The 220,296-nt window shown below is 39.1% G+C and overlaps 20 protein-coding genes and 1 long non-coding RNA gene across 33 annotated transcripts; 11 read left to right on the top strand and 10 right to left on the bottom strand.

The window, feature by feature from the left end:
* Positions 1-2,109: 2,109 nt before the first annotated feature.
* LOC111593820 (homeotic protein distal-less) lies at positions 2,110-30,446 on the top strand. Of its 2 annotated transcripts, XM_023306852.2 has the most exons (7): positions 2,110-2,458; positions 5,382-5,557; positions 8,257-8,450; positions 29,140-29,281; positions 29,366-29,470; positions 29,829-30,042; positions 30,188-30,446. In XM_023306852.2, exons 1-7 carry the CDS (start codon positions 2,319-2,321, stop codon positions 30,204-30,206), a joined length of 990 nt encoding a protein of 329 aa, XP_023162620.1. In that variant the 5' UTR covers positions 2,110-2,318; the 3' UTR covers positions 30,207-30,446. The 2 variants fall into 2 exon arrangements, with proteins under 2 accessions (XP_023162620.1, XP_030080900.1); XM_030225040.1 differs by lacking the exon at positions 30,188-30,446 and having other exon boundaries at positions 29,140-29,470; positions 29,829-30,046.
* Positions 30,447-50,213: 19,767 nt separating this feature from the next.
* Positions 50,214-93,040, top strand: LOC111593910 (cyclic AMP-dependent transcription factor ATF-7). Of its 3 annotated transcripts, none has more exons than XM_023306982.2 (4): positions 50,214-50,396; positions 79,499-80,972; positions 81,043-81,136; positions 92,972-93,040. In XM_023306982.2, exons 2-4 carry the CDS (start codon positions 79,922-79,924, stop codon positions 93,036-93,038), a joined length of 1,212 nt encoding a protein of 403 aa, XP_023162750.1. In that variant the 5' UTR covers positions 50,214-50,396; positions 79,499-79,921; the 3' UTR covers positions 93,039-93,040. The 3 variants fall into 3 exon arrangements, with proteins under 3 accessions (XP_023162750.1, XP_023162751.2, XP_023162752.1); XM_023306983.2 differs by lacking the exon at positions 92,972-93,040 and adding an exon at positions 81,186-81,271; XM_023306984.2 differs by lacking the exon at positions 92,972-93,040 and adding an exon at positions 81,202-81,241.
* LOC111593909 lies at positions 81,060-91,437 on the top strand. Of its 2 annotated transcripts, none has more exons than XM_030225148.1 (3): positions 81,060-81,136; positions 88,593-89,493; positions 90,045-91,437. In XM_030225148.1, the coding sequence occupies exons 1-3, from the start codon at positions 81,094-81,096 to the stop codon at positions 90,592-90,594; spliced, it is 1,494 nt and encodes a 497-aa protein (XP_030081008.1). In that variant the 5' UTR covers positions 81,060-81,093; the 3' UTR covers positions 90,595-91,437. The 2 variants fall into 2 exon arrangements, with proteins under 2 accessions (XP_030081008.1, XP_023162749.1); XM_023306981.2 differs by lacking the exon at positions 81,060-81,136 and adding an exon at positions 87,096-87,721.
* LOC111593907 (TBC1 domain family member 31) lies at positions 81,749-85,036 on the bottom strand. The gene is made up of 4 exons (XM_023306978.2): positions 84,723-85,036; positions 84,552-84,665; positions 82,071-84,492; positions 81,749-82,011 (listed from the first exon to the last, which is right to left on the bottom strand). The coding sequence occupies exons 1-4, from the start codon at positions 84,983-84,985 to the stop codon at positions 81,877-81,879; spliced, it is 2,934 nt and encodes a 977-aa protein (XP_023162746.2). The 5' UTR covers positions 84,986-85,036; the 3' UTR covers positions 81,749-81,876.
* LOC111593912 (leptin receptor gene-related protein) lies at positions 85,328-86,219 on the bottom strand. Its single transcript, XM_023306985.2, has 3 exons — positions 86,105-86,219; positions 85,644-85,899; positions 85,328-85,585 (listed from the first exon to the last, which is right to left on the bottom strand). The coding sequence occupies exons 2-3, from the start codon at positions 85,878-85,880 to the stop codon at positions 85,469-85,471; spliced, it is 354 nt and encodes a 117-aa protein (XP_023162753.1). The 5' UTR covers positions 85,881-85,899; positions 86,105-86,219; the 3' UTR covers positions 85,328-85,468.
* Positions 93,041-93,137: 97 nt separating the features above from the next.
* Positions 93,138-102,214, top strand: LOC111593908 (ras-specific guanine nucleotide-releasing factor RalGPS1). Of its 2 annotated transcripts, XM_023306979.2 has the most exons (8): positions 93,138-93,175; positions 98,388-98,482; positions 98,548-98,876; positions 98,959-99,286; positions 99,351-99,802; positions 99,868-100,071; positions 100,445-100,555; positions 101,443-102,214. In XM_023306979.2, the coding sequence occupies exons 2-8, from the start codon at positions 98,423-98,425 to the stop codon at positions 102,053-102,055; spliced, it is 2,097 nt and encodes a 698-aa protein (XP_023162747.2). In that variant the 5' UTR covers positions 93,138-93,175; positions 98,388-98,422; the 3' UTR covers positions 102,056-102,214. The 2 variants fall into 2 exon arrangements, with proteins under 2 accessions (XP_023162747.2, XP_023162748.2); XM_023306980.2 differs by lacking the exon at positions 100,445-100,555.
* On the bottom strand, positions 93,182-94,285 carry LOC111593913. The gene is made up of 3 exons (XR_002751073.2): positions 93,831-94,285; positions 93,459-93,593; positions 93,182-93,384 (listed from the first exon to the last, which is right to left on the bottom strand). It is a non-coding gene; the product is annotated as an uncharacterized LOC111593913 (long non-coding RNA).
* A 1,248-nt stretch (positions 102,215-103,462) lies between the features above and the next one.
* LOC111593875 lies at positions 103,463-103,991 on the top strand. The gene is made up of 2 exons (XM_023306939.2): positions 103,463-103,656; positions 103,745-103,991. The coding sequence occupies exons 1-2, from the start codon at positions 103,475-103,477 to the stop codon at positions 103,974-103,976; spliced, it is 414 nt and encodes a 137-aa protein (XP_023162707.2). The 5' UTR covers positions 103,463-103,474; the 3' UTR covers positions 103,977-103,991.
* Positions 103,992-104,075: 84 nt separating this feature from the next.
* LOC111593874 lies at positions 104,076-107,428 on the bottom strand. The gene is made up of 5 exons (XM_023306938.2): positions 107,328-107,428; positions 105,135-105,446; positions 105,007-105,078; positions 104,859-104,948; positions 104,076-104,794 (listed from the first exon to the last, which is right to left on the bottom strand). Exons 1-5 carry the CDS (start codon positions 107,349-107,351, stop codon positions 104,207-104,209), a joined length of 1,086 nt encoding a protein of 361 aa, XP_023162706.2. The 5' UTR covers positions 107,352-107,428; the 3' UTR covers positions 104,076-104,206.
* A 10,146-nt stretch (positions 107,429-117,574) lies between these two features.
* Positions 117,575-119,484, bottom strand: LOC111593902 (golgin subfamily A member 6-like protein 2). The gene is made up of 4 exons (XM_023306973.2): positions 119,404-119,484; positions 118,990-119,169; positions 118,648-118,923; positions 117,575-118,589 (listed from the first exon to the last, which is right to left on the bottom strand). The coding sequence occupies exons 1-4, from the start codon at positions 119,422-119,424 to the stop codon at positions 118,071-118,073; spliced, it is 996 nt and encodes a 331-aa protein (XP_023162741.1). The 5' UTR covers positions 119,425-119,484; the 3' UTR covers positions 117,575-118,070.
* A 7,601-nt stretch (positions 119,485-127,085) lies between these two features.
* Positions 127,086-147,903, bottom strand: LOC111593860 (flocculation protein FLO11). Of its 7 annotated transcripts, XM_023306913.2 has the most exons (11): positions 147,374-147,694; positions 146,058-146,217; positions 143,433-143,855; positions 129,870-131,822; positions 129,369-129,803; positions 129,060-129,223; positions 128,874-128,996; positions 128,130-128,804; positions 127,916-128,070; positions 127,712-127,853; positions 127,086-127,648 (listed from the first exon to the last, which is right to left on the bottom strand). In XM_023306913.2, exons 3-11 carry the CDS (start codon positions 143,632-143,634, stop codon positions 127,448-127,450), a joined length of 4,050 nt encoding a protein of 1,349 aa, XP_023162681.2. In that variant the 5' UTR covers positions 143,635-143,855; positions 146,058-146,217; positions 147,374-147,694; the 3' UTR covers positions 127,086-127,447. The 7 variants fall into 7 exon arrangements, with proteins under 7 accessions (XP_023162681.2, XP_023162675.2, XP_023162678.2 ...); XM_023306907.2 differs by having other exon boundaries at positions 129,369-131,822; XM_023306910.2 differs by having other exon boundaries at positions 127,712-127,850; positions 129,369-131,822.
* Positions 147,904-149,401: 1,498 nt separating this feature from the next.
* Positions 149,402-152,515, bottom strand: LOC111593799 (inner centromere protein). 2 transcript variants are annotated; one of them, XM_023306822.2, is made up of 7 exons: positions 152,161-152,515; positions 151,913-152,096; positions 151,559-151,852; positions 150,778-151,504; positions 150,624-150,720; positions 149,866-150,559; positions 149,402-149,810 (listed from the first exon to the last, which is right to left on the bottom strand). In XM_023306822.2, exons 1-7 carry the CDS (start codon positions 152,227-152,229, stop codon positions 149,617-149,619), a joined length of 2,259 nt encoding a protein of 752 aa, XP_023162590.2. In that variant the 5' UTR covers positions 152,230-152,515; the 3' UTR covers positions 149,402-149,616. The 2 variants fall into 2 exon arrangements, with proteins under 2 accessions (XP_023162590.2, XP_023162588.2); XM_023306820.2 differs by having other exon boundaries at positions 149,403-149,810; positions 150,778-151,852.
* Positions 152,516-152,798: 283 nt separating this feature from the next.
* On the top strand, positions 152,799-158,400 carry LOC111593798 (peregrin). Its single transcript, XM_023306819.2, has 4 exons — positions 152,799-154,181; positions 154,248-155,506; positions 155,567-155,859; positions 156,452-158,400. The coding sequence occupies exons 1-4, from the start codon at positions 153,074-153,076 to the stop codon at positions 158,115-158,117; spliced, it is 4,326 nt and encodes a 1,441-aa protein (XP_023162587.2). The 5' UTR covers positions 152,799-153,073; the 3' UTR covers positions 158,118-158,400.
* Positions 158,401-164,337: 5,937 nt separating this feature from the next.
* On the top strand, positions 164,338-166,293 carry LOC111593956 (chromatin modification-related protein eaf-1). The gene is made up of 2 exons (XM_023307047.2): positions 164,338-166,063; positions 166,157-166,293. The coding sequence occupies exons 1-2, from the start codon at positions 164,338-164,340 to the stop codon at positions 166,291-166,293; spliced, it is 1,863 nt and encodes a 620-aa protein (XP_023162815.2).
* A 2,554-nt stretch (positions 166,294-168,847) lies between these two features.
* On the bottom strand, positions 168,848-169,268 carry LOC111593957. The gene is made up of 2 exons (XM_023307048.2): positions 169,065-169,268; positions 168,848-169,009 (listed from the first exon to the last, which is right to left on the bottom strand). Exons 1-2 carry the CDS (start codon positions 169,266-169,268, stop codon positions 168,848-168,850), a joined length of 366 nt encoding a protein of 121 aa, XP_023162816.2.
* A 3,294-nt stretch (positions 169,269-172,562) lies between these two features.
* LOC111593958 lies at positions 172,563-173,107 on the bottom strand. The gene is made up of 2 exons (XM_023307049.2): positions 172,790-173,107; positions 172,563-172,724 (listed from the first exon to the last, which is right to left on the bottom strand). Exons 1-2 carry the CDS (start codon positions 173,105-173,107, stop codon positions 172,563-172,565), a joined length of 480 nt encoding a protein of 159 aa, XP_023162817.2.
* A 9,917-nt stretch (positions 173,108-183,024) lies between these two features.
* On the bottom strand, positions 183,025-184,129 carry LOC111593870 (growth arrest and DNA damage-inducible protein GADD45 alpha). Its single transcript, XM_023306931.2, has one exon. It carries the CDS (start codon positions 183,812-183,814, stop codon positions 183,332-183,334), a length of 483 nt encoding a protein of 160 aa, XP_023162699.2. The 5' UTR covers positions 183,815-184,129; the 3' UTR covers positions 183,025-183,331.
* Positions 184,130-191,402: 7,273 nt separating this feature from the next.
* Positions 191,403-193,431, top strand: LOC111593866 (adenosine kinase). The gene is made up of 3 exons (XM_023306926.2): positions 191,403-192,014; positions 192,098-192,253; positions 192,330-193,431. The coding sequence occupies exons 1-3, from the start codon at positions 191,935-191,937 to the stop codon at positions 193,189-193,191; spliced, it is 1,098 nt and encodes a 365-aa protein (XP_023162694.2). The 5' UTR covers positions 191,403-191,934; the 3' UTR covers positions 193,192-193,431.
* A 3,832-nt stretch (positions 193,432-197,263) lies between these two features.
* On the top strand, positions 197,264-199,475 carry LOC111593858 (odorant receptor 43a). The gene is made up of 6 exons (XM_023306905.2): positions 197,264-197,705; positions 197,773-198,040; positions 198,858-198,957; positions 199,017-199,118; positions 199,174-199,281; positions 199,371-199,475. The coding sequence occupies exons 1-6, from the start codon at positions 197,264-197,266 to the stop codon at positions 199,473-199,475; spliced, it is 1,125 nt and encodes a 374-aa protein (XP_023162673.2).
* Positions 199,476-208,226: 8,751 nt separating this feature from the next.
* On the top strand, positions 208,227-208,996 carry LOC111593959 (the record flags this gene model as incomplete). The annotated part of the gene is made up of 3 exons (XM_023307050.2): positions 208,227-208,298; positions 208,374-208,694; positions 208,755-208,996. Coding segments are annotated over 3 exons (543 nt in total), but the record flags the coding sequence as incomplete, so codon positions are not given.
* A 3,953-nt stretch (positions 208,997-212,949) lies between these two features.
* LOC111593961 lies at positions 212,950-213,613 on the top strand. The gene is made up of 3 exons (XM_030225099.1): positions 212,950-213,009; positions 213,084-213,404; positions 213,461-213,613. Exons 1-3 carry the CDS (start codon positions 212,950-212,952, stop codon positions 213,611-213,613), a joined length of 534 nt encoding a protein of 177 aa, XP_030080959.1.
* Positions 213,614-220,296: the final 6,683 nt, after the last annotated feature.

Raw genomic sequence — 220,296 nt, 5'->3', positions numbered from 1 at the left:
GACCCGGCATCGGGCGCCGTCTTGTGAATGAAAACGGTTTTGCTTGTCGCGCGGAGTGCTGAGTGCGCTGCAAAGCGACAGCGACGTGTCGCCATTTTGAATTTGTTGCTCAGCAGTGGGCGGCGTCAGAGAGTGAGAGAGCGAGAGAGCGCAGGCGCTCTCTGCATACATCAAACCGTACATGTGTGTGTGCTGTGCTGTGTCGTGCTGGGGGCGTGCATAGTACTACACATGAGTATTGGTGAGCATGCATGTATACATGTATGCATGTGTATGTTTGTGTATTGTATTTTAGTACCTGTGCCGTTTGAGCGACATCAAGTTGTGGGCCAGTTTGACTGGTTTGTTGCCTTTTGTTGTTGCTGTCGCCTGTCAAGTTGCTCAGTTTGGGCAAGTAGATGGCGCTAGTTGTCTTCAAGTGGCTTTAATATTAAAGTAGAGCCCTAAGAACTTGAGTAATTCGAACTATTCTGCTGCTTCAACAGAGCCACAAAATAATATAAAAATTAAAACACATTTATTTATATTATTTTCCAACACTGAGAAAAAATAGTTTTTGTACATTTACCCCTTTTAATTATATAAACAAATGCTTTCTGATCATTTTATTCATCTAAATGCAACTGTTGATTGCGTGCCGCAGACACATAACGAAATAAAACCAAAATTACAGGTTTAACAATCAATTTAATAATTGAAACCTTTGCATTTAATCAACATTATTTAAAATGTCAAAATATTTGCACTTTCAATGGCAGCGAGCGTCACCGTCGCCGTCGCTGTCGTCGTCCAAAAACCGTAAAACCCAAAGAATGCCAGCTCGAAAAAAATACAAAATTTGCATACAAATATAAATGTTGATAATGTTGTAAATCCCCCAAAGAGGGCCGTTGCTGCTGCTGCTGCTGCTAGCCACGCCTCAAGTGGGTGGCTGGAAGGGGGCGCCATAAAACTAGACGACTGCCAACTACAAAGTTGATACAAAATAAAAAGAAAAAAAAAAGAAAAGAGAACACAGAAACACAACCGCACAATCCGCTGGGGGCGCCCCTCGTCTGCGCCGTCTCCATTGATAAAATTTATGGTATTGGTGCGGTTTCAACACCAACCGCTGCCGCGACAGCTCACACCGATGCACACACACACGCCGAGCGGCGACAGCGACGCGACGTCAAACCGGTTGTCTGCCCTGCCATTGGTGTGGTTAGCTAGCGCTGGCAAACAACCGTTGCCATCTTGCTCGCACTTATGGCATGCGCAGCCGTTGCGCTCGCACGCGACAGCGACAGCGCCGCAAAGCGACATCTGCCGGCTTAACGACAGCGCAGTCGGGCAGCGCGCAATCGCAGCGCTGAGCTCGTACCTAGTCGTATACGCACTTTGTTCGTGGTTGGTTCGTTGTTGCTGTCGCTCGTCGCAGCGCCGTTCGCCCGGTTCGTTTCGAGCTCTCGATTCACACGATTTTACGTTTTACGCTAGATTCCAAAACGCTGCAACGTTAGAGATTCTCTCTACTGGGATTCTTAATAATAAATATATATATATATATATTTACATACATATATATGCACATATATCGCGCTATCGTTCGCGTTGCCGTCGCGCAAATTGCCAATTGCAAATTGAAAAAATAAAAATTACATAGATTGTTGTTCAGTGTGTCGCTCTTTTGGCTTGGAGTGTGTGCATTTTATTCCTGAATGCCAATTAAATGCGCGCAGCAACAAAAAGCAAAAGAAAAGAAAAGATAAATAAATAAAATAAATAAAAGGCATTCAAATACAAATTGTTACAAGTGGTATCAACAACAACAGCAGCAGCAACAGCAGCAATAGCAACAGCAACATCATCAATAACAACAACAACTACATCATTATTATTAAAAGGGTGACCCAAATTTGCGAGTGCAACAATTCTTGAGTGCAAAAAATATATAAAATTAGAGAGGGCAAGAGAGAGATAAATACAAAGCTGATCGAAAAAGTGTTTACGCTACAAATGCTGTTAAGGATTTACGCGCTTAACTCAACTAACTAACTAACTAATATAAACTTGTTTAATGTGCAATTAAAACTAAAGTACACACACACACACACACTTCTCACATACACACCCACACGCATACGCTCTCCCACCCACACATAGAGACAGCTGCAATTTGTTGTCTTTAGCATTTTGGTTTTTTTTTGCGGGCGCGCGTGTCAGAAAGTAAAGCCGCCAAAATTCTTGATAAAGTGGCCTCAATAGGCGCCAACACGCTCAATTTTACGGACTTAGGGAGCCCCTACGAGGGGCCTCCCAGCACCCCACAATCGGGCATGGATGCACCAGATGCACCGCACACGCCCAAGTACATGGACGGCGGTAGCACAGCAGCCGTTAGCGCCAGCATCACACCTGGCGTTAATATACCTGGCAAATCAGCATTTGTGGAGCTGCAACAGCATGCCGCCGCCGGGTAAGTACAGCATGCCACAACATCCACCTGTCTAAGCAGCTTTTCATTGTTTTGCCTATCGAACGGCAGAAATGTCAAAAGTGCTTAGCTGAAGGACAAATGCAACTGACTGACTGATTAACTGACGGACAACTGACTGACTGATTGACTGACTGACAACTGTCTGCCCCTCCCCCTTTGCACTAAGTTCAGCTCTGCAGCTTTCTGATTTGCCTTTTCGTTATCAGCTCCACGTCATCAGCTCTTTATATAACACACCCAAAACACAGGGTCTAAGACATTAACTAGGGCGTTACCCCAGATCTTTATAAGACTTTAATTTGGTTCAATTGTATTGATTGCTGTGGTTAGCTCCAGTTTCTTTGATAATATGCTAAATAATAAAGCTCAGCTAGACATGATCGTAGATAAAGTTGCCAAAGCAACTGTACCTAAAATATGGAATAGAATTTTTTTAAAAAACTTAGAAACATATATATTTAGAGTAATCTAAAATGAATTTTACCAAAATTGATTTAAATACAATTTTTTGATTTTATTTTTTAATATAAAAAATCAAAACTGTTTGAAATTTATAATTTGATTTTAAATGCATTCAAATTTATAAATGTTTTTTTATTTTTATATTAACTAAATACTATTTTAAATAAAATTTTATACAATAAATAAAAAAATATAAAATAATATAATAGTTAAATAGCATAGAGCTATAAATTATTGAAACAAATTTTTTTGTGTATGATTTTTTCAATTCAGTTTCAATTATCCATGTATTTATAAAATATTTTATTTTAGCTAAAATTTCAAGTTATTAAAATTTAAAATTTATTTTTCAAATTATTTACTTATTATTTTATTGTAATCTTTATATAAGTCTTAGACAATTTCTTAAAGTTTTTGTTTATAGTTTATTGGAAATTCAAATTATTTCAAAGACTCTTCAAAACAGCCAAAGCAAATTTGAATCAAATCAAATTCTCATTAGATCAAGAATATATACAGCATTTAAATATATAAAATTAAATCTGAAAATAAAAATAATTTGCAATACTTTAGAAAATATTTGAATTGCTATAAGCCTGCACAAATAAATTGTATAAAATAAAAATTAGTCGAGGTCAAAGGAGAATTTACTTAGCTCTAGTTCCGACTAATCAAAAGCAAAAACAAGTTTCTTCATATAATTTTTATAAAATCTCTATGCAATGCCATTGAAATTGAGCTCATATAAATGAATTTTAAATATAATATGAAAATTTATCCCTTGTCAACTAATATCCAATCCAATATCCATAATTTATATGTTCGCAACGTTTTCCGACAGCTTCCAATCTGTAAACACCATTTGAATTATCATATTAAATACATATATATATATGTTTTAAATTTATGGATTCTACTTAAATAAGTTATCTATATTAATATATGCCTAATGATATGGGCAGATATCAAGTCAAACATGGACAGCTGTCACTGCATTTGCCTTTATCTGAATTCAAATCTTTTTTGTATACCTTTTTTTACCGCGGGCTACGAAGTACCAAAGTTGTAGCTCAATATCAGATTGCAGTAAAAACATATAGCTACGATATACTTAAGCATGTCACATGTATGCTTTTATCAGTTTATGAAAGCATTAGGGATATATAAATATATATATATATATATATATATATATATATATATATATATATATGAATATCTCTAGGCATATCGCCCCTGCAATCAATTGAAGTGTTCTCTCTTTTTTGTTTCTTGATTAAAGAAGTGACTTGTTGTAGCTATTATAAAAATGTATATATAGAATGTATACCCTTAGCTTTCTGTTGCATCGGTGCTATGTTTTCAGTTCTTTATGCTGGTGTTGCCCGTCCGGCATAGCTTTTTGGACTCCCTTTTACAAAAGCCCAGCGGCAATGAGCGGAAGCCAAAAATAAATTCAATTAAGTGCAGTTTAGCAAACGACGGACTTTAACTTGTATATAGACTGTACTATATATGGGTAAAAACTTTACCGAGGGTAAATATTATTTATGCCAGTTGCGAGGGCTTCTCGCTCTATGCATACTACGTGCTGTTCAAATTGTTTTTGCAACGCACGATTCGATTTTTCATTATACATATTTCATTGCATTTTTGCGGTTTTGCGTTTTGTGGTTTGTCATATATATTTTTTTTTTTTTGTTTTCCATTTCTTGTGGTGCGTGTGCAACTCCAAAGTGGTTCGTTGGCTGCCATATTGCCGGAGTTCGAGCTGCGGTTTCACTTTGTCCGTTGCCAGTTGCCAGTTGGCAGTTGTCAGTCAGTTGCATTTCGTGTTGTTGTTTCCGTTTCCGTGTTGCCTTTTGGCCCGCTTTGTATTGAATATTTCATGGCTTATTATTGGGCAATCGCTTAGAAATTGTGTCCCAGAAGAAGTTGAAAGCCAAACTCCCTGGGAAACTGTTCAACTGTTCGACAGGGAAACTTTAAGTCTATTCAAAAAGTGTTAACAAAATATTTACTACTACTATTGATTTTTCTCGCACTTTAACTGAATGAAGTCGGGGCAAAAGTATTCGACATTAAATCCAATTTTTGTGCTTTTTTTGGGTTTTTGTTGTCAGAAATAAAGTTTCGCTTTGACGCTTTGTGCATTAAACATGATAGTTTGGCCGTTGAGGTTTATATATTTGCGGGGCGCTGGAATTTAATCGTCGTTGTGCAGCACTGAAAAGTGTACACAAAACACGCAAACTATAGTTGTTGTTACTGTTGTTCTTTTTACATTCATTTGTTGTTCTTTGACCTGAACTGGCGTGCCAAAAGGCCAACAATGAATACGATATGAGGCAGAACTTTTAGCCTCTGCGCCGAATTGATTTCATTTGATATACATATATATATATTTACTATATTTATAATTTTGTCTCTGTATTTACAGTTACGGAGGCATACGCAGCACGTATCAGCATTTCGGTCCACAGGGCGGCCAGGATTCGGGCTTTCCGAGTCCACGCAGCGCTTTAGGCTATCCATTCCCGCCCATGCATCAGAATTCCTACTCTGGCTATCATTTAGGCAGCTATGCACCGCCCTGCGCCAGTCCTCCCAAGGATGGTAAGTACCACCACCAGCTCTCAACTAACATATATATCTCATTCAGTTCGTATATACAGCTGTTATTCGTAGCGCACATCACTTAAGTTTGCGTCTGCTATTGTTGTCTGAAGAGTTGTTCAGTTGGTCAGGCATTGCCTTTGGCCTCTGCTCAAGATCCAACTCAATTCAAGCTCTTTAAATTCGCACTTTTTCGCGACACTTGAACACGAGTGGACAACGCTCTTTCAAGCGTCATCTACACAGACTTGACTTTGACATTTCCACAGTGAATGAAAAAGATGAGCAAAACTTTTATTAAGATATAAGATTGTAGAAGCTAAACAAATGAATTTTTCAATACATCAACGTCTATTTAGAAATAAACATTCAAATTAACAATTCTTAAACATTTTCTTAGTTTTTTTCACACCATGCGCAAAGTCGTTTATTTTTTCGTTTTTTTTTTTAATTTCAAATTTCCATAACAAAAACTTTATTATGACAAAACTGGCGACACTTAATTTCATAGCCTATTAGCTTAAACTACTTTGAAAGTTCTCACTTGCATAGCTTTTTTATAGGGCCATAATATGGTTTTTATATAGATCATTAATTATTCAATGAACCGGTTCAAAGACGCAATTTCAATTTATGTTAGTTTGCTGCTGTCAAAACATAATTGAAATAATATTCACTTGGCTGAGAATGCAAACATTTTTGAGCAAAAACTTAGGCATGAGATATTTAAGAACTAACTAGAATTTGAGCTACCTGAGTAAAGGTTTTTGACGTCTTTGCATTGGAACCTGCAAGCAGCAGTCTCTTAATTTTGTGATACTCAAAGCCAAAGTTGAACTTAAGACCTAGTTAGGCTCCTATTTTTGCCAGCATGGAAATTAAAAGGACTTTAACTGTAATCGAAAGACTTTAACAGCTTAATTCATTTTCTTTAAAAGACTTTTTCAGTTTTTTCAAACATTTTTTTTTCACTCAGATATTGGATGTTGCCTAACCTTCAAGTTCAGAGTGTGTTTTGTATAGAAACATATATTTGGCAAGTAATATAGAAATATATAATAAATATGAAAATATCTAAAAAATATTTGAAAAAAATTTAAAAAATTTATAAAATCAAATAACTAAATTTTTATGAAAATATTTATATGTATATATATGTAAAAGAATCATGTATGAAGTACAGTTTGCTCACTCTAAAAATCCGTAAAGTTGAAGCCCAAATCGAAGCAATTTTTCGCAGTTGTTTTTTTTGTTTTAAAAATATTTTGACAGCACGAAAAATTTAAAAAAATGTATATATCAAACATAATAAATATAAAATTCTAGATATTTGCTTATTTTTAAACACAAACTTTAAAGTCCCTCACATGCTGCAGTCGACTACAACTATTTTTGGTTTTTTATTTCATATATAAATTTTAATTTCGATATTCATTGTGGCTGGCATAATTGCGCGCTTGACTGTGACATTTTGTTAACTATCGCATTTTGTTAAACAATTTTGTTGCTGTTGCTGTTATTTTTTTTTATTTTTGCTGGCTTTTTATGCGTTTTGGTTGAGCAGTTTTGTACGTAAGTGAAAAGCAATTCATTTTGCCAGCTATTGTTGCCGCTAACACAGAGCCAAAGCTATATAAGTGTAGTCATAAATGTGTGTGAGTGTGTATGTATAGATAGTTATATATGTTAAGTAACGCAGCTTGACATTTTGTCACACATTTATCACACATACGCCGCATTGGCTGGGACGGCTGAAACGGCTGGGCGTGGGCAGCTTTGCAATTAACCTTGACTCTTCCGTCTATAAAATTCGTTTATTGAGCTAACAAAAACAGCTGTTAGCCAAAAATTTTGCGCGCCAAAATGTCTTTAAATACAAATGCCTAAAATTAAATGGCCCACTGGCACACACACACGCACACACATACGTTTATATGTAATTATAATTGCGGTAATTACGCTTTCGTTTGGCGTAATTAATTACACCATTCTTTGGTGTAGCTGCCCAGGCCAGCGACATGTGCAGCAGCAGCAGCAGCAGCTCATACACACACGCACGCACACTCACACACACACTTGGGACCTGGTGTCAGTCTGACTAATGGCTTATGTGCTGGGTGGTCAAATATAAGTTAAGGCAATTGCCATCTCGCTCGCACGCAGCCATTTTGTCATTAAAGCGACAGCACGTGCTGCGGCGCCAATATTTTCGACACACACACACATACACACACACGTACACTCAGGTAAGGGTAACGGTTGCCATATATGGGCGCTTAATAATAGTTGGCTGGATTCGCACACACATACACACTCGCAATTAGCTACGTCATGAGCTGCAAGTTGAGTGCTTTGAACTTTTGCTTTTTGTTTATGCCGTAATTGTTAATTAAAGTTAATTGCAAAGCCGTTTACAAGTTACTTAGCGTTCGATTTGGCAGCCCAAATAGCGACGCGCTGCTCGCTTTTGCTCTTTCGCTCTATTTGGAGTTGCTCTGTCATGCATTCCGAAGCGCAGCTCATGAATATTTATTTAGCCTGAGTTATGTCCGCAGTTCACAATCGCAGTGCTTTGCCATAATTCTTATGGCTCATTATAAATTCATCATTGAGGCCCATTTATGTCTGCAGTTCCCTCTTTTTCTGGCGCTCTAAAATATATATACATATATATATATATATACACATTCTTTTTGCAGACTTTTCAATCTCAGACAAATGCGAGGACTCCGGCCTACGCGTCAATGGCAAGGGCAAGAAAATGCGCAAGCCACGCACCATTTACAGTTCACTGCAGCTCCAGCAACTGAATCGACGTTTCCAACGCACCCAATATCTGGCTCTGCCCGAACGTGCCGAGCTGGCCGCGAGTTTGGGCCTCACGCAAACGCAGGTGAGTTCCATAAATATATATATAAAATACTTTGTATAAATATAGATTTATTTGTGGTGCACATAAATAAAGAGAATTTGTCATTTGAGCTAAAAAGATAATGGAGTGAGAGATCGAAGAACATTTGATTGTCATTTATATTTGTAATATCTATAATATAGTCTGTATGGGTTTCACTGTATGCAGGTTGCTGCAGTCTATATACTCTCTATACGTTATTCATACTCTATACTGTTTATGCTCTCTACTCTTCATAATCCATATTCTCTATATACTCTATATACTCTGTATACTCTATATACTCTATATACTCTATATACTCTATATACTCTATATACTCTATATACTCTATATACTCTATATACTCTGTATACTCTATATACTCTATATACTCTATATACTCTATATACTCTATATACTCTATATACTCTATATACTCTATATACTCTATATACTCTATATACTCTATATACTCTATATACTCTATATACTCTATATACTCTATATACTCTATATACTCTATATACTCTATATACTCTATATACTCTATATACTCTATATACTCCATATACTCTATATACTCTATATACTCTATATACTCTATATACTCTATATACTCTATATACTCTATATACTCTATATACTCTATATACTCTATATACTCCATATACTCTATATACTCCATATACTCTATATACTCTATATACTCTATATACTCTATATACTCTATATACTCTATATACTCTATATACTCTATATACTCTATATACTCTATATACTCTATATACTCTATATACTCTATATACTCTATATACTCTATATACTCTATATACTCTATATACTCTATATACTCTATATACTCTATATACTCTATATACTCTATATACTCTATATACTCCATATACTCCATATACTCTATTTACTCTATATACTCTATATACTCTATATACTCTATATACACTATATACTCTATATACTCTATATACACTATATACTCTGTAGATAATCTATTCTCTCTATACTCTATATACTCTATCTACTCTCTACTCTATTTTCTCTTTACTCTCTTCTCTCTACTCCACCCTCTGTATTGTTACCTCCTCTTCTATACCCTACCTTCTATATCCTATACTTCCTCAAGCTTTCAGTTCTAATGCTAACTATTTAATAACTTAAAAGCTCTACGCTACACACTGCAAAAAAGCCAACTTTCATTCGATATGCAAGGGCATATAGGGCATATGCTTTACTCTTAGCACAGCAAGTCTATTCCCTAGGTATATAAAATTCTGCCCCTGGGCGAAAAAGCCAGAAAACAAAACTGCAGCAGCAGCAGCGGCAGCTAAATGCATTTCAAATTGAATTGTTGACATGCCGCTAATGTTGACTGACAAACGAGCCAAGCCAAGCAGCAACCAAGTTGCAAACAGCAACAACAACAACTAGCTAGACATATGCTAACGCCCACGCCTGTGACATATATATATATATATATATATATATAGTATAAAGGTATATAGCTAGAGAGATACATGTATACATAGCTACAAGCCGGCAGACAAGCTCTAACGACTGTGTTTAATATCATAATGTATGCGAGTTCCAGCTCTTGTTGCTGTTGCATTTTGCACGTGTGTCAATGTCAACTTTTGTATGACGACTCAGCTAAAAGCAACAACAATAACAACAACAACAACAACAACAACAATGAGTATCTTTCGAATGCACGCGCTGCTGCCCACGACAAAGAGAGAGAAAGACACAAACGTAAAAAAAAATAAAAAAATTATAATTGTTAGGGAAAAATATATATATATATAATAAAACGAGGCCTGCCTGCCATTGTGGCTGCTTTGGCGACACCCACCCAGTTTTTTCAGTTCAAGTTCCAGACTCGTAGTGCCCGAACGTCTCATTGTATTTTTTTTTTGCTTTCGCTACAATAGTTTTCCACATGGAGAGCAAAAGCAAATAAAATAGTTGCAAAAAAAAAGAAACAGTAAAGTAAAGTAAAGGAAAAACAAAAGTTGATGTGAATGAGTCTCGTTTTTGAGAAATTTATTGATAGTGGGCGTGGGCTTCCTAATTGAATTAGTGTGCCACAAAAGTTCACGCACACACAGAGACAAAGGGGCACAGTGCAAGGCAGCTCAAATGAAACTTGTAAAACAAGTTGAAGACCCTGCTCGGGCTGTGTGTGTTGCGTGGGTGTTGCTTGGCCGCAAGTTGTTTATCAAGATAGCTATTTGAATACACGGCTGCGTTGTGCTGCCATGCCACAGAAACAGACGCGGGCACAGCTCAGTCTCGGCGTCTCTTGCCTCTGAGGCGGGGCGTGCCACACGGCGGCTGTGTAATAAATTTGTGGCAGGCCAAAAGCCGTTTACTTAGTCACCCCATAAACGCTGATTTACAAGAGGGCAAAGCACCCAGCGCCACGCCAGCGTCATCGTCCTAGAGAACCAGGCTCCATAAAATGTGGCAGCAACAACAGCAACAGCAGCCCGAGCCAGCTGGCAGCTGTCAATCGATGTCCGCATTGTCAGCGCATGCAGTTTTCCACTCTTTTGCGCTAGCTAACTAAATAAACAGCCACGCCCACTGTACCACAGGCTGCACTGCCCACGGGCGACACAATCAATTTGCTTTATCTGCTCTGACCCTGCAATAAATACCAAAGGTAGGGTTAAGCACAAAATTTAATTTATGACTGCAGCGAAGGGTGTTTTTTTCTTGTTTTTGGCTAACTGTTTTTCTTCAGACTGCCAGTAGCTGCAGTCACTTCTGACCAGGTCCTGTCTGTCCATTCGGACTTTCGCTTTCGTGGCCCAGCGCGTGTTAATTAAAACCGCCCTCAAAGTTAACTTCGGCAGCCGCAACGGAAGTTTTTTATTGATTTGCTAGCTAACATCTACGGCTATATAGCTACAGCTATAGCTAAATTGTAAACGTTGTGGTTGTTGTTGTTGTTGTTGTTGTTGTTGGCCACGCCAATGTTTGAGCCGTGCAAACAAACCATTGTGCTTTGCCTTAAGATTTATGCGTTACACAAACAACAACTGCATTGGCCACTCGAGCGCCAGCGCCAGGGCCAGCCCCAACCCCAGCTCCAGCAAACGTGGCTTAATGGCCTTCAGCGGGCAGCGTCGGACAGCCTGGTAAAGCTAAAGCTTTAAGAGCTTTCCCAATTTTTAGCTAAGGTTAGGATACATTGGTCATGACTTGGGTAACGTTTATAGAGTAAGAAGTTGAAGTTCAGTCATAGCTAAATTGAAGCCACGTTTTTTTTTTGGCTAAGCTAACTATTAGAACTTGGCAACTAGTAGAGCTGTGCTAATGAAACTGGCTACAGCGATTACTTTAAGCTGCCTTTAAGACATATGTCGGAACAAGGCTGATTGTGCTAATATATCATATGCCTGCCATGGATATCCTAGGAAAAAATGGGATTTTTTTGCTGAGAAATCTATTTGACTAAACTAGTTATATGATCTGTGCTTTAGATATAGCTTTAGATAAAGTTAAGATATTTTTCATAAATTTAATATATATCATAGAAGATTTTGTTTAAGTTTTACTTAAGAAAAATTAAGATATTTAAGTCAAATTCAGCTAAATGTTCTTTGCCTAAGATCATTTTAGTTTCTTAGCTATATTATAGTATTATTAACAAGATATATTTATATATATATATATATATATATATTATATATATATGTACATATATAAATGCATTCAAGGTGCTCAACTAAGCTTTAGTATTAAGGCTTAAGCTATTGTGCTTTAGATCTGAATCTAGTATTTGATATATATATATATATATATATATATACATATAGCTTGCTCAGCTATACTAGAGTATTAAAACTTCATTCGTTTTCAATTGCTTATTTCCCTTGTTTTTTTTCTATCGTTTTTTGGGGCGTTTTATGCAACTTTGTTGTTGTTCTTAAAGTTTTGCATGTTGAATGCATTTTTGCATTTTACAAAATGCTGGCAGGCAATGCTGCTGCTGTTGTTGTTGTTATATTTTTGTAGCTGAGAGCTCTCGACTCACGGCTGACACTGACAGCTCGTCGCTGTCGCAGCCGTTGTCGTTGTTGTCCGGCCTCAATCTGGCGACACGTTCTAACACCTGCTAATGAAAAATGCAACAGCAATGGTCTATGGCTATATAGATATGGCTATAAAACTATCCGATAATATACTTTGCTCAAAACTGTGGCACATTTTGCTTGGCTATTTGTTTTTGCCGCGTTTGGTATTTTTTTATAGCCGCTGGTTTTTTATATATATAAAATTTTTAGTGCTGGCTGCAAAATATAATTATGGTAATTTCATTATTATTTTTTGCGTCTTCTGCTGCCGCTGCTGCTGCTGCTGCAGAGAGTATATGAAACGAGTTTCTACTGCTGGCCGTCAGCTGGCTGCCCCTCGACCTCCTCGACCTCCCTCTAGTTGAATCTCTCACTTAGCTTTAAGTACGCGCACTTGTAGTTTGATTTTGAAAGTGCATCCGGTGACTGTTTCGCCAGATCAATGTGTACTAAATATAGTTATAAATACTGCACACAAATATATGTATGTATGTCTCGCCGTCTGTCGCTTTCGCTTTGATTCAGTTTCAATTAGAGCTAAATGCTGGCTACTGTTTTCCTTCTTGTTGTTGTTTTATTTTTCGGCTTACACCGCCTGCCGCCTAATTGAATAATTACATAGAACGCAGGCAGCTGATCGCCAAAGCTTCAATATCAAAACACCAAAAAACTCCCAAAAACATAAAAAAAACGCACATAAAAACTCAAGCACCAAAAACTCAAACTCGAAGCTGACAGCGCGAGACAAACGCAAACACTCTAAAACAACACACACACATGTGCATACATATAAATATATTATATATGTGTATATATAATATAAATCAGAAAAAGCCGAAATTAAACAGCGCTGCTGTCCGTGCGAACCGCTCAACGAGCTGATCTGAAAAGCGAAAAGCGAACCTTTTAAACTGCGTGTTTATGAGCTCGTATCGGCACATTTTGATCTGGTTGCGGCTGTGTTCGCCCGCCTGCCACAAAAGGGCGCAACGGCTGAAACAGAATTGTAGGAGGCCACGCTCGAAAAATCTCGCAAAACAAAGGATTTTTGAGGATTTTGGCAGCAACATCAAGTTTCTGTTTAGCAGATGAACTGCCAAAACGGCGCTTGTAGAGCTCATCGACTCTCAAGACTCCACACAAAATGTTCGCACTGAACATATGGAGAATATTCTTAAGAAGAAGTATGCCATATACAGTTGGCTAGAATATGATATTAGTGATGTTTTATTTATTAAATAATCATTATTAAAATGAAGCTGTCTGGAAATATGTTCTCTATATGCATAGTTGGGGAACCAAGAAGTAACTATAATAATAATGAAAAATATAATGATGACAATGATAATGATAGTAAAAATGACAGTGATGATGATAATGGTAATAAAATGATGATAATAAAAAAGATAATGAACTTGATAATACAAAATAATCAGGATAATTATAATGATAATTATCAATGACATACTAATAATAATAATAATAATAATAATAATAATAATAATAAATATAATAACAATAACAATAATAATAATAATAATAATAATAATAATAATAATATTAATAATATTAATAATAATAATAATAATACTAATGAAAGTAAGACGATGATAATGAAGTTAATAATATAATAATGATACAAAGATAATAAAGATAATTAATAATCAAATAATATTAATAATAATAATAATGAATAATAGAATATTGTTAATGAAAATAATATTGATCATGCTAATGACAATGAAATAAAAATGTTAATAAGAGTATCAATAATAATAAGAGTATCAGTGATGATATTATTGCTAATGATAATAATAAAATGATATTTTAATGACATTAAAAATCGCATTAATTATGATTAAATGTATTATAATTGCAATTATAATTATAATCATACTAATTCTAATGCCGATAGCAATAATAAGCAATGAAGTGTGTAAACGCAAGTCAAGTCAAGCCACAGAGCAGCTCATTTACTCAATTCCATTATAATTTGTAGCTGAGAATTGACTAAGCATTCCGATAAATCCTAATTATATTAAAGACTTCGCTTAGAGTGCTTATATAATTCAATTGAATTTTATTGACCCGCTCGCAATGTCTTATCACTGTACTAACATTTTGCGCCTGGCTTCGCTAGCTGCTCTCGCCTGTCTGCAAAAATCAACAACGCCTGCTTTATGAGTATGTGTGTGCGCGTGTGTGTGTGCGTGCGTGAGTGTGTGTGTCTTGGCTGCTGCACGCAGACGCAGACGCATCGCCCACGGTGCACACCTTCGCAGCAGCCTTTGTTGAGGTTGTTGTTGCTGCTGCTGCCAGCGATAAGTCTGCTCCACCCCTAGCCCCAAAAGAGCGCTGAGCAAAGGTCATGGACTTCGCAGAAAAAAAAAAACAAAAACAAAAACAAATTTCAACGGAATTCCAAAGAAACTTTTATAAACAACTCAAAATACTTGCCAAAAAAATACATTAAATTATAAATTAATTTAAAGAGCTGAGCGCACAAAATACTTTTATTGTATTAGGCAAAAAAAAGCTTAAATAAAATTAAAAAAAAAAAAACTAGCACAACTTGATTTAAATAATACAAGTGTCGAGTTAGTATCAGCGGCTAACTTGGAGCGACAGCGAAAAAAAAAATGAAATAAAATGAAAATGAAAAACTGGCTGACCGCATTTAAATGCTCTGGCAACGAACGTGACGGCAATAGCAGTAGCAGCAGCAGCAGCAGCAGCAGCAGCAGCAGCAGACAATACAGCAACAACAATGACAACAACACATCGTATATCAGTGATTGCCTGATTTACGCGCGCAATGTCAATTAAATTATGGCACATAATACAATGTAACTCAGCAGCCACCACAACAACAACAACAACAACAACAACATGTCTTAATCACACGCACATTGCAATAACAACAACTCTGTGTTACCCACCAGCAACATTTGCTGATCGTCGTCGCCTCCCTATGTCGAAATTTTGCACCGTGCGCTCGCGTAACAGGAACTTTGAATTAAGTTTGATCAGCGCTTTGCTGTTGCTCTTGCTGTTGCTGTTACTGATGCTGGTACTAGTACCTAATACAACAGCCAGCAGCCAGCAGCGACAACAAATCAAGTTGCCATTAACAATGATGCATTGCCCGAACCCGAACCGTAGCTCCAGCTCCAGCTCATCGCATCGACGGGGTGTGGGCACTCAATTTCTCACTCTTCCGTCAGCCTCGATCGGCCTCTCAATCAGCAGCAGCAGCAGCAGCTCTCCCCACACACACACACACACACAGAGATCGAGTGACCGCATTTGCATTTGCGAGCGCATCTAATGCACAGCACAATGTATCTATAGCGCGTACAGATACAAATGTATCTTTGAAGAGCGTGCCTTTAATTTTATTATAGCCAAAGTTGTGTATTGTTTTTGTGCTTGTGCTTACGTGCTGTTTGCGCAATCTTGATTGTGGTTGACATAATTCGAAGCAATCAAAAGACAAACAACACAAAATCTGTGCCAATGGATTTTTGGCTTAGACTTTTTAAGGCGTAGTTCATGGAACTGATTCGCTGCGCCTAGATGCTTAAGCGGAAGCTCTTTGAACTAGTTCAGGTGGCATAACGAATTTTTCGATTAGCATTAAGACGCTTGTTGGTAGCTTAGCTAACAGAGCTAAATTTCAAAAAATTCACGTATCCATTCATTGCTAAGGTAGAATCTTTATAGATCTTCAAGCGATCTCAATAGCTATTTTTTTTTTGCAAGTTAAGTCCCGTTTTATGGTCTTCAACTTTGCTGTCGCTGACAATTTCAATTTGTCTCGCTTCAATATTTTCCTTTTACTTTTATTTTCTATTAAAAAACTCAACTCCTTTGCCAGCTATTTGCATGGTTGGCTTATAACAGGTTTATATATGCCATTAGTTCAACTTTTTTTCTTGCTGCTTCCTCTGCTGCTGCTGCTGCTGCTGCTGCTGCTTCCTCTTCTTCTTGTTTAGCTACTGCAACTCATCAGCTAGTTGCTATCGATATCAGCAGCTATCTATCTTAATAGCAATAGAAAGCATGTTGGGCTCCTTTTCCTCTAGCGATATTTACCTATATACCACATACTATATATATATATATATATATATATATATCTATATACATTTCTATGTACTTTTTTTGTTGTTGCTTATCTTGAAGTTTGTCTTTGAACATCCTGTCGCGGCGCACTCACTTCCTTTTGACAGCCCAAGAGATTTGACGCCGTTGCCGCTGAAAGCTTGTTTCCCATTTCATTCATAATATTTACAAAAAAAATATATGTTGGGCATTCGAAAAACTGGTCAGCGGCTCAGCAGCGTCAAATGCGGACAGCTGTGTTGCAGGAAATTACAAAATACAAGAAGAAGATAAAAAATATGTGAAATAACCAGGCGACAGTTAAGCGTTTAAGCCTGGCCTACAGCTACATCACAAGCCTAAGTGAGAGCATGCAAATAAATAACATTTTATGTTTATTGCGCATAACACAAATGCCAAAGAGCGAGACAGCAATCGATAGAGAGAGGCAGATAATGAGCTAGACGACAGCTCGTCTGGCTGGCCAAAAGTATTTTGCTGTGACTTGGCTTAAAGTATTGACAAATAAAACGTGGCTTGCCACATATGTTGACAACCACACACACACACACACACACCAGCTACAACGGCTTCAAGGATGCGTGCCCTTGTCTTTGTGTCTACGCCAGCCGCAGCAATGTTTGCAGCTCAAGATTTCAGTTACGCGATAATCACAATAATTATTATTTTATTATGAAAAAAAAAAGCGAAACAAAATTAAAATCAACTTTATGACGACGACGAGGCATTGACGGCACTCGTTCCAGGCACAAAAACCAACTTGGCAACACCCCGCCAAAAGTCGACTCTCGTTCAGTGTGGAGACTGGAGTCTGTGGCTGTAGCTGTGGCCGCAGCCACGTTCTGCTTATTTTATGATGTATTTTTAATCGATGCGTTGAGATTTGTGCGCTGTGGCCGCTGGCTGTGGGTGGGTGCACAGCTTGGGCCAGGGAGATGCGCAGAAAAGAGGAGCAGCGACAGCAGCTCAAGACGGCATGAGTCAGCGCGAGCTCATGTTATAATTGGCTCTCAAATTTGCGAATATGTTTTGTGAAATTTAGTTGGCAATACGAAGCCGCTCGACAACCCTTAGCTGACGGCGCTCCCCCCACTCGCTTATATGATATCCTTCTACGCCCAACTTCTTTTGTCTGTTTGGCCTTGTAAATGCGATGCCAATTAAACTGCTCAAATATCTGCTGCTGCTGCTGCTGCTGCTGCTGCTTCAAGCCTTTAGCTTGGCGGGGCCAGGCCATGTACTTTGACACTCCAATTAATGTTGTTTTATACTATTTTATATTTGGCATTCGATGCGAGCGGCAAATCTTTACGGGACAACAACAACGAATGACAACACCAACAACAACAATAGCAGACAACTTTTAACGCTTGGTTAATTTTGTACATTTTTCCACTCTTTTGTTTGTTTTCAGTTGAGTTTTTTTTAGGTTTTTTTTTTTTAGTTTTTCATGCTGTTTTTCCATTATCATGATCGCTGTTTTGTGATATCCGTTGGCGCTGTGTGTGAAAATGCATAGGAAAAAAGTGAGCCAACAACAACAGAACCTTAAATAAAACGACAAATAATAGTTAGCTGGCCATGATTTCATTTGGCTTGGTAAATGAAAAAAAAAACCTAAAAAAAAAACAAATAATATTTAAATTACGTCTAAACAAAACAAAATACAGCTAAACAAAAAAAAAAACAGAAAAAAGTGGATAAAAAGTTGGAAAAAACCCCAAAGAATGCGCTTATATAAATTGTGCAATTACCCGCCACACTTTTTTAGTATCTTTTTGTTTATTATTTATCTCTTAGTTGGAATCTCATAAAGTGAAATGAGATCGTCACCAGCGCATCATTATGAAGTACTGACCACAAATATGATTTGTATAGTACTATAGCATACCCATTGAATAATGAGTAAGGAAAATGGATAGGACAGAGACCATATATATATATATATATAGAGAGAGATAGAGAGACAGTAGGCTAGAGTAATGTAGAGAATATATAGAGCTTTGTATCTGAGGCAGGGTATTATCATATGGACATATACTATAAATGATAGCTGAACCTACAGAATATAAGACCTAATACTAGAAAGCGTTGTATATAAGAAATATGTGTAAACATGTTCAATTGCTAAGTCCGACTTACTAAAAAGGTGGCAAATTGGAGAAGAAGCATTCGTATTACAATGAACTCAGGTGTAAAAGATTTGTCTATTAAAAAGTCTTAAGGCAGAGTAGTGTGCACCCACGTGACTATATAAGACTTATATTTATCAATGATGTACATCATATATATTATAATATATGACAGATATTTATGTGTTATAATATATGATAGATTTAACTTTAAAAATATTATAATAAATATTTATTATTGATAAATATTTTTATTTAAATTTTCGAATAAAGAAAAGGCAATGCTTTTATAATAACATTTTATAAATATTAATTTTTAAATTTTAATATAAATATGAATTTTTTAATTTTAATATAAATATTAATTTTTTAGTTTTAATTAAATTAAAAAAAAATTTATGCAAATTCTGACAAAAATATGCAGTAAGCTTCAAGTCACATATTTAGTTGTTAACCAACTAGTAGCCCTTGGTCTTCGCAGTTTTACAGGGTAGTTACTAGTCAAGCACACTCTTTAGTTCAATGGCCGCTTTAGAAATAAATGTTTAGCCGCAACATTTTCTGCTTTTTGCCCTTTTTCACTTAATTTGTTTGCCTGTTTGACATAGTATGGACTGTTTCATATTTATTATATATATATATATATATAGCCACAAAGTCGCCTGAAACCCGTTCCAATTTGCTGGAGCCGTGTGCGACGGCCTGGAAAATGTTTCAAGTGCATTTTTATGAGCGCTCTTTAATTTTGTGTGTGGCTATGCAGTGCCGCAAAAGAATTTTGTGCGAGCGGAGCGCACAATTTAAATAGCGGTAATTAAAGTTGTGGTTAAATAATTGACTAACTGCAGAGCAGCAGCTATTTAATAAGGGGCAAGAAATATGAACGAAGAAGAAGAAGTTCTAAGTACTTAGTTTAAAATGGAGAAAAAATCCATTTGACTTGCTATAAGCAATGCAATGAGGGAGCTCAGCTTAGATATCTTATATATCTACGTGATTCTATTGTTATATATATAGCTGCACATTGAACTTTGATTACACAATCGATCAAAGCTCGGAATTGCCTTAAATTTTCCGTAGTTCTCAGCGATTTGCTGCTCTCTCGTTCTCACTCTTGTTGTTGGTCTGGGGATTCCCAGAAATAAATCCCACAATTTGCTTTTTGTTTCGCATATAAAATGTATAGATCGATAGATGTATCTATATGCAGACGTCAATATCGACACGTGATAAAGCATAGAGCTACATTTGTCGACTATAAACAAGTATTTCTTTCAACAGAATCGCATTAATATTAAATAGACAGGCTGGGGCTTTAAGTATTTCCCAAATAAGCAACAGCTGCGCAAGTAAGACTTGGCTTCCAAAAAAAAGAAACAACAAAAATGAAAATAATAATAATACTATATGTTAGCTTGTCAGCTAGCTGTGCCACGCCCCCCGCGCTGCCTTACTCTAAGGTTTGGACATGACATAAGCAGCACGTACTTTTAGCTAGTTCGACTGTCACCTGCTGCAGGCAAGCGAAGCCGCAACTAAATTAAATATGACTAATATTTTGCACTGACTGTAGCGCACACACGCACACACACACACACACACTAATAATAACAACAACGTTGACTAAGTAAAACTTAAATGCGCGTCGCGCTCTCGAGTTTTGTTCGACAAAAATTTTTTATTATTATTGTTGTTGTTGCTGTACTTGTTGTTGCTGTAGCTGCTGTTGCTGTTGTTGTTGTGCTCGTTCCGCCCCGTCACGCCCTCCTCACAAGCCAGCAGCGACATCAACTTGGAACTTGGAACTGCAGCAATTGTTGTTGCTGCTGCTGCTGCTGTTGCTGTTGTTGTTGTTATTGTTGTTGCTGCTGTATCTGCTTAGAATCTCACCTTGGCAATTGTTGATCAAATGCTGCCGCCGATTTATTGTTGAAAACATTTTTGCGTCAGCTGCTGCTGCTGCTGCGGCTGCTGCTGCTGCTGCTGTTTTTCATCATAATTTTTGAGCAGTTGTTGTTGCTGCTGCTGATGGATTACAAAAGCACAACTGCAACACTGACTCAGTTTTAGTTTAGCTGGCAACAAATTAGAATTACAAAATTTCAAGGCCTTGCAGGTGAATCAAAAGCGAATGAGAATTCGAATGAGAACTCACATTCGCATTCGCATTCGCATTCGCATTCGTTTACGTTCGCAATTCGCATCGCATGCCATTAGCTGGCTGGCAGCTGCCTCTGTTGCTGTTGTACAATTTTCAATAGTTCACAGCAACATGGGAACAGTTTCCGGATTTGACAAACATTGTTGCACAATACAACAACAACAAATAGCAAACAGGGCTTTAAGAATGGCAGAACGCGTTAAACGCCGGATGCGCATCATCCGTTGGGCTGTGAACAGTCACGAGATTTGTCGCAGCAACTGTTGCTGCTGCTGCTGCTGGTGCTGGTGCTTAATTGTTTCTGCGTATGCGTCCAGAAATGGCAAAAGGCGCATTTCTCTGCGCCTATAAAGCACTAATTGAGTTAGTAAAATGCTCGATTTGTCGCACGAACTACTCTTAACTTGGGCAATTGGCATGCAGCCAAGTTGTTGGCCCCTTTTTTTCGCGCGAAACACTGAGAACCCAAAAAGATGCTGCAGCAGTTCATGCATTGCTATATGGCTAACAACTTTATCAGCGCTTAAGCATAACAGCATATTAAGTTTGTATTTAATATAAATGAGCTGCAATTGGCGTTCAATCGAAACTTGTTGAAAGTATCTGAATGCGTGTATCTTTCTCCTGTCACATTTTATGGCTCGCTTCAAGTACGTGACTGAAAGCCAACGGCAGTGGCAGCGGCAGCGGCAGCTGGTGAAATGCTCATGCGTGGCAGCGATTAAGCAATCACCGTAGCAGCAACAGCAACAGCAACAGCAACAGCAACAACATGTGCCTATATAGAAATTAGATCAATATCTTTATTTATTTATAAATTGTTTTACGTGGCTGCCTCCAAGGAGCGCGCTCATTTCTCATTAAGCGCAACGCCAGCAACAACCAGCAGCAACATCAACTTGTTAATTGTTGTTGCTGCATTAGAGACGTTATATAAACTGACCAAAGCAACAGCAACAGCAACAGCAACAGTCTCCAGTCTCCGCTCTGCAGTCTCCAGTGCTCAGCTCTGGCCTTGCCTAATTGCATATTTATTGTTTATTAAGCAGCGTTTCCCGCGGGGCAAGCTCATAACTTGCCACTGGCTGCTGCTGCTGCTGCTGCTGCTGCTGCGTCTCATTCACTTTTACGCATTGCCTATATATGCATAAATTAATGAAGCGCGCGCCATTCATTGCGTTGCGTCTAGCTGCCCATTGATAAAGATCAATGGCATAGCCGAGACGAGACAAACAACAGCGCACAGCACACACAACACACAACACCCCTAGGGAGCAACGCCGTAGTTAGTTGCTGCTGTTGCTGTTGTCTCTAGTCTAGGCCAAAATGGTCAAACATGTCGCATACTTTGCATGGCTAGAGCGCAAGCTTCAATTGCAGCCACGTGCGTGCCCAGGCAGTGTTCGAGCTGCGTTTGAGGTCAAATGGCTGCAATCTGGCCAAGTTGCCCGCCAGCCACGTGTTTCAACTTTGAACGTGGCTGCTGCTGCTGCTGCTGCTGCTTATGAGGCACGCTCTCGCATCGATTTGCTTTCAATTTGTTTGGGCAGCGGCCAAGCGGTGTTAACTTGCGTTCATAAAGACAGAGATGCTGCCCAGGCGTTGCTGCTGCGCTGGCTGGCTGTTGCTGCTGCTGCTGCTGCTGTTGTTGCTGGCCTTGAAGCCTTTGAGCGCTTTTTGTTGAAACTGTTGCCGTTGCTTTCTACTTTAGTTTTTTGTTTTCAGCTTGTTTTTTTTCGGCGCTTTTGGCATGCACATGGGGTAGGCGTTGCCCAAAACAGCCCGCAACGATTTTATTTGGAAATCACTTTTGTTGCACCTACCCCAGACCAAAAAAAAAAAAAAAAGAAGAAAAAGTAAAATAAAATAAAGTTCCACTCGTCAGGGCCAGTTGGTTGGCCAGCGTGTTTTAGTATTAGTGTCGGCTTTGGGTTAACAAGCAACGCTGCCAGACGAAAGACTTAGGCAGCGAACTTGAAATGAAGAAAAAAATAAAAACTAAATACGAAACCTTTCGCCTTGACTCTAGAACGTTTGCATGTGGCTTTTAATGAGCTGTAGCTGATGCTGTAGCAAAGCTGAAAAAAAAACAGAGAACGGACTGTACAACATGTGCGTGACACTTGACTCTAGGGCATGGCAGCACAGCAAGTGAGAGAGGCAGAGGCAGAGCTGGTGAAAGAGTCGAGGTAGAGAGGGGCAGACGCGCTTTTCAAAAGAAAACTGTTTATTTTTTTCCTTTTTGTTTAGCTGCTGCCACGACATGGCATTGTGTTCATTATTATTTATATTATTTCTCTCAGTTTTACGTTTTCGTTTTTTGAAATTTTCGTAGTACGCTTTAAAGTCATTGCCTGCCCTGCAGCAACAGTTGCTGCTGCTGTTGGCTGCATTCAAAATTATAAACAAATTTTGCACGTAAAACAACAGCAGCAGCAACAGACAATTGCATGCAATGTACAAATTTTCCAACAATGAAAAGGCAGCAACAACAACAACAACAACAACAGCTAGCAATATAATAACAATAATAAAATGAAAATGCTACGGCCGGCAAGTTGCGTAATCCGTCAACCATGGCAGTCAAAAGAGCAACGCAGCAAGAAAAAACCTAAGGCAACAGCAACATCAACAGCAACAGCAACAATCTCAGCTCTGTCTTTGCAAGTGGGTGGGGCTGTGGTTTCTCTTGCTTAGCAGCAGCGCACGCAACAATTGTGTAGCTTAAGCAACAACAACAACTGACTGACTGACTGCATGCAAAGCGACAGCAGCTGACACAAGAGCAACATTAAATAGTTGCTGCTGGCAGCAATCGCGCATTTGCAATCTGTTTCTTAAAACATTAAATAATAATAAATGCTTTTTTTCGGCTTTTACTTTTATTTATTTATTTATTTTTCTCTTTGTTTTTGTTGTTGTGCGTTCAGATACAAATCTTTGCCGCATTTTATGAATGATCGCCAGCGAGTGGCCAAAAAGCACTTGTTGCGCCAGCAACAACTTGTTATTGTTGCTGCTGCTGTTGACGAACAACTTTAGCGACAAGATCATAAATCAAAATTTTATTTTGTTTCGCGCAGCATTCGCTCAGTCTCCAGCTCTCTCTCTCTCTCTCTCTATCTGTGTCTTTTATGGTTTTTTGCTTTTGCCTCTTTTGCGCATAAATTAAAAATTGCCGCTGCGCTGGCGATTGCAGCGCGATTAAAATAGATTGCCCGCTGCGGCCCGGCGACGGCCTGGCGAGGATGACGTCGCTGCCTAAACACGTCTCTCACAAATACCCCACTGACTAACTGTCTTAGTGACTACCTGACTACCCGTCTTGCCAGCTGGCGCGTGCTTATGGAAAGTTTATAGCTGTCATAAAAATATATAAAAGAAAAAACTATAAAAGCTGAGAAAGGCAGACAACAAAAGCCATGCAGATTCAAATTATAACAAAATGAAAGTGAACCACGTTGCGTATGCGCAATGTTCAGGCTAAATTAGCAAAAGGAAGAGCAATTGCCGCTGCTGCTGCCGCTGCTGCTGCTGCTGCTGTAGCAATTGCTGGCCACATATGAATGTGCCATTAATCAGGCTAAACAAAATGTTTACAAAATGTAACAGCAGGCGGGCAGCAGCTAATTCAAAGAGCCGACAACAGCAACAGCAGCAGCAGCAGCTACAGCAGCCGGCGAAAAATGGTTTTTAATGTTGGCCGCTTTTTGCAAATTCGCGCACCAAAAATGTGCTGCAAATATGTTAAAATCTTGTTGCATGGAATTTATGAATGAAAAGTCCGAGTCCAAAAGAGCCACAGAGCCAGCTTATTGTTGGCAACATAACAAGCAGCAAGCTGAGAACAATGCGGGGAAAACACTGCAGGCAGCCCCAGATTGTTGCCGTTGCTGCTAGCCATAAATTTGTGAACAGCAGCAACAACAGCCAAGTGCAACGCTCGAGCGTGAATTGGCAGACAACATTTGCAGCTTGGCCAAAATGGAAAATGCAACAGCTACAACAACAGCAATTGCTTTTGTTTTTTTTTTTGGGGGGCGTCGTTGTTGTCATTAACCGGGCGCAGCTTGGCTGTCTCGTCTATTTGCTTAGACGCGGCAGCCAACAGTTGTTGCTGTCGCAGCAGCTAATAAAGTGCTCACTTCCTTGAGCCAGCATTATTTATGGCCAGTGTCCACCGACGGGCGGGCCCTTAGCCTTAGCCACCCGCTGTGGGCGTGGCAATGCCATAATTTATCATAGCAAAAGGCAAAAGTTATGTGTTTTTTCCATCACTTTTTGATTTTTTTGCTTTCTGCAGAAACTGAAAACTATTTTCAGTTTTTTTTTTGTCGCTCCCACACAAATCAGGGGGAAATCAATGTTTTGGCCAGACGAATAGGTTCATTCTGGCAGACCCGTTTATCAAATGCGTTATCTTTTCCCACGTTTTAAATGCTCAACTGTCAAATGAATTAAATGAGCAGGCAGCCAGCCGCGCAATTTGAATTAAGATCAACAAAAACGCACTTTGGCAACGGCGCAAGAAACCAGTTTCAATTGCGCGCAACATACACAGGTGGACAAAGCAAAGGCAGTGATATGCAACAACAGCAACAGCAACAGCAACAGCAACAGTTACAGCTAAAGTTGTGCCTACAACAGCAACAGTTGCTGCTTGTGCGTATTAGAAAGCCTGAACATTTGGCCGCTGGGGCGCATCTGTTGACTGTCGACTGGCCATCAATTGTGGTTCTCTGTTTCTCTGCCACGCATAAATTATATGCCCAGGTGACATATTGCGGAAGTGATCAAGCAAGCAGCAGATGAAGCAGCATAAGCAGCACAAGTGTTGTGCCATCTGACTAGACGCTAGCTACAAAGTGGGTTAAAAGGATAATGCTTAAGACTAAGGCAGCGAGATGCTGCATAGACGAACTGCTATTGCTCTGGCAGGTGTCAGACAGATATATAGACTTGAATATAAATACTTATATAGATGCTAAGGTGATTATATATATGAATAGAACAGTGCTTCATACAAATCTATTCGCATTTTTCTTATAAAACTGATCTTGAATTGGAAACAAAAGAATCTCACACGCCAGAACTCTCAACTCTCTCATACATATGATAGCTATAAATCATATAAACTGCTGTTTATATTACCATTTTAATAAGTTAAACACATTGCTTGCTCAATTAATAATACCCTACGCTGGCTATAGGGTATATGTAATAAAAAGTTTGGCTAAGAAGACAGATCTCTCAGCAACGGCTGCTGCTGTGGCTCTGACTGTGGCTGCTGCTTCAAGTGACACAGTGACATGCTAATTTCTCGTTTTTTGCTGCTGCTGCTGCTGCTGCTGTTTGCCATATTTGTCCATATGAAAGTGGTACAAATTGATGCGAGAGCCACAGAAACCAAATGGAGCGACGAGGAGGAGCAGTAGGAGCAGAGCAGGCGATTGCGATTGCCATGACATAAGGCTGATTGACATTTGACAGACTGTCCAACAGTCCGTCTCTAGCTGTCTGTCCTGTCAGACAGTTGACTACACTTTTACTCTCGTGCGTGGCTTTTTTTCTGCCTCTTTTTGCTTTTGCATAAATATTTTTAAACATGCGAGTGGGGGGCGCTGAGCTCGTTTCTTGAGGTGTTCTCTTTAAACATATATATGTATAAATTTATATATATATATATATATATGTAGTTATATAGCAGTTGGTGTTAGTCTTCTAGACGCTTGCACTTTAGCTGATATTATATAATTTATAAAAAGCTGTCAAAACATATTTTAAATGCAAAGCTGACAATTGAGATGCGGCTGGCTAATAGATATTGGACAACTACATTTGAAAGCTGTTAAGTGTGTTTCTGTAAAAGAAACTAATTTTTATTATGAATTATATATTTTATAAATAAATATATATATATATATATATATATATATATATATATATATATATATATATATATATATTGTTATATAAACTGTAGCCAATTGGCAGCTTTAACTCTTTTAATATTTTATATTCCATCACTTTGCTGCATAGAGTTTTTTGTGTTGTGTTGTCCCGACAATATTTTATTATTGAGCGCATTTTTTGCGCTTGGTTTCTCTTGCGTAACAGCTGACAAATAGCAAGAGCATAAACACGAACTTCAAACTAAGCCAAAACTAAAAGACACATAAGCAACGAAATAATAGTAGTAAAAACTGTTTTATATGTTCGCTTCAGCATCTCAAGTCGAACTTGGATCAGGTCAAGAATTGGCTAAGCTATGCAAAAATCGCTGCTCGATTGAAGCGCTTTGCCCCTGTTCCCAATTTCAAATCGAACTGTGCCGCTCGATTGCGCATTCGATCGAAATTGAAAATGAAAATGAAAATCGAAATGAAAATCAAAATAACAAAAAGCAAACGGAGCTTTGCGTCAATGTCAATGATCTGTCAGAGCGCGGGGCAATCGGACAATCGAGCAATGCGACCATTCGGCAATCGCGGCCGGATCAGTGCGATTAGCGAACATGTCTGACTATAGTCAATACCGGTAGTTATCGCTTAATTGAATCAACTGCCGGCGGCACATGCACATAAAACAAATCCAAGCCCAGGCCCCAAAGTCAAGCGCCAAAAACTCTTTATGGGGCGACATTAAAAAAGCAGCAGCCAGTGAAATTTAGCTGGCAAAAAGCCACATAAAAAATGTGGGCAGCAAATAGTTGTTAACAAGTGTGAGCAAGGCGCCGGACTAGTAGTTACCCTGTAACTAGGTGAACAACTCAAAAGTTTTGATAGAAATTTGGTAGAATACTTGAAGGAGCTGCTACAGATTTTTCTGTTGGGCAAAGTTGATCAGAGATAAATATATATATTCTGTCTCTTAAGTATCTATATGAAATATATATAAATAAATATTTAAAAGTACAAGCAGACAGTACCACAACTTTATCTCTATCGACTGCTAAATCTTCATCTAAAATATCTATCTAAATAAGTAGCCAACTGCTGAAGGCTTCACAGTCTGGCCAGACAGCTCAGCAATATAAAGACTATTTTCAGCTGAGACACTCGTCTTCGAGCATACCCCATTTCTGGTTACAGGGTGCATAAAGAGTTTAAGCAAAAAAAAACAGAAAAAAGAAAAGAGCTTTTGGCTACGCTACACAAATTCAACCAACCGCGAAGAACGACCTTGAACAAGTCGGTTATAGATAGTTATATATGTATTGGAAAACCACTATATACATATCTATCTATGTATATATAACTATTTGTAAGATTGCAAATTGTAGATACAGTTAAAAGCGCGCATAAATAGCATTAGATACGCGCTGCTGTTGTATCTTTATATATTTATAAACACACTTGAGCCCGAGTCGAAGTCGAGAGATTGAGCAACGGGGTAGCTGCGGCTGCTGCGGCTGCTGCGGCTGCTGCGGCTGCGGTGGCTGATGCCGTTGGCTTTCAAAAGTGAAGTGCGCACAGCTCAGCGCACAATTAGTTCTACATAACAACAGCAACACGTCTCGACTCGCTGCGATTCAAAAAAATGAAAATTGAAAGTAACTGTGAGATACATTTTTGGCTCATTTGCTGTCGCTTCGCAGCTGATGATGACGAAATCGTTCAGCCGCAGAAATTATACTGCGCTTAATGCTCTGTAGGCAAATACACACTCGCACACACACACACTTCAGAGTTTTTTTTCGCAAGTGTCACACGCTGCCAAAATGTGTTTTGCTGTTTGCTATTCCTTTTTGGATGCCAAGCCAAGTGTTGAATTCATTTTAGCTGCCAGCTGCTTTTCACAAGCATTCACTTTTAATTTCATATGAAAAGTGGTTTGAGAAGCCGTTGTGCATATAGAAAGAAACAACAACAACAGCGAACACTAACTATAACTAACTTAGTCAATAGCTCAATCGATTCTCCCCGTTGAAAGATGCTGGGCTATTACTTAATTAAAGCCGGCTTTGCTCTTTATTTTATAGCCGCACAGACAATTTAATTTCTGTGTCCATTAATGCACAGCGAATAAAACTGAAACTCATGCTGAGTCGAAGGCTTAGATCTTGCGTCACACAAATACACACACACACACATATATATATATATATATATATATATATAGAGGTATATCAAAAACATTTACTGATTCATTATCCTTCACTCTTTTTGTTGCAGGTGAAAATCTGGTTCCAAAATCGTCGCTCGAAGTACAAAAAAATGATGAAGGCCGCTCAGGGTCCGGGCACCAACAGCGGCATGCCACTTGGCGGCGGTGGACCCAATCCTGGTCAGCATAGTCCTAATCAAATGCACAGCGGTAAGTGTTCGACTGTTCAAGTCGATCACATTTATATATCATCAACTAATACCCTCCATGTTTCTTTGCTCCTTTCACTTGCAGGCGGTAATAACGGCGGTGGCTCGAATAGCGGCTCACCCTCACATTATCTACCTCCCGGACATAGTCCAACGCCATCAAGTACGCCTGTGTCTGAGCTATCACCCGGTAAGTTTGCAAAAAAAAAAACAAATACTCAGATATAGATATATGACAAATATGAGAAGTTATAGAAAAAAGAAAATTTATGAAGAAATTCTCTCTGATCTTTGTAAAATTTAAAACATTTAAAGTTGCAGAAAAAATTAAGTTTTTCAATTAAAAAATCAGAGATTATAAATAGTTAATAAAATGAGTCAAAAAGCTAAAGTATTGCACAAGTTCTTTAGAGTTCAAGTAGTCCAAAGTTTTATGTTTTGATATCCCTCAAAGAAGTCAGCTCAAACTCCTTAAATTTATGAATCTCTTATCAAACTCTACTAACTCACGCTCACTTCTCTCTCTCTCTCTCTGCTCCCGCCCTTAGAATTCCCACCCACGGGTCTTAGTCCGCCAACGCAAGCGCCATGGGATCAGAAACCGCATTGGATCGATCATAAGCCACCGCCGCAAATGACGCCACAACCACCTCATCCAGCGGCGCCGCATCCGCAATCGCACCACCACAATCCGCCACCACAAATGGGCGGCTACGTACCCCAGTATTGGTATCAGCCCGAGACGAATCCCTCATTACTAACGTAAGTTGAAGAAAACAAAACAAAAAAAAGACCACAAATCCGAGCAAGCAAAAACATAACGAAAGCTTTCATAGCCAATAACTAACTCAACAACTGTTGTACGCTTCTTTTCTTTGCTTTCTTCCACTTTATTCAATCCGTGCAGCGTGTGGCCGGCGGTTTAACATCACCCAAATCAACTGCATCCGCCGACGCCTTCGGCTGCGTGGCCGCAGTCTACGCAAACGCAATGCTATGAGACGAGGCCCTGCGCCGAACTGAATCTCCATCACAATCATCATCATCATCAGCAACAGCTGCAACATCAGCATCATCATCATCTACATCATCATCAGCATCAACATCATCATGATGAGGTATTCGTGGGCGTTGGCGACGGCGTCGCAACGGTGCAGTGAGGTTGACCCCAAAAAATTATATATATATATATATATATGTATATGTATATATATATATATATAGATATATACAAATCTTAGCCAATAATTAAATATTGATTGAGCATATGAATTGATGATATATATATATATATATATATATATATATATATATATATATATATATATATATATATATATATATATATATATATATATATTTAAAAGAACATTGTAAAATATTAAATAATAGAAAGCAGCTACATTTTGTATATGTGAATGAGTCGTTTTACAGTTAGTCTAAATAAGAAATTAAAAAAAATCAAAACAAAATAAAAAATTATAAAAATAAAAAATAAAATACAATAAACAAAACACACAGACAGAAATTCCTCAATTTAATTTTATGCGTGTCCTTCATATTGTTTATATATATAAACATATATATTACTATATAATTTTCTCTCTTTGTAAACTATAGCAAATTGCATAAATTGTATATGAACAATAAAAAAACTAAATATGAAATCAGCTGTTGATCTTAAGCCTTTTTTTTAGAGCCAAGCAAAGGTCTAATTTGTTTTTGTTTCACACTTTTTTTGTATAGATAAAAGAAAAGAGCGACAAAACACAAAATGAAAACAAAAAAAGAATCAGTAAAAATCAGATCTCAACGGAACATTTTGCATATAATTTTTGATGATGTCTCAAATGCACTCGGAACAACAATAAAAATATTTAAAAAAAAAGAAAAATAAACAACAATTAATTTTTTCATGTTATGTGCAATATAATTAATAAATGAAAATAATAAAATTTACAAAAAACTGCTGACAAGTTCATTAAAAAAATTAAAATTAAATTCAATTGTGTAAAAAAGGCGTTTAATAAAAGTTTTTATTGTAAATTTGTGTAAAATACAAAAAAAATAATTTAAGCTAAACTAATTTTGAAAAGAACAAAAAATTGAAGAAAACAAAATAAAAATTTCATAAAAAAACACTGCATAAAATGTAAAGTAAATTTAATTAAAATTAAAGGCAAACAAACAATAATTTTAATGAAAAGTTATATATATGTATAAATATATACATTTATATATATCTATATATATGTATAATTGTAGTGCTTGCTGTAGCTGTAATTTGTAATTTAATTAATTAAGCGGTAATTAGTGCTTGTGGTTAACTGTAGTTTTATTTAAAGAAAAAAAGAAACAAGCAAATGCACAAAACAAAATATTAAAAAATAAATTTATTTCAATGAAATTGTATTTAGTTCTTTATGATTTCATTTGCATTGTAAACTATTAAATTAAAGTAAAAAAAAAAACATAAAATAAAGTAATATAAAAATAAAGTTAAATTAAAAGGCAGAAAATATAGAAATGTATATGAAAAGAAAACAAAATATATTATGTGCTAGCATTTAATTAAATAGTTTTAATCTAGAAAATGGCAACTACTTTCTAAATAAATCAAGACAACAACAACAGCAAACAGATATATATAGATATATATGTATGTCAGACAGAGAAACCAAGCGAAAACCCATTTAAGTTGTAGTATTTGTCGTAATTTTTAAAATCTAAACAAATCAAATCAAACGAAACAATAAAAAACACAAATCAAATGAACGAAAAATAAAAACAAAAATAATTATATATATATATACAGAAAAAAAACACACAAAAATTAAGTTCAATATTTTTGAATTACAGCCACTTTGCTGGGGTGTTCTTTTTTATATTTATCCAAGGATTGGCACGCGGCGCACATTAATGCATTTACATTAAATGATTTTACACTCGAAAAAAAGAAAGTTAAGTGGCAACCGAGTACGGCGTCGGAAGGAAGCATAAAATCTGTTCCATTAATCATAAAGAATGCAACAGGATATGCTTGAGGCTTACAGGCTTTTACAATCTGTACGCTGAATGGTTCCATTATGTGCTCAAAGTCGCAAATTGCACAGAGTAAGAGAGGCAGAGAGAGAGACAGGGGATGCTAGCGCAAAGAGATAACTGCAGAGACAGTGAAGCTGAAGAAGCTGACGCTTTAACAGCCTTCAAGTGGCTGCCAATTGAGGCCATTGCCTAGACAGATTCGCCATATTATACTAATTTAATTTAAAGTCGAACTCTTTATACCCTGTACGCATTGAAAATGTGCAAGGCCAACTACTCTGGGCTAAATTGATCAATTTCTTTGAAATCTATATGAAATTCAGTTATTTCAGCACAACTTGTACCTTTACAGGGGTAAGTTTATTAATTTTACTTATATTCTCTAGCAAAAATATTGACTTTATTACTCTTTGAATATATTTTTGCATTCTCTACAAAAGTGTTCTTCAAACAGCTGCCTGAAGTGGGCTTCAGGGTATTTCCTAGTCAGGCATTCCTTTTGGAACCATTTTTTACTTGCTTTTAATTAGGCTGGCTATAGAGCTGTCTGCCTTTTGCGCACACTCTAATGCACTTACAAATATAATTGAATTTTTTTAAAGCACACAAATGTATTTTTTGCTAATATAATTTTTTAAATTTTTATTTACATAATTGAAAATAAAAAAATATTTATTAAAGCTACAAAATAGATTAGGCAGGCTTTAATGCATGTATATATACTTATATACACATATCAGACATGAAGACCAAAACAAAATACGTCAATCAAGCAGCAAGAAGTTTTGAGTTTTGAGTCCTGCCACAAGCACTTCACACACAACACACGCACACACACACAGCTCACTCGAACTTGTCTCAAGAAAAGAAACTGCGAACAGAGGCCTCAACTGTCGCCTACTTGACTCTTGTTTTTTGCTCATTAAATCAACACCTTGTGACCATTGTGGCACCGAGTACAATGGGCATTGAGGCCTGTACAGATTTGTTTTGGTTTAAAGCAAAAGAATTTTGGTTGTCGCAGAGGGATTTTTGCATTTGAATGTTTTTGCGATTTCAATTTAAAATGAAAAAAAGAAAACGGAATGTCAAGGCATGCCACAAAAGGTGCGCAGCTCTCCCCCTTTCTCTCTCTGTTTAAGTGGCAAGTACTTGGCCTTTTGACTTCTTTTTTAATTAATGTCATTTCTCACTTTAGTTGTGCAGTTAGAGATACAGATACAAATGTATCTTGACTACGAACTGCAGTTGACTGCTCAAATTACTTGCTGTACTTAGCGTGTTTACATAAATTAGCTGCAGTTGCAGTTGCAGTTGCTGCTGCTGCTGCTGCTGCTGCAGTTGTTGCCACTGCATTTCGCAGGACGTCAGACAAAAGTTTGTGCTAAAGAATTTCCTCGTAAAAATGACGCATACCAAACTTAGACACAACGGGGACAACGCATCGTCGTCGCTGTCGCCTGACGACCGATCCGTTCCAAAACTCAACAAGGCTCTACTTGTTGTTGTTGTTGTTGTTGTTGTGGCCAGGCCCTGTACCAACCGGGCCCAATACCAAATTGGTATTGGTGTGTCGAGCAGGCGAAATACTCGTACAATAAATAACGCAGCAAAAGAAAGAAAAACTAAAATAAGAAACTACAAAAACAAAGAGAAACTAAAATTGGCTAAGAAACGAATGTTGAAATACTCTACTTTAATTAGCTTGACTAAATGGAAAATGAGTCTGAAATGTGTGGATTGAGTAAAATTATAAAATATATTTTTTATTATTTTTTTATATTTTTTTATTCAAACTTGCATCAGACAAAATATCAAAAATTGCTTCAAATACAATACTTTTAAAGCCAAAGCAGCTCTATAGATTAAAGTTTATAGGTCCTTTTACTACTTGGCTTTAACTAATCATATATATTAAATAAAAATTTTAGAAGACATATGAGAGAAAGATATCATAATTCAGTCTTACGCTGGCAATGCCAGAGGCTGAAGCTTGGCTTTATTTCTTTTAGGGCTTGAGAACTCTCTTTGAAAACACTTTCGATCTTAATGCCACCCTTTGAGCCGTCGCATATATCATATGAAAGTGCATATACCCTTTGGCTAGCGCACAAATGATTTAAAAATAAAAAACAAACAGCGCAAAGAGCGCTGCAGTTGAAGTTATTTGTGAAATTCATCCGTCAAAGTCGCTGCTGCAACCAACGGCCCTGGCTGCTCGTCCGCGCTGTCTATGCCGTCCGCTGTAGCCATTGGCTACTGTTCGCTGGCCAAGTCGGTCGTCGTCGTCTCAGACTTTGGGTCTTTGGCTTTGAGTTTTAGGTTTGGGGCTTGGCGTAAAACTTAAAAAGCGTTCCTTTCATGGCTTTGCCATTGTCTTTTGGCCGGCTACTGGTCATGCCGCGCTGTGTGCTATGTGGTAGCTGCCTCCTCCTGCTGCCCCATTCCACTTGCTCTGGCTCTGCCTGCCCCTCCCCCCTCTCCGCTGTGGCATTCCTGGGCACCGTTCGCTTGGAATGATGAACGATGTGTCGCTGATGACCTGATCAAAGTGGAGCATCTGCACGCATATCGATTGCACTCGGCTTGGGCAGCAAACGGACTAGGAGGCCAGTCGGAGGGCTGCTGGGGCGCTGCTGCATGTTTAAGGACATGACATTTTTTGTCGTACCGTTTGCTAAAATAACTTTGTTAAGATTTTTGCAAGTTTGCAACTCGCTTTGGGGGCAGACAAAACTCAGTCACAATTCGCTGCGAAAGGGACAAATTTGACATGGCAGGAGTAGCAGCAGCAGCAACAGTCGCAGCAGCAGCAGGATACAGAGTCAAAGCCTTTGTTTGCTGCATTTCAATGAGACGCGATAAATCTTCAACTTGCCACAGAGCAGCGCTTTGGGGGCAGCCACTGAAGCTGCCTCGAGACAGTCAGCCAGCTGAACAGCTAACAGACAACGACATTCGTTGCTCTTGTTGTTGTTATTGTTGTTCGTTTTTAGCCCGGTCAACGAGTCGCTGACCGATTTTATGACAAATGTATTTTATGAACTGTCAAAATAGGTGTTGAAAATGAATTAATTTGCTCTCGACTCGCTGGCTGACTGACTGCCTGACTGACTGACTGACTGTTTGTTTTTGGCGGCAACATCAGAGTCGCAAGCGTGACATTTGCAACGAATCGTGGCTCGAGGTTCGGGGTTCGGGGGTCGCTGCTTCAGCTGCGCCTGCGCCGAAATATGAAACCTGCCAATTACTGTGCGACTTCCTACGCAATCAGCTCGCTTGCATTTCACAAAGCACATACATACATCTACAGTCCGCACCCCATCTATGAAATCTGCTTAATTTAATCAACAGCAGCGCATTGGGTGGGCGTGGCAAGCACGTGACAAACGCCCGTTAGAACTAGTCCAGCAATGTAGCTGGCTGCGTGGCCGACAAAGTAATAGGAGTAAGAAGGTTATGCTAAGATATATATATATATATACATATTTCGAAATTAATAGGTAAGTCATGGAAGCATTAGGTGCATAAGGCACATGTGTGTCATTCAGCTGCCTTACTGCAAGGTGAGATAGATAAAGGTCAAAGAAATATGTAGGTTAGTTAGTTCTCTGAAATTGATTAAAGAATTGGCTTCGCTGAGGATGCAAAATTGTTGTAATATAATCAAATAGAATTCAATATATAAGTCAATAGAGCTGTAGATGATCTTATGCCACACGAGTTTAGTGCATTATTAAGAGATTATGCCACGAGCCCATTGATTGGGAATGGGAATTGCAGCAAATGAGGCGAGGCAGACGGCTGAGTTGATATAGTTATGTGTGTGTCTGTTGCTCTTCCAGTCAGTCTCAAGACTTGAAGCATTTAATGTATATCCCATAACTCAACCCAAAGTAAAATCTAAAAGCGCAGCTCAAGCAACATACGCTCATGTATGTGTTCATGTATATGTATTATATTAACATGCATGCATAGAAGAAGCGCTGAGAAGAAGCTGAGAGCAGGGTATCTGCTAGTCGTGCAAGCCCGACTAGAGCAGCCTAGTTTGTTTAGTTTACATTTCAATTACGTTCTATAGAGCTTTGCTATATTCGCCTTGATTAAAGCTAAGCTATTTCCATTTTATAGCGAAATTATTAAACAACCCACTCAGCAGCTTCTGATTTATTAAATACATGACATTTATTGCATAAACTTGCCAATAGTCGGGCAAAAACAAAACCTATTTCAATTGCATATATTTGAGCGACTTTGTTGAATGGCATAGGCAAGATCTATATGGAACGGATTGGCTAATGTTTTATTTATTGTTAACCAACACTGGCATTAGACATTTCGAGCAGCATATGATTATTGTAACGTTTTCATAAATACATAAATAAATTGTTAAGGAGTTCGCCGGGCTTGGGGGAGCCGGGACGCTGCCGCTTTCCCAGATGTTGGCGTGAAACGCGTTTTGTGTGAATGTGTGCCTCATGTTTAATGCGAAAGTTGTGACTCGAGCAAGGCAGCAGGAGACATCGCCTATATGCGACACCTAATGCAGGCTCGCCTGCTTCAGGTGCTGCTGCTGCTGCTTCTGCTTCTGCTTCTGCTTCTTCTGCGCGCTGTTGTTACTTATGCAATGCTCAAGTTGTTCACAACACACAGGCCAGCAGAAGACTCTGGGGACACTGTAGCATACGCAATAAACACATTAACGTGTTATTTAGTTGTCAACACGAACAGCCAGCCGAATGGTCGAGCCTTTGATATCAACCGGCAGCCGATCCCAAAGAGAGCGAGAGAGAGAGAGAGGGGGCAAGAGAGACCGATCGACCGATCCACATGCCTTCCCATAAATATATCTATATATCTGTGGGCACACAATATATATATGCTAAATGCTAAATTAACTAAATCTAAAGCAAAGAGCGCAAAGCTCGCTGCTGTGGTGTGGGTGCCTTAGACAAAGGCCACATCGCGGCGCGTCGCTTGACAGGCAAAACAATGCGATGCAGCACAATGCGAAGCGGTCAAGTGAAGCAAGTGAAGCCCGGTTCCCAGGCAAACGGAGATCAGAGAAAACAATAAAACAAGTAAAAAAACATGCTGCAGCTCACAATGTGACTGACTGTTTAATACTCGTTCACAGCTCAAATTAATCTTTGATCAAAGTACTTTGAGTCTTCTTGCAGCTCTTCTGCATAACTGCCTATATTGCTGTATAATGCCTAACAGTAACATATATACAACAAACACTACATGAACAAAGTCAACCAAGCTAATACACCCCTTTTCGGCTCTCGAGCGAGTGTTAAGCAGAACAAAAAATGCCGCATCATGCGCCCGAATGTTTTTGGTTTGTTGACTTGGATTGGATGGATGGATGAATGGATGCTTGGATAGATGCCAGTTTAAAACAGTGCCCGAGCACATTTGAGAGATATGTCATAAATTGATAGAGCCAAGTGCTACACCCGCAACACACGCACGCACACACACTGTTGGAAATTGTCGTCGCGACACAAAACTGATTTATGATTATTTCGCAGACAATTAAGACAAATAAACGCAACAACAAACAAGCCAAATTCAATTAAATCCATTAAAAACTAAGGCGCTGAACGAGTGCTCCCACAGCAACTGCTCAAAAGATGCGACAACTGTATCTGTGTGTGTGCCCCTTTATGCTGCTGTATCCCTAACTGTCTTTGTCTGTCTCTCGATTGAATTGCTGCAGCGACAACAACAAGAAAAGCAAACATTAATGACTTGACCTCTGGAGGTCAATTAAATTGACTCGATTTGCGGACGGCGCTGAAACAATTCGATTAGAGGGGCAACAACAACGACGACAACAACAACAATGACAGCAACAACAACAGCAAGCTGTCTTTATTCCCTGAAAGTGTTTGGGCTAATCAAGATGTGGCTCATGCAAACAAGTTGAACTTCAGGTCGCGCACAATGGTTTGACAAATCAGCGTACGAGCTAAGGGTGCAACACGGCCCATGCTCCACCAACCAATTCAGCTACTAACCAACCACTCAGCCAACCCACCCAGTCAGTCAGACAGACAGTAAGTCAATTATTAGAATGTTGCTTGGCCACTCGTCATGGAATGTTACTCAATTAGGGGCCTCAAATATACTCTACAAGGAAATGTGCATTAATCATATTTTTAGCCAGGGTCGATAAGCGCTCTGTTTATAACTGTCATCCACACGTAGAACGTAGCTATTTAGTAGGGTTATTATAAAAAATTACATTATCACAAAAAACTATATTGAGATTTATATATATTACATATAAATAATATCACTAAAGCTCCGCTTATTAAATAAGTTATTTTCTATGCGTTACAAATTGTAGGCCGAAATCATAATACTTTCTTCAAGAGTATGAAAATCTAAAAATAAAATGGAGCATTATAAGAGTTAAATTAGCAAAACAAAAAGAAATTGTATAAGAGTCATATAAGTAAATAATTAGATATGTGTATAAAAAGCAGGCTTACTTTTCTAAGAGCGACTTCCTTACCCTCTCACACTTTCTCTCTCATTCCTCTCTCCTTCTGTTTCGATATGTTTGTCGCCAATTTGCGCTTGGGTAAAAAGCATAGCAAAAATAATTTGCAGTAGAACGTTTTACTTTTCAAGCAAATCTTTAAACGCGATAAGCGACTTTAGAAAATAAATTTAAATTAATAATAATTTATTAAATTCAATTAATAAAAGCCACGTGTGTATGTGAAATGATAATATGTACCTGTTCTTTGTTTTTTTTTCCTGTGCCCTTAAATATATAATAAAGAATCAGTGAAGTGCGCATTGGCTATTTCTTGTTGCAGAGCTTTTACACTTAGCACAAATTAATTGAAGCGGCAGAGAGGGAAAGAGTCACATGAGCAAGAGAGAGCATAGAAGAGAATCGAACGTTGACATTAGAAATGTAAGCGTGCTTTTATACACATACATACACATAATTATTTACTTACTTATTATAATTGATTAAAGTAATTTGTGCAGGAAGTGAACTAGAATATTTCACATCAAATTTATCCTTTGACATTTTAAGCGGCCATTCTTTTGGTCGAACTGTTTGCGCTTTACCGCATTGCCTATCAATGACAATATCCGCAAAACCAATTTGATATCACAATCAACACAGACAAACACACTTACACAAATACCGCAAAAGTTTGTGTGCAAATGGTAATGAGACACACACACATACATATATGAAACTGCCTGTGAGTTAATATTAATGGCGGAACCGGATACAACGTTTGCCATGTTTGTGGCCAAAAACTTTATTGGCCAGAAAAAAAATGTAAAAATAAAACAGTTATCAAAGAAGCAGACACAAAGCATGCAGCTACGTGATATGATTAAAAATAACTAACAAAAAGGTGCGTACGTATATGTATATATATATATATGTATGTATGTATATAAATATTGATATGTTTTTATGTATGTTTATTCATCATAATCGCAGCTCTCCAGCTCACAATCAAAATTGAAGTGAACAGCGTGTGGCCTCCAGCTGTGCATTACACTAAATGCTCTGCGATAATACAAATGCATCACGTGGTGTGCATTTTGTGTGCCTGTGTGTGCGTGTAATGCATTTGGATTAGAATGCAGCAAGCCACGCCCACAGCACTATGTATCCTTGGCATTGTTCGAGCCATGTGCATTTATTTGCGGATTATCATTGTCGCACTTCTTTCTATTATGTTTTCCTTCTTTTTTTTTGTAAGTAGATCAATTTTCAATCAATACAGTTTCGATAGTGCAACAGGAAGGGGGCATGTGCAGAGGTTGTGAGACAGCGCAGCGGGCAGCCTGTTTTACAGGCGTGCAACAGCCTAATGCACTTCTCGGCTCCGATCAAGCTGCTGCCTCCCATGGCGCGATAGAGATAGGGACAGACAGATGGAGAGAGAGAGAGAGACAGTGAGATAGAGTCGAAGTAGCCAGCGTTGTTTACGCTCTAATTGCGGCCACATAGCTGGAACGGAGTACCTCAAGAAATCGATTAATGGAAAACCCACTGGGCGCTGCGTACCACTGCCTGCCCCTGCTAGATCCGGCTATGGCAGCCCCTGGCCCTGGCCTAACGACCAATTGATCTCTGATGATGTTGTCGTCTCTACTGCTGCTGCTGCTGATCCCATCTGTGCATTTTTGTTGAGATTTGTTGCTTTGAATACCCTGTTCGATGAATGAAAATTTTTGTGTTAAAGAAAGTCTTCCATTCACTGAATTACGTCAGCCAGCACAAGGTGCATTTGCAGCAACTGCAGTTGGATCTAGGTGCGGGCCGTATAGATAGATTTGTATGGTATTTAACTTAAAGTAATGTATATTCTGTGTCTGGTTATATATATATATACATACTCGATATTAGCCATGTGTGTTTCATAATATATTATTAGATATATTTTTATATATGTATATCCTTTGCAGATATAATTGTTCTGAAATGATCTAACGCTAATTAATTTTTATCGACTTTATTGTATAGCAAGATATGAAGATTCGCTTTATATATGAAGTTTGGCCTAACAACTTTTAATACCCTGCTTAAGCTCAACTGTTTTACATATATATTTATATAGTTATAATTCTCTCATTATATCAAATTATTGTTACAAGCAAAAGAAACAGAAAATCAAGTCTTCAACCAATGGCTATTTCCAATGCATACCAAAATGTACAGGGCATCAGCTAGTCAGGCAGCAGCAGCTGCCTAATGTACTCTTGTTTATTATTAACACAATCTATTGATGTTGATCGGTGACCGGTGCCGAGCAACCTGCTGCTCTGTGCCTCTCTGTGGCTCCGTTGATCGCATTTTGTAATTTAATGCTCGGCTTCTGGTTAATTGCCACTTTCATTGTTCAATGGACCCCGTTGCCCTATTCGTATATTCATTGATTCGTTTGCACTGATGATAGATACATTCACTGAGACTAAGACACGTCTACACTGTGTGCGATTTGTTGTGCTTTTGTTTTCGATTTGGTTTAGTTTTGATTAATTTCGGTTTGAACTTTGCCGTTGAATCAGCTTGTGGCCTTTAACTATTTTTCAATTCAGCAGCTTTAAGGCATCTCAATCAATTTGATACGCACATCTCACAATGACAACACTCACACACACAGATAGAGATTTGTTGAAATTCTCTTTCTCTCAAGTTTCTTCACGCCTTTAACTTGGCTGATTGAAACTTCAAATTGTTTTTGTCAATTGAAAACGGATTGAGATTTAGTGTTTCATAATAGCTTTATATTATAGTGCTTTATAACCAAACATTTGTGGAAATGACTAGAGTTTCTGCATATTAAATTTGTATCAAAGTTTTAATATCTTAAATATTTTGATTTGCCTGTGATTGGAATACAATTTCTTATTGCAATCAAATCGTATAAACTATAAGAAATTGTTTAGTGATTGGAAGGAATCAACTATAAATCTATATATATACAACTATATAAAACTATAAATCATAGTTAAGAATTGAACTTCGGCTTAGCTTGGTCTCCTTTGATCGATTAGCCTTAGTTAGTTAACTACTTCAATGAAGCATGGAGTAAAGCTATTAAATAGATCAAATAAATTTTTTTCAATTCTTTTCGTTATAGATTAGGATGATGGTTAAGCTTGAGCAAAATGTCAATAGATTATTATTTTTTTTTACTTGTGAAAGAATGGTCCAATATATCCAAGGTCTATTAGCTCAAACTAGCTAAATCAAGTTTTAAAATTGATATGAGAAGAGCTATTAATAAAAGCTGATGCAAGCTGCATTTACTGTGAAAAGTTAGAGAATTTATGTATATATTTCAAATGATATATAGCTATAGTATATGCTCACCATGATCTTCATTATGATTATGATTGATATTTGCATTATCAACAAACGAGTACATGAAAAGTATATCATAAGATGGTTATGCCTGTTACAGGGTGTAGCTAAAGGGGCAAGGTCTGCAGGCTACCCTTTGAGCAACTGCCACTCGAACGGACCCGTTGCCACGTTGCAACAAATGTGGCAACAAGGGGCAAGTTGCTGCTTACAGTTAGGCCAGTTGCAGTTGCTTTCATGCCATTGTTTAAAGCGCTTCCGGGGCCAGCTCATTCGGTGGCGGCTGCTGCTGCTGCTGCTGCGGCTGCAATTCAAATTGGATTGGATTCTTAAGACGTCAAGCAGCAGAAGGACAGGAATTGTGCACCACGGCGTAGGGCGGAACTTGCCACTCGCTCAGCAACGGGCTCGAATTTTTGAATGCCCCGCACACACACACACACACACACCTTTCGCACTGGCTCGCTACCAGCTCATTGTGTAATCCAAAACGCGCCGGAAATCAGGGCAACAAAAAAAATATAAAACGAAAAACGAAAAATAAAAAACAAACTGAAATAAAATAAAGAAGAAAGCAGCGTACAGCAAAATGTATTTGGTTAACGCCCATGCGAGCGCTCTCCAAAATACAATTGCATAAAAAATGCGACGACGACGACGCAACTGGCGAAATCTGTGATTCAGATACGTGTGCAGAAGGTGTAGCCACGCACAGACATACATATATATATAATATATATATATATACGTTATATATATAAATTGAATTTGAAATTCTAGACGTTTACCTTTGCAACCCCTGCGCCCAAAGACTTCCACTTGGCATTGTTCTCTGCTCTACAGCGCGCACATATACATGTATAGCTGTATGTCCATATATATATATATGTACATATATGTCAATTAGTTTCGAGCAGTCAATTACGCACTGCACAATTACAGTGTCCGAGTCAGAATATTAGCCGCAATAGATCAGTTAAGTTGTTTTCCACAATATCAACTTTTGACACCAGCTCATTGTATGCTCTTTGCCAGGCAGTTGTTGTTGCTAAGTAAGGTATATATGTCTATGCATATGCTTGCTCATTATATATATAAAATGAAGAGCTATATTCAAAGTTCCTGCTTTGCGCTTGAGCAGTAGACTAAGTCGTTCTGAAATGCTAAGCCAAAGTAAATCTGTTTCTCTATCTATAAATAAATGTATATAATAAAATTATAAATCTAAAACTGTGACAGATACAGCGTCTTTTGGACTTGACACGTCCACTAATTTGGGTAGATATATCTATATCATATATAGTATTTCCTAATTTGCCTCACCCCAAGTGGCAGTATTGAGAAAACACTATATAAATCGAGGCATTTGTTTCAAATTTCAGAAGTCTAGCTTCAATGGTCTAGCTTCAATAGATGAAAAGCATATAGATAAACAGGCAGACACCCTGCAGGACACAAAATAAATATACTGCAAGCTTAAAATTACCAAAATCTTAGCTTATTAATTTTCTTATTCACATCAATTCCATCTATAAATTCTAAAGCAAATTAATTAGAACTAACTAAAACTTGCGAGTGAAATAAAGCCGATTTATTTCACTCGCAAGTTTTTTCCAATATTAGCTTTCATTTTGCAAAACGAACTTGTTATTTTATTGCAGTGTGAAAACTCTTCGTTAGTGCATCTAAAGTTCGGTGTGTCAAGCGCAAATTACCTTTCATCCTGCCTTCTCATTTGTTCATTTTTTTTCGCACTGGCAAATTTCACTTTCAAGGTCACCAGACTAACTTTTTCTCCTGGTCTATAATCTTTTTTGATTGTTGTTATGTTTCTACTATATACATATACACATACACACACACATACAGCTGTGTACCTATGTGTGTGTCCCGTTCGCCCATTAAATTATCATGTTCGGCTGCTTCGGCCTTTCGACATTCATTTTGGGCCAATTTGCAATTATGTTGCGCTTGTGTCTGTAGTTGTTGTTGTTGCTGTAGTGTGTATATTATTATTATTATTATTATTATTATTACTTTCAACAGACACCACAAGAACAACAACAACAACAGCAGCAGCAACAATTTTATATATTATGTTGCCCGAAACAAAGTGATTGACTTCTGATTGACTTGCTGAAATGTGCGGAACAAGTTAAGCGAAGATCTTTGAGCACGAATCCTGTGAACGAGTCTTTCCTTTTGGTTGACCGCACTAAAGGTTTTTGCCTTATCAGTCAAGTTAGTAATTGTGCTGCAAAGGTTTTGAAACCTAATGAATGTATTTTATTTTAGCTAAAACCATTTTATTTTGTGACAGTTTGAAAGAGTTCTGAAATAGACTTATAAGGCTTTATTGCAATTGCAAAAGTGGCAGGTTAGGTTTGATTAAATTTGTGATATTAACATAAATATATAAAATATTTATGAATGTCAGAAACTGTATTCAAGTAATCGAAAGTAAATTAAAAAACCATGGGAAACCATTGCAATAGATATAAGATGTTGCATAAGGGTTCACAATAAAAGGAGTCAGCTCAATACAAGATATTGTAGCTCAAACATTTGCTGCTTCCAGTCGGTTCCCCAGGAGTCGTAGGATAGACAGAGCAGGACAACATAAAGATGGCCGTAGCTCAATTAGCTAAGTACAGCAAAAGCTGCTTTATCTCAAATAGATCTCAAATTGTCGCATAAAAAAACGTTAAAGATACTTTGACTTAATATAGATACATATATGTAGATATATATAGCTATATATCTTCCATGCGTCGCCACCCAAAATGAAACCTTTTGAAGGCATTGCAGACTCCGTTACGCATTTGTGCGCATATTAGCTTCGTTCGTCCTTTCAGCTAGAGCATTTGGACTTGGCTGTCAGCTGCGCAGGGTGTAGACACTTGCTGTTGGGCTGCCCCAAATTGAAATCAAGTCACGTATTTGATTAAACATGGCGACTGCCATGTTAGACGCTCCAAACTCCAGCTGCAAAGCTAACGAGACAAGAGTTGCAGTTGCTATCGTCGCTGCTCACCTTCACATCCGCCTCGGCTGCGACCATCAATGGCCTAATTGCACTTATTATTATATATATAGAGGTATATATATATAGCTATATAAATATATATATATAGAGTAGCATAGCTGGCTCGAGCGGCGGCCCGTTTAGAGAGCTAAGAAGTCATTATGAAATTTCTCATCACACTTTCAATGCGCGCAGTTGGCTTTTGTTGTTGTTGTTGTTGTTGTTAACATTTTCATTCACTTCATAAATCATTTGCGCGTTGCATGAAAATTGAATTTGAGAATTAATTGAAAATTTCATGGCAAATCGCATTTTGGAAAAGCTGCCAAAGAAACAACTATGAGAATTTGAGAGCTCGACTTGGACGCCATTTTTAATGATGCTCAAAGTAGCTATGTACATACATATACATCTATATGTGTACAGCTGCGTAGGCTTTTGCAGCATGACTATTTTGCATCTCACACACACACACACACACTCATACACACACCCGCTTGCATAGTTTGTATTACCGCAAAAACCAAAAAGACTTTTGCCAAGAATTTTTGCCTCACTGTCGAGTGCTTGTTGGCCAAGTTCCTTAGCTGCTTACAGTGAATGCTATTTTTTATACTTTTTTTGTGTTGTATTCGCCCCACTCTCAATGCTGCTGCTTCTTCTTCAGCTGCGACTCTTTGTGTTTTTTTGCCTCGTCGAGTAGTAGAAATAAGTTGTATGCGGTTTGGCCAGCTCTCGCTCCTCCGATGCGTTGTGCGCATTTTGGGCTTTTGGCTTGGGTGGTTCGCCTTTTGCTAGCACGCAAAACAACACCAACAACAGCTGCCACAAACCACCACAACAACAACAACGACGACGACGACGACAACGTCATGCCATATAAGCCACAAGCGTCGGCCATAATGCGTTGCAGTTGCTGCATATACCTGCCTCTATATATATATATATATGTATATATACATATATATGTATATATGTATGTGTATGTACATCTGTGTGTCTGGCTTTATGCACGCGTACCGCACGTACACGCAACATGTAACAGCAGCAACATGGCGTCGCCTATAGCAGAAACCCTACCTACCATAAGTACATGTGCAGCTGTATGGGTAAGTATAGGTGTAGCTATAAGTATACGGATATGAAGTACAGCAAAAAAAAGCAGCAAAAAAGAAGCAAGTAAGAGTGTAAGAGAGTAGCTTGCCTGACTAGTTAGATGACCTGTTAACAACAATAAATAGTTCTGAAATAAATAAAGATATATCTATTGAGTATCACATGTATGTACAGTGTGTAGGAGTAGAAGTTGCCTGACTGTCATAGTATATATAAATAACTATGGAGTATTGAAAAAATGCATAACCTTTAGTAGGTTATAAAACATAAGAAGATCGGCGAACACTATATCTCTATGTATAGTTTAAATTCATATATATTCCACTAGTATTTAATTTTGTTTATTAGATTCGATGTTCTACATTTAAGGCTGTCTCTCGCTCAAAGATTTTATGCTTCGCAAGCTTATATAAACTTCTAAGGCAAGCATATATCTGATAATTCCGATTGAATGCAGAATCATATATTACATATATTTATAACAGATAATTATAATTATTATGACACATACAACATGTATAACATATATAACATATATATAATATATAACATATACAACATATATAACATATACAACATATATAACATATATAACATATATAACAAACATAACATACATAACATATATAACATGTATAACATACATAATAATATATATCATATATAACATGCATGTCATATACAACATGTATGTTATATGACACATATGACTGATATAACATGTATAACATGTATAACATATATATAACATGCATAACATACATAACATATATAATATATAACATGCATGACATATATAACTTATATAAAATATATAGAGTATATAACATGCATAATATATGTAACATATATAACATACTTCTGTCCAACACACCTTTACCCATCCACCTGTTTACAGGGTATTAAAAGCGTGGAGAAGCTCAGCGCCTTCATTGGAATGCCGCTGTAAATTTGTATTTCTCCTCTGTTTCTTCTTCTTCTTCTTCGACTAGTACCACTACTACGACTACCTCTTCATTTTCAACATCTTCTCCTCCATTCGTACGCATTGCGGTTGAACGTTTTGTAAGCATTCGAAGTTGTATTATTTTTTTAAATGCCTCGCTGTTTGCATAGCTAATGCAAATGGCAGCTCTTCAAGAGTCAAGCGCAAATTGCGTATACGCAGCATAAGCCGAACTTAAGCAAATTATGCAGAACAATTGCTAATTGAACGTTTCATAGTTGATACTTAAGATTGAAGCTGCGCTTTAGCTAAACGTTCTACGGCAACTAGATGATCAACTATGATAATTGTTAGCTTTATAAACACTGTCAAGTCACAGATCTTGACACTCTAAAGGAGAGTATTACTTTCTTATTTGTCTATAACTGATCTAATCGTAATTGTTGGCCCTGTCAAGTTGCTGCTCTCGGGTGACAAACAAAAAACAAAACCAAAACCAAAATAAAAAACACCTCTCAGCAGCTTGATTGAAGTTTGCGATGTTGTTGCAGTGGAAAATGTGGCGTATTGATGGCGCCGAGCCACTCAGCTGGAATGTCATGTTAGATGGCAACAAACATGACGCTCCATGGCAAAAAGCTGACCAGCTAATTGCATATTTGCATAGCCAGCCGAGAGAGTCGCTTGAGAGTCGGGTGCGTTTGTAAGTAGAACACGATGCAACAAAAAAAAGCAACAAAAACTGACGACAACTGAGGTAAAACAACAAGAGCAAACAGCCAAGAAGCAGAAGCAGGCGATTGGGAATTTTCGGGGTGTGGCTGACATGGAGGCCATGTCGAATACGTCCGCCAAACCAATTTGCATGTGGCTGCAACAACAGCAACAGGAGCACAGGCTGCTGCAGCGAATGCAACAGCAATCACTGCAAATAGTAAAAGCAATCGCAATAGCAATACGAATCACATTGCATACAGCCATATATATATACCTATATATATATGTTTGCATATATACATATATATCCATCAATCCAGTCTTACGTACGACCATCTATCAATGTATCAAGCAAGGCATTCACCAATCCATTCATTTCCATAGAAATGTGCGAAGATTATATGTTTCGTCAAACGCGAAATTGCGCACGAATATGCCAAGCGACGAAAAGCCCCCACAACAAACACACAGCCACACACACTCACATACATGCAACACACTCCCCTGCTATTGGAGTTTACAATGTTTTTTTTTTTTGGTTTGGCACAGTTGAAGCGGTTTTGAGGCTGCATGCATACATCATTTACATACATATACACACACATTCGTACATATATATTTACATAGCATGTGCACTCACACATACACACACAACCTGGGCTCTACCTGACTGAGTGTCGTTTAGTTGTCGCTGCAGCCAACTAAAACGGGGCGTATGAGTATTTCGCTTACCTCTACACCCTTTCCTCTGTGCCTATGGAAAAAAAGGGTTCGCATCTGCAGGGCTGCCATTGGGCGTACTTTTTTCTACTAAGTCTTTTTTCACCTTCTTCTTCTACTTCTTCTTCATTGCTTTTGCACTTCGAAAGTCTCACACAGTCAGGTTGTGAAAGCTTCTGTGGATTTGCATTTCTTTTTCTTCTTTAGCATGTTCCTTTTTTTTTGTCATCTTCATCTTTAGCTTTGCTAAACAGTGGTTCAATCGATGAAAAACTCGTGCTTACAATATTTTTTAAATAAACTTATTGCAAGTAGATACTGTACTGAAACATGTAACGTAAAAAAGTATGCTTAATATTAAAATATTATTATTATTTTTATTAAAAGTAATATTTGACCTCTTAGTTTTTTATATATTTATTAACTATTATATATATTAATAATTGTTATTTGTTAGAGATATATTTATATATATTTACTCTTATACTATTCTATTGAACAATTAATAAATATGTTAGTGCAATTAATGCCGCAAATGAAATGAAAATTTTTAACAATAAAGCAACTCCTTCAACTAATTAATATCTGTGTGCCTAACCATAAATTACAACCACTTTGTTATGCTATCTATTTGTATATTTACATTCTTATATCATGACAGGCATCAATTGTGGACGTAGGACGAGCCACTTATTTAACTCTTTTAATATTTGATGACAATATTTTCTAATTGCAGACACTGTGCGAAATTCTCATATAACATTAGGTATGCCGTACTGTGTGTGTATGTTTGGGTGTGGGTGTGGGTATGTGTGTTTGTTTGCATGACCAAGTGGGACGTGCTGAAATGTACTTTGCATACCTGCAGAACGGTTCCGCTGTTCTCCCGCTCTACTTGAAAGTTCGGCCATTGTTGCAGAAAAAAAGTCTCAAACGATTACTTGCCCGCGAGTCCACCTACATATTCTCTCTTACTCACTCCCTTTCCTATCGTTGGCCATTCCATGGCATTGTACGCCGATTGTTCCTCATGTGGATGTTACGACCTTTCTCGTCACTTTGCTTTTCAATCGTTTTGTATACACTTTGCTAAGATCATCATAAAATTGAAAAGGTATTGCAAAATAACATAATAAAAGAATTTAATTCTATAAAATACATCTCTTATAAAGAATTGTGCTGACAGTATAAGAGAATTTTAAAACCAAACATGCTTTTGCTCCCGTTATCTATTGGAGCTGCAGGCTGCAGTAATAGCAGAGAGCAAAAGCGAGAGAGGCATTCGTCATAAGGCTTAAGATCCTGTTATCTCAGTACAGACATTAAAAAGGTATCTTTCCGAGATTAGTAAAGCTTTAAATCCAATGAGGCTTTCAGTTTGTGCGCGTTTGTCCCCCTGATCGTTTGTAATCTGTGTTTGCAACTGTATAAAATAGTTAAACAACAAAATTAAATTAAATTTATTGTGTTACATGCAATAAATAAATGTTGTGTGTGTTAGTAAATAGTCAATATCCATTATTTCAATTGTTTTTTACCTCAAATACATATATAAGAATCGTTAAATTGCACATCGCGTAATTGTTGTTGCAGAGCTTTTGCACTACACATACAAAGGGAGCGAGCAATACATTGCGCGAGAGAGCGAAAGAACAAGAGATGCATAAGGAACTACAGCTAGAGATGTAAGTGCTCATTTATAAATAGTTGTTATAAGTATACTCTAATAATCTTGTCACGAAATATTTAACGTATTTAGAGGGGATAATAAGATGAGCTAACTAAACAGCTGCTATATGTCGGCAAGGGCATTTAATCTGCGGCTTGCCGAATAAGTAACATCTATTTTTCTGTTGTTGTCATTCTCTGCGCTTCTCTTTTCTTCTATTTAATTTTTTTGTGAATTCACCTTCGCCACACTTGTGTTCTATTCTAGGGTAGCTTCTAGCTGTTGGGTATTAGTTGCGGGCTCAGTACTTCCTATTTTATTTTTATTTTTTTTTACAATAACAATTATTTCTTGACTGCACTTTAGCAGCAGTGGCAGCAGCAGCAGCAAATGCCAGGCTCGCTGGATGTTCATTATAAAATTCCTGCAGCAATTGCAACTGTGGTGTGGAAAATATATTCAATTCGAATATGCAAAATGGCTTAAAACGAATAACGAATAGAAAAATGTACTGGGCAATGGCAGTCGCCAGGCATTACGTGTCTGTCAGACATTTCCGCATGGCGCATGCAAAAAATCTATAAAATGTGAAACGCGCCCCAAAACTATTTTTATCAACTGTGCGAATACTTTTGTGTGCAAGTGTAAGCATATATAATATGATACATATACATATATACATTCAGTTTACTCTGCTTATATATCTATATACTCGCTGTATGACATACGCCATCACGAATGTGAGTATGAATACCGAAATATAAATAATATAAAAAGTTCTTATCTCGCACAAGCAGAAGGAGCACAAAATCAAGGCAGGCAGGAGGCTGAAGGGGGCGACTATTTGAGTGGGCACACAGTGGGGTATTTTGACTTCCTTTCAAATACTATACATTTTGAATAAATTTAAAATGCATTTATTGGTGTATCTATTAAGGGCAGAAAAAGAGAAAGAGTGTGAGAATAAGAGAGGGCTAAAGAGTGACAGAGAGCGAAAAATAGAGTGAGGAAACGAGAGAACGAGTGAGTTAGAGAAAATGGAAAGGGAGAGAGAGAAAGCGAGAAAGAGAGATAAAGAAAGGAAAGAAATATAGAGTGAGAAAAGCTTTATGAAGCTTTAAGAAGACTTTCTGCATAGGCATAGGTATATGTTTACAGGGTGTTGTTTGCACAGGGCGTTGACAGAAATACACTCTTCACTCTACGCTCTATGACTATGAATATGTGTAATTGGTACGCAGAAAATTTAAAAAAATATTCAGAAAATTAAGAAATATACGAATATCATAAAAAGGTTAAGAAGTTCACTTGTACAGGGTGTTTCATGCACACTTTTCTATTTATTATTTATCAAATTAAACAAATCTGAATTGTTCAATTTTTTAATTTTTTGCCACACCTTGCGCGTTTTTAGCCCCACTGTGCGTTGCGGAACAGTGCGGTGCGGGGCGTGTCACTAACCAAGCTGTCAGCGTTAGCGTCATGGCCGCCGTCATTCGCGACCACGTCCAATGCGCGCCGCGTTCTGATTCGTTTCGCTTTTTGCATGACTTAAGATCATAAAAAAATATGAATTCGTTTTTGTTTCTCTTTTTTTATTCCGCTGCTGCTTGAGTCTAAAGCAAAAGTGTAGCAACCAAGTTTTACCTTTTTTCTGTATTTTTTACCTTCGTTTTTGTTTTTTTTTTCTGTTTTTGCGGTCTGGTCATAATATTTAACATGCGGACTGGGCCGCTTTACATAACCTCGCCACAACCCCGCATAGCCACGTTCTTGTTGCTTTTGGGCTGCTTTTCATTAGCTTGCCTTGGGTTTTATTGCCTTTATATACATGCGCGCCATATTGGCCCGCAGCCTGGACACATCCACATCCACGTCCAAGTTGAAGTCCGTTTCTACATGGATATCCACCATCTTTTTCGCTGGTTCTTCGCTGCGCTTCATTTCGTTATTTTTGGGGGGGTCGCTGTTTGGCAGATTAATGGGCGCGATAAGGTCGCTCTCTCGACTGCCAGGCCGACTGGTAGGTGTAGCCCGGACCCCAAGTCCAGGCCAGACCCAGACGCTCCAACTTCAATATGGTAGCTTTTACGCTAACGATATTGAAAAGAAAAAACACATCATGCCAGGCACCAGTTGTTGTGGTTGTTGTTGTTTCTCCAGGAATGCTGCTCGGGTAAAAAGCCAAAGGGCGCAGCACCTCGCAATGCGGCTTTCTTATCTGCATCAGCAAATCTTCAACCAATCCCGCCCATTTCGCCATAGCTGCAGCACTATATGAATCAGAATATGAAAAGGTAAAAACAAAAAACGTAGCCAGGTACAAACTTAATTTGTTGTGCAGATTCCTATGGCTGACTCGAGATAAGCTTGAACTCTAACTCGGATAAAGGCATAACGAAATGCACTTTCTATATTTGAAGACAAAAATGGCAGAATTGAGTCGACTTTTATAAGAAATGTATTAATTCAACATTAATTATATGAATTTGTGAATTTTAGGTAACATAAACAAAATAATAAATATTAAAAATGAATATAAAATATAAAAAAATTAAATCAAATTTAATTTAAAATTCAATATAAATCAGAAAAGATATTGAACACAAAAATCTATTAATTTTCAGCGAGTTTATACTAAAGATAATTCTAAAGATAATGTATATTAAATAAGTAAGCTTTGTTAGTCAAAATTTTTTTAAATATATACAGGGGTGAAACAGAACTTCAAAAGTTTACAAGTCTTAGATAAAATAATGAAAAGGCAATTGTATTTTGCCTAAGTTATCTAAGTTTAAGACCAAGCATCTGTAACGATGTCAGTGGCATATATGAGATCTGCTCAAAAAATATGGAGTATTTTTCAAAAAAAAAAAATGTAATATTTTATGCATATCTGTTTTATCCCTTTCAAACTAATAATATATTATTATATTTTGAACTTGTGCCAAAATTGTTTCCAATTCTCCTTCGACGTCTCTTTAAGCGTAGTCCTGCCATGAACGTGATCACATTCGAAAGAAATTAGTTCATCAACATGAGTATAAACATATTGCCTCAGAAGAATCGAAAATGGAATATGCGTAACTCGAGGAAATCGAAAGTCGCTAAATCTCTTAAACTGACCTCGTATATTCCTGCTTTATTAGTTCAATCAAAAGCTGTCATTCACTATTGAAACGATTAGTCTAACTGATTTGTGCAGTTATTGTTTGCATTAGACAAGTGTCAGCTGAATCGGTATATAAATTAAGTGTAATTCCGATGCAAAAATGCATTTCATATTGATTGTGGCATTTGATTGCAGTTTGCGGTTCATCATCCGCTCGCCGGGTTATACGATCCGTTATGGATACCGCTGTATGAATTTCACTGAGGTCTAACGCTATGTAAATTAATTGCAATTGAACTTTAATGCGTTAATTAAAGCGCATTATAGAAATAATTAGAAAGAGGCTTGTGGGCTGGAGGAGGGGCTGCTGCGGACTGAGATCCGTTTGGAAAGCGGCAAAAAGCGATCATTGACCAACAATGAGCACGTGTTAATTGACATCTTAACTGCATTTAATTCAATGCAAATTGGCTGCAATCAACAGAGAAATGCGACGGGATATGCTAGCCAACAGCCAACCTTCTGTTGTCTGACCCGTGCCAAGTTGGTGGCCTTGCTTCCTTCCTGCCGCCAATCACTGGCCAATGATCACTCAACTGATCAGAACGGAGCACGACACAGGAACAGGGCCTAATCAATGCAAATCAAACTTGAAATTAGATGCAAAATTAAAACGATTGCGCGCGCGCGCCTTGTCGAGCCAACAAAGTCAACAAACGGAAGTCAGCACTCAACGCTGCCTTGGACCACGCCCATTTGGCTCCTTTTTATAGTGGACAATCGCTGATAGCTTCATTGGATAGTAGGCATATCCGGTTGTGCACATCAAAGGGCTTTCTTAGTATACAGCTAAGCAAGTATATATACCCTATATTTTGTGCTTTTGAAGGGTTGTACTGAATGCAGCTCTAAAATATAGTACATCATGCACTTTAGAGTTGATGCATGATGAGGTGGAGATACATTTAGAAGTTAAATGGGTGAACAGCTCAGCTTTAAAAGGGCGGCAAAATATTTCTAAGAATATTCAAAATTGTGTAAGAATATGGGTTAGACAGGCTATGGTTTTCTACTACATCAGAAAATATATAGGATATATTGTATATTGGAAGACTTATTATAAGCTTTGAAAGATATAAATATAAAAATATTCTTATTCATGCTAATAATTTCATTCTTCAAGCTTCGTACAGGATATTGTAGAGTCTTGCAGCACAAACTAGTTGCTTTGACTAAGTAATTAATATTTTAAGCACAACAGATGTTGTTTTTAATATCCGGGTGCCCACTCAATGTTGCCCAACCTGAGATGGGCAAACGTTAATTGCCTAAGCCCTAAGCCTGGCTAGAGTTGCTTCTGTCAGTTCCGTTGACAGCAACTAGAGCTAGGCATAGCATGAAATTTATAAGAATCATAAGTTTTTTATGTTCAGCTTTTAATCAAGCAAGATTCAACGAGCTCAAATTGAAATTTCCAGTTGACATATGAAAGATGAATCTATCATATATATTTAACAGATATTCCAGAAAATATGTATCAAATATGAATCAAGAGAAACGCCATCACAACAATAAAAAATTGTTTGCTATTAACAATAATTGCTAAATAAAATTAATAACAATCTGCTTATTCCCATTGATAACGAATTTTTGTGTTAAGAAATAATTTTGATTTGCATTCAGCGTGGCTTATTGATATTGAATATTCGAATGTGGCTATAAATATTGAGCACAAATTCACACATCAACATGCGCACGTTGTGAATGAAAATTGAGTGCTAATTGAGGTGTAAGGAAAACTTTGACCAATTACAAACACAAAAAAAATAGAAAAAAAACTTCTGCCATTGTTGTTGCTACTGTTGCTGCGGCCAACTGACAACAGCTGAAAACCAAATGAGTATTGGGAAAGAAAAAAAGCTACCTGCTACTGCTAATCAGGCAACAAAATTATTATTATTAAGCTACGTTTGTTGAGGCACGGCCAATTAGATTTGTTGGCCGAGAATACTTGGACCTGGCTAATACGCAACCAAATGCCAATTGAAATGCAATTAGTCAGCAGCATGAATAGCTTCACTGTCTCTCTCTCTCTCGCTCACTCTCTATCTCAGTGTGTGTGCCTTATTAGTTTATTACATCAACAACAAATCTTAACAAACGCTAATTAAGACACAACAAATAATCGAACGTGCTAACAACATACAACAGAGGCCAATATAATAAGCCATATTGTAATACAGCTGCCTACTGCGACTGCTGCTGTCGTTGGACTTGGCTGGGCGGGCCAATAAAGTTGTCGAGGGCAAAGGACAACACGTAAAACTCAACAGCTTTATGGTGCGACAACCACAAAACTAACATATATATACATATGTATATATATATATATACAGATATCTGTGTATATATTTATATGCAAATGTTGCGCTTCGCTGAAGACTTGGCCAGGCGCCTTTGGTGCTTTGGCTATTGGCTCCTGCCTGCTGTTGGCCATAGCGTGAGGCTTTGTGCCACCCACGGCCTGTGGTATTTGAATGACACGCCCAAATTGTACAAGTTGCATGGCTGCAAAGCAAACTGTTCAAATAAGTAGGTAAAACGCTGAGGGAAGGGGCCACATGGCGGTTGGAGGCTTGCCACGGCTAACCCTTGGAGGGAAAAAACCAACCACCGCGCAGACCACAAAACTCGCAGCCAACAGCCCGCAACCTGTAACAAAACAACAACAAAAAAAGTAAACACCGAGCGGCTGTGTGGGTGGTTGTGTACGTCTGTGTGTGGGTGGATGGTTGGCGTGAAAAACTGTAACCGCAATGTGGCTCAGCGGCAGCTCACAAATGGCAGCCAGGATACGGCAACGAAACAGGCGTCAGCTTATGTAGTCAGCCTTTGTATGTGTATGTGTGTGTTTGTGTGTGTGTGGGTGTCTATGCATAATACATAACGTGACAGCCACTATGAAAAGCAGCGCGTAATGAAAAGGACATTTTTATAACTCACCCACACACACACATACACCCTTACAGCTAGGGGCGTACATTGAATCTTTTGCTTTTCCTTTGGCCCAAACGGAAGTGAATGGAACATTATGTTGCTGTTGCCGCTGCTGCTTATTGTTGTTGCAATTGCTGTTGTTGTTGCTGGGCATCCGGACCGGTCGGGCAGCGCAAAGGCTCAATGTGAAGTGCCGGCTGGGCAATCTAATTGGATGGGTCGACTACATTCACGCACACACCCACACACTCACACCTACACAAGTTATCGTGTGTCTGTGCGTGTGCGTGTCCTGGCCATTATATACTTGTACGCATTAGAGCAACATAATGTCAACGTCATTGCAAAAGTTTTCAAGCCACAAGACAAGCTGAAAATAAATGTTCTCAAAGTCTGTGGCAAGTGTGTGCGTTGCGCTTTCCTTTCAATTGATATTCATTTCAATTCAATTGAATTGCATCAACCAAAAATAAAAGAAAATAACGCCCAAATGAATGCGTATGTGCAGCAGCAGCAGCAGCAGCAGCAGCCAGAGCTAAGGCGACAACAACGACAGCAACAACATTGTCATCATCAAAATCCCATTAGCAACGTATTCAAATGCGTTCGAGTGTTAAACAAGCCACATTCACTGCCCACACACACACACACATGCGCACACTCACATAGACACCAGCATACATGCAGTGAAGAGAATACAGTTTCAGTTGACGACATTACGCATCCGTTTGTGCACGCGAACAAACCTCCCACCAAGCCCAGCTCCAACCCCAACCCAAATGCCCACAATCCATATCAATTTGCCTGCTCTGTGCTGGACCAAGCCTTTAAAATGAATGCCAATGCTAGCCTACTTATAGACTAATTCGCAACCCTATACACCCTATATGCGCCCCAATCCCTTCGCAGCTCCGTTGCTCAATCAAATCATCCAGCTTCAGGCTTGGTCCCTGGATTTAGTTTTGTGCTCCACATTGAACACCATTTGTACGGCTCAAATTGACATTTTGTTGCTGTTGTTGTCCTTTTTGGTGAAATTAGTGCCAATGGTTGTTCGATCCTTTGATGCTTCACTGCATTTATGGCTGCCTCTATCCATTAGGCACACATGCAATAGGCTCTCTAATTTGCAAATGCCTTTGGCTTGCACATACATCTATGTATGTACCATATCGTATTAAAACCTATTTAATTTAAGATTTGTTGAAAGATGAGCTTATTGGGTAAGTGTATAAATAGGGCAGACCATTAATGCAGCCCGGATATGTCTGTTGACTCTTGAAAATCACATAGAAAGGCCTAGTTTTGTAAAACTGATTGAGAGCGACAGAATGTGGGTAAAAGAGAGGTAGAGATAATGTGAGAGAAAGAAAGAAAGACGAAGCTCGAGAGAGAGAGAGAGAGGATGTGAGCGAAAGAAAGACAAGATACAAAGAAGCATGAAAAAGAGAATGTGAGAAATAGAGAAATTGATAGAGAGAGAAAGAAAGAACAAGAGAGACAGAAAAATAGACAACGAAAAGAAAATCAGAAAGTGAATGAGAAAGCGAAAGACAGGGAGAGAAGGAAGTGAGGGGTAAATGAGAAAGTGAAAGGAAGAAGGGGAGACATAAAGATATAAAGACAAACTGAACGAGAAGACAGAGAAAATACAGACAAGATGAAAGAGAAATTTGAAGAAAAAGATGAGAGCTATGAAGAAATAGAAAGACTGGAAAAAATGAGAGGGAGATAGGGAGAGAGAAAGAATGAAATCAATTCAGAAATCAGATCGTTAATCTTATACGCACGCGGCACTTAAGTTCCTGAAAATCGCATAGAAGAGCGATGTGCTTTAAAATAGAAATTTGAAAAGCTTTCTGTGAAATCTATGGCAAAATAGGCTTAGAATTTTGAAAAGTCAAGTCAAAAAAAAAGCAGGCAAAATACATTGCTATGGCAAACAAAAAAAAACAAATTTATAATAATATACTATTATCAGCAATTGATATTTATTGTATAATTGTACATCAGAGTCCTGAACATCCCTCTAAGCACTTGAGGCTTTGAGCACTAACCAAATCGCTGTGCACAATATTTGGACAATGAGCGCAATCCCTGACTGCATTTGAATCAATGAATGAATGAAGCAAATAAATGACTTAACGATGCTGTTGATGCTGCTGCTGCTGCTGCTGTAACTGCTGGGGAGATGAGAGCCAACGATCCTGAAAGGCCTTTAAAGCGAATTAGCAGACCACACGCGCTGACTCCCGCCTCTCTACATCATGCCCTCCAGAGAGAGAGTCAAATCAGCGAGCATTTGATTGCGAACTAAGCGAGCAAAGCAGCGGGAGCATATGCTCGAGTCCTTGACAGTTGGCTATGCTAAGGAAAGAGATAGACTGACGTCTCTCCCTCTCTTGCTTTCGTTGGCTGGATGCTGGCCTGCCTGGTGGTGACTTTCCATATGCGTGCGATTTGGATTTGATTTGATTGCGGCGTCAACTTAATTAAGCGACCAACTAACAACAATGGGCAACAAATTGAAACAGCGCCGCGCGTACATTTGAACTTCAAGATGTTGTGTAGAATGGATAGGGGTCTAGAGGGGAGCGCATAGACGGGGAATGTTGTAATTTTTGCTGTCGCCAAAGTCATTGAAACGTATAATCTGCAGCACGTGCGAGACCGCGTCAAAGGCCAAAAACTTGGAACACAATTTTAAAGCAGAAATGCTGGAATAGCTAGACAGTCGAGAATATAGATGCATGTTATGTACAGTGAAAGCTGCCATGGGCGAACAGACAGCAAGGCTCATTAGTTGAGTTAGAACTGAAAAATGAAAAGATACAATAGATCATTTTTAGTTAACGGATATCTTATGAGAGTGCAATAGGTACAAATTGTAGCACTATAGTTCAAATGAGAGAAGTGTAAAGAGGCGCATTATTCTGTTGAGATGTAATATAAATGTACTACAAATAACAATGCAGATCAAACTAACGTTTATTTCTATAGAATACAGATGTGATATAGTTGAGTAACTTTATGAAGACGTGGCTTTTACTTATTAAACATAGTTTACTTTATTGAGAAAGTTTCATCTTGGAACTAGGAGTTATCAAGGTTGAGGTTGATAGTTGAGCATGTGCTCCTATGTCCAGGTTCCACTTTTTCCTGCGCCACATATTGCAATGTTTATTTTCTTATGGTAATTTAATTGACAGAAACTAATCTTTTATTAATGATTTCTTTAAGTTAGCTTTGTGTTTCAATTTGCATTTTGAGTTCATTGTCTGCTTAATTAATAGGCCAACCATTTGTCGTTTAATCAGTTATTAATGTGAAATTTGTTTTAAGCTCATAATTTAATTGTATGATCTAGATAACGCTTCATTGCACAATGCTAGTAAATAAGCTATATTCGTTTCATATTTTCATCAAATATTTCTGCAATATTTTACAAAAATTAATTTCCAAAATTCAGTATTATACGCGCTGAGCACATTTCAATTTGTGTTTTTTACTGTTGAGATATACCCAAAGCTAACACAAACTTATACCTCCCACATACACGCATTCCATTCCAGGTTTTTTTGAAAATATTAATTTGTATTTGTAGCAAAGTATTAAGCTTTAGAACAATTTCAGATATATTCGGATGTATTTTAAAAACAAAATACTTGATTTTACAATCCTCAAATGTAGCCGAAAAAGTATTTTTTGTAATCCTAACTTAGAATTAGGTTCTGCTTACAGCTAAGAAACCATTGAAAAAATTAATGAAATTAATTAAATTAAAGAACAAAAATGTTTCTGTATGTTTGGAATTTCTATAAATTGAAATGAAATACCTAACACCATTCGCTGTTATTAATAAGTTATGTTTTGAAATGACCAAATGGTCCAGCGAATGATGCTCTCTGTTAGCGCAGACTTCACTGTACATATATAGGTATATATAAATGTATATTCGATATATATATGTTTGACTGTTGGCGCGCGCAATTAGTTGGCGTTGGCGGCACAGGTTGCACAGCTCTGCCCACCTACCGGATGAGCACCGTGGGGCGGCGTGTAATTAGTGTCAGTTGCGAAGTCACATTTGGTTGCCACTGCTGCTGTTGCTGCTGCTGCTGTTACTATTGGGCAACGCCTACAAGATGGACGCTTTAGAGAGATGCCGAAAAAGGACTCGACACCCTGCTACCCTGCTCATTCATGCATCCCCTACGAGATAATTATAATAATTACCTGCGTGAGTGCAGGTTTCCATAGACCGACAAAAAACAGAGAGAGAAAAAAAACCAGAGACCCATTTCTATGTCATTGTCTGCTGCTCATCCCAGCCGCCGTCGCCGCTGTTGCCGTTGCCGTTGCCGCTGTCTGCGTGCACTTTGCGTTTCGCATCGCCAGACCTATAAAATGTGTGTGTGTGTGTTGTGGTGTGTGTGTGTAGGTGTGCGTGTATATAATTATCCGCCTTTAATAATATTCAAATAGCCTCTAAATATAGCCAAAACGGAACTCGGTCAGCGCCTAGACCCAGATGCAATTGTACGATAGGCATTCAACCGCACACACGCACGCAGAGGCACCACTGAACTGTTAGCCTGATATGTCTTATCACTGATGAACCCGAATTAGTTTAGCCTAAAGTAAATCGTTTGCAAAAAAAAAAACTACTTTTGACTGGCCACAAAAGGTTAATAAACCTCATGCCTGAAGCTTGTGACCCCAGGTGGAAGGCCGCCAGTTCGTCAGGCCAAATAGCTGACGGTTTCACTGTTTTGCCGGGGCCAGAACCGCTAACAAAGCGCACAGGCTGGCAACAACGAGAAATTCTTATCATACCGCGCGGTAAAGAAACGCCGGCAGCAGCAGCCGCAGCCGCCGCTGCGTTGCTGTCTTTTTAGCCTTTGATGTGTTGCCGCCAAAACAGAGAGCGAGCGAGCGAGTGAGGCAAGAGAGAGAGCCAGCGAGGCGAAGCGTAGATGTTGAGGATGTCAACGCAATACAACAGCAACAGCAGAAGCAGCAGCAGCAGCAGCAAGAGCAAGAGCAGCAGCAACTGTTGCTGCCCGAAATTATTTTATTTTATTTTATTTTTTTGTTGTTGTTGCAACTGAAAGTTTGCATTCCACTTGTTGTTAACAAAACGCCGAGAACGACCACAAAGGAAATTCTCACAATTCCCCGCAGCAACAGCAGCAGCAGAAGCGGCAGCAGCAACATTTGATTGGGATTTGAAGCTGCAGCTGACTCTGCTAGCTGACTGAGTGAATGACAATGACATGACTTGGCCAGGTCTCTGGCTTGGCTCTGACTGTGACTGTGACTGTGACTCTTTGCCTTGGCTTCATCTGCCGCTTTGAATGAATGCTGGCTAAATAGCTTTAGACAGGCGTGAGTACATGCGCAGCAACAGCAACATCAACAGCAGCAGCAGCAGCCGCAACTGAGCTGCAACAGGAATTGTGACACTGTCTGACGGTTTGTCATTGACTGCGACTGCATTGCCCAAAACCCAATTCGTGTGCGTGAGCCTCACACATACACACAGGGAGAGAGCCGTTGAGGCAGTTGTGGCAAGCTGCAAAATCTTTCCTTGGGGCATGTTTGCACGTTCCCAGTGCGCGGAAATGCAGGCGGCTCGCTGACTTTGTACTTGTCGCTAAAGCTTTGTTGCTGCTATTGCAGCATTTGAAAAATGTCACATAGTTCGGCAAAAGAACTGACTGACCGGCTGCAGTTGCCAACTGCAAACTGCAAACTGCAACGGCAGCAGCAGCAACTGCTGCAACTATTGCAACTGCTGCATCGCATGCCAGCGTCAATAATGACTTTGTTTTTGCCCGACTCAACTAAGTTCAAGTAACTTCTTAGCAGGGCGACGCGACTAACAAATTGTTAGCACGCCAAAAAATCATGGTTAAGTGCGGCAAGTGTTGGCCAAGTGCTGCAAGTGTTGCAAGTGGCTTGCCAGCTGGCAGTTCGGCTGTCTTGTCTGCTGGCCTCTCTTTGTCTTCACCCAATTAAATCGCATAATTAATTTATTAGCCGCTCGCAACAAGTCTGCAAAATAAAAGCAGTTCGCGATTGTCGCGCTTTTGTTCTCAAATTGCCAGTCAATTAAATAACGCCGATAATGCTTATTAAAAATGCAAAATAGTTTGGCTCGTTCGCATTTGTAAACAAATAGCAAAAAAAAGACGAAAGCAAAAGTGAAGCACAAAATGGCCGTTAAAAAAGTTTATATTTTTTATTTCTTATTTGTTTTGCAGCGTTTTGAACTGCTTTACACTGCTTGGCACTGCTTAACTGGCTGCTGTTTGTTCTGCTTGACAGGATATGCGGCAAGCAGTGCGTGGTATTGCTTAAAGGTGACCATATATTTGTTAGCAGCATCAACATTTGTAGTTTATAAATAAAGGATAAAATTATAAAAAATGTATAAATTTTAGAAAATATTAAAATATATAAATATAACTAAATATTTACATATTTAGCTATTCACAAGCGAAAATAAGTAATTTTACACCCATTTACTCGAAGCAAAACACACTTATAAATAAATATAAATGTATTATCTACCGAGAATTTAAGAGATACTTAGAGCAAAAGTGAGAGGAAGAGACAGAAATGATAATGCGAGAGGATTGAAGCTTTGTCTGTGATTCAGAGCGAGGGTAGATAAAGACAAATATACGATAAATGAAGTAATGTTCATAATAATAATAATCAAAGCTTGAAAGCTTACTACAGACAGTGCTGCATTATGCGTATTAAATTTAAGTTCTAGCTAAATTGTGCAGTAAGCTTGGCCATCATTTGGCTATGGGTAATCCAAACAGTCCTTATCTACATATAAATTTATGTTTAACCTTATAAAACTTAAATATATATATCATTCTCCAAGCGTTTTACAATTATTGTAATGATAAAAACCTTTTAAGTAAATGTGCCCATTATAAATATAGTAACAAAGCGTACGAGCACATAAATTTATATATAGTGACATAATCAATTATAAGTAAATTATTTCTACGTTAACTTCCAAGAATAAAACAAAGAAGTAGCTGGCTTTTTTCCAGGAATCGAGCAAGGTAGCTGACCAAATCAAAGGACAAATCGAACAGTATAACTAATGTTATGCTAATTATTGATAGACTCGCTGGACTTGACTATGCAAATTGCCATAATTGAAAGTCAATATTTGAGCAAAAATTTCGAATTATGAAAGCAGCTCTCGCAGTATCTGTGGGTAAGGCGGCACAGGAAACAAATAGTAGGCACAGTTGTTTGAATAATTCAATGTAAATTGAATTCAAATGCGAAAGGACCTCACGCATTTCAAAGAAATCGCTGTCAGTTACTGTTTCGACTCTCTGACTTATGTCGAAGCGAAGCTAAATAATTGACAAGGACACAAAAGTGTGCTGTTGTGGGCACATCCATGCGGCCATGTGTCCATATAATAATTGGTAGTCATTCGACTATGAAAATCGCGTATGGCGTATAGCATATGGCTTATGCATATGCAAGCGAGTCGAGGCCAATTTACTAAATCGCTGTCAGCGAAATTTGTTGACATTCTAATGAGTTGCAACCAAAAAAGAGTCAATAAGAGCTGAACAGATCCCTCAATGTGAAGACTTCTGTCTGTGACAGTTGTACCGCAATAATTGAAGCAATTTCATGGACTTGCGTATGCTTAATACATGAAACCATGAAATGATTGCAACGATTGAACGATACCACTGAAGATCACAGCCAGAAACCACAAGACCACTTTACTCTTAGGCCACGGCACAAATACAAATCGCATTGCCCACTTAAGTGTAATCAGCTCGCTCTCTCCCTGTCTCTCTCGCTCCGACTCTCTCTCTCTCTCTCCCTCTGTCTTTCTCTTGTTAAAGAATTTGTGGCACACTCCAAAAGCGCAACAATTGCAGCTCATTACGTTCGTCATCAGCATTATCATTATCATTGCATTTGGGCTCAGAACTGTTTTAAGCCATCATCAATTTTAGTTGGCAACACCCGCAAACGGTCAGTTTGTTTGGGCCATAGAAAATTACAGAAGAACAGCTCGAGAGGTGGAAGCGACACTTAAATTGGTTTTCACTTTCGTCTCAATTGGCAACAATTTATTTTTGTGCTTTTCTTCTCTGTTTTTTTTTTTTTGGCTCAACTTTTTTGTTGTGTGTGGGCTCGACTTTTGCTTTTGCTTTGGCCAGCAAGCGAGCAGTTGGTAATTTCCATAACAAATTGTTGCCTAATTGAGTCATTAGCCGGTGGTTAGCTTTTGCTACGCCTACAACAACAGAGCAACTGAGCAAGTGTTGCTCCCGTATGACATACACACACACACACATACAGACACACTCGCGCACACACACTAGCATAATGATCGTCAAGCAAATCAACACCTCATCCCATCATCCATTGATTTCTCACATCAATTTCTCACGCACTAAGTGAGCCACTTAGCGCACATCAAAAATCAATAATCGATTAAATAATTAGAAAATTGTGAAAATTACTGTAATTTTCGAAATCAATTCGTTGCATGCGTTGCTCTGGCTCTTGCTGTTGCTGTTGGTGTTGCTGTTGCCGTTGCGAATTCATCTGCCCATCAGTGTCAAAAAGATGGGCCATAGCCAGCAACCAGATCCGCCAGCTTCCAGCATAAATAATCACATTATAATCAAAAAAAATAATAATATTCCATGCCTGGACTATGTGTCTGGGCCTCTGCAGTAGATTCAATTTAAATGGAAAACACTTTCCGAAAAGTAACTCCAATTAATATTCGCAGCGTGCCGCGATCGCCTCAACTTGATAAACAGCGTCTCATATATTTTGTCATAAATTTCAAACGCGCTCGACAGCTGCTCTGCTCATCAATCAGCCCGTCAGCATCGTCGCGCAGCAACCAACATTGTATCCGAGAGCAGCCCAGCATCCAGCGATCGGCCCATCCCAGCCGAGTTTGAAGCGTGCGGACTTCGGCAAACACTCGATTAAAATCAACTTCAATTTGTAATAAATCAAAAGTCCTATCAAAATGCGCTCGTCGTATGGGCGGGCGGTAGGCAAAACCTAAAGCATCCGACTACAGCGCGATCCAATGAAGAAATTTGCAATCTTCCAGCTCAAGCAGGGCTCTCGCTGCCTAGTCCATGCTGCTGCCTAACTATATATACTTATGATATATGGTTATTGATTCGAGCGAATTGCGGTTCGACGGGTGTCTGAGACAGCGTAGTTTAGGGTCAACTGCAAGTACCCAACACCAGACAGCTCGTGGCCAGTGGCCAGAGTTGAGTTAACTGCAGTTCGAGACGATTTTCGCTTACATTTTCTTAATGTTTTTACCGAAGTCTTAACTAACTGTAGTTTCAAATACTTTAATTTTTAAAGCTTGAAACTAGTAAATACTTAAATTGATGTCACTTGATTTTGTTGAGCTGTCAAATGTTAACTAAACGAATTTATTAAATCTTTATTTAAACTCTAGAAATATTGTCATCAAAAAATTCAGAGATTAAGTTGAGAACAGGTGTGAACTAAGCTGATTTCATTGCGAATTTGTTGTGTATTTCAACGAAAATTTAACAACAAATTTAAAATCTATATTACTGCTATCCTCTTGTATTAATTTACCTAATTTCGATTGTGTGGCATATTGGAAAAAAACTAAATCTTTTAAGGCTAAAGCTCTATGGATTGTTACTGTAGACTCCCTCTTGAGATTTTTGGGACCATGAACGAGTTTTTTGCAGTCGATGGCGTCCGACTCTAAATATTATATACTCTACTCTCTAAATATTATATATTAACATTTCTTTAAAAGTACTTAAATATATGACAGTAATTTTAGTGTTTTTAGAGCAAATAACAAACTCAAATTTATGGGAAAAGCCCGACCTAAAAAACCCGACTTAAAGCAGGGAGTTTCTTGGAAACATTTACCGAAGTTCAAAACATTTTTGTTGAATTTTTGTTCTATTATATATATTATATATGAAATAGTATATTATGATGGGTTTTCAAATTACTTTCAAAATAGTTTTTAACTTATCTTCAAAAACAATTTAAACCTAAAATAATTCCATTTTTATAATGAATTTTCAACCTTGCTATGCCTTGAGATATATTATCAATAGGCAGTTCTATGAGATCATAGATCTATAACTTAAAGCTGCGTTGATTGAGCATAGGAGAAAAAACATGGCATACTCTAGTCTTTAGTTGCTTTGATGGATCTCTCGCCAGTGCTTGAGGGGCTTGACAGATAGCTAGAATTAACTGCAAAGCATAATACAGTGGAAAAACAAACGTGGCGTGATGTTTCAAGTCCATCAAACAGACACTCAATAAAAATGTCAGTAGTTGTTTTCCTATTGCATACATATATAAAAGATATATGTATATATATATATATAGATATATACTCGCATATAGCTATATTTTTCGCCTGAGTGTTGGCGTTGATTTGCCGATTGACTTGGGGTCGTGCTAGTTGTTGTTCCAGTTGTTTTTTTTTTTTGCATGACTCATGTAGCTGGGTCTGGCTTTAGCTTTGGCTTGTCGAGATGTCGTGAGTTATTTTACATTTGCCAAAGGTGCTCTGGGCCCCACATGCATGTGGCAAAAACAAAAAAAAACCGCAGTTGGTTATCGTTGGGTTATCTTGGCACGAAACACCGCTCAAGTTGTTGCTGTTGTTGTTGTTGTTGTCGATGCCAATTGCGCTGTGAAATGTGCTTACAAAATGCCGCGCGTCAATATGCAAAATACATGCCACCACCACCACCAGCAGCAGCAGCAACAACAACAACAACTGCACCACCAGAGCTACCGCTGCAACCACAGAAATGGCGACGGAGCTGCCGCAATTGGAATGTGGCCGCGGGGCTCTCCGATGGAAACGAGTCAAGTCAATCCAACCCAAGCCAAGCCAAGCAAGACAATGAATTCTTAGCTGCAGTTGAAAGTGAAAAAAAAATAGTAGAAACAAAATTGAGAGAGAGAAAAATGGTAGAAACTGGCCACGATTCCGTGTGATTTCCTTAACTGCCAGCAGCGACGCCAACGCCGCATTCAAATCGCGCTGTTTCTATTTTTTATTCACTTTTTGTTGTTGCATTTTTCTTCTTTTTTTCGGCTGGCAAATTAACGTTTTTCCTTGAATTTTCCGACACCCGTGGATCATGATTTGCCGCTTTAGCGCAAATCACCAAATATCGGCAACACAAATCAAACTATATAATTAGCTCGATCTCGTATCGATGTCCAGCTGCAACAAAACAGCTTCAAAGCTTGGCCTAGCTTGGCTTGGCTTGGCTTGATCTGATCTGCTCTGTATTGGCCTGGCCTGGCTTGGCTTGGCTTGACTTAGCCTGGTCGTGATGTGATTTACTTCGTGCCAGGCTTTAAATGGACCCTGCAGACGCCGTCGCGTTCTGGCATTGCGCACGCAGCACAAAACATTTCCATGTGCCTGCACGAAATTAAAGTGTCTGTGGCACAAACCGCAAAAGAGCTGCAAGAAAAAGAATGAAAAAAAGCGATGTCCATCAAGCCTGGCGAAGGGCAGCCGAAAGCCAATAAAATTGTCATGCATTGACAAATAACATGGCCCAGGCTTAGAAATAGACGGCAAAGCCAAAAAGAATGCCCAAGCTTCAAGTGTTGGAACGCCAGACCAAGCCAAGCAAACCAAGTCAAGGGAAAAATGGCGTTTAAAGCAGCCAAAAAGGCAACAAAAAGAAAAAAAAAAAACAGAAAAAGCCTGCATTAAAACGTGGCTTCGCTTGCTTCACTGCCTCGCCGTCTGTCTGTCTTTTTGTGCCTGGGCTGCAATGCGGCTCCCACGCCTTCAAAATACAATATGTTAACAAACACGCTGCCAACTGGCTGACAGCTTGGCCAGCGGGCAACGGCGGGTACGGCAAGCGCGAGCAACTGCAACTGACGCTCAAGATTTCTTGTGAAAAAAATATAAAAAATACTATATATATATACATACATATATATATATATATATATATATATATATATATATATATATATATATATATATTGCAGCCATGCTGGCAAGACCAAAGATAAGCCAAATGTCGAGATGGCGAAGAGCAAGACGCCAAAAAAAAAAGCTTCAAGGGCCCCCAGCCAACCAAAGCGGCGTCGGCGTCGTCGTCGGCGTTCGCAAAACGTGCGCAGATTTCCAGCAGACGATAAAGCACAAGAGCAGCAGCAACAACAACAACGAGATGAAAAATAAGCAGGCCTGTGCATGGGTCTCTGGGCCTGGTCCATGGCTCCGGCAGCCATTTTGGCCACAACTGGCTGCAGCTGCAGCATACAAAAAAAAAGAGACGAAGTCTTGGCCTGAAACTTGGCAACAACAAATGGCTTGCATGCAAAGCGACAGCAGCCGAAGCCAATTTCAAATTTTCAAGAACATACAGGCATACGTGCAGAGTCTCTCTGTGTGTGTGTGTGTGTGGGTCCGCATAAAGTATCTGTCAGATACATTCGCTGCATCTGCATGTACGAATTCGATACCTTAGACTTCTTTGCCATTGACTGCCTGGCATCGATCAATGTTGTCTTCAAGTCATTGTTGTTGCTGTTGCTCAACTCGCATCGTCGCTAGTTGCAAATTTTGTTGGTTGTCTTTTGACTCTTGCCTCCATGGCTGACATTGAAAGACACCTTTCCGACTCGATGCGCTGAACTTTATCCGCCAAATTGCGCAGCTACTCAACTGCTGTTACTTTTTGGGGTTACAGCATAACTGCAAAGGAAAAACACTATAATAAGTACATGTGCTGTAGCTTCAGAGGTGGCCTAAAGCCAACAACTAAAATTGATAATACAAACGCGCTAGATGCTACCAGCATATTAGCTTATTTATTTTCTATTAGATTTTGATAAAACGAAATACATTAATTTCAAAAATCAGATAAGCTCTTATAGTCATAATATATATCTTAGTAGTAAGGCGCAAAGAACAAACCTAAATCTGCACATAAGGTTTGTTCTGTTACGCCTTAAAGAATGGGGTTTACTATTACAATTTGATAGCTCGCTAACTTGATTTATTGCTAGCTCTGCTTCTTTCTAAGACCTAGAGTTAAGAGAAATAGTTGAAATCTTGCTTTGTATAAATTTTATTCATCATCCTTAATACATTTCAGTTTCTTGATTAGCTTGACTTGACTTTTAATCCGAAACTTTAACTACATACTGCACAGCTAAAACCCGACGGTATTACACATTTCTAGATAAGTTTTCCTTTGCCAAAAAAAAACCTGCAAAAAAATATTTTCATCTTTGTAGTTGTATAAAGAATAATCCGAAGTTTGTATAATATAATATTATTTCTAATAAAGACATATTTAATGAAAAAAAAAATGATTTCGATATAAAATAAAAATTTATTCTTAATATATAATAACCCAAGCATAGCTAAATATTTTATAATTAATTTCCATAATATAGAATCATATTTTTGCAAACTTTCATACCATCACACTATTATCTGTCTCTATCATTTATCATCTATCCTTTGTCATACAGTCATAAATTTTATATCTTAAACTTTCACAAGAATTTCATGCATATTCATAATTGCTGATAGAGCGTCAAACAAATTCCAATTCTCATTCAAACGAAAAAACTCGTGAATAGCTTTAGCTTAAGTGATATAAAAGACAACAACATTTGATGGTAAATGGGGGGCGCTTACTTAATGATAATGTCCTCGCGGCGTTTACAGTTGCAGCTGCTTTGATAATGTCTTTTTGGCTTTGATGCTCTGCGTGCTGCCTGCTGCCTTGCCAGTTGTTGCAACGGCAGCACGCCCTCTAAAGTTGCTGCTGCTATTGCTGCAAGCACTCATATTAGGTGGACAACAACTATTACTTAATAGTCGAAGAGCACGTATCCTGTGCGCCGCATGTCTGCCAGGCAAATCGACACGGATTGTGGCATTGGGGGCACTCCTTGTGGCCGAATGCGAAATGCGTGTAATTAGCTGCAGCGTTTCAAATTGCAAACTGCCAGCCTGACTGCAGAAAAGTTGCAGCTAAGATTGCATTAGGCCATGGCTATGTCTGTGTTTCGTGTAATTTCCGCTGCACATTTTTTTTATATATTTTTTTTTGTAGAGCAAAGCGCTGACTCCGACTTGCGTCTAATGATTAGTCTTAACTTGTGTGCATGTGTGTGTGTGTGTATGTTGCGTGTGTGTACACACAGTCTGGCAACTAGTTGCTGCTGACCGATACATCAATTAAATTTGCATTTTAATTTGACGTTTCGTTTTGTTTGGCGCACTTTGTGCTTGTGATTTATATGGGAGCGGAACGCTATAAAGGAAAAAAAGCGGTTGATCTTGTTGAGCTTAGCCAGCGTACACTGTACAGATCTCGTTTTACTTGTGCTTATTGAGTCAATAGAGCAGCCGCCCCAATGCCAAAAGCCATAAGCCTGTCAACGTTTCCGTTTGAATGGCGCCACCACCAGCACCACCAACCACCCTGTGAGCAAGACCATGTGGCAACAGTAGCAGCAATAGCAACAGCAGCAGCAGCAGCAGCAGCAGTTGCAATTGCATGCTAAAGCCAAGTTAGGGTCTGCAAAGCCATAAACATTTGCCAAAACAAGCAGCGCTCAAAAAACATATAAAATACTAGGAAGAGTGCACTAGATGGATGCACTCAACTAGGAAATATCCTAACGAAAGCATAGAAGCTAGTGCTAAAATACTTTCGCTAAGATCTGTGCAAGAAAAGGATATATTAACTTGATCTTACATATTCTTAAATCATCTTAAACTCGTGAATATAGATAGCTAGATAGACCAATGGCGAGCGGGTAAACAGATGAATAAGCAGAGGAACATTGGATGCATTGAACTATGAAGAAATGAAGTTAGCTAGATCTACTCTCCTGTTTATCAAAACACCGTAAACTGCCTGTTACAATCAAATTCATAGAAGTAAAATACCCTCTTCTACACATTGAAAGTGGGCGCAGGGTATAGAAAGAGGGAGGCACACGTGCGCGCAAAGACGTTTACATAACGGTTTGCCAGTTAGTGCGGCCAGACAGCGCTAACCACCTACACACCACAAGCACACACACCCACTCATTGACCCGACCACCCAACCACCCAAGCCTGGCTGCAGCTCTGTCAAAATGCAAGGCGCGAATTGTAAATTTGCAAATGCCGGAAACGCAAATTTTACCAAACTTGTTACCCACCAACAGCAGCAGCAGCAACAACAATAACAAACTTTTGGCCAAATATCTAGCCACAAAAAGTTAAACTGCAAATTGGCCACAGGGCTGGAATTGCGTTGGCGTTAGCGTTGGTGTTGGCTTCGCCTGCCGGAATAGAACTTTTGCATTACAATTGGCTGCAATTTCAGTGGACTCTGTGATGGCCTCCTAACACGCAATGGCCGAACTTTTCGGTCTGTGGCACCCAATGGCTGCCGTCGCAAGTTTTCGATGTGCCAAAAAAAAAAAAAGAAAAACAAAAAGAAAAGAAGAGATATTTATATAGAGAGATTTTGGGCGATATAGCCGAATAGCCGTATAGCCGGCGGATGCATAAATTTTATTTTGCCTGGCATCAATTAAACTGCAAGCAAATGTTGTATCTACGCTAAGCATTTCACATCTGCTGACCTATCATTAGCGCCTGCAAATGATGCACTACATCCGCCAGAAGTTCAACAATAATTCTTAACCTCGCGCACACAGCTAACCAATCATTAGGCCATACGCATGACGGGCCTGAGAGACCCTGGGAGACCCTACGCGAGACCTCAGAGCTGACGCAGACGCATATATCACATGTCCATGTCCGGGATTTTGTGTTTGGGTTCGCGTTCCAGCACGTATCAATCTGGAAAAATGTTGAAAAATGCAGCTCGGACACAGCCAGAGTTGGAGCCTTGGCTTATTTATTGGCAATTGGCCCTGTCGATGAGCGCACCCCCTTCGTCCTTAGTTGTCCCCACCCGGCTTGACCTGCGCCTTGTCCTTTGCATATGCGCAGATCGCATTTCATATTTATTGTGCTGTATCTGGCCATAATAGTTAGGGATCATCCACAGCATCTTGTGCTGTGTGCATCTGTATCTTTTGTAGCTCTGCTGAACTTAAGGCTTATTTTCAGTCATAAATCAGTTAGTATAGCGCCTGCGGCTGCCAACACACGCATGTGTGCATATTCATGAGTTTGATTGAAGTTATAAATCAGTTATCCCAAAAAAAGAAGATATTTATACATATACTTATTAAATGGACCAGAATACGTGGTCACATAAGTATTTAGAAAAGGCTGAAAATAAAATAATGGGAAAGTTCTTTTAAGCATATTTTATAGGAGACAATTTTAATAATAATTTTTAATTTTGAATAAATCCAATCAGCAGTGGATTTAGAAAAGTTGAACTATGAGAGCATTAGTCTAACAGAACGTAAGAGTCTTTTATGTTATATATATACTACATATACTCACTATATTTAAGCTTCGTGGAATAGGAATGGAGTGTCACTCCACAAAGGATTATTCTCAAGATTAATTTCAATCTTCCTGCTTGCTTTCTTCGTGGTATATATATATATATAGCCAATCTGTACGCCACATTTCTGAAAGACACACTTCGCTCGCAGCTCGCTTCTCTAACTCTGTTATGTTAGTTTAAAACCATAAAGCTTATAAACACATGATTTAGCTAGCTGTATAAACACCTGTTAAAACACCTGCCGAAGCCAAGAAACCACTTTCTATGACCACATTGCGACTTCGCGCTAGAGTTGGAATTGAAGTTCGCCTTGCATCACATCCGCAACGGTTGTGCCAAAAAAAGCTTAATTAATATGACACATATCGAGAGCTGTTTGGGCCAGCGATCGCGCGATTGCTTACACACATATACACCTTTATATTCACATATTTTTCTGATATTTCTCAAATAAAGAAATGCGCTAATGAAGTGAGCTGAAAAATGTATATTTTTTTGGCTGTGGCTTTTCATAAGAGTCGCCAATACATTAATTAATCATGGAACATTCTTAGGGCTATGGCCAAAGTCTTGAAGCTTCGTGTGATTAGAGTTCCGCTTTTTTCCTAGCAGTGTTAACTTTTGTTCAGTTTTTGCTTGGCCGGGTTAACTGAAACGAAAACGCAGTTAGCTGGAGCGCAAAAACAAAAGCAACAGCATAGTTATAGCTACGAGTGATATTAACATATCATTATTATAGCCATTAGCACTTTTAATTGATGAGTTTTTGCTGCCGTCTCCGCGTTTTCCTTTTTTTTTTTTTGACTCTGCCCGACACTGCAGTCGACTTGCCAATCCATTTGTCAATGGCAAAGCATAAAAAAGAAATATATGAAAATGAAATAAGCACAAGAGGAAGAACCCAGAACATGAGTGAAGACACCGACGGAGCCAACCGTTGTAGATGGCCGCGGGTGTATTCGGTATCGTGAATATCTTGATAGACCGACAAACTTTTCAAGAATAATCAGTGAATGGACAGCCAAATGAAAGAGTATCTAAAACAATCCATTTCTGCAAACAGCTCAATCATTTAATAGTGAATGTTTAGTGGAGGCAAATCTTTATTTAGTTGAACAGCATATTAAGTATGTAAATGGAGAAAAATTGAAAAAATGAAATGAAAAGGCAAACCAAATTGACATTAAAACGGCTTGAGCCCACAACTACAAGTTCTCTTTTGTCATCCACCAAATGCAAATAAATCATTGCTAAACTGTTTTCTTGTTCTTATACAAAACTCTAAAGGAATTTTCTCAATATTTCTGTTATACATATATTTTGCAGAGTCCAAGCTAAAAAATACACCACAAATCGATTGTCCGTGAGTGGGCCAAGATGCCGCTAAGTTGCCTTCGGGCAGCTTGCGATTCATTTCTTAAACGTCTTAAGGCAAAAGGTGGTCGCATTGACTCAACGTGAATTGATTTTGATTTTCAAATTATTTTGACACCTCAAAAACAGAACTCTAGACCGTTTGAATAGGCCACACTCTGTTTATAGTTTTGATCCAGTCATCGAAACATTTCAGCTAGAATCATTAACTAAACCAACTCCATTTTCTTGGTCTTGAAAAACATGGCTTATCCTATAGATACTTATATATCTATATATATATATATATATATATATATATATATATATATATATATATATATATATATATATATATATATATATATATATATATATATATATATATATATATATATATATAATGACAGCTTAGTTGGGAAATGGAATTGCAAACCTTTAGCTGAGTCGCATTCACCGCTTCGTTTGGCAGATGTTTTCGAATCTGTTGTGCCCCAAAGACGACCTTTGTATAATTAATTGAGTGTTTCTAACTGGATTCGTCGGCGCTGGGGGTCAAACTCTAACGACAGACAACGTCTCTCTCTCCCTCTCTCTGTCTCACTGTCTGTCCATCCGGCTCGCGGTCTGTCCAGCTGTCTTTCTCTCAGCACGTTTCATTGATGAATTTTGACAGTTTCTTAAGTTTTGGGTTAATGATTGAAGCAGCTAACAGGCAGAAGAAGAACAAACATATGTCCATATACATATAGCTATACATATACATTGATCTTAAAGCGTTATGGTTCCCGAAAATTCATTAGCGAAAATGCAATTAAGTAAGTTTTTGTTTTTTCTTTACACCCTTTGCGTAGAGGAAATCGTGTTCGTTGATGTTTTAGCTTGAATATTCTCTTTGTTTGTCCAAATAGTTTTGCTTGCATGTTTTACAATGATAACATAGCTGTGATATAGGTATATATACTAACTTAAAAATACATAAACAAAAAGTCTTTGGATATCGCATGACGCATTTCGCATTCCTTTGAATTCCTTGGAAAAGGGACCCATATCTAACAACTGGCAATTAAACATGCATACATAAACACACACGCACACACACATACGCACACTCGTATTTGATACCGTTACGCGCCTAGGTGAGGCCCACTGTGCTTAGAGCGCATGTCCCTTGTTTGAAGAAAAAGGCTTTGGGGCTCTTTTTAGGCAACTTCACAATGCTACGAAATGCAGGCCTTGGCGCATGTTAGACACAAGTCTTTTTCTGCGGGCCTGGGCACTGCCACGCCCCCAGACGCCAATTATGTTTGGCGGGGCAAGCGAAGGATGCGCCGCGAGCACAGGATATGCTCAAAACTGCGGCGCGGCAGGCAGCAAAAAAAAGAAAAAGCAAAAAAAAACCAAAAACTTTAGTTGAAAAAATTAACTCAAACTAAAAAAAATACAAAAAAAACCGAAAGTTTGCTTAACATTTGATTTTGCTGTTGATATCGAATTAATATCAAATACCAGGCGTTGGCCAAGACGGGTTGCTTGGGTTGGGCGACAACTGCCCGGCGGCCTTAACGGAAATGGAAATGATGCGCGCGGTAGAGGCAGTGGCAGGCACAGGGGCTGAAGCAGAGGCGCACACAGTGAAGCAATTAGGCAGCGCCCCATTGGACGTGGCATTAAATTGTGAGCTGAAAGTGGCAGATACATCAAAAGTGAACGCAATCCATCATCTTGCGAATCACGGCGTGATGAGTGCCGCCAACAGTTCAACAAAAGCCGCAGACGCAGTCGCAGCAACAGCTTCAGCTCCAGCTCCAGCTCCGGCTCCAGCCCGAGCTCCAGCTCTATGTCAGCTCTTTCTTTTGCACGTCGGCATCCTTTCGACTTATTTTTTTCTTGTTTTTGGGATTTTATGTTGATGATCGCCATGACTGACGCGTTCGCCGCACGAGCTAAAAATCATAAACATTTTCTGTGTATTTTTAGTTTGCTCCTCTTAGATACCGTTAGATGAGCGAAGCTGTAAGAGATATAAGCCACAAGATACGAAAACTAGAGCTGCGCGCCTTTTTTTATATGGTCAAGGTCGCAATTAATTGCGGGCCTGACGATAGCGACTTCCTATATAACCAGCTTGACTTAAAACTAATGCCGCCTGATCTACTTTCGGCCTGAGCAGGGCAATTAAAACAATTACCTTTTACCCCACTGTAACTCAAGTTGATGTTGCTATTGTCTTTGTGTGTTAACTATTAGCTCTAGCTGTATCTTAGCCAGTGACTGTAGCTGTAATTGTATCTGTGTATCTTTCGAAGTGACTAGAGCTGTATGTGTATTTGTATCTTTACAATGTATGAGTATGTTTAGATATTGCTGAATCGGTATTAAAGTATCTTTAGAAGTAGTTGAACTTGTGTCTGTATCTGAATTTGAGCTTCGTTACATGTAGCTGTAAGTGCATCTATGTATCTGTATATAGTACTTGCATTTGTATCTGCGTATCATTGAAAGTAGCTGAAACAGTAGTTGTAGCTAAAATTGTATCTGTATGTGATTTTGAGTATCTTTATATGTTGCTGTATGGGTATCTGTGTATCAAACTACCTTTAATGGCAGCTGAATCTATGTATCTGTTTTATTTAGCTAGCACCTGTGCATATATATGAAGATGTATCTGATACTGAAGCTGTACCTTGACTAGTTGCTGTAGCTACATTAATATAAATGCATCCTCATCTGTGTAACTGAGTATCTTTAAATATAGCAATGTCTATTATTGAAGCAGTCTTTGAATCTTTATATGTATCTGTGCTTTATTTAGCTTTATCTAAAGATATACCAGAATTTAAGTACACAAAACTCTATCTGTGCCTCAAGCAGAAGCTGTAGCTGCATCGATTTATGTATATTCTTAGAAGTAGCCGTATATGTATCTACATATATCTTTATCTATGCATATCTGAGTATTATATGTATGTATGTATATTTACCATTAGTTGTAGATAAAGCTGCATCTATGTATCTTGAACTGAACTTATATCTTAGCTAGTAAATGTATCTGCATCTGCATCTTTAAAGTTGTATCTATCTGCACTTAAGTATACTAATATATGTATCTGTATCTCAGCTAGTACCAGTATCTGTATCTGTACATCCACTGGTTGGCGATTGTAGAGCTTTTCACTGGAATCGCTTGAATCGCAGCCACATCACGCCCATTAGCGACAATCAATCTCGGGCACGCTGCAAGAACCTCAACAACAGCAATAACAGTTCAGTGATAAAGTTTTAGTTTTCTCGTTCATTTTTTTTTTGTATTCTTGCCGCCTTTTTTGCCGTTTGGCTTTTTATTTACGAATGCGACTGCCAGATAACCCATAATTATGAAATTATTATTGAGCGCCGAGTTTGACTCCAAAGCCGCGCCATCGAAATGTATGTGAAATATACAGCTAAAAATTATTATAGATACGAGATATGTCTATATATACAACGTCTTGACTTGCCGTCGGAAAAGCAAAATTTGACTTTTTCATTTTTATTTCATTTCGATTTTGATTTCGGTTTCTGTGTGCAACAGGAAGCGCTCGCGGCGCAGGAAGTTGCATAAAATCAAAAAACTATATGAATCTTTATTATTTGTTTGGAAAAGAAAAGAGTTTATATGTATATATTAAACTTGTCTGTTGAATAAACATATACTTGCATAAAGTGAATTATATAAAAGAACTTTAAGTCATATGAAAAAGAGTCAACTGCAATACGAATTTATTTATATAAAACAGATCTTATACACATATAGAGCCAAGTTCAGTCAAGCAGGTTGTTTTCCCCTGCAACTGTTAAAAAATAAAAAAAAAAAACCAAAAACAAATAAATTTATGCAACAAGCCCGCTAGGCAAATATACAAAAACAAACAAACTGTCGAAAAGCTAAAGAAGGCGTTCTAGGAATTTCTTGAAGGCAAAGTCAAGATGTGCAGGATGTGGCTTGTTATGCATTTTTCGGGGCTGCTTTTGAATATTTATGTAAAATGCAAAACAGAGGGTTGCAGGTCCTTGAACGCTGCACGTTGCGCGTTGCACATGCTTAATGCCGTTATGAGTTATTATGCGAGCCTGCCAAGAAGTCAATCACCTGGCCCAAGTCCTGGCAGTTGCCAAATCAAATGCCCATATATTGCTACATATCTGTGCTCTGTCACTAGTTTGGTCGCTGCAGCGAGGACAACCTGTAATTTTCAAATCTGGCGAAACAAATGCAAAACTTTTGAAAATGTATCCGAATGGATTGCATATGGAGCCGCAGAAATGGCGCGCCAACTAAAGATACTTTGAATGCGAGCAGTAATAGCAATGGGTGAAAGCGAGATAGATAGAGAGCGAGAGAAGGATGTTCAACGGAACGCATGTTCTTTGAAAATTGCCCATAATTATGCGAACGAACTTCAAACTGATTGTTTCTACCGGCAAGCAGCAACAGCAACAGCGACGGCAGTGGCGGCGGCGGCGGTGTCGGCCATGGCCATGGCTGTCCAAAAACCGCGTCTGTGTGTTGCATGCAACATAGTCGAGTGGTCCACCTCAGCAGCAGACTCAACCCCAGCCTGGCTTTAAGATCGGGAATCGCTGCCCGTTTGCTGCAGTGAAAGAGAATGACTGTAATTACGCATCACTTTTTCTTAATTTTCATGCTGTGCATCTTCCTCGTCTGTTGCTGGTGGTGATGCTGCTGGTGCTGGTGGTAGTGGTGGTGGGCCCCACCATTTTGGCTGGGAAGCTGCAGAGGATTTGGACACTGAACTTGACCCACAAGACAAGACAAGTATGTTGTTAGCTGGGCTTGGATGCTGTGGCGTTTTTTTTTTTGTTTTTCGTATTTTTTTTCTGTGAGAAATAAAAAATACGTCCCAGAGTTTTAGAAAATTACTTGTTGCGTGTTGCGTTTCCAAAAACATTTTGCGTGTCTTTTTGTTGTTTGTTGATTTCTTCTTTTTTTTCACTTCCTTTAAATCTAATTTAAAAGATACAAAATTTTAAATTATGGGGTTTTCTTTATTGCCAAAAATGTTTTCGTAATTTTTTTTTCGTTTTTTTATGATTGCGTCTACGTGCTGTGAAAAGGTTCGAATTACGCGCCAGTAATTCAGATGCCAGCCAGGCGATACGAACATGTCGGAAGTGCTGAATGTCAAAGTTTTTTGGGTCAAAACTAACAAAAGCAATTGGAATAAAATAATGGAACTTAAAGATGCGTATATAAGAAGGTAAAGCAAATTTTCGAATTGATAAAAATATTTAATTTAATTTAAATACAAATAACAAATGTGCAAAAATCATTATGAATTTCTCCCACTCACATTTTGAATTGTAACGAAAAATTTGATTTGTCCTGCAAGTGTTGAACAACACTGCCTAATTGCAATGCTTTACACACTAGAAACTCAATGAGTTATCGACTAGCCGCCGCAGTTCTCGATAGTTTTGCATGAGTGCAACAACTTTTGTTATTGTTTTGGCTCAGTTGTTATTAAATGAATTCTTGCAATGGAAACAGATGCAAATATTGCGGATATGACAGATGTTTCGTTTGCTGCCTTTGAAACGAAAACTAACGATGGCAATGAAAATTTTGATAGCTATGGACAATGCCAATCTAAACATGATATGACACTCGATTTGTCGCTGGGTCAAAAGTCTGAGCAGCTCTTTGCAACAGATCAAACACCAACGCCAACGCGTCTCATCAAAAACTGTGAAGAAGTGGGTCTGTTTGATGATCTTCAGCATGTGAATCCCTTTGACATAGGATTTCAGAGGGCAGCCGAACAAAATGCAGTGGCAGGCAAGGCGCCGGAGACACCAATACGTACCGAAGCGCCTGCAACGGATGGCGATTCACTGCACACGCCTCAGGTTTATCCTTTAGAGGCAACAACAATGACTGCAGCGAATCAGACAGCTAGACAAAATAGCAGTCCGCTGGATGTGCCTGTTGCTCATGTGGAGGAGCTGTTGGCTACACCTGCCGTAGGACCCGACCCAGCAGAAGCTCAAGGTCCGCCTCCATTGCAGCTAATACAACCACCTGTGATCACGTGGGTGCTGCCAGCGCAAACGTTACCCATTACTACAATACCTGACACCATAAGCAAACCAGTGCCTTCTAAGCAAACAGTACGTCCCTTTATCTTACCCAAGCCCAGCATAGCTGGCCATAACAAAGTTACAACAGGAATTATAACACACAATACAATGCCAGTCAATGAACCGAGCAGTGCTAGTCTAACGCCTACATCACAATTACCCATCAAGGAACGCCTTAAAGCGATACTCAACAACAGCAACAACAGTAATCGAAAGCAACGCAGTTTTACATCGCCTCCCAGGGCAAAGGCAACGATCAAACGAAACGAGGATTGCATGGAACGACGTCGAGCAGCTGCGTCACGGTATCGCGACAAGATGCGCAATGCGCATAAAGACTTAAAGGAGCACAATGCCCAGCTACTGCAACAGATACGCAAGCTGAACGAACGTGTTGCAGCACTCGAGCGCGAACTGCAACAGTGCCACAACAACAACAATAATACGAACGGTAAGCGAATCCTTAAATGGAGCAAGTACGATTTAATAAATAAACAAATTTTCTCTCTCTCCTCAACTAGTTACTGGCAATCATCTGCAAATACCGCCATCTAGCATACACCTGATCATCAATGTGCCCAAGATGCTGGTGCCTGGCCAGACTCTGGATCAAAAGTAAGCTTTTATATAGTTGCTGCTTGTAAATAATATAATGTATACATAGATTCTTAAATATGCAGCTAGGCAGCGCGTGGTCAAAAGTAGGTTTACAGTCACAATAGAAGAGGATATTTTTTAAATATCAAGTTTGTAAATATATAAAAAGTAGTTTTCAATCAAATTTTTAAAAATATATGTTTACATCACGTGGTATACACGACACTGTATGCCCATATATGATTGTTATATATATATTTAAAAATATATATATAGTATATTTATGTAAAATAGTATAATATATAAAAGAGCTAAAAGCTCAGCTCTACATATTTCCAGATAGGCTCAACACGATTATACTATTAGCGCATTAAAAATTAAATAATCTATGGCTTGATTTAGATATGTTTAGGTAATATAATTTTGTTGCATATATAAATCGTAAAGCGTCATTATGCTTGATATTTTGAGCATATATATATTCAATGATTTATATTTAATAATAATAATTAATAATCTATTATGTCTATTATGTTTATACATATGTATATATGTTATATATTTTTAAGCATATATTTGTATATGAACACTTTTATTAGTTTATTTGTTAATAATGCACAATTTGGATGTATAATTAATTATGTTTATGCTTATGCCTTTGTTACGAAATATTTCGTAATTATTAAAAGGAAATTGTTAAATTACTTAACATATATTAGTTATTATGGCTAGATTCTTTTCTATACAGATTGCCCCGATTATTGACTGCTGTTCTCGCTATTCAAGATATCCGTTAGTTCTTGCTGTATCTCAAGAATGGAATCTTCTATAGCTGAGAGATTTGGCAGAGATATTCGTCCTTCCCTACAAAGCTCCACTTGCTCCAAGGTCATCTATTAGAGAACGATATATGTTTATATATTCTATACATTTGAATTATACCCTTCCTTACCTGTTTCAGATTTCGCTTAAGCTTATCACTTTCGTTTCGCATTTTTTGCACGTCTTCGTAATATTTCACGGACAAAGGTGAATTAAGTGAGCAACTGGTATAGCGCTGCACCATTAGCTCCATCTCCTGATTGCGTATTTCATCCTCGGCGAAGAGCATCTCTTGATTTCGACGCCGTCGCTCGCGCTCCACACTGCGCATTAGTCCATCAATGTCCTTTTCCATTTCCAAGATCATGCGACGTTGCTCTGACTCCCGCAGCTTGGACAACACCTGACTTTTGCGCTGTCGCGCCTCCATTTGATAGGTAAGCAGAATTTTGCGTTGAGAGACAATTCGCTCTTCTTCGCGCTGTATGGTGTCTTGGTAGAGCTGTTCCATTTCTTTGAGACGACGTACATGTTCCTCCTGCTTGAGACCCTGGTGCAAACGATCCTTAATTTTGATATCCTCCAGCTCCAATTTACGTAAGCGTGCGTCAATTTCCTGCTGCTGTTTCATCAGCTCGACACTTTGTTGCTCCTGTTGCTCAATCCATTCCCTGGGATATTTCAGAAACTTGGGATAGACGCCCTTGGGTATGGGCGCAAAGGGTGGCATGAAACGCTGTGGATGCACATTGCTCTCACAATTGTTCATTAGCTTACAGGCACGGGACAGCCATTTAGTGACATCAATAGGCATCTGTTCGTGAAAGAAGTAAACCACGTCGGATTTTTCCGGCAAACGTAAAATGGTCTCCCGTTGCATCGTATTATAAGCCACAACTACGAATATAATGAAGTAAGGAGGATTTGTTAAGATGTTGTCCCACAACACCAGCCACTGCTGCTCTTCCAGCACCTCGGCAAAGCCACTGGTAAGCAACGGCCAGGCATATTCCTTTGGCTGCACATCCATTGCACAATAGAACTTGGACAGCTGCTTATCGTGCACCTGCAACACGTTCTCGCACATAGCCAGATAATTGCATGGCGGCAAGGGGTGGAATTCAAAACATAATTCCAAATGGTTGAGCAATAGAGTCACCAACAGTTCAAATACCACCATGCTGTTCTTGGTCATATGCTTGACAAACGGATAGATCAGATCCGGCATAAATTCCGCATGGCCAAACACCTTGCACCAATGTGCCAAGCAACTCCACACTTTGACAACGGCTCGTCTCTGTGCATCGCTTTTCACCTTTATATTTCGTGCACGTTGCTTGATCACAAGAGGCTGGCCACGTTTAAGAAGCGCTTGGAACTGGGCGGCATTAGAAGGTAGCTCCAGCAGTGTACTCCATATAATGAAACGATATTTCTCTGGATAACAGCCAAACTCAGCGAGCATAGCTTCCAAGCGTTCACGTTTCAGCAACTTTTGCAGCTCTTGATTCATTGGGCCACTGACGAGACAAGGCAGTTTTGCAGTCGGCGTCTTCAGCGCTGCGCGTACCTGGGAGATGCACTTCGTCTGTGCATGTAGTGCATTATATAGCCGGCAAATGGACCACACATTCACTTCACCACTCTTAGACAATACGCTAAGCAGCTTTCCATCGCGGCTAACATTTATGTTTACAGCATTCGAACGTTGCACGATAAGTTTGTATTCCGTCTGCAACAGATCCAACATGATAGCCATGCCGGCCGCTGTGATGCCAAATATAATGCGATTCTTAGGTTGAGCCATCAGCACGAATTGCTTCAAAATGAAATCGCGCAGCTTGAACAAATTTTCCATGTCAAGGGATGCTGTGCTGAGCATCAACAAATATCCATCCACTGTGCTCAGGAGGAGCTTGTTACCATTTGGAGAGAAGCTATATGCAAGTAGTTTGCCATCGGTGAAAGGCTGATCATCGTACGTGAATGCCAGGTCATCCTCAACCTGGTTCTCTTCATCATATTCAGCACGCAAAGCAATCTCCGGGATCTTTGATTGATCACCTTGCATCAAACGTTTTTTGCGATCGCGCGCTTTAATAGGTTGAGAAATATACAAGGTTTCAAGATTGAAGCTGGACCAAAGATGAATCGTGTCATTAGTGTAGCATGTGAAGAACTTATCCGATTTGGGTAAAAAACTGGCAAACTTCAATGTAAACTTTGACTGATCAAACTCCAGCTTATGCGACAATACCAACTTGGTAAAGTTCAATAACACAGCTGCAGGACCTAAACGTATCAGAGCATTGCATGCACTGCAGCTATTAAGTCGATTTCCAAAGGAAATCTCATCAATGGTTGAATCGCCTACTTTAGTTTGCTGTAGAGTGGACTTTTCTACATTCAACGTATAGACGTGGCCCGATTTGGTGCCCACAATGTATTCACTATGAAGCCGGGGCGAGGTAACCAATAGTGTTGTCCCTAGAACAGTGCAATCCAAACGCCAATAGCGTTTGCATACAAAATCAAAAATGTAGATGCTGCCGCTGTGGATGGAAGAGGTACACTGTGAGTTTTACCTACAAGAACAACCAGTTTATCTTACCGCCTATCAATGACTACAAGCCTATTGCTCAACTCATTAAAGCAGCAAGCAGCTATGCGAATCCTAAGATCCCTTGACACACATTTGATTGTATTATGCACGGTAAGTATGTTTCTAAATGAAGGAAACATAAAATACATTATACTGTCATAAAAACTTTCTAGTATTTACCCCTCTTCGTTTTGTTTCAGCTTAAATGGATATTTGTGCATGGGAATATCATTTAAGTGCTCTTTACTTGGTTGTGGCTCAATGACGAGCTCACTTTCACAGCTGCTATAGTCGCTTTCCAAGGAAGCTTCGTATTCCATTTCCCATTCTGTATCCACAGTCGTATCGTATTCATCATTTTCCTCATTTTCGCCAATATTTTCTTTTGAAGAGTCTTGGCAATGCTCTTCACCAATTTCATTATGTTTGGTTGGAATTTCCATAGCTACCCAACTTTCAAAAAAACAATTGACATTGTTTGGTTCACGAGCGAACTGGCGCAGCTAAAGCAATAGTTATCGATAGTCGATATACTAAGTACTGCCTCAAGCAGCTCACAAAATATGCGGAACAAGTTCAATCTAATTGTTAATCTATTAAATATTTATAAACCAGATTTATATTTTAACAAAATAAATGTTGCATTTAAAAATATGCAACTGAATGGAACCACTTTCTCTGGAATATACATATAAATAAATATGAGCTCCGAACCACTAGTCAAAAATGCATCTCCAATTATCATATAAAAAGATCATTTGCTCACGGTTTATAACTATTATGTATATTATTTCAATTAAATAATTGTTATGTGAATATATTTATTAATGTGAGATTGACTGTCGTCTGGGATGAAAATAGCTGCATCCAAATTGCTACATCCAATAATCGTAGACGGGCGCTTAAAATTAAACTCGATACTCAATTTAAAACATGCCTCCATATGGCGCATCGAAGCCTTCATCCCGCATGGCATAGCCAAACATAGTTGAATAGTTTATAACGTTGCCTATCAGCGTCAGCGAGCACGCAGTCCAACTTATCTAAAGTATTAAACAAAGCGGTTGTGTAAATGTTAGATTCTATTTTTGTGGAACTTACGACAGCTGAATGCGCCAAAACGACGGGCAGAGCGAAGGCGCTCAGCACCATACCAGCTGTAAGGAATAGGGCAAATTCTGATTTCGGATTAGTTTCGTTGTTTGGGGTGGTCCGCTTCGATATGAAGACGGATAACACAGACAAAACGTAAAATATCAGCACAAAGAATGGATAGAATATCTTTGGAGTGGGCAACGCACAAGCCAAGATTAGGAATGTCATTCCCAGGACAGTCATAAATGCGCATATAATCAAACTGAAAGAAAAATTGCAAGTGTTATCAATTGCTGGAAAATGCGCACACATATATATATATTAGGTTGCGACTTACACTGTAGGTATTGGTATATTTGTTGTTGTTGGTTCGATGGCGAGTGTGTTGAGTGGTATAAAGTAAACCATGTAAATAGACAATAGATAATTAGTCTATATCTTAATCAACGTTATAGTGCAATTATTACCTTTTTCGGATCCCATTTTATTTGTTTATAGTATTTCTTTGTGGGCTGGCTAAAAAATGATTCACGAATAACAATGATTAAATATCGATAACATGTGTTTATCAAAAGCAGTATTTTTATGATGTAATATTTTTTAGCGCATTTTGATAAAAAAACGCGTTTTAGGCAAATCGTTTTTAAGTGGAGTATTATTTTAATTTAAGAAATCAAAATTTTAAAAAATCAAACAAATGTATAATACTATCAACGTCTAATTGACAGTTAAAGCAATCAAATATAGTTTGTTTTAAATAGATTATGAAAAAAGCAAACATATTAAACAATTGCACCTATCGAGATCGAAAAGAAAATGAGGCAAACATATCTAAGAAATCGATTTTGCTATCGTATATCAAAATTCAAATATTTAAGTAGCGATTAAAAATAATTTTATTTTTATTTTTATTTTACATGCGACGAGAGTATTTATAACTGAAATTCTCAAATTCAAGTTTCTTTTAACTCTTTACCTGGGCTTTCTATATTCAGTGGAAAGTCAAAGATGCGCAGCATTTAAGCATTCCTGTGAATAGAAAGCTTTCGGGTTGAGAATTCATTGATAAAAATAAATTGCCCTATCCCAAACGACAATTGTGGGGTTGCAAAAGTACATGTCAAACATCAAGTGTGTATAAGGGTGTGTGTATGTGCCTGACTACGTAGCGGCCACCTGCTAGCTGTTGAAGCAATCTGGCTTCGGCTTTTTCATGAATGCATGAATGTTTATTCAAAGAATCCCTGCACACGTACACACGCACACACACACAATCCCGTTCGGACGTGTCGAGCTTTTTTTGTGTACGTGCAGGGCGCCTGCGCTGAGCTGTTTTCAGTGTGCTTTGTTGTTGGCTTAGCCACAAAAGCTGCCCGCAACATTTAACAGCGCGGGGGCGGACATAACATTTGCGTCACAGCTACCAATTGCTGCTTTTGCTTGCTTTTGGGCTCATTCAGTATAACGGTATACGTCGGCGATTGAAGAACGCAAACAGCTTGGAAACGACAAACCTCAAACACTCCTAATTGGCAGCAGCCACACAAGTTTCCCTAACTGAATTTCACTGCAATCTGAAAGAAAAGTGCAACATTTGACATTTGTGGCAGCCGGTGCAAGTGTAGCAAGTATTCAAATATCCGAGTGAACAGTGCCGAGAGTCCAATTCCATTCGAGGAAATTGCAGAAAATAAAGAAAATATTGCACGCCCACGCGAATTTTGTGTCCAGCAGCTGCCTGCTAATTGTATGCCTGTTTGGGTGTGTGTATTGGTGTGAAAATCAATAAACTCTAAAGGCTGAAAGGGCAACAGCAGCTATGCACGGCTCACATTAACACCGGCCATATGGTAACTAGTTGCCAAGTGTCTGCACAGAAGTGTTGATTAAACTAATCGAAAAAAATAAATAGAAAAACAATTAAATTGCTCAAAAACAATTAAGCAGCAATAAACAGTTAAGTCAGCGAGAGCGACCGAGTGAAAGATACAACAATATGGCCAAGCGGATGGAAATAAGCTGCGCACTGATTGCAATACTCATGTGCAGCATATTGGGTCACTGCGAGATGTCCGTTTACCCAGGTACATATGCCTAAAAATAGCACAAACCAACACACACACACCACTTACCGCCAGTTAGAGGTACGATTGTGTGTGTGTGTGTGCATGTCATTTAAACTTTTGCGTCGTGAATGGGGCTGAAGGGCGAAAGCAGCCGCTTGCCACTTCGTTTTGTGTATACTCTATACTAGATATGCATGAGTATAGTATAAGTGTGTATGTATGTGTGTCTATATATATATATCGAGCATCAAATATGCACGAATCAAACCAAAACACCCTAACACACACACTTGAAAAGCTGCAGCGCCAGCAGTTGCCGTTTATGTGCGTGTGTGTGTGTGGATAGGTGCTAAAGCCATAGCCAACCCGTGTGCCACCCACACTATATATAGTCTATCGCCTGCTGGCTGCTTGAGTTCGAGTTAGTTGCAGTCTCTGCTTAACACGCTTTTTATAGCCTACTTTTCAGGGCAGCGCTGAAATTGTAATAAAGTTTTTCCAAGCACGTCACAGCGCGTATCTATGTGTGCGCGTGCTCGGGTGTGTGCGTGTGTGTGTTGTAGTGTGTATAGTAATTGGTCTATTTTAAGGCATTGGCAATTAAATTGACTTTTTGTTTGTCTATTCCGGTAGCTCTATTTGGGCGTGTTATACGCAGCTGTAGCTTTACCTCCTTTTTCTTACATTTCTCGTTTTGCTGGTTTCTATTTTTGGTTCTGCTTTTATTTTTGAACAGCAACTGGCACGCAATGTCCGTCTCATTAGCATTAGCATTAGCCTTCTCTCACTCGTTGGATTTTAGCATAATGAGTGCCCATGTCCACGCCCAGCTGCGTTCAATTAATCAATTGCATTTCTCTTTCTACCTCTACTTTTTCCGCTCTACCAGGTCTGCGACGCCGACCTATACAGCCCTCGGCCATGGAGCCGCAGCGTTACGAACAGCTGATGGAGGATCATGCTAGACGTCGACTGCAGCAGCAATTCGAGCAGCAGTTGGAGCTCATTAATCAGCAGCTGTTGCGTCAGCGGCAATTGCTTAAGAACGAACAGTATCGTCGGCAGCAGGAGGAGGCCAAAGTGTTGGCTGAGATGAAGAACGATTACGACAGCAACAACAACTTGAATAATCAATATGATCAATACGACAATGTGGAGGGCGATGCGGCATATGGCAGTCCGTTGGATACTGTGCCCGATGTGATGCGACCGCCGCTGCCCAATTTCGATAGCCTGGACAACAACTACAATCGCATTAATCCTGCTCCGTCGCGTGGACGCATCGCCTTTGCCGTCGGCCCCAACGATGCGCGCTTCTTCGATACGGCTAACGATTTGTCTGGTGAGCTAGACTCGCGAGCATTGGACGACTATGAGGAGTACGCACCGGTACCGGATTCCGGCTCCGAGGTGGTCACTGCCAAGAGCAAGCCCCAATCAGCCGTGCAGTCCGCACCTAAGCCGGTGGAGCCGCCTAAGCTGCTGGACACGGCCATTGCCAACTTCCATCGCATTAAGCCGCAGTCGGCAGCTGCTGCCGCCGTTGCCGGCGTCAATCTGCCCCAGGCCAAAGAGTCGCCCAATGAGATAAATGCGCTGATTGATAAGCTGCAAAAGCAAAGTAAATCCCCGCATTCGGCCTATGCAGTCAACACAGCTGATGCCAATGAGCAGCTCGTGCTGCGTCAGCATCTGGGCATGAACAGCGAAATGGGCGTCTACCTCGTGGCACTCATCGCAGGTGTCAGTGCGGCGGTCACTGTGGGACTACTGGCGCTGGGCGTTACTTGGTGAGTTTTAGATTAAGATGTGAACGATAAATGAAATATTTGATAGGTATAGAGTGGTGGAAAAGATGGACGAAGATAGCCGTAAATAAAAACTTAGAAAATAAATATAAGGAACTTATATAATGTTATATAGAAATATTACGTATACGATGTCTAAGAAAACCATTCTTATCCATTGCTAAACGTATTTTAATATTTAACGTATGCAATGCGTGACACCCAGATTTAGCCAATATATATAGCAAACAATTAAACGTAGCTAGCTAAGAATATTCGTTAGATATTACGTATACGATGCTTAAAAATAAACCTTCATGTTTGCCCAGTCTAAATATATTCTTCCTAAATATTACGTATACGCAGCTGGGGCGTGCGTACACCCACATAAGAAGGAAACAGAAATTACGAGTGAAACTCGAATATTTGTATTACTTAAGGCATTTTTTATACATATCAAATTAGCTTGAAAATAATTTTAAAATATTATTAAATATTAAAAAAGCCTTCATTGCATAACTAAGCCAACTGCTATCCTTTGCTCGCTGTTACAGGTTCCACAATCGCAGCAAAGCCGCTGCAGATGTCGACTATCCAGCTTATGGCGTAACCGGCCCCAACAAGGACGTCTCGCCGTCGTGCGATCGCAAGCTGGCGCAGAGCGCTCAGATGTATCACTATCAACACCAGAAGCAACAGATCATAGCCATGGAGAACTGTCAGGCGACCGATGGCAGCTGCGGCCTGTCCGACGTGGAGAGCGACGATGACAACGAGGAGGGTGACTATACTGTCTATGAATGCCCCGGCTTGGCGCCCACTGGCGAAATGGAGGTCAAGAATCCGCTCTTCCTGGACGAGACGCCGGCTACACCTGCCGCCAATGTCAATGCTAATGCTGCAGCCAACAACAATGCGAACAATGCCGCTCCCAATAACAATAACATTACGCAAGCCACGCCCCAGCAGCCGGCCACACAGAAGAAGGGCACGGTCAAGCCGAACATGAATCTGTTGAATGCTGCGGCCAATGCAGCTGCCGCTGCTGCTGCTAAAGCTTCCGCCAGCGAGGAGAAGAAGGAGAAGCGCAAGAGCAAGAAGTAAAGTGTGTGCGAAAGGGACAACTAACAGTCTCTCACTCCATCTCTTTCTCTGTCTCTTGGCCTGGATGGTTAAGTAGAACTGATCCATTTTGTCAGCCAACAGTTACACATGAGACACACTCACACGCCCACACACACAGGTACGCGTTTGTACATAACACACACACACACGAACACAAACACAGATACGCGCGCGTTTGTATAGATTATGTATTCCTAAAGAAAGTCGCTGGAATGAAATTCCTCGGGTCAACAACTAGCTTGAACAGCACAAACAAATCTCTCTTAGCTTCCTTCCCTCACTCTTGAGTGTAAGTCCTTAACTTAACTTATTATGTATATGCATTATGTATCGTTATCGTATCGTATCATAATCGAGTATTGCTATGATGTAAGACCTGCATATAATGTGACATCCCCCCTCGCTGCCCCACTCCCGCCATCCTTTGCAATTGTTACCTGCTGTGTGCATCGCAGTCGAGTTGAGTTGAGTCAAGTCGAGTCGAGCTATTGCGCAGCATTACGTGCTGTGTGCCTGTCAATCAAATGCAGAAAATATTGCACAAAAAACACATTTATAATAATCGAAGAGCCGCTCCCCCTCTCCCTACTTTGATCCCCTCCATATGCATCATATGCTACTGATTCAATTTAAATACAATCCAAAGAATGTGTACTTATTTATATTGTATTGTATTTTAACATTTTATTGAACTTTATATCAACACTAACAAGAATCAATTTATGAGAAAAACAACTATTTTAAAGTCTGCATATTGGCATTGGAACAAGAAAAAAACAAAACAAAACAAATATTAAGTGAAGCATAAATTATATTATAATTATTATGTACATGCATGTGTATGCATGTATGTAATATATATACCTATTTGTGTAATTATTGTAACATACTTATATACAAAAAAGCCTAACGAAATTATAACTTACGGTATTTGCCCCTCTCCATCAACCTATCCCCTTTAAAAACAAAAAACGAACAAAACAAAATTGATTTACTAATACTTTTTATCGTACTACGCTTTGTGATCTTCAATTATCTGTGTCAATTTAGAAATACAATTCTGGTAACCAAAAGAAAAACACACATACAGACATATGTATGGACCCTTATATATGTATATGCATGTATGTACTCATATATATATATATATATATATTTATTTATATATATTGGAACTATTTGAAAGGCGTTGAATTATTTACAAGTATAACTTAACAATAATTTCCAGCACATTCATGTAAAGTAAATGAAAAACGACTGATAACACACACACAAACAAACACGCGTCTATTGTACAAAAAAGAAAGAAAAGAAAACTAACGAAATTTATTTATTAATTAGCGAAAAATTAAACGAAATAAAATTAAAAGTAGCTGCTCCACGTTCCAAAAAGAAAAAGAAAACGAAAACAGAAAAAGGCGAAAAATAACAAATATTAGCGCGACATTTTTCTCAATTGCTGTAAATAAACATGAAACAAATATATAAATATAAATATATATTTAAAAATAAGACACAATGAACAACCACAAAAACAACAACGTAAACAATTGCGGCCGTAACAATATATTAAATACGTTAGAAGACAAACTCAAGAGTTTAAAAAAGCAACTTACAAAGAAATACAATAATACGAATAATAATAAAAAAAACCTATGGAAAACGAAAATAAGGAGTCTTCAACTGCTAAGCAGCTTGAATTAAAGCATGGAAAAACTATTTTATATTGTTTTCAACAATACGAACAATTGGAATTGTACTTTGCTACAATAAAAAAAAAAAAAAAAAAACAAAATACTAAAAACCAACTGCAAACGAAATGTTGAGTTTGAAATATATATTTTATGGTGTACTACGAAAGTCAAGGCGGTAAACCAAATATATATATATACACACACATATATATATGATTGATATCTTGAATGAAATCCAAAAAATACATAACATATATTTATGCATAAAGAATATAATTTAATTTATTTATGTATTATATGATAACCATAATAACACAAATTATACAATATGCATACAAAATAAACTAAACTAACCAAAAATAATCGTGTTTTTATTAAATACTTACTCAAAGAGGAAAACTACAGATTAATTTATTTCATTCAGCATTTATGTTTAAATATTGTTTGGCGCGCATTCTATAGAGCTGCCACAGTATTCAAATGGCACTGCCAACTTGCTTCAAACATATTGCAACACTACGAAGCTTGTTATTTTTGCGCATGTGTTGTGCTGGTCACACTGCGAGAACAGAAGCCAATCAGTAATTGCGACAATAATAATTCAATGTGCGTACGCCGCGCGCGTTTTTATTTCATATTAATTAATTAAATACTATTTCAAGTCTTGCGGACAACGAAAACGTGCGAGTAATCGGTGCTGCCGTCACTTCATATTTGCTGTGCGTGTAGAACGAGTTTGAAACATAGTTTAAACATAGCTACAGCTGCAGTGCCTGTCAATTATGCTTGGCTTCCCCAATACAGATGCTGCTGCTATTGTCGCTGCTGCTGCTTCTGCTGCCGCCGTTGTCGCTGTTGTTGTTTAGGTAAGTTTGTTATTTCTATTTTTTTTGGGGCGTCTACAGACGCAAACTATAAATAAAGATCTTGAGATGCAGTATGCACTCTCCTCTGACTAACTACGACCCACAACTTTGTCACATTCGCTATCAAGTGCAAATATTTTTCGTCTTCCATTCTGGTGTTTTTTTTATGTATTTGGGCGTACTTGCCGATTACGAAACTGGGCGGGCAACTAGAATGAGTGAGAGGGAGAGAACGGCAGTTTGCATATGATGTGCTAAGCATTAACGACGGTATATACAGAACTTGCGTGAGACCCGGGCCTGGGGGTAGGGGTATTCTTATTCATTGCTATCGATTTAGTTAGGGGTGTGTTGTTGTTGTGGCTCCGTGGCTAATTTGCGTTATATTGCCGGTAAATGTGTGGAACGTGATTCATCGCTTAGGCAAATCAATAAAATAAAAAAAGAACATTTAGCGTCGCTTCCTTGGTGATAAACCTAAGCATTAGATCATGTGATAAGAAAAGTTATCAGACACCCACAAAGTGTAGGCACCGAATATATATATATATTGATGTATTCATGCACACACACACTCAAGCGCTTAGCAACGCCCCTGGGCATGAAATTTGAGTTTCACTTTATGGATATATTTTCCAGCTGTTGTTTTGCTTACTTGTTAAACAGGATGTGAAGACCGCCGCAGAGGCAGAGCACAGGCAGGCAAGCCAACCAGGTTGCCTAGCCAGATGTTTTTGCCTGCCATTTCAAGGCTCCATGCGTAGCACTGTTATTGCACAGCTCTTTCAGCACTTGCTCTTGTCCTCGCTCTCTCGCTCACTCTCTTTGTTTCCGTGCTGTATGCAGGCACTTAAGAAGTACGCACACTTATATGTTGGTTACGTTTCTAGTTTTCTAGGCTTGACCCACTTTACAGCGCGCGGATCAGAAAGAGCAGAAAACAAGTGAGAACAATGCAATCGGCTGTGGTCGACGGCTTAATACTCTGTATAAAAATTAATAAAATGGCAACACGGAAATATACGAAATTCTTCCTGCTTCAGCTGCTGAAGAGATAAGACAGAAACTGACTTTGAAAGAGCAGCTAAATTATAGAGTTTGAGATTATAGTTTCAGTTTTCAGCTCGATCTTGGCTGAAGGTTGTTACGTTGTTACGTTGATACGTTTTTTAACAGAGGCATTTCTATGTAGGTCAACTATATACCCCTCATTTTCCCTCTGTATACAGCGTATATCTACAAAACGCAGCGCGTCGTCAGCAGAAAGCAAAACCCCAGAGCCAAGCTCATTATTCTATATCGCTTGGCCTTCCTTCGTCTCGGTTCAACTTGGGTTTTGTTTTGTTTCCAGTTGCAGTTTCTCTCGTCTATGATTACAAGTGCTTATTACCCACGCTCACACACATGCTCATATGTATATTATTACATACACACATATATGCTGATAGTGCTGCTTAGTCTGTATATACAAACACATTAATGCACATATGCTAAACTGCACTTGGCTTGCATTGCAGTCGCATGCGTTTAAATGCTGATAAGAAAGCAAAAGGGGCCCCTTTGACAGCTTTTGAATGAAAACCAGAAACTTTTCGTTTTGGCACCTCAATGAATGCACATGTTTTAGAGTATAGTGTGTATTGACTTTAGATAATGGTGATAAATGAATAAAATACTGGAAATATTAACTCTAGCTGTGAGCGCTTTAGAGTTCTATCCATGCTTGGCCATTTAGTACAGTTTTAAATAAATTTTGGAAAATGTATAAGTCAAGGAAGAAAAATCAGGTTAATAATGCGAATTGCAAGGCATTAATAAGCAAACTTAATTCAAGAAGCCATTAAAATAATATTCTAAGATTAAGTAAATATGTTTCCGAATGTAAAAATGAATTATAGCCAAACTAGCCTTGGCAGGGGTCTTGCACGCGTATTGTCTATAGCCGAAGCCTACTGTATGTATGCATGTGCGTGCACTTTTCACAATCACAATCGCAATCGCATTGCCAGCGTTCGAAGGTTAATTCATGCACTGACACCTATACATATTTATGTGTATATATTATATATATATATGTGTATACATTTATAACGGGGCATTTCCATTTTAAAAACAAATCTGTGTCGCGGTTATTGAACTTGACGTTGGCATCGCTGTCATCTCTGGCGACATCAGCTGACCTTGCCCGCTCCACACTGTGTGTGTGTCAAGATCCAACAACCCAAATAAGAAAAGCCAGAACTTAATGTTGTAAAACCGCTGAAGAAGAAGCAGCATAATTATATAGAACTGTTGAATGATCTAGCCGAGGGTCAGTCAGTCAAGGGTCCACAGCCAAGTGTGAGCCAGCGAGAGTTGAAAGGCGCATTCCGAGGTGGCCCCAGCATTTATCAAAGGCAATTAAAGACGCCAACACACATTCCACTGATAGGGGGACATCTACTTATACATATATATACTCTACACTGGCTGGCTGTATATATAGAATATAATATATCAGAAAATATTTCATTTATTAAGAAGAATATGTAAACTTCAATAACAGATGCAGCTGACTGGACTCTAGGCAGCTGCGCTTTATAGTGTATTGAATGGTCGGCATTCCGTTTGAAGCTTTTCTTTTTCTTTTTCTTTTTTGTATTTTATTTAAATACAGCTGCAGGCTGATAAACAAGCCATAGTCAACTTTGATTTCCGCGAACTTTGCAGCTGTTTTGTTTGCTTTCCTTTCCGAAATTTATGTAAATACAATAAACATATTTATTGGGCTACACATATGACTCTATATGTATGTTTATGTGCGTGTAGGGTGTGCATGGGGGGTGTGTGGTGGTTGGTGTAGCTGGTGGTGGGCGGTGGCCATAAACAAAAGCGCCCAACAGTAGCGACGCCTCCACACATTCATGTCCCTGACCACAATATCATTTGTTATTATACAAATTATAATGCATGTATATATCTATATAAATATGTATATAGGGGCACTTATGTCTAGGTACATGTTGTGTCTATAGGCAGGCAGATCAAAGCCAAAGCAAAACAAACGAAAATATATTTACATATCTAGACCTGTTTATAGGAGCAAAACGTGGGAAATTTGTAAATCTAAATACAACAGCCAAAGCAATTTAAAGTCTCATAACTTAGCCAAAATAAGCTACACACACACACACACACACACCCACACACACACGTGATGGCAGTTAATTTACTTTAATTGCATTTGATATCTTTACAAATTGTTCTCCATGCCAAAAACAATGCTAGCAAATTTATTCATTTGCTCAATATATATATGGGTATATAGCTAGATGTATATATAACGTATGGCTGTATATTTGTTTCGGCAATAGTTCAAATAGTCAATAAAAATCCATTTGCTGAAAACTTGAGGCAGTCTGGAAAATAATTCATTTGCGCCTTGCCTTGCCAGAAAATGTATTTTTCCTTTATCTGAACATTAAGGGCGAGTGCTTTCTTCTGCTTGCTTCTTTTATATATATGTGTAATTGGAAAGGCATATTGAAATGTTGTTTTTATTTTTTTGTAAAGCTCAAAAGGTCAGAGCAAAAATTATTGCTTACAGTAAATATATTTTCCATATATATATTTTTCGTTAAAATATTATCATGTTTTTAATTAACTTAGCGTGTCATAAGACTTCAGCTATGTCTTTTTTCTTCATCACTTTGTTTTATTATAAAATTTTTTAAGTTGAAAAGTATTATATATTGAGTTTGCTAAGCCTTGGAAAGGACAGAATCATGCGGTCCATTAAATTCAATATTAATTTTTGTTGTTTATGAGAAAAATTGATTTAAATTGAATTGGCTTATATCTGAGTAGTTTATGAAAACTTTCTATCAAAACGCTGACCATTTAACAAAAATATATAGTTGAGCCACTCAGGCTAACTAACTTGTTTACCCGAAATTTCTTTGGAAGTTTGAACACATAAACAAATTGTTTCTCATTGTTTTCTGTGGGCTTTTAATCGATAAGAGTCACATGAGCTAAATGTATAGCTAACTATCGGCTCGCCATTTGCAAATTTGATTCATATATATATATATTTCCTGGAGTGGGCTACGCAGACCAATCGAATCGAAACGTCATTGCATTTGCTGTGTGGAATGATTATGACTTAATTGAAATTAATTAGACGGGGTCGCCGTCAGACAGTCTTTGAGAAATGTGTGGCATCAGCACATATATATATATATCTATATACCTATATACCATATAGCTTTCTATATATAAATGGATATAGGTATAGATTCGTGTACAGACATAATTGCATGTGTCTTGTTATTAGAGCTCTCACAGCAATGTGTGCGCCATGGAGGAGAGTGTTTAATATCAAAATTGAAGGTTATTTAATGCGCGATTCGATTTACCGAAGAGTAAAGGATAGAGCATAGATATACCCTCTGTGCATTATGCTATCGATCAACAAAAATGATTGATTTTTGTGTCTGTGAATATTATGCAGGGTATCTACTTGTTGAGCACATTAAATGTTTATATTGTTCAATCACTACTCATGCCTGATTCTTCTCATCTGCTGCTGGGTATCTGCTTGTCGAGCATACTGCAACACATCTACTTGTTAAATGTCTGTATATGTGAATATATTTTAAATAATTTGGGGCATCCATAGGGTTTCTCTTCGGTGCATTCTATGGAAGGTTCATTGACCGTTTTGGTGACTTGTTTTTATTTATCCACGAAAAACCTTTCCGCTGACTCTGTGCATATCATTAGCTTCGCATGTTGTTGTTGTTGCCGTTGCTGGTGTTGTTGCATTGGCACCCCCCAAAATATAAAAAAAAGCCAATCGACAGCTACAACAGTAGCCGCTGCTGCCATAAAAGACCAGATCCAGGTCTCTCTTCGTGCCGCATGCCGCGTGACTCAGTTTGTTCGCTGCTGTGGAAATCGAGCAGCGAAGCGTGCCACACGTCCCACCACCAGTTGTTGCTGTTCCTGTTGTTGTTGTCGTTGTTTCATTATGGTATCTTGTTATTGTTGTTCTGCATTGTGGCTTTTGTTGCAGCCGCAACAGAAAATTGTGTTCAGTAAACATAAAGGCTGCCCGCCGCACGGTGCTAAAGCCAGAGCTTAGACCAAACTTTAAATAGAAGTACTAGCATGTACAGAGTTTGAGCAATAGCCATAATAAATACGTATATAAATTGTTATTTACTTGCAGCTTGGTAGACAAGTGGTTTATTAGAGACATTTGCCATGATGCGCTATTCAGAAATTTCGCGCGACCTCTCCATGGATAATCTGCGCTACTCAGAGGTAAGCTTCTTGCAATGCCTCAAATATATGCCTTTTATACAAACTTCTCTTTAATGCACACACAGATAAGCAGAAAACCCACTGGGGAGTATGTGGGCTATGGCGGGCAAACTTTTGTTACGGCTTCACCCACACAGACACGTTGCCAGGCGAAGGCTGCATCGCCACAGCTGCTGAGGCAGTCGAAGCAGCGCAGCTCCAATGGCAATGCACACACCATGGCCTGTTTGCGTCAGGATAAAGGACCAAAGGAGCTGCAGGCAGAGCAGACGCAGGCACAGCAGCCAGCCAGCAAAACATTGAACATCAAGAGCACACGTCGCAAGAACTCCATCGGTTGTTTGACCAGCTTTAGCTCCTCGCCAGACTCGCCCGGTTGTTACTATAGCATAGCGTAAGAGTTCAAAGCAAATTGAATTAAGTGCAATAAAAATATAGTTAAGTTAATGCAATTTCTCTCTCTCTTTCGTTTGCAGTACAACTGCAGCGCCAGCGAACAAATCACAGAGCTTGCCAGCGCATGGCTCCATTAAGCAGCTTGATGCGGTCATCCTCAGTGCGTTGCGTGTGCCCGCTGATGTGTTGGCCAATCAGATAACGCTGCTGGACTTTCCCGTCTTTGCGCTCATACAGCCGGATGAGCTGAGCAGCTGTGCCTGGACCAAAAAGGATAAGCATGTGGTTACGCCCAACATTGTGGCGTTTACCAAGCGCTTTAATCACACCAGTTTCTGGACAGTGCAGGAGATACTCAACGCCGAACAGCCCAAGCAACGTGCAGAGATCATGACACACTTCATTAAGGTGAAATAAATAGTATATATAAAATAAGTGAATTATAAAAAATAATGAAGTTATCTTATCTTAGGTGGCCAAGAAACTGCACGAACTGAACAACCTGCATTCGCTGTTCGCCATTATCTCGGCCATGCAGAGCGCCAGCATTTATCGTCTGAAAAAGACCTGGGCCTGTTTGTCCAAGAAGGATCGACAGTCTTTTGAGCGCTTGAGCGATATATTTAGCGATCAGAATAACTGGGCTAATTTACGCTCGTATTTGGAGAGTCTACGTCTGCCTTGTATACCCTATTTGGGTCTCTTTCTGACAGACTTGATTTACATCGATCTGGCGCATCCGCATAAGGGAGGCCTCGAGCCAGAGCAGCGGCGCAATAAGATGAATAATATATTGCGCGTCATCTCCAACTATCAGCAATCTAATTATCAGCATATTCAGCCACATGAGTCGACGCAAAAGTATCTCACCTCCATACGCTACATTGAAGAGCTGCAAAACATATTCGAGGAGGATCAATACAAGTAATGAGAACTACTTTAAATAAATGAATTTGAATGAAACTAACTTTTTCACCCAATTCAAACAGACGCTCGTTAAGTCTGGAGCCTGCCTCGCCCTCTGGTCCTAGTTCGTCTTCGTGCAGCTCGAAGGAATCGTTCAATGTGGAATCCGTTACACCTGCTCTAGGTTGCTTGAATCTGTCACCGGCCAAGACCATCGGCTCCATGCGCATGGCCAGTGGGACAAAGTTTGTGCCTGGCCATCGCAAGTGCCGCAGCCTGGGCACCAAGTAAGTTAGCAATTGCATTCGATTCTCGTAATTCAAAATATTCGCGCGCATTCTCTAACTGCCAATCAAACACTCTCGAGTTTCGTCCAAAAAACAAAAAAAAGAAACCAAATCAACTTTCTATTCGTTTATTTTAAACATCACTCGACACAAAACTCTCTTCACTGTGCAATTGGACTGAACGTTGGGGGTGCCAAACAAACGTTAACATTTTACTCTCTGAACATTTCTTTACTATTAATATTGTTATTATCAATTTATTGTCTCTTGTACATGTCCACTTATGCTTTTTGCTTTTCGCTTTCGTTCTGTATCTTTGTACCTGTTCCTTGTATCTGTTTGTAATTGCAACTGCAACTGCTACTGCAATTAGATTTCGCAGCAGCAGCCTGCCGCGCAACTTTGCACAAAGGTGTCAGTGCTGCATTGTAATGATTGCGCCGGGCATTGGCACAATCTCCAACAAGCGCTGCAGATGCCGCCGGTGAGTGCCTACGTAGCCCGTAGCCCGTAGCCTATAGCTAGGATATGTCTCTAAACCGTTCTATTCATTTTCTAATCCTTATTTTCATCAGTTTGTGTGCACGGACCCAACTTAAAATGCTTACATACAAAAACAAGACCCATCATAAAACAACAAACACTTGAACACAAGATACACAAACCAAGCTTCGGATTGCCGAAGATCATAAACGCCTGCAGACATTTCGATCAATGTATATTAAATAGCTATTTGCTGCTCTTTTTATAAATATAAGCATTTATTTGATAGTTTGACCTATATGATTTAGTCATTCATTCTTCAGAAAACTTGCTCATAGAATTAGTAATTGTAGCTAAAGTAACTCTATGACTGACTCTTGTAATCGAATCTATATCTGAAGTATCTGATCTGATTCAATGTTATATTTATATTGTATAATTCAGTGCCAGCAACAATTGTTTTCAAAACGCTGCGAAAGTAAGGCGCATTGAGCTTTGATAGAATATATGTATAGCAGCTATATAGGATCGTATAAAAATGAACTCTGCAGGGGTAAAGCAATACACAGAAGACACGCTCACTCATACTCGCTTTGCTTTGGGTGTAAATTAGCTGTATGAGTTTAGCTAAATGATTTGTGTTTCATCAGCTCATCTTTGCCACATATGAACATCGTTCACCCACATACAAACACGCGCACACCCACTCTTTCACACACACACACAGACAAACGCGCTGTTAGTTGCTTTACATTGTGTTTAGTTTTAACCCATTTGAACGCTTGTCTGCATGACGCCCCCTTTGTGAATAAACACATATAATACTAAGGCGTGCCGTTCCATCATCAACAACAACAATCAAACTGATTTTCGTCTGTGCTTTCGCAGCATCTTTGGCAAAATAGCGCCAAATAATTACGATGGACATCCGCATCACTTGCATCTGGAACACGATCTAATTGGCAACGTGCTGCCGCGTCATCATCTGCTCGACGACTCTGTGCTGGAGCACAGCGATGCGCTGTCCAATGCCGACTTGACCTCTCTGGAGAGCGCCGAGGGCATCCTGTGCGACTTTACGGGCAGCAATTGCGATCTGATGTCACCGGAGGCAGCGGCCGCCATGCAGGGCTGTCTGCGCCGCAAGACGGTGCAGAAGGAGGGTAGAAAGCCCGCTGTTGCATCGTGGCAGAGATATTGGGTACAGATGTGGGCCAATTCGCTCGTCTACTTCCCGCCCAAGTCGTTCAAGGGCAGCGAACGCGGCGACTTTAAGCGTGAGCCGTGCAAGGTGTGTCCGCTGGAGGGCTGGAATGCGCACGTCATCGACAATACGAAGCATAAGAACTCATTTGAGCTATACCACCGCACTCTGGGCACCGTTTACAAATTTCGCGCGGATAGTCCGCAGATGACGCATCTGTGGACGAATGCCATTTGCAAGCTGGCAACGACGCGTGTGCCAAAGCCACTGCCCGCCAATCTGATGTCCTTCGAGTGAGAGGATCAACGAGATATATGTTTAATGATACAAATGATGTACTCAACAATTAGGTTTAATTAGCTGTTCATTTACTCACGATGTCTCACCCGACACGACACAACACAACATGGAACATTCCTGCAGCTCTCTGCTTGTTAACCAAATCAATGTATAAGAGACATCCAACAAACAAACACCAATAACAACGACAACAACAACAAGGAAACTAACGAACAAATTGTAATTCGTAACTGAGACGATTTCAAATGGTATTTCAAAAGACTGACAGACCAGCAGAGAACAAGATAAACAATACGAAGATAAAGATGGCGCTAAAGCGGAATCCGATGAAACACACTCAAACACACACACACGACAAATAACAAAAGATATTTAATATATATTTTGGCTAAGTCACAGCTAACTTTAACTATTGGTTATATCTCGACTTCTGAGCCGATCTCTCAACTTGTTACCAGCTGTGGCTGTGACTGTGGCCCACTATCTCGAATGCTTCTTTGAGCTGTACGATCTGTGTGACTTAAATGTTATTTCTTTGTATCTTGTAATTAGCTGTAAATGAAACAAAAAAAAAACATTATCATCTTGTACGACATTTAAGTTTTTGTATGCGCGTAATTGTGCCATATTAATTTTTAATTCAAGAATAGTTTACAAAACTCTATACACACACATCTATATATATATCGATCGATCAAAACTAACTGCTGCACTTTATGCAAAAACATTTGTACCGCCTTCTAAATATATAATTATTAATTAATTAATTGCTAAATAGTGCTTAGCTACTTCGTAACAAAGAATCAAAAGTGAAACTATATAACGCATACTCGAAACGGTAAACATAGGCTTTAAATGAATTGAATGAAAGGATTGCTATCAAGATTTATCTATCTATATAAATTTATATATAATATATATGTGTTGCATGTCTTAGGTATTAAGTTATGTCTAAGCTTAGCTATATAGTTTTATATGTTGCATGTTCTCTTTAGACAATAGAACTTCGATCGAAATTATGTTCACTATGGGTAACAGTTACTTTACGATACATCTGTTAGATTATATATATATATAGCTCATACACATATATATTTACTTAGTTAAGCTTTGTCACACTCACACACAGATATTTGATTTGCAAGTTTTACCTTAAGCATAAAAAGAAATGCAGCAAAAAAGTCGATTAAAAAAACAAAAAAAAAAAAAACAAACGATCCGAAACTAATGCTCTTTAATGTGTGTATTATATAATCCCGTACGTTTTTTATAACAATTTTCACGCGCAGCTCGTGTAAAGTACGCGAATTTGCAATTCATTCAAAAGCGCGCGCGCGCTTCATGAATTTCAATAAGCCTTGCGAGCTATTTAACTCTAAGAGAAAAGTCTAAGAAAGTGTCAGTCGATTGCGAAACATGAATGGGTCCACAATGGGAGACAGCGAAGTGAACAGGCGCAGGTGTCACACAGCTGACAGGATGATGACGACAGAGCAATGCAGACGGAAGTGTGGGCGGATTTGTCTGTTTGCTATTCCGCTGCTGCTCGTCGTCCTCATGTCTATTGATTCCACTGTGGGTGGCAAGACGACGACCATGTAAGTGTGTTGAGAGGATGTTGTGCAATAGCTTGTCCAAAACGACTTTCACTATACTGAACGCACACTTCCTGTTCGTCGCTTGTAGTGTACGTCATACGGACACAGTGGAGCCTCACTTGGATGGCTTCTGGACGAATAGGACCACTTGGAACGCACGCTGGGTCAAGTACTGGCGTGCCAAGCGCATTTATGAGCCCGTGTGGAAGAAGGTCTGGACACCGACCATACTCAAAGAGTGGATACCGCTGCCCAACGCCCCAGCGCCCGATGCCTGGAAGGAGCAGAAGGACAAAAATGAGCTGGACTCCTACTCCTAGGCTCACAAGACTGACCGACCACTAGGTATAAGGTTTATTTATTTATTTATTTGTTAATTAAACGCTCTTTAAGTCTAAGACATAATTTAAGTGTCCGCCAAAGAAAAAGTGGGCCTTACATGCTAGCGACTGGTTTGCAACTATTTACAAGGAGCTCGGAACTGGGCGGGTGTTGTACATTTGTACGTCTCTATAAATGTTATATATATAATCATATTTTCATAGGCGCTCTACGCGCCTGGAAACTTGAATGACTGCGTAGTTGCGGCGGCAGCTGCGGCTGCGGCAATTGGCGATTTGGCTGCCTCGAGCGTCTTGGCTTGAAAGTCAGCGCTGACCACTGGCTTCAGTTGCGTTGGCTTTGCGGCTGACGCATTGCTGTCATCGCGTTTCCATACGACTTTGTCCTTTTCACTGGTGGCACCTTTGTCTTTGCGATCCCAATCCCAGCCAACGTCATGATGGTGTTCGTGATGGTGATCGGGCGAGGGGAACCACTCGGATATTACGACGGGTTTCCAGATTTTCTTCCAGCCAGGCACCCAAATTTCCTTCCAGCCGGGCACCCAGATTTGCTTCCATGCCTCTTTCCACTCCAGTTTGTCGTTCCAGATTTGCTTCTTGCCAGGCTTCCAGTACTGCTTCCAGGCCTCCTTCCATTCCAGTTTCTTTTCTGGCACCCAAATTTGCTTTTTGGCTGGCTTCCAGATCTTTTTCCAGTGTGACTTCCACACAACCCTCTTCTTCCACAGATCGTGGCTGGTGTACTCCCAGCCCTCATGATCCTTACCCAAATATTTCTCTCCGGGAATGCCAACCTATAGAAATTGCATTTAGCATATTCTTTTGTAAAAATGTAGAGAATATAAGATTAAGCCTTACCTTGACTAGTTCCGGTGTCCAGTATTGCTTCCAGTCGGGAACCTGAATATCCTTCCAAGCGGGCACTAAAATCTCTTTCCAATGCGGCACCTAAAATAAAGTAACAAAGATTTAAGATAAATTCAAAATTAATCTCGATGCAACTCACCCATATTTGTTTCCATGCGGGCACTTGAATCTCTTTCCAGCCTGGAACCTTAACCCAGTGCGGCTTATAGATCTTTAATAGAATTAGAGTTAGCTTCAGGTACATCCTTGATAAGCGCCTTCACTAACCTTTTTCCACGATGGATTCCAGATTTGCTTCTTGGCTGGATTCCATATCTTCTTCCAGCCCTCCTTCCACGTGACTTTTTTCTTCCAATAGCCGGGATCGTGATGCTCATGGTGCTCGTGGTGCTCGTGTATGTGCTCCTCGTGCACATCGTGCTCGCCAATGCCGAGGTCGAGACCCAGGCCGAAGTCGTGGCCGATACGCTGCTGAGCGACGCTCTTGCTGCTCACCTGGGTCTCGGCTGTCTGTTGATCGCCGACAGCTTTGGCATAGCTGCCCCTGCTGACAACAGAGAGCACGCCGAGCAAACCCAACTGTAAGTAAAACATGAGAAAAAAACATATTTCATTAGTCATTATTATTAGTCAACACACAAAAACAAAACAAAAGACTTAGGCAACGAACGCGACCGTCTAGGGATCAAAATGAATTCGCAACGATTATGGTAATTAATTAAATATTCTTCATATGAAGCGTTGAAGCACCGCAACAACCAGTTTTAACTGGGTCAGCGCGCTGCCGACTCAGCTTATCCCAATCTGTTTTATTTTGTTTTTTAATATTATTCGCAATGTTTGCACTGAGAGTCCATTGACTGCGACTGCGACTGCGACGGCGAGGCAATAAGTAAGAGTAAAATATTATGTCAGTTTCATATACATTTTTGTTGACTAAAAAGTATGCCAGTTAGAAATGATAAAGTGTAACCCAGTTTCAGGTCACTGCTGCTGAGTGTCTCCGTAACTTTATTTAGGACTGTGCCTCTTTCTCTATAAGGCCCAAAACTTATTTCGTTTTTTGCCATTATGCAAATAATGGCCGCTTTTGGAGCTGTCTCCGCTTCGTTTGACGTTGGCGTTGGCGTCGCCCCAGTGTTGCAAGTGTAAATCTCTAAATTTGGTGCTCGCTGCAGTTGCTGGCGAGGTCAAAGCATTTGGCGTCAATTTGCTGTCATCTTTGACTGGGTATTTCACATAATCTACCAAATCACTCAAATTTCAATTCACATAATCCCAATCAGTTTGCGCACGAATGTCAACTTCGATCCGATTATGAAATGTAAATTAGCGCCAGCAAAAAAATTATCTCATTGCTGGCGCTGGGGGTGCTAATTGTGGTTGCTGTTGCTATTGCTGTCGCTGTTGCTGCTAGCTGATGGCAGTGCGTCGCAGTTTCCGCAGTTAGCTAGTGAAAGTCGTCTGCCATCTCTTGAGGGGGACTGGCTAGGCCGCCATTGGATCATCGATCGTGAGGGAAAAGAGTCTGACTCCAAATGCATTTCATGGGCAAGCGCTAATGAAACTATCTCGCAGTCAGCATATTTGTGCGCTTTTAATTGTTGACAATGCGATTGAAAGGCCCCAAAAACAGTTGAAGATAAAGAGACGGAGACAGAGCAAGAGAGAAAGAGAGAGAGAGAGAGAGAGAGAGAGGGACAACAGAGGCAAATGTCGTGCTATTGACATGTGACAATAGCTGAAAAAAGAGAGCTGGAAAATCGTTAATGAAAATAGGTAAAACACGCTTTTCAGCGAATTACTGAGCACATTCGAGATCAGCTAAAGGATGCCTTATTCTTTCACTAAAAATATGTTTTATGTCGATAGCTTTTACTAGTTAATAATATTGAATGTGACATCTGGTGAAAAGTAATCAATCATGTTTATGATATATCCGTATATTATGTGCCCTATAAAGGCTAACAACTTTCCACTTTCGATCTTATCCAAAGTCAAATAACCATATTAATTATATATTCAAAATATATCTAATTAACTATGAAAAACAGCTTTTCTCCTCTTCCAATTCTTAATTTGTTTAAAATTGATCTATTATGGATTCAAAATTCATATATGGCCTATGCACTCAGGCAATTTCCTATACAGATGCGCAGACACACTCCAAACAATACTTGACTCCGCTGATATGTGAAGCATATCTGAATTATTATTTTAATACAGGTGTCTGTCTGCCCCTGTTTTCTCAATCTTCTCGCTGTTTCGTAAACAAACTGTTCGCAATCTATTTGGGAAACTGCATTAAACTGACAAAATTATATTCCATTAGTTCCACCTGGTTGGCTAGGCCAAGATAACAATTACAACAACAACAACAACAACAACAACACATGCAGTTCGCACTATCTGTCTTTGTTTTTTTTTTTTTTGCACTTCGTTGACACATTTGGTAATTACCACAAAATGCCGCTGGATCCTCATGGCTCCCGCTTAACGCTGGCTTGGGGTTTTAAGGGCCCTCGGCCGAAAATTCAACACTAATTCACTTGGGCACAAAAAAGTATGTGGTAGATATGTGGGGGCTCCACTCGCTTTGGTGGGCAACGCGCGCAACTCTTTGGGCCACTTTCGTGGATCTGACTGTCGCACTGAAGATTGGGGAGCCAGGTTAAATAGACGACGCACAGGTGCCACCGGCGCCTAGCGAAAACGAAACCGAACCCGAAAAGGAAAATGAAATGAGAGCGAAAGCAAAAACGAGAAACGAGAGCGCGAGGCGCCAGCAGAAACCGAAGACCTTGAATTCTGATAACGGTTTTGTGTGTAAACAATGACACAGCGAGCTTTTCAGATGCCTACCTAAAGCTTAGCTCAGCTCGCCGGAGAGTGAGAGTAAAGCAGCGAGAGCAAGACAGAGAGAGGGAGAGAGTGAGTGAGTGAATGAGCGCGCGTAGGCCGGCATTTTGCTCTTCTCTTTTGTGCTGCGCATTCGCATTTGTTTGTGCTGCGACGTGACAAGCAGCGCAGCGCAGTTTGTAGATACGAGGGAGACCCAAGGAGAGAGAGGGAGACAGAGAGAAGCTGCTCCAAATGTTGTAATCGCCAGGCCAAGCTTATTGCAATAAATGTTATAAATCTTAATAAAAAACAAAAGCCAAAAATAACAACAGCAACAAAAGCAACAAAAACATTGGGGCAATGCAAATTAATAGCACGAAATGGGAAATCAACGAAAACAAATTGTAAGGCAACGTTGCGTGTATCTTTGCTTAGGTTAGCTTGGGGTTTTTGTAATGCGTTTAATATTTGTTGTTGTTGTTGTTATTATAGCTGTTGCTGGCTTTTGGAAATTCTTCTTCAATAATGACGACACGAAGGCCGTCACGTTCGTGAGGCGCACCTGGTACTGGAACCCAAACACCCTCCAACCCAACCACGCAGGGCATCAATTAGTAGATTTTAATGTAATTTATAAGCCATACTTGGCGCTCTAACTCGGTTAAGGGCAGTCGCTGGCGCTGCGTGCCAAATGGCCAAATGGGTGTCTAAGCAAAATAACAACAGTAATATTAAAAATATGTGCAATGTCCACTCTGTGTGCATTTTTGCATGTGCAACAATGAGGCAATGCCTGGCAAACAAGCAGAGAAAAATGCCGCTAGATGGCGCTTTTATTTCCTGCATCTTTTGCTTCGAACTCAAAAACATGCGGAATTCCATTTGAAAAGCTCGGCGCTCTTTAAATGGTTCGCTACATTTCCAAAAGCCAAGTTAATTGCATGTTTATTTAGTTAAAAACAATATTAAAAAAAAAACAATTCGCCTTATTTTTGATGCATGGGCAGAGACTGCGTCCAAGTTCCACGTTTCCCATGCGTGTTTCCGTTGCCCAGTGGGCAGCTCTTGGTCCAAAACTTAAATCAATACATTGCATAACAAGTGTAGTAAACGTGAGAAGTGCAAAACAATGGACAGTAGCACAATCAATCAAAATATGCAGAAAATAATAATTAAAAGCTACCAAATTTCCTACAGACAATAGAAATTTGCAATTCATAAATGGTTTATATATAGCACAAGTAAAACGTTGATTTAGTTTTAATAGTCAGGGAATTTTAAATGTTCATTGGACAGCTGGCCCATAAGGAAGTGCTGCATCACACCAAACGCAGACTGAACTCATATAAATATTCATTGAAGTTAGATAAATGCAACTTCGTCGAGGCTCCCTGCAGCATGCGTTTCAGGAAGTAGCCAAAAGCCGCAGACTGCAAAACTGAAACTGAAACTGAAACTGGAACTGGAACTGGACCCCAGTGCAAATGAAATGCGTAATGCGACGGGCAGATAGCGGCAAGAGAGATAGACGGCGCATTGGACTGCCCATGGCAATGCGAGAGTGAAGTTCGAATCATGGCTTCCTTGCGAGCCAAACTGAACCGAGTCTTGGCCATATTCATGGCTTCCTTTTGCGGCGTCAAAGTCAACGTGAGCTGCTCGCCATGTGAGGTGTTATGGCAGGCGACGCATATAACGTTGACGATGATGACGATAATAAAACTAGATGCCAGCAGCCACTGAGCCACTTTTACTTTTCGACTTCAAAATTGTGTGATGGCGATTTGTGTTTAATTTGCTGTTGCTGTTGTTGTTGTTTATTGTTATTGCAGCTATTATTATTGTATTCATATTTATTCAAGGCACTTGAAATGCCTAGAGGCTGGTCTTATCACAGCAGTAATCAGTCAATGTGTTAAGTGCTTAAGAGGGTGCCTGTGTGTGCTGTTCCGGCAGGGAAATTGGAGCAAGATTTGGTATGCATTTCCTGCACTCCACCTGATTTGAATGACCAACAGATTGCAGAGATTGTCCAATTGCTGCGTGGGCGTTTGCCAGTCAAATAACTCAGGGCGACAGCTATTTGGACAGAGAAAGAGCAAGAGTGGGGCGGGGCGCATTTGATTAACATATGTGCATGCCAATGAACCACTTAAATATATTTGGCTTTGCCACCTTGTGCCTGCACCTTAGACTGCGATTGCGCCTGCACCTTTTACTTCCGATTGACACTTGGCTTCCTGCTTGGCCAGCTAAATAAGCAAATGCTGATTTTTTGGACCGCCGAACCACTTTGTCGCCTGTTACGCTTCCACACAGTTGACAAGACGCACCAAAGGCAAGCGCGATCTAGTTTTGGTTTGCTGCTGCACTTTTATGGCTGACCAGTTTACAGTTATTTAATTGCTCGCCCACCTTCCGCAACGATAGCCAGCTTGAACTTCCCTGAAAGGCCAATGAGATTGTGTTGGATGCTGCGCATTTAGCTATAGCTGCAGCTGGCTCAAGGTCAAGCGAATGCAATTCCATCGCGACCCCAATCGTTGGGGCAATAAAAGACTTTGGCCACAAGCCTGCCGGCGCATACAATTCAAATGTCGTAGGAATTTCAAATCACGTCTCATTCAATAACAAAGCAACTGCATGAATTATGCGCTTATGGCCACATTATGGGGACAGTCCCCTTGAGGCATTTGCATAAAACGCTCGCGCGCGTCTCACACCTCATTTAAAAAGGCAGCGAGACGCCCGGGCGCCTAAAGGTAAACGGAAATGCACCTATGACATAGCAGACTATAGTGTATCATATGATTTGTGGACTCTTGCAGTTGCAGTTGCAGTTGATCAAACTGGTTCTTTGCTGCGTTCGTTGACCATTTGGCAATCGATTGCGCAATCTGTGTAGCCATGACGTTGTATATGTGGCCAATGAGGAAATTCAACGCTCCAGTCTTTGTTTTCTTCTTGCCAGTCAGTCGGGTTCTTCAAAGCATTCACTTGCCATTTGGCTAAGCGAGCAATAATTCATGCAAATTTAATTTGGCTTTGATTTTGAAGTATTTGCACACTCATTGGGGCGTTGGCAATTAAAAATAGATACACACATAACACACATCTTCAACTGTTTGGCTCCAGTCGTATTCAGTTGGTCACTCAGTCAGTCAGTTGCAGTCACGCTTGCCAATTGTCGGATACATGCAAAACGGCCAAAGCCAATTGCATAATTGCAAAGTGCCTGTTAAAAGTAGTTAAAGAAAATATATGTGTTTCCGTACAATTAAAAGCGCTAACTCATAGAGTCATGCAATTTGCATGATAGCTATTAATAGTCGATTTCTGACTGTCTGAACTCTCGGGTCAATTAATAGCTTAATCAATGTCAACTGTTTTACTTATGCGTGCTCAACATTTAAGCCAGCTAATCGCGATTGCCGTATATCTAGGTTCGTAGCAGCCAGCTTTAAGTTGTGTACCATATTCGGTTAATTTGCATAGGTGGCTAAAGTTGTCAAACACTTGTTTTAAGAGCTTAACGAAAGGTTGCGCCACTTTAAATGCTGAACTAAAACATTGTCAGACTTATTAAGAAAATGTTGCATACTCTAGTGTTGTATTTATTAAACTGCACAATTAGTTAAACTTTATTACAATAGGTGGCGCTACAACAAACTACAATGGTTTGTGTCTTCGATAAATTTTGATATAAATTATAGTGTAGCATACTTTTACTCTGAGTTAAAATTATAACTTGTTTTTAATAGCAGCCTGCTTTTAGGCTGAGCAATAATTACTTAATTCCTTATTGAGCAAGCATAATTTATTTTAATTACTTTTAATTACTGCTCTTTTCAGAACATTGAAAGGGCAGACAAACCTTGAACTGGTAGGACGAATGATGACTCGTTCGGATTTATGGATTCTCTAATGTACGTTTACTATTTGTGCAATAAATAAAACTATTCAAATAAATAAAAAGCTATTTTATTTGACGATGTTGCCCCTGCTGGATATAAAATAAAATTTGTATTTCGTAAATTTGTGATTTCTGTTCGCCTGGTATTTCTGGACAATTTCCGTTAGTTTCAGTTGCCTCGCATACTGAGAAACCAAATTTGTTGCAGATTTTTGACCACCCTCTTTTTTATCCATAGCTTGGCCCAATCCTACCACTGGACTAGCGGATCAGGTACATTTCAGCAGTTTGAGTTGGCACGAAACAATTTACAGCCGAGTCTTTGCTAGCCACAAACAAAAAATGCTCCTACTCCTTGTGAGATCCTTAAGGATATGATCGAGTGATAGCAAGGCATTTATAGGCCTAAAAATAAAATATAAAATCATTAATAGCTTCAAACTATGAGAACGATTAGAACATACCTAAGCCAATTGAAAGGTCTTTTTAATGCAAGCAGGTTGGCAGGTTCCAAGTGTTTAAAGAATCCTTGCTGGAAGTTGAGATGCAAACAGATCAAGTAGAAAAAGACGCTGCTTAATTGTAATGAAATATATAAAGCTATAAATACATGCATACCCTGTAAAATCCATCCTCCCCTCTCATTGCTCTATGTAAACTGAAATATATTCATTAACTTATATACTAAACGTATATATTTACATATACATTTACTTACATGTTATATAAAGCGGGAAAAAACTGGTCCAATGAATTTCTATGCAAAATTGGAGCAGCTGCTGTTTGCCACGCCCATGCGCCTCCACAGTTTCATTCATTAAATGCAAATTGAAATTCGTTGTCAATCATTGTTGTATCATTGTTTGGCCTCTTTATTTTTATGTCTCTATTCTCTCTCTCTCCATCTCTCGCTTCACATGTTGCTCCAGCTCCGCGCGCGGCGTCTCTAAGCAAGGGTCAGGGGTTGAGAGGCAAGGGGGTCCGAGTGTATTTATTACAGCGCTTCAACGCAATTGCAGTTTGTTTACGACTTCCTCGAGCTGCATTATTATTAACCAGTTAGCAGTTGGCCGGCTCTCGACTGATACGCTAAATGGCCAATATGTGACGCTAGCTTTGTCATGCACTGCTCCAGCTGCACCCTCGCAGCCTCCCCACTCGCCGCTGCTGCCTAATGACTCCTACTACACTGGCGAGTAGCCGGTTTGTCGCTTAAACGTTTGACTGAATTTTGTTTTTGTTATTGTTTTTCTTATATTTTCATTTATTTAACTTTTTGTTTTTGTTTCTTCAATATTTGCATGTTGTAATTTGTGTTATGCAGCACAGCTCCTCAGCTGTGGGCGAGACAATGTGCAATTGTTAACCGGGCAACGCAATTATTTAGTTGGTTTTTTTTACACATTTTTAAGCCAGCCATAATCTTAAGTGGTTTGCAACGAGGTATTTCACAGCATCATTGAGTGTGTGGTGTATCTACAATTAAAGTTATATTAATGATAGATAAATTCATAAGTTAAGCGCGTTGACAAATGCACATTTCGCAATCTGCAATTATTAACATGGCCAAGCAATGGGGCTTATTTAGGCCCAGCTAACATTCTATTGCGGATTATAGATGCAAAATTTATTATAGAATCTTTCAATATTTGCTGTGAACTTCAGAGAGAGACACAAAAATACATAACTTGAAAATGCCTGTTAGCATTGGCTTTGTTGGAATTTCAAGGCATATGGCTAACACCAATGTTAACTATTAACTGTTAACTGTTATTAATTACCTTCTTTTGTGTTGCTCGCCTTTATGCGTGCACGGCCTGCCCATTGGTTGCCTTTCGACGCCTTTGCTCATCGCGTGACCAAAACAAGTTTGTTGCCTGAGTCTTTTGTTATTTTTTTCGGTTGTTTTTCAGGTGCATTTCTATTAATAGCTGCTGCTGTTGCGGCGAGATTTATGGGTTGTAAGTAAAGCGTCTGCGGTTGACAACACAATTTTTGGCCGCCTTTTAATTAATATTTCGCTTGCCACACTCTCATTGCGCACATGTTTTGGCTCTTTATGTGGTCCGCATTTGTTGAGCTGTTGCCACATTTCTGCACAAGCGTTGACAACTTTTGGGTAACGACCTTGCCGCTGATTGCGGCTGCTCCACATCTGCAACTAGGCTGACCCACATCGAAAGCGCAGAGATCGAGTAGGCGCGGTGGCAACGGTGGCTTTAACTGTAGCTGATGCGTGCAACAACCTCTTCTTCACGCTTCGACTGCAACTCACGTGCCGCCAACAGCAGCACCAACAACTGCTGCTGTCTTCGTTGTTGTTGTTGTTATTGTTGTTCCTGTGTTTCTTTATGTGTTTGTCTTGAACCTGAGCTGCAGCCAAACATAAACAGAAAAACATAAATAAATAAATAAATATTTCTGGCGTTTTCCTTTCTTTATGTTGTGTGTAAACAAAAGATTTATTACAAAAAGCATTTCTGGCATTATTATAACATATTATATGTATAAATAAATATATATATATATATATATATATATATATACATAACCTTTTTTGTGCGTTTTTTTTTGCTTTCTTTGTTTTTTTTTGTTTATCAAATTTATTTTTATTACTTCTTTTAAATTTACGTTTGGAGCTCGTTTGTTTGTTTTGTTTTCGTTTTTTTTTTCTTTTTGCTGCTGCTGCTGCTTGTGCAATGCAGTGGCCGCTGCTGCTGCAACAGTTAAAACAAAAGCAACTATGGCAACAACAGTTGCCTGGCTGCGTCTTGCTTCACTTATGCGTAAAGTCTTTGCTTCTTGTTGTTGTTGTTGTTGTCGTGGCTGGGGTTTTCGTTTCGTTTATTGTTGTTGCTTATTAAAAAATTTGAATTTCGCATGACACTTGCGCGCATTACATAAAAACAAAACGCCGCCGCCGCGTGCAATTCGCTGCTGATTGAATATGTTTGCGCATCATTCAAAAAAAAAAGGGAACATAAAAAATATTACGCATACGCCGCCGCCGCATGCTGCGCGTAGGCGATACAATTGGCAGATTAGACGCGCACTTACAGTCGCAATGATTACCGACGCATCGGCCACAGCGGGCACTCGAATTAAGGCCTAAACCAAACACTTACAGCTGAGCAGCAATAAACAACTTGATTGCGCTCAAGGTATAAACAACAACAGCATCAATTAAAACAAAAAAAGTTTACCAATTTGTAAACGAGACAAAGACCAAGAAAATGTAAAAACATAACCTTTTTTTATCATTTTGCATAATGCAACTTTTCACAATGCAACTCGTTCGCTTTTCAGTTTTCAGTTACGCGTTTTGACTTATGGAAATTGATTTTAAGTAGTGACAAAAAGCGCGGGGAGGGATCAGAGATAGAGAGAGAGAAATATTTCATAGTTTCATTGACATTGTCTTGAGCTTGATGGAGTCTTAAAGCAGACCTTGAGCAACACTTTTCAACAGCAATGTCACTGACTTAATTAAGATGTCAACTGCCAATTGTTCCCCAATAATTGATGGAGTTGTTTCAAGTAATGAAAAGCTCGACGAGTAAACACTTGAATTAAAACTATTTCATAATATAGTGCTAAGATAACAAGATCGACATTTAAATGACAAATGCGTATCATAAATCTATTACTAATTGATTTTTGTGTGAATATAAACGAACAAATTTATTATGTGTAAATGTGCTTCACGAGTTTCTCATTATAATAAACTATATTAGATAGAAAATAAATTTATAAGCCAAATAATATGTAATATATATACATATATACATATATATATACATATATGAAATATGTAGTAATATAATATGTAGTTAAACATTTTATAAAGAAACTAAATAAATTTATAATTGATATTTGAGAAAATTTCTTGTACACAGTTTAATTGAAATTTGTTTTATTTTGCTCAAATTATTTCTGGAGCTATTTATGCGCAGATCCCATTCAAAATTTGATGTTTTTTTAAATTAAAATAAAAAATGTAATTTATATATATTCTTAAAACTGAAATTGGGAACTTTTTAGCTTGTTTTTCATGAAAATTTTAAATATTATTTATTAAAAAATAAGACTGCGCCAATCTGAATATTTTTTTTATTAAAAAACTACCTAAACTTAGTTTCAAATATTACAAGTTACTAGACCAAGGTTATCTGAGTGTACTTTAAAAACATCTACATAAACTACATTTCTAATTCTAGCTCGTAAAGTGTAAATAATAACAGGAAATGTCATCCAATCAGCAGTGTGTAATTAAAATGTAACCTAAGCCCAGCTATCTGTATGTATAAACTCGTAAATGAAGGGGCGAGGCATTCATTAGGATTCTTCGTTACCAGATCAAACAAACTATGCAATATATCTGCTGATTCGACCCAACAAAATGACTGACATTGATATCGATATCGTGAAAAGGCAAAAGTCAGCAAATATGTGAGACCAAATGGTTCTGCTGCATGATACAGAAAGATGCAAGCGCAGACTTTTCCAAATAAATGCATTCATATATATGTACGTACACACAGCCGAACAAGGTCCGATCAACTCGGCCACTGACTCTGATAAACTTTTGAATACATATAAGACAAACTACCTTTAAGGATGTTTTGCAAATTCAATCAAAGCAAGCGACAAATCGACTCTGCTCATCCTCTCTTCTGCTGCTCTATATATAGCTGTAGTTCTCTTAATAATTCACACATTTTCCTGATATATATATATCGCTAAACTGAAGCCAAAAGCAGCCCGCCCACTTAACGTTCAGTTTTATCTAAACATGGGCGTGCCTTTTGTGGCAATCTGTTAATTTGTCGAATCGAATTCATAACAGAAAACAACTCTCGTTCGTCTTAAAAGTTTGCTTGAACTCGAACTTTTGGTTTGGTTGCAACTTGTTGCCGTTGCTGTAGAAAAGTTACCTAATCAATGCAATTGTGGCAGCGTCTGGTATCCAGTTTTGGTAACAGCAACTGCCACAAGTTGCTTCCTCGGCTGCCGCTATTGCTGTCTGGCTGTCTGGCTGCCTGCTAAATAGACCTGCATGCAACTAGGTAAGCCAAGCAGCTGGCCATATGGGCAGGTGGGCAGGTGGGTGGCAGGGGGCAGCTGTCAGAGGGGGGTCACGTGTTTAACTGATGTCGGCAGCAGATCTTTGGCACACAGACACACAGAGCGCGAAGTCAACGAGCCAGTCAATTAAAGCAACATGTTGCAACATAGTCGACCGAGTGACTTGGACTTCAGTTGAAAAATGCAACACAGAGCTGCAGCCGTAACCCTAAGCCAGCAGCCAGCAGCCAGCAGCCAGCAGCCAGCAGCCAGCAGCCCGCAGCCGCATTCAACATTCAACATTCAACTTGAACAGGAAGTGAGGCGTTATTGTTGCTGCTTATCTGGCCGATGATGAGATGCTTCCTTGAGATTTATTTGGCATCTGCATCGGATGCACACAGACGCCGTTTGCTGATGCTGCTGCTGTAGTGGCATTTGCAATTGTAGCCGCTTTTGTGGCAAGTTCATATGCATTGGCTTTGGCTCTTGGCCTCTCGATTGCAACAATCGTGCAAAAGTCGCAAAAAGCAAAAAACAAAAAAAAAACGCCAAATAAAAAACTTGCCCATTTCAGTTATGGCGGGAGGCGCGGCTTATCTGAGCCCAACTTCCGCGTGTCATGAGGCCCGAAACTTTATGAGTTGCATCTTCTCCAGTTAATGACCAGCTAATGGCAATGTGACCGGAGATGGCAGAGCTCTTGCGCAATCGATGGATGGCGAAGCGGCCAATGAAAGTAAAAGGAGGACATTGCTTCAGAGGCACATCGCATAAGCGAACCACTTGGGTGGTTTTCAAGTACTTTAGACAATTAAAGATGAATATCAGTTGGTTTTTTATGTTTTATTTTTATTTTTTTATAACTTTTTTTTGTAAGTTTTCCGCTTTACATGAATTTTTGTACAATAGTTTACGATGTTCATAACAATATATGTTTACGGGTTTCGGTAAGGTACATATTTACAAACCTTCAACGAGTTTTTGTGTGTATGTTTTATTATAGTTAATATTTTTACAGTTTTTGAGCTTCATTCTTCATTGAAGTTGAATTTCAATGGCAAATCCAAAGGGCCAATTAATCAATTTTCATAACTTAGAGACAAACAACACGCGCATGACTAATTCGTACACTTAAGATAAAGATAAAAGTGAAATAGAGACAGGAAATGAAATGAGAAAGTGGACGGAATGTGTCAACAGAAATGCAAACGATTCAGGATGAGGTAATGCCAATACTAGACTTAAGTTTAAACAATTTTCTGCAGCCAAAAACAATGGAGAACAATTGTTTTTGGCCAATGGAAACCAGGGATGGGGTAGTTATCCGTTATGTATCAGTGCTGTCGCATAGATCTGCGATATGTGAACAGAGCGCCTGTTGCTTAGTCCCAGCCATGTCCGTGGCCGTGGCTGATTGGCACCCAAACCTTCTCCCACACTGGCTTCCAGACCTTCTTCCATTCTTGCACTTTGACCTCTTTCCAGACGGGCACCTGCACCGATTGCCATTCATCCTTCCATGCTTGCTTCTTCTCGTTGGCCCAGACTTGCTTCTTTTCAGTGCGCCAGATTTGAACCTTCTCCTCTACCCATGTTTCGCGCTTCTCCTTGATCCAGATTTGCTTCTTGGAGTTCTTCCACACTTGCACCCATTCATCCTTCCATTCGAGCTTCTTGTCTTGCTTCCACTCTTGCACTTTCTCCGTTTTCCACTCTTGCACCTTTTCGGTGCGCCATTCCTGTTTCTTCTCTGTGCGCCATTCCTGTTTCTTTTCGGTGCGCCACACTTTCTTCCACACTGGCTTCCAGATGAGCTTCTTGCGCCACAGATCGTGACTGGTGTATTCCCAGCCCTCGTGATCTTTGCCCAGGAACTTTTCGCCAGGTATGCCCATTTTCACCTTGGATAATCGAGGTTTACGTTTGTTTTGCATTGCAATTGCTGACCTTTTTGCTTACCCATTGTGGCTCGAACATTTGCTTCCAGTCTGCAACCTGTACTTCCTTCCACACAGGCACTTGGATTTCCTTCCAGAACGGCACTTGGATTTCCTTCCAGACGGGCACTTGGATTTCCTTCCACACAGCCACCTTGGTGGGCACCCAAATGGGTTTCGTCACTTTCTTCCATTCGGGCACTTTGATGTCCTTCCAAGCGGGCACTTCACGCTCCTCAATTTTGGGCTTCTTTATGATTTTCCAATCGGGCACTTTCTCCTCTTTCCAAACGGGCACCTATGTGGCATTTGGTCTTTGTTTTAACTCTGATGCTTTAGTCCTGGTGGCTACCGCTCAGCTTACCTGCACCTCCTTCCATATTGGCACCGAAACCTTCTTCCATTTAGTTTCCCATGCCTCTTTTTTTATCGTCTTCCACACCTGCACCCAATCCTCCTTCCATGTTAGCTTCTTCTTCCACACACCCTCGGGCGGATGTGCGTAGGCTATGCTAAGGATAAGCGCGCAGCTGGCGCTGAGTAGCTGTGGGCGGCAGAGAAGCGCAGATATTCGATTAAATAACTTTTCTAGACAAAGTTTTTTAACTTCAGGTCACTTTTTGCACTTTTTTTTAATTTTAATTTTTTTTAATTTAATTTATTTTTCACTTTTTAAATATGTATCTTTTGGCACAGCAATTCATTGGTTATATTTAGGATGCCTGAACACTTCGAATCTTGGAGTTTTTATATTTATTTTGCATTTTGTAACACTAACCAACAGATTTAGGGATCTCATGCTTGTAATCCCTGTACCACCAACAGCGCGTCAAAACAAAAGAGCTGAAATGTGCCTCCGATGAGGTCTTCTATGAACACTATTCGCATTTCCCTACATGCACATCTATTTATATTTTGAATACGACGCGCCAAAGAAACGCAGCGACGTCGGCGTAGCAGCAGCGCAAAACAGCAACAATTTGCCCAAAATACCACCAACAACAACAGCAGCGACGCCAGCAGCGACTCTTTGGTCTTTTGCTGTGCCTATCTGTATGCATGCATATGTGTGTGGGGACACGGTCGAGCCGCCGCCGCCGCCGCTGCTTCAAAGCTCCCAGTTACAGTCACAGCTTCAGCTCGAGCTTTAGTCTCGGCTGAAAGCATTCGGTTGTCGCCCAATGTGCAAAATGCACGCAACTGCCAACGACGACGCCAACGCCGGCGTCGCTGCCAGCGTCAACGAAAGCGAAAGAGCCCAGAAGAGAGTGAGAGTGAGAGTAAGGCGCAGCTTGAAGCTCAAAGAGAGGGCTTAATGTTTGTTTGCTTTATCTTGTGTTTTATGACGACCAGGCGGCTTGATGAATTGGTCTTGGCCTGACGATGACTGCTCGGATTTTCCCAAGGTAAAGCAATCGCAGCAGCCGTATATTCCAACTTTTGACCGCTCGGTCTTGGGGTTTGAAGTGTGCGTTGGCTGATCTCAAGCGTAAATGTGATGGTTTGGGCCGAAGGTAGAATGTGTCGACGCGTTCACAGACTACTAATTATGTTATTAATAATGATGTACAAGCTTTTAATTACCTGCTGACCGATACTCAATAAGGTCAAATAGGGCTGTGGGCGTTTGTCGGCTGCTACACTTAATGGTTAAATAGCTACGTGCGTGCACTTCATACGACTTGTTTAACTCGGTTAACTTCATTTCAGTGACAAACAATCAGCACAGTTCAGTTTTGGCTTGCAATTTGCAAAAAAAAACTGCCAACAGGCGTTTGTGTAAACAAAAGTAAGAAAAACAACAACGTGACCTTCGCAACGGGACGCAGCATGAAGACGCAAAGCAATGACGAGGGCAATAACAGTAACGCTAATAACACTCTGTTGTTGGTGCTAGTGCTCCGCTTCAGTGGCTCTGGGGGCCATCTTTGTCTAGCACTAAATGGCATTTAACATTTTTTTAGCATGGTAATAAGGTGCGCGTTTTATGGCAGTCCCTCAAACAAAGTAACACAAAAATGTCCACAATAAAGATTAATAAAAGCACAATTAACACTTTCGATCGTTCGTCATGTTAACACTTTTACTTTTAATATGAGGAAATTAGCTTACAATTTAGTTTCTAAAATTGAATTCTAAGTGTGGTCGTCTATCTCTAGAAACTTTAAGCCAAATGCCTAGTGTTGCCAGATCGGGCGTGTCTCAGTGCAATATGCGTTTCCTTGGAATTCGCATAAATTATCTGCAAAATTTGTAATTGACAGTGTCCACAATATCTGCAAAGTTTACATTATATGCACAACAATCAGCAGCGGCAGCAGCAGTGGTTACATCACATGCGAAAATCAGAGAAGGAGCAGCGGCAGGAGATGGGGGAACTTGCATGAAATTGCAGTGGCGGCCTTCAATGCAAAAAATAAAGAAAAGAAGCGCACAACACACAAAACCAACAATGGCAACGCCAACAACAACGACAACCGCGACAAGAAAAGAAACGACGAAAAAACGAAACTTGAAATTAGGTAAAAATACCCGACACAAATCAAGGAAAATGAAACAGAAAATAATGAAGAATGTGCAACGTCAGCCACAATAAGAGCCAAAGCGTAACTGGGCACAATCGCAGGCCCGGCTCAAGCCAGGCCCAATCAGAGGAGACCCAGTCCCACAGTCCCGTTGCCACTTGACTTAGTTTTGTTTCGGCTTCAGCTGCGAATTGCAGTGCCACAAAAGAAATGAAATGAAATGAAATTGAAATTGAAATTCCTGTAACGTGCACAACAAAAACATAACAACAACAACATCAATGCGACGACTTGTGCAGCGAGTTTTGTTTGTATTTAAGCTTTTGTTTTGTTTTTGATTTTGGTTACACAGCCGTAGTTTCTTTGGCGCGAAGATGTCGTGCACGCGGCAGGCGCTTCAGGCGCCGAAAAACACCTTTCGCCGTTGCTGGAGTCCCTGCTGATTGCATAATTAATGGCATCTTATTATTGATCTCGACGTTTATTTAGGTTATGTGCATGGGCAAGCGTCTTGGCATATGGAGTGGAACTAGTTTTATTTATTTTTCTCTTAATGAACGTCTGCATCAACTGAAGGACTTTTATCGTCAACAATTGCCATAAATAAAACGATAACTTGGCATTGCCGTTAAAGCTTGGGAAATTATTTGAATGTCTATATTAAAGTAGGAATTGTGATAAAATAGCAAGTTTGTAATTTTATAGTCATAATATTAGGCATTATTACTTGCTACAAACTTCGTTTTCAATTCATAGTCTTTCAAGACGATACAATGCTTGCTTGACAATACTTTTAAACCATATGACGTATTAACATTCCAAAGAGTATTCCCATTTAACAATCTTTTTAAGCGTTACTCCAATTGCAATTACATTGAAGGAAACGTAATGTAACTATTTAGCCATTTCTAAGCATATACAGTTTGTTTTCATATAGGGCTGGCCAGCATTCACCTGGAATGTTACAACATAAACAAATAAAAGCGATTCAAACACGCTTTGGCCTTCACTCAGCCCCCTTTAATAGCCGCTAATTCCAATTGGACGCCAATGTGAAATGCCACTTCGAGTCTCGTTAAAGCCTCTTCCTGCAACGTCATCGTGTTCGCCATCGTCAGCGTCAATTGTTAGCGTCTTTGACATATTGCGCTTGTGATTGCTTTTATAGCTTGACTCGACTTGGTGTGGCTCGAGGCACATTCGGTTGCTCCAATTCGTTACATGACCGCGCAAGCCAAAGCCGAAGCCGAAGCCGTCGTCGAAGCTGTCGATAAAGCAGGTGCGCATGTCTTGAGTGTTGCTGGTAATGTTATTGTTACCACTCGTGTGCAGTTGACCCACATACTGAGCGCAAATGAAATTACAGCCTCCAAAGCAGATTTCTTGAAACTGTTGCCCCGGTTGACCGGTTGCATCATCCCGTTTCGAGCTGCAGCCAATTAGGCGCGTCGTTTTGTCAGCGCAATTTCAATTAAATGCACCATTAATTGCTTAGCTACGCTGCAGATTTAGTTGCGAGCTGCAGGTGGTCAAGAAACATGACTTTTGACCATTTACCAGTTGATATATGAAATCGTAATCGTAATAAGATTAGCGAATCTCCAGCAAAAGGTGCGTTCGTATGATCCAAGGTTGATCACTGGAACAGGTTAACAGCGGATCAAGACACAGATTTGCGACGTGCCCAGTATCATCAGTATATTTATGGCAGTTTATGTTGCAACCGCAGACGGCTGTTATCTTGGCTATAAAGCAGGAGAAGACGTCGAAACACGCAGCAAAAATACAGAACGAGCTTTGGCTTTTGTCCATTGAGGCGTTGTCCTGCAACAGATGCAGACGAAAAACCGGCTTAGTAGCTCAGTGGCTTCGAGTGGCTGCCCACCAGGCTCCAAATGGACATTACGCAATGGGCCAAGCAAACGAAGCCAAGCCTCAGTCAGAGGTCTCACATTCCAATTTGCGTAGCAGACGGCTTGCAGCTGCACATGCGCGAATTTCCTCATCTATAAGCCGCTTGCCATGCGCTGAAGACACCTAAAACAAGAAATATTTCTTATGACTGCCATTTGACAAATATTGCTAATTAAACAGCGTTTGATCATTGGGCAATTCGATGCCCAGGCTCTGGGCACACTTTAAGCGGAAGTGTGGGCGCCATCTTCCTGTAAAGAAAAAAGAGATAGATAGAGAAAGAGAGAGAGAGAGAGGGGGAAGGAAAAGACGATTGGCCAATTGCGCAATCGAACAATTCCAGCAACGAACAACAGGTGTCGCTGCTTGAAGATGCAACCGCGTTACGTCAGGCCAAGACTTTCACATAGACTCACTCCGATTAAAAAAATCATGTGGCTGCTTGAATGCCATCCAATTGTACTGTCCTAACTGCCTGCGAGGAAGCTTTCATGTAAATGAAGTTATTTTATGTGCGTGCGAATCTTCCAGCCTGTGTGTGGCTTGGCTCATTAACACCTATGTTAATTCATACAGCGTTTTTTCATGGCATTTATTTGTTGTTGTCTGTTGCAACTGCAACATTTGAGTGCATTTTGTCGTGCGCCGCCTTTTTGTGATTTTTGATTTTTTTTTCTACACAAGCTTTTTTTATGTTTTCCAACTGCTGTTCCGCTTGTGGCAGCAGCAACAAAAAATATATATGCGTTGCACAGTGGTTCGCATCACAGATGCTTATCGGCTTGAAGGTCTCTCACTGCTTTGATTTTAGTCAGGTTTCCACGCCAATTAGCTTACATTCCCATAAGATCTTTTATAAAATCCGCTAAGTGTGCTCTCTGTGTTAAATGAGATTTTAAACGTTGCCAGACAGTTGCAAGTTGCTCAGCAAGTGATTAAAATTACTAAATAGGGGGAATTTTTAATTCGCAAAAAAATATATATATATATAAATATATATAATATATAAATATATAAATATATATATATATATTTAATAAACTTATCTTTTTCGAAGCATAGCTTTCAGTGGTTCCAAAAGTCACTGGCTTAATTATATTTTTTGCGCAGGGATTAAAAAATGCCAAAAAGGGATATTTGTTTTCAAAGGACTTTTATGAATTTGCAACAGGCTGGCAACAATTATTGCCTAAGCAAAGACTTTTTATTATATGTTCGAATTAAATACATTTTAGGCACCGGAGACTTTCCTATCTACCACTGTACCTGCGTGTCATTTTGTTGTTGTCATACGAAAAATTTGTATTTTGTGTTTGCGCTTTGTTTGGCCAATTTTTTGTCAGCTTTGAGCCATTTGCCACATTGACAGAAAGGAAATTTTTCACTCCAACAAGGAAGTTGCGAGCGCATCTTCCACGCGCGTCCAATTATGACAAACGGCTACAGTGATCACCCACCGCCATGGCTGTTACTCATGTTGCATGTTACGGAGAGCGAAGAGGAACTCAGCAGCTTAACTTTGAATTATGGCTTGCAACACCTGTCTTGCAGCAGCAGCAATAATAACAACCACAACTTCCATTGTCATTGTCGCTTGCCAAAAGCGGCTGCAGTTGCCAATTGAAACGCTTGAAGTTGTGCGAAATGTGTTTATGGCGTTCAACAATGTCTTGTTGCAATTCTCAGTTAATGTTACGGCGCTGATGTCTGCAGTTGACCTACTACACATTGGCTCCTGATGTCCCATCCAGCTGAAGGCCGCTCTACGGATGACATAATATGCCAATTTGGCACACATCGCACAAATTGACGCTAATGCTGATCATCGATTTAAGCGCCTGATATAATTCGGCATCGCCTATTCGCAATTTTACACCCTCAACACATTGAAAATGCATAAATAGGGTATAATGCTTTGCGTTAAAGTGTTCGTAACAAGCAGAAAATCCAATTGTATCGATGCCTTGATATATCGCATAAGAACTAGAGACTTGAAATTCTACACATACAACGGTCCTTCAATAACTCGCGTATATTAAGTATGTTTTAAATCATCGATAACCGTAACCATCACCAATCGATATCAAGCTTTAGTTATTTGCTGCTGAGTTAAATACTAAATTCACGTAGTTCATTACAAAGCTTACATAAATATATAATATATTTATGTATATATAATGTTTTGTCTATCTCAGGCCATGCTGCTCAAAAGAAAGTTGTTAATTCATATATACATACATGAATTTATGTCTATTTGATGTCATATTTCTTGGTTGATAATAAAGTTTAGTTCGTAGCGAGCGACGTGCGTGCGTGTAGGTCTACATGTTTGTATACAGTTGTATGTGTGTATACGCCTGTTCGCGTATACCTACATATGTGTGCGTGAGATTGTGTGTAGATTACGTATGTATGACTAAGTTAGAACACTGAAAGCAGCTGCCCAGGGCTTAGGGTATTTGTTAGTCGTTCACTTCCAACTAGAGCAATATTTACTGGTTACGCTTTAATTTTATGTCTCTTTGGTTTATACGGCACGAGTCTCACGTTTACGTGAGCTGCTTTATATTAGAGGGACACGCCCCCGCTGCTGTCGCAATTGAAGGCGGCTAAAAGATTGCAGCGTCATGGCAAAAATAAAATAAAAATGAAACTGAAATAATTGTTAGCCAATTGGGTCAACATCTGTTGTTTAGCTGTGGGTCCAAGCAATCTAATAAAATCATCTTCAGATGCTGCGCACTACATATATGTTCATAGGTTTTTTTTTTTGCTGCTCTGTGATCAGCGCTGATGAATTATGAAATAGGCGCTATTAACGAATGTTCGACCTTTTCGACTTTTCAATTGCTGGCGCTAAGCGGTTTTACCTTTAAGCCCAAAAACTCACCGGCAACAAAAGGTGTCGATTAATTAAGTCGACATTGAACGCCAAAATATATAGCCATTAGCTGGCTAATACATGGCGATTTGATAGATCTGCCGATATATGGGTTTGCTGTTTCCACCGAACTGTCGACAGATCGACCGCCTGCTGCGCTTGAGATAAATAAAAAGATAGAAAGATAGATAGAGAGAGAGGGTGCTAAGTCGTTAAAACTGGTACATGCAAGGGTCAAGCAAGAGGCGTGCACCTGGCCAGTTAACCGTTACCACGAGCACTTCACATAATTGTTGCATAAGTCTCTGCTTCACTTTCGGTCAGTCGCACGCAAACGGAACATACATACGAAATTTTCATAATTTCAGTTTTCTTTTTTTCTAATAATTTGAATTTATTTATGCGTGTGAACCAAAGCAACCAACTCATAAATCATCAAATCTCGTTTTCATTTCATTTCCACAAAGAAAAGTGAAAAGTGAAGTGACCATAAATAAAACGTAGTTGGCACGGCCAGGCATGCCAACTATATTTGCTTTTATTGTTGAGTCAGCGTAAGGAAAAATGGCAGTTGGTTAGATAATTAAAATGTCAACAATTAAAGTTCGCAAATCATTTTGCAATGTAATTTAAAAAACAAACAAATTCAAAAAACCCGCCAATGTTGAAGTGTGTGTTAGACTTTGGTACTTCTTCAACACTGGCTTAAAGTGTGTTATCTTGCTTTCACGCTTACACTGTAGCAGTCGTAGCGATAAGTTGGTACATACAAACCTAAGCGCTAAAACGAGATGCCGCTACGTGTAAGCTGTACAGTTTTGAAGGCATTGGAAGCTTGGCGGTATATTTGAAATAATGTGAAACTCAGTCTTAAAATGGTTTTTATGGAATTTACGGAAATTAATTTTAAGTTTTTAAATATTTCCATCATTTTTAAGTAATAGTAATATTATGAATGGATAAAAATGTTATTTTCGTGATGATTTTGTGTATTGTTAGTCAGTAAAAAAGCAAAAACGAACAATGCCTTCAAGAACCTACAACTCTCCAGGTAACTTATATTATTATCTCTTTATTGATCCATATTTACATTCACACATTAAAACTTAAGTACATAAAATTGGTAAATACTAGTGCTCGGTTGTTTAAAAATTGACTTTCGGCTAAGCTTTCGTTGAACTGCATTTAGAACTAGGGATAGAAGAATAATTTAAAGTTTTAATTTAAGATTAAAATTAATGATTAGTGATCGTTAACATTGCATTTAACTTTACGTAACTATGTGTTCTATATATATGTGATGTATACATAAATATATTGTAAACTAAGTCTTGCTTGTTGCACAAAAACGCGTCTCAGCTGCAGTCGCCGACTTCGTTCTTCCGCTTTTTTTGCGGACTGCAGCGGAAAAGTGTTTTAGACAGTCGGACCTAAACTAAGCTAGAGCTAAATTGCATATTTACAGGTATTTGTTAAGCTAGGGATGGAGAGGGCGAGGGGTTTTACTTCATGTAGTAACTGCTGGGCGCACGACCCGAGGTGTAGGTGCTCATGGGTATGCCTTGGGGGCCGGGTATATGATTGTTGCCTGACGAGTGCGTCACAGACTGATTCTGTGAGCCATAAAGGTGATCGACGCTGGTGTTGCCAATGCCATTGCCCGAAGGCTCGTAGTCCACATCGTAGTAGATGCCCGACTGGTTCTACAGCAAATAAAAATAATTTTAAATGAGTGAGCTGACACGGATGGGATGCTGTACACCTACCGCTATGCTGCCATTGCTGCGACTCTTTGGGCGTGGCACTTGAAAATTGCGACCCAGCAGATCGGCGCGATCCTCCTCCTCGCTGGAGCTAGAATTCTCCAGCGCGCGCATGCCATTCGCACGCGCACCCAGGCCGAGTCTTCTGGTTGGAATTTCAAAATGAGTTAGCAATAAATCTAGTTAATTACATTTGGTTATATTCACCTGGGCAATGGCACTGGCGGCGCCAAGCTGGCGCTCGGATGCATTTGCATGGTGCTCTGCAGCGACATTCCACCGATGGTGCCCATGCCCATGGCACCCAGATTCGGATACGCAAACATGGCCGACGACGGCCGTGTGGGTCCAATGGGTTCCGCCTAGCAAGCAAATATTGATTAGTTTTCATGCATTTTATGTTTGGGGCTTTCTAACTAACACTCACTCCGTAATGATTCGTCTGGGCCATCACATCGGCAATCTGTGCCCAGCGCATGCGATCCTCGAGCGTCACTTGATAGCCCGCTTGTGGCAAGCCCGCCGATTTCAACGGGGCCGTATTCATGTAGCCAAACACTGGCGAGCCCATTGCATTCTTTTGCTCCCGCTGCCAGCGACGTGACCACATGATCAGGCATACCAGAGTCAGAACTATGATAATCACAGCTGCTACAGAGGCACCTATTGCTACGCCCAGCACCTCGCCGTCGATCTCGCACTGTCCGCCGTAATGAGTCGAATCGCAGGCGCACGTCTGAGCGCCTTCGTCGTTGTAGCTACAGACACCATGGTTATTGCAATAGGCATCCGGACAGGCTTGGCACTCGCGACCTGCACGCAATGGCTGATCGGCCCAGGGATCACGTAGACCCGGCGCACAGGCACACTGGAAGCTGCCCCAGCTGTTGCTGCACGTGGCGCTCTCATGGCAATCGTTCAGTTCCGCTGACTGGCATTCGTCCACATCGTGCAGCGCCGAGACAGCGCCCTCCGGTGAGCTCACATACAGCACCGAGTTGCCAATGTTGTTGTTGCGTCGATGCAGCACACCCAGCAGATGCTTCTGCACATCGCTGCGCAGATTGGGACGCAGTGTCTCCACGCTCTCATCCAGCTGTTGTCGCGTAGAGCAGATCAGACAGTTAGTTAAAAGTTAGATCCCTTCTCTTTGATTTTAACTCACTTTTAATGTCAGATTCACATAGACGCCACTGCCGCCCAGATTAGGATCGCCTCTGTAGATATTATTGACCTTCGCCTCCATAAACTCATCCGAATAGGGTGTCATTGACATGGCAGAGTCCAGCTGTGGAGAGTTTCGATTAAGGTTTACTGTTGATTTGATGGAAATATGCTTTGCTATACTTACCGCACGCACAGACTCGTAGCTCAGTTGGCCATAAGGCTCGCTGTTGAGATCCAGAAGTTTATTGTCCCACACAATGCGATGCTCATAGATGCGATCCACGCGCATGCCCAGATGGAAGGAAATTACGCGACGGCACGGTTCACGATGCTTGCGACGTGAGTAACCTTGAAATGGATTGAAACATAACTTTAGAGAACTTTCTCTAATCTTTACTCTTTTATGTAATCGGATTTTTAAAGGATGCTTTAAAGCTTTTTCCTGCAATTGTGAGATTGGCTTCCCCGACCTCACACAGTTCCCCTAGCTCACCTGGTCTGCAATGACAACTGGACACGCCATTGTCCGTTTTGCAGCGTTCATGTTGCGCCTGGTCGCAGGTGGTATCGTCGCCCACGATACAGGTGTCAATGCGCACGGGCGGCGGCGTGGGTCGCTGGCGATAGTGTGGTCGAGTGGGGCCCGCATGTGTTGTTGATGCTGGCACCTTACTGGCAGTCTGTCCCTGACCGTGTCCCTGTCCCTGTCCCTGGCCATGTCCATATCCAGGACTGGTGCCTGCTTGTGGCTGCAGTTCAACTATTTCCGTTTCGGGCACCACATAGCCGTTGCTGCTTTGCGTGACACCATGATGCGGTATAGTTGCACCACCTGTCGAACCACCACCTCCTGTAGCACCACTGCTTGTTGCTGCGCCCGGCAGCTGGGGCAGACGCGTTGCCGGCGTTGTGGCGCCTGCGGGCGGATCTGTGGGATCACCAAATAGATTGATGTAAGTGCGTTTGCCATCAATTGAGACGAAGCCTTCGTCACCTGACGCTGACACAATGATGTCCGCCTGTGCGCCGGCGCCACCTGCTGCTGCTGGCGCCGATCCATAGCTGCCATACGGCTTAATGTTGATCGTCTGCTGGGAGCCGCTGCCCTTGGGACCCGGACCTTGGATAGCCGATAGCGTTACGTCAAAGATTTCGCCATAGCCGGGCGGCAGGTGCTGACGCGTTGGCTGTATGGGCTGCTGAGGAGCTGTTGGCCGCTGAGCGGGTGGACGTGGCCGACCACCGGGCTTGAATTCGGGATCGTCCAAAACAATGCCTGGTCGGGGATGATAGGAAGCGGCAGGAGCGGCCGGAGCGGGCGTCGGGGCATTGACAATGGGCGCCTTTTCAGTGGTGGTTGAGGTGGTTGAGGTAGTCGAGGTGGTTGTGGTGGTTGAGGTGGTGGTGGAGCTAGTACTGGTGGTGGTGGTGGTGGTGGATGTAGAGGTGGTCATAGGTGTTTTGGATGACGGAGCAATGGCATCCGAGGCCACCAGCTCGCTCAGCGGCATAGTCTGAATGCTGCTCGTAGCGGATGAGGCGCTGGCCTCCAGTCCCGGCGTACGATTGGCTGTCATAAAGATGACCTCCTCAGTGGAAGGATCAAGATCATGGCTAACAGCCTCACCACTATCCATGGACATGGGCACATAGGTCGACGACATGCCCATCACAGTGTTCACCACGGAGCTGGTCTCAATGATGGTGGTGTAGCCGTCGTGCTCCTCATGTGGCTTCTTGGCGGGCTTTGGCTTGTGTTTCTTTTTGATCACCTGCTCTTTAGTTGGCGCTGTAGGCGAGGGCTCGGCTGGCGGCACCAGCTCGTCTTCGATTTCGCCACCAGCTTCTGTATCCTGATCAGAGACTTCAATATACTGTGCATTGGCATCTTCGTTGGAGAACTCCGAGTCGTAGGTGGTGTCTGTGGGCGGCACAGCGTCTAGATGATCAGCAACTGGTTCCGGCTGCTGCTTGACATCCTCTTGCTGATGCACTGGCTCCGGGTCAGCGGGACGTGGGGGCAACTGCTGGGGCATTGGCTGATACTGCGGCAGGGGACGTCGACTGCCATTGACGCTCGTCGTGATTGGAGGGCGTGGCTTGTTGCGATACCAGGGCGGCCGATTGCTCACGAAACCTGGACGCACGGGCACAATCTGTTCCGGAATCGGCACGCCAGTAATAAACGGACGATCGGGTCGATCGAAGGGATAGGGAGGAGGTCGCATGGACGTGCCCGGCTTCTGTGCCTCATAGTCCAGGGGTAAGGGCTGCACCTCGGATATGCGCGGTGGTCCACGATTATTAATGCGGCTCGCCGAGGGTCGACGCACGCCTTGCGTATTGGCGTGCACATTGACATTGCCATTCAGCAGCTTCACAATGCCCGTGATGATGTCCTGAATGTCCGGATTGCCATTTTGGCGTGCATTATGCGGCGTTTGAGTCGCACTGGCTATCGAGCTGGCAGTACTGCTCGGACTCGGGCTGATAGGGGACCCCGACGTAGGCTGTCGCAGCCCCCTTTGCGCTAAAAAAGGCTGCTCGGTTGAGCTGCTGCCAATGGAGCTGCTGCTACTGCCTAGAGTTTTGCCTGCTCGAACGCGCTGAGTGCGCTCTGGCTGCTGCTGCTCCTGCTCCTCCTGCTGATCATACGTGCCCGTCGGCTTGATATTGTAGTGAAAGTAACGGCCTGCAGAGACATCCTTGTCGTTATCCTTGCCGTAGTTGATATCATTGGGATGCTGTTGCTGCTGCGGCTCGTGCAGTATAGGTGAAGCCGAACGTTCCACACGCGCACGCGTTTCACTTTCATTCACAGATTCTGAGTGGAGGCTCTCCGAGATGCTGTTCGTATCGGCCATGGTGCTCTCAATGCTCAAACGCGCCTCAGAGTTCTGGCTGCTAGACTTGGGCGAGATTTGCGAGATGCCATCGTGCTGGGCAGCTGCAAGAAGAGCAAGAGGAAAAGGCGCAATTAAAGCTGGTGAAATTCTGGAAATGCCAAAGCTTCAATTTCACTAATTATTTATCGCAGTGAAAAGAATCTGTTGCAGCTGCAACCAAAACAAAAGCGACAGCGGATTTCACTTTTCAGGTACGCCCCAACAACAACAATTGCGGCACCTGCCCTGTGCTTTGTCTTTGTCATTGTCATTGTGGATGCCGATGTGATGCACATTTGCATTTCTTAGAAATTCGAAACTGACTTTGAGAGAGAGATTTCAGTTTCAGTTGCAGTCAGTCTTAGTCTCAGTTTTAGTCTCAGCCTCAGCCTCGGCTGGCAGGCATCATTTATTTTCGATGTCAAGTTTGTGTCTTCAGTCTTTTGTTCTTCTTTTCACTCTCTCAGTATAATTGTTTGTTGCAGCCATATATACGTATTTATATATATACTTATATGTATATCTAAATCACATACGCCTGCCAACATCTAAAATTACGGGTCTGCCTTTTGGCAAGCCAAGGCTGGGCAAACATATGTCTTGCACAAGTCATGCGATCCCATCTGTCACAGTTTGTGGCAGTCATATTACTTATTACCAAGGCGCCTCCCTTGGCCACGCCCCCTGCCAGCCACAATTGCACTGGCAAGACGAGAATTTCACAAATTGCTACGTGAAGCGTTGAAAAGATGCCAACATATTCACGACTGCGATTTATATAGCTGGTAAAATATGCTTGGTATGCATATATGTATGATAGCTGAGTAACTTATCAGATGAGCAGGCATATATAGAGATATATCGCCGGGTGATGTGCTTGTCTGCGCAATAAATCAATGAGCAAATGTTGCGAAATGGCTGTTGAACTTAAGTTTTACTTTTCACTAATTAGAAATTGGTGAGTGAGTAGATTTTGTCAAGAGATTCACATAGATATAATGGCTGAAGAAACTAGACTAAAAACCTATGCCAAATAGGAGCAAAGACAATAGACAAAGAAGAATAGACAAACTAGAAATAGGACAAAGCTGAGCAAGAACTTTCCATTTCTTTCAGCATCAAACTTAGCTTGAGCTATTTGTCTTTATACTTCTTAGTGCTAAAATTAGTTAAAGCTTTCATTAATATTATTTGAATAATTGTTGCACATTTCAACTAAAATTTCTTTTTTTTTTTTAATTTTATCATAGCGCATGAAATTGAAAGAGAAATGCGAGCAATTATCATTAAAGTTTTCTGAAAATATAAATTTTAATAGCTGTCTATAACTAGTTTCTGAGCAATAAACACACGAAATATAATTTAATTAATTTTTAATTGAAAGAAAATGATCGAAATTTCTATCTAATATCAAGAATTTCATATTGCTATTCTTTTCATATTTTTAAGTATTTTCTCTTTGGGGCAATTCTAGGCCTAAACAAAAGCTTTTAGAAATTGACACCTGCTGATCTTTGACAGAGATGAACTCACTTGAACTCAATTCTCTAAGAATGTGGCAAAGAGAGTGTGAGAGAGAGATGTCAGAGAGGGAGACAGAATGTTTGTCTGTGTGTGGCTTTTTACACCACCCGCCAAGCATTCAATATACTGTTACAACAATTTTCAAGCCTTACAGAAGAGCTTTAGCTGGCAGAGTGTTATAAATCTCGTTACTTTCCTTACTTTGGCTCAGAGAAGGCTGTGATTTATGTGCTGCTGCGATAGTTGACTTGCCCCAAGCACTATGAGCGCAGCCTCCAAAAGCGAAAAGGTGCCAAGTGCATGTGTGGCAGGCAGACAGACAGACAGGCAGATGTGGCAAGTGCTTTTTTACTGCTGACGTATTAGACCGATGCAAGCTTGGCTTTAAGGTATGCCCAAGTGGGTGCCGTGTGCCACAAGCAACCAGTTTAATAATATTTTTTAGTTTATTTCACAGCGCGCATAATTCACACGGGCAACAAAGCAAACAACAGCAGAAAAAGCAGACGAAGCTGAAATAAAACACGTTAAGTTATTGAGCTTAACCCAATTGCTAAGCGGTTTTTTAATGTATGTATTTCTCCTGCTTTTCGATATAGTTTTTGGCACAGTTTTTACTTTCACCAAAGCCAAGGCTCAACAATGCGACGCACGCTGATTGATAGCTAAAAATATTATTTGTTTTACTTTCCATGAAATGCGACTTTGATATAATTAGCGCTTCCTTTTTAAATACCCAATATCAAATACCAAACAGACAAAGCCGCAAAAATGTGTTGAGCGTATTTTCACTTTCCTTTTGCAAAATAATAATAATAAAAAAATGATTTTCCCACCTGTTTTTCAACTTCACTTTTTCCATTTGATTTTTGCGCTATTATTGATACGAAAATTGAATTTGTAGCGGGGTAAAAGTGTCTGGCCAAAATGAAAATCTTGCCGCGGGCTATTAAGTTATTCGAGCAGAGACAACGAAAAAGGGGAACGACAACAACAACATCTGTAACACAATTTACAAAATTGAATCTGTGGCATGCAACACACTTTCACGGACAACGAAAGTAAAAGCTCTAATTAACTATCTTTTTAGGCAGCCAACTCCCAACTGGCTATCGCCGCACTCATATACGTTGTCTGTATAGACAGAGTTCAATGCACCAGGCCAGCGACAAGAGACAACTACAACTACAACAACGTTGACAACTTCGACAAGACAAGAGAGTCATTAGTTCCAGCGCTTGCCTACATTAATTTAAACGCTACTTGGGCCCACGACTCAGTTACTGCAAGGCTAGAAGGCGGCAGCGGCAGCGGCAGCAGGGCAGACAGGACTGGTTACGATTTGCTGTTCAGTCTCGACTGACTTGCAACCCACACACACACACACACATACTCATGATATACGACAAAGCAATTGCCAATTTCAGCGCCTCTAAATTGCTGACAACAAGCAGCAATCACTTTCTATTTCAACTGCTTCGAACAACAACAGCAAAACTATTTCACAACTTGGCCAAAAGACCATAGAAGCCGTACCTGGCACAAATACACTTAAGTGTTCGTAGTCTCAGCCAAAAATGAAAATTAAAGCTAGCGACAATAATTACATTTGCAGCGCTTATGAAATGCAACAATTTCATATTTCGATATTTAACGCACGTACGCAAGCATTACGCATACGACATGTGCGCCAAGCTGAACCAAGTCAGTCAGTCAGTCGAATTAAGCACTTTGGCAGTCGTTAGCCTGGCCAAATAACATATGCATGTCATATTTTAGCTGTTATGTAACCATCAAATAATGGAGAAGGTGGCATAACAAACACGACAATTTGGCGCATTTAATAAGTGTTGATTGCTTGTTAGATATTTGATTAAAATTAAAATAATATTTAATAAAAGTTTATTTTATAAATTAAAGAATAAAAGACATAAGAAAATAAATTGACGATGCCAAATCGTGGTTATTTGAAGTTCATATTCTACTAAAATTAGAAGAAAACTACCCCAAATCAACACGTACATTAGAGTGATTTACAACTATATACAAAACTCTATTCTTACGATAGTAACAACAAACTGTGCATAGATTGTTTCATATTTAACATCTATTTTAGCTAACTTTTTACCTGGTATAAAGCCTCACTTATGCTATTTATTATGATCAATTTCTATTATTAAATATGGCTTTTGTTTTACTTTCATATCTTTTTTGGAGTATTCTTTGGGCTAACGGTATTCCCTTGACAATATCTAGCAAGCCATTTCAATTAGAAAGTATTGATAGTATTTTGTTATCTAACTATTACAGCATTCATATCTGAATACTGCTCTGAACTCACTTTTCAATTGGCTTAAGGCTTTGCCTTTACATTTCACATTTTTTCAGCTGCCACAATTTAATCTTTCAAACGTCTCATAAAAGTCTTTTCTAAATCAAAATAGAAACGAAGTTGAGCTTATGTTCGGCTTTCTGTAAGATTTCTATTTAAGATGCTAAGACCATCTGAATTGCCGCCTTGCCCTGTTGCTTCAGCTGAAGCTGACGTTCGTTCAACTTGACTCATCGCACACACGCCTAGCCTCAAAGTCAAAGAACTTGTGGGCAACGCCTCGGCTCGTCCGCTATAGATATTAGCTGGGCTATCGTAGCACGTCGCTTACATTTGAAATATCGCCATAGTTTTTACGGACGGACGGACGGACAGATGGGGCGTGCAGCCCTCAACTCAAAAGCTGGCAATAAAAAATCTTTGATTTAATGCTAATTGATTCGGACAAATGCTTGCTGCACAGACTCCAGTGGGCGTTGCTATAAAAACCACAGCAAAGCAAATGTTGCCGTTTATGACTGCCGCAAAGAAAGTTTGTGTAATAAATATTTTGTATCTTTTTCTTCTTTGCCCCTTCTTTTTTTTTTTTGCACCAATCATGTTTGAAGAAGGCCTTGGTGCACCGGCAAAGTATTCATTAGCAGCCCAAACAATTTCTGTTTGGCAGCACTTGTGCAATCAAGCGTTGTATTTCTTGTATACCCTGTACTAGGGTGAACCGCAGGGAATACATCAATGCTGAGACAGTTTATTTAGTTGGGTTACAATCTAAGATAACAAGTTGATATTATTAATAATGTATTCTGCATAGTAATGAGAACTAAAAGCTACATAAAATATTATTTATAATATCCGTAAAGGTGATATGTATGCCTGTATGTTCTTCTCATCTATTGGAAAAATACTAGGATATATTTTATATACCGCTATAAACATTAAACATTATCTACAGAGCATCTAGTTGTGTCATACTGAAAGCGTGACATTTTTCAGAACCTTTAACGCCTGTTGTCGCGCTGTCTACAAAAGTTTCAAACAAATGTGCTGCAATTAACAAGTGACGACAATGACGCGGCTGAGCAAACACAGAGACAGAGACAGAGACTTTTGTCTCTAGTGAAATTGAGGAATTTCGCTGCAGTCATTTACCGCTGGCTGTAAATCTGAAGTGCTCAAGCAGAGGGCCAAGCCGTGACGTATGTCAAAGAAAATTGTTTTTCTGTTTTGGTGTTTTTTTCTTATTTTATTTTGTTTTTTCAGCATTTGCCGCGCGTGTCATGCAATTAGATATGTTAATTTTGCAGGCTGCCAGCAAATGCAGTTCGAGCCAAAGGCAACGCGGCGGCCATTGTGTTAGCGCACAAGCGAATGACCTTAATCAAGGTCTGAGACGCCAGCTCCGACTACGACTACAACTAATAGTGCAACATTCAACAGCCACAGCAGCTTAGCTTTGCGCCGGTTGCAATCGGGATCGCTTGGCTGCCAGCAACTGGGGCCTGTCTAAGCCAAAATAAATTTATTAGCCCTAGCTTTGCGCGCTCCGTTGGCTACTCTGACTATCTCCCTCTCTCTCGCTGCCTTAGTGTGTTTGTGTGTGGAAAGTTGCGGATATCCACGACTCGGGCCGTAGCATTGACCGCTGCCTAAATAATAGATACTCTTAACAGCCTAATTGTCTGCTATTTATAATTAAAGCCCAGCAGAGAGCGAACGGCCTGCGAGTAACTATAACAGATTCCAGCATAAAACAAAGCATCCACTAATAAGCAGCAAATGCCAGCCCAGAAGGCAGCTAAGTGGCCCGGCCAAGAGCAACAGAGTTTTGTGCTTGTAAATTGAACTAGCTGCAATTTTGTTTTTGTTGTAGATCGCTATCTCTCAGCCTCGACTCGGCAAATAGTTGCAATATTTGCTTTTCATAGGAACACGCAAGGCGCATAGCTGCCATAGCAGTTAAGGGCGGCAGCTGGAGTTCACTAAACTTCAAGAGATTGCACTAGGCTCAAATACACTGCAAGAAAACTGTAAGCTCTCGTAAAGCTCTTGCACAACAACAAGAAACAGTTGACTGCGCTCCATATACGCTTCACTAATTGAACAATTAAAGCTGATTAAATGTTGTTTACAAAAATGGGGCATAGAATGGGCACACACAACTGCTCAGCGTCACAGACGCCCCTTTGGCCGCAAGTAAATCCGCAACTTGCCGCAAATTGTGTTGGCCAACATAAAAAGCCAGCTCAAGTTGATCTGTGTTGTGTTAAATCAAGTCTTGTGTCGCAGCCAAGTTCAATGCTAAAAGAACGCAAAATTTATTGATTGAAAAGCGGCTTTTGCAAGCTCCATCTCTCTTTCTCTCTGCCTAGGCCTTGCTCTCCTGCCCTGCTCACTCGCAGCGAAACTGTGTCAACGTGCCCCAAGAAAAACGGAACAAGTTGCGTCCAATATGGACAAACGGGCGACTCTCAATGGCGTGTGACAAGTTCAAAAGCAATGTGTATATGTGTGCGAGTGTGTGTGTGTGTGTGTGAGTTGGTTGTGCTATCATACGAAAAGTTGAAAAAACGTTTACGTTTTACAAATGGCCCACAGAACCGGCCAGCGACAGAGCAGTCAGTCAAGCAGCTTTTTATTAGGCTATTTCTAACTGCGCGCCAAATGTTGACTGTGTGTGTGCGTGTGTGTGAGTGTGTGTGTGCGTATGTCTGGCCTAACGCATTTAAAGGCATTCTATTTCAAGTTTTACAAACGCATTTTTATGTGTCAGCTACACAGCCGAGAAGTCAACCAATTGGGCTAATTGTGGTCTACGGGCCTTTGGTATTGCAGGCAATGGGCGCAGCAGGTGCCACGCCTACGCAACGTGCATATAGGAAAGTGTAGACATAGATGCACAGAGCAAGGCAATGGCCAGTTCATTGTTGAAGTTTTGTTTTCTGTTGATTTATCTCAGCTGCTTGGTAAAAGCAAGTTTGTTGCTTAAGTCTTCTGTCTGGCTTATATTGACGTGTTTTTCTTTTAAGAATATGGCCCGCTGCAGGTTCGTTGTCTAAGTCTTTTGTTTATTTATCAAAGAATGTTGGCTGAGAGCAAGTTAGCAGAGAACAGCTTATTTTCTTTATTTGTTTAAGTAAAGTAGCATGAGCAAGTTCGTTGCCTAAGTCTTTTGTTTATTAAGCGCAAACTTTAACATTTCTCGTTTTGGCAAAAGAAAGCCTTTTTTATATCCAAATTTAGCCATAAATGTAAATGAAGTCCAAGCCAATTGGCATCTTATAAAACAATCAAAATACAAAAAAAAACTTGAAGAGAACCGGTTCAAAAATAATTTTCCGACAGCGAAATGTATTCATTGATTAACATTCAAACGTCACACACACATAATATACATATGTATGTCGTCTACCTGTGTTGCAGCTTCCTCAAGCGCAAAGGTGAACGTTACACGACGGTTGCCACGCTCGCCCGTTTGGCAACGTCTGGGATTTTCGCCGCCTTTGTGCAATTTTGCGTGCGCCTCAAATGTCGCTGAGTGCCGCGGGACAAATACCTGGCATGGCCAGGGCCAAGAAGGAACTTGACCAACCGAAATCAAGATAAATTGTGGGTTCGGGCTCGCTGCCATATGCGTGTGTGAGTGTGTGCTTATGGTTATGCGCGGCAACAACTTTCGTTGTGCCGAATTTCATTGTACAATTTCGGAGAGACAGAGGAATGGAGGGGCTGCCGCGGTCTCAGCTGTCCCCAGCGTGCATGGGAAAGGGAAAGTTGTAGTTGTATGCATGCAGTTATTGATACGATTCGGATTCCCATTCCGATTCCGATTCCGTGTGCACAGCATCGACTCTAATTGAATGAAAAGGGTGGAGAAACGTTTAACTTAATTGGAGCTGTGTGCAGACGCATAAACAAAAACTCTCTCGCTTGTTGGCTGATATCATCATTGGCATGAAATTTCAATTTCCATTACATTCAATAAAACAAAATACGGGCAGTTAAGAGAGCTGCTCCCGTTGGAAAAGTAAAATTGGTTATATAGATAAAACTATGGAATGGAATAAAGGGAGAGAGAGGAAAAAACATAAAGAGGGAAAGACAGAAAGAGAGAGAGACAGTAAGTGAAATAATGTATCAAAAAGAATGTTCAACGAGCTTGATTATAGACTCTGAAATAAAAGATATACAAGAAGAAATACCCTAGACTGGAGACAGCCCAGCTATGATATATATATTTATATTTTCTCAAATCTTTATTGAAATTCTTCAACAAAAGTCTTCAAGTTTGAAATTTTTAATAATAATTTAGCATAGCCTACGATCGCGTGTCTGCGACTTGGCTCACAAAGTGGCTTACTGCATTCAAAGATGTCCAGCTGCTATCGCCTATAGCCAGCTGTCATTAATCTTTATATTTCAGTTGCGAAGATAGCGCACCTGTTCGGCTATATACGTAAAAAACTTTAATTAATTGCGTCAACATGCCATGCATCGTGATGGCCCACCAAGAATGCAGCAGCACCGCCGGCACCACCAACAACCATCAGCAACAAATGAAACCTGCCGATTGACCTAATAAAAAGCAGCGCCATAAATTCGTGAAGCGTTGCGGCAGATTTGAAAATCGCGGCATCTTTACTCAGAGTATATATATATATATATATATATATATATATATATATATATATATATATATATATATATATATATATACAGGCCCTGGCTAAGAAACTTTTTTTTTGTTAACTCTGTACGTCTCTGTCTCTCCTTCCTCTCGCTCTTTCTAGCTGTCGTTCACTTGCCGCAAGTAGGCCATGTAACCGAAAAATGTGCCAAAAAATGCAGAGAGAAGAGAAAAATGTGTGGAATAAGCGCAGCTAATCTGAAAATTTAAGCAGAGAGAAAGAGATTGCGAGAGGGAGGGACAGAGAGAGCGAGCAAGCACTTGAATAAAATATGTGTTAAATGCAACAGGTTATTGTTGTCAATGTGACTCTCATCAAGCGAATCAAATTAAAGCCCATGATGAATTGCACTCATACAGCCGGCTAACTGTTTGATTTTCTTTGTAGATTTTTGGTACATACACAGACACCTGCACCTGCACAAGCACAGACACAAACACAAGCACAAATTCGAACTCATCACGCTTTCTAATGTCGTTACCTTGATGATGTTGCTCTTGTTGTAGTTGCTGTTGTTGTTGTTGTTATTGTTGTTTTAGCTGTCGATTGCCTCGCTTCGTCGAACGACACTTTTCCAATGCACACACAAAACGAATTTCAATTCTTTGGCGCTTACCATTCGAAAGCCCCAAGTGCCGTTATTACCGTTGCCTAGCATCGCCATGGCCCAAGCTATGGCCGCTACTCAAGAATCTCAATTGACTGCCGACGCTTGAAGAATATTATTATTTTTTTTTTGTTTCTTAATTAAGCTGCTGTAAAATTATTTTCACTTCACCTAATTTTAGTTGTTGTTTTTTCTTCTTCTGCAAGCCACGAGGAATGCAGCTTCAGTTTGAGCTTGAAAATGGAATATTTTTTACTTTATGAATACCCTTTAAAAATAGATAATACAAGTTTTTGATTTGGGATTAACTATTTTAATAAATATATTAATTATTACAATTAAGCTACCTTGGGATATTCTATAAGAATTTGGCATCTAAAAGAATTTTCTGTAAAGGTCTTTAGCTTAAGAAACGTGTTCTAAATAAGTTGTGAAACTTAATTATTATACTATATTATATATATAGTTTATTATATTCGTATATAGCTAATTATAACTAGATAATTATCTAGCTAGATCTTCGTCAGAATGTAGCGGTTCATTCCATGTTTATGCAAATCTATTGTGCTGCGCTGCACACTCAATGAATGGACTTCAACTCTTATGTTAATGAAGCTTATTAGCTGCATGAAAGATTTGCTTTGAAAATGCCAACATATTTGATTTAAATGGCCCAGTAAACAGTAAAGCAGTTGGCTTTAATTGATTCAACGGGCAGGCACTCACTGAGACTCGTGTATGGTGGTTGCTCGTGTGGTTGAGCATGTGGTGCAGCAGCGCCTTAACGGCGCAGCGAGTGTTAATTTATAATTGAAAGAGAAAAAACAACTGGATAGTGCTATTTTAATGCCCTTTCTTCAATAATGCTTGGGAACGTAGCCTTCTATGGCCAACTAATTGTGAAGCGCCTTAAAAGAGAAGGTGCAGCAGAACGTTATTGCTTTCTATGCTTTCAACTATGCGATTGCATAACTATCCCATTGTCTCTATTTGATTTGATTTGATTTGCCTTGCATACTAATCAACTATTATTTAATTACTTGCGTATTCAGCTATTGACGCATGTCACATTATACTATCAAACTGCATAAAAAGAAAGACTTGCATATTTATTAATATAGATAAAGTCTTTAATTACGTCTGTAATTCACGCACGTCACGCACTTTGTCAGAGGTAAAGCCCAGTGCGACGAATCCGGCATAAATTAATCATATATTACGCAAGTGTAAAAGATATGTATACATGTATATAGTGACGCATCGAATGACACACATGAAAACCATATATATATATACCACATATATACATATAATATCTTCATTTTTGTGTGTCACGCCTAGGCAGGCGCCAAATCAACTTCAAAAATGTCAGATCATAGTTTTTAGGTCAGGCCCGTATTTTATTTTTAAACCCAAATTAGCATAGCTTTCAGTTTGGCAAAGACAATCAGTCGGCTACTGCGGGTGCCCTACCTGGGCAGTCAGTCAGACATCTACACCTGCGTGTCGCTCAAGTACTCGTCGCTCGCACCTGAATAGGCATGTGAGCATCTTGTTATCTGCTTTATGTAGCTATTCATTCTTAGTAACGCCCAATAAATTATGCACCAAACATGAGCTTTCTAAAAAGAAAAGATCTACACATTGGAACCAATGTGTGCGTGTGTGTGTATGTGTATGAGCATGCTAGGTTCGCAGCACGCGGCAAGCACTTGGCTAGGCTAATGGCATGGAATTTAATGCAGTTTGTGAAGCATTGAAGAAAGTTAAAAAATAAAATCTGACTTTAATTAAGATAAAATATTTAGAAAATTGAAATTCCGCTAGAAAGTGCATGGAAAAATGTAAGAGGCTTTAACAATTATTAGAATAAACATAAAAGAAATTCAATAGAAATTTTAGTATATCCATGAAAGGAAATGAAGTGAAAAGGGTTGCCATAACAGATATAAGAAAGTTGCATTAGCGTGATAGATGCTCAAATATCATTTCAATGGACCTTAAAAGCTAGAGTTTTGCATTACAAAATGAGGTCTTATTTGCTAGACATAAACAGATATATATGTATGTATAGGTAATAATATATATACTGAAATCCACCAGAAATTTAAGAACTGATCTCTATAGTTTGTTATCAACTTGAAGCTCTTCTTAATATGACGAATAGGAATCTGATTACCAAGCAAACTAATTAGTATTTATTAAAAATAATTTCTTTTAATCATCAATTATCATCAAGATAATAAATTTGTTTCAAAATCGAAGACAAACACACCTCCAACAAATTCTCTCTCTCTCTCAATATGTATATATATATATGTATCTATATAAATATATATGTGCCATTTGCCAACGTCTTAGCCATTTATCTGCCAGTCGTACATTGTCTACTCTCAAGTTTTCTCACCTTTCAGCTTATTGACTGCAAGAAGCCCCAACATTGTCTACGGCAAACATACAAAATTCGCATGTGAAATTCCTCTGAAGACACCCTTGTGGCGACTATAAAGACTTCTTGACTTACCCGCTGTGCGAACGTGGAATAGCAACAGCAGCGACAGCAGCAGCAGAGAAATGGACAGCAGCTTCGCTGACAAGTGCCACATGTGTCGCTGTCTTGGTATTCTGTGCTGCCTGTTGTTCTCCTTCCTCGCTTCGTCTTCGTTGTTGTTGTCATGTCTGCTGGCCTGCTCAGTTTGTGTTAAGTTCTGCGGCTTTCGTCGCATTTTTGCATAAATTGTTTTTTTTTTTTTGGTTTTGCGGCAATAAAAGAAAGCCTCACTTTATTCTAAGCTGTTGTCTAGAATTGTTAATTTCGGTATATTTTTATTTTTTGTTGTATTTTTTGTCAGTTTTTATTGTGAGGCTGGTTCGAGCTTTGGCGTGGCATCTTCCTTTTCTTGCCTTTCTTCTGCTTCTTTTTGGTAGTAGATTTACATATTAAGCGCTGCAAAAAAAAAAAGAAAGACGTTTTGTTAGCTTTGGACAGTTGATAAATTTCATACAAAGCGTTACTGCGCAAGTCTGCGGCTTAAGTCTTTTGTTTGACACTCGCCGTGAGTCGTGAGAACAGGCCACAAATAAGACATCTATGCGTCTAATGGGGAGCACTGTCCATTTAAGTGGCTTGCCAGAAAAAGACATTACGTCAGACAGGGGCCAAAAGGCTGCACAATTACGCTAATAAATCAGAGCATGCCACATAATTGCCCAAGAAATAAACAGATAAAAGGCAAGACCACTTGCCCCGCGGCTTTCTAAGCCAAATTTACATAACCGCGTGTCAGCGATAGCAGGTGATGCCCGTGATACTCGCTGCTTGTAAACAGTTTATTACAACGCACTGATTGAAATGCTAATTTTGATTGATGTAAAAATGAAAAAAAAAAAAACAAAATCAAAGAGCGAAAGTTTAAGCACAATTTTTTAAGAGGTGTCAAAAGGAAAAGTGAAACTCAAACTCGCACCAAAATACCCAAAGTCGATAAATCAAACACAAAATATATTAGCAAATCAGAATGGAAACAGGGCTTAAGCTGGTATTACCCAATAAGTGTAGCAACAACAACAATGGAAACGAATACGTGACGCCCTACAATTGTCGATTAGCGTCTAATCAGAAGTGAGGCAAACGATCGTTAAAACGACCACAAAAACCAAAAACAATTGCGAGGCAGCCTTAGCTGAAAGTGAAAGCACGCGCAGAGAAAGAGAGATGGAGAGTGAGAGAGGCGGAGACACTGCGCATTGTAGAGTAAAGGTTGCTCTGTGAGTCGCGACGACTTAAAACTCGATTACGCTTACCGACAGCAAAAGCGAAAAAAGCGAAAACAAAAAAAAACGTTTGACTTCGACTTTTAACTGAACTCAGATCCAAAATCGAAATAAGCAAGAGTGTAATGAATGCCCGACTAGAGTATACCCTGCATGCAGTGCAGTTCAGCAAAATAAGTTTTGATTTCATTATTATTATCATCAATACGATCGTCAGTTATCTTTCATATGTATCATAATCATAATGGTCTTTTTTTTATATCAATATCATATTCAGTGTCATTATAATTATTATTATTTTAAATTATAATTATATTTATTATTTTTGCACTATACTGCAAAAGAAGGTTCAGTGAGCTTTGTTTTTATGCAGCATCACGAAGCAACAACATTGAGCTAAAAATCATGTATTAGAAGATAAAAACTCAATCAGGGAATGTTAAGTTATGTAAACATTATCTGATTATCTACTGCACCTTTTCTTGTTACATTTATTAGCTAGAAAACAATATTCCCCTTTTACACATATGCAAAGGGTTTAAGTCATTAAAAGCCAAAGTTGTGGCAGCCGCCAAGTTGAGTCATGGCAAATCATCGACTGCACATGCTCTTTTTGTCGTTGATGTTGTTGTTGTTGTGGTTGTTAAACATTTTTGAGTGCAGGAAGTTGGGAAGCTTTTTTCCATACGACGAACCTTGAAATTTTCGGCTGCTCCAAGTGAAATAGAAAGTTTTACTTTTATAACAACGAGAGCAGACACAAACACACAACAGCAACAATCAAAACAAACAATGACGACAGCAGGCAAAGGCGTTGCTGTTGCTTTTGCTGTTGCTATTGCTGTCATTAAACGACTCCATTTTGTTTCCAGTGAGCGATTGCCAAACTGACAACAGTTGTTGTAGCTGCCCACGCGGGCGCCCGTCAACATGAGCAGCGCATGCTTAAATTCCCTGTGAGCTGTTTATGAAGTTGGCTTTTGTGGCGTCTCGATATGCGGCTTAAGTCTTAAACGGAAGTGTTGCATTGGACTCATAATTAGTTGGCTGCCATCCAAGTTAAATGACTCATGCGATTTTTTGGACGTTGTTGCGTAACTTAAGCTGAGCCTCGGATATTGCATGCGAAGAAGAAGATGATGAAGCTTTTGATATATGGACGAAACACGCATCCGAAGGCAACTGCGATAAGCACAAAGACAAAAACTGGAATTGCATAAGACCGAATAAATTCCATGTATTCGGCTGGAATGATTCCAATCAGATTAACTTTTCTAATATGACCTTGGCTTATGAGCCTATTTATATATATACATAAATATGTATACTATATTTATACTTTCAACTTTCCACAATATCCATTCTTTAAGCTTACCTCAAATATCAATCATTAGTCCAAATGCATTAGCAGTTTTTGTTTGACGGATTTACGTTTCTTATAATTTGTATAACTTTTTTTGATGTCTTGTCTATTGGACGTTATTTTCAATTACATTTCGCGCACACAAAAAGTTTCACCAAAAAATAACAAAAAACTGCAAATAAACAGGCAACCAAATTGAAATTTCTATAAACATAATAGCCGATACAGTGAATGACAGAGAGACTGAGAGAGCCAGAGCGGGAGACCGGAGCGGGAGACACGGACATTGGAAGGCCAGATGAAGCACGTTTGACAGCCAACGGCAGAGACGGATGCGATAAATGTGGTTTTGCGGCTTCAAGGAATGCAGCAAAAGCTTTAAAAAATTATCGAAAAACAAAATCTAAGATAGTCATAGAGAGTGTGTGAGAGAGAGGGATAGAGAGAGACAGAGATGCAAATGTTAATGGGTAAAGCAGCTGCCAGTGTTGTAAAGAAGGAAAAAAATTGGCACAAAAGCGCAACGTCGCCAAAATGGAACAACTAACTGTACATAGCTGGGGCTGGAACAGCAGCTGGAATTGGAAGTGGAATTGGAAGTGGAATTGGTGCTGAGGCAATTTAGTGCTCGATCCCATTGAAAATAGCCAACATGTGTAGGCCGTGCCAACCGGCATAAACTGGTCAATTGAGTAAAAGACAGGTTACAGACGTTTTTGCTTAGTAAATGAGCTGGCTGGAAGCGAACTGGATGTTTATTTCAAAAGACAACGCACGTCGGGCATCCGGCTTGGCAAACGAACAACAAAGTTGCAGGCTAATTAGTAGCTTTGGCGTCTGCCCTTGCAGTTAGGTTATTATATGTAATCAACGTTTTTTTATTATTTATTTTTGTTAGGCTTTCGGCTGCAGCGGCATTTATTTTAATTAACAGTGAAAAGATGTGCACGAAAACAAATTAAAAATATGCTTGCAACAAATTTCACAGCGCGAAAACCACGTAATTTGCAACAACAACAATAATAACAAAGACGCAGTTTAAGATGGTGGCAAAAGGTAGCGCAAAAAAGAAAGTTTTGTTTTTTGTCTGCTTATTGTTGTTATTGCCGTATTTTTGCTTTTCTACACACACACAAGCACATAGACAACGCGGCGCTCAAATATCATTCATTCGAATTCCGTTTACATTTCGCCTTTTGCGGCTGCTTCTTCTTTCAATTTTTAATTTATATGGCAACGTCAACGGCAACGGCAAAAGCAGCTCGTTTTAGTTATTCACTTTTCTAAGATTAACACACACATAAGCACATATACACGCACACACTTACACGATGTGTTTAATTTATTTTTCTGTTCACCGTCAACAGGTGCTCCACGCACAGCGGCTCAACGAAAACTGAATGCCGATTGTGCTGCGAGCACTGAGCATGGACTGTGGTGAGTTTCTTTAGTTTCTTTGAGTGAGTTTCCTAAGCCGCTGTGGTAAGTTGAGCGCCTGCTGCCATTGACTCTCACCGCAACGACAACAACAATTGAAAGTGCCAACTTATCGAATATATCCAATTGAGCGGCTGCACTTGCAAGTATTACTAGCCAAATAACTGCAAAAGGCACAATGCAGTACACTGTAATTGTAGGTAACTGCCAATAGATTGGTCTAAACAGCACATTAGCCACTAATCGCCGCAGTTGCAGATTGCCATTTGCCAATTTCCATTTGCCCAAACGCCGCTAACAAGCCGTCGACTTGAATTGGTCAATGTTCTCTACGCCCATCTGCCTTATAGTTGAGTGTTGGAGAGAGGGTGCAAGGGACACAGCTAAATTCCAATCAGCAACGTACTCAACAATTACCGCGCAAATTGCAAACGCACGAGATCAAGATTAGGCGTGCACAAAGACAAAGGCCGCTAAGCAATTGAAAATGAAAAGTGGAAACAAGGAATTGGAAGTTATTGAGCTTATCCGAAACCTTCGATGCGCTCCACCATAAATAACAACAATAATGAAAATCCATATGTACAATTTGCATTCGTCCAAACGTTCAACTATTACGCTTTCGAATGCTTGAGTTTTACCCATGGCTTTAAGCATTGCTCCAGGGTGCCAAATTGCTTTTTATAGTCTTTTCTTTTCATTTACATTATATGATTTTAATTCCTTTTAAATATATGTTTATGACATATAAATAAGTTGAAATATTGCATAATTTTAAATACACACACATACAGTTATAACAGAATTTTTAATTCATTGAAGTGCTGCGAACAGAATTGTACAGCTACATATGTATGCATTGTATTTGTGTGTGTGTGTGTGGAAGGGCTGCTTGAAGTTGACCTGTCCTTTGCTGTTTATAGTTACTGTTTGTTCGCTTGCACCCTTTTTATTTTGTTTTTACTCATTTTACTTCTTCCAATGCCACTCGTGTGTGGGACACCAACACACAAACATATCATATTTTGTGTAATGATTCGCCAAAAATAACAATAAGAAGAGAAATAGGCAACTTTCCAGCTGAAAAGGCAACTGTAAATATACCTACAATAATTACAATAATGTGTGCAAATAAAGGACAAATAGGCAAACACGAAATTTGTGTCGCCTACTCTAATTATTAGAGGAAATTAAAGAAAAAGATTATTATGTACAGACAAATTAAGACACTATAAAATAATACCTTTCTAAAAATGTTAGGAATATATGTTCTTCTTTTGACTTGCGAATAGAGTTAGCAAATTGTTAGTCCCTAAATATACCCTACTCTTGCTTTCATAGTCGAACCCTGAAATTGTTCGTTTTCCATTTCTATGGTGGCCTCTCTGCTGCCGCCGTCACCGTCATCTAAACATGCCGCCTTTATTACACGAGTTGCAATTGCTTTTGCGGCTTACCACGAGTATACGATTGCATTTGCACCCACCACAAAAGGAGTGGGAGGAGCATTAGCAGCAGCTCCAACCTGAGCATGAAATACAAGAGGAGCCGATCACGAATCTTGCTGGCGGTATTTCGTTTTTCATGTCACCTCATTTGGCAGCCAAGCAAAAAGAAAAATAAAATATCAAAAGAGAAAAAACAACAAGTGATAAGAAGAAGACAATCGAAATCGAAGACAGAAAACCCATTGGCCATGACCAGTGAAATTTCTGTGCACTTATCTCCACAGTATTTACCTGTTTTTATATCATTTTACTTTATTTTCATTGTTGTTTGTTTGCCACCTGTTAACAGGGAACCCCTCACAACTGACCATAATTGAGCACATCGGTGGCTTTAATAGTTCTTAGCTTCTTAGGTATTAATGTCAAATTGAAAGATGATAAAACGGTACTTGAGGGATTCATTGAGCGTTTGATTTCATTTTGCGGTCAGTGGGCCTTTTGTTAGTGTTATCTTCTCATAATTTATTTAATATATTTTTGAGTACAAAGATTTGTGTAGCGAAACTAAAACTGAAGCAATGGTTAAACACAAAACGGCGATTGCCGAAAAAAACAATATCTATAAGTTGATTGCAAAGTAGAAAATTAACTTAATGTAAAAAGAAAACATTATTCTTTCTTGATGCCTAGTATTTGGGCAACTCAGAGTAGCGCGGAGGCGTTGACCAGAACACGCTTGAGTTGCGCTTCAAGTGACTTGGATCAATGTTGGGGAAGATCTTCTTCAGATCTGGAGTTTGTGGCGCCACCGAGAAGAAGCTATCAATAATGTCTGTGGGGCAAAAGGTTTGCAATATCATCCCTGCGCCCCGCACGTGAGCTAGAAGATATAAGCATTAGTATTTGATGTAATAATATCATGTATAGTGGCTTACAGCGACTCCAGGTAGGCACCGGTGGTCTTTTGTAGGAGACCTTGCCCTCATCATCGGTGGAATCATCCTCGTGTAGCATTTCGAACGTGTATTTGGATTTCGGTGGTGGTGGCATCATTTTTTTTGACTTGGCTGACTGCATTTGCTGTTGCAGCTTCATTTGTTGCAGCAGCTCGCGTTCCTGTTCCTTGGCCTTCGCCTTCTTTAACCGTTCGATTTCCTCTTGTTGGCACAACTTGCGTTGTAGTTCTTCCATTTCCAGACGTTTGCGTTCCTCCAGCTTTTCCTTCTCCTGCTGTTTTTTTAGACGTTTCTCCTCTCGCTCTTTGGCTAGCTTAGCCATACGCTCAGCCCGCTCACGCTCCTTAGCTTCGCGCAACTGCGCTGCCTGCAGATGCTTCTGTTCCCGCTGCTTCTTACGCTCCTCGGCCAGCTGATGCAGTCCCTTGCGAAAATCATCCCCACTGTTCTCACGTGTTAAGGTCTTACTAGAACCAGAATTGGTGGATTTAAGATTTGTGCCTGTCGCTGTTTTCGTTAAGGTCGTGGCCTTGCATGCGCTCATGGGTGCCTTTTTGGACTGCGCTGAGTTCCCAAGCATTGCGCTTGAGCTTTGTGTAGGCGTCAGAAAACGTCCAAGCGTTGGGGCCGGTAACTTGCCAATGACCGGAGTTGTGCTTGAACCCTGTACACCCTGGCAAAGCGGAAACAATGAGTATTATAAATGTGTATAGAAATTATCTAGTGAACAAACGTACAGCTTCCTTAATGCGTCTGGAGCGAAGATTATTTTGAGCTTGAGCTGCATTTTCAAAGGCCTCCACGCGCATTTTCACGGGGCTCTGCATCAAAGGACTGAAGAAAAGATTTGTGTATCAAGAACTTGTACAGTAATCACTACCTATAACTTACTTGAACAGCTCGTGCGTGCGCGCTGGCAGCTTGATGCCCTTTATTGATTTGGGTATTGGTTGCTCATGAATTTTTTGGTTGGCTGGTGCATGGAGCGACTCGTCCTCGGTCAACAAGCTATTATCCTGTGCCTCTTCGGGCAAACTGCTCTCCTCGCGCGCCGTCTTCATCGAGCTCTCCTTTTCGGATTCGACTTGGAATGTGGCATTGCCTGCCATATTGTCACTCAGACACATTGTGGCATTCGATGTGGGCACATTGATATTGAATGTGGCATTGGGCAAGCTAACAGTTTCATTCATTACAACAGCTACTGTTGCAGTGGGCACATCTTCCACAGCATCTTCGTAGATGGAAGATTGAGGCGGATCAGATGTTTGCGACTCCTGCAAGTTGCGTGCGGCATTGCTACCACATCGTGTACGCGATGCAATTGGTAGATTCTTATCCAGATCGCTAAGACGTTCCACTTTAATGGGCTTGTGGGTTTCCTTCTTTTTGCGTGCTTTCTTTGAGGTTGTTGTGCTGTTGGCTGTTGTTGAAAGTATGGTTGTTTCGTTTGTGACAGTTTTTGTGGATTCAAGTGTAGCTGTTGTTGTTGCTGTGCTGTCGTTGCTAATTTTCTCACGCTTGACCTTCACACGCAAATTTGTGGTGCAAAGCTCGTTCTCCTTCGCCTTTGACCCGACTGCCTCGACTGCAGATGGATTGGCAGCCACAGCTTCTTCTGTGGTAGTGTTTAATGATTTTAAATTATGCATTTGTGATGTACGTTGCTCACTCTCTAGCTTAATCTTGACCGTATCCTCTGTGCTGGGTTGACGAAGTTTTACAACTAATGACGGCTCCTTGAGATTCTTCTCCGACCGCAACTTGGCAGCACGTTGCGGGCGTCCACTGCTCAAGCTGGTTTCAGCTGCCGATGTTACAGGCGCTGGCGGCGGTGGCATTAGCGATCCTGTGGTATTTACCACCTCTTCATTCTCTTCTTCGTCGGCTGCAGCCAGTAGCTGGGCATTACTTAAGCGGGCGCTCTGCCGCTGTGGGAGCACGCTCTCTGTAATTGATAACACATCTGCGGGTGCGATTTAGAATATACATCATCAAAAAGTCTCATAATAATTTCACAATTTACCGTCCCCATCATCCTCGGCTAAAGATGTCAAACGCTTGGCTCGCTTCTTTGTCTGCTGCGGAGTGATAGAGCTGTTGCTGCTGCTATTGTTGGGCAATGCGGCTGGGGCAACTTCAGAGATTTTCACCTCAGCTATGGCAGCAGTGATACCAAAGAACAACTGGTCCAACTCCTCGAAATGGGTCTAGAGAGAAAAGGGAATTAAATATGTAGCTACTCAATGCAACTGTAAAAATAACTTTGTATACCTTGCGTATTGCATCCATTTCTATATGGAGTTTGGACACAGCTTGCATTACGTCCAGTAAGTCGTCCATTTTGCTTACACACTTATAACAAATAATGTAATAATTAATAAACTTGTATAAAACTTGTACTCTGCTTTCCGTTTATTTCAAATGGCGGCAATGAGAAGCGCGTCGCCCTACATCACAAGCGAGATACGACATGAAAAAATATCGATATGAAATATATAACAACTATCGATTGCTGCAAGGTGGCAACTCCGCGATGCAATGGCGATATTAGCAAGCACTGTATCCAGCTGTTTTCCCGCGCAAATAAATATTTTTTTATAATTTGTTTACTATTTTTAGCTTATTTAATATTAAAATTGTGCTTGCAATGTTAATTATTTGTTTTTATTTAATAAATTGACATGTGGATACCGGCAGTTTTGTTTATAGCAAATGTGCTCGTTGCAGCTGCTCTTGCTTGCAGTGTTGTAGATCGTTAAATGATAGAAAATGCCATGGCTGCTTTATGAACTGCAAGGAAGCCCACGCAACTAAGTAAAACGAGTAAGTTAGATTACATCTATGTACATTATGTTAATTGCGCAATTTAGGGGATATTTTTGCATACGATGTGCATATATCGAGTATATCGAATAGTATGTGCAGTGTTGTTAGCAAACTAGCAGGCATGCTGGCCGAACCGGTGCTGCAAAATACTCAAATACATTGTTAAAATTCGCCAGAAATTCGCAAGCCAGCGAAAATTTAGTAATAACAAGGGTAAACAAGCGATTCGCGCGCGCGTTGCGTTAACAAACAAGTAAGATGTATATATGAGATACCGCACGCCGTACACAGACACCACTTGTCACCAGGAATAACACCAATATAAATACAACACGCAGCAGCAGCAGCAGCAGCAGCAATGGGACTCGACTTTGATGTCGTGGAGTACTGCAAAGGTGTGAAATCAAAACAGTCCCAGCCGCCGTTCGGCTGTCCGGTGCGCGACTGTGATCGCAGTTATAAAACGTTAGTTGGTCTCCAGGGCCATCTCACCAATTACGACCACGACAATCCACAGCCCCTGACGCCAATTCTTAAGCCTAATCGAAAAAGGGCGCGCTCTTCACGCGCGCTCCACTCAACGCCCAAAGACAACGGCAGTGGAGGCGGTGGCGGAGGTGGTGGTAACTCCGAGGGAGAAAATGGTTGCGGCAATGGTAGAAGCACTACAAATCCGGAATCTTTGGTCTCCTACAATGAACAGGAAGGCACGGTTACCTTTAATATCGATGGCAAGAGCGTGCGGTTGGGTATTGATGAACCGCTGCCAATGGTCGATGATGAGGAGTTTGCAGAGTTGGTGGAACGTGGCTGCATATTGAATGCTGATGCGCCTCCGCTGGAGGAGAATGCAGTGTGGGCACAGGTGCAGGTGCCCGTTGCGAATGTCCGGGAGATCGATGACTACAATGTGCCTGATGCGCCGCCCAGGCCCTTGGCCTATTATCGCTTCATTGAGAAGTCGGCCGAGGAACTGGACGGCGAGATAGAATATGATGTCGATGAGGAGGATTCCGCTTGGCTGGAGCATATGAATGATTTGCGCGCCAAGCAAAATCTCACTGCTGTTACTAGGGATACCATGGAGTTGCTAATGGACCGCCTCGAAAAGGAATCTCACTTTCAGGCAGCCGCAAACGGCACGCCCACTGGCGTTGAGGTGGACGACGATGCTGTGTGTTGCATTTGCTTAGATGGCGAGTGTCAAAACACTAACGTGATACTCTTCTGCGACATGTGCAACCTGGCTGTGCATCAGGATTGCTACGGTGTGCCCTATATACCCGAAGGCCAATGGCTGTGCCGTCGTTGCCTTCAATCGCCCAGCAAGGCGGTCAACTGTGTGCTTTGTCCAAATGCTGGCGGAGCATTCAAGCAAACGGATCACGGCCAGTGGGCGCACGTGGTATGCGCATTATGGATACCAGAAGTGCGCTTTGCCAACACCGTGTTTCTGGAGCCAATTGGTAAGCCGCTCAAATACCCTATAAAATAAAGAATAATTTATTAAAATTTCCTTCATTGTCCGGCAGATTCTATTGAGACCATACCGGCTGCTCGGTGGCGCCTCACCTGCTACGTGTGCAAAGAGAAGGGTCGGGGCGCTTGTATACAGTGCCATCGCAACAGCTGCTATGCCGCCTTCCATGTCACCTGCGCCCAGCAGGCGGGCCTCTATATGACCATGGATACGGTCAAGGATGGCCACAATGATAGTTCGGTGCATGTGCAAAAGTTTGCTTACTGCCACGCCCATACGCCCGCCGATGCGAAGCTAAAGACAACAGTGCCCGACTTTGAAGATACGCGCCTAAAAATGCGTGAGGCGCGTAAAGCGCTGGCCAAGAAACGTTCAACGGCGCCTGTGGTGCTAATACCGACAATACCGCCGGATCGTGTTCATGAAATCGCTGGCATGGTGCACATGCAGAAGAAGAAGGAGTTCCTTGATCGCATCATTGCCTATTGGACGTTAAAGCGACATTATCGTAATGGAGTTCCGTTGCTGCGCCGGCTACAGAGTCAGGGCAACAATCATGGGATGATACAACGCAATGGCATCGAAGGCTCACCGGATACGAAGGAACTGTACCGGCAGCTCAAATACTGGCAATGCTTGCGTCAAGATTTGGAGCGAGCGCGTCTGCTCTGTGAGCTGGTGCGCAAGCGTGAGAAACTCAAGGTGGCATTTGTAAAAATCTCTGAGGAAGTTGTAATGCTACAACTAAATCCGCTTGAATCGGCGCTGGGCAAGCTGCTAGATGCGTTGGAAACACGCGATACCATGGAGATATTCAGAGAGCCCGTAAACACTAACGACGTGCCCGACTACATGGACATAGTCAAGCAGCCCATGGATTTGGGCACCATGCGCACGAAGCTGAAGGATTGCCGTTACACAAAACTCGAGCAGCTAGAAGCAGACTTTGATCTAATGATACAGAACTGTCTGGCGTACAACAACAAAGATACAGTGTTCTACAAAGCTGGCATAAGGATGAGAGATCAAGCAGCGCCGCTTTTCGTGCAGCTGCGCAAGGAAATGCAGCGGGACGGTTTGCTGGAGCGTGGGCAACGTATCCATGTGGATCATGTAGAGGGTGAGGTGGAGCAAGAGCTACGACAACTGCTGACGGCGCCGCCCAGCGAGGATGTGGTGCAAAAATTGCTCATACTGGCCGACAAGTCACAGGTGCTCAAGAATCCCAGCTATCGAACGAAGAAGATCAAGCAAATCCGCCTTGAAATCAATCGAATGCGCAAGTCTCTGCAAAAGGCGCGTTTTGCAGCGGTAAGTATTCAATTGTACATACTCCAAATGGATCAGTTGATCAACTGCAATTTCTTTTAGCGCTATACAACGCATTCACAAAGCGATGAAGACAACGATGACACGCGAGTAAAGCCCTCAAAGAAGCGCACGCGCAAACGTCTCAATAGCAGCGCCATGGATTTAGATGAGACGCCGGGTATGCGGCAGATCCAGCAACATGATGATGATGAGGACGACGAGGATGACTCGGATGATGATTCCCTGGCGGACGATAATGCCAGCAAAGACACTGGACATATGGTCCAAACGCCGCCATGCAGTCCTGTCAAAAGTCTCAACAATAGCAGTTCACCCGTGGGCATTAATCGAAGGTGCGTTTGCAGAGTTTGATGATGGTCATAATATTGTCTGTAAGCTTACCATTATAGTGCACATTTCATATAGTCGGATAGTCTAGCCTAGTAGGATCTCAGCTAGTTTAACATAGTCGTTTGTCAGATAGCTATCAATTAGCAATTATCTATAATTCTGTAATAAGTCTTTGGCTATATCTCTATATATATCGTATCTAATTGATGATTTAGTCCAGTGGCTGTTATTAATTTTAATTGTGTAGCAGAAGTTGAAATGGACTTCCCAATAAGTAAATTTTATGCACAGGAAAAATACCGCAAAAACTTATGATTGCCATAAATAAGAAGGCAGAGTTCAGATAAATCTACCCATTTCGGGGCTTTTTGGACTGTCTTCAAAGAGAAGATATTTGGTGCGTCACAAACTGAAGTCGTCTGAATCAGCAAATACTTTCGAAAATTAATTTATGAGAAAAACAAATTAGATAGTATGATAAATATTAGATTTAAATGTATTAAAGGGTATTTTTACGTCTGGTAAATCACGTAATATATTACTCAATTTATAGGGTATCTTATTCATGAATCACTTCTTATTTTCATCTTTCAGAACGGCCATTTTACTGACGCGCAAGTCGCAGGCGGCCTTAAAGCGACCATCCGAGCCTCTGACGACGCCTGTGAAGGAGGAGCATCACAATTCGCAGTCATCGAGCACACAATCCACGAGCGCCAGTTCAAGTTCGACGACAACTGCAGCCACAGCCGCCTCCAGCACGATGAATGCTTCGCTGCATGCGGCTACTGTGACGCCCACAGCCATGAGCAGCTTTGCTTTGGCGACGCACAACAGCACAGTGAGTGCTGTAGGTATGGGCGGGCCAGGTGCTAGTCTCACCTCCACAGCGCTGTCTATTAGCAACAAGTTGAACCTGAGCTTGGGCACAGGTTTGGGCATGTCCAAGTCGCCGAAGCGGCCAGCGCGATATCGACGTTTGCCATCGACGTCACCAAAGAAGTCACCGAATCCAGCGGCGGCAGCAGCAGCGGCGGCGGCAGCAGCAGCATCAACGACGATGACGACGCCGACCACAGCTCAGTCCATAACTGCCTTAGCGTCGGCGGATCCAGCGCTGCCATTTGAGCGCATTCCAGACAGCTTTCGTGTGTACCGGGCTAACAATCAGCGCGATGTTAGCGAAAGCGATGATGCGCCCTCCCAGTCGAGCAGTCCGTGCAGCAGTTGCTCAGATTTCAGCATGACCGGCAGCTGCTCGGACTTCGATAGCGATGAGGCGAGCGATGGCGATGCGCACAGCGAGGACGGTGATTCGGATAGTACGAAAGCGCATGCGATGCGGGATGATTCGCAGGAGGAATGCACCACAGATGCCATGGACTTGCAGCACGCGAGCTTGAATAATGCGCAGGGTAATGGCAACATGGCGATTAGTAGCAGCGACAGCAGCTCCGACAGTGACGACGACGATGATGATGAGGAGGAGGACGATGACGAGGAGGATGAGGAGGAGCAGCAGCAGCTCCAGCTGGATGCTAAAAATGCACGTGTTACGCGCAGCACGCCCACACCATTACAAGGGCGGGGCGGCGCGATGGCAGCTGCCCGTGGGCGTGGCAAGCGGCGCAACAATCTAAGCGAGTCGACAAGTTCAACGGCAACGCCGCCGCCGTTGCTACGCAAGGCGGGCAAATTGAGATCAGCCACACCCAATGCGTCGCCTTTAGTGAATAGCATAAAAGCGCGAAGAAGCACCACCACAGCAACCACCTTAACGAACAACAACAAGGCCAGCAAACTGCACCACGAGCTGGAGGAGACGGCGACCGAGGTGCACGTGAGGCACAACCATAGCAACCAGAAGGCAGCGCTGGAGCCACTGCAACTGGTGTGGGCCAAATGCCGTGGCTATCCCTGGTATCCAGCGCTTATCCTCGATCCCAAGACACCGAAGGGGTTTGTCTACAATGGGGTGCCACTGCCGGCGCCACCAACGGATGTTTTAGCACTGCGCAAGAATTGTCTAGATGATGTTGTCTTTCTTGTGCTCTTCTTCGATGTGAAACGCACCTGGCAATGGCTGCCGGCCAATAAGCTGGACATCCTGGGCATCGATAAGCAGCTGGATCAGCAAAAGCTGGTGGAGTCGCGCAAGCCGGCGGAGCGAAAGGCCGTGAAGAAGGCGTATCAAGATGCGTTGCACTATCAGAGTCAAGTTTCCGATCTAGAGGGTCAGGGTCCGGATCCCATTATGTGAAAGCTGTTTGCGCAATTGCATTTAAGATGTTAAATGCGAACGCGTTCCCGCCTTATTTGCTCCAGTTACTGTATAGCCCATTAAATAGACAGATTACTCGAAAATTGTTCAGCCCGGTAGATAGAGTTCTCGAAAATCATTTAGCCTGGGAGCTGCTGCTTGTATTGTTAAAAAGAATAGAAAGAGAAGGCCCTCCATTAGAGTATTTCGTTCGATATTTTCTTAGCTTTTTGCAAACTTTTTCCAATTCTTTGCACTGCAAGTGATTTTGTTTTTTTATATCTGTTTTATTAAAGAAGAAGAACTATTCGATTCTTAGTTAAATTTTTTTGTAAAATATATTTCAAAATTTCAATCCTTTGCAACAATAATAACAAAATGGAATTTATAACCTCAACACGTTTCACGAAAAATCAAATCAATGTTTAAGTTAAATAGTTTTAAGCATAAAAGAGAAAGAAAAAACATTAAAAAATAGTTAAGCTATAAATTAAAACAAAAAAAAAAAAAACACTGTAAAAAGAAACAACAAACAAAATAACAGAACATTTACAAATAGCATTAAATTGTATGTGTGTGCGAGTGTGAGTGTGTATGTACGTACGTGTGTGTGTTAATTAAGTGTGTTCCGTTTTTAATTTCCGTATGAACAAATATGCAAAAGTTTGATTATTATTACGTTGTATTACGATGATGATGATGATGATGATTATTATTATTATTATTATAATTACGGTGTGTAATTAATGCAAATTATTAGAAGTAAGCGTCAAGCGTAGACAATTAAGTATTTGTAGTAGTTGCCCATAACAAGATTGAATATTGTTTAAATTTAACGGTAAAGTAAATGCAGAAAATAAATGTTTTAAACAAAAACGGCGAATGATTCATTAATTAGCATTTTTGGCAATGGTTCCCATATACTGGCAACTGAGATCTGCCAAACTACCTATCAGAACTGGTCTATCAGTTGGGATATATAAATGAAACTTTGTACAGACTTCTAGGCTAAGCCTAACGTTGATCATATGTTGATCATATGCCATAGGAATATTAGATTAAAAACTATATTTTAATATAACTCTAATATAATTTTCAGAAAACTTTCCCAAAATATTATTATATAATAATATAATAATTAATTAATTATTCAAAATTGACTAGTTCATCAAAGTTTCCTATATATTTATGTATAAAATAAATTAATTAAATATCTTTAGATGTCTCAATCATAGATCAAACTGCAATATCGTCTAGCTATATGCATTATTGTATGTCTGGCGACTTTTCGAGCTCCCCTTCCACTACGCCACAGTTGGACAGGAATTGGCACAGTTTAAGAGTCACACGCTGTACGCGTCACAACAAATGAATTTAATCCAATTAAATTGTCAAATAACAAAAGAAAAAGGTAACAAAGAAACAGATTTCGAGTTATTGTAATAAGCGACGATCTGAAACAGTTGACAGATTGGACAGGTGGTGCGAAAGGCGCAGTTAAAAGCGTAAATACACAAATGCGACACATAATAAACATGTTTAATCAGTTTTCCAAAATTGAGAAGAAACGCGTCATTATTTACGCGCTTAGGCGTACAAATAATTAAGGGGCATACGTTGAGGTGAGGTCGCGCGTCGAGTGCGGCTTTAAAACGCTGATTGATGGCGCAACAGGTGAGCGTCTTCCCCCATAGACATAGACAACTCAATTCAATGCGAAACTCATAGAACGCCCCGAAATCTCAGCGCCACATGGCCTTAATTACTAATGCAAATTAATTTAGCGACTGTCTGCGATTGAAGTGTATTGATGTGGCCGTTAACCACTGAGCGAAACCGGATCTAATATGACAACATTTGATAACAATCTTATTAATATTATCAGATCTTTCATCATCATATTTGTCATTATCATTATGTTTAACAGTATCATTATTAATAATATTATAATTTTTATATTATTGTTATTATTATTATTATTATCATAATTTTTATTATTATTATTATTATTATCATTATTTTTATTATTATTATTATTATTATTATTGTAATTGTCTCATTCATATTCATAATAGTAATCATAATCATTATCATATTCACTCTCATTCTGATTATCATTATGAAATACAAATAAACACATCATTCTCTCAGTGTAGTTTTAAGCTGCACTCAGTGCTCGACGTCGTGTAGGTCACTGTGCGTTGGCGCTCTAATTGATGTATTTATTTAGTAATTGCTTGTACGGCTGAACATGAAACGGAACTGCGTAGAGCAGAGCCCCTGGCCAGTAGCCAGTAGCCAATGGCCAAGTCGAGCCGGACGAAGTGCGCGCAATTGGAGCACGCTTCAATGTTGTTTGTCTGGCGGGGGAACTTCCCCATGGGTCAGTTTCAAACTCGTTTGCTTGCCAAATTTCAACGGATTTCGGCAAATGACGTAAATGCTACCATGGCGGCCCGTCCAGCATTAACAAAGCATTTTTATCGAAAGTTTATAAAAAGAATATTTTGTGCATGAAAATAAATGGCCTTGGCGCCGAAGCTTTGTTTTTAAAATAACAAACATTTATTTATAAAATTAAAGCAATGCAAACCAAGCCAAATCTCCAAATGTCCAATTGCCCAACATTCCACAGAATGTCAAACAAAAGGCCAAAAGTATTATTTTGGCTCGTATAATTGTGTTTTAATACCATTATTTACCAACTTTTAGTTAAAGTAAAATCCTAACTAAGGAGCTTAGTGGAAAAACAAATTGCTGGGTTTTTTGGCCAGCAAATTAATTTAGAAAAAAAAACATTTTTGCTGACGCTTTTTTTTTAACCATTCACAAAAATTCGCAGATTGAATTCAGCTGCTGAATGTAATCAATACCCTGTAATAGTTGATAGTGGTTGGATGAGAGAAAAATGAGGGAATGCTGCACACTTAAAATACGAACTGAAGGGCAAAGCGAACAAAGAGTAGGAGCTTCAATTCGTCCTGAAATATAGGGCATACGAAGTTTAGTTATTAAGTTATTATATATCTTATATAAACAACAACAGCTTTAACATCTTAGTGATGTATATTATTATTACTACAAACATGTTTACTCAACTTATTGCAGGGTATTTAGCGGTCACACGTATAGACAACGTTTATTTGCTTTCATTGAGTTCATATTGCGGCGTCTGATGCGAGGGGTATAAAATTTTTAAATTAATTTGCACGCAGCTGCAGTGCTGAAAGTTCCGCACTCTGACGTCGGCTGTCGGCCCATTGGCTGCTAACTGGAACTTGGAACTGGGTCTGAGTCTCTCCACTCATTTGAGACTGGGTTTTTTCTTTAATACATATATACAAATTATGCATAAATTTATGCGTAATCGCTAATGCCAAAGCTTTAAGCCGAGTCGCACGTGAGGCGCACAGCGTGGCTCGCTTTTGGTATTTTTTGAGTTTGACATGGTTCAAGTACGTTTATTAGCCATTAGCTTTTACCTTGTCATGAAATTCGGCAGAAAACAAAAGCAAAATAAAAATTTACATAAATCGCTGGCTCTGCTTTAAGGATTTGTGATTGCTGTCAAGGTTCGGCGACAGCAACAGGAAAAACATCTTAAAGTCAGAGATGTTGTGGCGTGGTTTCGTTTTGATACATGTGTGTATGTTGAGCAGACATCTTAATGAATGCATGAGTGTGCTAATTAAATGGTAATTAACACCGGTAGCCGTGCACACGTCGTACATCGCGCGCACACACACATAGTCAGCTTTAGCCTGGCTAATAGAAGTTATATATTTTTGTTTGATAAGATAAGGAGCAACGTGCATGGAGTATGGTAAACGTTGCTCTAATTAAATGAGACGTGCCTCCGTTTCCGTTTCGGATCCATTTAAGCTCGTTGAAAGCGCGTGGACAACAAAAAAATTAAAATAAATTGCGAGACTGACGCAAATAGCCAAAACACATAAAACAAAATAGATGAAAATATTAAATTGATGAACGTCTGTTCCAGGTCCGAAAATTCTGGCGAACATGTGACGTCGCAGTCAACGTCGACGTCGACGTCGACGTCGCTATCGGCCAGCGCCCAGCGTGACTGTGGTCAGTTCAAATGAAATCTATAGCTATAAATAAAATCGTTATACTACATGCTCAACGCTTGGCAACAAGCTCTGCAAAATGTCTTATGAAATCTGCCTTCTGTGAAAGCTGCCAAAAAAGAAGAAACCGACTTACGTGAAAATCTGAATAATTGCCTATATTCATAAAGAGTCATAGCTATTGTGTAGCAGTATCACAATCATCTTGCCTTGTGATCTGTTTCACTGCCAAGTGTTAAGATTGACAATACGTGATTAAAGGCATGTGTGCCCAGAATGCCGCTGGGCATGTGATGAGCAGGTGAGCCTCGGCTCCATACGCTGTCTCATGAAGCTTCAAGTGCTCTAGATTTCAGCCTAGGTGTGGCTTGCAGATCTTGAAGTGACCTATATAGTTAGTTAGTTTGGTATTTCGTAAGCTGTAAATCTGCGCCATAAATTCAACGTCCTCTTTGACCTCTGAGAATCAGTTTTCGTGCGCAGCATTTGGCCTATTTGTTAGTAGATGATAGTCATAGAGTGAATAGCAGTATTATTTTTATATTTTATTTTATTTAAATTATTTATTTTTTTAATTTGCTTTAGTTAAATACATTTTAATATAACAAATATAAAATTATATGAAATATATACAGTCACTTGACTATAATTTATATATATATTGTTATCCTAAGAGTCAAACTAGAAGATAATAAGTTTATTTCGACTATAAGCAAAACCATTTTAGGTGTTTGATTCAATGAACTGATGAATGGAGAAAGATATTTAACAGATGTAAATATATAATATAAAAATAATAAATATATATATAGATATATATAGCCAGCAGGTGTTTAAATTCGCACCTAACACTCGCTCATCAATAGCTCTATCTATACTCTAACGAAATATTTCTACCATATATCATATTTGCGACACTAACAGAGCGAGCCTCTTTTAATGTTAATAAAAAATGATTTATAATAATTATTGCGCATCAAAACTGCACTTAACAGCTGCTGTCAATGACAGTCAAAAAAAAAAAAAAATACAAAAAATAAATTAAAAGTTTACACACATTAAAAACCACAAAAATTTCCAATTGATTTTCACATTCTTAATGCCCGGCGAATAATTTAATTTGCATAATTTATTTTATGACACTCTTGGCGACTTTCCTTGCATACATACGTACATATATGTATATACAGCTTTGTTTTATATACTCAATATGGCATATAAGTCTGTGAATTGCCCATATAACGGCGCCGACTCGAATTTATTATTAAATGCCGCAACTGAGATGCTGTGAACCGGTTAAGCCCTGTCAATGTGCCCCCTGCGATGGGGAGCGGGTCGTCTTGCAGGCGCGTCTTGGCGGCGACTGTACAACAGTTGCGTCTAAAAATAAGTGTACGCCATATTTGGGTCTCAGCCGGCCAACTCCTCATATACAACAGATCAATTGATATCTTGACAAATGACAGACGCACTTAATGATAATGGTCAAAAGTCTACAAGGCCTATATATATATATGAGAAGAGCTGCGCTGAGCTGACCTGAGCTAAGCTGAGGGTATTTGATAAATCGTTCTGGGGTATCGGGAATGCAACTGTATCTGCAGCTGTCAGCCCTTTGCGGTGCTTAATTTATGCATTGGGCTATAACATGCAACGCGCAGGCCTTGCTACTAAAAATATACATGACTTGGCCTTGAGGCAGCTGCTGGTGAATGGAACGGGCCAGCATAACGGAAGAAGAACCAACAGGATTGCCCAGACTTGCCTCAATTAACTGCTCGAGAATATACAGAACAGACTGACAAGCTGAGAGCCGAGATCAGAGACCTTAGACCGGAGATGTGATATCTGTGTGTCGATTCGCTGGACCTAGGGTAACAAAATATTTATTGGCACATCCTCATACCAACTGAACGGGTTAGCTCAAGGACAAGCCAGCGAACTGGCGCCCTTGCGGTTCTTAGCCTTCCTTTAGACTATAAAAGGCAATGCTTGAGCCACAGTAAGCCAACAGTCTTTCAACTCAAGTCGTCGAAGTTGTAGTGAAGTTTTGCGTTTTTTTTCGCTTGACCAAAAAACCGATAGTCCTACAAGTCGTTGACTTATAACATACCCAGCGAGGATTCACCAAGATGCGTCTGCTACTGCTCAGCTTCTTGGCTCTGGGTGCGCATGCGCATACCATTGGCTATCGCAACAATCTGTTGGCCTATGCGCCGGCACGTGGTGAATTTCCCGTGCACAGCGAACTGGCGCAAGGCTATGCGCGCTATCTGGACAGCACTGGAGCCGAGCGTCTGATTGCCTTCACCTATCCGGAACCTCTCTACGGCATTCGCACTACTGTTCAGTCCGAGAATAGTTTGTTGCGCAGCAGCAGCTCCAATAAAGTGGAAATGCAGCAGCAGCAACAGCATTTGGCCCTCTTCCGTGCTTGGTGTGAACAGCGTTACAATGCTTTGCGAATGGAGCTGGAACGTATGCGCGCCGAGGGCAAACAGCCAACGGCCAATATCCTATCACAATACGAACCACTGGAGCAGATGATCAAGATGAATGCCTTTGAAGCTGTGCCTGGACTGACTCCCGAGCTGCAGCGTGTGCGCGATGAGCAATTGCGCATATGGAACGAGGCGCGCTTGAAGGTGATCAATGCTGAGGCAGCGTTGCCACAGCAGCCGCAGCTCAAGCAAACATTCTTTGCCGCTCAGCCACAGCCACAGCCACAAGCGGTGCCCAATGCAAAGATAGAACAGCCGCTGCTCAAGCAGAACATCTTTACCGCTCAGCCACAGAACAACGTCCCCTTGGAGTCGCCCAAGCCGGTGCAGGAAACCGAGGAGGTGAAGCGTGCTCGCGAGGAACATCTGAGGCGCTATAACGAGGCACTGCAGCAGCAACCACAGTCACAGGCACAGCCCCAGCCTCAGGCCACACAGCAACAGATTCAGGAGCAGCTTGTAAAGACCATACCCATCCAGCCCGCTGAGCAGCAGCAGGCGCCACAATCCGTGGAAGATACGCCTGAAGTGCAACGTGCTCGTGAGGAACATCTAAAGCTGTATAATGAAGCCATACTGCGTCAAGCGGCCGAGACACAGGCACAACCACAGGCACAGCCACAGCAGCAATCCTATGCACCACTGCCCACAATTGCTCCCCAAGCCGGCCTGAAGAGCTACAATCCTAGCAACACTGGAGCATACGTGCCCGCTCAGACCCCCAAGGCGCAGGCCCTGCAGATCGACACCCTAAACCAAGCTAAGCTAAAAGCCGAAGACAAAGTCGCTGACATTTCGGACAAAATACGCTACGAGGAACGTGAACAGGCCGCACAGCTGGAACTGCAGAAGGAACGTCGTGAGGAAATTCGTCTGCTGGAACTGGAGCGCCAGCGTGAGGAGAAGCGCCTGCTCGAAGAGCGTCGCATGCTGGAGGCTGAACGCATTGCCCTGGAACAGCAAGAGCTGGAGCGCATGAATACTGAACGCTTGGAGGAATCGCAACGTCAGCAGGCCGAGCAGCAGGAGCTGCTGCAGCTGCAACTGAAGGCAGCAGCAGCCGAAGGCAGCTACAACCTACTGGCCAAGCCCCAGGCTGCTCAGCCCATTACTGCCGCTCAACCTGCTCAGCCACAGACAATAGCACAACAGCAACAGGTGCAGAATGGTTTCTTTCTGCGCATTCAGTCTGGACAGCCCAGCCAGATTAGTTCACCCAATCAGCCCAGCTCTGAAGCTTATATCCTGGCCGAGCATAATCCCTTCCTGGTGCGCTATGCGCAACAGCCCCAAGCCCAGCAGCTAGTGCAGACGATCAGCAGTGCCCCAGCAGCCCTGGTTAAGACGGCAGGCAGCGGCTCCAGCTCCAGCTCCAGCTCCAGCTCCACTTCCAGCTCCATCTCTACTAACATTCCAGCCAGCTCTAACTATGGCTCCATTTCGTCATCAGCTGCCTTCAAGAGCTCCACAGGTCTCAGCGAATGGGAGCAGGCGACACGCGATCATTTTAAGGCTCATGAGATTGCCTTGGAGCAGCTGCGTCTGGCCAATCTAAAGGATGCCAATCAGATACCTTGCACTCATTGAATACGATACTGAAGCACTCGCACACGCTCATATACCCACACACATATGCATCGACATCGACATCGACATCGACACGCTTTGATATTTGTTTTAGTTTTTTTGCACAATTCATCAAAATTCAATTCCAATTTGTATGCATTCAAGTTACTTAGGCTTAAAATACTCGCACTCATTCACATTCACATTCACATTCACATTCACATTCACATTCACATATACTCATATATTCGTACTCATACTCGTTCACCTGTAGCGTTAAGCGATCCACATATACTCGTAAGTTTTTTAATGCATTCAGTTGAGAAACAACGCAAAAATCAAAGTAAATTCACATTTGTATTTTGATTGGTGTTTTCTTATTTCTGTTTACTTATATATATTATATGTGTGTCGGGTCAATCGACTGCCTGACTGCACTGGACTCCACTTAATAGTTCAGCATATGCTGCAAATGGGTGAATGGGAGAAGGTTGAAGCTCAAGTTTCCATAAAGGTGTATGACGAAATCTCTGTTATAGGAAGTGTAATTAAATGCAGTTTAAAGTTAATTTAATTTCTATGCAATTTAAAAAATTATTTCTATGCAAAAAAGAAGTTCAAGTTCCTACCTAGATATACATATATATGCATGAACATGTGCGAGTTCAGGATTCACTGTGAAGTCGAAAGACAAACATATTTTAGCTACTCTCAAAAATCATGTCATGTCATTATGTTTAATCATGTCTTTAGGTAATCGTGGAAAGCAGGGTAGTTCAACCATATCTAGCCGTAACAAATTTCCAGTACTTTATTTCTCTTTCACTTATAAAATACTAAAACTGTTGTATCTTTCACTTCATGCGATCCAACATCTAGTGCATTAAAGCTTCGACAATTTCAGTTTAGTTTACAAATTTTGTGAATTGTTTCCTCTTATCATTTTTGGCCGCAGACAAAGGAAGTTGCCCCAATGAACAGTTATAGAACGTTCTGATGCAAATTTGGGTTTGGAATTGGTTTTGTCGCCAGCTTGGCGGAACGCACGAATCGCATTAAAAATGCGCATATGGTGGGGCCAACTTGAGGCGTAACTGGAGCAGCCAGCAGATGTATCTCATATGCAATTGAGATGGGAAAGATCCGTTAGATGCGCGGCACTTGCCGTACTGTGCGGGGCAGGTAAACTGAAGTCCGTGAGTTGCATAAATTTCGTATGCTTATGCGACAGCCACAGAGCCACACAGCAACAGTAGCAGAGACAGAGACAGAGACGGTGACAGCGACAGCGACACCTACAAATTCGTAGCAATTAGCATATAGACCAGACGAGCTGACAGCTTAGCTTAGCTATTAACTGACCTAGCGTAACAAGCAACGAAACGGTAAAAAATAACCGTTGGGCTATCACTTACTGTGCGATAGGCATCTGTGCGATTACGTGGCGTATGAGTAATAGGCGTATGAGTAATATGGGTAATTGCTAATTGTAGTCAGATGCCCCAATCAGTTAGCCATATATGGTCATAGATACATCTGACAAGAAGCTGCAGCCACTGATAACAATAAAAGCGAACAGCAAATCTTATCAGACTTTAGGAAATGCCCATTTCCTGTTCAGCTGATGAGACACCGACACGAGACACGAGAGCAAAGTACGCGACGAGCATGATTCACCCTTTGAAACACAAATTCACAATTTAAAGACAAGCGCGCATTGCTGCAACAATTAAGCAAACAGCTAATCAAATGGCTACTTAATCGCTAATTGCTAAACTCAATTGGCTGATGCAAGAGCGCACAGACTGAAATATTTCATGTTCTGTTGTCTGCTGTCTGCTGTGTGCCCTAAATTGGGCTTATGTCTGATAAGTTGGCCTTCGCACCATACTCCCAATGTATATATATACAAATTAACTCTGTTTAATGCGCAGTCACAATTCAGTTATAGTGTAATTATGTCTACAGCTCTATATACATATTTGATATCTGTCATTGATTTTGCTTTGAAATGGCATCGACATTAGAAAAAATTGATAAATTCAAAAAATAAAATAAATTAAAAAATATAATATAAATAAAGTTAAAAAACATATTAGTATCGATTGATCAAGCTGTACTTTTACAAATTTCATTCTGAAAACTAAGTTTTCATTGCCATCAGGACTTAGGAGTTTTTTCATACAGTTAAGTTCGTTGTCTCTCGGAAGCAAACAAAAAAGTAATAAAAAAATAAAAGGAATATTTTGAGGCTAAGAGTAGTAAAGCTAATAAGCTACTCTTAGCCTCAAAAATTGTTGTCTATTATCATTTATAAATACTCTCGTTATATAAATCACACAAAATATTCATTATAACTATCTTTGAGCTAATAGTAAGGCGAATTTCGATGCTCAAAAAACAATGCAATTTTAATTTTTAATAATAAACCCAATTGAGTTATTATTATAAAAGCCAAATCCCTCACAGTAATACCAATAGGTCTAGAATTACTAACCAGATTATTAACCAGATTGTGCCATAACGATAAAGTTGAACATTACATAGTGCAAAGTGAATTATGAATGCCTCTCAGTTAATCCTTAAATATATCCTGAGCGAAAGTGAAGTAGATATTTGTTACGAACTGCTTCCTCTTGTCAAATATCCAGGTGAGAAGCAGCATGTAATCGCCGCTAGGTAAAGGTACCACCAAGTCTTTGGGGTCCCAGAATAAATTCCTAATTAGTTGCGTGCCCTGAAAGAAAAGTTTGAGGCGATTTTTTGGTTACACTGAGAAAGCTAAAGCTCACCACATAAGGACACGTATGATTGAGCGTGCTGAAGTCTCTGAAAATATTGTACAATATTTTTATAACTGGATGATTGGGCTTGCGCAAAAAGCTGCAAAAGTCAACTGTGTAATTGCCCAACCAGGTCTTATAGCCATTTCCCCATTTTTTCATCTGGAAATTTATGTCCACTTTGTAGACGGCATAGTGAATATTTATATCCATATTGAGAACAATTTTATTTCGACTGATTGCACGAAGTCGACATTGATCGAATGTGACCCAAGTCGTATTTGTCGAGTTACAAATGACATTCGTCAGCTTAGCAGTGGCTGCCAACTTGTGGAATAGATATTAGCATTTGATGGCCAGATAGCTGGTCATGTAGATATTTACCTGAGCAGTCCGTATAAGAAACAGCCCCATAAATAGTAATCCAATTGTTAGCTCAAGAGCCCGACTCATTGTTCTGGCTTCCGAATTCCAATTGATGTTAATTACTGTACGAATAACTTGCAGCTTCAAATTATTGGCTGTCATTAAAAAGCGATTACAAATGATTTGGAATAAATATGAATCTCATGATTGGACATTATGTACTATTAAAAATTTATAATAAATATGTCTACTCTAATATTAAAATGTATGTTTCAAAAACATCCAATAAAGAAGCTGCAGGAAACTTTTTTCATATCAGAATCAATTCTCTTGGACAATAAATTTAAAAATATTGAGAACATATTGAAAGAACAGAGTGATAACTGTATGATTGACTTTTTACTGAAATATCAAATTATATAATATATATAATTATATAATATATATTATATAATTATATAATTGGCTAATTTGGGCTAATATTTTGCAATGTGCCAATTTGCCTTACTCAAAAATATTCTTTAATGTGATTTGATTTGTCGTCTAATAAAATTTTATGTTTTCCCAATACGCCTTCTAGGGGCTTAATAAGCCGACTAATACCACATACTTTAAATGTTATAATTATATAATTTCGTATAATTATATTTTTATTTACTTTTTGCAAAAGTGACCGATTTAAGCCACATTGAAATCAAATATTTAGGTGATTAGCCAGTTGATATCGTACATAGCAAATGTTTATATTTTTTTATTAACCACAACAATTGAAAAATTTACTGATTTTTTTTAGTGATGAATTTGTTCAGTGCTCTCATTAAAAACAAAACCATTATAATATAGTAGAAAAATATTTGTCCATTTTTCGGTATCTCCACTTTTCGATTTATCGATAAGCGTTTTAAATCTGACTTAACTTCAAAAATATAAAATCTTATATATGTGGTTACAAAATAAGTTCGTGTTTAACGATATAAAATGTGCCGGTCACAAGTAACAGGTAATCACCTTTTTAAACAAAAAAAAAAAGCTCATCACTAACCTAAAAGGACACGTATGGGGGAAGTTTGTAAAGGGTTTGATGATGTTAAATAATGTTTTCATCGTTGATTGAGTCTGCGTGGACGTAGAAAGCTTAGCTATTTCTGTTTGTTCATTGCGCCGATTGTCAGGTATAAAGGCAGCGATCTTATCATCCTAATTCCTTTTTAAGATAATCAAATTTGATTTTTGGCTCGATTTAAATGAATAGGCATGATATATTTCTCATGTTTGTTTGAAGCCTTGTGCTCTATGCAGAGTTGAGAGGTTCTTCTCTGAATTCCCGTTTCAACCCTAATTAGATCTTGTTGCGTTGTTAGGTGTAAATTAATGCTGGCTTATTTGCCATTTATTTGTGTTAAGAAAAATCAAATTTGTGTTTATTGGAAAATTTTTAAAATTGAAAATTGATTGCACGAATATAATATTTGGCTCCTTAGTCCGAAATGAGATCCTGTTTAAAGCTTAAGTAAACATTCGTAAACACACGTGTCTTGTTACTGGTTACCCAATTAAGAATTATCAAGTAGTCTCCAGTTGGCATAGGCAAAGTATAATTGGATACGTCCCAGAACATATCCTTAACATATATGTTGCCCTGCATTGGAAGTAGATATTGATAGATCAGAGATGAGTGACTAAACGTATTTGTTTCTCACTCACCACGAGGGGACACGTGTGGTTTAAGTTTGTGAAGGGCTTGAAGGCGTCATATAATATTTTGACGGCTGGGTGATTGGCTCTACGTAAAAAAGCACAGAAATCGATCTTATACTCAGCCAACCAGGGCTTGTAGCCATTTCCCCACACTTTCGTTTGCCAGTGGAGCTTCATATTATTAACTGGTACCAGTAAATTAAGTGCTATGTTTAAAACGGTTTTGCTGCGGCTGATCGCACGAAGTCGACACTGTTCGACCTTTACCAGGGTTTCGTTGTAAGATCCGCATTTAATATTTGTAAACTTTACTGTGGCTTTCATCTGGAAGACATAGATTTAAGATAGATTGCAAAACAGCCGATATCAGGCACTTAATTTAAAATTTCAATTACATCAACACTTTCGCTTAAGAGCACACACAAAAGTAAAACCGAAATTTTCCACTTCGCTGTCATTTCATCTACTTGTCCGACTTGACTAACCATTCTATAATCAGAGAAGCAATTTAAATAGAAAATATTTTCAATATTGTTTTTCGCAATAATCATTATTTTAATGGATCATTTCGCTAGACAGTTGCAGTTTTTTATTGTTAAGCTGGCTCGTTATATTTTTATTTACTTTTTGCAAAAGTGACCGATTTAAGCCACATTGAAATCAAATATTTAGGTGATTAGCCAGTTGATATCGTACATAGCAAATGTTTATATTTTTTTATTAACCACAACAATTGAAAAATTTACTGATTTTTTTTAGTGATGAATTTGTTCAGTGCTCTCATTAAAAACAAAACCATTATAATATAGTAGAAAAATATTTGTCCATTTTTCGGTATCTCCACTTTTCGATTTATCGATAAGCGTTTTAAATCTGACTTAACTTCAAAAATATAAAATCTTATATATGTGGTTACAAAATAAGTTCGTGTTTAACGATATAAAATGTGCCGGTCACAAGTAACAGGTAATCACCTTTTTAAACAAAAAAAAAAAGCTCATCACTAACCTAAAAGGACACGTATGGGGGAAGTTTGTAAAGGGTTTGATGATGTTAAATAATGTTTTCATCGTTGATTGAGTCTGCGTGGACGTAGAAAGCTTAGCTATTTCTGTTTGTTCATTGCGCCGATTGTCAGGTATAAAGGCAGCGATCTTATCATCCTAATTCCTTTTTAAGATAATCAAATTTGATTTTTGGCTCGATTTAAATGAATAGGCATGATATATTTCTCATGTTTGTTTGAAGCCTTGTGCTCTATGCAGAGTTGAGAGGTTCTTCTCTGAATTCCCGTTTCAACCCTAATTAGATCTTGTTGCGTTGTTAGGTGTAAATTAATGCTGGCTTATTTGCCATTTATTTGTGTTAAGAAAAATCAAATTTGTGTTTATTGGAAAATTTTTAAAATTGAAAATTGATTGCACGAATATAATATTTGGCTCCTTAGTCCGAAATGAGATCCTGTTTAAAGCTTAAGTAAACATTCGTAAACACACGTGTCTTGTTACTGGTTACCCAATTAAGAATTATCAAGTAGTCTCCAGTTGGCATAGGCAAAGTATAATTGGATACGTCCCAGAACATATCCTTAACATATATGTTGCCCTGCATTGGAAGTAGATATTGATAGATCAGAGATGAGTGACTAAACGTATTTGTTTCTCACTCACCACGAGGGGACACGTGTGGTTTAAGTTTGTGAAGGGCTTGAAGGCGTCATATAATATTTTGACGGCTGGGTGATTGGCTCTACGTAAAAAAGCACAGAAATCGATCTTATACTCAGCCAACCAGGGCTTGTAGCCATTTCCCCACACTTTCGTTTGCCAGTGGAGCTTCATATTATTAACTGGTACCAGTAAATTAAGTGCTATGTTTAAAACGGTTTTGCTGCGGCTGATCGCACGAAGTCGACACTGTTCGACCTTTACCAGGGTTTCGTTGTAAGATCCGCATTTAATATTTGTAAACTTTACTGTGGCTTTCATCTGGAAGACATAGATTTAAGATAGATTGCAAAACAGCCGATATCAGGCACTTAATTTAAAATTTCAATTACATCAACACTTTCGCTTAAGAGCACACACAAAAGTAAAACCGAAATTTTCCACTTCGCTGTCATTTCATCTACTTGTCCGACTTGACTAACCATTCTATAATCAGAGAAGCAATTTAAATAGAAAATATTTTCAATATTGTTTTTCGCAATAATCATTATTTTAATGGATCATTTCGCTAGACAGTTGCAGTTTTTTATTGTTAAGCTGGCTCGTTATCCAGTTAATGTATGTAAAATATATTTATCTTGTGGCCGCATCAATTACATTTTTAAAATATTTTTTGCTTTAAAAAATTTATTTTGCAAAACAAAATCAAGCTTCAATAGTATAATTATTATTTAATATATATATATATATATATATATATTTATTTATAAATATTATTATTATTATTATATAATGCTCATCTTCTATGTTGATTGTCAATAAACTTTTTAACAAAATAATTATAAAGCTTTCCATAAAACAAGGGTTAATTTGTGTTTAATACCAATACTTAACTAATTTCACCAGCTTATTAAATAATGTCCTTATATGGAGCTACCGTTCAGGTGGTTCCCCCCGTTTCGGTCGGATCTTAACTTTTGCGCACTTGACTTTTTGTTTTTCTTCGGAACTGCGCCGTCTGATAAGGTCTTTAAGGTATACACATATATTTATATATATATCTATGTCTAGTAAGATTATTGCTGATATAAAATTTTCCGCGATTTGTTATTGTTTATTGCGTTGTTGTTTATTGTTCTTGCTATTTATGCAGAACTTGTCCACATTTGTGTTTTGCCTTGAGCTAATTTTAGCACTGCACCAAAGCTATTTTCGTACCTCTTGAGTTTATTTTTGTACATTCCTTACATGTATTTGCCCATTTCTGAAAGAAATTTACTTTTGTCGTATGATGCATGCGATTGCTGTCACTCCAAACGGAGCTCGGGTTGCTAACCCCCTGTCTGAGTAAACTGCGGAGATAAGAGACCGCCAGTTAGCCGAGAGAATGTGGGTCTTTGTGGCGCCTTGAACATGCTTTTCCCACCGAACTTGACGCGTGAGACACTTTCAATAGTCCGCACCATATAACTGATAAGCTGATAAGATATTGCAACAGTAACGGGACAGTAATCGGGCCATGTCTAGCACTTCTCCGAATATTTGTATTTTGTTATGACATTTAATTGCAATCGGTTGTAAAATACTTAATCTTAATTAAAGCTGAATTGTTTGTAAAAATAGACCCAACGATGGGGGCAGCTGAAACTATTATTGGCATGGTTTTCCAGTTACTCAAATATTACTCACGATAATGGTCAAGTGTGTTGTTATTGAGGCTACATTGAAAAGAAAGATTTGTTGGTTTACTATTGCTTCTGTATTAATGTTGGTATTTTTGAAAATATTGTTCATATAAGTTATATTATTTCTATTATTTTTTATATTTATGATAATATTATTTTCACCTTAATTTTTTTGGTTGAGGTAAGTAAAAATGCTTTGTACTCCATCAGTCAGGTTATGCTTCTGACCGGTGGGTCGACTTACCGATTAAGAACCCTCTGCTCTCCAAGTGTTATCCGGCTTCAAGCTGGAGCTCTCCTATGTGATCTAGGTCTTTCGCTGTACTCCCGATTCATTCTTGTTATAAGCGTCTGTTCCACATTTGTTATTTTATAGTCAGGTCGGACCTATCTTCTGTGCACCTTTCGCAGTTAAATAGACAATGACTTCCATAGTAAATTCACCTTGATTTACAAGGGTCAACGGCTACATTGGCCATATTTGCAGCGATTATTTATTATTGATTGGGTAATGTTCCTGTACTAATATGGCCCATTTTGTGGTGAGCATAATATCTATAATTGTTGCCACGCCACAGAAATAGGTTTATTTATTTTGTTGTGCCAAATACATCAGCGAAAACGTGATCTGCTCGTTAGTCACATGTCGTTTATCACGTTTTCGATAAGCCAAATTAATGACAATCATTTCTGCTTTGGGTACAGTTGCTGCCAATATTCAAAAGCATAATATGCATATGAATGAATAAAGTTGCTAATGTGAATATATATATTATTTATTGCATGATATGCAATTTTTAAAGAAACAGAGGAGACAAAGATAGAGAGAGAAAGATTGGATGATTAGAAGCTGACCTTTAATCAGGTTCAAAGTAACTCGGCGCTTTATATATACATATATGAGTTAAGTGAATCACTTAGGCTGGAAACCCTACTATAGGCAGGCATTGATAATGTTAAAGACGATAAGTTAGACGCCACTTGCCTGAGGTAGCTGCGACGGCGCTGCAGAGCTATCAGCAGCAACAGTGCGTATGCTTGATATACATGTTTGAACGTAAAAGATTGGCAACACGCTTAAACATTATCTGTTGCTAGGGCTTTGAAGTGCTGTCAAATTATGTATGTATACATAAGTAAGTATATATATATATATATATATGTAAATACTTATATATTTATATATGTATATATATCAAATTTATTTACATTTGCATATATATAAAATTATATTAAGCAGTGAGCTGTAACAAAAGTTTTACGCCATTTCTGATCAGCTTAAAAATATTTATTATATATTATATATGAAAATACATTTTGCATATAAAAGAGTGCTTAATTGTAATAAAAACAATGAAATTATTATGTAAAAAGTTGTATAAATTGGCTAAAAACATGTTAACAACATTTTGATGGGCAGTTATACTAAATCGTGCTCAACTTAACTAGAATCAACACATAAATACCTTAATTTATTTTGACTAAGTTAATAAAAAAGCTCTTAGAAAAGGAATCATAAAAATGCCATTTATTCTTTATAGGCATCATGTGCCTTCCGCTCTTGGGAATCGAAGCTGAGTGTTGAAAGAAATTTGTATATCACATAAATAACCACAGTATATATTTCAATATCTTTATATATTTATATGTATATTTATGCTTTCTTCTATTTAGAATTTGTTACGTATGCTTGCAGACGTAGAGCTTTAAATCTGCTGATATGCGCATTTGACGTCATGAGTTCGTTTTCGTCATGAGTTCTCATGTGACGTGATATATGTATATGATACATATCTCATGCAGGTCTAGATTCTTTCGATTTGAAATTCAGAATATTTATAGACTTCAAATCGATTCGATTTGTGTGCTGTGCTTCCCCGATGCGATTCTTGGAATATGTGGGTGAAATCTTTGCTTTACTTAGTGATTTTTGTGGAATATCTTTATTGCAGGCCCATTAGCTCGTATATATTTTATACCCAATCAGCCCGCAGTGAGGTGTCAAGCCAAACATGTTGACAGTTTCCCGATGCGCTTCATTTAAGCATATCGGTATTGCTTCATTAAACAAGCGCTTAATGTGACATAAACGTTGAAATTTGGATTTTAAATACGGTCATTAAGTCGTATTAATACATTCCGTAATATCCAGCAGAGGTTCGGGGATGAGCCGAAATCTTTACTGCTCTTTGGGGGATAAGCAACAGCTAAATTTGACTTACGTGAGAAACTTTTATGACATTGACGCAAGTTGCGGTGGCTGGAAATTTCTTTCGTGGGGTGGCTTTGGGTGGCTCAACCTGCACTAACGGTAAACACGGTCACACGCTGCGTATGCGCAACGATTTGCGTAAGCAAACAGACAACAGCAACATGTGCACAATTCCTGCTATTGTTTTTCAAGAATTTTACAGCATGTCGTACGTTCAATAAAAAAAAAAAAAAAAACAAAACATTCAAACGGAACTTTTACAGTTGCACGTTGTTCGTTCGAAACGTGCTCCGACATGTCGCAAAAAACAGGTGGAAGCCCCACGCAGAGCCGGCGAGTTGAACAGCCCTTCCCACTCTCTATCTCGCAATGTCGCCCTCTCTCTCTCTCGCTCTCTCGCTTTCTCTCTCGCGCAGCTTTTTTCATAACTCTTATCAGCAAACAATTCAAAGTTTCTTTGCTGCCTGGCACGCGTTATACGAGCAAGTCGAAACGAGTTGAGTTGAGTGGAGATAACGATGCCATCGAAAATCAACTGTGAACGCTCCGTCGCAGTTCTTGTGAAATTCAACGCATTTATGTTAACTGATGCGGACTCTGCAAAAAGCGACCCTCAGAGGAGAAATCAATGGCAGGCCAATTAACTAAAAATAGTTGAGAGTGCAAGCGGCTTGACTGTGCTTAACTTGTAAATACCCTGTAAATGGAGTTTCCTACTAATATATTAAGTTAATAAATGAAAACTTTGGGTATTATGTTAAAATTTGAAAAATTACAAATTTATACTATTAAATATAAATATTATATATTTAAGATTGAATTTTTGTTGTTTTAAAACAAGTCAGACAACATTCAAAAAAGTATTTGAAGACCAATAATCCGGTCCTTGTCATACATATATCTAAACATGCCAATTTTAAAGTCTTTCAGTTAGTATATCAACCACATTAAGCAGTGTACAAACAAAATGAGGGTCTCAATTGAGTTCATTCATTAAGAGTGTTATACAACATACTCTTAGATAACAGCGTATCAAATTTCTATTAACTAGTTGCTATGCTGGCTGAGTTCACATAGTTAGAATACAGTAGTATAGGCAATACTTGAAAAAAAAGTCCCTCAATTGTTTAAGTATATGACAAATGAAACGAGACTTCATATAACTATCAGTAGCACAAATAGACTTTAAATGTCAATATACTCTAACTTATTAATGACAATAAATTACAGGGTATCAAATATTAAATAATATAGCACGATCCAGACAGCAGACAATAGGGTGTGATTATTTTATGTATACAGGCACACGCATTTCGCAACTGTAAACGTGGTGTTAATTCGGCTTTGTTTGGGACTTAGTTCATTTTTTGTGTTGGGTTTACTTAGGTGCTTAATTCAAACTATTTAATCTAGTGCATAGGTGCAATTGCGCTTCAATCATTAATCAAATATTGAATAAACTCGCACACACGAAGAGTCTCTAAAATATTCATATTTAGTTTAATCATTGGCAGTTGCTGCTTTTATCTTCATAGCGTTGTCTCTGTCTGAATGTTTCTGGCCTTCTTGCTCTAGACACAATTATTTCGATGCGCAGTTCATGGTTAAAACTTTTCCAACGGATTGCTAGGAATGTGCAAGATATCTAATACAAATACAAATACAAATAGACATTTGTTTCCAGGTCAGCTTGCCAGGGTGTTAAGATGTATTTCAATTGTTTACACAATGAATTTCAACAGAATTTGGAATTCCATTTATATAGAGCATACAAGCAATAAAACTAATTATGGTCAAACACTTTGTACATGTGGGAAATTTCATGCCTGACCTTGGATTCTTTTTAGAATAGTGCTACAGTCTCTCTTATCACTAAGTGCAAAGTCACAGTTACTAGGGCTTGCTTGAGCTTGATAAGGTTTTTTTCTGTCTGTCGAACTCGATCTTCCGACAACTGCATATATAACTACTCAATTGACGGTGTGCATTGTGAAATGTGTGTTTCGCTTATTGAAATTCTAGAGAAATTTGTTCTTATATTAAATGTATCTATAGTTGTTTACTTAGCACACGCCTCGCATATATTGTGTTCTGTAAATATTTAAAAATTTTCTCTGAACTTTTGTTTGTATATCTTGGCAGCTATATATTATGAGCTAAATATTTTACATGATTTGAGTTTTACAATGCCTGAATATGGTCATAAACTTGTTGTTTGTGTAATTTAAGTAACAGTGTAAGATTTCTTAAATTTATAAAGCTTATCAGCTGTTTTTTTTTTAAATGAGTGTGAAAGTGATGGTTGAGTGGGTTTATTCTTTTAATATATGTATGTGTTTAATATATATATATAGCTATGAATTAAGCTTATCACAGAAAGAAAGAAGCCCAGAGAGTGGTGAGAGAGAAACACGCGTGTAGCCTGAGATGCAGAGAGAGAATGAGAGTGTGAGAGAGAGAAAGATTGCAAAAGGAAGAGACACTGTGAAAGATCGTTTTTGTTATCCGAATTCATTTTTAATAAATAAATCATATCAATTCGTTCGATTCGTTCCACAATTGAAGCAATCACTAAAGAAGCGCGCTTATATATCACATCACAACGTAGTAGACTCATAAATATATTTTGCCCTAATCAATTTCGTTATACAGCTCCAAAGTGAGCCCCATAAAAAGTGAATGCACTTTCATAGCAAAAGCCATTGCAGGTTATACTATATTTTATACATATTTGTTTATGGGAATCTCCGTAGCTTATTTTTCTGCTCTAGGCAGTAAATTATGTAATGTTTGGCTGTGTGCTGTGTGTGAAAAAAAACCGGTTATAGGCAGTATTCCATTCATCGTATACCATATTTTTTCCGCTCGCGTGCCTCGTCTCGTGCCTATTGCGCAGCTTCGTGTCTGTGTAATCAATTGGCGACAGGGCGCAGTGGAAAGGTTCAGAGCGGGTTCAATCAAATACAATTAACTAAATATATAATCGTAAACAAATCACAAAAAATATGCGTGCTAGCCAGTTGCTATATATATGATAGATTGATACGATATACTAAATATTGGAAATTTTTGGAAGTTATCAGTTAGCTGTGGCACAAACAGATCAATTAATACCCGATAAACGTCAGATAATGAAAAGTCGAACCGCATATGTAAAAATAGGTTGTTTATTTATGTATCTGATATTCTTAAAAATAAATAAATAAATATCCGTTTTTAGTGAGATTTCTTGTTAAACTCAATGAGAAACGAACTGTAAATGTGTTAAGTTCATTTGGGCACTCGGTGAATCCCAGTGCTACAGAGTTGGCCTAATAAGCAAAACAAACGCCCTTATCTCGCTGAACAAAAGTAGAGTTTCCACAGAAATTCCCAGCGATAATTCACTTGCCATATAGTACATATAATCCATGTTTAAGTGAATATTGATAAGCTTTGCTCTCTTTTTATTACGGTCTTATATAGTATTTGTTTTTATGTGGAATATAGTAAACGAGAATAATATAATTCAAGTGAAGCGCATATATTTCTAAGTCAATTTAAATAATATTATTCAATTACAACTAAAAACATGTTTGCGCGCGTAAATGGAAATCCAAATCCGAATCAAAATCAAAATCAAAATAAACAATAACAATTATAGAAATATAAAAATAAAGTTTGAGCTGAAGTGAAATCAAGTTTATTTAGTGGCTTTAAGTTTGAGCCGTATTTGTTTCATAGTTCAGGTTTGCCTGCAGTGTAGCCAGGCATCTACCCCTCTCTCTAATTAGCAAGTTGAACAGTTGAAAAGTTGTCGCAAAAACTGGAAACGAAGTGCGTTCAGCTAGCTAACGGATAATTTTGACTTGAGAATATGCTAATTTGTTGTTAGTTGGGGCTTAGCATGAATCGATATGAAACATTGTGAATCGATGTGAATCATTACCTTCGACGACATCTCCATTGTCTCTTAGGCAGTTATCATTAGACTTCGTTCAGTTAACTTTTAAAGCTAACGGATTATTTTGGTTGAAAATATGCTAATTTTGTACTGTTTAGGGTCAAGAAGTAAGCATCGATACTAATCGGTATTGATCGATATATGTTGAGCTGCTATGAATCATTGCCTTCAACGACAACTCCATTGCCGCTCATCATCTTTTCCGCTTGATGAATTGTTCGCCTTGGCAAGTGCTCCCAACACTTGTTTTTTTTTTACTCAGTCACGCCTCATGTGAATTGTGAACTACCTGAGCAAACGTTGCATTCGCCATGCCCTCCTAATGGTATTCGGCCTAGGATTTCCCCACTCAAACAATATTTTGAGCTGCTCAATGAATGTTACTCATGACTTGGCAAAAACGCTAACTTAGAGTTTGCTTCAGCTGTGTTCTTTGGAATTAACGTAGCAGGTGTAAAGTACGCTGGCGATCTACCTGTTCGTGCACGTCTATATAGACTATGCAAACTGAAGTGGATGACCAGCTGATTAACGGGCAATACATACTACTGATCAACGAACTGCACTTGACTAACTGTAAGTCTTAATTATCGCCAATTAGCTAAGTTCTTGCTTAAAGCTTGTAAGTTATTAATTACTGAGTTAATGTTAAATTGCATACGAAATAGTGACAGATAGTTCAACAGGTGCAACGTTTAAGTGAAATAGAGCTTATATTATAATTGCAAATGTACATTAATTTTAAAAATGTTGTTGATTTTTTCAGTGTTTTTGGGTAATTTTTGAGTTAGATAATTAATTAATTAATATGTAGTTCTGTTAAGACAAGAAACATTGGATAATAGAGGTATATGAGAGAAAATTATATATATTTATTAACAATTATTAATAAATATCAAAATATGTAATGTCACTTAAATATATTTCAAAATGTTTTAAAAAAAATAAAAAAAAAGGAAAAATTAGAAAAATTATTTAATAAAATTTCTACTCACAAATAAAATGAATATAACTAAAGTTTTCATATATGTCCATAGTAGAACAAAATATAAAATGTGCAAACCATATTATGTAGTTCTACTATATACAAATATATTTACATATATATATAATTAAATCTGTACGATATTTGTTACTCAGTAACAATATTATTATTATTCCATTAAACATCTAGCTAGCAGTCTTTTAATTACTTTAATTAAATTACCATAAATTGTAGCAATTGTTAATAATTTAAGAGCTCAAGTTGTATAATCATTTATGATTATATATTAACAAATTAAAAGGCACTTAAGCTAATTTCTTTTGTTTTTTTCTCTCATTTTGTCTCGAGTTTCAGTTTATAGCTAACTGACCTATACAAGTTATACGTGGCTCTTAGCAACTCCATTAAAGATTATATGTTGAAAATGGTTGTTTTTGTTGTTTCTTTCTGTTTTTTGCCAAGCTCTGCAAACAAATTTTTCCATGTATAATAGCACGAAGTCGCGCTGTCTGGATCTCTGGCATTGATTATATTAACATGTCTCCGACTGAAACGTGCACGTAGAGCCCATATAAGGCGATCGCTTAATTGGCCACATTATAGCATTGATTCAGACTATATAAGTAGTATATATATTTATATATGTATATGTGTATGACTGGCATATGCATATGCTTGATAAGAGCGCGTCCATATTTGGTATTCGTATGGGGGAATACCGCTGATAAAGCTCTTTAAGGATTGATTGATATTCTGCTGCGATTTTCTCCAGACTTAAGGGATTTCTATAATTCTGACGTCAAGAATTTGTCATTCAAATTCCAATGGGCTGTAACATGAAAAAGCTGAAAATTTCAATAAAAAGATATTTGAGGTTTCATTTTTTATATTCTTTTATTTTCTTTTTTCAAAAAATTCTTTTTTTTAATTTTGCAACTTAAAATTAAATAACATTTTTTTGTTGGTTTTTTTTTGTAATTTTTTTTGTACAATTTATACGCCTTTTATTTGAAAAGCTAACATAACAAAACTTTAACTTTAACATACAAATTACAATATTATGTTTTAATTGAGTTTATTACAATTTATTGCGTAAATCTGTTCAATGCGAACGAAAATTTCGCCATTATCAATAATCTCTCTCAGAAAAAAAAACCAGCAGCTGGTCACGCGCTTAAGTGTGTGAGCATGTGTTGGTGTATTAGTGCCAGATCAAAGAGAGTGGGATATCGAGAGAGTGCTTGCACTTCCGCAGCAGCAGCTGTGTTGTTGTTGTTGTTGCTGATTGCTGGTTTTGCTGCTGCATTCTCGTCTGTTGTTGAACTGCTGCAACGAAGGTCGTTGTCGCCATCGTTTGCCTCTCTCTCTCTCTCTCGCTCTCTCTCTCTCTCTCTCTCTCTCTCTCTCTCTCTCTCTCTCTCTGACTCTCTAGCATAATATATAATTGTCCAACGTTTTGCAGTTACTTTAGCTTTCGCTGCTCCACCTCCTTCTCTTCATCCTCCTCCTCCTCCTTTTATATACACTTATACATATGCATATATATATGATGTATTATATGTAATTGGAATATGTCCCAACGTCGGTTTCCTCAGAACTCTCCAAACGTTCGGGTACATTAACCTTGTCTTAACTGGTTGTTTGTTTGATTTAAACCCATGTTTTGCCCTACTGTGACGGGCTGTTCAACTTGTAGCTTCTGCCATCTCTCCGTAAGTGCTTACACCGCGGGCAGCTGGACAATGGGATGTTGTGGGGCATCCCAATGTGCTTCACAGAAGTCGACCAGTTGATTTTCTGCCTTGTTCAGCTGCTCCTCGTTCTGTTCGCCTGCCCAGGTTTTTTGTATCAGGCAGCATGACTCGATGCTTTCCTGGCCCAGAATCCGGCTCAGCTTGGTGGCATCGTCCACTTTAATGACATAGATATCATTTTCATAGCAGAACGCCTCCAGCAGCACCTCGTGCATATGCGTGGCCGAATCGCCGTCCTTGGGCACGGCCATCAGGCAAAACAATGAACCCTCTGGTGATTTCGAAAGGGTATTGATCGCAGCCGAGAGGCCGACAATCACGCGAGCCTCCGATTGGGCACGCAGCAGAGCCGTTTTAACGGTACGTCCAATGGGCATGGCGCACTCGGTCAGCTCCAGGCTGTTGTTGTTGTGATAGTGATGCATGTTGGCTGATTCGTCAACGACCATATTGGATTTGTTAATCTCTTCTGATTTTGTCACTTGAGCTTGAGCTTGAGCTATTTTTGAAGCTTCTCTTTGCACTTTTTGTGTTTGCGTAACGCACACTTTTTCTTGACTTAGCACTGCTTTGTCTTTGTTTTTCTTGTTTTTGCTAATGTTATTTAGCTTTAGTCAATTTGATTAGCTTTTGATTGTTTCTTGTTTTTTGGTATGGCAATTTGTGCTATATTAACTTTTGCTTATGAAATTCTTTTCACGTTGACGTTGTCCGCTTTGAAATCCGTTCAACCGTATCGCTTGCTGCTTGTTTCAATTTTGATTTGCAATTTCACAATGAATGCCAAACGCTGGCGAGCGCGCGCTTTTATAGCTGTGCTCTCGCCGCGTACGAATTTCATAAGAGAGACAGAAGTTCAACATGTGCTGACGGTTGCTCTCTTGGTTGAGTAGAGCTTTTTTTCCAATTTTTTTTTCACGCAACACACAGCCGGCGTAAAACCCACACATAGCATAGTCGTGCGCGCTCGCGCTCACTCTCGTTCTCTCCGACAGTGTACGTGTGAGCGTATATGTGTGTGGGTGTGTGTGTGCTTTATTCCAAATAATTTTCGCTTGACACCTCCGTTCGCGCTCTAAATTTGAAGCTTCAGCAAGTTTTTTTGATGCCTTTTTGTTGTTGCAAAAATCAAGCTTGGATGCCGCAAAAGATTTCCGTTAATTTTTTGGGCAATTAGCAAAGTTTGTATCTTTCCTCTTCTGCGGCTTTTATTACGCACTGCAGCCGCTTACCTTGCCCTTTTAGCTTAAGCTAAGCTCAACCCAATGCCGCTCTTTGTGTGTGCGCTCTGAGCGCAGCTTAAGTGCATATCTAAATACGTGTATGTGTGCATGGGTGTGTGTGAGTGCATCTCAGTTGATTGTTCGCTTGAACTTTTACTCTCACCATATTGCCTTGATTTTAAGCAATCGCTTTTCGTTGAATTTGTTAATGACTTTTAAATTTCCCCAAAAATTCATATTGTCACACAGTTTTTTGTGGAAAATTCAGCTAGCTGCTCAGTTCTTGTCAATTTATAGCCTATTTAATGGCAATCATCAATTTGCGGCACTCGCTTTTCACGCGAACTCATGCTGATTGTTGGTCATGCATTTGGCTATGCGCCAAACTGGTCAACAGGTCGTGCCAAATGACTCAAAGGTAACATAGCAAAAATTATGCTTAAGTAGATTTTCATATATATATATATATATGTTGACTTATATGCAGAGCTGACGTCAAGTTGTGCCCTCGGCGCACATTGCGTATACTTGATGTCTGTGCGAAAGTGTTTTGCTGTCTCATTGTTTAATTAATGAGCGCGCGACAAACACATAAAATGGTGTTTGACATTGTTGTTGTTGCTGTGTATTTTTTTCGCCTGAAATTTTAGTGAATGAAAGCCAGTCCAGGGGGTAAATACGTGCACATTAAAAAAAAAACCAAAAAACTCACTCAAAAATATATATATTTATATATTTATATATATTGTTTGTGATGATGCATTTGTTAAATTTATATAGACGCCTATAGCTCAGTTTCAGGAACTACAATATAGTAAGCACAGCTCCCTCATCTGGCAATTGACATCAATTGAAGCCTTTCGGATTCGGAGTTCACTTACCGTTGGCGCTCACATGTTTTTGTTTCTTTTTTACACTTTTAAATTTTTTTGTTTTTGTATTCGATTTTGTTGTGCGAGCAACATTTTTATTTCTGCTGAGCTTTGTTTTTTCTTTTTATGTGCAGAGTAATAATATATTTTTAATTAGGCTGACCTGACCAAAGGCACGTACTTACAAATCTGAAAGACAATATTAAATATGTAAAAACATACGAAATTCCATTGCTTTAGTAAAGGTTGAATGTACGACACTTTGCAAGGGTTTCCCGAAAGACAGCAAAGAATTTAACTCTAACTGCCTAGCAAGCATAACTGTACCAGCTGCTTTAAGCAATTCCCTAAAAACAACGCAAAGTTAAGTTTAATGAACTTCTTGGAAAAAAACAAAATTTGTAATTTGATGTGCAATATTTGTTGAACTCAATGAACTGACCGCAAAAAAAATGAGAAAATATAGAGAAAAGAGTTTAGTTGGCATTTTTAGGGCAATCACCCGATATATCTTCGATACGTAAAGATCTGCTCAAATCACTGACCTATCTGAAATCTAAATATAAATATTGTTAACTTGCTGCGCATAAACAATTCAAAACACGGCTTGCAAATTTTCGCCTAGCCAAGCTAAAAAATACAATTGAAGCGTAAAATACAAGAACAACAAAAAAGAAATGAAAAAAGAGAAAATGGAATACTATATTTACTTATTCTATATCAGGCCACAAAATTTGCGCGCCAATTTTTTACTTATTCTGATGGGCAATGAACTGCGGCCACGCCTCATTGTTGTTGCCGGAAAAATGCACTAAAATAACAATTACAGTGAAATCTACTTTAAAGTACAGCAAAGTGAAGCGAACAACTGCCGCAGAAGCTTGCCTTCAAATTTTAAAAATATATTTCTCGTTATATTTTTGGGGCAAAAACTTTGTTGTTACGGCCGGGTGATCCCTTGCTAAAATTATTAAAAGCACATTCTTTTTTATAATTTAATAAAATATAATTTTTATGTATTTCATGAAGGCTTACAAATAAAAAGCAAACAAAGAAACAAACGATATTTGTTCTCATAGATATAGATGACAATATGATACACATTTTTACAATGTATTTTTATTGGCAACATAAACACAAATATGGAGAGAGTATTAGTTCAGGAATATTAATCCATAGACAACATTCAGGTAAAATCTACTGATAAATGCCCAATAAATATTTATAAGAAAAACATATATCAGATATCACTGTAGTTGAGTTTCAGCTACATGCGAACGTCGCATGATGCACAATGGGAAATAGGTCGGGGTTTCGTATAGCTGCTACCTATTCGGCTTGGCTTATTGGCTGCTACATGCCACACAGAAACAAGTGGCCGCCGCATGGCTGATGATGGAATTCTCGCTTTTGCGCTGAGTCATGCCGCTCAACTAAAAATATGTTCGACATGACTCAAAAAGCCAAATCTTGTCACTCAGCGATGGACTGGCCGGTGCATGGCCACGGCAAAACAGGTTTACTCGAATTCCCTTTAAAAAACACACACACATACACAGACGTGCTCAATGTACGCATTTTTATGGATCCATACCGATATGGAAGGTGAGTCTAAAGTTCGATTGCAATACCTGACGCGCTTTGCGTTTGCTTCGACTGAGTCGCGTTTCCACTCACGTGCGCTGCTTTAAGACCAGTTAAGAGAGCCACTGAGAGAGCTTAAGGCATGGTCAATTTCAAGCTGCAATTATGTATAAGCAAGATATGTGATTAGGGGGAATTTCTTGATATTGGGTAAGCCCCAGCAGAATGCGGTTGAATGCCTTATGAAAAGCCCCAATGCCGGAGACTATTCTATCTACGCACAGATTTTGTACGTTGCATGCACAAAAAAAGAAGAAACTGATTTCGATATGCATATGCGAAAAGTTCCCCCAAATGATTTAAGTGCATGCTTGTTGCGTGGTTTTTTCTTTATCGTATAAATAACTATAAATAAATTTTTCTGGTTTGTAATCCCCAAAACAGATGTAGCTTAGTTTATGATAACTTAATTTCAAAATTAATGAAAATGTTTTATTTTAAAAAACTATTTAAATGAAAAATTCTTATTTATAATATTTTATATGAAAATTAAATTTTTAAAATATACTTAAAAAATAATATTTTTAAAATTTTAAGCAAATTAAATCAGTTTTTTCGCATTTTAATGCACAAATTTATTTCGATTGTAAAAGTCTAACATATCAGCTGTGTTTCGTTGTAAAATTTCAAAATCTATTTTCTTTTCCGATTATTTTGCAGTAATTTAATTAGTAGAAAGATTAAATGCTTTCTATTGAAAATTCCCCTCAACTAAATTTCCCCAATATTAAATTTGAATAGCCAATCCAACGGATTTGTTGTACTTCAAGCAAGTTGGCAGCACTTTGCGCTCACAAAAGCTCAAGTCAAATGTAAAGCTTTTGCTTAGACGTTTGTTTTGCCGGCAAAAGGCAAAAGAACAAAGCTCTGCTGCTTCTTTCGCGTAAACAAACGCTGCTAACAGCTGCTCTGAGCGCAGCTTAAGTGCATATCTAAATACGTGTATGTGTGCATGGGTGTGTGTGAGTGCATCTCAGTTGATTGTTCGCTTGAACTTTTACTCTCACCATATTGCCTTGATTTTAAGCAATCGCTTTTCGTTGAATTTGTTAATGACTTTTAAATTTCCCCAAAAATTCATATTGTCACACAGTTTTTTGTGGAAAATTCAGCTAGCTGCTCAGTTCTTGTCAATTTATAGCCTATTTAATGGCAATCATCAATTTGCGGCACTCGCTTTTCACGCGAACTCATGCTGATTGTTGGTCATGCATTTGGCTATGCGCCAAACTGGTCAACAGGTCGTGCCAAATGACTCAAAGGTAACATAGCAAAAATTATGCTTAAGTAGATTTTCATATATATATATATATATGTTGACTTATATGCAGAGCTGACGTCAAGTTGTGCCCTCGGCGCACATTGCGTATACTTGATGTCTGTGCGAAAGTGTTTTGCTGTCTCATTGTTTAATTAATGAGCGCGCGACAAACACATAAAATGGTGTTTGACATTGTTGTTGTTGCTGTGTATTTTTTTCGCCTGAAATTTTAGTGAATGAAAGCCAGTCCAGGGGGTAAATACGTGCACATTAAAAAAAAAACCAAAAAACTCACTCAAAAATATATATATTTATATATTTATATATATTGTTTGTGATGATGCATTTGTTAAATTTATATAGACGCCTATAGCTCAGTTTCAGGAACTACAATATAGTAAGCACAGCTCCCTCATCTGGCAATTGACATCAATTGAAGCCTTTCGGATTCGGAGTTCACTTACCGTTGGCGCTCACATGTTTTTGTTTCTTTTTTACACTTTTAAATTTTTTTGTTTTTGTATTCGATTTTGTTGTGCGAGCAACATTTTTATTTCTGCTGAGCTTTGTTTTTTCTTTTTATGTGCAGAGTAATAATATATTTTTAATTAGGCTGACCTGACCAAAGGCACGTACTTACAAATCTGAAAGACAATATTAAATATGTAAAAACATACGAAATTCCATTGCTTTAGTAAAGGTTGAATGTACGACACTTTGCAAGGGTTTCCCGAAAGACAGCAAAGAATTTAACTCTAACTGCCTAGCAAGCATAACTGTACCAGCTGCTTTAAGCAATTCCCTAAAAACAACGCAAAGTTAAGTTTAATGAACTTCTTGGAAAAAAACAAAATTTGTAATTTGATGTGCAATATTTGTTGAACTCAATGAACTGACCGCAAAAAAAATGAGAAAATATAGAGAAAAGAGTTTAGTTGGCATTTTTAGGGCAATCACCCGATATATCTTCGATACGTAAAGATCTGCTCAAATCACTGACCTATCTGAAATCTAAATATAAATATTGTTAACTTGCTGCGCATAAACAATTCAAAACACGGCTTGCAAATTTTCGCCTAGCCAAGCTAAAAAATACAATTGAAGCGTAAAATACAAGAACAACAAAAAAGAAATGAAAAAAGAGAAAATGGAATACTATATTTACTTATTCTATATCAGGCCACAAAATTTGCGCGCCAATTTTTTACTTATTCTGATGGGCAATGAACTGCGGCCACGCCTCATTGTTGTTGCCGGAAAAATGCACTAAAATAACAATTACAGTGAAATCTACTTTAAAGTACAGCAAAGTGAAGCGAACAACTGCCGCAGAAGCTTGCCTTCAAATTTTAAAAATATATTTCTCGTTATATTTTTGGGGCAAAAACTTTGTTGTTACGGCCGGGTGATCCCTTGCTAAAATTATTAAAAGCACATTCTTTTTTATAATTTAATAAAATATAATTTTTATGTATTTCATGAAGGCTTACAAATAAAAAGCAAACAAAGAAACAAACGATATTTGTTCTCATAGATATAGATGACAATATGATACACATTTTTACAATGTATTTTTATTGGCAACATAAACACAAATATGGAGAGAGTATTAGTTCAGGAATATTAATCCATAGACAACATTCAGGTAAAATCTACTGATAAATGCCCAATAAATATTTATAAGAAAAACATATATCAGATATCACTGTAGTTGAGTTTCAGCTACATGCGAACGTCGCATGATGCACAATGGGAAATAGGTCGGGGTTTCGTATAGCTGCTACCTATTCGGCTTGGCTTATTGGCTGCTACATGCCACACAGAAACAAGTGGCCGCCGCATGGCTGATGATGGAATTCTCGCTTTTGCGCTGAGTCATGCCGCTCAACTAAAAATATGTTCGACATGACTCAAAAAGCCAAATCTTGTCACTCAGCGATGGACTGGCCGGTGCATGGCCACGGCAAAACAGGTTTACTCGAATTCCCTTTAAAAAACACACACACATACACAGACGTGCTCAATGTACGCATTTTTATGGATCCATACCGATATGGAAGGTGAGTCTAAAGTTCGATTGCAATACCTGACGCGCTTTGCGTTTGCTTCGACTGAGTCGCGTTTCCACTCACGTGCGCTGCTTTAAGACCAGTTAAGAGAGCCACTGAGAGAGCTTAAGGCATGGTCAATTTCAAGCTGCAATTATGTATAAGCAAGATATGTGATTAGGGGGAATTTCTTGATATTGGGTAAGCCCCAGCAGAATGCGGTTGAATGCCTTATGAAAAGCCCCAATGCCGGAGACTATTCTATCTACGCACAGATTTTGTACGTTGCATGCACAAAAAAAGAAGAAACTGATTTCGATATGCATATGCGAAAAGTTCCCCCAAATGATTTAAGTGCATGCTTGTTGCGTGGTTTTTTCTTTATCGTATAAATAACTATAAATAAATTTTTCTGGTTTGTAATCCCCAAAACAGATGTAGCTTAGTTTATGATAACTTAATTTCAAAATTAATGAAAATGTTTTATTTTAAAAAACTATTTAAATGAAAAATTCTTATTTATAATATTTTATATGAAAATTAAATTTTTAAAATATACTTAAAAAATAATATTTTTAAAATTTTAAGCAAATTAAATCAGTTTTTTCGCATTTTAATGCACAAATTTATTTCGATTGTAAAAGTCTAACATATCAGCTGTGTTTCGTTGTAAAATTTCAAAATCTATTTTCTTTTCCGATTATTTTGCAGTAATTTAATTAGTAGAAAGATTAAATGCTTTCTATTGAAAATTCCCCTCAACTAAATTTCCCCAATATTAAATTTGAATAGCCAATCCAACGGATTTGTTGTACTTCAAGCAAGTTGGCAGCACTTTGCGCTCACAAAAGCTCAAGTCAAATGTAAAGCTTTTGCTTAGACGTTTGTTTTGCCGGCAAAAGGCAAAAGAACAAAGCTCTGCTGCTTCTTTCGCGTAAACAAACGCTGCTAACAGCTGACTATATGCCCAATCAGTGTTGAGTAAGAGCCGAAGTCAAGACAGTTTTTTTCACATTGCGGAATTGCTTTTTCTAATGTTAACAATTATATTTGTAATAGAGCAATTTAACGCAAATTTGATATTTGAATTTGAACTTTAGAAGGCGACACAGGGTGACTCAATAGAACAAAAAACACCTTGTCTGATGCGAAAAAAAGCTTTGTGATGTAACCGGAGGCCGCACACAGAACGAAAAGAAGTCGAGGAAAAAACAACCAAAAATCTAAAAATATGACAGGCAACAACAACAACAAAAAGAACAACACCAAAGCCGAAACAATAAACGAAGTTTCAGACCGTTTCTTTGTGAGAGCTTCAAACTAATTGTTCATGGGAATGGAAATATGTATACATATATATAATTGGTACATATAAATACTCAAAGCGAAACCGGCTCGAGCATTCAGTTTGTCGCTGGCTGACGGAAGTGACGGAACCGCTGGAGCAGCGAAATTTTTCAAATAGAGCGCGGCCTTCAGACATTGGAAAGGGGAAATTTTGTTGAATCGATTTTGAATACAATGGAGTACTTGCAATACGCCTATGAGAAAATCTTTGGAGCCGATGATCCGTTAGATGCCACGCAAATTAATTATGATACGTGAGTGTTTTGGCCCCACTGTGCGTGGGGGTTTTTCCCATTTCAAATTTACTAAGTGCAGCTTCGCTCAATCTGTTTGACAGACCCCGCAAAGTCGTTTGCTTTGGCAATGTTCTGCTGGATCGCACTGTGAAGCTGGAGGCGCCGGAGCTGCTGCAACGCTATGAGCTGAAGCTGGGCTCCAAGGGTGAAATGGATCTGGAGCGGTTGAACAATATTGTCGTAGAGGCAGCTAATGGGTAACTTATTCTCAAACAGTTGCTAATTGACATAAATATATATATGAATATTAATATATTTCTATATATTTCATAGCTCCAGCTACTTAAATAACCCAGGTGGGTCTGCTTTGAATACGGTGCGTATTCTTAAGCACCTCGGCACAGACGCCCAGTTCTTCGGCTCGATTGGTAATGACAAACATGGAGAGGAGTTGCGCTCTTTGCTGCTGGAGCGTGGCATTGAGGCTCGACTGCAGGTAGTCGACGATGTACATACGGGCCAGTGTGTGTGTCTCATGTACAACGACAGTCCCACGCTCTATGCAAACATCGGGGCATCCGCCCACTTCTCTGTTCAAGAGCTGAAGCGAGCTGCTATGCATGACACACAAAGCTTTCTGCGTCCCATTGAACGAAAGCAAATTCTTTATGTGGAGGGCTTCTTTGTGCCTCACCGTAGCGAAGTCTGTGATTATATACTGGTGCACTTGGTGCGGGAACGTCGTCATCTGGCATTGAATCTCAGTGCTCCTTATATAGTGCGTGAGCACTCGGAACAGATGCAGCAGCTGGCGAATCGTGCGATGTTTATATTCGGCAATCGGCAGGAGTTTGAAGAGCTCGCCAAGGTAGCTGGCTGTGAGACAGTGGAAAATCTGGCACGCCAGCTGTTGCAGCTGGGCCAGCCCAAGATTTTGCTAATCACAAATGGCGACGCAGGTGTGCAGCTGGCCACTAACTACGTGGCAGAGCGTGCACCTCCCGGCGAGCTGCGATTCGAGGATTTCAGAGCACAACGCGCCGAGCAGCTGGTGGATGCCACTGGAGCTGGAGATTCATTTGCTGCCGGCTTCCTGCACGCATGGCTCGAGAAACGCTCGCTCACTGAGTGCGTCCGTTTGGCTAGTAACGTCGCTTCCAAGGTCGTTACTCAGGTGGGCTGCAACCTGCCTTAGCTGCCATCGGGTGCCCCTTTCACTCTATGGTATGCAAAGAGAAACTCAGCGACACCAAAGTATGCCTTAATTGCACGAATATTATGTAATATATAAATGTATATACTTAGTTCCTTATGATGCGACAATGCACTCAGTGAGTAATATTTTTGCGCTCGGATTGTAGCAATTTTGCAAATCAAAAACAACAATAAATATTACCATAAAATAAGATGGCAATTACACATTTTTTCTTAATGAGTAATTACAAATAACGAATAATTTTTAATAAACATCATATGGCCATGTGTAAGGCTAGTCATAAATAGTCTAAAAAAATACAAATTTAATCATAAATCGTTCTGGAACGATATATATAAATATTGTATAATAATATTATAAATATTATATATATATATATATTTATATATATATATATATCTATATATATATAGATATATATATATATATATATATATATATATATATATATATATATATATATATATATATATATATATATATATATAAATATATTCATATATATTATTATGCATTTTTTTGTTAAAATGAAATTTGTTATCTTATCTGAGAAAGTCAACTTTCACAAATTAGTCTACTTAGGCACTTAAGGTAATTAATTTATTACAGCACAGCTATAAAAAAAACCAAGTTTAGTGAGTTACAGATTAACTATATATAACCCATATATAAATAGTCTGTATACATCATATGTACTTAGACTCTCGCAGCTTGAAGCTGCTCAGCTTGCTAGAAGTTGTAATCGTTTTACTTTAATTGAAACCACATTTTACATAAAATATATTTTTATTAATTACTATAATAAAAATATAAAATTTTTTCATAAAATATATATTTTTATTTCTTATTTATATATAATTTTAAATAAATACTTGTTGGATTTATCAATTTTTTTTCTATTTAATACAACAATTAATTAATATATATATATATTTCAAATAAAACACTTCAATATCTGTGATAAGACAAAGTTGCTTTAAATAATTAGTTATATTTTATTTTTCGTATCTAAAATAGCCTTTGACAAAAACGTAAAGAATTTTTAATTTATTTTAACTGTAGTTATTTTTTATTTCTTATTTGCTTATAAAGTTTATATTCTTTAAAACTGATTCAGGCATTTCTCAGGGTTTAGCAATATTCAGACCTTACCGTAATCCCAATTAGAAAGCCAATTGCAGCTTTGCTTATTCCTACAAGAGTAATGTATATACATTTCGTTGTATTGGTTTATTTTGTGTAAACAATCACATCGCATTATCTTATGCTGACTTACTCATGGGCGGCCCACATCCATAAGCCGGAGCGGGATATGACGGCATAGCTCCAAATCTAGCATGTCTAGATATCATCAAAGCGAATGTTTCATTGTTGTTTATCTGCGAATGGGGGGATTGCTCGCAATCGCCATTAGAATTGGAATAGAAGGCAACTCGTGAGCAGGCATTGGGACTGTGGCTGCGAGTCACACGTGTTTGCAAATCGTTAACAAAACTAAGCCGTATTAGCCACGCTGCTTGACTCTCTCATGCTAAAAGGGGGACACAAACAGAGAGCATCTTGGCCAATAGCAGCTGATGCAAAGTCAAGTGAGAGCTAGTGATGTACTTTAAAAAGGTTATAAACACGGAGTATATATAGATATATATGGATATATATGAGGGCTAATTTTAATCTTTTATCTGTTCGGCTTCGGTAGTCATTTGGCTGCATGAATTTATGTTATATGAACACAAAAGAATATATATATATATATAAACTGAGAGGTAAGCATGCATTTTTAATTAGATATGAAAGTGAAATAAATATGTAGTTATAATTTTTTTGTAGATAATATGGTACGAGCCAGAGATGAGTCTAACGTATGGCTGTGAAAAAATATATAATTATATTTATAAAGTTGATGTCAACGCTGATCATCTGTAAATGAACAAAATACACATTTGTATAACATTTTAAAAATATATAGAAATATATAAAATAAGTGAATATTTTATTTAAATATTTATTAGGCTTACAAATTGAAAAAAAATTCTTATTAGAATACGAGAAATTCTACTCACGACAGCTCACGACATGTGTCCATCTCTAACTTTGCGACTTACGCCTAACAATAAACAAATGCCAAATTAGAAGCTTAGCAAAACAATTTCAGTTTTCAAGGCGATTCTCTCATTACCTCTCTCTTTCTTACAGCCCCGACTCTCTTTCACAATCTACTCTTTCTATTTCTTTTGCTCTTTCTCTCAAGCAAAAATAAGCTACTGTGAGCTGCTTAATTGGCAAAAAGCTGCTTAGCAATCGCCCACTAGAAATGTGTTAGAGTCAATATAGACACGCCCACACAATTGTGGGCGTCTATCGAAAGAGGCGGCAGTGACACCAGCAGCTGAGTTGCTTAAGTGTAGCAGACGAGTCGTTTAAATCACAACTGAAAATGCTGTTAATTGCTTGATATTAATTTTATACAAGTTCAGCTGGAAATCGGAGCTCTGAACAGCAGCCAACTAAGAGTATACGTAATTAATGTCAGCCTGTGGTTTATAGGGTTAACAGGACAAGGACTTAGCATGCATGTGTGTGTTGTCCTTTGATGTGTGTGCCCCATTGTGCTGGAGTAGCTGCTGCTGCTGCACAAAATGTGATAATTAAATGCCGTCCATTTGCCTGAGCTTAGCTTTTAATTTATAATAAATTTGGCTGCTGTTTCAGAATGCATTTTTCGACCAGATACTTACGTCCTTTGGTTGTCCTTTGATTTATGTGCAGCGCCTCGCATGAGCAGCTGTAACTGACATTGCATATTTGCTGGCAACGGAGAGGGCTAGCTGCGGTCTGGCCTGGTCTTTGGTACTGTTTGCACAAAATATTGCGCATACGCCACAGACGCCCGCATTCACGCACACACACACACACGCACAAGGACTTTTTGGGCTTGAGCTTTTGGCTTTGTCCTTTGCCTTTTTGCGGCATAACGCGCGGTTAAGTGGCCATAATGTGTGCCTTTATGGGCTTGGTCTACCCCAAGGTCCTGCTCCTGTTCCTGCTCCTTTGCACAGGTCTTATTTTAATTCCCCGCCGTATTTGCTGAGCTGGCATTGTTGCTGAATTATGTTATGCCAGTCGCTTGTTGATTTTTATATTGTTTTTTTTTGTCTCGCTCTCTCTCTCTGTTTGCTTTTGTCTCTGGCCGCTGTCCACATGGTAAGCGGGCGAGCCTGGTCCAAATATTTGGCTCTGGCATGTTTGCTCAGTTGTTTACGGATAATCCGCTTTTATTGTTTAATAAGTCATGTCTGCCTATCGCCGGTCTGCGGCACGGCCTGGCCCACTGCCTGATTGCTGCTGGCCACGTTATCGCCTCGTTAGCTTTTTGAAAGGATATTCTGCCCAACAGCAGGTCCCGGCACATTTTTGTGCTGTTGATGTCTTGCGTACGTGTGGAAAATCGATGCTTAAATTAAATAGGGATTTGCATATACAAAACAGAATTTCAATTTAATCCTTAATCATTTTGATATCTGTTGATATTCAGAAGAATTTTTATATTCAAGTGAAAATTTAAGTGCAATCATAATGTAAATTTCCTATGAGCTGCGAAGAACAATATTCTTGTTATAGCCAGAGTTCCATTTGCAACGTTGAACTGTCCTTGAATCTCAAGGTTCTTTCTTCCTTTACCGAAGTGCATTTTATATTAGCTTCAAAACTATTATAAAATATTACATAATACATGCCTATTACTGAGTGTTCGGCTGCCGAATACACTTGCAATTATATATTCACAGATCTGCTAGCTGCAATTACATTACCAATCGAATAGCTAACTGTCGCAAAATGGAAATTTAGCCCCTACTTTGGCACTTACATTGCATTGCATTGTCGCGAAGCCAATTTGGCAAATTATAGGCTAAGGGCAACGCCTGCCGTTGCCAAAGGACAATTGGTTAGACGCCTTGCGAGTGCGACAATAAAAGACATTTGCCAAGCACTCTGGGGCCACAGTAACGAGTGGTGCTCCAAGCCGGAAGTTGTGCAAAGTGGTGTGGTAATGGCCGAGGATATTGCTTTGGTGGCCATCAATGTGGGCATTTGGCGGCGTCTGGCGGTGCTCTATCCCGATCCGGCGACCAATTGGCGGAAGTATGCGTTTGTGTTGCCCGTTTGCCTGATGAATCTGATGCAGTTCATCTTTTTGCTGCGCATGTGGGGCGATCTGCCTGCCTTCATACTCAATCTCTTCTTCTTTTCGGCCATTTTCAATGCGCTGATGCGCACGGTGCTGGTCATGTGCAAGCACTTGGCATTCGAGAAGTTTTTAGACCAATTGACGCATCTCTATCGCCAGATCGAGGCATCCAGCGACGAGCACAGTCGAAATTTGTTGGCCCTGGCTGTGGCCGAATCTCGTCGCCTGGCCATATTCAATTTGACGGCCTCGTTTCTGGACATTCTGGGCGCACTAATCTTTGCTTTGTTTCTGGAGCAACGCAGTAAGCGGATAATGTTTGATAGGCTTTCCAGCTTTACAGTAATGAATACCCCCCACCTGGCGCACAGCCCATCCCTTTGGCATTGCCTTGCCGGGCGTGGATATGCAACGCACACCCTTCTACCAGATATTCTATGTGCTGCAGGTGCCCACACCCGTGGTGCTCTCTACGATGTATATGCCTTTTGTCAGTCTATTTGCGGCCTTTGCGCTCTTTGGCAAGGCTTTGCTGCAGATATTGGCCCACAAGTTGTCACGCATCGGCCAGCTGCCGGAGGAGGAGCAACGTTATCAAATGTTGATTGCTTGCATACGATTGCATATTACCATTGCCAGGTGCGTACTAAGCCTGCTAGGTATCAAGTGAGGTGCATTACACACTGAGCCCATTGAAAATGCGAAAATAGTAAAGCTCATACTTCAAAGTTATTATGTACTGTACATACTGCAAACTTATTAGTATGTCCGCTTATATATAGAAAATGCGTTGAGTTATTGGAATAACAGTCTTCACTGTGTTCCGTGTAGTTACCAGTCGGATACTCCTGATTAAAGCATCTTTTAAGGTAATGCAAGAGTAAAGAATTGCAGCTGTCTACGAATTTGTCAGTTTTCGACTAGTAGATATACTGCTTTAACTTTGACTCTCTAAATATTGTGTTCACCCTAAATAATTTCCATTTTTCTTTCATAATATTTCTTTAATATATATTCAAAAATCTTCTCTCTAAGCTTCATTGTAGCAAACACTATAGTTTTTTAATATCATATACACATTCTGAACTCATATCTATGATACAAAATATATTTGTTAAATAATAATTTCAGTAATAGCTATAGCATATAATGAAATATATATTTTAAAAATAAACAATTATATGCAGAGTAAGTTTATGAGTGTATCCAATATTATTTATAATAATATAAATATAAATTACATAGCTGCTGCTTATTGTGGTTATAAATATATATATAACTACAATTTGCAATATATATTTATATTTATATATTTTAATATATAAATAATAATATTCGGTTGAGTACTGTAGCTCTTAAGTATAGTATATTAACTGTGACTTCATAAACTAGCAGTTGCTGTTACCACAATAAGTGAAAGCTACAAATTATAACATCTTTCTAACCACATTTACAGCTATGTGCGCAATTTTACAACACTGGTCACCTACATAATTGGCGCCGAGGCTCTAATCTTTGGCGGCATTATCTCGTCGCTGCTTTTCTGCTTGAATATAGTTGAGTCTGTTTAAGATGAACTATTTCAGTTTATTATATAGCATAAATATTTTTATAGATCACCTCGGTAACGCAGATGATCTCAATAGTGATGTACATCTTAACCATGCTCTATGTGCTCTACACCTATTACAATCGTGCCAACGAGTTGGTTATTGAGGTGAGTAGAGCAGCTATTGCTGCTGCATTCTACTAACGACTTCTTTCTTTTGCAGAGCGCGCACGTCTCGCAGGCTGTTTACAATGTGCCCTGGCTGGAGTGCGGCATGCGTTTTCGGAAAACCCTTCTGATCTTTTTAATGCAAACGCAAAGGCCTTTGGTGGTGAGCGTCTCTCGTTTCATTTGGCAGATTCTAATCGTGGCTTTTATGCATGCGCTCCATTTCATTTCGAGTCTGGTTTTCCCTTTCAGATAAAGGCGGGCAACGTTTACCCCATGACTTTGGCCATGTTTCAGAGCTTGCTGAATGCATCCTATTCGTATTTTACCATGTTGCGTGGCGTGACCAACAAATGAGCTGGAAGCCAAAAACTTTTCGGGCCCTAAGCTCGGGAGGAGGACAGCTGCAAAGGGGGTGGGTGTGGGGTGCGTGGCAATCTGAGTAATGCAAAAAGTTGCTGTAGCTCGTTGTAGTCCGGGCATTTGCATATGCTACTCGTTTGCGTAGTTATTTTGAAAGGATTTAATCTGACTGTTTGTAGTCCGGACTACGGACGGTAGTGTTGGCGTGTAGATATAGTCGTAGTCATAGCATTTGTTGTTGTCGTAGCAGTCGCTGTTGCTATAGCCAGGCATCTGTGCAAATAGTTTGTTGCATTGCATGGGTGGGCGCCGACGAATTTCTGTTTACTTTAAATCTTTTGTATGCTTAGCAATGCTTCACTTAGTTGTTTTAAGCGCTGCTCATAGAGTATCTAGTTTTATTTTGATGCGTGTGTGCTGGGCTATAAATGTTCTATCTAATTGCAAAAGGGTACCAAAGTAAATAGCTTAAAGCAAGTTGAATATTCTTAAATTTGGGACGCCCCCAGAGTAGGCAGTAATAATTTCAGATTCATTCAAGCTAAATGTTTTGTAAGCAGCCAAAGTGTTTTATTATACAAATTTATTATATTAGAAAACAAAAAAAACGTACTTCACCTTATGAGAATTGCATAGAAGGGCAGTAGCTAAGCTTCACCTCCATATGATTATTTCAGCCTGCACTCGATCTTGAATAATAAATATGAACACAATAAATCTTACGCTACGAGCAAACGTAGCTGCTGACCTGCTACTAGTTTATGAGAATTACATAGAGAGGCAGCACTTAAATGTTAAAGTCCTTTAGCTGGCCAAGCTTCAGTCTGCCATCAAATAAATTTACAATCAATATAGACGAGTCGAATTCATGAGAATCGCACAGAGGGACAGCAGTTAACTTTGATTGGCTAACATAATTTCAAACTGAAATCGAGTGGAAGTTAGTCTGAAGTAGTTCGCTTGCGCTTTTTAATTAAAAAGCCCCAAACACTCATTGTCTGCTGCAGTTTAATTAACATTAGTCATGTTCTTTATTATGCAAATAAACCGCTTCCGCTACAACAACAACAGAAGCAGTAGCGTTTAATGCCGGCAACAATAACAACTTAATTTAAAATTCATTATAACTGACACCAACTAGTTAAACAATTGTCGAGGCCACCCAACAACAAAGGACAATGACTAAAACAGCAGCAGCCGCTAGAAAAACAACTACAATAAACCAACAACTGGGCGCGCTTGAATATTGAAATGAGCCTCGGTCGCACTCGAAATACGCAAATAAACTTCAAAGCAAGCCAACAAGCTGAAAGACTGCACGCTGTGTGCGTCCTGTGTCTCCTACAGGCAGCCAGCCAGAGACCGCCTGGCGAGGGCATAAATAACGGACAGCCCAAGAGTCAAGCAGCAGTCAGGCAGCGAAGCCGTGCAATATCGGAGGCGGCTTGCGTGGCGTATACTTAATTTTATTATGAGGTGTCAAGTGGGCCAGTCGACTTTGCCGCGTTTGCGCTGCCTCTTGGCCTTTTGTTTGTGTTATTTATGTTGTTTCGCTATTCGGCGGCAGGTGAGAAGAGCCGTTACTTGAATGGGAGGCGTATCGTTAACCACCTGCGGTTGCAAAATGTAAACTTCCTTTAGGCATTTGCTTTTTAGTTCTAGTTGTGAGGCTCACGGAAAGCAAAAAAGAAATTGGAATATGCAAATGCCGCAGGAAGTGTAACTGCGACACACAGGCAGCCCGTGTCCTGGCTGAGCTCCTGGCTGTCTGTGCGCTGCATAAAATTAACAAGTTTTGTCGCCCCCAAATGGCTGGAAAAAAAAATAAACCGAAATGTTTCATTAGAGCCATAGCCATGAGCATGTTATTTACCAACAGCTGGCACAGCCAGCCGAACCCCTTGCCACGGCAGCTCTGTGACCCACCCCTTGCCACGGCTTTGTTGTGGCGTCGCGTCAAAGGTGGCGCTGTTTTATAATTGAATTCATATGCCTCAATGGATGAGGCAGGCGCCAGCTACACAGCAACCACAACATTTGGCTGGGGGTTGCGCACATTCTGTAGCCCAACAAGGACTTCTCTCTATGTGTGTGTGTGTGCCATTTGGTGGCATTTCATTTAAATGGATTTTCAATTGCGGTTTGAACATTTTGCATAAATTGCTGTAATGAGTTTATTTCGAGGCAGCAAGTGGCTTCGTTTGCTTACGCCACCCACGCTTCAGCCCTCGGCCTCGCTGCGACTCGTTTGCCTCATTTGCAATTGTCAACTGGCTGTCAGGGTCGACAGTTGTATTGACAGTTTGCTCTTGCTGATAATATTAATTGTGGCATTTCGTTTTCGTTCGACGCCTGGCAACACTTGATGCCATTAAAAATGCCAAATGACTATTGCAACAAAGCTAAGCGAAAAAGCTAAATTATTTGCCAGAAATGATAATGAAAGATGTGGCTTTAATATAATATATTTTTGACTGACAGCTCTAATGACTGATTTAGTGATCCGAATTTCGGCTCAACACTAATCGATCTTCATATGAGTCATCATCATCATTGAAGCGCTGAAAGTACTCGATCTGAAAATTATATCTAACCAGTTCAAATTCAACTGCACTCTATTGCAATGGTCAGCCAATTCAAAATTGTTGGAATATTTCTAACACTAGTTTGGCTGAATGTGAGCATACTGAAGGACTCTTCGATAAATTCTGTAAATAAAAAAATTAATTTTTTTATAGAATGCATCTAAAATCAAGTTCACGAATGCAGTATGTGAGAATTTTAATAAGACTTTGATCTCAATAACCGAATGCCGACTGAGGGCTGTAAGTCGCAACATAACCACATATAATTTTAATTCGACAGTTCATTATCCTGTCACCGATGCTGTGGTCGAAAGTCAATTTTTCAAGAAGGCCAACGGATATAAGCCTTGGCTATACAAGCTGAAATTTGATGGCTGTAAATTCTTAAAAAGAGCCTATAATCCGCTTGTAATTTTAGTTTTCAAGCTCCTCAAGGACTATTCGAACTTAAATCATCCGTGCCCCTATACAGTGAGTATGCGCTCATAGTTAATATTTAAGTCTATTTAAATCATCTTAGGGAGACGTGTATGTAAAGAATCTGCATATCAAAGCGGAAACAATTCCGCTTACAATGCCAACAGGAGAATACTTTTTATCAACGCGTTGGATTCTTAATAAGAAACTAGCAACAAGATTGGATATATATTTTGCATACATAGAAAATATTATAGAGCAATGAGGGTCTATAGAAATTAATGTAATTATATGATACTTTAGAAGATTGCATTCTATGAGGCACAACCTAAGTAATCGTGCTTAAGAAGCGAGCTGAGGTATATTACAATATTGTTTGTTAATAAGATTATAAAAGAGAATAAATAAATTACTATATTTCACTTTGTCCATAATTCAATTGATTTTCATTGAAATGTATATAGTTCGAGTAGAAATCTCTGTAATTTGTTGAATGCCAACCAACGAACCCCTATGGTGCAAGCAATGGACTTCACCGTGTCTACTACCTTTACTCTTCTTTCTACAAGTACTACTACTATTATAACTACTACTACTAGTACTACTACACCTTTTTCTACCAGTACTACTGCTACAACTACTATTACTAATCTTTTTACTATTACTGCTGCTATTTCAATAATACTGCTTAGTCATAAAATTTAAAAAGTTGGCTATCAGCTCTTTGATAATAATAGATCGCTGACTAGTATACAAATTAATGTCAACTGAGAGCTGACTTCCGTTAAACATTAATATATAGTTTTTTTGGCTACCCTTCGTCAGGCACGTGTAGGGTCACGGTCCGAAAACAACCAATTTTATTCTAAAAACAACATTTTTGGATACGTAAGCCACTATACGTAATACGTAAGCCACTATAATAAACGGTATATCTTTAGATGACATTAACGGGACGACTTTGACCTCCTAATGCTAATACCAAGCAAGACACGTCCATAAGAGAAGTCAAAATTTTCAAATTTTTGAATCTGTAGTAACATGAATTTAAAATTTAATATCTTCAATTCTAAGGCAACTAAATTATTTCATATTTATATATACCAAAAAACATAACAGGTACATTAACTTGGTAATGCGAAAATAAACGAAAACATTTGCAGCATATTATTGGAACTGTTCAGGCGAATAGAAAAAAGTGATTTAAAATTCATTTAATGCTAGTTGAAATCAATTTGTCTCACAGTGCGATGGGGACCAGGTGGATGAGTTGCCTACTTCTGACATTATTGCTGTGCTATAATGTGAGTATATGCCGGAGCTGATGAAGAAGAACTTCAAGTAACACAGCTAATACAATTTAAAGGATGCATCGGTATTTAAGTTTACGAATGTGGTTTGTGAATCCCTGAATACCTCATCAATTACCCTCAACGAATGTCGACTGAAAGCTATCAATCGTAATAAAACAGTGTATAATTTTTTTGCCACACTAAATTACCCTGTGAACGATATTGTGGCAGAGTTTCAGTTATTCAAGAAGGCCAATGGATACAAGCCATGGCTGTATAAGAGTAAAATCAATGCCTGCGAGTTCATGAAGAGGCCTTATAGCCCCGTAGTTATTCTAATCTTTAAGCTCGTAAAGGAGAATAGCAACTTCAACCACACCTGCCCTTACTTGGTGAGTGTTAGTCACTTAACCCCACTTCTATATGAATCTGACACTTAATTCTTACAGGGGCCGATGGTTATAAAGGATCTTTGTATCAAATCGGATATGATTCCTCTAGTTTTTCCCACAGGCGATTATTTAGTTGCATCTAAGTGGTACTCATATAAAAAATTAGTAATGATAGTGGACTTATATTTTTCATTTGTTGAGGATCTAATAAAGCAATAAAGCAAAAATGCTCCAGCATCGAAGGCAGTTTCATCATAATTGAATTGAGCCGAAGATTTAATCTCGTTTAATTTAGACACAAGTAAGTGCACTTTAGTTAGGAGCCGATTATCAACTATACGGCGAAAATCTATCATTTTTTGTAAACTTTTTTTGTAGAAAAAATACTAAGTGCTCTACATATACATACGATTGTCGAGATGTAGCTTGAATATATCTGTGGATACCTTAGTTCTCCGAAGGCTCAGCACATCTTCCAATTTTCACCATGGATGCCTTTATAAAGTTGGAATTCCTAATATTGCTATCTTATTATTAAATTATTTTTATTAAACAGTCTACATATAATATTGGAATATCTAATACTGATTATATTATTATAATGAACCGGAACTCAATCTAACAATCATAGGGAATTTAAATATTTTTCAGTTAAATTGAAAATGCTGAAAATACCGATGAAAATCATATTGCACAGTAAATTGTAGCCAATTATGAGAATAGCATGCCTGATGATAGGAACTAATGTAACAATCATGTTATACTAGTTGATATTGATTTGACTTTCAGTGCAATGGCGCTTAGGTGTACGGTTGTTGTTTCGCTGTCATTATTGTTGAGCTATAATGTGAGTACTCGTGGGAGATAGTGGAAAAACTTCATTTAAATATGTCAATTATTTTTAAAGGATGCGACTACATTTAAGTTTACGAATGTGGTTTGTGAATCGTTGAATAGCTCAGCGGTTACTATAAACGAATGCCGACTGAAGGCTATTAATCGCAACAAAACAATATATAATTTTCTAGCAACTATACATCATCCCATAGATGATATCGTAGTGGATATTCAGTTGTTCAAGAGGGCCAATGGGTATAAGCCCTTTCTATATAAGGTTAAGCTCAATGGATGCCAATTCATGAAGAGGGCTTATAACCCAATAATTATTATAGTCTTTAAGCTCATGAAGGACAATAGCAATCTGAACCATTCCTGTCCATTCGTGGTAAGTGGTATTTGTTCTTATTCTTTAATAACAATATTAAGTTATTACTATTCTTATCTTTTTTATGTTATGAATATTACAGGGACCTGTATATTTAAAAAATATTCATGTGACACCAGATAAAATTCCTCTGTTATTTCCCACGGGTGATTATTTAATTTCATCCAACTGGTATTCATATAAAGCATTGACAATGAAGATCAATTTATATTTTTCCTATATTGAGGACCTAATGCAGCAGTAAAATCCCAATTTAACTTGACAGCAATTCAAAAATATTTATAAGAATATCTATCATTACGTATGGTTTATTTAATATATATAACTATTTCAATTATTGTAGTGTTTATTCGAGCAAATAAAAAAAATTATATACAATTTATGTTCCATTTGTTGAAATTGAATTGCCATAAATAATTATGTATCTCACGTGGCCGATTTGCTATAAAATTTTTACTCGTATCGATAAAAATTAAAATTTTGCCTTAACTACAAAAGTAAGATGCATTACATTCAGATTTGAATTTATATATGCAGTTATACATAAATATGTATATATATATTTATATATATATATATACATATATATATATATATATATATATATGTATATGAATATATATACACATACATACATAGATGTAAATAAATGAAATGCCAGCAGTAGTAGCAGTTAGGCATACATTAGGAATCCATAGGAACGATACCAACGGGCAAGCCCATGACCTATAAACTATGGCTTTGTCAGGGTAAGATCGATGAGTGAAGATTTCTTTCTTCTTGGCTGTAATCATTCACGTACTATATATTGCTGAAATATATATTATTGAGCAACAAGAAAAATCAAAATGCAATTACGCTTTTCTTTTTTATCGATCGATATATGATCGATTTTAGCTAAATCAAATGTATTCATTGATGTGGAAAAAATAAAATTTGAATGCAGTCGCTTATGATATTAACTATATTTTATGTGTATTTCATGTTATTATAATCTAATATAAATATAGGTTCGTTTGCGTTCGGAATTATGAAATGGAATAATTTATATACATAATGATCGGTAGTAAAGTCTATCAAAAAGAGTAATTATTGAGCCTATTGGGCCGAATAATACAATATTAATTGTCATTTAAAGTCATTGTTGAAAAGTAATAGTGTAATGCAATCAAACTGAATCCTAACGCGATGGGCAACAGAACGATTTTTCTTGGACTGCTGCTAACATTTTTGGTTTTAAGCCTAAATGTGAGTAAGATTAATAGGATAAATAATATATTATATGTAACTAACTTATTATTTCAATTATTTTCCTTTTCAAAGGATGCTGTTCAATTTAAATTCACAAATTTCGTCTGCGATGTCGTCAACAAATCGTGGGTGAAATTAAACCAATGCCGACTGCACGCCGTTAACCGTAATGAAACGCATTTAAATTTGAATCTGACATTGCTACATCCTGTGAAGAAAGATGTTTTGGTTGAGGGTCAGATATTTAAACGTGAAAATGGCTACAAGCCATGGCTTTATAAGGCATCCCTCGATGGCTGTCGGTTTGTAAGGAAACCCTATAATCCCATTGCAATAATCGTCTATAAGATATTCAAAACATATTCAAACATAAACCACACTTGTCCGTTCGAGGTGAGTAGCAAATTCATTTACTTCTCTTTTTTAGTGATATCCTTTAAAAAATGCTTACAGGGTTTCATAATACTAAAAAAGTTTAATCTGAAATTTGAGTACCTTCCACATGCTTTACCAACAGGCGAATATCTTCTAAAATTGGATTGGATTTTTAGTAAGAAATTGCAGTTGAGAACAAATGCTTACTATAGCTTCATAGAGGACTTATAACCGGTCTAGCTAACTGAATGCAAATTAAGTGTAAATGTCTACTATATTATATTAGCACTGGTGTTGTTTTACAAAAATATCATTCCTTATTCCAAATAAATGAACCAAATTATCTTAAATATAAACTTTTCAGACCCTTCTTCTCCAAAGGCATGAGTAGCAAAATGTATGATAACATTTTTCTGCAAGCCACAAGGCTGCATAATAATATAGTTAAGATTTTCGTCAAACCCGAACTATTTGTAAATGTATTCGAGCGAAGCAACAACAAAGTAATTTCTATAAACAGAAGTGATTAATTCGCTTTGGGCAACAAGCTCGTTACGATTGGACCGCTGCCGGGTTACCATGAAGATGAAGGCCTATAAGACCTGAAGAAGGACTATATATGTTATTTTATGTTCATATTTAAGTCGACGAAAAATTAAACCAATAAGGCAAATTCCACATAGTGAGTATAAGAACTATTTCTTTAACCAAATTATTATCTGTTGTTGATTGCACAAAGGGTGAATATCTGTTAAAATGGATAGGGATTATATGAATTGATGGTAACAACAAAATTATATACTTCAGTTAGAATTAGTAGAAATTATTATATCAATGAATATGAATATATTCTACTCACATAATTGGTAACTGCCATCGGGTGACCACGTCTATCGAGCTGTGAAATTATATTTAAATGAGGCTTGGACCAATTAAAAGTAGAGCAATAAAAAAGAGATTGATTGGAATTGATAGTTGTGTACTTGCTAATGGTTCTATTATATTTTAGTGAACAAGGACAAACGAGCCATAACAAGAATATTTTCAATTTTTACCGATATTCAGCTAGAAAATCAATTGAAATATTTCGCTATGGGCATCCATATACATATCAACAGAGAGTACTTATTGAGTCTATTGGGCCGAAAAATACAATATTAGTTCATTTAAAGTCATTGTTGAAAAATAATGCCAAGTAATGTCAAACTGAATCCAAACGCGATGGACAACAGACCTATTTTTCTTGGGCTGCTGCTATCATTTTTTTTCTAAGCCTAAATGTGAGTAAGATTTATAGGATACATAATATATTATATGTAACTAACTTAACATGTCAATAATTTTTCTTTTTAAAGGATGCTGTTCAATTTAAATTCACAAATTTCGTCTGCGATGTCGTCAACAAATCGTGGGTGAAATTAAACCAATGCCGACTGCGCGCCGTTAACCGCAATGAAACGCATTTAAATTTTAATCTGACATTGCTACATCCTGTTAAGAAAGAGGTTTTGGTTGAGATTCAGTTATTTAAGCGTGAAAATGGCTACAAGCCATGGCTTTATAAGGCATCCATCGATGGCTGTCGATTTGTAAAGAAACCCTATAATCCCGTTGCTATAATTGTCTATAAGTTATTCAAAACATACTCAAACTTAAACCACACTTGTCCGTTCGAGGTGAGTAGCAAATTCATTTACTTCTCTTTTTTAGTGATATTCTTTAAAAAATGCTTACAGGGTTTCATTTTACTAAAAAAGTTTAATCTGAAATTTGAGTACCTTCCAAATGCTTTACCAACAGGCGAATATCTACTAAAATTGGATTGGATTTTTAGTAAGAAATTGCAATTGAGAACAAATGCTTACTTTAGCTTCATAGAGGACTAGCTAACTGAATGCAAATTAAGTGTAAATGTCAACTATATTATATTGGCACTGGTGTTGTTTTACAAAAATATCATTCCTTATTCCAAATAAATGAACCAAATTATCTTAAATATAGACTTTTCAGACCCTTCTTCTCCAAAGGCATGAGTAGCAAAATGTGTGATAACATTTTTCTGCAAGGCACAAGGCTGCATGGCAGGCAAGCTTAATACGCCCACTCCCTTATCAACTCGCATAACTCTATGGCATTGCTCTGTAACCATACTAATTCGACCGTTGCCATAGTATTTGGGGCCCATTTTCAAATCTCGCATAAGCAAAGCGTTCATTACCCAATTATTTATTGACAACTGTATGTGTTTGTGTGTGTGTGTGCAATAGCTATATTACAGTTGAAATATCTAAACCATGGCAGCAGCAATCGCCGGCAAATGGACTTTGAACTTAGCTATTATATGCGATTGCTGACACACTTGGACTTGTATTGATGCCAGCTATGAACATGATTGTTTTGTTATTACCAAAATTATTCCACTGAATAGGATAATTGATATAATATACAGTGCTAGGTTATTAAACATTGAATAGTCTTAAATTGACATGGACGTTGGGTTTTTGCTTGCGGATTACTGCCCATTGACTGGACCAAAACGTGAGCATTCACAGCTTTTATTGATGTGTGGAAAGCATTTAACATGTGATTTGAGGACGCAACTAAACTGAAACGTTGTTGTAAGACTAGAGACAAATCGCTGTCCTCTGTGACTCGCTGTCCATGAACGACTGTGTGCTGTAGATGGGAATTCATATACTTTTACGACTAACTAATGATAAGATTTATAAGCGAACCAGTGATTTCAGAGCAAGGTCTAGGACACACTTGATAAGTGCATTTTAAATAAGATGAAAAATTAGAGGAACATGACTCAAATCTGTCTCTAAATCGTTAGTAGATTTAAGTATATATCTAGCTCTATATACATTTGTATTAGCTAAACATGCTCAGAAGATTAATTTAAGTTGTGCATTTTCAGAGCGTATTTTTGAAATATAAGTAGTTCGTTTATATGTAAATATTGCATATATATAACAGTTTTAATTGCATATTCATATTTATATATATTATATATAATGAACTTTTAATTATTTATGGTTAATATGAAATGTAATGCAGTTTTAATTAGTTTTATTTGAAGTGAAATGCAAAATTGAAAAATAATTTGAGAGATAAGAATTTTCGTATGTTAAACAATTTATTGATGTGAATTAAAACCTACATATTTTTCTATAAATAAAACTCTGACTTTCAAAAATGATGATCATTATTCATTCATTATATTTGGATTGCTGGCATTGCATTCGTGCTTAAATGTGGGTAAAAACATAAAAATATTTGTATTAATTTCATTGAGTTCTTCCGCCAGGACGATGCTATGTTCAAATTTACAAATGTTGTTTGCGGCACCTTGAACGATAGCTGGATAATATTTTCTGAGTGTAGACTGTATGCTATCAACCGGAATAAGACTACTCTGACGATTGTTGCGAACGCACACTATGCCGTCAATCAAGTTTTGATTGATGCTCAGTTATTCAAGAAAGCGAGTGGCTACAAGCCATGGGTCTACAAAGGCAAATTCGATGGCTGCCAATTTCAGAAGAAGCAATCAATACCTATTGTTAAATTCGTCTTTAATATGCTGAAGAATAATACCAATATGGTTCATACCTGTCCCTATATCGTGAGTATAACGAAGCGGAAATCTCTATGTATATATTTTAAGTTTCTATATATTGAAAATAGGGTGAAGTATACATTAGGGATCTGCATATACAAATGCACTATTGGCCGCATACGATTCCAACGGGTGAATATATGATCAAATGTTTGTGGATTCTCAATAATCAGCGCAGAGCAACCCTAGATGTGTATTTTGGTTTCACAGAGGATCTTATAGAGCAATGAAATGTTTTAAGTTATCAAATAAGGTGTTATAAATGTCATATGTTATGTCATATGTTATATGTCATATGTAATCTGTAAGTTGTAAGAGCGGGCGTTTGACTTTTTAAGGGCGATCCGCGAACGCTGAAACTGTGAATTTAATAGGTTTAATAGGTTTAGGCCTTGGCATAGCACAGTTATTATATAATATATTTAATGACATTTTAGTATAAACAGTTAGCTGCTTACAAATTGTTTTTCAACTTAGGTGATAGTTATATTGATAAGATTTTCGTAAAATTCGAATTAATTGTAAAATTAATAAAATAATTTCTATAGACAGAACTGATGAATTGATATACATCGCTGTGGGCATCAAGTTCCATTCACTAAACTACTTGTTATGTTCGCGAAGAATTATACTAATATGGCACATTTCACATAGTAAGTATAGGAACTATTTCCTTTACTAAATAATTATCTGTTGTGGATTGCAGGGACCTATCTTTGTAAAGGAATTGCACAAAGGGTAAATATATGTTGAAATGTATGGAGATTCTATGAATATATGGTAACAGCAAAATTATATAATTCAATTGCAGTAGATCTTAAAATATCAATGAATATGAATATATTCTACTCACTTCAGAAGTGACTTAGTGGTAACTGAAATCGGGTGACCACGTCTGTCGAGCTGTGAAATTATATTTAAATGAGGCTTGGACCAATTAAAAGTAAAGCGATAAAGAAGAGATTGATTGGAATTGATAGTTGTGTAGTTGCTAATGGTTCTATTATATTTTAGTGAACGAGGAAAATCGAGCCATAACAAAAATATTTACAATTTTTACCGATATTCTGCTAGAAAATCAATTCAAATATTTCGCTATGGGCATCCAGTTCTATGTAATTGGACCGCTGCTTCTATTGATGGCATTTCATCTCTGTTTTAATGTGAGTAAGCAAGAATACATACATTCACTATTAATATATATCGTTTAGGAAGCAGTTATATTTAAGTTTACGAATGCGGTCTGCGTCAATCATAATAAAAGTTGGATTAATCTGCATTCGTGCCGATTGCGAGCTGTCAGTCGCAATAAAAATACTTTCAATTTGAATTTGACTCTCAACTATCCTGTGTACCATGCGGGTGTCAGAGGTCAAATATTTCAAAAGGCCAACGGATATAAGCCTTTGCTCTTCGCCGCAAGCATTGACGCTTGTCGCTTCTTGAAGAAGCCATACAACCCAATTGCAATTATCATTTTATAACTCTTCAATGAATTTTCTAACTTCAATCACACGTGCCCCTACAATTTAAGTATAAATAACTTATTTTGAATATCTTAAATTATATAAATTCTCGATAGGGTCCGATTTTGATACAAGGCTTCTATTTGCGCTTCGAGAAAATACCAAATGCGATGCCAACAGGTGAATATCTGTTGACATTGGAATTTCTGTGCGACAATAGGCCGCAGATAACAACGAATGTTTATTTTGCCTTTATCGAGGATCTGTTATCATCATAAATAAGAGTTGCTTTTTTTGTTTACTTTTCTTGAATTCCTTCAGAATGACAATTCAGAGAATAATAGTTTTAATTAAAGAAGCTTAGTTCGCAGAAACAATAAAGTATGAAAAACTTTAACTAAATTGAGTACTTTAATCATGTCTTACGCCTTACGTCTTTCAAACAGAATTGTATCAATATTTTAAGCACAACGAACATCTGCTTTCTGGTTGCTTGGTTCCGTAATACAGTCGGCCAGTGTAATCACTCACGAATTATAGATTGCAGAAATATATTTTATTGAGCTATTATATACAATAAAAATCAAAAAGCATTTGTGCCTTTGTATTTCTTCTCATATAATCGTTTTTAGCTGCTGAAAATATATTCATTGATGAGAAAAAATGGAATATTACCAGTATGTCAGATAATTATATATTATATTAGTACTTATATAGTATATTCTGAATATACTTTGAAGATAATGAGTAATTATTGAGTCTATTGGAGCAAAAAATACAATATTAATTGTTATTTAAAGTTAAAAGTAATAGTGAAATGCAATCAAACTAGATCAAAACGCGATGGACAACAGACCGATTTTGCTTGGACTGCTGCTAGAATTTTTAGTGCTGAGTCTGAATGTAAGTGAGATTTATAGACTATATAGTATATTCTATGTAAGCATTTTATTATTTCATTTTTTTCTCTTTGAAAGGACGCTGTTCAATTTAAATTCACAAATTTTGTCTGTGAAACTATCAATAAATCGTGGGTTAACATAACTCAATGCAAGTTGCAGGCTGTTAGCCGTAATGAGACATATTTAAATTTTAATGTGACATTGCTACAACCTGTTAATAAAGATGTTTTGGTTGAAGGTCAGATATTTAAACGTGAAAATGGCTACAAGCCATGGCTTTATAAGGCATCCCTCGATGGCTGTCGGTTTGTAAGGAAACCCTATAATCCCATTGCAATAATCGTCTATAAGATATTCAAAACATATTCAAACATAAACCACACTTGTCCGTACGAGGTGAGTAGCAATGTAATTGTTTATCGTTAAAAGTTATTCTTACAAAATGTTTACAGGGTTATGTATTAGTCCAAAAATTGAATCTGAAATTTGAGTACCTTCCACATGCTATACCAACGGGCGATTATCTATTGAAATTGGATTGGCTTATTGAAAAAAAATTGCAATTGAGAACAAATGTTTTCTTTAAGTTCGTGGAGGACTTATAAGTAGACTAGCTAAGTAAATGCTAGACACACAAACACTTCCGTTACTTAAAAATATTTACTTTTACTTTCTTTTAAATAAATTAACCAGATTAACTTGCATATTGACTTCCCCAGACGCATAAATAGCTTTCAGCAGTGCACATGGTCGCATGGCAGGCAAGTTTAATACGCCCACTCCACTATCAACTCGCATAGCTCTATGGTTTGCTCTGTAAAGGTACTAAGTAGACCATTGCCATTGTCTTTGGGGCCATTTTCAAATCTCGCATAAGCAAAGCATTCATTTTCCAATTATTTATTGATAACTGTATGTGTATGTGTATGTGTGTGTGTGCAATAGCTAAACTACAGTCGAAATACCTACCCCTTGGCAGCAGCAATCACCTGCAATAAATCTTTTGGCCCTGGCCAGGACTCAGCTGCATGGGGAGCCACAGATGGCTGTGGTTCGTCTGGACTGGCTTTGGCTTGCAAGGTGGCAAGGCAATGTCTGGCAGTTGTTGTCTGCAAAATATTTGCATTTTCACTTTTGATTTATTATTGTCATTGCCATGTGTAAATTGCCAAAGCAAAGGTGCCAACAAGCAGCAGCCACAACAGCAATGCATACATGTGTGTGTGTGTGTGTGTGTGTTTGCTGCGTTGACAAGGACACATTATGTTGGCCAAATGAATGGTAATTGCGGCACTGAAACAAGTAATTGAAGTGCAATTCGTTCAAGCTTCTCAAATAGATACGTCGCCTGTGGTTGAGCCACACACACTTCCACTCTGCCATTCTGCCACTCTGTTGCTTGTTGTTGCAGCGCTGATTTAGCTGGCCACACTTCGATTAGTGCGCTTGTCTGTTGCACTTTCAAGTTAAAGTCGAGTTTGCTAATTACAAGTTCAAATTGGCCTGGCAAGCGTACAAGTTCTGCTTCCACTTCTCTGCCTTACAGCTGCCATTGCCTATTACTTCCGCTTCTATGCAATTTCCGCTTGGCGCTGCCTAAGCTGCTTGCCAGCAAAATGTCAACATTATATGGCCGCAAGACGAGGCTGTAATGACAACAGCATGAAAGGACAGAGCACAACATAACCAGATAATTACACAGCAAGCTGTCCAGGCGCTGCCTCTCCTGCGAGCGTTGCCAGCCTCAAAGTGGAAAATGACAAAATAAAAAACCACAAGCGGAAAATTAACAGGCAGGCGGCAATACGTTTGGCCAAAATGGAATGTCTGGCTCTTAAAGTCTTACTGCCTAGTTAAAGACAAATGCCAACTCATTTCTAGCTGCGGGCAGCTTGAACTTTATCAAGATGCCTATCGCCAGTAAATGCAAAATTCCTGTTTAACAAAATTCCGAACTTCGACATTTCGTACATTTTTGACTGTCTGTGCGCGCTGTAAGCGAGAACCAACAAACCAATCTCCCATCATCGCTCTCTCCCTTCTTCCTTCTGCCCGCAAAGCCGGCAGCTACATTTAAATGTGCCGCCAACTTTTGGCTGTGTGGCTGGCAGCCACCTGGAAACCACCCGCGTGGATGCTGCCGCCGTCTGGCACTGATTTCATGGTTTATAACCTTCGATATGCGAATGGCAAACAACGTTTAGCGCTTTGCCAGCCGACAAGTGTGGCTCCGCTGCTCGAGGGCTTCAAATCCAACACGGGGCGTATACGCAATATTTACGACTCCACTCATACAAGAGTTTTCTTTTCTGTTCTTTTTTTTTGTCAGTTTGCCGTGAGGGTTGCTAGCGCTCGACATTTTTGGTATTTCCATACATCAAATATTTATGCCATATTTTAGCTATTGCGACAATGAGTTAAATCTGATGGAATTCCAAAGCTCTGTTTGCTGAGCCGCAGCGTCTGCGATAATAAAGTTTAAAGCTGATAAACGTTTTGGCAATCAAATTATGCGCATAACCAGATGAGGGAAAAAGGTAACAAAATTGTTGTGCGGCGTGACAGAGAAAGCGACTGAGAGAGAGAGAGAGAGAGAGGTAGTTGTGTGTGCAGTGAAATTTAGATAGCATTTTAGCTTAGGGCAAGAAGTAGACACAGTTAGGGGTTCGTTTGAAGTAAATTTGAAAATGGGAGCTTTAATATATATTTTAATATATTATATATGAATAAGAAATGTAGCTCAAAGTGCCAATAGTTTGACAGAAATAGAAAAAATATTTTGCTTGGAATGCATATAAATAATGCATGTAAGACAGTGACTAAATTAGCATTTGGTATGGCGTAACTCTTTATTGTATCATAAAAAAGTATAGTTTTAGGTACTTAAAATTACTTTTCATATCTTGACTTCAACTTCAGCAACAAGAATTGCTATTTAACGCTTAAACTTGCATTAGGCTTTCACAAATTTTAATCTGTCATAGTCTAAGCTCATTTGCATGATAATAAAGCTTTGCAATTAATACTCTGAAAGTACTGAAAGCTTAAGCAAGCAACATGCCATCTGTATGATTGCATGCTTGTAGGCCTAACTAGTTATATTGGCCACACTTCAAAGTTGGTAATCCGTATTCATTTGCATTTAATCCATGTTTTGACAGTGACAAATTTATGCATTTAGCTAAAGCCAAAGACAAATTGAATTTGTGCAGCAAAGTGCAAGACGGCGAGAGTTGTACTGCTCTGCTGGCAATCCTTTGCACATGATATTGTTATTTTTGTCGTAATTAAAAACCCATGAAAGCGACGACCAAACAACTAGCCACAATCGCATGAGCAGACAGACACATACCCAGCTGGAGTGTGTGGTAAAATAAACATGGGCGTATTGATGATGGGAGCTGCTCGTATGGCAGAAACTTTCATATCAATTTTAAGCCAAAGTAATGAAAAAGTAACGACGAGGAGCTGGCAAAAAAGGAAATACTGAAAGAAACGAAAAAGCAAACGGAATGGAACGGAACGTATAGACAAAGCATATTTACACAAGCACAAGTAAACGCAGGACCAAAGCAGGACAACGTTGACTGTGATGACGATGACGACGACGACGATGATGATGATAATGTTGCTGCTGATGATATTGTTGTTAGCAGCACACAAAGCAACGCTTATGACAAGCGACTTTCCAAAAAATAAAAGCGAATGCCCACTGCCCAGATCTAAGGATACTGTTTACACACAGGACCTCCACCTACAAAGTATGGGCGCGTCTGCGGGCGAACGAAATTAAAAACCAATAAAAAGCTGCACACGAAATTAAAAATTATGTTTTCCTTTTTACATTTTATTGCTGCACAAAAACAGCAGTAAAAATTTTGTAGAAACGCATTAAAAAAAGCAGAAAATAATACAAAAATTGTAAAACATAAAGCGCAAAGTTTTCGCTTTAATACAGTTGGAAAATATGCTAAAAAATAACAGAACTTTTTGTTTTCATGTGCAGTGTGTGCTGGGTGCTGCCACTGGGCAATAGAATATGTAACGCACGATAAATAGAGAAAGCCGGAGAAGAAGGGAGACAGGGAAGGATAGAAAGAAAGAGAAACTGTGAGAGGGAGAGAGAGAGAGAGAGAGAGAGAGGGAGATACAGTGAGAGGTGTAGAGAGAGGGAGATACAGTGAGAGGTGTAGAGAGAGAGAGAGAGACAGAGATAGAGAGAGAGAGAGAGAGAGAGAGAGAGAGAGAGAGAGACAGAGAGAGAGAGAGAGACAGAGAGGGAGAGAGTGATAGATTCAGAGAGTGATAGATTCAGAGAGTGTGAAAAAGACGGAATGAGTGAAATACATATATAGAGATAGAAATAGGTTTAGATAGAGATGGAGGGATATAAATTGAAAAGTGGTAATATATATCTAAATTAGTCTTTTCGCCTTAACTACTACTACTACTACTAACTAGCTTAACGACTAACCAAAATTGTATATCAAATTCTAAGCCATCGAAATATTGAATTTCTCTTCTGTTTCACAGTTAGAGTATTTAGTTAGTCGACTTTCAGACTGACTTAAATATTCCGCTTGTTTTTTGAATGTTGTAAACTTTTACAATTAAGCAAAGGAATAAAAGTTGCGCGCGCTTCTAAATTGTTGCTGTGCATTTCGATAATTGAATATTTGAGCTAAGCTGCAGACAGTTAAAAAAGGAAGAGAGAAAAAAGTGTAGCATATATTTCAGCGCCAGGGCAACAGTTAATTGACGCTGAGGCACTTGACGTCCGATATAGAAGTCCAATGCCTGTATAGGTATGCATATTTTCTTGGTTTATCTGGCATTTGGCATGCATAGTGAAATGTTCAGTTCGTTGGGCCGGTATTCAGTTTGAGCAATTAAACAGCGAGTCGGGGTCGAGTCATTCATTTAATTTACTACCTGCAATTCAACCAGTAGCAGCCATAGAGCCCCCTCCTTTTTATGGCAGTTGCTACTTGCCAGGTCCGCTGCATAGCTCTTGGCCATGAATAATTTAAGCAAATCGCTGGCTCTTTTTCGTCTGTACGTGTCGACTGTGCGGGATTAGACGGCATTTGCATATTTTAATTATTTAGATTGTTGTGTTGAGCTACTTACGCGCCGCACTGTCTCTGACTGCGACTGTGCGTAACGTATAACGGATGTTCAAGCGGAACTGTCGGCGACGCCAGACAGCCCCGAAAACATACCAAAAAAAAAGCAGTCGAAACTTAATTAAAAGCCGTCGTTCTCTACTTGAGAGCTGCAATCCTAACCGGTAACTGCTGCTGGGCAATAGGTTGTTATCAATAGGTTGGGCATGCAGCAAATGGTTATTCAAAGTTAATTTAAGAAACACCAAAATCTACGCAATAAATTGAAGTTGCTATGAAGGGTGATGATAGAGTTCCATCTGTTCTCCATTTGTTATTATGCTTTAACTAGCCTTGAAGTTGTTCTAATCTAGAACAACTCAAGGACAATGTGGCTTAAAGGCATTTCTTTTAGTTGTGTAGCTCGCAAGTTTGTTAACCAAAAACTAACCAAAGCCAAACTTAAGTTAAGCCAATAACGTTACCAGAAAAAAAAAAGAAAAACATTCATAAGCATTTGTGGCTGGCTTTGGCCAATAAACACATTACAGTTGCCAGTTGCCAGTTGCCAGAGCCAATCATAAATTCATAATGAAATATGAGCGAGTGGCCAAAAGATACATTTTCCAAGCCAAAAGCTAGCCAACTACAACAGCAGCAATAACAACTGTTAGACAACAATGTCTAGTAATAAATAGAGCGAGGGAGGGGAGGGGGAGGAGAGTGGGTTGCAGTTTTGGTATTTGGAAAAGCGTAGCCGTAAAACCAGGCGCTGCGACCGGCTGTGGCATTACTTTTATGATTATTTGTAACGTCTGCTGTTGTTGTTGTTGTTCTTGACTTACAGCTAAAGTGACTTGAACAGCACATATGGAGACGCTAGTCTAGTCTAGGCCACTCCATGTCCGGGTCAGCGAACAGCAGCGTGGCAGCTTTAATTAGATTTGCACATTAGACGACAAACACAACGCTTGGCGGAGCACGGGAAACGGGAAAGTAGCTAATGATACTCACATCGCTTATGCGCTGCACGCAGCGAATGAACTGTTTATGGCCAGAGCCCGGAGACTTGCTAAAGTGCACAGATAGCAGGGCAAAAGCAGCTTCCAGCTAGTTCCATCAATAAGGCTTAATTTAATTTCGTGGCGCGCTATCTCAAGGCAACAAAACTTGGCTGCGCCCGCTGTCCCTGTCTGACCAGACGCCTAAACACGTGCGCTGCACATGATTATTATTATTAGTTATGATGATATATCCTTTTCTATATGTATGTGTGTGGTGTGGGTGTGGGCTTTGCGGTCAGGCCTGGCCAAATATTAATAATTGTTGCCTGTTTCTATATATTATTTTTTTTCTATTTGCAGCCGTCGACGACGTCGGCGAAACACGCTAAAAATTAATTAAACGTCCGGCCACCCAGTGGGCGTGGCACACAGAGGAGGCAGCGTAGCAGGGTCTGTGGGTAGGTGTAAATATTTTTGCTTGGCCATTTCGTGGTTATTTATGCGCTTGATGTTTTGGGCTGTTTTTACAGCAGAAGCCTCCCTTCTCCTGCTCTTATAAAGGCCAACGAGTCTGCACTTGATTCATGTGCTTTGTTGTTGTTGTTGCTGCTGTTGCTGTTGCTGTTGTGGAAACAGCACGCACTCCATATTGGCAATTTATATTTGTATTAATTAATGGGCCAGTAAACAATTGCTGCAGGCAACGCCATTAGCACGCAGCAAGGGTTTGAGTAAATACACAGAGCATAGCATAAATATATGGTAGACTATGGAAGTTATATGATGTATATATAGAGCCTGCAAAAGGATTCGCGTTAATAACATTTGCGCCATGCAATTGTGCAATATGGACTTTAGTTATTTCATCAATTTGCAGCAGACATCATAAATTTGTTTGGTATTTTGTAAATATTTGCATATGAATTGTGATTAAGCACGGCTAAGTGAGCGGAACTAAGTGGATCATAATATAATGCAGGCTGCCCGAACTGGCTGCTAAATAACTACACTGAAAGTTGTGAATGGGAAAAACTATATTAGGGATTTATGTAGTGAAGGGGAGGGAGTAGTAGGAAGCTGTGTAGGATTGACAGAGTGAGAGCTGATCCTCAGCATCATAGTCTCTACAAAGGCACTATTTTTTTCCCATGTTTTAAAATATATGGAGCATATACCCAT

The sequence above is a fragment of the Drosophila hydei genome, unplaced genomic scaffold (assembly GCF_003285905.1).
Source record: "Drosophila hydei strain 15085-1641.00,03,60 unplaced genomic scaffold, DhydRS2 tig00008122-arrow-pilon, whole genome shotgun sequence".
Taxonomy (NCBI): Eukaryota; Metazoa; Arthropoda; class Insecta; order Diptera; family Drosophilidae; genus Drosophila; species Drosophila hydei.
Note: the sequence above shows the minus strand (reverse complement) of the source record. Positions and strands in the feature narration are given on the sequence as shown.

What these genes read in the sequence shown, in the direction of transcription:
- LOC111593907 (XM_023306978.2), bottom strand. Translation starts at nt 84,985, where the DNA reads ATGGAAATTCCAACCAAACATAATGAAATTGGTGAAGAGCATTGCCAA. An exon ending in CTTGTAGTCATTGATAGGCG is followed by an intron (nt 84,493 to 84,551) that starts GTAAGATAAACT and finishes TTCCATCCACAG; the next exon opens with CGGCAGCATCTACATTTTTG. An exon ending in TTAAGCGAAATCTGAAACAG is followed by an intron (nt 82,012 to 82,070) that starts GTAAGGAAGGGT and finishes GTTCTCTAATAG; the next exon opens with ATGACCTTGGAGCAAGTGGA.
- LOC111593912 (XM_023306985.2), bottom strand. Translation starts at nt 85,880, where the DNA reads ATGACTGTCCTGGGAATGACATTCCTAATCTTGGCTTGTGCGTTGCCC. An exon ending in TTTTGGCGCATTCAGCTGTC is followed by an intron (nt 85,586 to 85,643) that starts GTAAGTTCCACA and finishes TTAATACTTTAG; the next exon opens with ATAAGTTGGACTGCGTGCTC.
- LOC111593957 (XM_023307048.2), bottom strand. Translation starts at nt 169,268, where the DNA reads ATGGATATAAATATTCACTATGCCGTCTACAAAGTGGACATAAATTTC. An exon ending in ATCATACGTGTCCTTATGTG is followed by an intron (nt 169,010 to 169,064) that starts GTGAGCTTTAGC and finishes CTTTTCTTTCAG; the next exon opens with GGCACGCAACTAATTAGGAA.
- LOC111593820 (XM_030225040.1), top strand. Translation starts at nt 2,319, where the DNA reads ATGGATGCACCAGATGCACCGCACACGCCCAAGTACATGGACGGCGGT. An exon ending in CAACAGCATGCCGCCGCCGG is followed by an intron (nt 2,459 to 5,381) that starts GTAAGTACAGCA and finishes CTGTATTTACAG; the next exon opens with TTACGGAGGCATACGCAGCA. An exon ending in CGCCAGTCCTCCCAAGGATG is followed by an intron (nt 5,558 to 8,256) that starts GTAAGTACCACC and finishes TTCTTTTTGCAG; the next exon opens with ACTTTTCAATCTCAGACAAA.
- LOC111593958 (XM_023307049.2), bottom strand. Translation starts at nt 173,107, where the DNA reads ATGAAAGCCACAGTAAAGTTTACAAATATTAAATGCGGATCTTACAAC. An exon ending in ACCACACGTGTCCCCTCGTG is followed by an intron (nt 172,725 to 172,789) that starts GTGAGTGAGAAA and finishes CTTCCAATGCAG; the next exon opens with GGCAACATATATGTTAAGGA.
- LOC111593798 (XM_023306819.2), top strand. Translation starts at nt 153,074, where the DNA reads ATGGGACTCGACTTTGATGTCGTGGAGTACTGCAAAGGTGTGAAATCA. An exon ending in AAAAGGCGCGTTTTGCAGCG is followed by an intron (nt 155,507 to 155,566) that starts GTAAGTATTCAA and finishes AATTTCTTTTAG; the next exon opens with CGCTATACAACGCATTCACA. An exon ending in CCCGTGGGCATTAATCGAAG is followed by an intron (nt 155,860 to 156,451) that starts GTGCGTTTGCAG and finishes TTCATCTTTCAG; the next exon opens with AACGGCCATTTTACTGACGC.
- LOC111593875 (XM_023306939.2), top strand. Translation starts at nt 103,475, where the DNA reads ATGAATGGGTCCACAATGGGAGACAGCGAAGTGAACAGGCGCAGGTGT. An exon ending in GGTGGCAAGACGACGACCAT is followed by an intron (nt 103,657 to 103,744) that starts GTAAGTGTGTTG and finishes CGTCGCTTGTAG; the next exon opens with TGTACGTCATACGGACACAG.
- LOC111593909 (XM_023306981.2), top strand. Translation starts at nt 87,634, where the DNA reads ATGGCCAAGCGGATGGAAATAAGCTGCGCACTGATTGCAATACTCATG. An exon ending in CGAGATGTCCGTTTACCCAG is followed by an intron (nt 87,722 to 88,592) that starts GTACATATGCCT and finishes CCGCTCTACCAG; the next exon opens with GTCTGCGACGCCGACCTATA. An exon ending in CTGGCGCTGGGCGTTACTTG is followed by an intron (nt 89,494 to 90,044) that starts GTGAGTTTTAGA and finishes TCGCTGTTACAG; the next exon opens with GTTCCACAATCGCAGCAAAG.
- LOC111593961 (XM_030225099.1), top strand. Translation starts at nt 212,950, where the DNA reads ATGGACAACAGACCGATTTTGCTTGGACTGCTGCTAGAATTTTTAGTG. An exon ending in TTTTAGTGCTGAGTCTGAAT is followed by an intron (nt 213,010 to 213,083) that starts GTAAGTGAGATT and finishes TCTCTTTGAAAG; the next exon opens with GACGCTGTTCAATTTAAATT. An exon ending in ACCACACTTGTCCGTACGAG is followed by an intron (nt 213,405 to 213,460) that starts GTGAGTAGCAAT and finishes AAATGTTTACAG; the next exon opens with GGTTATGTATTAGTCCAAAA.
- LOC111593874 (XM_023306938.2), bottom strand. Translation starts at nt 107,351, where the DNA reads ATGAGGATCCAGCGGCATTTTGTG. An exon ending in GGAATCCATCGTGGAAAAAG is followed by an intron (nt 105,079 to 105,134) that starts GTTAGTGAAGGC and finishes ATTCTATTAAAG; the next exon opens with ATCTATAAGCCGCACTGGGT. An exon ending in GGACACCGGAACTAGTCAAG is followed by an intron (nt 104,795 to 104,858) that starts GTAAGGCTTAAT and finishes CAATTTCTATAG; the next exon opens with GTTGGCATTCCCGGAGAGAA.
- LOC111593799 (XM_023306820.2), bottom strand. Translation starts at nt 152,229, where the DNA reads ATGGACGACTTACTGGACGTAATGCAAGCTGTGTCCAAACTCCATATA. An exon ending in AGCCGAGGATGATGGGGACG is followed by an intron (nt 151,853 to 151,912) that starts GTAAATTGTGAA and finishes TCGCACCCGCAG; the next exon opens with ATGTGTTATCAATTACAGAG. An exon ending in CCAGACGCATTAAGGAAGCT is followed by an intron (nt 150,560 to 150,623) that starts GTACGTTTGTTC and finishes CCGCTTTGCCAG; the next exon opens with GGTGTACAGGGTTCAAGCAC.
- LOC111593866 (XM_023306926.2), top strand. Translation starts at nt 191,935, where the DNA reads ATGGAGTACTTGCAATACGCCTATGAGAAAATCTTTGGAGCCGATGAT. An exon ending in ACGCAAATTAATTATGATAC is followed by an intron (nt 192,015 to 192,097) that starts GTGAGTGTTTTG and finishes TCTGTTTGACAG; the next exon opens with ACCCCGCAAAGTCGTTTGCT. An exon ending in GTCGTAGAGGCAGCTAATGG is followed by an intron (nt 192,254 to 192,329) that starts GTAACTTATTCT and finishes TATATTTCATAG; the next exon opens with CTCCAGCTACTTAAATAACC.
- LOC111593860 (XM_023306909.2), bottom strand. Translation starts at nt 143,634, where the DNA reads ATGCGACGAAAGCCGCAGAACTTAACACAAACTGAGCAGGCCAGCAGA. An exon ending in CAGTTGTCATTGCAGACCAG is followed by an intron (nt 129,224 to 129,368) that starts GTGAGCTAGGGG and finishes ATCCATTTCAAG; the next exon opens with GTTACTCACGTCGCAAGCAT. An exon ending in ATGTGAATCTGACATTAAAA is followed by an intron (nt 128,805 to 128,873) that starts GTGAGTTAAAAT and finishes ACGCGACAACAG; the next exon opens with CTGGATGAGAGCGTGGAGAC.
- LOC111593902 (XM_023306973.2), bottom strand. Translation starts at nt 119,424, where the DNA reads ATGAGATCCCTAAATCTGTTG. An exon ending in TGAGATCCCTAAATCTGTTG is followed by an intron (nt 119,170 to 119,403) that starts GTTAGTGTTACA and finishes TGCCGCCCACAG; the next exon opens with CTACTCAGCGCCAGCTGCGC. An exon ending in AAATGTTCGAGCCACAATGG is followed by an intron (nt 118,590 to 118,647) that starts GTAAGCAAAAAG and finishes CGATTATCCAAG; the next exon opens with GTGAAAATGGGCATACCTGG.
- LOC111593908 (XM_023306979.2), top strand. Translation starts at nt 98,423, where the DNA reads ATGATGCGCTATTCAGAAATTTCGCGCGACCTCTCCATGGATAATCTG. An exon ending in TCATGACACACTTCATTAAG is followed by an intron (nt 99,287 to 99,350) that starts GTGAAATAAATA and finishes ATCTTATCTTAG; the next exon opens with GTGGCCAAGAAACTGCACGA. An exon ending in TGCCGCAGCCTGGGCACCAA is followed by an intron (nt 100,072 to 100,444) that starts GTAAGTTAGCAA and finishes TACTGCAATTAG; the next exon opens with ATTTCGCAGCAGCAGCCTGC.
- LOC111593956 (XM_023307047.2), top strand. Translation starts at nt 164,338, where the DNA reads ATGCGTCTGCTACTGCTCAGCTTCTTGGCTCTGGGTGCGCATGCGCAT. An exon ending in GGTTAAGACGGCAGGCAGCG is followed by an intron (nt 166,064 to 166,156) that starts GCTCCAGCTCCA and finishes TTTCGTCATCAG; the next exon opens with CTGCCTTCAAGAGCTCCACA.
- LOC111593858 (XM_023306905.2), top strand. Translation starts at nt 197,264, where the DNA reads ATGGCCGAGGATATTGCTTTGGTGGCCATCAATGTGGGCATTTGGCGG. An exon ending in TTTGTTTCTGGAGCAACGCA is followed by an intron (nt 197,706 to 197,772) that starts GTAAGCGGATAA and finishes CCTGGCGCACAG; the next exon opens with CCCATCCCTTTGGCATTGCC. An exon ending in TGCTTTTCTGCTTGAATATA is followed by an intron (nt 198,958 to 199,016) that starts GTTGAGTCTGTT and finishes ATATTTTTATAG; the next exon opens with ATCACCTCGGTAACGCAGAT.
- LOC111593910 (XM_023306982.2), top strand. Translation starts at nt 79,922, where the DNA reads ATGGAAACAGATGCAAATATTGCGGATATGACAGATGTTTCGTTTGCT. An exon ending in CAACAACAATAATACGAACG is followed by an intron (nt 80,973 to 81,042) that starts GTAAGCGAATCC and finishes CTCCTCAACTAG; the next exon opens with TTACTGGCAATCATCTGCAA. An exon ending in GGCCAGACTCTGGATCAAAA is followed by an intron (nt 81,137 to 92,971) that starts GTAAGCTTTTAT and finishes TACTATTTCAAG; the next exon opens with TCTTGCGGACAACGAAAACG.
- LOC111593870 (XM_023306931.2), bottom strand. Translation starts at nt 183,814, where the DNA reads ATGGTCGTTGACGAATCAGCCAACATGCATCACTATCACAACAACAAC.